This window comes from Apodemus sylvaticus, chromosome 4, assembly GCF_947179515.1.
Source record: "Apodemus sylvaticus chromosome 4, mApoSyl1.1, whole genome shotgun sequence".
Taxonomy (NCBI): Eukaryota; Metazoa; Chordata; class Mammalia; order Rodentia; family Muridae; genus Apodemus; species Apodemus sylvaticus.
Window position 1 is genome coordinate 115,094,231 of NC_067475.1, and position 260,279 is coordinate 115,354,509.

Consider the following 260,279-nt stretch of genomic DNA (forward strand, 5'->3'; position numbering starts at 1 on the left):
CAGATTGGTTCACAGAGGAAACGCAAAGCATGCCTATCTTCAAGTAGTGGAAAGAGGAACAGAGAATGGCCCCTCGGGTGGATCTGCAGTGTGGACAGAGTGGAGGAGTCTCATGTGTCAACATCAATAATTGATAGATTTTTCTTACTATTTTGTAAACATAATTCTCTTGTAAGAAGTAACTTTACAAATCACTTAAAATACCCTTCAGTCCCAACTTGAGACCTCTATAGCTCCACAGAGATATACTGACAACCTATGTTCCATATATCAATAAAAACACTAGAAAGAAATCAGATGGAAAAAAATCCCTTTGAAAATAATCTCTAAAATTAAAAAAGCCTAGCAATAAATCTAAAGATAAAAGATCTCTATTATGAAATCACTATATCCAATCCATAAATTACTGAAGAAATTAAATACTCCAAAGACCAAATCATTCAATCAATAAATGGGCAAATAAATTGAACAGTTTCATAAGGAAGAAACACAGTGGTAGATGTAAGAAAAATAATGCATTTTCTTTTGCCCATGGAATGTAATTTAAATAGAGATATGTATGCATAGGTGCAATTATATGTAAAGAAGAAATACACATGCATATATTATATACATATATGCATACATATATACATATGCACATATATACATATATACAAATACACATAAACATATAGACACACATACAGATTTACATGAATGATAAAAATAGAGTACTATTTGGGACCAGCAAAAAGGGGATAGGGAATGAGGGAGGAGAGAGTAACAGAGTACAATGGTCTTATTTATGAAAATCTCATATTGAAGGCCACTTTATCATGTGGAAAATATAGGAAGTTTATATATTTAAAAATATTTATTTCTTTACTTATGCATTTTTTAAAATGTAGGAGTGCTCTGTCTGCATGTACACCTACATGCCAGAAGAGGATATCAGATCCTTTCATAGATGGACACGAACAACCATGTGGTTGCTAGGAACTCAGGAGCTCTGAAAGGTCAGCCAGTGCTCTTTTTTTCCCCATAAAATATTTTTATTACATTAATTGCTTATGTGTGTGGGATGGGTAACACATGTACAGGTACACATATGAGCAAATAATGCCTCTGTAGTTATACTTATATGCACTCGTAAGACGTCTTACATGGGTGCTAGGATCTGAACCAGGTTCTCTGTTAGAGCAGAATATTCTATTTATAGCTAATCCAACTGCTTAGGCTTTTAGGCAACTTATCAAATAATAGCTCTCCACAAATGCATTGCTCTTGATAAGAATTCTGAAAACCAAGGAAGCACATCAATGTTCTCTGAAATGACATGCAAAATAAGTGCAATTACAATCACAGTTCATGTTGTTGCCATGGTGGGTATTACAACTTAGGAATGGGGTTCTATTGCTTAAGACTTTATCTGTGTTATCACTTGTGCTCAAGGATTCCTCTGTTTTTTTATGTCTATTTTTTATTAGATATTTTCTTAATTTACATTTCAAATGCTGCTATCCCCTTTCCTTCTTTCCCCTCTGAAAACCCCCTATTCCCGCTCCCCCCCCCCCCCCGCCCTCCTCACCAACCCACCCACTCCTGCTTCCCTGACCTGGCATTCCCCTACCCTGGTGGCCAGTGCTCTTAACCACCAAGCCATCTCATCAACCCTTCAAAATATTTTTAAAAGGAGAAAAATGAAAGGATAAATAAAACGGGACTGGAAAACCGAAGTAATCCGTATGTGCGGGACTTAAGTAGTCACTGGCTCGCTCCAATCCCTGCCAGATAAGAGACTCTTAGGGTGCATGGTTTGAGAATGAGGTGCTACTACATGCAGAGGAAGATGATTTTGAGGTGTGGAGACAGGCACTCTGGGTAATCATTGCACGAACAATGAAATTCTGTGGCATCCAAAGAAACAGTAGTCAGTACCTGTGGCTGGAAATGACTTTCTTGCCTCGGATTTCCCACGGGAGCATTGCCGGAAGTGTCTGCTTTTGTTATTAGGTGATGATCTGTGTTGACATTCAACCCAAATATCCACAAATTAACCTTTTCTAGTCTACGGAATGTACTTAATGATCATATCTTATAAGCAGGATCATTCTTAAAACTTAGACATCTAAGAAGAAAAGACCAGGGAATAACAGTGACTCACGCCGGCTGCTCCTAGTTCGCTCTCTGTTGAGCCCTCATTTCTCACTGGAAGCACTGCTGCACTTGAGTCCTACCCGAGCTCCCTCCGAGGGACCCTGCAGCGCAGCAGATGCGTTGGATCTGGTTTTCATTTGCTATTTCCCGGCTTTTGATCATTGGGCCGTGTTTAGATGATCTGTCTTTGTGAGTGGACAGAACAGGGATGATCTGTTCTCGAGGTTTTGCAGACTGAAGCCCAGTGCCCGGGTGAGGATCATCCAGGTTACATGCTTATCTAATAAGGCGCACCGGCAGTGAGAAAGCTCCGCTCTCATGACCCAGCTGCTTATCAAAAGCCTCAGTTCCCACATTGAGAATAACGTTTCCATATACATTTAGTGTTAGGGAAGGAGCACAAAGTTAATCGGCAATAAATCCTGTTAATTCCTAAAAAACTTACTTTGTAGCCCACTTCCTGTTTTTTCTTTTAATGAAAAAAATAGATTGCTTTCGCATGCAATATATCCTAATTACAGTTTCCCCTCCCTCTACTCCTCCTCCCACCTCCCTTCCTTTCCAGATCTACTCCCTTTCGGTTGCTAAGACACAGGGTCACTCTGCACATTGACAGTGGGGTCCCATTGCCAAGGACAATGTCCACACGCAACAGGCTTCTAAGGGATAACAACCAAACATGCCCCAATAAAATGTAAAATGAAGCAAAAACTTTGATTTTTTTTTTTTTTGATGTTGGCCATGGCAACCCAACAGAAGAGTCCCAAAGGCAGGCACAAGAGTCAGAGGCCCATCCACTCTCATAGTTAGGAATCCCATAAAAGTACTAAGCTAATAGCTGTAGGAGATATACAGAAGGCCTGGCACAGACCCATGCAGGGCCTCTGCTTCAGGCTCTGCGAGCTCATATGTGACTTGCTTAGCTGACCTAGCGTCTTCTGCTTCCTCCAGCTCTTTCAACTTTCCATACTGTATGTACCTTTCTAGTCTAGGTCTCCGTTACCTCACTCAGGATGACTTTTTCCAGCTCCACCCATCTGATGGGGCTCTCCCATGTGTACTTTCTTTCAGAATTATGCCTGACTATGGTGGATCTCTGCATATTTCCATCTGCTGCTGGGGGAAGCTTCTCTGATGGTGATTGTATAGCAGAATATCATTAGGAGTCATTTTATTGATACTTAAAAAAAAAGAGCAGAAGTGTTTGGACTCTGCTAGGACCCTGGTGTTTGGACTCTCCCTAGAATCCTGCGATGTCTAGTGTCAGCTTCTCGGTCACTCAAGCAGTGCCTGGCATGGTTCCATCTCATGGAGTGGGTCATAAGCCAACTCAGACTTTGGTTGGCTATTCCCACAAGTTCTGCACCACCATTTGTTTAGCGTATTTCTCAGCCAGGACAGATTGTAGGTCAATATTTTGAGGCTGGGTTGGTATCCATGTTCCTCTTTCAGTAGCTTCCCATCTTAGTTAGGGTTTTTATTGTTGTAATGAAACACTGTGACCAGAAGGAAGTTGAGAAGGAAAGGGTTTATTCAGCTTACACTTTCACATTGCTGTGTATCACCAAAGGAAGTCAGGACAGGAACTCAAATAGGAACTTGGAAGCAAAAGCTAATGCAGAGGCCATGAAAGGTGCTTCTTGCTGGCTTAAATCTCATGGCTTGCTCAGCTTGCTTTCTTATAGAACCCAAGACCATCAGCCCAGGGATGGTGTCAGCCATAATGGGCTGGGACCTCCCCCACTGATCACTAATGAGAAAATGTCTTACAGCTAGATCTCATGTAGATATTTCCTCAACTGAGACTTCTTTCTCTTTTTTGACTCTAGCTTGTGTTGAGTTGGCACACAACCAGTCAGAATACCTGCAGAGTACCTTCTCGCACCTAAGAGACTGAAATGTAGGCACCAGTTGAACTTCTCCATGTTCAATGAGTGGTGTGGGCATCATCCTTGGCAATGGGGCCCACAGTCCATTTGCAGAGGGCAACCCTGTTTCTTAGCAATAGCCTGGGTTGTTTGTAAATCTTTATAGGACTCTCTTTGCTAACAGTTCATTTGAATGTAAACCAGTACCACCACTGGAAGTTTCGTTTGGCAACAAGAGATGGCCAGCCAGTTGAGACTCCATACAGCTCTCACTACTCCATACACCCTAATCGTCATTAGAATAATCTTCATACATTCCAGGAAGTTTCTACTGCACTAGGTTTCCATATCATCTGCAAAATGCCTCCCAGGAATCCAGTTGTCTCTCCCTGCATTGTCTCCTCCCACCCCATCCCCTCCCACTGATTCTCATCCCGTACTACCATCCCCACTTTCCTCCAGTCTGAGATCCCCCACCCAGGGAGATCCATGTTTCCCCTCATCATTTACTTAATGGCTATTATTCACTTATAAGTAAATGTATATCATATTTATCTTTCTGGGTCTGGGTTACTTCACTCAGGATGTTTTTTTTTTCTAGATCCATTCGTCTGCCTACAAATTTCATGATGTTATTCTTTTTAAATACCTGAGTAATATTCCATTGTCTACATGTGCCACATTTTCTTCTGTCGAGGGATATCTAGGTTGTTTCCAGTTTCTGGCTAATATAAATAGAGCAGCAATGAGCATAGTTGAGCAAGTATCATTGTAATAGGATTGAGTGTCCTTTAGATATATGTCCAATAGTGGATATAGGCCAGGAGTTGGGTATATTTATTCCCAGCTTTCTGAAGAATCACCATATTGACTGTACGGCCACAGTGACCATACACGTTTGCTCTCCCACCAGCAATGGAGCAGTGTTCCCATTGCACTGTATCCTCGCCAGCATGAGCTGTCACGTGTTACCAATCTTAGCTAGTCTGGCAGGTGTAAGATGGAGTCTCAAAGTAGTTTTGGTCTTATTTCCATGATGGCTGAAGATATTGAACATTTTATTAAGTGTTTCCCAGCAATTTGAGATTGCTCTATTTCAAATTCCCTGTTTAGATCCGTGCCCCATTTTAATTGGATTATTTGTTTTCAGTATCTAGCTTCTTGAGTTCTTTATATATTTTTGATATTAGTCCTCTATCAGATGTGGAGTTGGTAAAAATCTTTTCCTATACTGGAGTCTGCTTCTTTGTCTAAATGACAGTGTACTTAGCTTTACAGAAATTTCAGTTGCATAAGGTCCTATTTATTAACAGTCGATTTTAGTGCCTGCACTAATTAGTGTTCTGTTCAGAAAGTCTTTTCCTGTGCTTTTCTTGTGCTAAGAAGTTCAAGACTATTCCCTACACTCTCTTTTTGTGGGTTTAATATATATGGTTTTATGCTAAGGTCTTTGATTCACTGGAACTTGAGTTTTTGTACAGGGTGATAGATACAGATCTATCTGCATTCTTCTATATGCAGACATCTGGTATGACTAACAACATCTATTGGAGATGTTTTTTCCCCAGTGTGTATTTATTGCTTCTTTATAAAAATTCAGATGCCCATGGGTATGTAGATTTATGTCTGTGTCTTCATTGATCAATATATCTGCTTCTGTGCCAATACCATGCTGTTTTTATTATTGTACATCTCTAGTACAACTTGAAATCAGCAATCGTGAAATCTCCAGATGTTCCTTTATTGTTCAGGAATGTTTTAGCTATCCTGGGCTTCTTTTTTTTCCATATGAAGTTGAGAATTGTCATGTCAAGGTCCATAAAAACTTGTGTTGAAATCTTAATGAGTGCCGCATTGACTCTGTAGATTGCTTCTGGTAGGATGCCCTCAAGAACTATATTGAATAGATACAGAGAGAATGGATAAACTTGTCTCTGATTTTAGTGGAATCCCTTTGAGTTTCTCTCTAATTGATGTTGTAGTCCACTTATTGTAATGCCAGTCAACTATGGGTGCTTGTTTGTTTGTTTATTTGTTTCAGGGAATAATAACCTTGCAGTTTCTTTTTATGTATACTTAAAAATATGTATTTATTATGTATACAGTGTTCTCCCTGCATGTATGCCTGCATGACAGAAGAGGAGACCAGATCTTCTTATAGATGGTTGTGCTACCATCTATAAGGTACTAGAAATTGAACTCAGAACCTCTGGAAGAGCAGCCACAGTTCTTAACCTCCGAGCCATCCCTCCAGCCCCTTATGTATACTTTTATATACAAGAGTACTGCACCAGTCCGACGGAACCATGTGATTAGTGAGGCCATCAACATGGACCCACATTGCTGGGCTCACCAAAATAGCATACTTCTTTCTGCTCTGTAGCAAAGAAAGCTAATCTCCTTTGTCTAGCACTAAATGCTGGTACTCCAGGGATGACTCTGTGGCTTAGACTGCAGATTCCAAATGACAAATCATATGTAAAGACATTGATTTCCTTTACTGGGAAGTTTTATGACCTTCTGCTCGTGCTTGATATTCACTGTGTGCTTGCTTATTGAATTATGCTCATAACTATTTTTCTTGCCAAATTGTTTCTTATTAAAAAATCTTCTCAACAAGGTACCACTTCACCCCTAGTCTTGTGTAGTCATAGGCCAAGCTTTTCAGCACTAAAAGGGGAGCAACTACTGTGGGTAGAGCTGTAGATTTTAAAGCAGAGCGACCATAGACTGTATCTGGAGGGAATGAGGAAGATGCTGATCTTCAGGGTTTAATCCAAGGATTCTGGACTACAGAAGCTCTCTTCTCCTCTTGTTATTCCCGAGATTCTTCTCTGGTCCCCCATGCTTGAGTTGATCTTCAAATTATTTAAGTGTTCACTTAGCAAATGCAAAGGGGAGGTGTTGTTACTTTGTTTCCAGCCCAATTCTCCGGTAAAGGAAATCTCAACTCAATTAGTAACAAAACAAGCTACAAGCCTAGATAGGGCAGATCTCCTACTACACTACTCTATTTCCATCTATATTATTCTATATAACTTGCAGTTTCTCCAGGCCACGAGCTTCTCCCTCTGTAGCTTCTCCTTCAATCCCTCATAGCTCCTCTCAGTCCTGTTCCTTCCCTGAGGCTCCTCCCCTAGACTCTCAGCTCCTCCCCTTTCCTCCTGCCCAATCATTGGCTCAAGCCTTTATTTGAAAAGTTAAGGTGGGGAGAAGGTTCACAAGGCCACTCCTCATCTGCAGCCCCTCTGAGGAGTGGAATTAGCATCAAAATTCAAGCCCAGGGCTATGCACAACTGGGAGGAGCTGTAAGGAGAGTCTAATGGACATTTGAGGATTGGGCACCCCAGGAAGTTTGCATCAGTTGATGCTGGAACAGCTCTGACTTGTTCAGCAGAAGCTATGAGGTTTCCTGGTAGTCTTCAAGGCCTTGGTGGAAGAGCCCAGCACCTGTGCACCAGAACACTGGCATTGTTATGAGTATACAGACAGAAGGGACTCTGGTTGCCTAGAGAGACCAAGCATTATTAACCCCAGAGAAATGGGGCTCTAGTCTGATCCCTGCTTTTGGATACTCTTGCTCCGGTCTTCCTCGAGCTGCACCCCCATACACACGGCAGCGGGGCGTAGAATTCCAAAGTATCCAGTTATACCATGTGTCTCTATCCACATCCCTAGCTATCTGGGAACATAAAAGTACCTTTTGGGAATTCTAAAGAATTAGCAGGAACTATCAAAGAAAATAAATAACTTAGAAGTGGGAGGGACAAGGCAGAGGTTGGGGCTTTTAAGTGGTTTAAAACCAAATTACTATGTCAATTGCACAGGTCTCTCACAAACAGCTACACCACAGAGTCAAAGAAGGTCTACCTTTCAGAGGTCTAGTAACTGTTGGCTATGAATGACTTAGTTCCAAGGAGGAGTTACTTTATTTCTTTTCCTTTCTCTTTATGATCTAATTATAGTTTATTTGTGAGTGGCCCTTGTGATGGATTCACTGCACAGTCTTCACAGCTGGGGCTGTTCCTTCTATGTGATCTACAGGATTATGCCACTGAGAATCTGAATTGTAACAATCAGATAAATCAAGGAAACCAGGCATAAAAGTCTAGCTGAGAATTTTTGAAGGAAAAAAAAATTTAACCAGAAAATGTTGTTGATTCTGATATTTGTTATCCATGGTGCTGTGCTTAAGGGTACCACAGTAAAAACAAATCAGACAGCTTGTTCTCTCAGAGTTGCTAGTTTTGTGAGAAGAAACAAATTGAAAAATAAAACTACTGTTTCCAGCCAACACCAAGTGATGGGCATCTCTCGGGGCAACTGACAGAAGTGCCACATGACCAAGGTATAAAAAAAGCCCTACCAGAGGAACCGGAAGTATGAGCTTGGACAACGTGCCCCTTATAATATACACACAGTCTGAGTTCGAGGAAGCAATAAGGAGCACTGTGCCCAGAGATGGAAGGTGGGGAACTTTTCCTAGGGCTCCTAGTATTGCACTTACAAAGCAAAGATTATTAATGTTGTCTACCATGCATCCCATAATGAGCTGGTCTGGACAAGACTCTGGTGAACAACTGTATTGTGCTTATTGACGGCACACAGTACTGACAGTGGTACAAGTCACACTCTCCACTGCCCCTTGGGCTGTAAGAAAGGGGCCAAGCTGACTCCTGAGGAGGAAGAGATCTTAAACAAACAAAGAAGAAAATCAAAACAAATTCAAAAGAAATATGATAAAATGTCACAGTCAGCAGTGTCCTGGAGGAGCGGTTTCAATGGGGCAAGCTTCTTGTCTGTGTTACTGAAGACCAGGCCAGTGTGGAGGAGCAGGTGATGACTGTGTGCTAGAAGGCAAGGAGCTGGAGCTGTCTGAGGAAGATGCAAATAAGCTAAGGTCCACAGCTCAAGCAATGAAGGTGTTTACTTCTATGTGAGGAAGGGAGGGAGGAAGGAAGGCAAATAAATAGGTAAATAAATAAATAAAATCATGTCTGTCACTTCCCAGAGAGCAAAGGACAAAAGTGCTTGCTTAGCTCCTGAGTCACTCACAGTATTCTCCCAGTCACATTTCTGGTCAGAAACTTCACTCTTCTCTGGCCAGGTAAACCAGCACTTCCTTTCTTAGCAGTAGCCAAAACATAAAATCACAGAAAAACCACAGCAAAATGGTTTGGCTGTTGGCCCCTTCCCGCTACCAATCAAGGTGGCAGATCTGTCTGCCCATGCCACTTGATACTCGTGGTGGAGACACTGTGTGAGCATGCTTGGAATCACCACTGTTTCCTTGTTGGTTGTTCTAATTCCAGTGTAGACCAGCACTTTCATTCTGCATTCTTGCCAATCTTCTTTTGTCTTGTCTCTTTTATTGTAACATTCTTAGCACGGGCAGGGTGGGATCCCATGGTGACTTTCCTTCTTCATAGTGGTTAGTGATTTTGGGCATTTTGGTCTCTTTGTATTTTTTTTTTTTTGAGAAATACTTTTTCAGGTCATTGATCATCTTTAAATCAGGCAATTTGCTTCCTTTTATTAAGTTGCTTGGGCTCCTTCTGTATTTTGCTTGTTAGCCCTTCATCAGATGCATGGCTCATTGATATCTTCTTCCACTTTGTAGTTCTTTGTTTATCTTCTTGCTTTCTGCTCAACATAGGATTTTGTTTTGAGTTGGGGATTATTTATTATTTGTGTGGTTTTTCTACATGTCCCTTTGCTGCCTGTGTTTGAAGTCAGATTCAAGAATATTTTCACCTAGACTAGCGCCAAGAATCTTTTTCCTATGTCTTTTAATGATGATCTTTAAAAATGTTTATCTTATTTTATGTGTGAGTACTTTTCCTGGATGTAGTTAAGTGCACCTCATGCATGCTTGGTACCCACAGGGGCCAGAAGAAGGTATCAGACCTCCTGGAAGTAGAATTGTAGATGGTTGTGAGTCACAGAAACCTGTGTCCTCTGGAAGAGTAGTAAGCACTCTGAACTATGCCGTCATCTCCCCGGCCCTGTAATGATATAATAATCTTAGCGATATTCATAATTTGTAAGAAATCAGCCCATGCCCTTTATCAAATGGAGCACTGGATATGGCATGTTATGAACAGCAAGAAACAGAATGATTAGTGTGTATGCTGAGGGCATAAACCTCCCAAGGAGATGAAGTAGCATGCTGTTTGGCTTTTGTCCTAAGCTGCTGAGGGTGGGGTGGGGTTACTAAGCACTTGGAATTCTCTGAAACATTTGGGTATTTTTGCTATTCATGGCTTTTGTTTGCTAGTAAAGTGATTCAAGAGAGGTCTCTAGATAGTTCAGGATGCAGGCTAGCCATATTAGAAAGGTCTGTCCTGGGAACACAGAATGGTAGAGCTTTGAACCATGTAAGCTTTTCAGATATACCTTCTGGAAGGAATGGGATGGGTGGACACTAATTTCACTTGACCAAGGATTCAATCGATATGGCCCATAATGAAATATACCCAGCAAGCACTCACACTGAAGCTCAGTTGAACGTGGAGAACACAATGGTGTAGAGGAGAGTGAGGTGGCCCAACATCATGACACCATACAGTGGGAGTAGGAGCTGTGCATCTGGACTGGCGGCCCCAGATCCCGTCCTGGGCACCACTTGTTTTAGATGGTTCGAATTAATTTTTTCTTATAACAAAATACAATGTAAACTGTAATAACAGAGCTTTGCTGATTTCTTTGAGTTGATCTAACTATTTACTAATGTTCAGAGCTTATGTTTCAAGAACTCTTCAGTGTTATACCAGGCTGTCAGAGGTGCAGGTGGCCAGGGATCACAGCAGCCATCAGAAATGAAATCCTCTTTATTAAAAAAAAAAAGATATTTTCTTTTTCCTTTAAGTTTTTCCTTAAGTTTTTATGTGGATGGGTGTTTTGCTTGCATGTATGTCTGTGCCCCACATGTATGCTGTGCCAGAGAAAGCTAGAAGAGGGAGTTAGATCTCGTGGGACTAGAATCATAGATAGTTTTGAACCATTTGGGTGCTGGGAACCAAACTGAGGTCCTCTGGAAGAACAGCCAATGCTTTTAACCTCTGAGCCATCTCTCTAGCCCTGTAAATAGGATCTTACTGGGCTCTGTGCTTTCAACCTGCATGGCTGACTTTGGGTAGTCAGAGTTAGAACTGAATTGTAGAATTATCCCATAGGGCTTGTCTTGATACTTGTGTATTACATTCACCGTAATGAAGGGCTTTACTGGCATTTGTCTGTGTTTAACACAGAAATTTAAATTTAGCAAACAGGAAATGTAGGAGGCCTGAAGATGTGGCTCAGTCAGTAAAGTGCTATCCATGTAGCCATGAGGACCTGAGTTCAGATCCCTAGAAGCCATTAAAAACCCAGGCAGGTGTGGTAATCCTAATGTTAGGGAGGCAGAAATAAAAGTGTCACTAGAGTCCACTTTCAGACTGTAGTGCACGTAGACTGTACTACCAGACACTCATAGCAACCATGAAGTGGGTGTGCTCATATGCTAGGAATCTCAGGGGTCTGAGAAGGCAGGATTGGAGCTGCCCCCCACCCCAGTCTCTTTATGCCTGCTCTGGAACAAGTAACTGTGACCACCAACTCAGAGGACCTAAGACCACGGGAACTCCGTCAGGTAGCATAGCACCTACATGCTAATGAGGCATCTCTATAGCTTTAGCCTTCAGCCAATGGCCTTCCCTTCCCAGATCTTCTCATGTCCTTTCCCAAAAGTATATAAAACCTGGTTCACCCTGTATAAACACATATATTTATCACTAGCAATGTCCGACAGTGTTTTTAATATATATGTGTCCACATTCGCCCAAATAAAGAAACATGAACAAGCTAAGATCATCTCAGAGCTGCTTCACTAGAGATCTCCATTAGATTTCCATGGGAAATGCCTTCATGCATAAGAGCCAATCCAAAGAAAGACTTTTCTTTCACCCCTCCGCACTCTGCGCTCACTCCCTAGAGGACCAGATCCTGCTTGTCTCATCCCCTCTTCCAGCTTCAGGGTTGGCATGCTGGAGTGTTCTTATGCCTGGAAGAGATCCACAGACTTTGCATTTCTTACTCCGGAATTTACCCTGCCTTCCCTGAGCTGTGAATTGGCTGTGTCCAGACACCACTAGGGGAGAGGCAGAACAAAGCACAACATCAGACAGCTTAGTTGTATTGGCAAGCTTATATGTATAAGTGTATGTATATTTGACGTATATGTATATGCATATGCACATGCACATATATATGTATATGATGTGGATGTACGTAATGTGGATATATATGTATATATGTTTATATAGGTATGCATACTTACCTACAAACACACACATACACACATACACACACATATATATGACAGACAGCAATAGAGGGGTAAATGGTGAAAAATACTGGGCATATACCTCTTGTCTCCACACACATATGAACAAGTACACGTGCACACAGACAAGCACACACACACACACACACACACACACACACACACACAGGACAAATTTGAATTTGAGGACTCTGTTATTCATCTTGCAATAGACTAGAAAACACTGTCGACATTGCTAGTGATGAAGTGTGAGCTGAGAGGTCTCAGGGGCAGCAGTTGGCATCAGTAAATGATGGCTTATTTTAATCTGCTGGTGATAGTAATTGTGATGCCTGAAAATCCAAAATGCATTTGTACTGGCTGTTTTGGTGTGTCAACTTGACACAAGCTGAAGTTATCACAGAGAAAGGAGCCTCCCTTGAGGAAATGCCTCCATGAGATCCAGCTGTAAGGTATTTTCTCAATTAGTGACCACTGGGGGAGTCCATTGTGGGTGGTGCCATCCCTGGGCTTGGTAGTCCTGGGTTCTGTAAGAAAGCAGGCTGAGGAAGCCATGGGAAGCAATTTAGAAAGCAGCACCCTCCATGGCCTCTGTATGAGCTCCTGCCTCCAGGTTCCTGCCCTGTGTGAGTTCCAGTCCTGACTTCCTTTAGTGATGAACAGCAATGTGGAAAGTGCAAGCTGAATAAACCCTTTCCTCCCCAACTTGTTTCTTGGTCATGATGTCTTGTGCAGGAATAGAAACCCTGACTAAGACAGCATTCAAAGCTAAAGTTAGAAAACTAAATTATAATGGCTTGTTCATCTGCTGATTCCATGAAACTTGTCTGAATGCCATGGCTCAGCAGGGTTTAAAGGCGCAACCACTAATAGACCAATGTTTCAGGATTTAACCATCTTCCGGAAGTATATAAAAGGCTTTTCTTTACAGAGAAATTAGTGAACGTCACGAGCTGCATATATTTTAACATCACCTACACATTGCACAATGGAAATGGAAAAATAAAAGGTTTTGAGAATGGGATATGATTTAAAAAAAAAAAAAACAAAAACAAACCCAAAACCTCTGGCTATTTTATCACAGGCTCAAGCCCTGAAGATCCTCTGCTTCATATTTGACAGAGCTTGGGGAGGCATCTTGTGGGAGGAGTCGCCCCAGTCATCCCATGTTCTGGCCTTACCTTGTGAATTAGTGAACAGTCACCAAGCACTTGAATCTCCTCAGCTTCTGGTTTCTAGTTGCTACAAGTCATGAGGAAGAGGTGATATGTAGCAGGCCAAGGCTGAGGCTGACAGGCAGCTAGTGGGATTCCCGTCAAGCTATAGTGACTTAGAAAACTCTGTATTTAACCGATATGTATTTAGTGCTTTAGAATCTCCTATAATTGTTTTCACTACCAATAGCAATGGTATTCCTTTTGTACTTATGGACACCGACAGTCTGTTTGCTGGATGCCAATTAACTTAGCTTCAAATTTCAAAATTGTGATACTTCACTGACTAGGATTTGGCCAAGGGCAACATAGGCTAAGTGGGTCATCTTCAGAAAAGAAATTTAATTGGTATAAATATAAAAACAAAACAAGAAATACCATTTAGCATTCCCAGACATTTTTTTTCCAAATGGAAAGTATTTAATCTAGTTAATCTTTTTTTTTAATTTATTTTATTTTTTATTGATATATTTTTTATTTACATTGCAAATGATTTCCCCTTTTCTGGGTCCCCACTCCCTGCAGGTCCCATAAGCCCTCTTCGGTCCCCCTATTCTTCCATCCACCCCTTCCCACTTCCCTGTTCTGGAATTCCCCTATACTCTTGCACTGAGTCTTTCCAGAACCAGGGGACACTCCTCCATTCTTTTTGGACATCATTTAATTTGTGGGTTATGTCCTGGGTATTCAAAGTTTCTAGGTTAATATCCACTTATCAGCGAGTGCATACCATGATTGATCTTTTGAGACTGGGTTACCTCACTTAGTATGATGTTCTCCAGCTCCATCCATTTTTCTAAGAATTTCATGAATTCGTTGTTTCTAATGGCTGAATAGTACTCCATTGTGTAAATATAGCACATTTTTTTTGTATCCATTCCTCCGTTGAAGGACACCTAGGTTCTTTTCAGCTTCTGGCTACTACAAATAGGGCTGCTATGAACATAGTTGAGCATGTGTCCTTATTGCATGCTGAAGAATCCTCTGGATATATGCCCAGTAGTGGTATAACAGGGTTCTCAGGAAGTGACATGCCCAGTTTTCTGAGGAACCGCCAGACTGATTTCCAAAGTGGTTGCACCATCTTGCAATCCCACCAGCAGTGGAGGAGTGTTCCTCCTTCTCCACATCCTCGCCAACATAATCTAGTTAATCTTGATATGAATATTTTAGCATTCAAGCCATATCTCTGTCACTCCAGTCTTGCTCTAGTTCCAGTTGATCAGAGAACGACTCCAATGAACACAGGAAATAAAAGATGGTGTCTCCTGCTCTCCTTAGCCTCTCGTCTAAGGCTAAAGTTTTACCTCTCAAAAAACAGGTCACTACTACCATCTGTCAGCCCCAGGTTCATATGGTAAAACCTCCATTCTGAATAGGCATTGCAGTGGGAGCTAGAGTGCCTTTCCATCCTAGCTCACACTCATAGGCAAGCGCTCAGGCCCATGTGCTGGAAGCGAGGACTGATGGTCTCCACCGTGTCCTGATCACAGGGAACAGTTTCTATGCCACTGAGGCAAGCCAACACAGCAAGGTCATGCAGTCTTGCTGGTTGTACCAATAGAGTACGAAGGATACATGGTCAGCAATGGAGTGGCATCGCAATGCCCACTCTGGTACTGAAGCTCTGAGATTTCCTTTTCAGGGTGAGCTATGCATGATCAGAAAAGAGAACTAGAGTTCTGTCTGAACACGGAGTAGTTCCTGTCTACATGTATTGTCAAAACCAATGACGATATTGTGGACCAGTATTTGCGAGGGGATTGGTAGCTTGGTGGTTTCAAGAGCAGACCATGCCCATCTAACAGATGAACAGAGACAATTAGTGCCAGGGTCAGCCAAGAGCAGCCCGGATGTGATACAAAATAAATAAATAAATAAAGTTAGGTCTGGGGATCTGCAAGGCTATGTGTGAGTGCTCCTGGCTACACCCACACAGGGGAGATTAAGGTAGGTATGTGAAGATCCAGTCTGTCAGGAAAGGTACCTGAGCCTTAAGGAGAAAAAGGTGTAACACAGTTTTTGACCAGCTGGGCCGTGGTGGAGCATGTTTTTAATCCCAGCACTTGGGAGGCAGAGGCAGGCAGATTTCTGAGTTCGAGGCCAGCTTGGTCTTTAGAGTGAGTTCCAGGACAGCCAGGGCTATACAGAGAGAAACCCTGTCTCGAAAAAACCAAAAAACCAAAAAAAAAAAAAAAAAAAAAAAAAAACAAAACACCACCACCACCACCAACAACAACAACCCCCCCCAAAAGAAACCCAACACAGTTTTTGACCAAACTCTACTTGAAAGATACAAAAGAAACCCATTGTCATCTTAGTGTCCCTGGAGTACATATGGGTAACCAATGGTGTGCCACATCAGGATCTAGCCCTAGCTGAGTGTAGAGGGCATCTGTAACTTCTCATAAATATGAAATTGTTCACATACACAAAAGATTTGTGGAGAGAGGCTGAGGGATGACTAGAAAAGGCTTCTCAAGGGTTTTGACAAAGATCAGCTCTGTGCATACACCCAGAGGAAATCCCTTAGGGTCAGAGAAATCTGTGAAAATGAGAAAAAAATGAGCAAGAAATCAGAGGCAGGATACTCCAGGGACTTAGAAATGTCACAAGATCAATGCAGTGATACTCTCTTAGCTGCGATGTCCAGTATTTAATAAAAGTGAGCAGACATACAATGAAATAGAGATGTGTAAATCATATACGAGGGAAGCAACAAAATATCTGTGCCTAGAACAAAAGATGTCAAAGCAGCTATCAAATATGATCCAAGGACTAAAGGAAATCATGTCAAATAAATTAAAGGAAGGTCTAATGATGAGGGTTCTACCAAGAAATTACTACACAGCTATGTTAGTGATCAGTTTCATATGTGTTGATATGGCTAAGATAGATGACAAACCAGATAGCAAAAATTAGCATCAATCCTGGTGTTTCTTTTGGAGGAGATTATCGCTGGGAACAGGACAGTGAAGGGGGTCTCCCTCCCAGTGTAGGTAAGTATCATTCTTCCTGTGGAGGACTGTCAGCATGGAGAGGCAGAGAAGGCCTTGCTCTTTCTTGCTTTCTCCTTCCTCAGACACCAGGCCTTTTGTCTAAGACCAGAAGTCTACCTTCTTTCCTAGACTGTGCAGGTGGTAGGTCATAGGGCTTCTCACTCCTTGGACTAAGTCTTTCCGTATTCACAGATCCCTATGCATTGCTTGTCTGGGGTTTCTGAACACACACACACACACACACACACACACACACACACACACGCACACGCACACGCACACGCACACGCACACGCACACGCACAGACAACCAAAGTAGCCATTTGTTCAGAAAGAACCTAGTAGAAATTTGGTTATTGAAAAAAACCATATGGGGCTAGAGAAATGGTTCAGTGGTTAAGAGCATGTGTTGCTCTAGCAGAGGACCTGGGTTTGGTTCCTAGCACCTACATGGCAGCTTAAAACTGTTTATAAATCCAGTTCCTGGGGACCCAATGTCCTCTTATGGCCTCTGCCAGCACCAGACAGGCATATACAGTGCATATGTGTGTGTGTATGTGTGTATGCATATATATGCAAAACACACATATACATACATATATAATACATACAGGCAGAGCACACATAAAGACAAATCATTATTTTAAAGTACAAAACTCTGAGGAGCTGGGACATGATTCATTGGTTATGCTTCACCTAGTATACATGAGACCCTTTATTTGATTTCTAGCACCATATTCTGATGTATCTATACATACATATGCACAGAGACAACAAATGAATTGTTTACTTTAAAAGTTAAATAATATATATTAGTTGGGAGAATGAATCATCAAAGTTGGATAGAAATCAACAGAAGTAATAGAATCTGAGGAAAAGCAAGGCCAAGAGGATGGAGAGGAGGAGGAAGTGGAGGAGGCAAAAGAAGAGGAGGAAGAGGAGGAGGAGGAAGAAGGGGAGGATGAGAAAGAAGAGGAAGGAGAGAAGGAGGAGGGAGAAGAGGAGATGGAAAAGGAAGAGGAAAGGAAAGAGGAAAAGAGGAGGGAGAAGAGGAGGAAAAGGAGGAGGAGGAAGAGGAGGAGGAGGAGGAGGAGGAGGAGGAGGAGGAGGAGGAGGAGGAGGAGGAGGAGGAGGAGGAAAATGAACAACTTCACAAAAATGTGCTTCACTGTTAAATGCCAACACAGCAATGGTGGCGATACCAAGAGAGAAGAAAAGGAAGGAGAATGGGAGGGTAAGGCCCTCCAAGGAGAGGAAAGCTCAGACTCTCTCCTAGGGAGGCTGGTGGTGCTACAGCTCCCTCCATCCTGCCCTGCCTCCTGCCACAAGTGGCTTCCCTACCCCAGCACACAATCTTCTTTGCTCTTCGCACTTGCTGCATTTGCCTTTGGGTATCCCCTCTCCTCTCGCATCCAACCAGTGCCTATCTATCCACTTTTATTACTGAGAGAGAGGTTTTCCAGGAAATACTGATATATGTTATCAACAATGTGGTACCTTATGCTGTGATTTCACTTAGTTATGAAAAGCACAGTGTCTGAACAGTTGTGTCTAATGGAGTTAAAGGTGGGCTGTAAGGGCGTTTTTCAAGCCTCCTTCCCAAACAGAATTCAGCTTTAGGTCTTGGCAACTTCTTTCTTATGGTTCCTAAAATCACATTCTAAGATCCTTGGCCTACTTCTCTGTGTGTGTGCTCCTGCTCATGTGCATAATTAAAAACAAACCAAAACAAAGCCTTGACAAGCATTTGATTCAATGACTGCTTTTTCTTTAACAAGAACAAAGATAAAGTGAGCACCGCTCTACACAGCTTTCCTCAGAGTCACAAAAGAAGGGCTGCTTCCTCTTCCTCAGACACCAGACAAGCATCTGTGGTCATAGCTGGACTTATAGACATGGCTGGCTGCACACCAGGACTTGGGTAGAGAGCTCTTGCTTGTAGTGTGGTGTGTCTGCTCACATAGCATGGTTGGTTGCATCTCTGTAGTGTAGTGTGTCTGCCCATATAGCATGGCTGGTTGACTCTTGTTACTTCAAAAGAGGATGCTAGAGAAGAGGAAAAGAGAGGGAGAAGGAGGGGGATAGTGCTGATGGGAAGGGGAGGGGAGAGGAGAAGAGGGAGGGGAGTGAGTATAGAATGTGTCAAAAGGCAGAGGAGGGTCAGGCCTGGCATTAGCCATCTTTGCTCTGAGCTTAGAAACAACGAGGACTTCTAAGCTGTGCCAAATGTGGTTTGTCCACATTCGAGAACACTATCAGTGTAACCACAGTGGGAGCGTCTTGTGTGCATTGTTGTTGGACAGTGTGAAGGGTTTCTCTTCCAATTTCTTGTACATCCTATTCTGCAGCTCTTCCTGTGATCAGGGCCCCTCCTCTAGCCCTTGACTGGACAGTTAGGTTTAAATCTAGGGTGTATATACATGGGAGATATAATTTAAAAGAAAGATGATACAGAAAGAGATACAGTCCTTCATTAAGTAACAACAGTATGAGATGTCTAGACTTTCAGTACCTGTGACAGCACAGGTCCAGAACACTTCCTAAAATGGTCTCCATGGAAGCGGAGCACACCAGGAGCACAACAGCAGGGATAACTAAGTCATTAGGGTTGGGTCATAGCTCAGCATAATAGCACAGGTCTATTCCCGAGGCTCTGAATTCAGTTCTCTGTACTGATCCTTCCCCCCCTTTCCAAGAAAGGGGGAGTCTTTTAGAAACCTTTTCACAACAGAACACTAGAACCTTAGGATGTTAAATCATTGAATAAGAATACTATCATTCAATGAACATTCAGTATGTGCCACATATTGTGTTTGAGGGAGTCCTTTGGGTAAGAGCTGTCACTTCCTAACGGATGAGGACAAGTTCCCAGGTAGCAGCCCTTGTCCAGGCAGCAATGGGACTCTACCCTAAGCCTGTTTTTCACTGACAGATGCAGTTAGTACTCACTCGGTGGCTTTAAACGCCAAGCTAAAATAGAGTTTCGACTAGAACAAGAGCAGAAGAGTGATTTCACTTTAAAAGAAGCCAGACAAGCCAAATGACAGAACCAGAAGAGGTCAAAGCTATCTTGTAGAGTTCACTGGGTGGTCCAGTAGGGTCAAAGAGGAATAGTCTGTAGAAATGGCGTGCAGAGCCAGCCCTAACCTGCTGCCACATCCCAGAGCCCAAGGGAAAAACCAGACCAGACATATTTGTATTTGCAGCCCCTGCTGGGCATGCAGGAAGCAGATAAGACACTTGGTTTTATATTATTTTTTGCCTTTGTGACCCAAACCATCCAGTAAAATCATTTTGTTCTAGATCTCCTGGCTTTGCATTCCCCGAGGAAATCCAAATGGAGACTGGATTGTGTCAGGAATTCCAGTCACTGGCTTTGGCCCTCAGCCCTACAGTGCTGGTCATCCCCCCCTCCCCCTGGGTATATGCTCAGTCATCTCCATCGTGTTCAACTCTGAGAGGCTTGGCTTATGTCTGGTCCATATTTTATCATCATCTTTGCAAGAATCAGCTACTTGGGATGAACACATCTCTTGTCATTCCTTCTTGCCATAGCTGTATTGCAAGGCTGGGGGAAAATGCTTAACTACTGAAACATTCTGACTTGTATTAACTACTGACACATTCTGACTTGTATTATTTTGTGTTCATCACTTACCTGCCAGTCTCACTGTAAAGGACATTTAATTCTTTAGTTTGCAGGTAAAATTTTGGAAATTTTCAATTTCCCTTTTCTTTGCAATTGTATTGTATGGAAGCAGAATTCATTTGAATTCCCAAGGACTCTGAGCAGCTTCACCCAATTTGCTCTCAAAAGTTCTGTTCCTCTGAGAATCCTTAATTTTCCTAAGAATATGGGATTCAGGAGAAAACCTGAGTCAAGAGGTCTGAACTGCTCCCCAAAAGCCTCCAGGGGATAACTGGTAAGGTGGATATCTGATGTGTGTGTGTGTGCATGTGTGCATGTACATGTGCTTGTGCATGTGAGTTTGTGTGTGCTCATTTCTGCTCCTAATGAATGCTCTTCTCAGCCTACATGACCTTCAAAAGGAAAACTAACCTTTTACATTTCCATATCATAGCTCCATACAAACGTTGTGAGCAACACCCACAAAATAGTATAATTTCCCAGAATTTCCAGCTGAGTTGTTGATGCTATTTATGGGGAGTTTCTGCCCCACTCTTTCTCAATTAGCTCCTGAATCAAAGACACAGAAACCTGGTAAAGCTGCTGGCTCTGTGCTGAGCAGGTTCTGAGCTATTCTAGCCCAGCTAGACTATCACTAACCAGGTGAATGCCCCATTACTTGCCAATTGAGTTTCACTGTTTCATGTGTGTCCTCAGTGTGAGCTTTCTTTGTCCACATGCTCATGGTCTATCCTACCTCATGGAGACTTCCTCCTCCTTCTCTCTTCTCCCTGTGATGCCTACCTGAGACTCCCTTCTCAGTCTCTGGTGCTCAGTCTCTGGGCCTTTCTCTCCTGCCTACTCACAGGCCCTAGCTTTTTACTAATTAACCAGGGACTATTGGGGGACATTCTTTACAGAACATTGGTTAATACAACACCCTTAGCATCAGGTAGCAGTCCGGACAGGGGCACGAAACTCAGCTTCAGAATACACAGTGCACAAGACCAACCCCAACATTGAGGAATGCTTCATTCTTTTTATTTGAAAATATATTTATAAGGAAAGCTATCTTGTAAATCTAAGACTTCCCAGAGAAGTTTTCAGGCAGAAAATTGTAGGGATATTTACACGTTAAATGCCTTAAAAGAACATGTCCCTTGAATTACTTACCCTGAAAAGCAAAAGCAGTCTCCTCTCAAAAGTTGTTCTCTGATCTCCATACATGTGTGGAATGTGCCCACGCATGGACACACACAAACACAAACACACACACGTGCACACACATGTGCACAGATGCACACACACTGTGTGGATAGAAATCATAAATGTGTTAATGAATACAGCTGAAAGGGGGATTCTGTACATTCCTTAAAGAAAGAAAAGAAATAACTATCTATTTATTTTTAAAGATGTAGTTTGTTTTTGTTTTATGTGTTTCTGTGTGTGCCTGACTGTATGTCATAGACATTCAGTGTCCTAGGAGGACAGAAGGAAGCACTGAATCACTTGGAGTTGGAGTTACAGATGGTTGTGAACCTCCACGGGGTTCTGGGAACTAAACAAGGCTTCTCTACATCAGGGTCCAGTGCTCTCAACCCCTTCGTGAGGTCCCCAACCTTAATTACCCACCTTCTGTTTGCTCCCTTGCAAATGACAGTTCATCACTAGTTAAATTATCTCTCCCATTGCCTCCGATACACTGCGAAGTGAAATTATAAGAGTCATGCAACCCTTGCAGTATAAGCAATTCTGTTTCTAGCCTTGGTTTGCTGCAAGAAACTGGGCAAAAACACTTAGCACTTTGTAGCATTTCCCACATGGAATCAATTTAAAGCATTATTTGCAACTTGGGTCTGTGGGCAATCTCCTCTTGTTGCTTTTGCAAAGCTCTTCCCATGCCACCTTGACCCCTGACTTCCGAAAAAGGGGGCAGAAGAAACCCTTTCTAGACATGGTATGCAGTTTTCTGGCTTCATTCTTGTCCTGATTTTTTTTTTTTTTTTTTTTTTTTTACTTTACTGAGGCTACTAGGAGCCATAAGCTAAGGGGTGGTGGTGGTGGTGGTGGTTAGAACTTAAGTTTCAAAAGGTATGAAGTATATTATATACCTTCTCTGTGTGTTTAATGTGACTAGCCAAGGTGTCATGTCATTTGCTAAAGGATAACATTTGAATGTCTGTCCCAGCTGATACAACTTGCAAGCTGTCTTGCAATAGGAAACAAAATGCATGCTTGTGACTGGAGTTCTTCAGATACAACACAGTCAATAATTCACTCAGGCATGTAGCAGATACTGAGACACAGATAGCACAAAACAGAAGAGACAAGACAGAGCCTTGTCCTTGTAATGACAAGACTCATGTATGGAAGTAGGCATTTGGCAATTTAGTCCTGTGACTCTGTTCACGAGAGGATCTATCTGTAAGCTAAATCATCTGAGGTGAGGAGTCAGGCATGTTTTCTTAAACACTGAGTCTTAGTTCAAAGACTGAGATGTGATATATTTCTTCAAGGGTCTTTAAGCTGTGACCTCAATCACTCCTGGAGTCCAGAAAGACCCAGAGAGTAGAGAAAGATGTTCCGTGGTGGGAAGGAGGAGGGTGAGCATGGGCAAAGGACAAAAGGTCACAGCAACTAAAGGAGGCATAAAAAGAGGATGGCAGAAAACGGAGATGTGTGCAGAAAACAGACATGTACAGAGCAGTCAGAAGAGATGGCTAAGTCACGGCTGATGATAACACTGACGACAGTCATGCTTCGCCAGCAGAGGATCGGGGGAAGTGAGCAGGCAGGAAGGTGAGTCTGGACCAGGGAGAGAAGAGATATAGCTTAAAAGAATATAAGATGTGATGTGTAAATACATGTAGCTATAGATACATGTGGGGGTTGCATATACAGCTACATGCAGATACAGGTCAATCTTTGTAATCTTTACTTTAGAGATGATAACTTCATGCTCAATATACGCTCATCACATGAAACTGCTCCAGAAGATGACTTTGAGTATCAACAATAAATCTTCCCTAGTTTGTTGACTGACATTAAAAAAAATAATGTCAGCTAGAGTGTTTTATTGGTAACATAAGTGACCTTCAAAATTAATGAATTGACGCCAGTCCATTATGCAGACACCTCTGGGACTGCGTGGACCGAGTTCTGAGAATCTGCTGAGCCAGAAGCCTCTCACCTCCAGGAGTGATATTCAGAGCTAGAGTCATCTGGTTTGCATTCTACTTCACAGAGGAGGTGAGTCCGGATGAGCTGAATGCTACTGCTTTTTATCATCCCAACCACAGTTTCCCCTCCCTCCTCTCCTCCCAGCCCCCCTCCAGGCCCTCTCCTCTATCACCTCCTCTCCCTTTGCTCCTCCTCTGTTTCTCTTCAGAAAAGATCAGGCCTCCCATGGATATCAACCAAGTGTCCTACAGAACATGAGGTTGCAGTGAGACTAGACACCTCCCTGGCTATTGCCTAGGCTGGACAAGGCAACCGAGCATGAGGAAGGGTTCCAAAAGCAGGCAACAGAGACAACCCCTGCTCCCATAGTTAGTCCCACAAGAAGAACAAGCTTCTAACTGTTAAACAGCTGTAACATATGTGCAGAGGGTCTAGGTCAACCCCACGCAGGCTCCCTGGCTGACAGTTCAGTCTCTGTGAGCCCTCATGAGCCTGGGTTAGTTGACTCTGTGGGTCTCTTGTGGCATCCTTGACCCCTCTTGTTCCTACAATCCCTCCTCCCCCTCCTCCTCAGGATTCCTTGAGTGCTGCCTAATGTTTGGCTGTGGGTCTCTTCATCTGTTTCTCTCAGTTGCTGGGTGAAGGAAGCCTCCCTCTCTGATGACAATTAAACTAGACCCCAATCTATGATTATAGAAGAATATTGTTAGGCATCATTTCACTGTCTTTTTTTAAAATTTCTACTCCCATTTGGTTCTATCCTAGGTTTCTAGGCTACCTAGCCTTTGGGCCAAAAGCTTTATAGCATTGCTTTCAGTCTGAGTGCTTTCCAAAGGCTCAAGCTTACAGAAAAGGGACTGACAGATGTTGTGCTTACTTGCAAATAAATGACCATGCACATAGCAGAGTCATGCTGAAGACTTCCTCTAGGTGTAACATCCCAGGCAGTGGTGCATTTATGAGTGGGATGCTTGTCACTTTTACCTTATCTAAACATCCTAGGGACAGGCAAAGGATCCAATAAGAACCTGAAGTTGAGATCGGTCCAGGTTCAAATCAGTCCTAAGTAACTGGATTAACATAGTATACATATATGAGAACAAGGGCAGTGCCAAGGACAACAGCTTTCTGGCATTACTAACTTCTTCCACAGAAGTATAACTGACAGACAAGAAACTCGAGACACTGGTTTAGGCAAAAGACTGGGTTTGGGCAAAGATGTGTGTGTTTGTAAAGTCTAGATGCTACATTTGTGCTGTGGGAGGCTTTGGCAAATGATGTCATCAAAACCATGAATGCTGTGAGGTTGCCTAGGTAACCAATGATGTAGAAACACTGAGATTTAAGTACTCAGTGCTGGAGCACGCAATTCAATGGTGGATTTGATGTTATTTTAGTATTTATGTAGATTTCACATGCTTTGAAAGTCTGACAGCAAAGTTCCTTTTGAGGTAAGCTCCCTTCGTTGGAGACTTTGGTGTGCAAACAGAGGTGGCAAGTCTCTGAGGTGTGTGTGCTTCAGGGGAAACCCTGAGTGATGGAGTCAAAGGGCCACTGTGCATGAGGTAAGAGTAATGCTGCTTGCTATTCAAAGTAAAGGAGAGGACAGAGTAGTTAGCTCAGTTACAGTGAGGGGCAGGGACGGGTCTGAGGCTGTTCATTTTGCTTATTCAGGGTGCTGCGTGGAACAGAAGAGGTGGAGGCGGCTGCTGAAAACATCTCCCCCAAGAATTTACATAAAATTGCAGGTTGGCTTTGAACTCAATTTGTGTTTGTTGTTCATTGATGTTGAGGGATACACATAATTATCACGTGATCCTATTGTGTCACTTTAGAATAATAAGAATATATTTGCTTTTATTAGTACAATTTATTTTGACAGTTTCACACATGTATATAATGCATTCCATGACTCCAGCTCCTCTGCCTTCTTTTATTTCCCTCCCACCTTTGTCAACCCTTGTCTCCTCCCTATAAGTCTCCTCTCCATATTCATGTTTGTTTTATTTTTGGCCATGGAGTTTAACCAAAGTAGTCCCTAGAGTCATGGATATAGAACCACTGGAGGCGGGTATGCTCACCAATGGGCACACAACTGAAGTCAGTGACTCCCTTCCCCTACAGCCATGATCACCCAATAGTTCTGAAGAGAGAGGGGGTCATGAGTGCCTCCCCCATTTGTGACTAACTGTGGTCCAGTCTTGTGCAAGCCCAGTGAAGGCAGTGGCTGTGACTTCATGATTCCGATGGCCATGGGACGCCCAGGGACAGTGTTGTGTAGCCTGACTCCCTGTCATCTGTCCCTTATGTTCCTTCCGCCCTCTCTTCTATACTGCTCCTGTGTCTTAGTGGGCATTGTGTGGTCCTGGTTCCTGCTGAGCATTCAGTTATCATTCATTCTCAGAACCTCGAGCACTGCACTCACTCCTGTTTACTGCAAAGAGAAACGTCAGTAATGAAGGCTACAAGCAGCTTTTATCTGTGGATATAAACATAATTATTTAATATCAATCACCCAGTACCCCCAGAGCTCCCAGAGACTAAACTACCAACCAAAGAGTACACATGGAGGGACCCATGGCTCCAGGTGCACATGTAGCAGAGGATGGCCTTGTTGGACATCAAAGGGAGGAGAGGCCTTTGGCTCTGAGAAGACTCGATGCCCCAGTATAGAGGAATGCCAGGACGGGGAAGCAGGAGTGGGTGGATTGGTGACCAGGGGGAGGAGGAATGGTTAGGGGGTTTTGGGGGGGGGGGAAGGAACCAGGAAAAGGGACATTTGAAATGTAAATAAAGAATATATCTAATATTTTTTTTTTAAAAAAAACCAGTTGGGCACCATGTCTAATTAGCAAAACCACAGTAGAAAGCTCCATCCCCACCCACAGGTCTATAATTGTGGTTCCACCAGAACGATACAGTAAGACTCTATTGCTCTATACCACACACACACTTGGTTGCAGGGCATAAAGAAATAAAGCTGGAACTGACCAGGAAGCTTCCTCCCTGCTGATCAATGTACACAGTGCTGAAAGGCACTGTGTAGGTTACTAAGGGAGGAAAGACATTAATAGTCTTACGCGTCTATGAACTATGGGTACCGCAACGGTGACAGGCTAGGCATGACGTGCCAATGTGAACAATGAGGTTTGGATCAGGTTTATTATAGTATCCGTTATGAATTTCCTCCCATGGAGTAGAGCACAAATCCAATTAGAGAGCAGTTGGTTACCCCTGCAACAGTTGTACCACGATTGCATACAAGGCTCCATCTTGCCTAGTGTGTCATTATTGTAGTTCTCAAAGTTTACAGAGGCATAGATTGGCTCTGCCTTTCCTCTCCTCGGCACCAGCATCTTTTGTCATTGTGTGTGCTGAGCACTCTACCACAGGAGGAAGGAACCTTCCAGGTCATTTCCAGCTTCATTTCTTATGTCCTACAAGCAAGGGTGTGGTTTCTTCAGCAAGAGTCCTACTGCATGCTTCTGGTGGGCAATCACAAGCAGTAATCCTAGCCTGTGCTGTTTTGGGGGCCTCTAGGAACTTTCTGGCTAACAACCCACAGAGAGGTTATTTACTACTCCTTGACCTGATGCTTGGAGCCATGCCTTTGCTACTATTAGTTAAAATAGGTTAAAGAATCAATAAAATAATGACAACAGTAAAAATTAACATGTGCATGTGCTTACCGTGTGCTAACTATCACAAACAGTTCTCTGTGGGTTGTTTTCTATTTCTGTTTTTTCAAACTTTATTAGGAAAATAAGGTTAGAGCCTGGATTGGTGGCTCAGGCTTGTAATTCCAGGTAAGAAAGAGGTTGAGGCAGAATTGCCAGTTCGAGGCCATCCTAGACAACTTTGTGAGACTCTGTTTTAGAATTTTTATTTACTTATTTATTATTATTATTGTTGTTGTTGTTTGAGATAGGGTTTAGAATTTTTATTTTAAATGTAAAGGTTGGTGGTAGAGTGCACGCCTAGTATATACAAGGCCTTAGATTCAATTCTTCAGTACTAGGGGGAAAACAGGACAGGATAGGAAGGAAGGAAGGAGAGAGGGAGGGAAAGGGGAAAGGAAAGAAGGAGAAAGGAAATAAATGAAGGAAGGAAAGAAGGAAAGAAGGAAAGAAGAAAGGAAGGAGAGAGGGAGGGGAAAGAAAGAAGGAGGGAGGGAGGGAGAGGAAAGGAAGGAAAAAGAAAGGGAGGGATGGAAGGAAGGGATTCAGAATCTATAGATGAAGGAACTACGATTAAGAAACACATCCAACCTTGCAGAGCTGGTAAGCAAGGCAGTGAAGACTGAAATTCAACAGTTCTGCCTCCGAAGCCCTCCCTGGTATCAGTGAGCTCATGACCGATTCCCAGCCCTGACACACCCCACTACTCTCCTTATTTTGGCATTGGTCTCAATCCTGTGTTTGTTAGTAGAGCAGCTTGGACACTAATGGCTTAATAACTGGCCTCAAGCAAATTCTAAATCCAGATAAATACAGGACAACAATCTGTTACAAAAGTCCTTCCCTGCAAAACTTATTTCTACACATACTACAAGATAAAGATGTATTATATTATAAATACTGTTATTATTCATCATTTTTATTATTGACATTCTTGCCTAATATATTCCCTTTTAAGATCTTGTTTTATTTTGTGAATTAGTATTTTACTTTGTATGTGTGTGTGTGTGTGTTTGTGTGTGTGTGTGTGTGTGTGTGTGTGTGTGTGTGTGTGTGTGTGTGTATGTGTATGCCATGAGCATGAAGTGGCCCATGGAGGCCAGAATAAGGCTTTGGATCTCTTGGAGCTGGATGGAGGTAGATAGAGGTGGTTGTGAGGTGGAAGGAGGTAGAGGTGGTTGTGAGGTGGAAGGAGGTAGAGGTGGTTGTGAGGTGGAAGGAGGTAGAGGTGCTTGTGAGGTGGATGGAGGTAGAGGTGGTTGTGAGGTAGAAGGAGTAGAGGTGGTTGTGAGGTGGATGGAGGTAGAGGTGGTTGTGAGGTGGAAGGAGGTAGAGGTGGTTGTGAGGTGGATGGAGGTAGAGGTGGTTGTGGGGTGGATGGAGGTAGAGGTAGTTGTGAGGTGGATGGAGGTAGAGGTGGTTGTGAGGTGGAAGGAGGTAGAGGTGGTTGTGAGGTGGAAGGAGGTAGAGGTGGTTGTGAGGTGGAAGGAGGTAGAGGTGGTTGTGAGGTGGATGGAGGTAGAGGTGGTTGTGAGGTGGATGGAGGTAGAGGTGGTTGTGAGGTGGGTGGAGGTAGAGGTGGTTGTGAGGTGGATGGAGGTAGAGGTGGTTGTGAGGTGGAAGGAGGTAGAGGTGGTTGTGAGGTTGAAGGAGGTAGAGGTGTTGTGACATGGATGGAGGTAGAGGTGGTTGTGAGGTGGATGGAGGTAGAGGTTGTTGTGAGGTGGATGGAGGTAGAGGTGGTTGTGAGGTGGATGGAGGTAGAGGTGGTTGTGAGGTGGAAGGAGGTAGAGGTGGTTGTGAGGTGGATGGAAGTAGAGGTGTTGTGACGTGGATGGAAGTAGAGGTGGTTGTGAGGTGGATGGAGGTAGAGGTGGTTGTGACGTGGATGGAGGTAGAGGTGGTTGTGAGGTGGATGGAGGTAGAGGTGGTTGTGAGGTGGATGGAGGTAGAGGTGGTTGTGAGGTACTATGTAGATGCTGGGAACCAAACCTGGGTCCTCTGCAAGAACAATGCTCTTGAAAGATTCTTTTTCAGCTGTCTCTTAGTGCTCTCTCTCTCCTCTCCCTCCATATCGATTTCTGTGCTAATTCTGTTGTTATTCTTTAATGGACAGTAATCTCATCACTGTCCCACCCCTTTCCTAAAACTCTTCTGATGTGATAAACCAACTACAACCTAGTTCCCCCTACACTCTCTCTCTCTAATGACTTCTTGAGTGTTTCCACCTCTTAAGATCTTCTCCCCTGGCCCTGGTGTGTATGATCAGACCTTCTTCTGCAGTCCTGACTGGTCCTTCAGCAAAGATGCCTGCTGCCTTTGCGAGTGATGCTGTTCCTTAAAGTTCCTTCTGCGTTCATTTCTCATTTTCTCCAGGCACAGGAATCAAGCATGTCTCCCCAGCTTCAGGCCTTGGTCCTCACCTGTTCCCGGGCCCCTGTACCTGCTCCTCGCAGGCACCACATCAAGTGCTTGAGTTCCTGCTCCCTCCTCTCTTGCTTCTCCCCCTCTCCCTGAGCCCCAGCAATCTACTGAGGACACACAGGCTGTTCAGTCCGCTTCACCCTCTACTTCAAACTCTTCTGCTGCTCCAGGATCAGGTTTACATTTTATTTCCCGTAGCACGGATCACAGAGTTCTTCCAATCCTCCTTCCTCCCCCTCTCCTGCCACACCTAATGCACCATCATGGCAGGCATTAATTCTTAATAGTTCTTAATTCTTGAAACTCTAAGCAGCCCCCACCTCTCTCTCTCATTAGGGTTCAACTAACACACGATAACCAATGGTGTGCAAATTCCATGAGAACAAATTCATGGACTTTAACAGGCATTTGCACCTCTAAACAATATACATGGGGTGTGTCTGCCATCCTAGGGTGGTTCCTGTGTCCTTAGGACTGGATAGCCTGTCCTCACTCCCATAGAGGGTAATAACAATTGTCATCTTTTTGTGTCTGCTTATTTTGTTTTTATTTGTGTGTGTGTGTGTGTGTGTGTGTGTGTGCGTGTGTGTACATGCACATGTGCATACATACATGGCATTGCCTGCACAGTCCAGACGAGGGTGTCGGATCACATGGTGCTTCAGTTGTAGGCAATATGTACCAGAACTCCAGTCCTCTGCGTGAGTACTAAGTGCTCTTAACCACTAAACCATCTCACTGGCTCCTGTTTGTGCGTATCTTTTAGACAAAAGCTTATATAGCTCAGGTTGGTCTTGAACTTGCTATATAGCTGAGGTGAGCTTTGGATTCTTGTTCTCCTGAAACTACGTTCCGAGAGCTGACGTTACAGTTATCACTGTACTCAACTTACCACGGCCAGCATTCCTTATTGTTTCCAGAATATTTTATGATTTTATTGTTTTGTTTGTCTCATTTTTGAGAGGATCACACACCCCCGTGTGGGTAGTATTCACCTCCCTTACCCACTATTATTCCTGTTGACCCCTCCTCCTTCCCAGCTAGCCCCCTCTCGCCTTCCTGTTCATTTTGAATGTGTGACCCAGTGGGTTTAATTGAGGTTGCTTGAATGGCTGAGGGCAGCGGATTATTGACTGAGCGTCTCTCCCTCCCCAGCTACTATTGCAGTTTCTGTCATCATACGACTTGTGTGTCTGCTGTCCTGGGTTCCATCTTAATATCTGTGAGACTCAAACAGGTTATTCTACATTCTTATATAGTCATTTTGTGGCCATGGGCTTTTGTTTGTTTGTTTTTTGAGAGTACAAATACCCAGGACGGTGTGTGTTCCTATGCTTAGCATTATAGAAATGTACCTGTTGTCTTTTAGCTGTGAATTCACAGGCCCCTCAATATGCAGAATTGCCAGTAGTTTTACTCTCACCTAGGACGTGTTATGTGATTTCATTGTGGTACTCTGAGTCCATTTTCTTGTCATCTGATTTTGTTGAATATCTTTCAAATGTTTAGAAACAACTTACTCAACTTTTTGCTAATTTAAAATAGTTTTAAATATTCTACATATAAGGTTTTGTTGAACATGTAGCTTGCCCTAGTTTTGATTCACTCTCATTTTATATGTTGGTGTATGAAGATGAGAATAAGTACACACACACACACACACACACACAATCGTTTGTGTAGGAGAAAGTGAGCAAAACTGGGGATTGAACTTTCAGGTGGTGTGTGCTAAATTTTGGAGTGCAAGTGTATGCATGTCAGGTGAGCAAAGTACTACTGAGCTAACAGCTTGTTAAATTCTTTTTTGTCAGGTTTATTTTATTACTGTTATTGTGCATGTGAGTGAGGGCATGTGTACATGTGTGTAGAGGCCTGAGGGCAACTTTCACGAGTTGATTCTGTCTCACTGCTTCTAGGGATCAAACTTAAATTTCCACACGTTTGTGTGACAACCACTTTATCTGCTGGGCCATCGACTAGTGTATAAAAGGTAAATGCAGGGGAAAAAAAGCCAAAATGACTGCTTTATTGGGAGGACGGCATTTATTGTGAATAGAGGAGGAAATATTCAGAGGCATCTAGAAGAGCAGAGAGAAAAAGAGACAGACTGGACATGGCCAGGCTAGAGGTGTGGGTATGGAGAGGTCATACAGTTTATAAGGAGGATATATAGCTAGGGGGTGGGGAAAGGCCAGGAGGCAGTGTGGACTTTGAAATGTATAACACTAATTCAGGTTAAGTTGATAAATGTGTGTGTGCTGCAGAAAATAGTTCCGTGCATATATAGTATGAATTTCAATTTCTAATCATGATGTATATGTAGTTTAAAAACTGAATGGATTTTTTTTTCTGAAAATCAAGCCAAGCTAACGGTTATTTAGAGAGGACCATTTTATTAGAGTTTAAGAGAAAAACCTTGGGGCTGCACGCTGTAAATCTTGGCAGCTTCCTGGAGGAGGAGAATGGAGGAGAGACAGAGGAAACCATGCCAGCATGGAGGCTAGCCACATGGTAGACCAGCATCCCCATGGTGGACCAGAATCCTCGTGGTGGACCAGCATCCCTGTGGCAGATCAGCATCCACATGGCGAACCAGCAATCCCATGGTGGACCAGCATCCCCGTGGTGGACCAGCAACTCCATGGCGGACCAGCATCCCCGTGGTGGACCAGCATCCCCGCGGTGGACCAGCATCGCTGTGTCAGACCAGCATCCCCGTGGCGGACCAGCATCCCCGTGGCGGACCAGCATCCCCGTGGCGGACCAGCATCCCCGTGGCGGACCAGCATCCCCGTGGCGGACCAGCATCCCCGTGGCGGACCAGCATCCCCGTGGCGGACCAGCATCCCCGTGGCGGACCAGCATCCCTGTGGCGGACCAGCATCCCCGTGGCAGACCAGCATCCCCATGATGGACCAGCATCCCCGTGGTGACGGTAGCTTATTAAGGATCTGCCGCAATAACTTATGCTTAATTCAGAAGGCAACCATTATCTGGTATGCAACTTTTGCTCCTAAAAGAGCTGGTTCTATTAGGGATACACTGATAGCTGGAAAATTTTCCCTTGAATCAAAGCTTACTGTTGGGAGTCGGAGTAGGAGACAAGTGCTGCTCAAGTGGCCAAGAGCCTTGGGTTAGAGTAGGGTGGACAGGCCCAGCACTGGAGTTCAGAAGACGCCCAACGTCCCTTGGACAGAGGGAAGGCAGCATGAGGCATTCTGCTTGTGATGGTCCATCTCGAAGTCTGAGGTCATGTTGGAACCCTGCCTGTATTCCAAAATTTATATATAACAGACCTGAAATTCTTCTGAGAATCTGTCATGACTACACTACAAATGAGCTAAGGTAGCAAAGAATCTAGCTAAAAGTAGACACCTTTCAGGCACTCTGCTTATAAGGCTTGGTGGGATAATTAGTGAAGGAACTAATGTGAGACCTATTGAGGAAAAAAAATCAGATTAACAGAGTCACCCACCATAGTGGACAGGCTTTTACTTAAGAGAGTAGGCAAACCTGGTAAATGAATTAAAACTCGGCCACTCAGTGAGCTATTGATCAAAGAGAATTTATTCACAGAGCTTTTCAAATACAAACAAAATAGTACTTTTTTTTCCCTTTACAAAATGAGTATTGAAATAAACATGGTATATAGCACAGTAGAATAGTGGACAAAAGAAAACAAGATCCAATAACTGGAGAAAGAGCTCTCTTCACTCTCAGATCTGCAACTGAATTCTCACCTATAGTAGACAAAAGCTGTCCTGTTCTTCGTAAGGTTATTACAGCAGACGCTAGTCAGATCACTACTGTGTGTCTTTGAATAACATTGAAATATGAAGGCCTTCCTCTAAAGATCTGCATAAACATTAATGATATACGCTGTAGGCATGAAGAGTTTATGTAGGATATCAAAAATACTGATAGAGTGGCATACTGGTCCATGGACTAGGCTTAATGTGTGCTTAGTGATGATGCTGCCCTGATGTATATTTTTTTAAAAAAGGAAACAGGAACAATGGTACACCGCTGACCCCTTGTGCAGTGGTGTGATGGCATGTGCGTGTGATGTATGCCAACGGCATGTGCATAAGACCTGTGCATATGGCGTGTGTGTGTGTATGTGTGTGTGTGTGTATGTGTGAGAGAGAGAGACATGTGACTATGACCTATGCATATGTGTGCACGTGCTCATGTGCTATCAGGCTCAGTCCTCATCTACAGGGAATGTCTGCAGGGTACTCGTCCTGCTTCCTAAGACAATACTGTTTCTACTAGCCCTTTTGACTCCCCTAGTCCTCATCTTTTTTGAAGGAGAACAAAAATGAGATCCTCATTTGCATATATATATTTGCTGCGTATGTGATATACATTAACAATACTCTGTGGAATAGAAACACCAATGCCCTGCAATGTTTTTAGCCTTTGGTCCATTTTCCTCCACCGTCCCATATCCTCCATGCTTTTGACAATGTCCCCACCACCCTCCCTTCCTATAGAGTGTTCCAGGTTCAACCGAATTTCATTACATTAACACTGTTCTGGGTTCACAACCACTATTCCACCTTCGTGGAAGTCACTGGATGCTTCGGGCCCTTCGGTCTCCGGCGGTCTGTCCTCTCCTCAGCCTGCTCCTCGTGGCCTCAGTAGGGGTAGTGCTTTTGCTTCTTGCCCGAGAAGCAGGCCAGCCATGTACACAACAGCATGGCAGCGGCAGCGCCCGCCCCGGTGCAGTAGTAGGCCCAGCCGATTTCGCACTTGCCTAAGGACAGAGCAAGGAGAGAAACGCAGACAAGGGTGAGGAGGGCTCTGAGGAGGGATGCTTATCTTCCAGTGTGTGCACTCTGAAATACCCGCTAACAGCACAGTGTCCTCACTTGTAGAAAATGCTACCGTGACAAAGAAGGATGGAGGGATGGTGTGTGCGTCTCCACAGGCCCCTAGCTCGGTGCCTCGTGCCAGCTAGGGCTAAAGACTGGTTATCCCCTTCCACCCAAGACTGCAGCAAAAAAGGAATAGCAACTGCAAGGACAGGGTCAGTGATGGTATCTGTTCTCAGTTGGACACCTTAACCCAGGCTTGTGTGCATATTAAGGTATAACAGGGTGACATTTAAGTTATAGGAGGAGTCTTCCTGAGGAAGAGGCCCATTTGAAGGACCACACTGAAGTGGGCACTGTGACACATGTGCAATGTGTTAAATGACCTGCACTCTGTGACCTAAACTGGGAATCAAGACTCCCCAGATTGTCCTGGGGTGGAAACCCACTTTTCAGTTCAATGTCTATTTAAATGAGAACACTGAGGCCAGGGCCCAAACGTGCTCTCCTTGCCCAGAGTAGTAATGGTGCACTTGAAACTCTCCAAGATTAGATTTCTTTACTATATGCCGGTTGGGTTGATTCTTGTCACACAGTACTGGGACGTGTGGTGTAGCTGACAAGGAGCCTGAAAACTGGTTACCCTTAAAGGGCCTTCAAGCTCATGTAATTATTCAGAAATGGAGGCAGGATTCAAACCAGCATAAGAACAAAAAGCCTTTAATCCTAAATAGCCTACCCAGTTTGGTGGAGTGGGTCTCCATGCTTGTGAACTTCAGCGAGAGCATCCCTTGTTTGTGAAACAGACTGAGTATACGGTCCAGACTGTCTTTCTACCCCACAGCCTTTCTACCCCAGTCTCCATGGCGCTGGGCTTAGAGGCATGAGTCACCATGGGTAGCCATCTTGTTTTGTAGTGACATAGAAGTTGTTCGTGTGTATGTACAGTGCATGAGCCCTGACCTCTTCCATTGGTCAGTGTCCGTTCTGTTCTTAGTTCTTACTCCCATTTAGATTCTTCCTTTACTTTCTGGAGGTTTTGGGGGAATGGGGAGCCATGGTGGGGATGGATCCCAGGGCATGCTGGGTAAGTACCTGCACCTGACCCTTCTATTCTCCAATTGTATCATCTTACAATAGCAGGCAGTTTCCTCTTTTTTATTCTTGCCTATGTAATGCGTTAGACACTTAGATCTAACAGGGATTGAACATACCAACCTCAGAGAAAATCGTATCTCTTTTTTGCCCTGTTCATTTATATAAAATAATAATAATAATAATAATAATAATAATAATAATAATCCACTACCAAAAATACAAATACTGTTAGATCTATCAGGCCACCCAACTGCCTTAAGGCACGAGGCAGAGTATATTATCAGACACATTCTCAGGAAAGCACAGCTGGCCTGGGTAGTTACTTGAGGATGTGCGTGTGGCCGTAGGTTACATCTACATTTACAGTCGGGTGTCTAACTTGCCCAGCTGTGTGAGGTCCAGCCTCGTCTTAGCACTGTGGGCAGAGGTATAGTAGAGAACAAAAGCAAACATCTCTCTCTCTAGACCGGAAGTTTTCAAGAAGTGGGGGCGATCTTTGCATACCTTGGTTCCCTCCCATAGTACTTGACCCAACCCAGGCACTCAGTCAATGCCTGCTGAAGGAGAAACCAAAGTAAAGGAAAAACAGAAAGGAGGGAAGCAGGCAGGCAGCCAGGCAGCCAGGCTCCAGAAAAGTCTGAGATTTTATTTTAAGAGTAACTCTAGTTCTGTCTTGGCACTGAACTTTAAAAGGAAAATTTCCAACCCAAGCATGCATTCCTGCCTCCCACAGGATAAAATATTCAGAAGGATCAAATCTCCAGCTTGGGGCAGGTCCCAAGGCACGGTGGCCTTCCTTCACACTGGCCAACTGGGGGAGTTATTTTTCAAGGGTGACAGAACCCCTGCTTCATGCACACATTTACTGACAACCTCAGGCTGTGAGTCTTGAGAGCCATCACCACTGTGAATGATTCGTTAGCCGTATTAAATAAATCTAGGAGGGAGAATTAACAGGCAACTAAGGGTAGCCAGTGGTTTAGAACCTTTCAAAGAGTCAGCACAATGTGTGGTCTCCCTGCTCCACACAGGGTGCATAATGTGGAAGGCAATCCATCGCTCATTATTAACAGATATTGACCTATGCACAGTCCTATGACCCAATGCAGAAGGCAGAGTATATTAATTACCGGACACATTCTCAGGAATGCATAGCTGGCCTAGTTACTTGAGGATGTGCGTATAGCCTTAGGTTACACCTATTAAGGATGATGAAGGAGCTACCAAAGGGCCGATTATCACAGAGCCAAGGTGAGGGGGTGGGTATCACTCTAATTGCTTCCTGCAGGAGTCAGTAAGTTTCAACGCTAGAGGCTGGTAGGAGCTGCAGCTGATGACATTGTGCGCCACTGTCCTCTGACGCCCTTTGCTGGCTCTGGGCACCAACATCTGTTTGTATTTGACCTCTAACAACTTACACTGCACCCCCTATACACACACACACACACACACACACACAGGGGTCCATGAGAGACTAGAGACAACTTTTCTCCACTTTGATAGCTGTGCTTGCCTCTGAAATGGCTACAGTCTATGGAGGACGCAGAACCGGCTATCAAGGTCAACACTGGTGGCTTCTTAGCCCTACAGGGACATATTCTACAGTATGAGGAATCTTCCAGAGCACCTGAGAGTACTGGCTGCTTACATTCCTTACATCAAACTGCACCCCTGCTCGATGTTTAGTCCTTCACCACCTTTGATGGGTTCCTGCCTTCTCCATGGTCCATTCCATGTGTGTGTTCACATGTGTGGGTACTTGCATATGCATGTGCACACAGGAGCCAGAGGCCAACCTTGGTTGCTATTTTTCAGGAGGAGCCGTCTACCTTGTTTATTGAGGCTCGATGGCCCGTTGCTCACTGAGGAGGTAGGGCAGGCTAGTAGGCAAGCCACGGGGGTCTGCATGGGGCTCCCAGGGCAGGCCCTTCACGTGGTTTCTGATCCTCGTGCGTGCACTGTGAGCAGTACTGACTTAGTCCTCTTCCAAGCCTTCCTTGACTGTTCACCTGAAGGTCTGCTCTGATGAACTAGATGCAAGCCAGCAGTGGGGATGATTTTATCAGAGGGCCTGGGACGTGTTTTCATTGCCAAAGGCTTAACAACCCCACTCATCATGCACCTCACACAAGCTTTGCAAGTTCTGAAAGGTTAGGAGAGAGGAGAGGAAGAGGTGGGTGGGTGTGGGGGCAAATGTAGTATCTGCCTCACACCAGCCCTGCCCCCTGGGAGGTTACCACCCTCCTGGAGCAAATCCCATTCTTTGTTTTGGCCCCAAGTACTGTGACTTACCCCCACCCCCCACCCCCAGTTTATCAAAACACACAGTCAACCCAGGAGACCAGGTGAATGAAAGCTGGGTGGAGACTAAATACAGGGTCTCAAAATGTTTTAGGGTATAAGAAAATATGTCCCCTGACTAAGGGTATAAGCCATACAAGCTTTGTGATTAAAGTTCAGCCACTGGTTAACAGCCGGTATGAGAAACTAAGACGTCATATGCTTTAAAAGAAAACTTTCCCATTCGTTCAGGCACAAAGAACTCCATTTACTCACCCATAAAATAAATAACCATTGCCTCAAAGGTGGCTTAATACCTTTAATTAATTGTTATTAATTAAAAACATTGGCAGCCCATCAAAGTAGCCCCAAATACACACATATGTGCACACACACGCAGGCATGCAAACACATGCACACATTTGTGAATACTATATGGACACATGACTACACATGAGTACATGAGTGTATATGTTCTTATATACATTTTTAAAATGCTAACTGGTCGACCCCTGATTCATTTTTAAAAAAGATGTGTGAGTGCGTGTGTGTGTGTGTGTGTGTGTGCACGCACGCACGCTTATGTGTGTGTGTTTTGTGCCTCAAAAGTATACAAAAGTATACATCGGTATGCACATATACATATATACATACATATACCCATGTACCCACATTCATACACATACACATGCAAACATACACCTCCCTTTGGAGGAGCTAGAAACAGTTCAGACCACCCTGAGGTGTCAAGATTTAGGCCAACCTGAGGAGATTAAGTCACTAGTTTCCCCAGTAGACCTTAATTCTTGATTGTTTCTCATGCTTACAAACTAGATATAGGAGGAGTTTTCGTTTTGTTTTATTTTGGTTTTGTTTGTTTTTGCTATTTGTTGAGCCTAGCTTAACTGTCATCTGAGAGGCTCCATTCAGCATCTGACCAAAACAGATGCAGAGACCCATAGCCAAACATTAGATGGAGTTCTGGAAGTCTTGTGGAAGTGTTAGGGGAAGGACTGAGGAACCTGGAAGGGATCGGACTCCACAGGAAGACCAACAGAGTCAACTAACTAACGGTGGACCATTGGGAGTTTCTCAGAGACTGAACCACCAACCAATGAGCATACAAGGGCTAGCTAGACCTAGGCTCCCTGCATGTATGTAACAGATGTGCATCTTGGTCTTCACACAGGAGCCACAACAAATGGAGGGGGGAACCTTACCCTGATTCTGTTGCCTGCCTGTGGATCCTGTTCCCCTAACTGGGCTGACTTGTCTGGCCTCAGTAGGAGAGGAGGTTCCTAGTGTGTATTGATACCCAGGGTAGACCTCCCCCTTCTCAGAGGTGAAGGGGAGGATGGGATGGATGGAAAAGCTATGTGAGTCAGGGGACTGAGAGGGCAGTTCCATGATCAAGATATAAAGTGAATATGTGAGTGAATATATTAATGGGAAAAGGAGGAGTTTTTTTTTTGTTTTTTTGTTTTTGTTTTTGTTTATGTTTTTCATGTTTTGTTGCTGTTGTCTGCTCATAAAGAGAAGAAAGTAAAGTTTCACTATCTAAAACTGTGAGGGATTAGATCTGCTGGTCATACACTTGACAATAAAGTCCAGACTTCTTCAAAGGTAAAGGCAAGTAAAAAAAATCTACTCTGGCCATGGTTTTACACTGAAAACCTAACACAGTTATTATCACCGTGGGTTTCACAGTTGCAGAAGAAAAATGTCTTTTGGGGATACATTAGGCCATTAGCAAAGAGGAGGTCTTTAAATTCCTATGTTTTAAATAGCAGGATATGCCAAAGTTGTAATGGAACCAAATTAAACCAGGAAATAGGGGCCATTCTCTCTTGGCCTCCCCCCACCACCACCACTTGTCAGGGCAGTAACCGCTTGTTATTATAATGCAAACAGAAAGCATTTTACCAGAGGGCAAGTTTGGTCTGTGATCTTTCAGGAAATTAGAGAAGCAAAGCTGTTTAAACTTTCCCTTTTTGCTCTCCATGATGCCCGCCACACACAGGACTCCCAGCCTGCCTGCTTGGCAAATTGCTGCTTTCAACAATGGGGAATACCATTCTTGACAGATAAAATAGAGGTTAATGGGACAGAAAGCAGCACACCACAGCAAGCTGCCAAGTCCACAGACAAAGGCTCGCTGGCAGAGGTCCAGGAAAGCGCCAGTGCGGGGACAGGGTGAGGCAAGGTGTGGCTGGCTTTTGAGGGTGACTCAATTTAGTCTTATTTGTTCAGCTTTTGGAAGGAATAAGAGAGAGGGGAGCTAAAAAGATGCTAGAGCAGAGCCAGCTCATGGAGTTCTGATCTTCGACCCTGTAACCTAACCTCGTCCTTTTCATGAATTAGCTCAGTTCATGTTTCAGACTCTGGATGAGATCGCATTGGCTGGGTTCTTTCTGTATTCTGGTGCTTGGTACAATGCCTGGGATCCCCAAAGGCAAATCGATACACATTTGTGCCAGGAGTGGCCATCACACACTGTGCCACAGAAATGCAACACTTATAATATTGTATGTATACAATATTATGAATATATAATAGCTGTTAGAGGAAGCCCACAAGCCAGGGGCTAAATAGGGAGGGGCACTTCATTTTCTTCTCTTTATCTAAGATTCTTTTAGGAAATAACAGATGCAAATCCATTTGTACTTTCTCAACATGATTCTCACTTCTCAGATGAAGATCTCTAGTTCCCTGCTAGATACTTGCTCCATATCTCCAGCAAGTGTCATACTTGGCCGTGAACTTGGGTTAAATTGATTGTCTCACTTTCTCTTTGTGCCAGATACTGTATGAGGAAGGTCCAGGCTGATTCTCCTCTTCTTGTGAGGTGCACTTGTTTTGTTGGAACTTACATGCTAGAGGGAAAAAGTCACATTTCCCCTTACCCTTTGATTTTCTCCAGTCTTTGTAGAAGATTCCCCTCATGTCCACTTTGAATGTGTCCAGCTATTAAGGATCTGCATTTGAGGATTTAGCACCCGATCACCAGCCACTTAACCACAGTGGGCCCTCTCTTGGCAACCCAACAGTAGGGAAGTCCTGCACTAGCTTTTCTTGCAAAGACATGAGCAAATATCTCCCCCCTCCCATCCCAAGTAGAACACCAATGACATCTCACCCAAGTCTGGTTTGGGGAACCAACAAGGTTTATCAGGTTTATTCACAGGAGCACGGTTACAGTTGATGGACAGCAGCAATGTGAATAATTCCCCAAAAGTCCCACCAGAGCCAAGGTTGATCCAAGGTTGGCCTCCTAAAAGCTGCGTGCGCTGCACCTGGTGTGATTTATAAAATGGTGTAATGCAGTGGGAGGGAGCTTCTCTGCACGCCCATGCCCAGGCACGCCCCTCCCCCCAAGCAATCAAGCCATTGGCAGACCTAATATAAAGAAAATGTATTGGTGGGGGGGTTGTAAGGGGACACGGTACAGGAAGAGAGGAAAGGAAGGAGTGATGGGGCGGGGGAGACAAAACAGAGAACCAGGAACATGTGGGGACAGCGGAAGAGATTAAAGATGGGGAGAGGGAGAGAAGGAGAGAGGGAGAGGGAGAGGGAGAAAGAAAGATAGGAAGACAGAGAACACTAAGAAGCGGTCTTTTTACACACCTGACTCCTGACTTTACCTATGAACAGAGATGCAAGCTGTTGCCATGTAACTGGTGGGTGGAGCCTGGACCGTAGTGGAATTGTTTGGAAGCCAGCAGTACCCCTTCCCCTTCAGTTAATCTATCTCCTGAGACCACCATGTGGACTCAAGAATAGAAGAATTCCGAAGTCACAGCTATGTCAAAGATTCCACAAAGTTCATTGATTTGTGTTTTACATTTGTGGAGGGTTGAGGAGCGTTGACGTTTGTGGAGGGTTAAGGAGCACTGACAAGAACATTATCTTGAGCTGTCTATAGTTCCCTCATCACTGTGTTGACCTCTGCATCTGACCTTGTGACAATTGACCGAAACATTACATTAGCAGACCATTGGCTTCTACAAACCCAAAAGTTAAGAATGTGGTCAGATAGTATTTGAGGCCTGTGGCAAAGACTGTTCTGTTCTGCTGTAACCATCCAGCTTTCCTATCTGTCCACCAAGTATTTGAACAGTATCTTGACTTATAACTTTCTTTTCTTCTGTAATTAACAGCTTCATGAAAATATTACCTGCTTGGAGTATGGTATCTGGGTTAACCCAAATCCCTGTTTCTAGGTCACTGTCTCTCATAATCAGCTCCAGAATACAGTCACGTTTCTTCCTTTAGTAATGGAAGCAGTGTTCCCTGATTAATGGCCACTACAGCTGGGGCAGGATTACACACACCGAGAGGGCAAGAATCTCAAGAGTTAAATGGCCCTGCCCATCCCCTCCTCCTATGAAGGACCATGGGGATGGCCCTTACTTGTTGGGGGTCTTTATCTGGTAACAACCACAACTCCGTTTAAGATGGCAATGCTATGCAATGCTTGTCCTACAATAGCAAGCCTGGTCTAACGTAAACTGGCTTGTGAAACTGATAGTACTTGCATGAAAACCTAGCATTTGACATGCTCCAAACTCACTGCCTTTACCCACCCTGAGTATGATCCTATTTGGTGAAAATCATGGGGAGTGTCACACTAGGGCTGCCACCAGCTATGAACACTCAGCCGTAGAGCTGGAGCCCCAGACTGTCCTGGTTCCTGCATTGAGAGCCAGCCCAGGGCCTGTGGTTAGGTCCCACAGGCTTTTCTAGATGTAGAACAAAGCAGAAGAACTCAGGTCACCCATGTCCCCGGACTACCTGGCATCCGGGCTGGTTCAGGAACCAGTTGCTTAAGTTTGTGTCCCCTGTGGGTTACTGATAATGAAAGTTACAGTGTGGGCATCATGAATGGGTGGTGGAGCCTTGGCAACAAGGGTTCTTATGGGCAGCCTTTATGTTGTTGGAGCCCCTGGAAGGAACAGAGTGGCTCAGTCTCTTGTTCTAGTTTAAAATATGATTATTCTGCATTGCATACACTCTCTGCAAACCAGCAGGGTCACCCAGTCTTGATCTTCCAAAAGGTATGAACTACATAAACCTTTTTTATTCGTCCTCCTCCTTTTTTTGGTATAAAGTTAGCTGCTTGGGGTATTTGCTCTCCTAATGAAAACTCGACTGACGTTCTGCTATATCCCCACCCCCACCCCATTTCTCCATCCTTGCTGTCCCTTCTTGTGCTCTGCCATGGGAATCTGAGCTCCATAACATCCTTACCCATTTCTCTTTCCTCAGAGGATCACAGCTGCTCCGGCATGCCTTGTGACTTCCACCCGAGTCAGGACAAGGTATCTGGTTTCCAAGCATTTTACCTTTCCCTGAGACATTTCGATCATTAGCATACTAACATGCAAATGTAAAGTTGGGGCGGAGAAGAAGCAGGCACATCTCACCTTTTTCTTTTTTGTTGGACAAAGAACAAAGGGGGGAAAAAGCAAAGGGTCAGTGGAACGAGAAAGGAAATCTGTAGACTTAAATACCACAGAAAGACGGGTCTTTCTCTCCAAATCCCCCATATGGCTTCACAGCCAGGCTCTGCCCTGCTTCTCTCACAAGCGTGTTGAGACGAAGGAGGGAAAGGATATGTGCACTGTTTATAGAATAATTTCAAAACCAAAACTGAGCAAATTTCAATAAGAAAATGAGCTATAGATATGTATACACACATATATACTCAAACGGGGGTAGGGTTCATGTTTGCGAGTCTACAGAGAAAGAAATTGATAAGTAAAGTACTACCACACGTACTCAGCTGAGCTCAGCTCCCCAAGACACACATAAAACAGAGCAGAACCTTTGTATTTATAACACCAGGCTTGGGGTCATGGAGTGCGAGTGTAGACAGGCGGCTCACTGCCCAGCACACACTAGATGTACACCGTACGCATATGCACATATCACACACATGCACTTGCACACTCACACTCACATGCAAGCACATACATGCACACAGGCATGCATAAACAACACATAAAAACTGTGAACCACATGCAAAATGAAAAACTGACATGATGAGCATTCCTTCTCCAAAGTGTGTGTGTGTGTGTGTGCGCGCGCGCGCATAGAGAGGGGAGGGTTGTCAAACTCAACAACTTGTGCCTGTTACCCAAGTATTGTACAATTCATCAACAGCTATGAGTCCATGAATTATTTCTTTTATTCTAAAAATTTCTGAATCAAAATACTGATCTTCCCTTTCATTCCACTGGCTTGTGTGGCAGTGCGGGAGAGTGACCACAGGCAGCCCGTGGTCCAGGCACTCTGACTGCATCCTGTCTAAGGGAGTCACAGACAACTCCAGCCAACTGAGCCAACAGCTGACAAATTAAATCACCCGAGACAAAGAAGACATCCTAGCCTTATTCCTGTAATCTGGTTGTGGAGTGACAGGTCAATTAGACCTGTGTGCAGGCTCTCCGAGGAACAAGGTCCAATCCAGCCCATGGGAGGAGCCACAGAGTGCTCCCCGGCAGTGCCTGGGAGTACACGTGGCCCATTTTCCTCACCAAATGCCTCTGGTCTGGCAAAATGAGCTAGATTTATACGCCATGCGGGAAACAATGCTTTCCATAGAATGAAAGGAGTTTTTCCCAGCTGATGTATTTGAAAGACAAGGAAGCCATGAGCACCACACACAATGGCTACAGGGCTTTTACGTGTAATCCAAATGGTCCCCAGGCAGTGGTGGCAAATGCTTCAGGCAAGACATGAAGGCAGCAGGGAGGAGGGTGGATGCTGAGAGGGGATTAAACCTGAACACAACAGAGCCTCCTTTAAATTCAAGAGCTGCCCGGAACCAGGGCATCCCTCTGTTTCTGAGAGCTTCATCTTCTTTCTCTCATTTTAACCCCTAAGTGAGGGTATCACAGAGCCACAGACTGGAGCACTGGAGGCATTTTTGAAAAGGAAGGCACAGGTCAAGTCTGACGGTCTTATTCTGCAAAGAGTCAGACAGTAAAAATTTTAGTTCAAAGGCAACCACCGATCCCAAGTATGCCAGCGAGCATTGCTGCCTGCACACGGAATGTAATTCACAGAAGCATGTGGAGCAGACGTGGCCCCTAGCTTGCTAGCTCTATATCTAGGCCACTTCCTGTGTTTTAATCACGAGGATAGTTGTTCAGGACACTGGTGACTTTCCCAGACTCTTGAAAATGCTCTCCTCAGCATGTCCCTAGGCTGCTGGCTTTGTTTGTGATATATAATGTCCTGATTCCCACACTAAAGCAAGCTGGTGTCTCTGCTAATTGCAGCAAAACATTTACTCTTGACTGTTTACCTACGCAGTATATGCAACCGTGAGTACAAGAGAAGTATCAGCTACTTCTTCTTGCCTAGGACAAACCTTCTGACAGAGGCAATCTGAGGAAGGGAGGGTTCTTTGGGGATGATGGTTTCAGGAGCTTCCAGTCCATTGGATGGAGAGGGTGTGGCTGAGAAGTTCCTTGGCATGGCGAGCCTATGACAAATCCCCTCAAGGGGGACAGAACAGGAAGGTGAGAGAGCCAAACTAGGACTAGTGTGTGGTGCTGTACCTTCAAAGGGTGCCTTCAGCAGCATACGCAATGACAGCCAGCCAGCCAGCAAGAAGGTCGCTAAACCTCTCAAAACAGCACACCTTCTAAGAATGTGTGTCCCAACACATGAGGCTGTGTGCACACACACACATACATATACACATGGGAGGAACATTAAACAGAACTTCAACATTGAACTTCATTAAAAAGTATCTATTTTAATTTTTGTGGAGGTGTTTTGCCTGCATGTACACGTGTGCATCACATGTAGTCCCCACAGAGGCCAGAAGAGGGCGGTGGATTGCCTAGAATTCGGAGCTGAGAACTGAACCTGGGCCCTCTGAAAGAACCTTAGGTGTTCTTAACCACTGACCCTTCTTGACAGCCCTGGATGCCTTCATTCTTTAAAGTAAATTCACACGCTCAAAGCAAATAAATATAAGGTTGTGGGGGGTGGGGGTGGGGAATAAGCCACCATCGCCTTTCATCATCAAACTAGGACATCTGGACAACGTGTCTGACCTTGGTAGCTAGCTATTGATGTTTGAAACACAAATTTGACTTAACTGAAAATCAAGGTATTTCTTACCCGTAATGTGTTGTCTGCAGTGAACATGTAGGTATGCTGTTTCTGGTCCTTATCTCCCTCATAGTGTACTAGCAGGGTTATTACATTGGAGCAGGTAGTATAAGTCAACTGGAGATGAAATTAAGTGTACAGGAAAATGTAGGGAGGCTCTGTGAGGACATTATACCGATTTCAATGAGGAACGTGAACATTGTCTGAGATGGTGCCAGCAGGGGTCCTGGAGCCATTCCCGCTGAATGCTAACGATGACTGCGTGTACTTCATGTCGATATAAGTGGCTTATTAGGCTTATTTACAGAGCAATTAGCTATGGTGGGGGTTACAGGCAGGAGTGTGGAGTGTGGGGGGTCTTAAAGACACCCCACCGGAATTCTGCACCCAGCGTGGATAATGATAATTCTTCCTTAGCTAAGGGAATGAAAATTCCTGGAATAAAAAGCTCTTTCGGCAAAGACTGATTGACTAATTAGAACTGCAGTGATGTGGAACGGCTGGAATGTTGCAGGACCGGAAGCTGGTTACCTTATCTTGGGCTAGCTTTAGCTCCCTGAATAGTTATTCCATGCCTACCTCTGTGTTGGAACTAGTATCCATAGATTAACCTTTCTGGAATCTATTAACTTAGCAGACACCTAACTTCCACCAACTCAAAAGCTAAGATTGATATCAGATAGCATCTGAGGTCTATAGCAGAGTTCCCCCATCTTGCTTTGGCCTCCTTTCTGATGTGCACATCACTGTACTTTAATATCGCCTTATTTATAACTTAATGTGTTATGCAGCTATTAAGAAAGAAAAAAAACTGCATGAAACTGCTTCCATGTGGGAATATGGAACCTGAGATGACCCTGTGGTGTATTTTCTAGGCCTTGGTCACTCAAATTTGGCTCTAGAATAAACTCTCATTCCCTTTGCCGTGAGAGCTGTGTTTTCACACTGACAGCTGCAGAGTTGGATCCCCGGCCTGGTCCTTCCCAGCCAATAGGTTTCTCTCCCCTCCCTGAGGCCCTGTGCACTCAGAGAAGGACTGCAGGAGTGACTCATGCTCTGGTAAAGGTGTTGTGAGCCTCCTTCTGGGAGGCCATGTCGACAGTCAAGGCACACAGCTGTGCTGATATGTGCAATCTGGCACAGCTAAATGCATGAAAGCCTGGGCATTTGGCTCAGGAGATAGTCTTGTATGATAAGTAGCAAACCAAGAAGATAACGTAGAACAAAAGGGGCAGGGAGGTCTAGAGCCTTAACTGTCGACATGGCCTCCCAGAAGGAGGCTCACAACACCTTTACCAGAGCATGAGTCACTCCTGCAAACCAGCTGTATGCAGTTCTTCCCTATGTGCACAGGGCCTCAGGGAGGGGAGAGAAACCTATTGGCTGGGAAGGACCAAGCTGGGAGCTCAACACTCAGTGGGTCTAGGGACTGGGTGACCAGATGATCCTGTGGCCATGGCTGCATAGAACAAACCTAGTCAATTCATCAAACATCTTAAAGGTAACCTCTTTACAACACACCTAATTTTCTTCGGTGTCAGATTGATCCAGGGTCCGTCCTTCTACATCTTACATTGAATAGAGGTTCTACATCCCTCTATCCCAGCAAACTGGTAAGACCCACACAATCACCAGAGAGAAGTTAGAGATGCTTTGGCCTACCCAACATTCTCTAGTACACATGCCAGAGAACCCTAGACACCCCCTTAAAAATACAGTGAAGCTGGGATGTGTGGAATGACTCCCAAGATGCTCTATGGGGCACATTAGCTACACCTATTTACATATATCCTTGTACCATTCTCATTAAATGCAGTTTTCCCTTTCGTCATTGGCTAGCTGGGTATCTGCCATCACAAGTGGCATCTCTGCCCCTTAACACTGGAGGAACCTAAAAGCTTTACTAGAGATATCCACTGTTTGGGTGTCATTGGTTGTGTGAACAGAGGGGGCCTTTGTGCTCACACTGAATGGACGCAGAAGCGGCTCTCCAAGTAGGAATGGCTAAAATAACCAGCGAGGCTTCCTTCAGTTTACTGCCACAACGACCATGACAATTGACTTTTAGTTTCTGTCTGGAGATGTTTTTTTAAATAAAGACAGAGTCTTCCTGGGAAAGCCTGCTCTTTGAGTTTCGAATGGCCCCAAAGAAGAGTGAAAACCCCAAGTCTGTCTCCCAGTGCTGTTGCTTGGTGAGTCCCACAGAAATTTTGCCACAACCCCGTGTGAAGAGAGGCAGCTTTCAACCGTGATGGCATCAGTCTCGCACCCTGTCTGTGTCACATCTCCACTGAACACTGAGTGGATTCCACTTACTCCTCATAGGCTGAGCTATTGTGAACCAGTGGCTCCAGCCAGGGCTTCGATGCTGACTGTCCCCAGCTAGGAGGTATTCCTCTACAGTCTCACCATGCTTGGAGAGCAAATCAAGGGATTATAATTAAGCCAAATCCATTCAGGCCTAATCTTGTGACTCCTTATGGTAAATTCCAATACCCACCGCAACATCTAACAAATACTGAATGGTTAGCTACTCTTTCTCAAAGACCTTATTTCCAAGATATAAATAAAAGCAAGCCTCAGACCAAATCCCACCACACATACACTTATTTAACAAGCAAACAAACACCAGCAAGCAGGTGTAGCACAACTCTTCAAGGCATGGTGACATGTGTCTGTAATACCAGGTTTGGGAAGGCAGAAAGGCTGGAAGATCACAAGTCAAAGCTAGCCTGAGCCACACAGTGGAATCAAAGCAAACTGAAGCAAACAAAAGATAAACGGTTTGCCAAACTGTTCAAGATGGCTTTTTGTGTTTGGGCCACCAATGTGCGTAAAAGAGCCACCACCGGCAAATCCTGCAGGGTTCAAGGAGGATTGTGCTCCCCTCGGCAAGTCACACCCATACATCCTTTAACAGAATGACATTCCCTTTAAGAATGATCACGTGGTGGCTGGCAGTGGTGGCACATATCTTTAATCCCAGCACTGGAAGGCAGAGGCAGGCAGATCTCTGTGAGTTCGAGGCCAGCCTGGTCTACAGAGTGAATTCCAGGACAGCCAAGACTACACAGAGAAACCCTGTCTCAATCAAGCAATAAGGGGTGTGTGTGTGGGGGGGGAGATACTGGTCTAAGCAGAAGGCTATAGCTGGAATTCATCACTGAAGATGACACAGTTATTGCAGTGCTTGTACCTGTTTCCTGGTAAGGAAACTGCCTTCACCAAAGTTCCCCAAATATCCCATTTGTCTTTTCTTCTCTTGAAGATGGTGGAGATTCTTAGCTTCATATCCCATAAACCAGAGTTGATGCCTCCGAGCAAGAGGTCTCTGTGTGACCCTGCTTCACCACTGTGGTCACATGCGTTTGGATTGCTCAGAACTTAGGCCATAGAAGCTGATAAATCTAAACATCACTCATGGTTGGTGTAATGGTTCTATTCCTAGATGGAAGCTAGACTCCTTTCATGAAAAGACAGAAGACTCTTTTATTTCAGGAAATCTTCACTCTCAAGTATCTTTACCAGTGAAAGTTCATTTTTAAAGATTCATTGTGCTAATTAAAAAGGCACATACTTCACCAATAAAAATCCCTGTCTGGCAACTGCTATGTTCATTAAGATAGATTCTGGTGCTGATCAAGATTTGCATGATAGCAGTAATTGCGCTGTAGGGTAGACCATGCACTTGATCTGTGTTTTCTTTGGTAACAAAGCAATGTCACTTTTGGGAAAGAGGTGTTCTAAAGTATTGGAACAGTAACGTAAAAAAAAGATGAGAAGCTGAGACTTTATTCTTCTTGTGGGTTAGCACATTAGGCTGGCATGGAGACTGCATTATTCATAGCATTGCAAGAACTATGAGCTCTGTGTTTTCTCTTGCTCCCACAGTCCACCAGGGCCGAAACTCAGGAGCCCAGGTCGATATGGTAAATACAGTGGGTCTGCATCACAACTGATGAGCTCCAGGCTTGGGGAACCTGAAGCTTCTAGAAAATCTTGGAAGAAGCTGCAAGAAAATATCTGTGACTTTTTTTTTTTTTTCTTAATTTTTTTTTGTCTTTTTTTTTATTTGATATAATTTATTTACATTTCAAATGATTTCCCCTTTTCTAGCCCCCCCCCACTCCCCGAAAGTCCCGTAAGCCCCCTTCTCTTCCCCTGTCCTCCCTCCCACCCCTTCCCAGTTCCCCGTTCTGGTTTTGCCAAATACTGTTTCACTGAGTCTTTCCAGAACCAGGGACCACTCCTGCTTTCTTCTTGTATCTCATTTGATGTGTGGATTATGTTTTGGGTATTCCAGTTTTCTAGGTTAATAACCACTTATTAGTGAGTGCATACCATGATTCACCTTTTGAGTCTGGGTTACCTCACTTAGTATGATGTTCTCTAGCTCCATCCATTTGCCTAAGAATTTCATGAATTCATTGTTTCTAATGGCTGAATAGTACTCCATTGTGTAGATATACCACATTTTTTGCATCCACTCTTCTGTTGAGGGATACCTGGGTTCTTTCCAGCATCTGGCAATTATAAATAGGGCTGCTATGAACATAGTAGAGCATGTATCCTTATTACATGGTGGGGAATCCTCTGGGTATATGCCCAGGAGTGGTATAGCAGGATCTTCTGGAAGTGAGGTGCCCAGTTTTCGGAGGAACCGCCAGACTGATTTCCAGAGTGGTTGTACCAATTTGCAACCCCACCAGCAGTGGAGGAGTGTTCCTCTTTCTCCGCACCCTCTCCAACACCTGCTGTCTCCTGAATTTTTAATCTTAGCCATTCTGACTGGTGTAAGATGAAATCTTAGTGTTGTTTTGATTTGCATTTCCCTAATGACTAATGAAGTGGAGCATTTTTTAAGATGCTTCTCCGCCATCCGAAGTTCTTCAGGTGAGAATTCTTTGTTTAACTCTGTACCCCATTTTTTAATAGGGTTGTTCGGTTTTCTGGAGTCTAACTTCTTGAGTTCTTTATATATATTGGATATTAGCCCTCTATCTGATGTAGGATTGGTGAAGATCTTTTCCCAATTTGTTGGTTGCCGATCTGTCCTCTTGATGGTGTCCTTTGCCTTACAGAAACTCTGTAACCTTATGAGGTCCCATTTGTCAATTCTTGCTCTTAGAGCATACGCTATTGGTGATCTGTTCAGAAACTTTCTCCCTGTACCGATGTCCTCAAGGGTCTTCCCCAGTTTCTTTTCTATTAGCTTCAGAGAGTCTGGCTTTATGTGGAGGTCCTTGATCCATTTGGATTTGAGCTTAGTACAAGGAGACAAGGATGGATCAATTCGCATTCTTCTGCATGCTGACCTCCAGTTGAACCAGCACCATTTGTTGAAAAGGCTATCTTTTTTCCATTGGATGTTTTCAGCCTCTTTGTCGAGGATCAAGTGGCCATAGGTGTGTGGGTTCATTTCTGGATCTTCAATCCTGTTCCATTGATCCTCCTGCCTGTCACTGTACCAATACCATGCAGTTTTTAACACTATTGCTCTGTAGTATTGCTTGAGGTCAGGGATACTGATTCCCCCAGATTTTCTTTTGTTGCTGAGAATAGTTTTAGCTATCCTGGGTTTTTTGTTGTTCCAGATGAATTTGATAATTGCTCTTTCTAACTCTGTGAAGAATTGAGTTGGGATTTTGATGGGTATTGCATTGAATCTGTATAGTGCTTTAGGCAAAATGGCCATTTTAACTATATTGATTCTACCGATCCATGAGCATGGGAGGTTTTCCCATTTTTTGAGGTCTTCTTCCATTTCCTTCTTCAGAGTCTTGAAGTTCTTGCCATACAGATCTTTCGCATGTTTGGTAAGAGTCACCCCAAGATACTTTATACTGTTTGTGGCTATTGTGAAGGGGGTCATTTCCCTAATTTCTTTCTCAGCCTGCTTATCCTTTGAGTATAGGAAGGCCACTGATTTGCTTGAGTTGATTTTGTAACCTGCCACTTTGCTGAAGTTGTTTATCAGCTGTAGGAGCTCTCTAGTGGAGTTCTTTGGGTCACTTAGGTAGACGATCATGTCGTCTGCAAATAATGATAGTTTGACTTCCTCCTTTCCAATTTGTATCCCTTTGACCTCCTTATGTTGTCGAATTGCCCGAGCTAGTACCTCAAGTACAATATTGAAAAGATAAGGAGAAAGGGGGCAGCCTTGTCTGGTCCCTGATTTCAGTGGGATTGCTTCAAGTTTCTCTCCGTTTAGTTTGATGCTGGCTACCGGTTTGCTGTATATTGCTTTTACTATGTTTAGGTATGGGCCTTGAATTCCTGTTCTCTCCAAGACTTTAAGCATGAAAGGATGCTGAATTTTGTCAAATGCTTTTTCAGCATCCAATGAAATGACCATGTGGTTTTGTTCTTTGAGTTTGTTTATGTAGTGGATTGTATTGATGGATTTCCGTATATTGAACCAACCCTGCATTCCCGGGATAAAGCCTACTTGATCATGGTGGATGATCGTTTTGATGTGTTCTTGGATTCGGTTGGCAAGAATTTTGTTGAGTATTTTTGCATCGATGTTCATAAGGGAAATTGGTCTGAAGTTCTCTTTCTTTGTTGGATCTTTGTGTGGCTTTGGTATCAGCGTAATTGTGGCTTCGTAGAAGGAATTGGGTAGTGTTCCTTCTGTTTCTATTTTGTGGAATAGTTTGAAGAGTATTGGTGTTAACTCTTCTTTGAAGGTCTGGTAGAATTCTGCACTGAAACCATCTGGTCCTGTGCTTTTTTTGGTTGGAAGACTTTCTATGACTCCTTCTATTTCTTTAGGCTTTATGGGACTGTTTAGATGGTCTAGTTGGTCCTGATTTAATTTTGGTATTTGGTATATCTGTGACTTTTACACTAAATAACTTTGTCCTACAGACATAAGAAACCCTCACCTCTGTGGGATCTCCTAAGTCTGTTGACAATAAAGATGTATTAGTTACCATTCTGCTGCTATCACAAACTATCACAATTATGGTGCAGCTTAAGAAAGAAGGGGTTTATTTGGGCTTGTGGTCCCAGAGGGGTTCAGTCCATCATGGTTTGGAAGGCGTGGTGCCAATGCAGCAGCAGGAGGAGGAGGAAGCAGAGAGAACTAAAAGTAGGTTGAGATTATAAACCCTTAAAGCCCATCCCCAGGGATGTATTCCCCATCAAACCCCCATCTTCAAAGGCTCCAGAACCTTACTAAGCAGTGCTGCCAACCAGGGACCAAATGCTCAAATATGTGATCACATCGGGGACACTTCTCATTCAAATCACCACTGCAGACACGTTTGAGAAGGCAGTCCAGAATAAAGTACCTCAAATTTCAAGTCTGAGAAACATGGAAATACGGTGATATCCATGGTGCCATGTTCATGCAGTGCACATAAAACTAGTTCATGTGTAACTGGGCAGGCAGGCAACTCACTGGGAAGACAAGCCACATTTTCATACATGCGACTTAAAGTCAGAACTGTGCATGAGACATATTTGCACAATACGTATTGAAATAAGGATGTTTTTCTCATAGCATTTCTTGCAAGCACTTTCACAGATAATGAATCACATCTTTACAGTTTCCACTCTTCCTGGGAGATCTGAGGCTCCTGAGGGGTCTTAAGTTTAGGGTTCAGGTCATTATACTTTCTGAGGTCATATGACCAACGTTGTCTGCCAGAAGGGCTAAATCGTCAGACATCAAGAATGTCTTTGATCAAAGTATAAAGCTGTGAACGTTCTCTCTTGAAAATAAATGCACGGAGAAATAAAAATTTAAAAACACATAGCATGTAAAAATCACACAAAACTTCAGTAGCTCTCTGAAACCTATGGCAATGAACTGAGTTGTCTAGAGTCCACAAACTGAAATCCATCTGTGTGTCAAACATTCCTGTATCACTGAACTCATTTGCAGTACCATGGGCAGAAAAGCAGTTGTTCACCAAAATGAGTGCATTCATACTAAATAAATAAATAAATAAATAAATAAATAAATAAATAAAATATAACATTCTAAAAGACACAAAAACAAAGAGCAAGGTGATGCTATAAAACACGATTCTGAAATAACTGTGATCAGAAAAAAATATGATTAAAAATAATAGAATAAGGCTACGAGGCATACTATACATCAATAAATAAAAATATGACAGCATGACATAAAAGCAAAGAAAGGCAACAGCAGAGCCAGAAAGGCCGGGACTCCTTTAACCTCTGATACTTTGTTTCAATGGTCCATTTCTTCCTGCCCGTTGAGATGGATCAAGTTCTGAGAAACAACCCGAACCTCAAAAATACACCCCAAGACCAATTCAATTTAAAATGTTTTCTGGACAAACTAACATCCAAGCAGAAGACAGCAGAAAACCGTCAATGGCATATAAAGAGCATCAGGGCAACATTGACCCTAAGTTTCCATAAGTGCTTTTTTTTTTTTTTTTTATTATTATTCGATATAATTTATTTACATTTCAAATGATTTCCCCTCTTCTAGCCCCCCCACTCCCCGAAAGTCCCGCAAGCCCCCTTCTCTTCCCCTGTCCTCCCACCCACCCCTTCCCAATTCCCCGTTCTGGTTTGGCTGAATACTGTTTCACTGAGTCTTTCCAGAACCAGGGGCCACTCCTCCTTTCTTCTTGTACCTCATTGGATGTGTGGATTATGTTTTGGGTATTCCAGTTTTCTAGGTTAATATCCACTTATTAGTGAGTGCATACCATGATTCACCTTTTGAGTCTGGGTTACCTCACTTAGTATGATATTCTCTAGCTCCATCCATTTGCCTAAGAATTTCATGAATTCATTGTTTCTAATGGCTGAATAGTACTCCATTGTGTAGATATACCACATTTTTTGCATCCACTCTTCTGTTGAGGGATACCTGGGTTCTTTCCAGCATCTGGCAATTACAAATAGGGCTGCTATGAACATAGTAGAACATGTATCCTTATTACATGGTGGGGAGTCTTCTGGGTATATGCCCAGGAGTGGTATAGCAGGATCTTCTGGAAGTAAGGTGCCCAGTTTTCGGAGGAACCGCCAGACTGATTTCCAGAGTGGTTGTACCAATTTGCAACCCCACCAGCAGTGGAGAAGTGTTCCTCTTTCTCCACACCCTCTCCAACACCTGCTGTCTCCTGAATTTTTAATCTTAGCCATTCTGACTGGTGTAAGATGAAATCTTAGGGTTGTTTTGATTTGCATTTCCCTAATGACTAATGAAGTTGAGCATTTTTTAAGATGCTTCTCCGCCATCCGAAGTTCTTCAGGTGAGAATTCTTTGTTTAACTCTGTACCCCATTTTTTAATACGGTTGTTTGGTTTTCTGGAGTCTAACTTCTTGAGTTCTTTATATATATTGGATATTAGCCCTCTATCTGATGTAGGATTGGTGAAGATCTTTTCCCAATTTGTTGGTTGCCGATTTGTCCTCTTGATGGTGTCCTTTGCCTTACAGAAACTTTGTAATTTTATGAGGTCCCATTTGTCAATTCTTGCTCTTAGAGCATACGCTATTGGTGTTCTGTTCAGAAACTTTCTCCCTGTACCGATGTCCTCAAGGGTCTTCCCCAGTTTTTTTTCTATTAGCTTCAGAGTGTCTGGCTTTATGTGGAGGTCCTTGATCCATTTGGATTTGAGCTTAGTACAAGGAGACAAGGATGGATCAATTCGCATTCTTCTGCATGCTGACCTCCAGTTGAACCAGCACCATTTGTTGAAAAGGCTATCTTTTTTCCATTGGATGTTTTCAGCCTCTTTGTCGAGGATCAAGTGGCCATAGGTGTGTGGGTTCATTTCTGGATCTTCAATCCTGTTTCATTGATCCTCCTGCCTGTCACTGTACCAATACCATGCAGTTTTTAACACTATTGCTCTGTAGTATTGCTTGAGGTCAGGGATACTGATTCCCCCAGATTTCCTTTTGTTGCTGAGAATAGTTTTAGCTATCCTGGGTTTTTTGTTGTTCCAGATGAATTTGATAATTGCTCTTTCTAACTCTGTGAAGAATTGAGTTGGGATTTTGATGGGTATTGCATTGAATCTGTATAGTGCTTTAGGCAAAATGGCCATTTTAACTATATTGATTCTACCGATCCATGAGCATGGGAGGTTTTCCCATTTTTTGAGGTCTTCTTCCATTTCCTTCTTCAGAGTCTTGAAGTTCTTGTCATACAGATCTTTGACATGTTTGGTAAGAGTCACCCCAAGATACTTTATACTGTTTGTGGCTATTGTGAAGGGGGTCATTTCCCTAATTTCTTTCTCAGCCTGCTTATCCTTTGAGTATAGGAAGGCCACTGATTTGCTTGAGTTGACTTTATAACCTGCCACTTTGCTGAAGTTGTTTATCAGCTGTAGGAGCTCTCTAGTGGAGTTCTTTGGGTCACTTAGGTAGACGATCATGTCGTCTGCAAATAATGATAGTTTGACTTCCTCCTTTCCAATTTGTATCCCTTTGACCTCCTTATGTTGTCGAATTGCCCGAGCTAGTACCTCAAGTACAATATTGAAAAGATAAGGAGAAAGGGGGCAGCCTTGTCTGGTCCCTGATTTCAGTGGGATTGCTTCAAGTTTCTCTCCATTTAGTTTGATGCTGGCTACCGGTTTGCTGTATATTGCTTTTACTATGTTTAGGTAATAAGTGCTTTTTATGGTGTCTAAAAGGGGTGCACAGCTAACAGGCACTATAACAAATGATGACTCTTTTAAAAGAGATTAGCGCAATCCCAGCATTGGTTGGCGGTTGAACATCAAGAAATCTTACTTCACACAGGTTCTGTGGTGGCACAGAGCTTTAATCTCAGCATAGATGCAGGCATATCTCTGTGAGTTCTAGGCCAGCCTGGTCTATAAAGCAAATTCCAAGAAAGGTAGAGCTAAAAACACTGACTACATTTCTTTTTCTTTTTCTGGAATTGCTGAATTTCATTGCCAGAAATTGCTGCAACAACCTGGGGGGCGGGGGCAGGGAAGGCAGCAAGAGCCCTTCCCAGGCTGCAGGGGCAAAAGTTGTAACCCCTCAAAACCTATTACCTGGTTCTTTAAGCTATGACTCAGCCTGGCATACTTGTGTTGAGGCTGTGAGACACGGGCCTGGATCTTGACATGGGGTGCCACCCACTTTTGATTCAGCTCTTGAGGCAGAGTGTCCATGAAAAGCTTAGGCCCAGGCATGGTGGGACATGCCTTTAATCCCAGGAGACTGAGGCAAGCAGATCTCTGACTTGAAGGCTAGCCTGGGAGAAATTCCAAATCCAGGTGTGGTAGTACATACCTTTAATCTGGGCCACGCCTTCTGCTAAAGGCCAACATAAGGACACTGGAAGAAGGAAGACTCACTCTTCTTTGCTTGCTTGCACGTACTTGCCAGCACATCTGTTGGAACCTACTTAAGGATTCTAGCTTACACAGAAGACCAGCTGAAACAATGAGCCTTGTGGGACTGAGCAACTAGTAGATTTTTGGACTTGCCATTCATAACTGCCCATTGTTGGGTTAGTTGGACCGCAGGCTGTTAGTCATTACAATAAATTCCCTTAATATATGGATACATTTTATAAGTTCGCTGACTTTAGGGGAACCCTGACTAATATAGTGGTCATTATTTAAATGGCAGCGAGAAGGATTTTTTTCTTGGATTAGAAATGCAAAGAAAGACACCCCTCTACACACACACACACCATCTTTTCACTGCTGGGAATACTTAGCACGCACCAGCAGCACAACCTCCAGGACAGAAAACACGGTGGCTTCTTAATCAAATTAAATAGCAAAATGAAAGCAATAATTACTCAAATTTCCTTGGCAAATTAGCAAGACAAATTAATTGAAACGCTCCTTTTGAATATAAGGATATAATTATAAAGTCTTCGATGGATAAAGATATCTCTGAGGCATGAATTAAACCAATTGGACAACCTAATTATGGGCACCCCAGGTTTAATATAGTAAAAAAAAAAAAAAAATGCATTAAAAGCACATATTAAAAAAACGGCCCCATCAACAGCAAATCTCTGCTGGGCTCTCCTTATATGTCAGTCATTCTGCTGCATCCTGAATTGTTCCTATCACTTACACTCCTGTTCCTTCAACAGATGATGGAGACAATCACCACAGCTGAAATGTACACTGCTCAAGCTATCATTGATCCTTGTCACAGCCACAGGCAACATGGATGAAGTAAACTCAGATGCCCGAGATAATGGTGACTTTTCTCCTCTTAGCCTCGATAGCAGCTCACAAATCACCATAAGAAGCTAATTCAGACAAACTCTCCCCAGCAGTAGATTTCTGTTTCAGGGTAGATGCACAGGCAGGCTGGCCCAACTCGAAAGGTGAGTGAGACCAGAGAGAGAGAGAGAGAGAGAGAGAGAGAGAGAGAGAGAGAGAGATGAATGAGCCTAGGATAACGGCAGGCTACAGAGGGCAAATGGTTGCAGACGGTTCTTCTCAAACATGGACCTCAGAATGCATCTCTGAGACCTGGCCCAGTTAAGTCTGCACCTTAGGTCTGGCCTTGTCCTATACCATCTGAAATGTCCTCTTGGATTCAGTCAACTTAAATCAGATTTTTGTAATCTAACCACAAAAGCATCCTAATTTACATAAATGGTCAGTCTTTGAAATACCAATGAGGGGGAGAAATGGCTAAGCAGTTAAGAGTACTATGCTTATAGAAGCCTGGGTTTAGTTCCCAGTACCCACAAGGTACCCATGGTCTCTAACTGCAGATCTAGGGGATCTGATACCCTCTTCTGACATCTATGGGCATGAGGCACACATGCAGAGCACATGTATTCATGCAGCCAAAACATTCATATGTATTTAAAAATATATAAAATAAATAAACACCACTGAGAAAATAATAATAATTTCTGAGATAAAAGAATGAAGCAGCATTTACTTTCTCAACAAGACTACTTCTGATTCTTATGTCAAAGACTGATAACTACTGTCAAGGTAGATGCAAGGTTGGTGGAGATTCAGACATTCACTGTCCAACCTGGTGGGAGTCTTAATTCTGTTTTTAAATGAGTAAATTCATAAATATTCCTTTCTTCTTCATAAATCAGTGTCATTCACAGAGTAGCATCGTAACACTATCTGACTGGCCCAAGTAGTTACTGTCGCAAAGCTGGCTCTAAGCTCTGGAGTTAATGTGAAAATACTGGACAAATCAGTGACAGGGAAACTATTAGGCATGCAAAGAACAAAATGTTGCTGACATCGGCAAACAGTCTTCTTTTTCCTCTCTAGAAAATGGAGACAGGTCTGAGCTAGATTCTTCCCATATTGTATTATGGCCAGGAATGGAAATGTTCTATGAAAATCTTTCCTGCCTATTATGTACATTTTCTGGAACAGTTAAAATGCTTTCTCTGGAGGTTCTTGCTAACTTCTAATCTAATGAAGTTACTTTGTATCTTGGCTTATAATTGAGATGAAACCCTGTTGCAAGGTATTTGATCACACTGTGAATCCTGAGAGTGTGTTATTTAATGGGAAACCTTGTTTCTTGTAGTGGTGTGGCTCACCTTTAACACACACCTTTAATAACTTTGGCTGGAATATAGACACACCCTTAGTACATAACTTTAATCCCAAATTATAAACTATAAAGGTAAAGTTAGTTTGTAGAAGGTAGCACCCATAGTTGAAAGTGATGTTTAATTGAGTGGCAGAGAAAGTGATGGATCAGACTAAGATTTGACAGAATAGGGTACGCCCAACTCTCACAAGAGGGAGGAAAGAGAAAGAGAAGCTGCTTAAGGAGAGAGAGAGATGGAGAGAGAGAGAGAGAGAGAGAGAGAGAGAGAGAGAGAGAGAGAGAGAGAGAGAGAGAGAGAGCAGATTGAATCTGTCAGAATTCAATGACAGATTAAATTCTGGAGAGAAGTTTGAGTTAGAACAAGGAAGGGTGATCATAATTCTCAGAGGCTAAAAATATTCTAGGCCTAGATTACATTGTTAGAAGCTTCCAGGACTAGGCCTAGGTTAGCAGATGGAGGCAATAAGCCTCTGAGATGACAATTACTTCAGGCAAATAAAATTAATTTTATTGGGAGAATAAAAGTTGCTTCTACAAAACCCTGCTTAAACAGAAAATCTAAACATAAAGAAGGCTTCTTCCTGGACAAATCCATTCATCATCACCTTCCATACACCCTCAAGGACACCCACACTCAATCTGTACCTATACAAATCCTATACAGCCCTGAGGGTTCAGCTATGACAGCCCCAGGGAAGGTCATGTGGTCCTGAGTTATGACTGGTAATCACAACATCAAGCTGCTTTTAGTAACAAGTAAGTAATGGAAGCACACAGTGCCCAGTAGGGAAATGAACGGCTGTGTGAGCAGTGTCTGAAGATCTAAGGGAAGGCAAGATTCAGAGGTGACAGATCTTGGGCTGGCTTTGTTGTCCACCTCTTCTCCTCTCTGCTGCTTACTTACTCCATTCTGGAGTGTGTGTGTGTGTGAGTGTGTGTGTGTGTGTTGAATGAAATATTAAAAAGTAGAACCAGCTTATTCCTGCGCGTGTGCCTCTGCCCTGGCAGCCTGGCTGGCCATGTATTGGTGAGCAATGGCCGACTTGTTTTTGTCTTGTGGAGATTCTGACTCTGAATTCAAAAGTCTTTCCACCCAGCTCGCTAGGTTCCTACTAGTGAGTCACTATCACGCTAATCCCAGGCTTCAATCCCCCACGGCCTTTGCGAAGCACCTCAGGCAAACCCACACTTGGCCCCCGTACCTTTCTCTCTTGAACCCAGACAAGCAACACAAACTTAGTTCAGAAACAATGGTAACTCAGTCTCTGGACACAACAACTAAAACCTAATCTTACAAGCCTAATTAAAATCTGATCTCTCTGGTGGCAAATCCTTGCAGATCCGCCATGATACTAGGAAACTACTCTTCTGCTGTCCCAGTCCCAAAGACATCTAACTCTCTCCTGCTTCCTCTCTCCTTCCATCCAACCAGGAAGTCCTGCTTGCTTGCCCAGTGATTGGCTCCTTTATTCACTGGGGGATTGTTTCACAAGAACAGCACCAGGCCCATCTACAACATGTGTGTGTCAGGGGCTGGAGTAGGACAGTGTGGTTCTTCTATAGGCATATGACCCTTTCCTCAGAAACCTCAGAGGACATCTCCAGGGTCACTGGCTCTTTGATGCACACACCAGTGTGAGGGCTGCTGTGGGCCACAGTGGGTCTGCGGTACTTGACACACAATTTTCTTCCACTGCCCATCAAGGCATTTATATAGCACAGAAGGATAACAGAACAGGGCTGTGCAGTTGGTTTTCCACTGTCCCAAGCACATCACCGGCTGCTGTAAGGGTCAGTGAGTGAGTGAGTACACACTTTCAAAGAGGAACAATTTTCTAACATGTGATGGGTCATGTTTGGCCAGGATCACACACCATCTTCCTGTAGTCCCACTGTCTGCCTTTGTAAATAAATATTGCCCCCTTTCCATATCATGTTCCAGTTGCTAGGTTGAGTAGTCATGGCAGAGACAAATGCTGGCCAACATCTAGCCTGATCTCACCAACTGGAGTAGAACAGTATCAGCAAGGCAATCAGCACGCCTGCTGTAACAGCCACACTTTCCACATCTGACGAGCTTCAGATGGCTTAATTCCATCACACCTGTTGGTGTGATAAAGGGGTTGTTTCAGCTCACAGTCCATCAGAGCAAAGCAGTCAGAGCAGCAGGAGCCTGAGGGAGTTGGTCACATGTCACCCATAATTAAGAAAAAGAACAATTGATGCATTCATGCCAAACCCAGCTTACTTTCTCTGGTCTCATATGGTTTAGAATACCCTGACTAGGAAGTGGTGCCACCCACAGTGGGCAGGGCTTCCCACCTCAACTAATGCAACCGAGATAACCCCAGACACTTGCCCACGGGTCAACCTAATCTGAACAACCACTCACTCAGACTCTCTTGCTAGGTGATTCTGGAGTGTGTCAAGTTGACAATTAAAACAGAGCAGTACAAGTACATATTTTATTTTATTTTTTAATATTTATCTCTCTTGCTAGTTTTAAATTCCTGAAGGGCAATTATTAGGGCAACAATAGGACTTGTTTTATTTCTTGCTGATGCCATCTCCCTGGCACCTTGTGAATGGCCTGGTGAATTTCAGGCTCCATCATCCTTTGGGAGGAAGATGTGCCCATACATTGGTCTCCAGAGGAAGGAGACATAAGCTCAGATTCTCATAAATGGCAGAAGCAGGGATGACTGTGGCTCTCAACGGGTACCGCTGAATGTTGGACTCAGAGTGCTATCCACAGACAGGCTCACCCACAGACTCATGCCAGGCTCATCTACCCTGCCCTAGGTGCCTTGTCAAGTTAGCTTCACAGTTTGTGACTCACTAAAGCCCGAAAGCTCAGCATGGTCCCTGTACAGAGGGAGGGCGACAGTTTCCTGTGGGAGGTAAGCAAGTTATGTGGGACAGGTCCCTGCTTCTCTTCTGAAGTCTTTGGAAAGAAAACAAAAAATGTCAGAGTTCCCCAAAATAGAACCTGTACAAAACAGCTCAATAATCAAAAGCTATTTACTCAGGGGACCTAGAGGCCATTTTTACCTTTAGATAAAGTCAGTTTTCTTCCCCCCTCCCTCATCATCCAGTCTAAGAGAAAGATAAAAACAAATGGGCAGAAATTAAATCTCACTAGGCTCTTGAGTTGCTAATGTGGTTTTAGTAACATAAACTAAGTAATTAAGAGGCTGGAGAGATGCTTAGAGGTTGAGAGCACTGCTCTTCCAGAGGACCCCAATTCTGTTTCCAGCACACATGTGGCAGCTCACGGCCACCTGCAACTCCAGTTCCAGGGCATCTGGTGCCCTCTTCTGGCCTCAGAGGACACTGCAGGCACATTGGCACATAGTCATGCACCAAGGCAACATTTTTACTTATATACATAAACTAAAAATAAATCTTGAGAAATTATTATAAACAAAAAATAAACAGTGAAAAGGACATTCAATTTTGTTTTAATTGGGCATTCATTTTTTGTTGTTTTTGTTTTTGATGTGCAGTGTTGATAAAGCACAGGATAGTGGGGTCCAGCAAGTCTCCTTACACTCTGCTAATTAATTCAACAATGCATCAATCACAGCAACAGGTCATCGGAGGACAGGATTCCGGTCAAGTTGGGGCCTGTGTTAAGCAGCTAGGAATGCTTCAAACACCAGAGAAAGGAAAAGCCAAGCAACATCTTAAAGTATTTCCTCTGGACATAGTATGCAAAAGTAGTCCAAACTCGGGCAAGCTTGTACTGGAAGAGCAGAGAGGATATTCCTGAGGAATCTATGCATATTAGGAGCACACTGCTTTCTACTGAGAGAGCCAGTGTCCCTCTGAGGAGAGCAAGGTGACTGGCATCCAGTAAGCCAAAGAAAAGCCACTTCATTTTCACACTCTCACTTTTTTCATTATTCACTTATTTTCTTTAAACACTGTTTAGCTATGCAGCACATTGTATTAACAGAAATAGTCATCACCATTATAACATAAAACAAAAATTCAAAACTACTGATTTGGGATATACTAAAAAACCACTCTCTCAGAGTGAGAAAAGGTCATTTCTCTCAGAATTGTTCTTCTTGGAATCGAATGCCTTATGTGAGCGGTAGATGTCTAGGATAGTAATTGCATGTGATAGGGATGGCAGCCTCTGGTCCGTGTGGCAGAGGGAACAGACTGGCTGCTCTTGGCAGTCACAGAAGCACATCTGCCCTGGATAAGACACCTTGGGTTTTGGAAGAAGATCAGAATCGGGGAAAGACACTCTGACCTGCCTGAGCCCTCTCCCCAGAGACAGGTCATGAAACCTAGGACGACAGTGAACTCCCTCCAGGCGGGGCATAAGAGCCGCAGTGTCTGCACCGGAAGGGTATCTCTTCAGTGCAGACACACAGAGAGGGAGGCGGACATACGCCCTTGCTATTACTATTGGCTCACACCCCACACAGCTGTCCAATCACAGCTCTGAGTACTCATTCAACCTGCACAGGAAACCATGGGTTTAGCATCTACACAATGTCTTTACCTTCTCATCAGAGCAAAGGCCCCGTAAAACTTATTTTAAATACATTTACATGCTTTTCCCTATTAATCTACCTTTTGCTATATGGGTCTGAGTCATGAACTCAGTTTTTAAAGGCCTCATTCTTTCCTCTATTAACTCCAATTCCAGAAAACACTTCCAAGAAACTTAATTAAGTAGAGACAACACATATTCAATCAAACACTTCATTAGAGCACACCTTAAAGCAATGGGAAGTGAAATAAACTTATTTTCTCAATTGAAAAGAAATAGGGGGTGGTTAGATCAGCATACATTTATTGACTGAATAAAGCAGTCCCTATTTGCCACAAATTAAAATCGTGAATACTATGTAGCATGCACACCATTAGGAATCCTGGAGTCTGCAGAGCAAGTAGCATGCACTTAGCTACAAGTGGAAACACCTGAACTTCTTCATTAGCTCACAGACAAGCAAAGCCACACGGGCCCTGCAGCCAGGAGCTTCCATCCACTGCTGGTATCCATGTGTTCTGTGCTCAGGACCCTGGGCAGCTCTCTTCTCCCTCTATTTTCTTTTCTTTCCCTTTTCCCTTTTCCCTTTTCCCTTTTCTTTTCTTTTCTTTTTAAGATTCATTTTATTTTATGTATACAAGAGCTCTACCTGCATGTATACTTGAGTGCCAGAAGGGGGCATATGATTCCATTACAGATGGTCGTGAGCCACCATGTGGTTGCTAGGAATTGAACCCAGGACCTCTGGTAGAACAGCCAGTGCTCTTAACCGCTGAGCCATCTCTCCAGCCCCTCTTCTCTCCTTTCACAAAGTGTTCCACATCCCAGGGAGAAACTTTACCCTCATTGTTATTTCCTTGATTGCTATGTTTGCCTGTGAATTTCCCAGAGATATTTTCAGCTTGAATAATGAGTGATAAATATATAATTTTGAGCAAATTAACCAGAGGATATACAAGCTCATGAGAGCAAGGCCATTTCTTAGAATCTGCAATATAAACCATAGTGCTGGCAAACAGTAGGGTATCAATGACTCTTCAATAAACAAATGGATAAATGTTTGTCCGTATGCATTATGTAAGTATGTATGTAAGTAATACATGCATATGTATGTATGTATATGTGTGTGTGTATGCCAAACATAGCCCCAGACTGTCTTCCTTCTAGATAAGCTCCCTTTCTAAGAAGTATAACAAGAACTCACCCAAGTCAAACTGGCCAGAGATGTAGCCGCAAGTCTGCCGGACTTCCTCACTGTCCCAGCCCAAGGGGTAGAGGGCACAGCCAGCACCAATCAACAAGCCTGTGAAGAAGAGAGAAAACAGAAAGCCTTACACATCAAAGTTCAGAAGTGACAGAGCTATAGCGCCTGCTCTTTGAAAACAACACATTAAATTCCTTTAAGCAATGTAAAGTCAGTTAGAATCCAAGAACAATATTGAGTCTGCTTAAAGTAAGAATAAAAACAGTAACAACTCAGTTTGTTTCCAACTTTAAGAGCACTAAGAGCCTCCGGAGTCTTGTTAAGGAACTAAAAAGAGTTTCTTTCAATCACACTTGCAAAAAACCAACCAACGCCATTAATCCCATGGAGAACTAATTCAAGCACAAGCAACTTCAGTAAGTTACACTGTGCCGTTCAGTGGAATTTCTGTTTCCAATATAAAAATCAACATAGATTGCTGTAGTGTTGTGAAATTTTCCAGGGCCCTTGACCTGTGAACTTGCACTGCCTGTTCTTGCTCTGCTGAGACTCACCCAACACCCGCACAGCTCAGGAATGATCTAGAAGGCAGACACAAGGAAGACTAAATCTTCATATACATGCAAAACAAATATAAATCAAGTTATCTTGGCAGCAGTTTACGTTAACTGCTTCCCGTGAGTCTTTAATTTTGCATATGGGCTTATAAGAGCCTGAAAGAGATTCAAATTTTCACCATCAGACTCTATAAGCTAATCTGACGGTAAGATCGAGTCACACCAGTGAGCATCGTCATCAGCTACAACCCACACTGGAGAACCCAGAAGCACTGACATACAGTTGTGTGATGGGTGAGAATGGGAGTCCTCAGTGTGGAAGCACCCCCACATGGGAACACACTTTAATACAGTAACATGGAGGAGAAATGCTATAACAGGAGACTTAACACTGACACACAGAATCCTGTCTCTCCGCCCAGTGTTTACCCTGCTCTACCCCCACTGGGTACACTGTCTGTTTCTCTAACATCTGTCCATGGCAGAACTGCTCATGCCTCCCTCCCCACACCCTGCCACCAACACTGAGCTAATCCATAAAGAGAGACAGCCCCCACAGTGTGACATGCATTTCCTGCCCTGGTACCCCTCCTGTCAGCCCGTCCCCGAGTCTACAGGAAAATAATAAAAGGATTAGAGGGTCTGATCTGAGCTTTCTGGATTCTCAGAACAAATCAGCAGCCACAGTGTGACCTGTCTGCAGCGCAGTGATGGGCGCCATGTTTTGTCTGGAACATCACCCACAAAGCAGTAAGGTAAGGTTTGCTAACCAGGCAAATGCTCCCCTGGTCATCTTCCTCAGGCTTTTCCCAGTGGGAAAACATTTCCCAAGCCAGTTTCCCCACCATCAGATAAAAAGATAATTAAGGAGGATATCAAAGTTTGTGCAAATTGAATCCCCAGCGTATTTATTAATCAATGCGAGAACATATGAAACTTCGTTTTTTAGATAGGTAATGCCCTTTTTTGAGATTTTTGTGAGTAAATTTTAAGTACAGAAATGTTTGGGGTAAAATTTGTCCAAGTGTGAATTTTTTTTAAATGTTAACATGTGAGTCATCAATAGTTCCTTGTTTAATTTGGAAGGAACTATTCTGATTTATTAATCATGAAGTCCCAGAAGTACTTTCTTGTCCTGTTGTATGAGAGCTGGCTTTGTACCCTGAACATAAAGGACCTGACTCATGCTTAGCTATGTACGGAGTATATGTATTCCTGTGCACATAGGGAGGAGATCAGCAGTTCCCTAAAGAGCAAAGCACTTGAAAATCTGTTCCTTCTCAAAATCTGGGGCCATCTTTGTGAAACCATGAAACATAGACTCAGCCATGTAAATTAGCAATACTTTTGTACATAGGAAACTCATATCGCATGCGTGAATTTTAGGCAAACTTTCCTTCACTATCCTACATTCCAGCCCTGTGCATGAATTTTACACAGCAACTACAAACATATGTTCACATTTAAAAATTAATTGTTCTGTGGAGTTCAGTAACGCATGTGAATTTTTATGTTTATATTTATGTGGACTGCATTTTGTCATCTACTACTGTCTGCCCACAGAAAGGGTGCCCTATAGTCTAACAGTCTAAAGATTTTGGGGAACATCTCCAGAAGGCAAGTGGATACCTTGGGGCTAACTGGTAGCCACAAGTTTTAGGATCTGTGACTGAACACCAATGGTCTGAATTAGCAGGAGAGGACCTAGAACAGTCAAGAAATCAACTCTGCTTCACAATGAAGGGTCCTAGCAACTCCCTCAAGTTCTCAGCCTTATCAGTATTTCAAAATGTAATAGAAGTATCAGACCAAAGACTCAGAAAACTTTAGGACATATGGACCTATCTCCCATTTGGTGGAAGTGTTATTGAATTTGGGGTCATGACCTGTGTCTCAAGCCAGGTCCACTCACCTGTTCCCAATAGTCCAATTTAAAAAGCCAAATTAATAGTGAAAAGCAAAAGAGAGAGAGAGAGAGAGAGAGAGAGAGAGAGAGAGAGAGAGAGAGAGAGAGAGAGAGAGAAGAGAGAGATTTATTCAATGTGATCACACTGGAAGAGGGATTAACAGATCTGAGAATTCGTTCCAGTCTTAGGGGTCCTGAGGAGAGACTCAAATTTAAATAGGAGGCCATGTATATGCACAACTAAGCAGACCTGGTCAAAGTGTGTCCTGCTCACTACTGACCCAACCTTGTCTGGGCTTCAGCCTCACCCTGTAAGCGGGTCTGACATGTTGTTAGAACCATGTGAGATCTCTTTTCCTTTCTGGGAGACAAGGTCCCACTCTGGTGGGACGTTGTTTTCCATCATCAGATTCATGGGGAGCACTCCCATTTCTTTGGGGTCTATTATTTCAATTGTCAGATAGACTGAGAGCCACAGACACCACTTTAGAATGTTTTTCATTTCTGCCAGTCTCATTACAGAAGGGTGGGCTGGCAAGTGACTGCTATACTGCACAGTGCAAATATTGACCATTTTCATAGCTTCAGAAAACTCTACTGGAGAGATCTGCTCTAAGATGTAAGGACATACTTCAATAGGGCATAGGGTTTACCAGATGCATATGCAGGCTCTGGGCCTGCTTTGCAATAATTAAAGCCAACCCAGCTATTGAGTTTCTTTTCTCAGGTAAAGCCATTGGCTAGGAACTCTAACTCTAAAATCTGTTCTTTACACTGACCTGCTAGCATGAGCTCTGTGTCACAGTGTTTCAGTGAGATGTTCTCGCGTGGGAATTAGAAGATGAGACAGGAAAAACTGGTCATTTGTCACTGGCACCTGTAGTCAGAGATATAAGCCCTTCTGTAGACAGGCGACTTGAGGTCTGGGGAGGGGCACCCCGTCCATGTCACCGAGAGATGATAGTTGGACATCAGGTTCTTCTCATCCCTGGACCTCTGATTTTCAGAATTTGTCAAATCAACTTCTCTGGCTTTCACTTTCCTAGACCTTCCAACAGGCCTACAAAACTTAAATTAAACCCATGGGATTTCTACTAAAGTTACCTAGTATGACTGAGTCCATGGCTGGTTCATGCCTCACTCAGCTAAGATACATGATACAATTTTTTTAATATATTTTCTTATACTGCTCAAGCTACACATATGTTTAACCATCAACTTGAATAAGGCTTGGACTAATTTTTAAAGTTCTCGGGGATGGACAGATAGTGATATATATTATATCTCAGAAAGGTTAGCCTTTAACCATCTCTGTGGAGACCTCTTGTGTTAGGGAATTTAACACACTGATTAACCTCTCTAGGAATGGGGTTTCTGAGCAGATGCTTCAAATGTCAACTAATTGCCCTAAAGGTGTGGATTGCAGTTAACCAGCAGTTTATGGTCTCCATGGAATGTACCACACTGTAAAACAAAAGCCACACAATGTGAAAACAGAGCATCCTTTTAAATGGGAGAGACCTGCCACCATCCAGGTCAGCTGGCATAACTCTGCTGAACCCCAGGCCGGGGTGTAGAAATGCCCAACCAAAGCACAACGTGGAATCTCCTGGTTTAGCTGTGTGGTCATTATACTCTATGCCAAAATGGGGCCGCAACTGAAGTATTTGCTTAAGTGCTATCTTAATGACCCAACAGGTTTTTGATAGTTCTGGCTGCTTATTTTGCTCCTCAGGAATAAATGGTTCAGTAGAACCTCTAGCTTACAAACTTTAATATTACTGGTAAAGATTTTCCTCACTGTATTTACAGACCTTGTTACCATCCAGGCTTAATTATAAGCAAGTTCCTTTGCCACTACATTAAAAAAAAATCATGAAAAAAGTCACAATATCACATGTTTTGGAAAAAAAAAAACTGTGTAGTCAGGAGGGAAAGTGAGAAGGGCACCAGGAGGCGGGGCAGCAGCCTTCCAGAAGTGCTAATGGAGGCGAGATGCAGGGAGGGGTGACAGCCAGGCTCGCTTGGGACTAGGAAGGCATCTATTTTTGTCATCCCAGAGACTCTGTAACTTTTAACAGGTCATGTGTAAGTCACAAATTGTCCACAAAGTCTTCCCTTTTCACCCAGCCCTATCACTGTCATTTGCTGGGGATGGGGCAACACGTCCCAAATAAGGTCATTCTGTAGACTGCAGAGAGATGCTGCCTCCTAAAACAGAATAAAGAAATGGAGAGAGAGAGAGAGAGAGAGAGAGAGAGAGAGAGAGAGAGAGAGAGAGAGAGAGAGAGAGAGAGGTGGGGGGAACCTCAGTGACTGAATAATTCTGCAGTTTAACAAATCATTTGAATAATACAATGGCAATGTAGGGCTTGGGGCTCACTCTGCTCAAGGACAATTAAAATATTTTAGGAGCCACATCTGTGGACTGACCTTTCGAGAGAAGCCAACGTTAATGGGAAAAAAAGACCTTTGATAAATGCAAAGAGCCAGACACTCCCTAGCGGTGCTGGTTAAAGGTTGAAATCTACTTTCCGTGCTGAAGAGATGGCTCAGTGGCCAAACGCCCTCGGTTGCCCTTGCAGAGGACCTGGGCTCAGTTCCCAGCACCTACATGTGTCTCACAACCATCTGCAACTCCAGTTCTGGGGATCTAATACCCTCTTTTGGTCTCTATGCACATTCTATACACACAGAGGCAAAACACTCATTGATAGAGAATAAAAAATAACTTCAATAGAAAATGTAGAAGTCTACTCTTTAGCCCCGTGAGCTCCTCAGCATGGATACCTCCTCTGTCCACACAATCCTACAGGGGTTTCTCATGGTCCTTTTCAGTGTCTGTAAAAGGCCAGCGATAGCGCCATAATGCTAATTGTGTCTCCGAACTCTGGGAAGAGTTCAGAGGTTCAAGAACAAATCGAGGACTGGGAACTTTCCCTGCTGCTGAGCTCTTTCTATTCAAACTCAGCACTGAACACTTGGCCCGGAATATTACCATAACAACTCTGCTCCTGCCAAGGACACAAAAACAAGCGTCCAGTCAGCCACTGCCAATTACTCTCTCCAGGTGGGAAGAATAGCGTCCTCCCATTAAGCTCATAAAGCCTTATTTTTATTATTTTTTTCCAGGCTACTCTTGAAAGTTTGTATGTGACCCCATTTCTTTTCCATGACTATTGGGCCATTTTTCCACCTTTTTTTTTTTTAAAGCGTGACTTTTCCCACCCACCATTTTTCCCATCACCTTGTCTTTTATGGTTTTTGGATACTTTCATCCGTCCCTAAGTCCCTTTATCTCCTTTTTTGTGTGTGACAAGCATCGAGGGAAAGTGTTTTCTTTACTGTTCTCACCAAAGCTGCTCCATCTTTCAGCCAGCTATCTGGACGTTTCCTTTGGAATGGGTTGGCAAGCTTCCATCTCAAAGTCTCCACATGCTAATTAGTACAGGAGATGCTCTCCATTTCCACAGCAGATAAGGACTCCTTTAGAAAACCATGGCAGAATGAATAGCCTCGGAGAGGGAGTGCCAGCGAGCTCTAGTACTGTAACTTCAGACACTCCCAAATGTAGCTAATACCAAACTAGATGTTGTATATAGCAAGATGGGTTGGTTAGGCTCCCATGGTTGATAAGCCATGGCCCTCTGAATACTTAACAGAAACGGAGGCACAGAGACTGTAAGAAGCTTGTCCAAGGGAAAGAGATCTCAGGCTAATAGCAGAGCTCTGGAATCCCAGTCCAGGGCTCTTTCCTATCTTCTATCATCTCAGTGCTTGGACATGAGTCCACTCCAAGCCATTGAAGAGGGCATGGTCAAGGTATGGTCCCATCCACCACTGATCCACCATGATCTGAGCTTCACTCTCATCCTTAAGGTAGTTTGACAAGTTGTTAGAACAGCGTGGAATCTCTTTCTGGGAGAAAAGTTCCTTCTCCCCCTTTGGTTTCTCCCAGCATCAGAGTCCTGGAGAATTCCTAGTTCTTTAGGGTTTGTGATTTTGATAGTTGATGGGAAAACTGGAAGAGACAGTATCTTTTTGGAACATCTTCATTGATGCAGAGCCAGGTACATTTTTCACTCCTTGGGTCAATGCTCAAACTCTGTCCTGAAAATCATGCTGTTTAGGTCTAGAAACATCAACATTCAACCTCCCCTCACTGCCCAGCAGTGAGCTACTGGTTTCACCCTCCTAGGAACTTCTGCATACATTAAGGTTTATTTGTGGTTCTATATTGTATTGCAGTTATTTCTGTATTATACCTCTTGTCCATGGGCTTACTTCCATTCAATGCATTCGATTCATAATATTTGTTAAATACCAAGTCATTGTAGCATTATTATTTGTCACTTTCAAAAGCCTGAGGAAATTATACAACAGTTCACAATAAGGAATATGACATATAATTGCCTGTATTTAATACAAAAGCGTATGAGAGTACATCTGTACTTCTAACTGTGCTGCAGTGTTTCCAGGACATGCACCCAGTGTCCTGAGTATCCTCCATCCCCCAGAGCCCCCCAAAGAGCCAGGTGCTCTCTGTCATGCTCTCCACACCCGTATGTGCCATAGCCCCTGAGCCCTAGCCAGCTGGCAGCTTGCAGCCCCAGACAAGGGGCAGGCCCTTCAAAACCTGCCAATCCCTGCTTCATTGGGTCCCACTGACCCCAGTGTGCACTCTAGGACACAGAGAGTCTCTGTCCAGTAAGTGTACCTGCAGGCATCATAGTGACCAGTGGTCTTTGTCATCACGAGTAACACCTCGGTACAGCAATACAAAGGAAAATGTGCTCATTTCTGCACTGACACTCATGTTTGACCTAATCGCAGGAGGAGGCTTTCAACTCTGGGTCTTCTTAAAATCTTTTTCCAAATGGTCCATCTATCCTCATTTCTTTTCCTTTTCCAGATCATGTGACACAAGACACAAAAGACAAATACGGTGTGCCAGGTACCAGGATGAACGCACAGAGAAACCTCCCAAGCTAATTTCAGCCGTGAGTGGCTTGTCATCTTTTCTCTTTCCAGGGTCCCAGGCAACTGCTGGTCCATAGAAAAACAGTTGTTTCTGATGATGCACGTGTGGAGGGCATTGCAATTTGCATGTGACACTTGTCAGGCAAGCAAAGGCTTCATCTTCCCAGCCCTGGGCTACAAGTGCCTCAGCTCCATCAGCCACTTCTCCAGGATCTACAAAATGAGGGAAGAGCTTCTCCTTGGGCATCGGCAAGGATTAAATAAGCTGTTTGTGAAGAAGTAGCGCAGTCCTTGATCTCAAGCTTCAGTGAATGGTCTTGACTGGAAGCCCTAAATCTGTCCTGCAGGCAGGAGAGTGTGGTAAGTGGGCAGGACGCTGACGGTGTCCTTTTCTCTCAAAGACTCTCTTCTTCCAAGGAAGAACAGAGAGGGCCCTAGCAGGATTATTCCTACAACAGTGAGCCCTGGACACTTGCTCTCCAAGTCTCGTCAGTCACATATAGCTCAGTGTAAATGGAGCATTCATAGCCCGACAAACCTCCTGTGCAAGCAGAGGGTGAGCGCTCTGACACTTTTCCATGTTGCTCCTTTCTATTTCTCTTTCTATTGCCTTCCTTTGAGAGGAGGCACCATTTACCCGAGTCAAGTAGCGGCAGAACTGATGAGCTGGAGCACGTGGAGCTACCTAAGTGCCACCTGCCACAGGGATAGCCAGAAGCAAAGGTGGTGTATGGCTGCGTCTTGACACGTCTGATTCCTGGCTTTTACTGTAAAGTTTCTGGACAATGTTCACAAAAGAGACAGCTATTTTCATTGACCCAAGGGTATTCCATTGTGTCAGGAGTAAAATCAGAGTTACAGTAGTTTCAATGCTATACAGAGTGATATGTGTGAGAACCAGCTTTCCAGGTTAGGGGTACCTGGAAAGATGGTTCTCACACATATCATTTAGGTTAAAGGCAGCTTCTGGTTTGCTGCTCTGGAACAGACCCCGATGAGGCCCTGGCCACTGCCTAGGACCCACAGAAAGCAGCTAAAGCCTTTTAAAGCACTTTCTTTCAGATTTGAATCTGATACCACCCTAGTTAGATATGTGACCATGAGTCTTAGACCTCTCTTGAGCTCAGATCTTAATGCACAAAGTAGACCTAATAATTCCTGTCTCAGCACAGTGTGTAAATGTGCATCATGGTTGTTAGCAATACATTAAGGGCCTACAACTGTATCATTTGGATCATGGCATACAATAGTGGCTTAGTATGACAATGTATTGTAACTGTATTGTAAGGGGGCAGCTATAGCAATCATGCTACTGCTGGAGAAACACAAGCACTTCTTCAGTCGGTACCTGTCGATTTTAGATTCTCTATTAGTGGCTACAGGTGCTCATGTGTTTAAAGTGAATGAACACACAAATAATAATATAATCCCATCAAAGGCAAAGATACTTTACTGCTTGTTCATGTCTTCACAATAGAAACATTTTCTAGTGGTTGGGAATTGCTACATCCCCGTCTAACATGATAGTATAAACTCTTAGAAGAGTTGATAGAAATGCACAGCCAACATCTGCTCGCTGACCATAGTGGATCTCAGATTGGCAGGTCTTTAGAACTTGTTTATCTGTTTGCTGGTTGCCTAACAGCCTGTTTTCCCATTCTCTATGGATCCGGAAATCCATCCTTTTGGAGGACTGCATAGGGGAAGGAGTATTTGCTATAGTAGATATGGAGCCTCAACTAATATAATTCTTGTCATCTCTCATACACTGCCCTCTTGCAGCATGCAAAATGTTTGCCATTATCCATACATTATTCTCTATTCTTTGGCCCAGAAGGCTCTGAAACTGGGAGCCATCAACTTTGGAAAATGATTTATGCACAAATCTCAAGAAAGGGCACTTCTAATCCTTTCACAGTTCCCAAACGACTCTCCGGCACACTAAAATAGAAATGTCTTGCCTTAGCTCTCTGACCCAGAAATCCCAAAGGGAGTTCACAAGACACTTCAGAAGGCCCAGAGTGACAGCAGAGTTTGCTTTTAAGTACAAGTCTTCTCCCTTAAGAATCCCTGTGTGGCTCTGTGCAAATAAAATTATTCTTAAAATGATTTAAAAAACTCAAATAACCATCACAATTAGGCATGCAAGTTAAAAAAAAAAAACAGGGCTAGGCTCCAACAATATCCTTTCAGAAATTAAACAAAAATAAAAAGCTGAACTCTTAAGTACACTGCAAACTCTGGCTCATTCTCTCCTTGCTTGGAAAATGCCGGATCGTTTCCAACAACACTCAATAAGTGTGTGCCCAGCCGCAGAAAAATTTTCCAGTGGAAAACTGTTGGGATGAGAGTTTTGGAGCCTGGCAACCTTGCATTCAAATATTTGGTTTGCTGCTTCTTAGATACTGGCCTAGCAAGTCTTAAACTGGAGCTCTAGAAGTTTCTTTGTAAAATGGATATACCACTGCCTCTTAAAGAGTCATTGAGAGGGTTAGATAAAACGTATCTAAAGCCCCAGCACAGTCTAAGACATTCAGCTGCTATCTCATGATATTCTAACAAAGTGGAAGGAATGCTAGGAGCACGTATTTATAGAACAGTGGTTACGTGACAGAGAAGTGTTCTACCTTCAGGGTACATTGTTTTACAGGACAGGTCTGTAAAATGCTGGGATTCAAGGGCAGTTAGCACCATGTATCTGGTCTCGCAGACAGCACAACTCAGCATCCTGAAATGGAATGCTCTCCCCAGCCACCTCCCAGCCTGCCAGGCTTCCAGATCTTTGCTTTGATTCCTGATAAACAACCAGTTCACTGGGCCCAGCTCTGAGCGTGGGAAGCACTTTGATGCAGTCCTCGGGAATCTTCCCAGGATCCCTGGGCTAACTGACACCAGGGATCTCAGTGGTGAGATCAAGGGCTAATCAGTGCATAGACTGTCTCTGGAGAACAGGTTTTTATCACATTGCCTCTTGCAAGAACTGGGGCAGATTTAGGAGTTGTGTCCTGTTTAAACGGAGATAGGCTAAGACCTAGAAGCTCTAAGCAGAACACACAAAGCACCTTGTCTTGATAATGCACAGAGGACCCAAGGACTGGTGATCTCTGGGAAGGGCTGGCTGGCTTGGGAACCAGAGAGATTTGAGCATCCATGTTCCATGGGAACAAAAGGGAAGCGGGAATGTGCACCAGAGAGACTTATACCTAGACTGAATGTTATGTAGCTGCAGAAAACATTACTGCATCAGCTATTACTGAAAATGACTGAAGGAGGAGGATAGCCAGATTTTACCTCAAATGAAGTCCTGCGCTGACTACTTATGGTACAGGGAGGGCAGTTAGCTTTGGGGTCAGGGAGTCAGGGTGTCGCCAGGATCTGGCTTAGGCCTGTTGATCCCTTGAGCTTCAGAATACTGTCAGTGCTATTGTGAATAAGGCTACGTGGATAGCTTGTAATGTACACGATAGCACAGCACATAATTGGTGTACCATGGCTGTGGTCTGTCACGTTCACACAAGGCTTCTCTCAGTACAGGCACATGGGGAGAGGACCCACAGAGGAGAACACATCCCTTTCCAGGATCATTTCCTTTCCGTGATAGTGACTGAGCCCTGGGCCTTGTGCATGCCACACAGTGTTTTACCAATGTCCTCTCCCTAGCACTGATATCCTAACAGCATGAAATTCCTGAAGACTGCAGAGAACTGAAGTAGAAGAATCTACTAAAGGAGTGCCAGATCTCCAGGACTCTCAGGCCAGCAGCCCGGTAGTCTGAATTCAATGGCAGGAGCTTATTTTGACATACTGCTGAGCCTGAAGAACAAAACTCTCACCTCGCAAACAACCCGAACTCACACAGCAAGTGCTGAAGTGTTACAGCCTTCAGGTCTTGATCAAGTTCATTTTCCCCACTAATTAAAGAATTAAAAGGCAGGGAAAAATATCTCAGATACCACAGGAAGAAACAGCTAACAAACCTTATTACACACACACACACACACACACACACACACACTGCTTACAACAGGCTTCAACTGAATTTTGAATTAACATTACTTATAAACTACCCTTTTACCAGTGAAGTATTAGAAAATCTGAGCATCTAATAACATTATTGATGAGTAGCAATAGTCATGCACACAGGTGGGCAACATATTCAAAGACTTTAAACATACACACACACACACACACACACACACACACAGAGAGAGAGAGAGAGAGAGAGAGAGAGAGAGAGAGAGAGAGAGAGAGAGAGAGAGAGAAACAGAGAGACAGAGAAAAAGACAGAGAAAAAGAGAAAGAGACAAAGAGACAGACACAGAGAGAAAGATTTCTTCTTTCTACTCTGTGAGACTTCAGAGTAAGAAGCCCATCTGTTTTCCTCAGGTCCCTTTAAAATACTATAAATTCCACTGAAGCCCCGCTCAGCCATCTGGAATAGCTGACAGCGACTGGGAAGGAGTTTCTTTCAGGACCTCTGTGATGGCTTCCCTCTCGGCTCTCCTTCCCCCTGAAGTGACAAGGGAAACAACCGATCTCTGCTTCCCATCTGTGGTTTCACAATCAGTCCCAAGTACGTTTTGAAAGTTATTTGAGAATTTTGTTTCTACTGGGTTCAAGTTTTAAGACTTTAACTGAATTTTTCCTAGCTAACATATTGCCTTTGGTGATTTTTAAACATTTGAATATAAAATACATATTATATGTTAATGTACATATTAGCGTGTCTTCCAAGTAGATCACAGTGAAGAACAAAAATATATATTTTATATTCAGAGACAGGCAGTTACAATGAAGTTACTCATAATTTTAAAAAAAATATCATAAATAGCATATTGAAATAATGCTAGGAACGAACTTTGAAAAGACCAAATTCTGGGCTTGAATGGAAGAATGGGTAGAAGAAACAATCAGAATTATCCTTTTAAAATTATTTCTTTTTATTTTACATGTAATAGTAATTACCTGCATGAATATCATGGAGGCCAGAAGAGGGCAGCATATTCCCCGGACCTGGAGTTACAGATGATTGTGAGCTGTCACATGGGTGCTGGGAACTGAACTCAAATCCTCTGCAAGAGCATCCAGTGCTCTTAGTTGCTGAGCCATCTTTCCAGGCCCAGAATCAAAAGCCTAAAGATCTAAATATCTAAATATGAACTTTACCCAGATGAAAACCGGAATAGATAGAGACTCAAGGTTTAAACCATGACATATAAATATATCTTGTGGATATATGTGATATATACTTTATGGATATATATACATATATGCCATGTATCCATAAGATATATTTATCTACATATATACACATACATATGATATATTTATATATCATGGCTTGAACCTTGAGTCTATCTCTTATTCATATTTTTGTCTGTGTAATATATCTTATGAATGTATATATCTATATATATCCAATATATATATCTATATATACACATACACACACACACACACACACACACACACACACACATATATATATATATATATATATATATATATAAAGTATACTTACATGTAACATATGTATACATCAAAAAGGAAGGAAACTAATGTCAGATCATCCCAGTTCAAGGTTGAATAAGTCCTATTAACAACCACAATATAAAACATATATTAAGAATCACTCCAATTAATTTTCGCCGAGAGCGGACAGTGCCCACTGGAGAATGAGCGGGTTTCGCCTGGCACTTCGTAGGCCCAGGAACACTGTAGTATCTATTAAAGTGCCTGTAGCAAATTACTACAGACTGGATGACTTCAAAGACAGAAAATTATTTTTTTATAATTCTAAACACAGAAAGTTGGAAATGAAAATGTAGACAGGCTTGGTTTCCGGGGCCTGGCTCTGGGGTAGCGCCTTGCCGTGCCCTCTCATGGCTTCCGGGGCCTGGCTCTCGGGTAGCACCTTGCCGTGCCCTCTCATGGAGGCTTGGTTTCCGGGGCCCGGCTCTGTGGTAGCGCCTTGCCGTGTAGACAGGCTTGGTTTCCGGGGCCTGGCTCTGGGGTAGCGCCTTGCCGTGTAGACAGGCTTGGCTTCCGGGGCCTGGCTCTGTGGTAGCGCCTTGCCGTGCCCTCTCATGGCTTCCCACACGCATAGGCCGAAATTTCCTCTTGCAAAAGCATCAGCTGGCTCAGGTCTCAACTTACTGCCTTCGCTTTCTTTAAACCACCATTTTATGAGCTTTTGTCTAAATAGGGACATATCCCAACATAGAGAATTAGAACCACAACATATAGATTCTAGGGGTGCACAGTGGAGCTCGTGATAGACAGTTCACAGTTTGGGGATTAAATTCCCCAATGAAAGGGCTGAAAGGAATCCTCGAAATGACATAATGGTTCTCTTTTAAATTTACCATAAAAATATTCCTAAAGAAAAAGAGAATGGACCATTTATTTTTCTTGTGTTTATTGGGAAATCATTGTGGAAATTTCTATCTCATGCCATAGAAAAATCTTTTTAAAAAAATATATATAAAGAATATTTTCCTCAAATGTTAAATTTGATACCCCAGTGAGATATTTCAGGGTCACCCTAGGCTTTCTTTGTGTATGGACACCACACCCACTTTTCTCTAAGTATATATATCACTCAGCGTCATCAGAAGGAAGCCAAGCTACATCTTGAGGAGATCAAATGGCAGCCCCAAGTCACAGAAAGTAAAAATCAAAACACAAGAGCAGCAACAGTGAAAAGCATCCAAAGCCAAAGAAACTCATATTCTTTGCCTAAAGCTTGAGTTTTTGTGATGCTACAATGTCACGGAGAAAGGAAACAAGTTCCTGAGAAGACTGGAACAGGCCACATGAGGTTAAAGAGGTTTGAGAGTCGCTCATGGCCACCCTAAAGACGACCCAGACTTCCTCATGCCCACACCAGCCAGCCAACACCCCATCACAGGGTTGCCAAGAGAGCACTCTTCCAGCCATAGCAAGGTGAGTCGGCCTAGGCTCTCTCCCTCCGGGGGAGCTGTCCTCAGTGGCACATCCCTGGCTTACACCACAGTAGAGGACAGCACCTGAGAGAAATACACCTTCCCCTTAGTCTAAGCTGCTAATCACAGGCTGTCAAGCGAGATGCGTACTACACAGGGCTTCATGAGAGGCATAAAAAGAGAGATCGCAGCTGTGTGTTTATCTCCCTCTCATTCCCATTTCTGGCAGTGATATTACAGACAAGCAGGCTGCGTCAAAACAATTTTCTAAAAATATGGATCAGCGGAGGGCATTTAAAGCCTCGTTTTAAGGAGTTATTGTGAGGACTCTCCCGGGGCAGGGAGTTCTTCTGTGGCCTCCTCCTCCAGCATCTAAGACTATGGATGATACCATTCTTCTTTTTACCTCCCAGTGATTGATAAGTGAGTTTGCATTTCCCCCCCTCAGGATCTTGGGCAGTGTCCCGAAGGGCTGCATCGCTGGAGGAATGTGGCAAAGAACTCCAGTGAGGCTGTACTGAAGTGGACGGTTTGCTGGCAGACCTGTCTGCTGCCACCCAGCAAACAGCATGGCTGGGATCTCCATTCCCTCTAGCCCTATGTGAGTGTTAGAAGGTGGAGAGTAAGCGGTGGAGGATCAAGACTGGAGGTTGCAGTCCTTGACCGAGAGGCCCTGGGTTCAGTCCTCAACACGCGATGTGTGTTTCTCTTCTCACCTAGAGAAAGGAGCCAAGAGAAAGAGCTGCCCCCGTTGGAGAGACTAGGGAAGGTGTCTGAAGAACACTCAGTGGTTGGACTGAGCAGGGAGTCCTGGGTTACCATGGGTGTCATTCGTTAAGATGACTGGAGGGAGATGGGCCCTTGGCACAGCATGGCTAATTTGCTTATGCTAAGGCAGCCATGTGATAAGACGGAGTCTGCAGAAGGGGGAATCCATGGAGGAAGCAAGAACCAGCTCATTTCTAGACGCTTCTTCCGGCACCTATTTTTTTTCCCCTTGAGACTTTGAGAGAGTTCATTTCCAGTTTTGGGCCACACAGTTGGTAATCCTGTCTTATAAAAGCCTCAAGAAACTTAAACAGTTGCTTGAAGACATATTTTTCTCTCATTTCTTGATGCATTTTATCCCTTAAGCAAAAAGTTAAAACACCATGAATTGAAAGATTTTTTTTTTCTTTTAAAAAAGGGAACCTCATTGTCTAAGTTGACTGTTTGTTCTGCACCTCCGTCCCCACCCACCCTCAAAGCAAACATCTGCAGCAAGAGGCACACATGGAAGCTCTGATTTCTCTAAACACAGCTCAAAGAGGTGGGCCTGTCCTCAAAGGCCACGCGATGGCGTAAATCTCCTTACCACCGACCGGGTCAGAGACGGAAGGTCGAGCTGCCTTTGATGCTCACCTTGATAAGCCGGAAGCAGCATAATTTACCCACGAGACACGGCTAACCATGCATGCCTGACGTGAGATGGAAGCCGGGTAGTCATAATTTATATTTAAATGGCTCTTTTCTCCGAAGAGCTTCAAGAAATTTACAGACTTTTACTTAATTAATCCTTGCAAGCCATCCATGGCGGAGGCGTAAGGTCATCCATCCCTCTTGCTGCTGGCACCTCAAGGTTTGGCCAGTGGCTGCATTCCTGACTGTCGAGGTCCTTTCTCGGTGCACATCTGCATTTGTGATGTTGGAATTCACGTTTTCATTGAACTGCTCCTGGGAGCTCCTCATTGACAGAAGACACCTCTCCATCAACTCCTCTGGGGGACACTGGGTTTCCTCAGAAAGGCCCTGCTTACTCTGAAGTGGCATAAAAATGCTTTTAAAGATAGAGGGGGGATTCTCAGTATCTCAGCAGACACTCCATATGTACGTATGCATGCTTGTATACAATACATGTATAATTTACTATAATATATTTTATATAATATATAGAATATTCTATCTATATTCTATATATTCTATTATATGTTCTATATTACATATGTTCCATCTATAGTATATATATATATCCTGCCTTCGGATCACATCTCACTGGTTTGCCCTCTGAGAGTTGTGTTAATGGAACCAGTTGTAAAGAAGCAGAAGGGATGACTCTGGTCCTAACTGATGATGGTGGAAATTAGTGCTCTAGGTCTGAACTTAGAGGCTCTTCCTTGCATTTATTGAACAGCAAGGACTGTTACCAACCGGGTGCTTCTCCTTACCTCAGGCTTAGTGTTCTTCTGCTACAAGCAGAACAAGAAGAAAGCACTTCCGTGTTTGCTGGCTTGCCTTTGAGATGACTATGACTGACACATCTCACCAGGCTTGGAAACCTTAATAGCGCTGGTTTACCCTCCTAAATACTTTCCAGTGATTGACTTTTCTAAGTGCCACTACCTCCTAATACAGGAAAAAAAACTTTTTCTTTGTTGTAGTGGTGGTGGCGTTGTTGTTGTTGGTAGTGGTGGTGGTGATGGTGGTGATGGTGGAGGCGATCGTGGTGGTGGTGGCACTGGGGATCAAGCCGAGGACCTCAGACATGCTAGGGAAGTTCTCTACCAGTGATTGGCACCACCATAAAGCGGAAGTGTGAATTCTAGGATGAATGGCGGTGCGAACAGGTGGTACTTGCGTCCAGCCCAGTCATTTTTAGAGCCATCTACTGTGTCTGTGGCCAGCCTCCTCTCCCTAGATCCAACAATGGGTGCCAGAACTCAAAAAAACAAAACAAAACAAAACAAAACAAAACAAAAAAAAGTAAAACCTTGTGGTTACTCAGTAACTATAAGAATTCCAGCAATGGCCTTTCAAAATTTCAGCACAAAGAAGTTTTTGTAAGCCAAAAAAATTAACACTCAGTCTGGTTTACTGTGCTATTCACGTTCACATCAGCAACTAACCATTTTATGTATAATTTTTAGCCATCCTGTTGACATTGACATTACAGAAATAATCTAAATGCTTTATACATAAATGCATACATGGACATGTGTATGTATGTATGCATACATTTATTTATCTTCAAAATGACCTGAAGGGACCAGAGGAGAATTAAATTTAATTTCTTTGGTTAAGCATGATGCTTGACAACAACAAGAATAATGACTTCATTAGCATTTACTACAAGAAGAAAGTGATTAGTAGTAAAAAGACAAAGCTGGGAGGGGCGATAAAGCCATTGCAAACTGTTATCAAAAACCCATGCAGGTAGCTGGAATTTTGGAAAGCCCCCTTGCCCTACGTTAAGTTTACATCATTGGCTTGGACTTTTGGGTATGTGTGGCCAGGCTGCAGAACTGCTCTCCAGAGCCTCTCTCACACACGACAAGAGCAGAGGCTAGACAGGAAGAAGGCAAGCGCCATTTGTTTGCCCGGCCCTTCCTGGTACAGTTCACACTCCAGTTACGTGATGGTATCAATGAGGGAATCCACCGAGACCAGGGCGACTTCGCTGTCCCTTTTGGCTGGATTGAATAAGGCTGTGGAGCAGTCAGGTTCCATCTGCATCTGCTCCCTGGGGTAGTTGGGAGCAGACTGACGACGATGAAGCAGAAGGCCAGCGATGTGAAGATCTGTGAGCTTCAGTGTACCATATGCTGAGCTGTGCCCAGGCCTGCAAGCTTGGGTGTGTCGAATGCAGAGCCTTCTCCTCTGGCTACCCTGGCCTTCACTGCTTGGCCGTTCTTGCATCTTCCTGGCTCGCTGAGATGGTGGCCATGAGAAGCGACTGGTCTACTTTTCATTTTTATGTCCTTTTGGTTAATTAAACAATTAACCCAAATCGTGAGAGTATGAAATTTAAGATGTTAGAGTTACACACTTTATAGCGACCAAAACCACTCTGTTACTGTTATTTTGAAGGATACTACCAATTCAGTATGGAAGGAGATATGGAAAAAGAATGTAAAATACAAACAATCTTTTAAATATTAATTATAGGTTAAAATGACATTTTGAATATCTTGTGTTACCAATTGTTATTAAACTTAGCTTCATTTTCCTCTTAAAATAGAGCAGGTAGAGCATTTTAAATGTCATGTGCAGCCCATGGGATTCTATTGACAGAATGGTAGGCACCAGGATTAGCCTGTCTGTAATGCAAAGGAGATTGAAAATGCTGACTCATGGGAAAAAAACAGCCTCAAAACTGATCTGCAAGAAGGCATGAGGAACCATCCTTTGGCAACAAAAGCAGAGGCCTACTTGGAGTGGGAGAATATCTCTGCTACGGAGAGTTCCGAATAGGTGTCGCCAGTGCCCAAAGCTGCAATATCAAAAAGAAATAAAACACAGATCTCAAAAATCCCTGCCTTGTCTTTTGAACCGGCTGCAAGAAAGCAGCTCCCAGCCCGCAGAGGTGAGGGCTGCATTTCCCACAGCAAGCAAATCCTCACTTTGATTTTCTCCTGATCAAAGATGGGACCTCGGTAACGAAAAGCAGTGAGCCAAAGGCCCCAGGAAGGAATTCCCCAGCAAGATATACAAAGGCCCTGACACATAGCGAGATAATTTAATAACTACATCAAGAATGTTCAGACTGGCATTTAAATCTCCAGGTATTGAATGATAAGGGAAACTAGCATTCAACACATTATGTGAGAAATAGCAGAAGCAGCTTTTCTCAGATGGCAATGTGGGTCACCAGAGCACTAAACAATGAAGGCATTGGGCAGGCTTGCCAAGGAACAGCCAAGCGGTCCCTCCCTATCCTCCCCCATGTCCTTATCTAGTCTCCTTATAGAGACAGGAAGGAAGCCAATCTCCATCACCCAAGAATGTTATCCTTGTGTCCTTTCAAATCTTTCTAAGCTCATAGATACCCATTATTTCCTAGAAACGAAGTCTGGTATTTAAATACCATCAGAATAATCTATGGGACACTGTGCATGGACCAGTTGGTCTAAACGGTATTGCCCAGAGTCCTCAAGCTATCACAAAGGTTGCCAAGCCAGGGTATGAAGGTCACAGCCAAAATCACACTCCAGAGCAGTGACAGCAAGCTCTTCCTTCTCTATGTATCAGTCGAGAGCAGAAACTTGGCCAGTAGCAAATAAACATCAACAACGAGGTTTCATTGGTGAAAGTCATGTTTTGTTAACTAGCATGATAATTGCAAAGCCAGGATCTCATTGGGGGGTGCACTTAGGGTCTGCAAAATATCTGCATGAGTAAACTTTTAGAAATACCCCTCCATTATCTGAGAGTGTAAAAAGCCAGCAAGTTCTGTGTCCTATATCCTTCTTAGAGAAACGGTGTTTGTACTTGATGCCCAGTTGGATGTGGGCCCAGCCATGGGTTTGGAATGATTTCTGGTTTTTATTGGCAAATAGAAGACTTGGACTCTGCCTGGTGAATTCTGCTGCTTTTACCTCAACTGAACCTCTTACAGGGAAAGGTTGCCATACCTACACATGCAGAAAGCTGATGCCTTTGCATCACTAGATAGGCAGACTGCAAGGACTGCTCTGTGCTTGTTTCGGTATGGGCTGCAATTACATAAGCATGTGATAGAATTTGTTTGAAATGTGAATGTTTTGCCACCTGCTAGCCAGCTGATTATAGAGTCAATTTCTCTAACTCCTTTACGTTTCTTAAAGTGTTGCTCATGGCACCATAGTTCAGTTTAGGCCAGCAGAACAGCTGCATTTTCTATTCTGATGCAACAGAACCTTCCCTCATCCTGGGGCATAATCCCTTCAACTTTAAGGGGACTGCCATCTTGCCTCGGCATTCCCCACCAAGCCAATTCTAATTCACTCTTCAGGGTACAGCACCAGCTCTCAAACCTCACCACACCTCTGAATCTCAGAGTTTATGAAACCCCCACTGCCCAAGGTGTGCTCCATGCAAATTCTGTTAGAACTTCCAGAGATGGGAGTCAAGCATGGAGTATTTTATTTTCAATGGTTTCCTGGGGGGCCAATAAAATGTCTCAGTAGGTAAAGATGACTGTTAACAAGCCTGACAACTCCAGTTTGACCCTTGAAACACACACACACACACACACACACACACACACACACACACACATATACACACACACACACACACACACACAGTAGAAGAAAACTGACTCCTGTAAATTTTCCCTGACTTCTACACATGTGAAGTAGGATGGGGGGGGGCACATCATGTTTGTGGATTTCTCTCTCTCTCTCTCTCTCTCTCTCTCTCTCTCTCACACACACACACACACACACACACACACACACACAGAGGAATAAATACATGTAAACATTTTTAAAGATTTTTCCATTATACAATAAAGCCCAGGAGCACCAATTTCATAGCAATTTTTGCAGTAAGGGGACCCGGGTCACTCGGGTTTTTCTGCACCCACAGAAGCCAGAAGAGGGCATCATCTGGAACTGGAATGAAGGACGGCTGTGAGCCACCATGTAGGTGCCAGGAAAAGGAGCTCTGATCCTGTGCAAGAGTAGCCAGTATTCCTAACTGAATCAACTGCCCCCTGTCTCTCAGAATTTAATTTCGCTCTCAGTAAATCTTCCTGAACTTTATGCGGTATTTGCCTAAGTCCGTGGCCTTTTGCTTCCCTGAGTCAGCAAAGCAGATTCACTTTACGTGTGTACACATAAAGAAATAGCTCCCGTTTCAGCCTCCATCTTTGCCTGGAGTCTATCAAGCATTTGAGATGCTGTTTAAATGACCAGCCTGTTGAGTCACAGTCCTTGCTTGGAGAGGCAGATTTAGGGACTTGAAAATATTTACTCTCTTCCTGTGCTTACCTTCCACTCAAGTCCCTCCCGGGCAAGCATTTTCTGGGCTGTCTGTCCTATCAACCATGCCTGCATCTGGCATGGAGAGAAAGCTTCAGGCACCGAACCCAGATTGAGGGTAAGGACTGGGAAGCGTAGCTGCCAGTGTTAAGAGGCACACACACCAAGAACAGTCCAAAGGAAGCTCTCAGGCGCAGCTGTCGCCCAACACAAACAGGTGCAGCAAATTAAGCCCATGTTCCCAGGCCACATCAGAGGAAGAATGAATAAATTCTAGGGAGCTCCAGGGTGAATGAAGGCATGTGGGAAATGGTACTAATGAAGGACATGCAAGATTAGTCTGAGTTGCTGGAGGGCAGTAACAGCCCCCCTTTCTTTAGGAGAAATTTTGACTTAATGGCTGGGCTCATACGATTAAAGCAAAGGAAAAAAAAATTGTCCATCTGATTTTTGTCAATGGGTGACATTAAAGTAGCCTCGTGGGTGTGACTGGCGTGGATTTATGACTCTGTGTGGTCACTGGGTGACTGGAGCCACAATAAGTGATTCACACTGTTTTCTCCACTTCACCCAGTCAGCCCTGTGCCTCCGAAAGCATGACGGCCTTTTTCAGCCAGGGCTGTCTGGTTGGATGCCTTTTCTTTTCAACCAACAAAGCGCCATCTGAGGGAGAATTGTGCCGGAGAAGAATGGAGATACAGGGGTTTTGTGTACAGTGAAAACTTTCCAAGAGTTGCTTTCAAATGAAGTTTCACATTCTAACTTACAAGATTGTTATTACCCTCTTTTGCAATGTAGCAAGTATTAACAATTCCCTTTTGGTGATCTCTGTTCAACAGCTGGCTACATTTTTTAAATGTTACCCAATTCCTCATACATTTCAAACTGTATTACACTTAGGGTTCAATTTCCTAATCTCCTCAGTAGCTTCAATTCAAACAAACCCTATTATAAAAAGAAGTGATTTGTATAAATACAACAAATTAGAGTTTAAAATTAATGAATGATAAAAATACTTTTCAATAAGCTCATTTAAATTAAAAAAAAAACTGTTTTTATTGAGAAGGCTGGGATTTAGCAGTACCACTGGAAAGGGCAGGCATTTAAATGAGGATCGAGTCAGTCCCCACATCCAAATAAGTAAGCATCTTTTTAATTCAACTAAAAATTTCATGTCTGAATAAAAGCATCAGCTACCCACCTGAAATTTAATCACAACACTCAGAGGAGATACTCAAAACTTAAGATGGCATGGAGAGTCATTTATATAAAAGTATTTGACCAGATAGGATATTTTCCCTTAAGTACTGTGGCTTTACTCTTACATTGTTATGGAAGCAAATGAATCACCTTAAAAATAAATGTGATCGTGTAGACAAGTGACTGAGGTCCGTGTCTGCTAGGGGAGGCTGAACATCAGCTGTGGATCTCAGTGTAGAGGTAAATTCAGAGATTAGAAGCCTCTCACTGGTGCCACTGGTGCCAAGTGACCGCAGCCCCTGGGTTAACACAGACCCCGGTGTTTCCACCCAGGGTGACCTTGAGGCACAGGCTGCCTGACTAACTTGTTACCAGTAATAGAATTTCGAATTCTATTCACACGTGAGGCTCTCAACTGGTTCTTTTCACTACTTCAGTTGCATGTATGTGCATATATTTGGGGGTATACACATATTAAAATTGGGTCCCCACAGATTCCGCCCTTTCCCTTTCTTCTGCTGTATACCAACCAAGTGGTTAAAGACTTTCCTAACCTCTCAATGCCTGAGAAAGGATTCCTGGAGGCTCTAATGCTTCCTGACTATGTCCCTCCCCTGACCCCTATTCTGGCCACACCCCTGCATGAAGTCACCCTGATACTGGCTGAGGCATTTACCAACCGCAAGCAGTTTTCCATTCTGCAGATTTTTTTTAGCTACAAATAGCTTCACTAATTTTTCTTAACCTCCAAGTAAAGTGCTAAAGGAAACAAACGCCACACAGCTCAGAAACCGGAAACTGGACAGACTGGACCACATCATCCAAACTTGGTATTTGCTAAGGAACATGACCTTAGAAAGGTTGCACCTGTAACTGAGAAAAAGACCCAAGACACACAGAGGAGGCAGATGTAATGAATTCTTGAAAGCAAGCTCCACATCATTAATGTTTGTTTAAAAGCTGCTTCACTTTACGTTATACCAAGGAGCTGCACCCACACAGTATGTTGTGCGTTTAGGCCCATGATTTGTAGTAAAACCTAATGCATGGATGATCACGGTTACAAAGTTTATTTATTTATTGAATAATTAATGGATGTTTAACTTTTTTAAAAAGTGATTCTTAGTTAGCATCAGATGTTCCCTGGGGAAGAAAGAAGGGGACTTTCTCTTCTGGGAACTGCAGGCAGCCAGCACCTGGCTGGGACACACAGCCACAGTGCTCAGCTCTGCACTGCCCTCTTCCTCGACAGCAGGCTAAGCCAAGTGGACTGCAGCAGCCACTCACTGACCTCATGTATAAACAATAAACACATCTATAAGAGCATCACAAACTGCTGGATGAAGAATTCCGGGATGTCAAGGAACAGCCATGTATCTGATGAACTATTAACAGCCCGCGAGTCCATAAATCACAATTGCTATCTTGTTTCTGACAGTATCGTGGTGGTCTAACTTATTAGGCATTAGCTAAATGTGCTAAAGCAAACAGAAGCCTTGCCCTAGGATGTGGAGCTAGAAGGCAGGAATTATTCTACAGTAATGAAGATATCCTTTCACTTTTAAATTAAAAACAATGTCACAAAGTTCCTAGTATAATCACTTTAATTAAGCACAATTCATTTGATCCTCACACAGACCTTCCAAGATTGCTGCTGCACACAGCCAATTATAAATATCCAGAGACATCCCCGCTCTCATTACAGGAAACTAAAAACACTAATCAATAATTCATCTCCTCACAATCTGGACATTCTATTTTGGGTATGGTGCTTGCCTCTATTTTCACCAAACATACAATATATGATTTTCCTCCTTTTCTCGGAAAAGGAACATTGTTGGAGAGATGGCCCAATGATTAAATGTTCTTGCTGCTCTTGTAGGGGACCCAGGGTCAATTCCTAGCACCCACTACCTGTTTGCAAACCACCATGTGGGTGCTGGGGACTGAACCTGGAAGAACATGAAATGCTTTAACCATCTCGCCAGCCCCCATTTAGAGAAACTTTTTATATAATTGGCATGGTCAAGAGGTTTGTATTAGTACTTTAAACTGGCTAAGTTGGTGACCTATAAGAAAAACAGAAACTTCCCCTTGTTTTTCTATATTCTACTTAAGGCAAGCGGAATGAAAGGAACAGCATGCTGGTCGTTGTACATGGTGGGAGAGTAGCTACTTTAGAGTTCAAATTGAAATGTACGGGGCTGGTGAGATGGCTCAGGGGTTAAGAGCACTGACTGCTCTTCCAGAGGTCCTGAGTTCAAATCCCAGCAACCACATGGTGGCTTACAACCATCTGTAATGAAATCTGACGCCCTCTTCTGGAGTGTCTGAAGACAGCTACAGTGTTATTATACTTACATATACTTACTTACTATACTTACATATAATAAATAAATAAATAAATAATTCTTAAAAAATGAAAAATCGAATTGAAATGCACTACAACATAATGAAGGTCTGGTGTCTCTAAGGTCTCATGCACATCCTTGAGCCAAGCCTGACTCCTATGTTCCCATCCACCATGCATACTAACTGTTCATAGTGGCTACTCTGTTTTCAACAGTAACCATTAAATTATTTAGAGAAAACTTATCAGGATATCTTCAAATATCAGGCTAACAGTATTTAAAATTGCTGCTTGATTATTAAAAAAAAAAAAAGGAAGAGAGATAGTATGGGTAAAGGAGAAGAGAAATTTGTTCTAGAATAGGCTCCTTCTAAATTCACCATCTTCCAGAAAAAGAATAATTCAATAACATCTAGAGATACTCAACCAGGTTCCAGAGGGCTTATTATTTCTGTTCCGGGCACAATAATTCTGTCTTCAACCTTTCTTAGTATGAAATGCCTGTAAAGAATGTTTTAAATTAAGCTAAAAATATCTTAAAAGGGTGGCTAGCCCCTGCAAGTACTGCTCAGGTAGTAAGTTATGTGAATAGATAGCATTTATGCGTTAGAATTTTCTGTCTGGGTTTCACGACACATTTTGGGTAACAAGGACATCATCTGAAAAGAAAGAAAAAAGTGTTCTAACTGTGATTTAAGGGGGGGGGGGGTGTAAAAGAGTCAAGAACAAAACCTCTTTCACAACAACTCAAAAATCCAGAGGCCAAATTTATTCATTCATTTGGCTTTCAGGAGGCAAGTGCTTTGTCCTTGCAGTATTATGCAAGCTCACTTCAAAAAGGAGCAGAGCACAGAGGACTGAAAATTCTATTCCTATTGCCATGGTGAAAGCTGGGCGGCTAAGACAGCAAGGCCTCCACCCACTCCGCACAAGTGGGGTGGTCTCCCGTATTCTTTTGTAACCTCACCACTGAACTTGAAAACAATATTAGAAGTTAGACAGGAGCCCTCTGTCTAGGATCTAAAAAGATACTTGATACTTCAAATACCAATTCAGGAACAAGAAAGCAGTTTGTAAGAGGAGAGAAGAGATCTTAAGGCTTGTGAGTGTGTGTGTGTGTGTGTGTGTGTGTGTGTGATGGAACACATGCATTTGACATGAAAGCAGAGGAGGGCATATTAGGGGAGAAGGGAACAGGCCAAAGGCGGATGAAAGGGGCATGGGAGAGGGCAGTGGGTGAGGGGAGCCAAGTCAAAGAAAAGGATGAAAACCGACATGGGGCAGCCCATCATTCTGTATGATAAAGTCATCATTCTGTATGATAACTCCAAAAAGAAATCTGTTTACATCCAATATTATTTCATGGAAATAGTGCCACTTTCTCTCCATCCAATCAACAAGGATACAAAACTAACAAAAGATCAACTAGACAGATCAGATTCTCCGGGACCCCACCCCCACCAGGCACATTCGTCAGGCTTACAATAAGGGTCTTAGGAAGGGTCTGTTCCTTGCAGCAGAATCTAACCAAGAAAGTTCTCTGCAAAACCACCCAAAGGAACCCCCACTGACACAATCAATCAGTCTCCTGTTGCTTCCACAGGCTTTCCACAGCAAAGTCTATGGAAAATGTTAACATTTCAACACTTCCTATTCTGAGCGCTGTTAAAAATCAGGAAATCACTGTGACTCATCGATCTTCACAGGGAAAGAAATACAATGGCATATATCTACAACCTCCTGATGGCCCAGGTCAATGGCTGCTTTCCAGCCAACATTCTACACTATGGGAAATTACATATTAAGCCATCATAGTGAGAACCATCCCAAGGAGTGTCTCTGTAGAGAGATTTAAATGAAGAGGGTTGAATTTACTGCCTATGATATGGCAAAAAGTTACACATGTGAGAGTTGTCTGATTATAACCTGGGTTGAATAGTTTCTTTCTTTCTTTCTTTCTTTAAACTAAAACACAACTTCAACTACAGCTAGGGAGAATTCTATCAGAAAGCCACATCCTAAGGGGCGACTTCAAATTTACTGTAGCTATTTTAACCTCTGTGTTACCCTGAAAATTTTTATTGTAAAAATGGAATATGAAGTATGAGGTTTTGCAAGATAATTTCTTGAAGCTCAATATCTGTGCATAAACTAGAATCTGAAGATATTCTTTGTTCTCCCACAACACATGCAAGGAATCTAGAGGCATCCTAGGGAACTATGGAGGGTGCACCCTTGGAAACAATTCCTGAAATGGCATTCAGGCATGAATCATGGGACTTCAGTCCCCAGATGGCATCTCTAGGTTTCCGTGACACCCCACGCACACTGTGCAACTCAGAGTGAGTGCAGAACAGACCACTTAAATGTCTGTCCATGGGTGTCAGTGAAGAAACTGAGACCACTGGGCTGGGACTTAGTACATGGTCTGAGTGCATGTCTATGTTCCAATAGCTCTCAAAAAAATATATAGCAGACACAAAATTCAATACTAAAACTATGCTTCCCAGCTGTTATTTCGTCTGACATGGGTAGTGACTGGAGTTCAGCCCAGTGACACCAGAGAAACTGCTATTTACATGGTGACAGGTGCTTTCCCCTTGAACCATCTCACTTGCTCAGTTCTATATTTTGTTCACTGTTTTGGATTGATGGCTACTTCTGGGTCCACTACGTTATTGCTTTTCTTTCGGGAATCCCAATGACACCTCAATGATAATCAAAAAAAGGAATTGCTGAGCATCGTCTCTGTGTGTCAAGACCCGTCCTTAGTGCTTGAGACCTTAACTCGTTTTACCTTTAAAACAACCCTGAGGGTGGTGCCACACTGTCCCCATTGAAAGAGATAAGATAGCTTCAGAACAAGGCTAAATGTTTACCGGAAGTTATACAGACTGTAAGATGTAGTACAGAGGGATCCGGCAGGCAAGCAGTGTAGTCACTGTCTACACTGTCCCAGCTGTAAACTCATGTGGGCCGCCTGTGACACAGGAGCCAATGAGAAAGGGACTCTACCTAGCCCCAGAAGTTTACAAAATTGCATGCGATATAAAGTGATACTGTATGTACCACTAAGTTAAACAAAACCCCCCAAAAATTCCTGTGGACTCCGAAAAAAGTAAGAAATGCCAACTAGCAAAAGATGAGTAATAGCTTATGCAGCAAAAACAGCATTTGTTAATCATTTTACTTCAATTGAGCATTCTTCTATTGAGGACTATTTTATGCCAAGTCTTCAGAAACTCTGTAGCCAAATAATTATAAAATGTAACCACAGAGCCACTGTTCTCAGGAAAATATCCTGCCTTCAACGTAGGAAAATAAATTTGAATATTCATAAATGACGCTTCTATTGAAACTTCAAACAAGAGCTATCTTTTTCAAAGCAAGTAAGTATATTTCAAATGAGGGTTTTCTGCTGTCGCTCGAGTTAGTAAGAGAACATGTGTTTGTATTTGTATTAGCAATTTCAATCTAGCATGCATGCTGACATGGGCACCCATATGGGCAGGGCTCAGGCTGTTCATGAGTCAGTTGTACGTGTGACCTTTACTCAGATTTAAAAAAAAAAAAATTAATGTGCCCATTGCCCAGCGGCCATCCTCCCGTTCCTTTTGATTCAGGACTTCTTCCCCAGGGTAACTCTTACTCATTGTTCTCACAGAAGTGGAGCAGAAATCCCCCATTTTTCTGATCTTCTGTTGTGGCTTATTTCCCTCACTCACATGTGTACTGGTGACCCATTTTGCCGAATGTGGTTATTATCGGCTTGTTTTCATGGTTTCACAGCATGTGGGAATATGCCGGGATCTGTCAGATTTTTAGTCGCATAAGTGGCAGCTTAACCTAGGGACTGATCTTGTCATTTTCCTCTGAGCTTCATCTGAAGGCATCCTCATGGTGGATTTTGGCTGGAAGATGCTGGCTAACCGGGCCCTCCTTCTGCGAATGGCTACAAGTTTCTTCAGGGTCACGTGTTCACCTTATTTCTGATTCATACTGATGGGTATTAGATATAAGACTCACGCTCCTATTGCTTTGGGCTCCGTCTGACTACTTATGTTAAAACATTCTGTGAACGTCTTGCATAGGAAACTTTGATAGAGGGGACAATACTGCCAATTATCTATTTTATTTCTGCCTAACAACCTAAGTGAATATTAGTGGTTAAGGTCTCCATATCCATTGGCATTTAGACTCTTGAGAGTATTGGAAAGATTGAAGGTAATTAAGCTGAGAGAAAATTAGCATGTTAACTTATTTAAAAACATAAATAATTCACTGGAACGAGGCCAAATCAATGTCTTTGTGAAGCTACAGGGACTTGTGTAAAATGCACAGGCCCAGCGTGGTCCTCTTTCTTAAGAACAGAATTCGAAGCATCCCTTGGATGAATCTGGTGGCTGCCTTCCCTAACCTGAATGTAGCAGATGGCCAGTGCATTTGGTGGAGACCACATTCCTCCTCCCCAGGGGCAGGCCAACTTGGCCTGCTTTAACTTGCACTGAGCCTTTTCTGTAATAGTAACGGAAGGTGGAAACATCTGGAAAGATAACATGACTGAGTTAGTGGGACGAAAGACCTAAATGAAAGAGCCAATTTTGAATTTTTAGAGACCAGCAAGAGGTTAGACCAATAGAAATGGACGGGTACGCATTCCTCGCAGTTTAGGAATGCTTGCCCATCTCAATATTGCTTCTCCAGACAGTGGAGGGAAAAACAGATCAGCAACGTTGAGGAAGAATAAAATGTGTGCATTCACATACCTGGAACCTTAAATGTGCTTTCAACATGTTAACAGTGCGAGCCTCTCAGAGTAAAGGCAATTTGCCCCTCAGAAGCCCTTCTGTGTCATATGGTGGCATCTATGGGGACAGAAAGGATTCAAGTGGAAAAAAAATGTTTTGGGGTAGCAAACAAAGGCAGAGTGTTAAGCACACAGAAACTGCAGCGAGCCAGTAAATCAGTGTGAACTGAAGCTCTGTATTGGGAGTCGGTGAGCTGAGCGTGTCTGGGGAGAGAGACAATCAGAGAAGGCTAGGATTCGGATAAAGGCCACACCCTCAATAGCACCCAGAAGAACTGGTTACTCCTCATGCTTGCTGATGTATCCCAGGGTCCAGGACAACACTTGGCGCAGTGTAGATGACTAGGAGCAAACCACATGATAGCAAGGGCCTTAGTTACCTAGTTTGTGGAGTAGTCACAGTGACACTTAGAACTTACTTTTAAATAAGAGGATAAAAATAAATAGATAAAAATAAATAAAGTAGAGGATAAAATGACCTCCTCTTTTCCCATGCAGACCCTCAGATATTTAGGCAATAAAAATCACATGTGTTCAGCTGGAGAAAAACAGAATCAGATTTACCTACTTGATGCATGAATGCATTATTTAGTCCTCAAAGAAAAGATAAAGCCGCTGGCTTTGTTTTTACAGTTTACACGAACATAAATCAAACACAGGGAAGTTATAAAGTCACTGCGCAGTTTTTAAAACTTTCATAGCTCTGCTACGAGAGGTGGAAGAAATAATTTATACATGGCTTGCGACTCAGATTGGCCTCCTGAAGCAGTCTGCGAGCCCTGATACTTATCATTGTCTTGTCTCTGACAGGCACGTGGATTCGTCACCGGGCGTTTCCGTGATGAATATGTTTTATGTGACCGCACAAGGTTGCTCGTGAATGCTGCTCTGTTGCAAAGTATCCTGCTGCGGCGTAAAGCAAGTCCGGAAATGCCCGCAGGCAGAGAGAGGTGTCGAAGGAACAAAGCTAGAAGAAGCCAACGTGCCTTTGTTACACGTCTCATCGAGGTCCCTGCTTCCCAGCAAGCCATCCGTGTTGCCACACGCTCCTCTCAAGAAGAAGCTGCACATACTAACCAACGAGTCAGGCTTCTGGCCTCCGGCGCTGCTGGCAGGCTTGGCGCAAAATCCTTGGGACGCCATCAATGACTGACCAGGCACCTCCACCCCTCAAAGCTGTAAGGGGGAACCAAAGTGGGAGGTTTTCGTTTTTTCCTTTTGAAGAAGCAGTTTTGCATTTTCCTCTTCTGTGTAACTCAGAGTTCCTAACTCTCTTCCTGTTCAAACAGGCAAGGGAGAGGGAGAAGAAGTCACATCCAACTACCAGTCCCCAAGTCGGAAAAGTGCTCCCCCGCGCCCAAATGCAAAAGTTCATCAGCTGAATGAACCATTCTCCTCAGAACTCATCTTTATTCCTTCCTCTCTGCCCTTCCCCTCCTTTCTTTTTAACCTTTAGGTATAGAATTAAGTCTTTGTGGTATTCAGCCCATCAAGGAACTCACACTGCCAGGCCTGGTGCTTGGGCCCCTGGCAGGGCTGACTTTGTGGGCTGCGTTCCAATTAGTGAAGCAATGAGGAGACCCTCCAAACTGGCCTTGTGTCTGCAAGTGAGTCACACCACAAACAAGCCCTGGGAATGAAGAAAAGAACAGAGAGGCATGGGATTGGGGGTTATGGAATTAAGATCAGGGCGTTCTGGGGAGGCAGACACTCATCTGTGGCCTGGCAGCCTCTCTGTAAAGCAGAAGTGTAGCAAGAGAATGTTCCAGAAGAATGACACTTGGCGGCATTATGAGGTGGTCTCAAACTCAAATGAAGCAGGCCCTCAGCATCTCACCACACCCTGGCTCCCTCCTTGCCTGTCCCAGCAGAACAAAAGCCTGCGCGGATGAGTGAGTGAATGAACGCGCGGGAGAAAGAAGCAACCCTTTTCTGACTGTAGCCAATCATGTATAGATTTTTATGGGATCTGAAGAACTACTGCAATTATGTTTAAGTATTCACTTAAATGTTTATTTAAGAATCCTCATTTATACATGGAAGTATCCACATAGAGTACAGTAGATTCAGAGCTAAAAACCTGGTCATAGACTCTTGATACATACAAGAATATTTCAAGGAAATGAGAAAAAAACCTTATTTATTTTCTTGGGGTGCAACAGCTCTGTCTGAATAACAGCAGGCCACTTTTCTATTACGAGCCCCCCTCCCCGCCCTCCTGTTTTAAGAGAACTGCTTTCGGTTTGCATTTTATCTTGATTCTGATAACTCATGCCGTAGCCAGGAGAGTAGAAACAATCAAAAGCAAGGACGAGCCTTTACCAGTGTGGTGCTGATGTCATCACGCTATGGGAGAAGTGCCTGCAAGGCCCCTCCTCCTCCTCCTCCTCCTCCTCCTCCTCCTCCTCCTCCTCTTCCTCCTCCTCCTCCTCCTCCTGCTCCTCCTCCTCCTCCTTCTTTTGAAGGTTCACCATATTTATTTGATGCTCTTAGGTATTATAACTGAATTACATGTTCCATAGATTTTTTTTATCTTTTTATTTATTCACTTTATATCCCAATCACTACCACGCCTCCTGATTCCCTCTTCACCTAGTCCCTCCCCTATCCCACCTCCCATTCTCTCAGATTGTAGAGATCTCCCCCCGGCCCACCCCAGCAGTATCTCCCCACCCTGGCACATCAAATCTCTTGCAGGGTTAAGGGCACAGTCTCCTACTGAATCCAGACAAGGCAGCTCAGTTAGGCAAATGTATTCCACAGATTAGAAACAGCTTTAGGGATAGCCAGCCCCTGCTCCAGTTGTTGGGGACCCACATGAAGACCAAGCTGCACATCTGCTACATATGTGTAGGGGACCTAGATCCAGCCCATGAATGTTCTTTTGTCGGCAGTTTAGTCTCTGAGAGGCCCTCAAGGGTCCAGACTCTGTTGGCCCTGGCCTCCTCTCAAGCTGAACCCCTCAGAGCTCCGAGCAGCGCTGTGCCCTCCACATTTGTACAGATGGAATGTTTGATTTGGTGACGGCAAGATCTCCATGTTGCCTTAGCTTTGGAAGTTTTGCCTTAAGGCTGGAGAGATGGCCCACCAGGGCACTGGCTGCTCTTGCAGGGGACCCAGGTTTGGTTCCCAGCACCCACGTGTTCACAACCAACCACCTGGAACTCAAATAAATAGCCTTTAAAGTCCAGAAATGTCTACTTACTCTGTTGAGCAGGAAGAGTGTGTTAATCTTCTGAAATGAACTAAAATATTTCAACTTCTATTAAAGCCTCTTATACTCTTAATTATGGGAAATAGTTCCTAATTCCTTCTAAATAGCGTCCTTTAATCAAATTTTTAATTATTGTAATTTCTACACAAGGTCATCCCCAACGAAAACATACTGTCCCTAAAATATTTTTAAAATTCTTCCCCTGAAAGAGTCTTTGCCTAAAGTAAGTCTTAATGATATGTTAGTACTTAGCAATTTTTTTCTAGAAATACTTAAAAAAAAAAAACTAAGTTAAAAGCGTAGAGAGTGATACTTTTCAGTAATGTGACCAAAGACACTAGAGGATTTTAGAGATGACACGGTGGCTTGGGAGCCTCATGTTCCAGGAAGATCTGACTCACCAGTCCCCATCTGCTCAGAGCATGTCACATAAAGGTACTGCGAGTCAGCCTCCCTCACTGGATCCAATATGTGGAATAATTAGCCTATGAGGGAAAGGTTGTTAAGGTGGAATCCATGATCTTTATTGCTGGAGGCAAGGCTTATCACGGAACGAACACATGAGAGACTGACACTGCCCCTCAGCCTGGAGCTAACGGAGGAGGAGGACGACGCACAGTCTCCCTAATTATCTGCAGATCTCACATTATCCCCCTCCCGCTCTCCCAGTGATGTCAGTCTGGGGGAACAAGCCTTTTGTACATAGGCCTGTGGAGCTAATGGAGACCTAGTTACAGTAGATATCCTTGAACTCTGGTTCTCTGGGGTCAGCAGCCGCCATCTTCCCAAGACTGGTTTTCTAACTGGAGCCCACAGGAGCCATCGAAATGATGTTTATTTTCCAAAGACTTTAGAGTTTCATTAACCATGTAATCCGCAACATACAGAGTCCAACTGTGAACATTCAAGTATCTGCACGTCAATTTGAACCTCTTAAACAGGTTTGATGGAGAAACCACTGACCTTTTGTGTCTTCGTTTTGTAAACAGCACTCAACATTGCTAGCTTTCTTAGAAGAGTATAAAACAGAAATTTAAAATGACCGTGGGACAGAATGGTGGCCACTAGGCACCAGGCCTGTCAGAAATAAAGATACATGGAATTAGATGAGGGGTTAATAAAAACAGTAAAAAATGAGGAATTCCTATGGCTTCCTGTATCAGAGTTAAGTACTAGTTGTAACAACCTAATCACTACAAGAGTATGACATTTCCCAGCACACAGAAAAAAATTACCATCATAGGAGATGGTAGTAATTTTTACCTTTATTTGACCAATGTAAATCGAATACTTATATTATTTATATCATATTCAGTGCACATGTAAATATTATGCCCCAATAAAAATTCTAAGCCAAAGGATTGTTCAGGAAGAAATTCTTTCTCACCTGCCGGAAACCACCCCAGCAGCTGCAACAGCAAAACCATGAGTTAGTCCAGCCGAGCTTCTTAGGATGGGTTTGTGAATACCAAGGTTCAGGAGCCCAGAGACCCTCGGGCCCCAAATTAGCACCTCAAGACTCTAAGTAGGGAGGGGCTTCTTCTCAGAAAGCTTTCAGAAGAATGTTGGAGAAGCTTGGACAGACTGCCTGTCTTTCTGACTGTGAGAGAGCTCTGAGAGAGATGAGCTCGCCAGGCAGGAGAGCGATGTTCTGCAGAAGATGGGGGAGACCACAGGGCGGACACACTGCTGCAAATCTGCTTGTCTGTGTCTGCACCACGCGTGTGTTCTCAGTGTGTTTTCTTAGCTAGGGAATGATTTGTCCTGGGAGAATTTCTCTTTCTTCCTGCACTTGGAGCTTACAAACAGAAATATCATGCAACGACTTTTTTTTAAAATTTTTCTCCCAATCTAGGAAATAGTTTCGTGATGCAATTAAAAAGGCTCTGTGCTCCATCATTTCTGTCTTGCCAAGGGGGCTGTTTTTTATTTCTGGTGGTCTATCTAATAGCTGTCTATCAGATCAGATAGACAGAGACACACAGACAAAGTATGGAATCATAAGTGTGTTTGCCTAATGTTCTGTTTGTCCCCTAAGGACAGGCTGCCAATCACAGAGAAAGAAAAAAAAAACTAAAATTAAAATTTTAGCTGCCAAAATTGCTCAGTTTGAGAAGCATTAGCCTGAAAACAAATTTCAAGACACAGCAGTTATTCTTAGATCACGATACTCATTTAGCTTAAATTCCTCAGTCATAAACACGCTTCCTTTAAAATACTTTACAAACTACAAATAACAGTTTAATTTTTTAGGAAGATCACCACATATTGAATTCCATACCATTATAGCACGGGCTCACAGTCCTCTAATGACACATATACTGCAATGAGCTGACTATAGCATTATGACTGTGCCTACACAGTGAAAGAATTTAAAAACCATTTCGATGCCACTTAGATTTCATTGACAGTGTGTTGTTCTACAAAGCACAAAATGAGACATTTCACTCTAAAAAAGATCATCATTTCTAAACGAAAAGAGTCACCTGGCCTGCTTCCCCGGTAACAAGATGGAAATTTGACCACACTGTAAACACTGAGGTTATTAAAGGAAACCTTCAGCTGTCAATTCACTGAGTCCTACAAAAGGAGATTTTCCAAACAGGGCAAGGTGGAAGACGGTTTCGGACTGACACGGTCTGAAGGCTGACTGCACATAAACCCTCTGCTATAACACATTTGAATTCCTGTAACCTGGCAAAATGCACATGTGCCAAAGTGCCCAGAGGAAGAGTCTGGTAGACTATGAACCAGACCAGTGCTGGAAAGCAAAGTCTGATCTGAGCCCCAGCGGCTGCCTTAGGGTCATTGCTACCACTTTATTGTGGTTACCGCTTGAATTCCCACGCGGAATCCCAGCTCATGCCACTTACTTCTAGTTGATATTTTCAGGGATAATTAGGGTTCGGTAATTGATTCACAAGTAGCTGGATACGGTTTAAGGGGAGCTGTGCTCCTCTGATAGTTTCCTGTAGAAGTGGCAGGGAATGGTGTGCCACGTTTGAGTGTAAGCCACGGCAGATTCAGACGAATCAGTGCAGTGCAGCACCGTCCACACCAGGAGGAAACAGAGTTGAGAAGCATCCACAAGTTCTGCACTAAATACCTTCTCTCCGCTCAGAGCCTTTCCCTCGGCAGTTTATTCGGGGTCAAGTGTTTTCATTGCAGGTGAAGCAGGGCAGTGGCTTGAGCTATAACGGAGTGGTGAACCTCCTCCTATAAACCAGCAACTCTAAATACATACAGCAGATGGCAAATTCTAAAAGACCACATACTAGGCACTTACCCAAACCGTAGTTTCTCCTGGAGTAGCTCATGCAGTCAGATGAAAATACAACTGCAGTTTATGAGAAATGCCTCAATAAAATGAAAGTTTTTTTTAAAAATAGTTTAACCTCCAATGAACATTAAAAAACTTAGATTTCCTTTTTGCAGTCAATATCACTGTTTATGAGAATGAAGGGTTTTTCTCTCGTTGTGGTTCTTTTTTTTTTTTTGATACTGTGTAGGGCGCGCACGCTCGTGTGTGTGTGTGTGTGTGTGTGTGTGTGTGTGTGTGTGTGTATGTATTTGTATGCGGAGGCTGAAGATCATCCCAGTGTCTTTCTTTGACCACTCTCCACCTTAATTTTCTGAGAGAGTCTATTTTACAGACTGGCTTGCCAATGAGCTTCAGAGAGCTGCCTGTCTCTGCTCCTTTCCCTCAGAACTAAGGTTACAGGTACCCACCACCAGGCTTGGCGTTTATATGGATACTGGGGATCCGAACTCATGTCTTCATGCTTGCGCAAGAATGCTTTCCTGACTGAACAAGGCCCTTGTTTGCTTTTCTAAGACAGGGACTTGCTATCCAGTTCTGCCTGGTCTGCAACTCCATCGCCCAGTTTCACACAGAGTCCTCCTGCCTCTCTGTCTCCCAAGCCCTGCTGTGCAAGCATGGCCAGGAAGAATAAAATTTTAAGAAAGCATAAATAAACTGAAAATTGTAAAAAAAAAAAAAAACAATAAACACCGAGGATGAAAAATAAACCGAGTTATCAGCAAGCTACCGTGACTCGGGTCTCACCCTGATGATCATAACGAGGACAGCGAGATCCCGTCCACACTGAATGAGTGTGAAACACAAGGCGGGTGAGTCAGGCACTCTGCAAAGTGAGTCCGGAAAATTTGTCACCTGTTATGCACCACTTCACAGTCTCATAAATAAGCAGCAAGATAATGTCTGATCGAATATCACGGAGATGTTTTTATAAAACTGAAATGTGTTGTTACCATTTTCCAGGCTAATGAAAAGAGCTGGGTATAATTTCAGAGATGGGGAACCGGCACAATGATCATGTCTTAGAGGGCATTATCCAGCCCCAGACAACTTCTGAGGACTCAGAAGTCATAGAGGATAATCTCCTGGCTGATTTGCATCCTGGAACCACAGTTTAGTTTTGTGCTCCTAAACCGTGTTAGGCAGATTTACTAGGGCAGGAAAGACACATAGCCAAGCACACAGCTTTACCGCATGTCATCTGGTAACTTTAGGCAGACATACGCTCCTGAAACCAAGGCTACAGTCAGGATAATGAGCACGTCTGTCAGCTCTCAAAGTGTCTTTGCGCAAACTTGTAAACTCATCTCCCTCTCTGCCAGAATCCCATCTTCTGTTTCTGTACCTTCCTTACCTCCCCCCTCCCCCACCCACCCATCTCCCCCACCTATACCTCTGCCTTATCCAGGGACAAACACTGGTTGGTTTCCTTGCCCTGCGTCATGGAGCATAATTATCCCGAGCATCCCCCATATTGCATAGGAGTACTTCATCCAGTCGTTATATGGCGACAGTCCATGACACGGAGAAGCCAACACTGGATTATACATTCACCTGCTGATAACCTCTGTTTCTAGGTCTATTATGAACAATATATAAATATTTGTATATACGACTACATATGAACACATGTTTTCTTTATTATAGGAGCAATTGCATGGTACTTAACTTCTGAAGGTAATCCCAAGCTGTTTCAAAGGGCTTTTACCACTTGTAAAAATAGACTCAAGAAGAACTTCTAAAACTCACAAAAGGCCCCTCCCCCTCCAAAAAAGATGGGGATTAGATATGAAATTTCAATTAAAACCGTGGTTTCCAGAATGAGGTCTGGGAGAACCGACTTTAGAGATGCTATTTTTGTTCACCACACTGATATCACTGAATGGCTACGCCTCTTGCTTGTTGTGGAGTGACAGGTACAAGACATCCTCCCTCTGTGCCCTGAGAACCAAAGGAAATGCCAGTGTCTTTTAAGGAAACCCTTCATGAAACAAACTAAATCTACACCTATTAGTTTTACTCTAGAAACCACAACCCTGAAATGTGTATGCTTTAAACGTTGTTCTGATCAAACAGGAACTTCCTATTTTTCCTTTTCAGATGAGGCAGCTGAGGCCTGGGCTTGTTTTTGGTTATCTTTTTGCTTTCTTCCTGTCTGTTTTCTCCCCCACAAAATATCTTTTTCACTTGAAGAACGAGTATCAGTGTGATATTATTCAGACCTGAGTATTTGGTAAATGCTTTCTCTATGGTGAGCTCAGGGCTGGCCATTGTTTATTGCCAAAAATAAAATATGAATCTTCGAGCAAAAAAAAAAAAAGATTTGAAAAGATTTGTCTGTAATGTCTTTGGTCACTAATCTGCACTGAGAGACTGATAAGAAAAGGTCACTGGTCGTGTTAGTAGATATATACTAATTATATATATATATATATATATAGTCACAAAATGATGCATATAAATATTGAGAGGTTCTATATCAGTCAGTAAGTCAGCATTCTTCCAAGAGACTAACACATGGCATTATAAACCACAGATGGGCAAAGCTTCTCTGATGGCGAGCTGGAGTGGTGGGTTTGACACATGCCCTGTGTATGACCACAGCGAGAGGAAAGCAGCCTTCCACGGGTTCTATATCAATCAACCTTTAAGAGACAGCCACTTGTCAAATCGTCCAGTGGCATCATAAAAGAGTTTAACCATTTGAAAATGTTATTTAAATTACTGCTTTTTTTGCAGCTGCAGATATGTTTGAGCTCGTATTTCTGTCATGTATGTAGTCAAAGCAACTTTTTTCAATAAACTGAATGTACAGATAGCTATGGCAATTTAAATCTCCTTCCTTAAACTAGGCAGATGTCAAGGAAGTAATGATTACAAGAAATTATAAAATAATTCTGCTCTTACCTCTAGGTGGGAGAGTATATTTTTGAAATATATTAATTTTAATAATATTAAATTAAGATTTTTGGAATTGTCATCATGAATTTGATCTATTTTTTAACCAGAATACTATGTAAAACATAATTGTGTAGTGGAAAATAATCTGGTCAGCTAGTCAATATGCAGATCAATCTGAAGTGTTAATTTTGTGTGAACCTACCTTTACAGAAATATCCAGAATAATATTTGAGTAGCTATCTGAGTACAGGCTTAGGCAAATTGACACAGAAGACAGCTTGAGGGTGTAGTGCAGGAATTTCTGGCAGGAGTGTATGTACACAGAGGAAGGGAAGTGGACACAATACATACAGCCCTTTGTTTCATATTAGCATACACAAGAAGATGGTGATGTCTTACAAATATATCAAAAAATAGGAAACAGTGGCACAGCAAGACGGTTTACCACACAAGCCTGAGGACCTGCAACTGATCCGCAGAACCACTGTACAGATGGAATGAGAGAACTGACTATATAAAGTTGTCCTGGACTTCTGCATACATGCAGTGATACATTTACACATGCACATTTGCGTGCACGCCCACGCCCTCCCCCACCACACACACGTGCACACACACACAGATACACAAGGGATAGTTATTTGGAAAGGCAAGGAGACAGCATGATCTGTCCTTTGGATGCCAGCCAGTTCATCATTGCCACAACCTAAGGTACAAGGGGACCAAGATGACACCGTGCCAAAGGTGGAAGTCAATGGGAATCAAACATGGCTGCCCTCCGACTCTCAAGGCTCCTCTAGCTGCTGTGGTTGCTATGGACTCCCACCTGCCAAGGCCAGAGACTGATGCAGAGCCTCTACAGTGGCCAGTTTTGGAAAGACCTGCTAGCCAGCTGCCAGTTTTGCTAGCCAGGTGGTCTCAAGTCATTATATCAAACCCTTCCCACTTCAGAGAGCAGAAACCCATACTGTCCTAAAGTGATATAAAGAGTCACCTTCCCTACACAGTGGCTCTGCCACCAGCTAGAGACCCACAAAATACCTGATGTACTATCGTGTTTAAATGGCATTTCCTCAGAAGAAAGGACCCATTGTATGGTCAAGGAAACGCAAGAGTAAATAAGACATAGAGCTTGCTAGTTCAAAAGTGTATTTCTATCATTCTAAAGTAACCTTTAGGAAGAAGCTAAGACACCAGGAAAAGTTCATTACCTGTCAGTTACCATCCTTCCTGGTGTGATGGGAGAGAAAACAGATATTAGACAAATAGATGATGATAGATAGATGACAGATGATAGATGGATGGTAGATAGATAATAGATAAGTAAAAATATCAAACTTTTGTCAGTTCTTATTTAAAGTAAAGAGCTATAACATACACAAACCAGAGTTCTTTGGAGTCTTTAGCAATTTCCAAGTGTACAAAACAATTTTGAACACAAACTGTTTCAGGAACCAGTGAAATACAAGAGCGTTATGTAGCTAAGTATTCTGAGAAATACTTCCAGAAATATCTCCCCCAAAAAATCTCATAGATTAAAAAAAAAAAAATAAAGACTGAAGAGAGATGTCTAATGTTCACAGGATTTGCAAAGTTGTGAAGTTGTAAGTAATTTTATTCTTGGCACTTTGTTACAGTTTTATAAAATGAGCACAGATTGTTTAAATCAACAAACGAACATCGGAAGTGAGTCAGTCAAACGTGGTAGCTGCTTTGGTGGAGAGAAGAAAGTGCTATTTACTGTCCACTTCCTTGTTGGCTGATTCCTGCATTTCTTTTCAACCTGACACTACTTCACAATGCCTGCCTCCGGGTCACAGGTTCCAGGGTTCCTTCCAAACCTCATCTGAAACAAGGGTCGGCTCTCCGCAGTACTTACCAATTATCTATTAGATTACAGCAATGTTCTGCTTTTAAAAAACCGCATCTGTAGCTGGTTACACATCAAATTAAGTTGATCGTAGCCATTTCCTGAGGGAGTCTGGGTTTTTAGCATCCCCACTGCACAGCCAGCAGTAGCTGGGAAGTGTTGCTACATGGCTAGTGCAAGATTAGAATAATGTGTATTCTAGGCGCACACATGCATACACTGACCTCCCAGTGTGTAAACCATCAGAGTCCAACAGACCTGGGGTGAAATCCATAGCCTATGTGTATACTACTACAACATCTGTAAATCACTGCTTCCTCAACCTACCATAATTAGGAATTGTTTTTCAAATGCCACCTTCAACTCAACATCTCATTTAAGAACCACAGGACTCATTGTACCCATGTCTGTAATGGTTGGCTCACTTCTGGAGGGAAATAGCACCCCTGCCACTTGCTGTGATCACACCCGGATCCTCATCCTCACCCCACCCCATGTTCACACCTAGACCTGACTCCTCAGCATACCCCTCATGTTCACACCCAGGCCTGTTAGTTCCCCTGGTCACATCTGCCTGCACCCCAGGGCCTGCATCCCCAGGCCCCTGTTTCTCTCCTTTGAGATTACTAGCAGCTTTTAGTATCTTCATCTCTCCCTTTGCATTGATAGCTTTACAAATCTCTACTCATAGACTGCACGATGTCAGAACTCAACAATGAGAAGATCATGTATCTGAGCATATGCAGTATGTAGAGAGGCCTTGTAGGCAGGCATTAATGAAGAACGATCAGAAAATAACCAATCTTACAAACCGAAGAACTGGGGATGAGTTCCTTATCCGAGACTAAATCTGACCTGAACACAATTACTAGGTTACTAGGGAGCAGATTGTCAATGTACTTTTGTTAATAAACATTGTTTTGGAATCCCTGGTAAGTAGAGGATTTCAAATGCCAGACAGTCTGAATAAGTACTTAGGGGCTTGTGGGCAGTGAGTACTTGCTGTTTATAATTTATTTAGCAGCCATTTTCAAGTAATTATTCAAGTGTCCATTAAGCAGATATTGAGTGCAGCCCACATACTTGCTGCAGAATATATAAAACCAAAAACCCGGAGTGGGAGAGCAACCTTCTGCAAATGGCAATACAGACTCTTCCAGGCAGACAGGCCACCTTAGAGGTCATCAAAGTTTGCTTGAAATGGAAAGAAGAGTACATCTTCAAAGACGGCAAAGAACTGCAGAAAAGCTTTCAATTTAAGCACTCCCCTCCCATGGTACTTTAAGTGTAACAGATGGATCTTCATAATTAGCACCACATTTGCATTTTTCTCTCCACAAGATGAGCTAATAATTTTAGAAGGAGAATTTAAAAGCATCATTCCGTCATATTTTTATTGATCTTACTTATAATTTGTATGCTGCCCTCCCCCCCTTTTTTTATGGTGCCTATTACTCCCATGCCTTTCCGAGGAGTGGAACAAACTTAAAGTGAAGAGAGAGTCGGCAACGTTACTCACAGAAACCAGTGTGAAAGTGACTTTAGGACAAGAACCAACTGGACAGCCCCCATAACATGGAAGACATATGGACACTCTGATACACCTCAAGGCCCGCAGAGGCACTATCTTCCCATCTAATAGGTCCACTTAATTTCTGTGCACATATCCATATGATTCTCATTGTCTCCTAGTGCCAGGTGATTCCCATTACTCAGAACCATCAAGGGTAAGTGTGTCCTTAAGTAAATGAAATCACTCGCCAAATTGCCCTCTCCAGCTGCATGGCTGGAGGAAGCACCTGCAATGCACAGAGCTTGGAAACAGCCAAGCGGAGACATTGCCAGAGCACAGAGGGGGAAGGACACTAGCATGCTGAGCATGACGACCAGCCCCAGAACAGCTCAGGTAGACGGACACAAGGATCTCTCCATCCTGGTTAGACGAGTACCTCCCTATCCTCTTTAGCCCACACAATGTCCTCAATGAGCTGATCACATCTTCATTTGACAGACACGAAGACTTAGCAAACGAAATGTTTTGCTTAGAGTATTCTAATAAAGTGGTAAAGCTAGACTTCTCAGTTAGATTCCATTCAAACTTCTCTAACCTTAGAAGCATGCCATTTTGACCAACTACACCCAGTGATCTTGCTCTGGTGATGGTTTTTGCTTTAATCCATCCACATTCTGTTCTCTATCATCAACAATGTAACATGACAAGTCACCTTGAGGTGTCCATCAATGACTGTCCACAGAGAAAGCCAACTCTTGACCTTGGGCTCTACAGTGCTGATTTCTAACTGCTTGTTAATTAGACTAATCAGACTCAGAGCCCTTTAAGTCTGCATTGGCCCATCAGCAACGCACAGTTAATGTACACTGGTTTGAACGTGCCTACTTAGAGCCGCAAAGATGCAGTTTCTCTGAATGATAAGCCACATACATATGGAATCTTTTTCTCTCCCCTTTTCTTTGTTTCTTTTCTTTCCATTTCAAAATTATCAGCTTACAGAGGATAGGAGGAGCAAAAACTAAAACGCCATCCAAATTTTTTTCATAGTAATAAGGCTTATACCTCGTTACATTTTTTGAGGTGGGTATGGGATTAACTCACTGTACCTAGGGATAGTTAAAAGAATGTGGACTTAAAACAAAATCTCAGACAAACAACTGACTTTCCACCAGACTTATTTAGCTCCTGGAATTATTAAGACAGTCTTAATAAGAGATAATGAGTGTCCCAAGTGGGAAGCAACATGCCCACATGTGGAACTGGTATAGTCAAACCTGTATCCCTTATCAGGGCCTGGAGTTCAGTATCACATGGAGCATCTCTCCACACTAGGCTCAGCATCATCCACCTGCTTCTCACTCCAACTGAGTAATTCAAGGTCTGGTTCTTGAAGTCAGGAGAAGAAGCAAGAAGAGGGAGTTTCTGTCATTCCCATAGAACAGGGTTTGGGTCATTGCCCTTCTTGCCCTGTATGAACTACTAATAATTTTTCAACAGGATTGAAAACGAGAAACATAAAGGAAAGGGTAAAATGAGGAGGGGTTATTTCTTCTGAGATGAAATAGTCCACCTCAGAGAGAAGCTTTTTTAAGACACAGGATGTCTAAAAGGAGCTGAAACACTTCATCATGTAAGGAAACTCCCTAAGTTCGGGAGGTAAACAAGTCAAAAGTGTCAGGAAGTCCCTGAAACTGACAAGATTCATTAGCTCCATCCCTCCACAAGCTTATGTAAGCAATGAGGGCAGCCTACTGACACTCTTAGACAAGTCAAGTTGCCTAGAAGAGTTGTAGACCAGTTTAGCTGCCCGGGAAGGAACAAAGAGACCCCCTGAGCTGCCTGAAAGACACTCTAACTTGGCTGCAGTGTGCTCCAGGGTTCCAGATTTTATGAGCTGTCACCCATGCTGGGGTTATATTTGGTGAAGCATCGGTCTTGGAGTCATTTCTGCTCCCGTAAGGAACCCCTCACCCACATTCCTATAAGTAATCTCAATAGAGCTCATTGGTTCACCAAGTTGGACACCAGTGGGATCCTTACTTTGGTCTGTCATAGGTTCCCTAACTGAGGTGAGTAGAGGTTTGTTCACATGTCCAAGGAATACAGTCACATAAAAGGAAGAGGGGGAGAGAGTACAGAAGCTATCACAACAAGTAGGGGAAGAGAATACAGAAAGTGAGTGTCACCTTACTTCCCTTCCTTCATCCTCAGGCAGTACTGCCTCACTTCATTTCCTATATTCATTCTAATTTCTTAAATCAAGATGCTCAGACTACCTTCTCCCCAAGTCCCTCATCGTCATGGCAGCCAGATGCTCAACTACAGCAATCACATGATTAGAGTTGGGACGGTTGCCTCCCCTTCTCCAGAAAAGTGGAAGGCACAGAACTCAGAGCTACAGAATTCCATCAAATGCATATTTTGTAAGTTCTATTTAGATGCTCAACTACAGCAATCACATGATTAAAGTTGGGACGGTTGCCTCCCCTTCTCCAGAAAAGTGGAGGGCACACAACTCAGAGCTACAGAATTCCATCAAATGCATACTTTGTAAGTTCTATTTAATTTAGAAATAACACTCTCCAGATTACAAGCTACACGGGGGCTGTTAATTCAGGGCAAGTGTTGGCATTAAACAGGCTGACCTATGGAATAACATACAGTATCATCTTCCATTCCAAGTAAACATACTGTGAATCTATGTCCACTCCTTTTCTTAGAACATTGTTGTACTGGGTTGTGTGCATTTACTCATGGAGTAGAGGTGTGAAAAACAGAAGCCTGGACTTCAAGAAAGAAAGAAGGGATGATACTATTTAAAGAATCTGGCTCATTGGATGTTTTCTATAATTATGAAAAGCGAGACCAGGCATTAGAGTTGAAATTATTGTTATTCTCAGTATCTCTGCTTTCATTTTCTATAAACAAAGTACAATAGAATGTGTAAAATTACTATCATTATGTCTGGTAGCTAAGATGTGTGTGGGGGCTGGCTGTGGGGGCATGGTATCTGCAGTCCCCGCTGCTTGGGAGACTGAGTGGAGGGTTTTCAATTTGAGGTCAGTGTGGACAATGTGGAAAGACCCCACTGGACAAAAATAAATAAACAAACATGGGCATGTCTCACTAAGACACAGTAACAGTTATATTTATTAGAATTTATAAATTGTTCATGAGAGAAGATTAAATGCAGAAAGGTAAAATATTTTGTTTTCAGATATTAATCCAACAAGATCTTTAAAGCTATTTAAAATGCTTTCAATAGAAATGACTTACAGAAAAAGAATAATGAATTCTTCAGTGTGTTTTTTGCAAGGCAAAAAAAATGGTTTATTTTTTTGTTGTTGTTTTTTATTTTGGTAAAGGGTATCTTAGTCAGGGTTTGTATTCCTGCACAAAACATCATGACCAAGAAACAAGTTGGGGAGGAGAGGGATTTATTCAGCTCACACTTCCATAATGCCTTTCATTACCACAGGAAGTCAGGACCACCAGCCCAGGGATGCCTCCACCCACAATGAGCCCTTCCCCCTTGATCACTAATTGAGAAAATGACTTACAGCTGGATCTCATGGAGGCATTTCCTCAGGGGAGGCTACTTTCTCTGTGATAACTCCAGCTTGCGTCAAGTTGACACACAAAACCAGCCAGTACAATGGGGAAAGAACTAATAGGATTAGATTTTTAAAAAGAAAGAATGCGGGGGTACAGGACAAGAAGCTAGCAACACACAGGAACAGACACATTATGTGGGAAATGGATCCCAGTAGGGCGTTCTCCTTAACTGACTGAGGCAAGTCCATATACAAATGGCCTCATGTTCCTAGTCTTCAGCTGCATAGAATCAAGGGAAGTCTGCGTGCCCCACAGTGGAACACAGCTTTCAAGCACATTTCATATCTGTCTTTCACGTGCACAGAACTAGAAGCCAGCTAGACTGGATGGCCAGCAGTGTTACCTTACTTCATTTTATGGTGGTATCAATGAAACATCTACTAAATCTAAATGTGCTTGAAGTGCACTTAAAATGGGAGGCCAAAAAATCCATTCAATTCTAAGTTATTGGAAATTATACATTTTAGTTATAGAGTTAGAAAGATTTAAAGCTACAATCTTTTTATTAATGTGAAATGAGCCAGAGTATAAGTGGACATACTATTAATAATTACTGGAAAGTAGTATTGAAAGGAAAAAATACTGAGGCTAAAGTCACTTTTCTATAATTACATACCAATGTTGATTTACAACTTTCCTTTTTAAATATTTTGACATAAAAAATTGTTAACATTCACCTCAAAATCTGTCTACAGATGAGCCTAGATTTATACAGCACACTGCCCTGTCTTTGATTTATACAACGGCATTTTCAAAGGATAGAGGATTAGATATATAGTGAACCAACTCATCTAAGCAGTGAATATTTTATTAATAAGGACAACAATGGATCCTACATAGGAAATTAAGTGGAATTATGTTCCCCTAGAATTACTAACACTGACTCAATCGCCAAGTGACCCAAGGTCAATGGTTAAAGTGCTTCTGACATTAAAAAAAATGAATTATAAGGAATCTCAAACTAAAATAGAATAATTTGGTTTAGACAGACCAGCCACTTTAGGTTCATTGTTGTGAGGTCTCACTTACAGATATCTGTCCATCCGCATTGTGCATTTGGGACACAACTTAGAACCAGCAGCCAGTGACACCAAAGCGGAACAATGGCAGTTTTCACTATGTCTTGGAGGAGAGATCCTTACCACCAAGACCAGATATTATTTTCCTTTATGTTTTATCTAAAAAATGTTGCAAACTTTCTGTCCTGTTTGCTAAGTCCAAGGAATACTAGAAGCCATGAAAAATGAGATTAGGGCTTGATATAGATCCTATGAGAAAAAAGAAAAAAAAGAAATGATGGCCAGCAAGAGTAGAGAAAGCTGAAAACCCATTAAAAGAACAAGAACTTAAAGGATGAAGCGCTCCAGGGAGACAGCATTAAGACTCAACATAATGCAAACGAGAGCGGGAGAACACGTAGCTTGGTCAGTCGGGAAAACTGACATCTATTCTTAGAAAAGAAATGACTACATTTTTAGTCTGTGTGTGTGCACACATGTGTTTGCAGGAATGCATGTGTGTCTGTGTTGTCTGTGTCTGTGTAAGCAACCTCTCTCTATAAATGCATGGAAACACCCTTACATGTCTACATCTCTAGCTATAGAGCAGTGCTCAGAGTCAAAGAAGGTAAATTTTGCCTACACTCAAGAATGTTGCTAGTGCACTCAGTAGGATTCAGTGGTGGCTTCCGGAGCTCTACCAAGAAGAGTTGGAATTTGTTAGGTTTAGGCTAAGTGGCTATCATTTCTATCAGCCCATCAAGCATTAGCCTTTATATGTAGCTGTAGCTAATCTTATATACTTCAAAACATCATGGGCCATCTTATAACTTGTATGTTTTGCTTTGTTATGTTTTACTGTACCCAATTATAAAAATGAGATTATAAAATTGGAGAGATGGCTCAGTGGTTAAGAGTACCAGCTTCTCTTCCTGAGTTCAATTCCCAGAAACCACATGGTGGCTCACAACCATTTGTAATGAGTTCTGATGTATTCTTCTGGCATGTAGGTGTATATGCAGATGGAACAGTCATACACATAAAATGAATAATAAAAAAATTAGATTAGGCTATAAGCCTATCATAACCAGATACCCAGGACTCAGACTTGGCAGGAAAATTATAATTAGTGGCCTAATGGAAACGAGAGTGAGAACAAAAATGCTGACACTTGAAAGGGAACATATTGAGATGCTCAACCCTATGAATTCACTGTGGAATGTCTGTGTAGCAGTTTATTTCTGTCTTTCAGATAGCAGGACCCTGAAGCTCTTTCCTGGCTCCCGGGTCTCCCAGGAAGCATGCAGCAGGGCTGAAGTGGGAATTGAATGTTTTCTTGTGTGCATGAGGTCCACTTAGTTCAGCAAGGGGCAAGAGGTAGCTACCTAGGTTTCTGAGTCAATGGAAGAAATTATTAAATCTGTTTGTATTTCTTGCAAAATAAAGCTTAATCTGTTGCCCTCCCTCAGGGTGACTGATAATGGGAGATTAGCAAGAACAAAAGAAAAACACCAATTGGCATTGTGACTTCATTGTAAAGATATTTCTTCCATAGGCAATTGTGTCGTTTGGTTTACGAAGATCAGGATTCGTTATTGATAATCTTTTCGAGGAAACAAGGGGCCAGTGTGGAGCCTTTTACATAACCTCACTAAAAGGAGAAAATGGTTCGCAAAAAGCCACTACCAGATGCTCACAGTATCTTGCGAGTATTGACCAAAATTGCTTTGCTTGCCCTTGTGCACCAGTCAGAAGATGAAAGAGGTAAACTTTAGAGCACACACAGGCTGTTTACTACCCACCCTTATATTGGAACCATTTTTAATCCAAGTTCTATTAGCATAAGCCTAGACTGCTAACAGTTTCTTTCCAGTTACTCTCACCCAGTAAGGAAGATACCAAGTGGGGTTCATTTTCCTCTTGGATCAGCTAACACCCTTCACTAACATTCCAAAAGACTAAAATATATTCAAGCACATCCTGTTAATTATTGGGAGAAAGATCCTATCTCAGCCTGGTAATGAAACTATAGGGAACAGAAATGAAAGATGACAGAAGAAACCAGTGGATTTGTGTCGTGCTGTTTGGGGAATCGGTATGCTTAAGAAACGTCTTTTTGACAAAGGTCGTGAACTAAGTGGACATGGATCTCATGCAGCCCTGAGAGGATCCTGACTCATTAAAGGGACAAAATGTTTCTACAGGAAATGCGTTACCTACAGCTCTATCAAGTTGAAAAGAAAGGGACATCAGACAGCTTAAAAGAGGTCAGCAGACTGGTATCAGGTGATGCCATCCTTACTGGGCTATAGAAGGACTGGAGGTAACTCAGAGGATACCTCAGGTTTAGTTCATATAAGCCTCACAGGAAAGGAAAAACAGCACAGAAATCTGCTTGAAAAGCCTCCCTTCCAGATCACAGAGCACTCACAGGGCTTAACAAAAAAGGTTGAAACTCTTGAATAGGAAGCCAGCTAAGCCGGATTGTGATGGGATAGTCCAATTCCAAAGCCTTTGGCATAGACAAGACAAAGGAAGTCACACACTTTATGACAAGTGTCATTCTCACAACAGTGTTCTTAGAATCTGAAGAGAAGCAATGGGGAATGAGCCTGTACTTCTCTGCCAGTGGGTTCTGTTACAGTGTGGGGTGACAAAGGACTGTGCAGACTCTCATATGGACCTAATTACGATAACCCCAGATGATGGTCATCTCACACACATCCGCCCTCTGTGCCTCTTTAAAACCTCTCCACCAGACACTGGGGGGTTGGATATTACAGACACATCCAAACTCAAGGAAGCAGAGTAGGACTAGTAGCCAATGGCAAATACAGAGTTCAAAGCAGATAAATACATTAAGTGTTTTGCCTAGGACCACTCCTCAATCACAGGCACTCTGTCCTATTTTAGGATGCTCATGCTTTGCCTAGCTGGCCCGTTCTCTATCCTACTGGTCAACCCTTGGCTTTCTCCATCTACTTCCTTTCTCTGGAGAGGATGACATCATTGCTAGTCTATAAAAAAGGTGATACATGTGTGTTACAGAGGCAGCCTGCAGAAAAGCTGAGGTGCCAGGAACAAAGAGTCTCCCTGGAATCCTGACCTTTGCAGGCTTTTTAATGCAGTGCAGGCTGCTAACTTCACTCAACTACATAGACCAGGCAGAGATAAACATACAGGGCTGTTCTTATCATCACCTTACCCTGGGAGCTGAGTCTTTTTTTTTTTTTTTTTTTTTTTATACACTGAAAAGATTCCATTTTCAGACCTTCCTTGAAAAACAACATCCAACTGGGCATGGTGATTCTAGCTTTAATAAGACTACTTTGTTCCAATAAAATATCCAAGCAGCCCATCATTGAATATGCACGCAGGGAAAAAAAACCATAGGCAAATTAAGGAAGATTAATTAGGCCACATCAATTTTAGGTTTATGCAGTGTTTGTAGTTTTTTTGTAAATAAGCTTGAAGTATCTCGTGATTCACATTTAAATTCACGCCTTTCATCTTAAAAAGCAAACAAATTTCATGTATCATTTTATAGTGCTCAGTTTTTTTAAAAAACCCTTTGGTAATATTTGGTTTTCATAAAACTATTTGAAATTGGGAAGACGAGTTCAGTTACCTCTGCTTTGGCCTAGAAACTGATATTTGAAGAAGTAAAAATGAGGGCAACACACTGAGTAATGGAATAGTCTCTAACTCACCGGGAAGGGCCTTCTTTGAAGTGAGTGCCTCCTCTCTGGTAGGGCAGCTATGCTTTCTTTCGTTCAATCTTCAACACCCAGGAACTATAGAACCCGGACTACTGAAATATATTGACCAAGACTAGATCAAGATCCAATAAGTAAACCAGGAGGTGACCAAAGAAGAAGAAAAAAATCCAACTTTCTTTTTGACACACCAGACCATCAGCTGTGAGACAGATGGAGGAGACCCAGCTCAAGGTGGGCCCAGGAGTTTTGAGGGTCAATCTATGTTGCCTGGACGTACTTCACTCAGGTTCTTCTCCTTCGATCCCCAAGCAAATGCAATTGATTTTATAATTATTTACTGCGTCGAATGGTGCAGCCACTTTGCTTTGCCTCCATCCTGGGTTATGATGTTAAAAAAACATTTAAATTGAGAAACTAAGGAACTTTGATCTCAAGCCAGCATTGCAACTTTAAAATTTATCATTATTATCTGTATCTGTGTGTGAGGTATGCACACTGGTGTGAGGATACACACACCTGTACATGTGAGTAGAGGCCAGAGGATGTTGGGTGTCCTGCTCTATCCTTGTCTACCTTCTTCTTTTGAGCTTGTCTCTCTTTGATGGAGCTGGAGCCAAACCGGCAGCCAGCAACCTCCAAGTGTGGAGCACAGGCGCGTGCGTGCACAGCCTGCACAGCCATGCACAACGTTTCACATGGGTGGGAAACTGAACTCAGCTTTTCCTGCTCATGTGTCAAGTGTCCTACCCACTGAGCCCTCTTCACTTTCCTCATTATAACTTTCCAGTGTGTCTTGGTTACAATGATTCTATCTCTGGAGATCAGCCTGAGAACCGAGCCCGATGAAACTGGGATTCTATCAAAGTGCCACATCATCTGATCTGGGTGGGACGTAGAGAGCCTTATTGGGGTGCCATGCCACCTGGCAGGAACTTGACATCGACCAATGTGAAGTTCCTCTCCCAGCCTTTGAGAGAGAACTCCTGTCTTATCCATAATCCCCTCCACCTAGGGTGGAGCGCTCAAACCAAGGTGAAGCCCATTGTTCTTCAAGGACCTGCAGTGTCCTGAGAAACACTAGCCACCTGTGGAGCACTTTGGAGTCTTCTATTAGACTTTGAGACCTTGAACAGCAATGTTGTCTTGGTCTCTATCCCTTTTTGCTACCTTCCCATACATCCCCAGCTTCCTTTCCAGGTAACCCATTCGATGTAACTATGGGCAGTTACAGTGGGAACTCTAATGTCTTAGCAACATGTCCTTAAGGACTATAATCAATAGACTGCAGAGATGGCTCAGTGGTTAGGAGCACTTGTTGCTCTTGTAGAAGACCCAGGTTTAATTCCCAGTGCCCCAATGGTGGGTCACACTGCCTATAATTCCAGTGTCCAATGACCTCTTCTTGCCCTCAGCTGAGGGCACTGCAAGTGCAAGTTACACATACATACATACAGTCAAAACATTCATGTACATAAAACAAATCTTAAAAAATAAAAATAAAAGAAATGGTAATCCAGGAACCATAATCTAGGACTACCCAAGTAAGAGTAGTAAGAGTTGGTTTTACTTATAAGGATAGTACTCAAATCCTTTCTGAAACTTCATTTTAACATTACTAAAGAATATTTCAATAACTGGCATTTGTAGGCTGAATGGATATATAATTATATATGCTCATTACTCTTGGTTTCCTAGTGATACTATTTTAAAAGGCAGAAGGTTTTCACCCAATAGATCACAAGGTATGTTATTGTTGGCATTTTAAGTCATTTGGAAAAAGTGAAGTTCTAGTATTTTTATACAGTATTCTTTGTCCACTCCTCACTCTTTATTTTCCCTTTGAAGAGTTTGCTAATAAGAGTCAAGAGTCTTTCAATTGTTGCACGTCTAAATCATTTAATAAAACTTACTGAGTACCCAATGCAGGCCAGAGAAATGGCTGAAAATGTCAGAAGCAGCAGTCTCAGCTTCCCAGAACTGCAGTCTGGGTTAGTCACTGTGGAACACAGGACATGGGATTACCTACAGCATACTCTGAGCTAACTTGACGCATGCTTTTCCCAAATTAAAAAAAAAGGGGGGGGGGGTCCCAAGTATATAGTACAGAGTTTAACTTGTTAATGTTTTATTTTAAATTTTTTATTTTTATTGTTGCCTGAGGCCTCTGACCTTTGACTCTGTTCTTTGTGATGTCCTCAGAACATGAGCTATATATCATCAACACTTAGAAGATAAAAATGCTTATATTGTTTAAAAAACAAATTATCTTCATGAGTTTTGTTTTGTTTTTGCCAAAAAGAATGACCCAAATCCCAAGTTTCCAGAAGTTTCATTATTTCTAGAGAAAGCAGACATGTTTAACTCCACAGCTAGAAGCCGGGTCCAGAAGCCAGGGTGAAAAGATGGCTTATGGAAACTATAACCTGGTTTTATTTCACTGGGGAAAACTTTGAAGTCTCCTGTTTCTTTTTGCAGTTGCTGTAATGTATTTATCGAGTGTTAGGAAGCAGTTACCTCATTGGCTGTGACCATCAGTGAAAGTGTATAAGAGAAAGAACAGCTTTCCGTAATACATCTAGAACATTCCATAAGTGAGCAGACTCCATCCAGAAAGCAAAGAAATTGTAGAAATTTCATTACATTTCTGATGAGCTCTAACATATGAAGAAATACTCCCACTTGGCCCCAGAAACCCACATTTTTATTCCCTAAACACTCAAGACAATACATAAACACATTGATTCTTAGAGTTGCCCTCAAGGTTGAAGGTTCAGAAAGCTGCGGTATTTCCAAGGTATTAACAATGCAAGAAGAGGCCAGTGTCAACCAAGGGATGGACATGCACACTTCTTGAGGGAAAACACCCTAGGTGACATATCTGGAGTCACATATAGGCAAGTGGCAACTCCCTAAAAGGGCGTATTAACAAACCTCAGCAAACCTTCCTGAGTGACTTACAGAGTGAGGAGAATGGAGGTCCTTGGGGAGAACTGTCTGCTTGCCCAGACTTCAGACTGTGAAGAAGATGCCTACTTTTGTATTTCACTCCATTCCGAGCCTCAACATCACAAAGCACATGCTCATTTTGATGAGCCTGGGGAAATGAAGGCATCCACTGGTATTTCCTTTCCTGAACACACCTCAGTGCATTAGTGTATTCATGAAACCAGCAGCCTCAGGATCTTGGACAAGCCCTGGTGTCTTAGTGTGGAGGTTTGAATTTGCTTGGTCCAGGGAGTGGCACTGTTGGGAGGTATGGACTTACTGGAGTAGGTGTGACCTTGTAGGAGGAAGGTGTCAGTGTGAGGGTGGGTTTAGATAACCTTCTTCTAGCTGACTGGAAGACAGTAGACTGCTCCTGGCTTTCTTTGGATGAAGATGTAGAACTCTCAGCTCCTCTAGAGCCATGCCTGCCTGGAAGCTGCCATGTTCCCACCTTGATGATAGTGGACTGAACCTCTGAACCTGTAAGACATCCCCAACTAAATGTTGTCCTTTATAAGAGTTGCCATGGTCATGGTGTCTCTTTACAGCAATCAAACTAGGACAGTGAGGGTTTCATTGCTGTGAAGTGACACCATGACCAAGGCAACTCTTATAAAGGACAACACTTAATTGGGGCTGGCTTACAGTTTCAGAGGCTCAGTCTATAATCATCACGGTGGGAAGCATGACAGCAAACAGGCTGGTGTGGTGCTAGAGGAGCTGAGAGTTGTACATCTTGATGCAAAGGCAGCAGAAGGAAACTGTCATCTGTGGGCAGTCATGAGGGAACTTAGATTCCACACTGAGCAGAGCTTGAGCAGAGGGGACCTCAGAGCCCACCTACACAGTGACACACTTCCTTCAACACGGCCACACCTCCTAAAAGTGAAACTCTTTATGGGCCAAGCATTCAAACACATGAGTCTTTGGGGGCCATAGCCATTCAAACCAGCATACCAGGGGCGGAAAGGATTGCAGAATCCTGTTGTTTTTCACTGAGTTTTACCTCTGTATCTCAAAAGCAAAATTAACAAATAACAATAAAGCTAAGAGTTTCCTTCAGAGGCAGAGAAAGATGGAACATATACAGTTCATGTTCTAAGGACATCACAAAGAACAGAGTCAAAGGTCAGAGACCTCAGGCAGCAATTAGAACAAAAAAATTAAAATAAAACCTTAACTAGTTAAACTCTGTACTGTATACTTAGGACACCATATGACTTAGTGGGTTTGTTCCACGGGCACACAACAAATCAGTACTTTGCTGTAACATGTTTCTGATAAAATGTCAAGATAATCCAATGGAAGAAGAACCAGACATTTCAATAAATGGTGCTGGATCAACCACACAGAAAACAAAAAAATCAAAATTACCTCATAAGATTATGGATTTCTATGTAAGAATAAAACTATGATCAAAACACCCATGCTGTTTGGTTAGACATGGGCTGCTTAAACACAAACTATAAAAGAAAGAATTACTAAAATAGGTTTAATCCAAATGAAAAAAATATTATTTGAAAGACAGCTGGGAAAACAGAAGCACAAGCAGCAGACTTGAGAAAATATTTGCAGTGCTCCATTCCATATACTGCTTAAATCCCCCAAATGTATACAGAAGTCTCACCGTTCAGGAAAAGAACACATTTAAGAAGGAGAAGTCTGAACAGGGCCACCACTAAAGAAGGTCCCCAAGTAGAAGCTGTCCCCCACTGGTTAGGAAGGAGATGGCAAAGCCACACGGCCACATGCAAATTTTATTTAAAAAAGACTTGTAGTTGTGAGGTTATGGGAAAGACACAGGTCATGTGGCACTCACAGATGCTTCTGGCGAGGATGCAAAATTACAAACATATTTCAGAAACTGGAATGGTAAACTCTTACAAAATTATAGGTATGACCCAGAGAGTCTATCCTTAGGAATTTACTCAAGGGAAGTAAAGGTTTACTTACATTTGCATAAAAGAAAAACCACAAGACAAAATGCACACCAAGGAGAAAAGACCAGTAGGCAACCTTCTAAGGTGAGGTGAGGTGTTTTATATATCAAGCAACTGCACACAGTAGCAGATCTCAGCGAATCTCACCATAGCCTTGGTGCATTGCATAGCACCAAGTGATACTTCACATTTCCAAGTTCAATTCGGTAAAGATCCCTCTTTAGCCACTGCTTGTGGGCACAGGAACAATAGTAATGCAATGCAGAGTAACAGCTGAGACTAAGGATAATGAGACTCCAAAATATAAAATGTAGGTCAGACAGACTACCTTCCAATGGAGATCATCCAGGGGCTTTTATTTTGTAGAAAAATGTTCTCAGAGAGAAAAAACTAAAACCAGCAGTCTAGCCGCCGCTGTGCAAACTGGACTGAATAACGGAGAAACAGCTGAGTCCTGTCACAGAGTACTCACGACAGTCCACATCAGTAATCCTTGGAGACAGGGAAAGGGCAGGGAAAGGATGGAAGGAACACATCAACAAAAGAACAGGAAATAGGGGGCGACAACTAGAAAAGCACAGACTTTGCAATCTGTAGAAAACTGCCTGGCAGGGAAAGAGGTCATGAAGCCTAAACAGTGTGAGGAGAAATGGTGGAAGGGAAGGCAGAGGTGTGAAAGGAGAAAGGTCACGAGGGCCAGGGAGAGAGCCAGGAGACTCAACGCCAAGATGAGCCAACAGAGGGAGAAGAAATGAAGACAGAGAGACAGACTAACATTAAAGAGGGCAAAGAGGTCTACATTTAGATGCAAATGCGAGCTATGAAAATGCCTGCAGATTATTTTCCCATAAAAATAAAACAAGGAAATACCAAAGAAATAACGAGAGGAATTTCTTCTCAGATATTTTCAGTACAAGCTTCTTCCATCTATGTAATGTAGCCTTTGGGGGATTTTTTTTTTTTTTTAAACTCAGCTTAAATCAAACTTTTGGTCCAACGATTTTGACATTTTACATGATTTCTTTCAAGAATTTTAAAAATGTTTAGAAATGAGGCTGTGCTAAAAAGCAGGGAACCAGCAAGAGGGAGGCAGGCGGATGGCGGAACCAATCTGCGCTCTAGTCCTAGTTCTGTCAGGACTGTGAGACGGGCACACACTTGGGCATCTGCGGTAACGAGATACATCTTGCCAACTTCAATTATTCCACTGAGCTCTTTTCCTCTCACACCTTCCTATTTATCTTCATTCCCTTAGTCTTCCTCTCTTTCTCCTCCCCCCAGCCCTGTTTCTTCGTTCCATTAAATGACGCTTTGGGCCAGGCTGAATGCTAGGCTGCTGCCAAGGACACAGAACCACAAGCCATCCAGTGCTGCTAAGCACTGGGACTTGCTGGACGCCAGTTAGAGCCTCCAAGGCTTTTGACATAAGAGGGAAGCGAAAGTATCAGACATTCTGTTCTAAATATCAATCCTGTTGGAGACAAACGCCTGCTTTTTCTTTCCTGTGGTAACTTCAGCCTTCTGTAGACAACATTTTTCTAGTTCCATGCTCTTATTTATCTCTACGTTCCCTCAATGTCACGTCTTCCATTTCAGGCTGGAATTTTAAAATACATCCTGACAAGAGAGCCTGGGGGTGCTTTTGTACTTGAGGCTGTAAGCACAGTCATGTTGAATTTAAGGGCAATCGTGCCTGACACCATCAAAAGCTACACCAATCTAACTATAGACTCCGCCAGGAAAGCATGCTTTGCTCTGCCAACAATGTGATGTGCTAGAAGTCATTTAAACTGGGTTTGAAGATATCCTAACTGGTGTTGACATCACAGACCTCCTTTCAACTCTCCCGATTCCTATCGTCACAAGGAACATGGAATGAGGTTGTTTTAACATCGCAAACACTACATCTTTATATATCTTAATCCCTTCTCTTAACTCTGTGCTATTCAACTCATCCCTGGAAGATCTGTGGAAATTTCCGTTTTTACCCTGATGGATCTCTGCCAATCAGCAGGTGTTCCATGCAAACTTCCTAAGAGACGTGTGGGGATTCACATGATCTACCTACAGAAGCTGCCAAGCTTCAGAAATAGCAAAGCTCTTTGTGTGACTGGAAGTTCGTGGACTCAAGGTTGCTTAGCTGAACTGAGATCATGAAAAGTCTTCTGATGGAATGAGACACAAAGTCTGATCTTTCTCCTTTGGCTTCTGCCGCCCCACCCCCGCCCCCAGAAAGCTGCACTTAGTTTTAAGAGGGGACCCTGCATGGGGTACAAACGCTGGCCTGAGACTCAGGCTCTCTTTCAGTGGTCCCTAATTACAAATAGCAACTGGTTCTTTCAAATCACTTAGTGCAGAGCCCGGGGCAGCATTTGTGGGTAACTAATAACCACAGTTATAGTTTAATTGTGACTACTAGTACTTTCAGTGGGAGGGTTTCAGAATGATATGACAAGTGAATATGATTTCATAATCTACAGCCCATCTGCAGAGCCTAAACACTATCCCTGATGGGCCTGGTAGTAAATGCTTATAATCCCCTCACTGGTGAGTATGAGGCAGGAGGATTGAAAGTTTGATGTCACCGTAGGCTACATAGCAAGTTCCTGTCTCAAAGCAACAAGATAATAAAGTTACTCTGTCATAAACTTTTGTCTTATGCTGTAACATCCTCAGGGACAGTTTCCATTCCATTCAGAGACAGCCTGTCTACTGGGATGCTCATTCACAGTAGGGAGAAGAAGAGTCTCTGGACAGTCTTTATCAAGGAAAAGATATATCTGAGCCCAACTGACTCGAAGAGAAAGGGTAAGAGAGGGAGTAGGCAAAGGTGTCAGGATTCAGAAGCATTTTGGCAGGTTGGAGCTAAGGTGTGCCTCAAAGAGATTATACCGCACAACAGATCTCACCCAAGAGATTTACTGGGAGAAGGGAAAGTGAAATGTCATCTTGGAGTGGGGACATGAGAGGTAGTGTACAGAGAATTTTAACAAATGCTGCTGGATCAACATGTAGAAAAATGTAAATTGACCCATTCTTATCTCCTTGTACAAAGCTCAAGTCCAAGTGGATCAAGGACCTTCATATTAAACCAGATACACTGAAGTTTATAGAGGAGAAAGTGGGGAAAGAGCCTTGAACACATGGGAACAGGGGAAAATTTCTGAATAGAACACCAATGGCTTATGCTCTAAGAACAAGAATCGACAAATGGGACCTCATAAAACTGCAAACCTTCTGTAAAGCAAAGGATACTGTCAATAGGACAAAACGGCAACCAACAGATTGGGAAAAGATCTTTACCAATCCTCCATCAGATAGAGAGCTAATATCCAATGCATACAAAGAACTCAAGAAGTTAGATTCCAAAGAGTCAAATAACCCTATTAAAAAATGGGATACAGAGCTAAACAGAGAATTTTCAACTGAAGAAACTCGAATGGCTCTGAAACACCTAAAGAAATGTTCAGCATCCTTAGTTATCAGGGAAATGCAAATCAAAACAACCCTGAGATTCTACCTCACACCAGTCAGAATGGCTAAAATGAAAAACTCAGGAGACAGCAGATGCTGGTGAGGATGTGGAAAAAGAGGAACACTTCTCCATTGCTGGTGGGATTGCAAGCTGGTAAAACCACTCTAGAAATCAGTTTGGTGGCTCCTCAGAAATACTACTCCTGGGCATATACCCAGAAGATGCTCCAATATGTAATAAGGACACATGCTCCACTATGTTCATAGCTTCCTTATGTATAATAGCCAGAAGCTAAAAAGAACCCAGATGTCCTTCAACAGAGGAATGGATACAGAAACTTTGGTATATCTATACAATGGAGTACAATTTAGCTATTAAAAAATGAATTCATGAAATTCTTAGGCAAATGGATGGAACTAGACTCAAGTGTCATCCTGAGTGAGGTAACCCAATCACAAAAGAGCACACATGGCATGCACTCACTGATAAGTGGATATTAGCCCAAAAGCTCAAAATAAACAAGTTACAATTCACTGACCACATGAAGCTCAAAAAAAAAAAAAAAAAAAAAAAAAAGGAAGACCAAAGTGTGGATGCTTTGGTTTTTTTTTCTGAGAAAGGGAACAAAATACTCATAGGAGTAATTATGGAGACAAAATGTAGAGCAGAAACTGAAGGAAAGGCCACCCAGAGCCTGTCCTACTGGGAGATTCATCCTATAATCAGTCACCAAACCCCAGCACTATTATGGATGACAAGAAGTGCATACAGAAAGGATCCAGTTATGGTTGTCTCTGGAGGAGCCCTGACAGAGCTTTACAGATACAGAGGCAGATGCTAGCAGCTAATCATTGGACTGAATGCAGGGTCCCCAACGGAGGAGTTAGAGGGAGGACTGGAGGAGCTGAAGGGGTTTGCAGCCCCATGGGAAGAACAACAATGTCAGCCACCCAGATGCTCCAGGACTCCCAGGGACTAAACCATCAACCAAGGGGTACACATGGTTCCAGTCAAAAGTGTAGCGGAGGAAGGCCTTGTCGGGTATCAGTGGGAGGAGAGGTCCTTAGTCCTATGAAAGCTCAAAATATGCATGGGGAAACCAAAGGGGTGTAGGTGGGAGTGGGTTCGATGGAGGGGCATCTTCTTGGAGACAGGGGGTGGAAGGATGGGTTGGGGGTTTTCTGGGATGGGGGAAACAGGGAAAGGGTATAACATGTGAAATGTGAAGAATATATTCAATAATTTTTTTCAAAAAAAAAAAAGCCTTCGCTCTATGGCTTCGGCAGGAAACAGAAGGTACGACATTCTGGGACAGAACCAGGTATAGGAAGATCTGCCCAAGGAAGATGTGAGGAGACAGATGCAAGGTGTCTGAACATAGGTAACCAGCCACATGACAAAATATAGATTAAAATAAATGGGTTGTCTTGAATTATGATCAAACTAGGGGAGAGCCTAGCTATATAGATAGGTATTTGTAAATATATTTTGAGTCTGAGTCTTATTTCTGGGAGTATGCAGCTGGGAGGCAGAACCAAGGCTTGCTTCTACAAGATAGAGACAGACAGACAGACAGGCAGGCAGGCAGGCAGGCAGGCAGGCAGACAGACAGGCAGACAGGCAGACAGGCAGACAGGCAGGCAAAATGAGAGAAAACTGTGATGTCAGGAGGGACCTTTCAAAGGGTGTGTGTGTTATATGTAATGTAACTCTAGGGACTGTGGAAATGCGCTGTACCTGTCTGTGCCAGGTGATGATATGTCTGGTCCCTGAAGGGCACAGTGGTAGAATGCTGGTGGTTTCTAAGAAGAAGGATATGGCTCTCTCCTGAGTGTTCTTATGTTGGAGTTGTGATGCCAATGCATTATACGAAGAGAGACAGTTTCTCTGCATAGCTCTGGTTGTCCTGGAACACACTCCATAGACCAGGCTGGCCTTGAACACAGAGATTCGAGCCTCTGCCTCCTGAGTGCTAGGATTGAAGGTGTGCACAGCCATCACCCAACAAAATGATGATCTTTTAAAGAAGTGCATGCAAATTAGGTTCCTGGAAATACTGCTCTCAGGGGGATTAGTGTACTGGACTCAAGGGACCAGGGAGAGAAGGCTAGCAAAATATCTGGCTGCTCGCCATCCCGAGGCTTCTTCAGGTGCTTCCTCCTCCTTCGGGATACAGTCCTCCATCCCACCCTCCCCTGAGGCTCAGTGACTAACAGGAGGGAGCTTGAACTTCTAATCTCTAAAGCTGAGCTAAGCGATTCTTCCTCAGTTACTGTGTTACAGCAACCTGGGAGAAAACCAAACCAAACCAAACCCCAACTGCCCGAGAAGCCAAAATAAAACCAACTTAGAACCTGCTGCTGGAACATTTCCCCTATGCGAAGTCTCGGCCCTTCATACAATGGTACACCTTCTTTCCTAAGCTTACTACAAGCATTCGCCAGGAGTTCATTATTACCTTTTCGAGTTAGACACCTCACATCAGACAGCTTTGCAGTGGGAAACAAAGCCACATAACTATCTCCTAGGAGTCTAAGTCATGTCACAGCTTGACAGAGGTGGGGTCAACTACGGCAGTCTCCTGCCTCGGTCAAATGTATCATGGGAGGTCTGTTATCTAGTTCTCTGTGGACGGGAGCGGAACCTCAGCAGCTCATCCCTTTGCCCTTTTTATCTTTCTCTTCAGAAAGACTGGGGATTGGGGATGGCAGTGTCTCAACGCCATCCTTGCAGGGAGAAGAAGTGGCCCAACCTTCAGATACATGTCCCCAAAGACTTATTCATCTGCACTAATTGTTAAGCTAGGCCTTGACCCTCCAAAGCACCATTCCCTTACTAGGGCTGCTTTTAGACTATGCCACAATCCCTATGCATTGGTGACTGGCTGTTGTTCAATGTGTGTGCTGCTGCATGTCCCATATCGAGTCTCTGGGAACGTTTAGCAAATTCCAAAGGTTTGGCTTTTGCTCTCAGCCACATAGTTGTCAAATGTTTTAATGTCACAACCCTCTCTGTAAATAAACATTCCTGAATTCTACCATCCCAAGACTTCTAGGGAAGGCGAACAAGCCTTTATTAGGCAACAAATAAATGTGACATACTCTGCTGTGGCCTTTCTGTTTATGGCCTCCATGAAATGGAGAGTAGATATTGCTGTCAATAGTTTATATATAAAGACACAAATTCAGATGAGCCACAGGGTAGCTCTATAGGTGCAGTCTTTCTCCACATCACCCAGAAGACAATGGGAAAAAACCCAACAGATTCCATCACTATTTTCAGCTCTTGGTAATAGACTTGCAAGAGTGGTGAGCTGTAATGATTCTGGTTATAGCAACAGTGCATAGTTCGTCAGCACATGCTCATTGCAGTTCGCCCACTGATGTGCCCGGCATGGATCTGACCAAGGAATTAGAACCTTGCATAACCCCAGTCTTCTCTAGCATCATGGCTATAACCATCTCGAACTATAAAATCCCCATTTCACTGTGAACTTACATACTTTCCCACTGGGTTGGAAGCAGGCATGGCTGAGCTAAGGGATACAATTTGTAGAAAGTGATCAGTGACCCACTTGGTACAGGACTTAAGGTAACAAGAGTGGTCAACATGGCAGAAACATAGCCTGTATAAAATGCTCTAATCGCTCCAAATTTCCATACTAGCACACATTGCATAGCTACATTTATTGGGTAGCATTAAAGGTCATCCTTCATGTTACCCTAACCTCCGTGTCATGGCTGTGGTTGTCCATGGATCAAGTCCCCATGGGGTACAGAGACTGCCTGCTGTTGGATGAATGTCTGAATATTTCTCTTAGGAATTGTCAACCAAGCACATCAGGATAGAGAAGGGTAAGGAGGTGTGGCTTCTCACAGGTCTTTCCTGTAGGCATTCTCTTGCAGCAACTGGTGTGATCTGCTGAACTATGCTCAGATTATATGTAAATTAACAAATCCTGTTATGGAGTGTAGATATATGACCCTTTGTGTCTAATCGGATCCTCCTCACCAGTAAGCTTACATCATCTCCAGATATGCAAACTGAGACGGCATCATCTGCTGATGCCAATTAAAAGCAAAAGCCCAGACAAGGCTGCCCCCTTTCTCCTTATCTTTTCAATATTGTACTTGAGGTACTAGCTCGGGCAATTCGACAATATAAGGAGGTCAAAGGGATACAAATTGGAAAGGAGGAAGTCAAACTATCATTATTTGCAGACGACATGATAGTCTACCTAAGTGACCCAAAAAACTCCACTAGAGAGCTCCTACAGCTGATAAACAACTTCAGCAAAGTGGCAGGTTATAAAATCAACTCAAGCAAATCAGTGGCCTTCCTATACTCAAAGGATAAGCAGGCTGAGAAAGAAATTAGGGAAATGACCCCCTTCACAATAGCCACAAACAGTATAATGAATCTTGGGGTGACTCTTACCAAACATGCGAAAGATCTGTATGACAAGAACTTCAAGACTCTGAAGAAGGAAATGGAAGAAGACCTCAAAAAATGGGAAAACCTCCCATGCTCATGGATCGGTAGAATCAATATAGTTAAAATGGCCATTTTGCCTAAAGCACTATACAGATTCAATGCAATACCCATCAAAATCCCAACTCAATTCTTCACAGAGTTAGAAAGAGCAATTATCAAATTCATCTGGAACAACAAAAAACCCAGGATAACTAAAACTATTCTCAGCAACAAAAGAAAATCTGGGGGAATCAGTATCCCTGACCTCCAGCAATACTACAGAGCAATAGTGTTAAAAACTGCATGGTATTGGTACAGTGACAGGCAGGAGGATTAATGGAACAGGATTGAAGATCCAGAAATGAACCCACACACCTATAGCCACTTGATCCTCGACAAAGAGGCTGAAAACATCCAATGGAAAAAAGATAGCCTTTTCAACAAATGGTGCTGGTTCAACTGGAGGTCAGCATGCAGAAGAATGCGAATTGATCCATCCTTGTCTCCTTGTACTAAGCTCAAATCCAAATGGATCAAGGACCTCCACATAAAGCCAGACACTCTGAAGCTAATAGAAAAGAAACTGGGGAAGACCCTTGAGGACATCGGTACAGGGAGAAAGTTTCTGAACAGAACACCAATAGCGTATGCTCTAAGAGCAAGAAATGATAAATGGGACCTCATAAGGTTACAGAGTTTCTGTAAGGCAAAGGACACCATCAAGAGGACAGATCGGCAACCAACAAATTGGGAAAAGATCTTCACCAATCCTACATCAGATAGAGGGCTAATATCCAATATATATAAAGAACTCAAGAAGTTAGACTCCAGAAAACCGAACAACCCTATTAAAAAATGGGGTACAGAGTTAAACAAAGAATTCTCACCTGAAGAACTTCGGATGGCGGAGAAGCATCTTAAAAAATGCTCAACTTCATTAGTCATTAGGGAAATGCAAATCAAAACAACCCTAAGATTTCATCTTACACCAGTCAGAATGGCTAAGATTAAAAATTCAGGAGACAGCAGGTGTTGGAGAGGGTGCGGAGAAAGAGGAACACTCCTCCACTGCTGGTGGGGTTGCAAATTGGTACAACCACTCTGGAAATCAGTCTGGCGGTTCCTCCGAAAACTGGGCACCTCACTTCCAGAAGATCCTGCTATACCACTCCTGGGCATATACCCAGAGGATTCCCCACCATGTAATAAGGATACATGCTCTACTATGTTCATAGCAGCCCTATTTATAATTGCCAGATGCTGGAAAGAACCCAGGTATCCCTCAACAGAAGAGTGGATGCAAAAAATGTGGTATATCTACACAATGGAGTACTATTCAGCCATTAGAAACAATGAATTCATGAAATTCTTAGGCAAATGGATGGAGCTAGAGAACATCATACTAAGTGAGGCAACCCAGACTCAAAAGGTGAATCATGGTATGCACTCACTAATAAGTGGTTATTAACCTAGAAAACTGGAATACCCAAAACATAATCCACACATCAAATGAGATACAAGAAGAAAGCAGGAGTGGTCCCTGGTTCTGGAAAGACTCAGTGAAATAGTATTTGGCAAAACCAGAATGGGGAACTGGGAAGGGGTGGGAGGGAGGACAGGGGAAGAGAAGGGGGCTTACGGGACTTTCGGGGAGTGGGGGGGGGGGCTGGAAAAGGGGAAATCATTTGAAATGTAAATAAATTTTATCGAATAAAAAATAACAATAAAAAAAGAAAAGAAAAAAAAAGAAAAGAAAAAAAGAAAAAAAAGAAAAAAAAAGAAAAAAAAGAAAAAAAAAAAAGCAAAAGCCTTCATTTTGATGTGGGAATTCTGTTGGTATTGGCAAGGCTCTGCCTGAAGAGGTGCTTGTAGCTCACCCACCACATACACTCCACGGAGTAAAACATACACTCCACGGAGTAAAACCCACCAGGAACTGAGAGCACCATGAGCCAAGCAAACGCTCAGAAAGGCGAGGTTCCCAGTGGGCTCGGGACCTGCACTGCTTTTACAAATCCAAAAATGAAACAGATCACAAATTCAGACTCAAAGGAATTAATGCAGTTAAAAAGTCTCCAGTTTCAACACCGACATACCAGTGAGAAAAGATGGCTACGGCAAGCGAGAAGGACTATATTAGTGTCAATTAGCTCTGTCTGGTGATTACTCTGATATTTATCAGCGAATTGACAGGTTGATGCTGGGAAATGGATTCATAGAAACTCACAAAGGTTAATCACCATCCCGCATTTGCCCTACCTACACCCATGAGATAAAAATAGCTATCTGGAGATGGAAGCTAAGTGAAACTGAAGGTAAACCTATAATCATAATGGTTGCTAAGGCCTACAAGTATTGAATTCAGAGTGATCTATGGACATTGATTCTATATGAGAGGATGTATGTAGAAATATGGACTAAGACTAAGCTGCTCTCATATATACATGTATAAAATATACATAATTTATATATGCACAAGCTGAACTCGTTTTTTCCATGAAGCCTGTTAACTAATAAAGGTGTAGCTGGATATAGTTTTATTATTATAACATTTGACAAGCCCAATAATTCAATAGGTAAATTCAACTACCAGGAAAGATATATATCTTCTGTCAGACCTCAGGTCTTTTTCAAAATTATTTTTATGACTCTAGATGTTTTGTCAGATGGATATCTGTGTACGTGGATGTCTGTGCATGCCTGGTGCGCCTGGAGGCCAGAAGGCAGAGTCAGATCCACCTGGAACTGGAGTTACAGATGGTTGTAATCTGCCATGGTAGTTCTGGGACTTGAACCCAGTTCCTTTGAAAGAGCAGCCAGTGATCTTAACTACTGAGCCATCCCTTTAGTCCCCAGACTTCATGTCTTAATTTGCGATTTGAATATACAGATAGTATAGAAATAAAGTATATAAGATCTATCTCAGAAAATTTGTTTCTGTCCTTAATCAATGACATACACATGCAGAAATGCATCCTTTGCTGATATTTCAGCTAATTAGCCTGCTCTGAGGTCTCAGACTCACACTCCAAAGGAGTCCTTCAGGCCGTTCAGTGTATAGTTTCCTTGGGCATTGCTGTCTTGAAACATGGGCACTTATTAGCTAATGAGGAACAAAGAGCCAATGATCTTCAGGGATGGCTGCTGTCAATCATCATAAATCAAAGGCCACTATTGACTGACTAATTCGAACCATAAAACAGACTTTGTTGCCATGGCAATAGTGGGAGGGCTGAGAATGTGGTCACCCACAAGCGTAGCGTCCTTGTTCTCACAGGATTTCACGGAGACCAGAAACACTCAGAGAAAATCTCCACTGCTTTACTAACTTCAGCCATAAAATAATAATTGTCTGCAAAATTATTCTCCTAAAAATGGTTTTAACCGATGCCAGTTTTTAAGGTGACCTGAGAGAAACAGTCACATCGCCACCTGTAATTAACATGATGGATAGCGGGACGACTTCCAGACTTCCACACAGAACTCGGGGTAGGCCTCAGAAATCCTACTCTGGTCTACGCCTGTGGAGTCCAGCTGACTCCCTCATGTAGCATCTCCTCAACATTTTCAAGGCTTCACAGTCCCACCACCTCATTAGTTAAGGGAATTGTCTTGCTGTTCTTACATCATATCCCACCAAACTGCTGATTGCAGCCTGGATTCGCAAATCCAGGAGGAAAAGTAGGAGAGGGGACATATAATGTAACTGGACAATGCAATGTAATATAATGTAATGTACCTGAAGTTTCCATCGGCAGGGATCAACAATAGAACACACCACCTCTGCCCCACACTGGCTTTCCAGTGTGGACTGTCCGTGTGGCCTCAGCGGGCAGAAATGGCTCAGTGAATCAACTGTAAGAAGGAAGCTGGAGGTAGCTGCCCAGTCCAGATTCCTTTCACTACCAGAAGGCAAGGGTGACGCACTGAGGAGTATGTCTGTAGCCTTCCTCCCATAGCTCAGAAGATCCTGTTGACACGTCAGAGGACTCTGAGAACTCGTCCTATGTGTCTCGATACTGGGTCGCGTGCTCATGGTCTTTCCTGGAGCACTGCTCTCTTGGCCTTGTAGGCAAGTGCTCCTTTTTGAAGGCCGTCCTTTGAGTGGGGAAGCTGTACTTGACGGGGAAAGTCCACTTCTCTACATTCTTCAGCGCCATATCAATTATGAGGAGGAGAGATGTAGGGAAGATTCAAAATGTGCTGCTGATTTTCTAAAATTCTCTTACTATTTGGCCATGAAGCTGCCCCAGGAAGTGAGAAGTGCAAAGCTTGGGTTGAATGGCAGGCTGGGGATCCATCCCCTCAGCTGCATCTCTATTTGATATCAGCATAAGTTACGTTGAAAAGTACTGTTGTTTGCCAGACAGAGCCAAAGAACTGCTGGGTATGTGATAAAACCATAAATGCTCCTGCCACACTTTGGTAATTTTCTCCCCAAGGGGGAGCTGAATGAGAACAGAGAGATTGGTCTTATCTTGCTCCTGGGATCTGGTGGATCTGGTGGATTTGGTGGATCTAGGATCTGGTGGATCATCTGATGCTGAACAGTTTTTTGAGAGAAGGGAGGGGGAGGGGAGAGGGAGGGGAAGAGAGAGATGGGGGAGAGAAAGGGGGAAGGGGAGAAAGGGAAAGGGGGAGAGAAAGGGGGAGGGGAGGCTAAATTCTTTGGCTGAGCAAGTACCATGCAATTCCTTGACATTTTGGTCAAGGATAACACCCTTCCATTATACTCTTCATTCTTGGCCATGTTCCAAAACTAACATCATGATCTGTACTCCAAAGTCCATCAAGACTACTAATCATCAGAAGGAAATGATCAGAAAATAGTTTCCTGGTCAAAACCATCCACTGCCTGTCATTACTGATCACTTACGACTTCCCTGTTCGTTATAAAAATTCTCAGAGGAAACTGAACTGAACTTTTTTTCCCTCATCAAAAATTCAACCGTGGTTCCACAAGGGAAGCAATGCCATTAATAGAACTGTATGTTTCCTATTTATATGGCCAGAAAGGTGCTAAGGTGTATGAAAAAGTCTAAAATGGGGCTCAGGTTTCAACATTCCATCAAGAAAATGCCTAGGCATGCATTGTTTCCCAGACACAGAATATTTTAGCCAACTTTATACACCTCGGGATCATCCTTCCTACTGATATCCTAGGAAAAAAGCTCTCCCATGAGATTTTAATTTTGAGTTTCTACAGTAAGATGTTTCTTTCCTTTTTTTACATAATTCATTTCTTTTCATTTATGTGTATGTTTGTGTCTGCTAGTCTATAAATGCATCAGTTGCTCTTAGAGACTGGAAGAGGGCATCGGATCCCTGGAGCTGGCATTCAGGGAGTTGTGAGCCTCCATGTGGGTGCTGAGAACCGGTTTCAGGAAATGTTTAAAAAGTGGTATGGCACATTCCTGCCCTAGTGCTGGCAACCGATGGGCCACACGGCTCCCACCGGGTGATCTCACTTGGTAGTCTCACGGTCTGCCAACTCCCCGGCACCATGCGGGCCATCTCTCTGGCAAGGACCCTGCGAGTTTCTCTCACTACCATGCAACACCCTACACACCCCACTGCCACCATCTCAACTCTTAATTACCCAGTAGAATCATGACTCTTAAAGCTTAGTTAACCAATCAAATTATGTAACAAGATGTCAATATAGTAATTTCAGAGTAAATTGATAATGATAAATACTTTATCCCAATATTTCTAACCTTGTGAAATCACAGCTGCTTGTGGCTGGAAAACAGATGTCTGCAGCCATCTGCAGACATCTAGGTTCCTCCTCCTACCCTGAGATGCTCCCTCCCTCTGCAACTCTTAGCTTTGCCTTCCTTTTCCTGTCCAATCACAGGCCTTCACTGCCCTAATGTGATTGGACAGGGCAAATCGTGAGCACCAACCAAATCCAGGTCCTCTGCAAGAGCAGTCAGGGTGCCTACTGGGAGACATTGCTTAACTCGTGAAGTGAGGAGATTTATCCTCAAGGCTCTCCCATTTGGACCGGCTTCCCCAGCATACTCTGCCTCTTCCTCCCACCCCGTTCACGCCCTCCACTTTACAACCCATTGCCTTGATGGGCAGCTTGGAAGGCACTGTTTCAAATACGTCTGATATTTGGTCATTTGTGCAAATTTAGTTCATGGTTTCTTTGCCACTGGGCACCACTGATTATTGCTCTCTCCCCGAAACCGTCCAGCTCAGGGTCCTTTGGCACCTTCCTCCTTTTTTCATTGGCTTTTACTACAATGAAGTATGGAAGGTAAGAGATTCCCAGATGATCTCTTCTTGGGAGTGAGCTCCACATCTGCTCAAGAGACAAATTTTTGCTTCCTCGCTGTCCTTAAGCCAAGCAAGTGGATGACATCATCAAGGCCAAAACTAAACCATGAAAATCATCAGAGATATATTAAATCCTATCTAATGTAGATTAAGTAAGCTAGTAGAATGAATTCCTAATGAACATTGGTGGAGTTTGACCGAGTAGGCTCCAACTATCTCCTTCCCAAAGTAAAGCATAGTATTAAAGGGTAATTAAGTAATTTCAGAGTATGCATGAATGTCTTTGAGTTTGAGGCCAGCCCTGGCTCCATAGTGAATTCCAGCTAGGCTACATGGTGAGACCTCCTCTCAAAACATAAAGAAAGAATGCATACATAAATAAGATAAACAGAGTCAAAATAGGTTTGCTCTAGCATTAGCTTTTTCTAATGAAAAAGTCCTTTTGTAAGTAAGATACCTCTCTTTAGTACCTTTCCCTTAACACCTACAATACTATACACTGGCTGCAGAGATGGCCCAGTTTATAAAGTGCTTGCCACATATCTTGAGGGCCTGAGTTCCATCCTTGGTATCTGTGTGAACAGCAAGACACAGCACATGAATCTCTAATCTCAACGCTGGGGAGGAAGAGATGGAAGGATTTCTCCACAGATTAATGACCAGCTAGTCTAGACAAATCGATACGCTTCAGGTTCTGTGGGAGACCCTGTTCCCAAATACTAAGACCGGAAGCCATTGAGGAAGATACTCAAAATTAACCTCTGTGTGCACAACCCCTAACACAGACAAGTTCACATAGACAACTCTTATACGTCCATATACCAAGTACACAAAATAACAAAAAGATTAAAGATAAGCAAAGGAATGCCATCCACTATATTTAATTTGCTAAGAAAGTTCTTGTCAAAGTTAGAATAATGAGCTTCACTTCAGCTTTAGTAATATTAATAATTTATCTTCAGTTCATATCCTGTTTTTCTGTAGTGTATCACTTTCCTATGTGGCAATTAAGCATCAGCTGTAACAATCTAAATTAAAAAGGAAACTTCTCAGTGACAAACACAGACTTTAAAAAAAATCTTAATCAATCAAAATGAAATTCCCCTTTCTTTCGGTATATAACAGATTACAATCTATCAGCACACACATGCTGCTAACCTAGCAAGCAGAGGAACTGGCACTCTGTAAAATGGTTGTCCGTGATATATGGATCCATTATTCACAATAGATTGCTAATCCTATCGATAAACATGTCAAGCAATGGAGATTGTTTCTGCATCCACAAACTTGGTAAACTTGGAAGTTAACCTTAAGGAGACTTTGAATAATAAAAAATAAGGGGACTTTAAAAGAAAAGCAAAACCACAGATTTCAAAACATAGGAAATAGCTACTCAATAGATACTTTCAGCTAATATGTTGCATTTGCCCATTGTCACCCCAACAAGCAGAGCTATATTTTAGCTGTTGCATACTACATAGTTGCATTCAAGGAATACTTCTGAAGGGAGGTAGGGACCAGTCAGAGAGAGCCAAGATACTATTCCTTCTGAACTCTGCCTGACTGGTTCAACTCAGCTGTTCTAGCTCATACTCCTCTCCAAGCTCACTGATTCAAACCAGCTTCTCTCCACCTCTCAATGAATTGCTCTGCTTGACCTCCAAGTAACAATGGCAATCTCTGGCTGGTTCTTGTCTTCTGTCTCTATAAAACTGTCCCAGGAAAATGCCTCCTCCTTTTTCTCTCTGCACTGCTCTTGAGTACCCTCTCTTTCCTGCCCTTCTGAGAGTTGGGCATATCCTGTTTCTGATTCACTCTGCCAAATCTTTTTCTGATTCATCACTTTGTATGCCACTCAATTAGACATCACTTTCAAACATGACTGCTTTCTTCTATAAACTAATATTACCTTTACTAACTGTTATGGATTAAAGATGTGTATTAAGAGTATGTCTGTATTCCAGCCAGAGGGATTAAAGGTGTGTCATTCCAGCCAGATCACATAGACCTAGAAGGTCTTTAGATGTAATCCCTTACCAGAGAGAGCAGCTATGTTGCGGGATTAAATTCCTCTACACCTTTAAATCTGTGATTCATGATTCAAAGGGCTTGATGACCTTCTCCTGACCCACTTGAATAGGTACACATTAAGAATATCAGGTAATGGCCATACATACACACACACACACACACACACACACACACACACACACACACACGGTTATTATCTTCCAATATTCTAGGCTGGGATGTCTGCTACAACTTTGTAGGTAATCACATGAGGGTCTCCAAAATGAGTAAATGTATATGTATAAGTAGTAATGCAGAGCATAGGCCAACTCAGCAGCCCATAGATCTCAAAGTCCTGTATCTAGGTGTTAGAGGTGAGGTTGGGAGGCAGAGGCTTGAAGACAGAATCTGAGGGCAGAGAGCCTAGATGGCTGACAGTCTCTCAGGCGTTCCTGGATGAACCATGTTTGTTTAGAGGGCTGTTCAGCTGTGGGCATCTCTTATCAAGCAGGAACCAACCTCTCAAATCTCCCTTCAGAATGCATCAATCCTCCATAGTCCTTAGAAGGCACAGTGCAAGTGACAAGTGGCATCATTTGTCCACAAAGCTACGCAGATGTGGTTAATTTCTCCCAAGATAAATATGTCTGTATTGGTTCATCTTCTTTACCAACAGGACTGGGTTTAGAATCTAAATTCTAGAACTGAAGAGGCAAATCTATGGGCAAGTCTATGAGGGTGTCAGGAGAGGCTTAACTGAGGAGGGAAGACACAACCTGAATGACAGAGTCTGAGACTGAAAACAAAGGTACAAAGGAGAAACTGAGGCACTGCTTGCTAACAGTGGGCACAGTGTGACCTGCTGCCTCACGCTCCAGCTACCTCGAGCTCTAAGCACCCCTGGGCTCCAGCTGCCCCACCCCAAGCTGCCTCGTCTGCCAGCTGCCTCCTTTCCCCTCTCCAGCTGCGGCACACCCCAGCTGCCACGCCTTTCCTTCAGGATGGACTGTATCTTCTCAACTGTGAGTCAAAATCAACCCCTTTCATCTTTGACTCGCTGTTATCAAGCATCCTGCCACAGCAACAAGAAAGAAGAAATAATTAAAGCAATGCTTGATTTCAGTTATTGCATTAGATGACTGATCCAGACTGTCAAGCCCCCAGGTACTTTATTTCAGATCTACTGACGCAGTCCACCCCACCCTTGTTTGCCAAGACTCTTGTTTTGCCAAGATCCCTCCTTGAGACACTTTTTCAAGGATCTGCTACAATAGACCTGCATTCAACAGTGAAGTAACTTTTCTGCAGGTATGGATAGAAAGTGCAAAAACAAAAAAAAAGGGGGGGGGTTATTTAAAATGCATGAGTGGCTGGGCAGTGGTGGCACACGCCTTTAATCCCAGCACTCGGGAGGCAGGCAGATTTCTGAGTTCGAGGCCAGCCTGGTCTACAGAGCAAGTTCCAGGACAGCCAGGGTTACACAGAGAAACCCTGTCTCGAAAAAACCAAAAAATAAAATAAAATAAAATAAAATAAAATAAAATAAAATAAAATAAAATAAAATAAAATAAAATGCATGAGTGCCAAGCACTAGTGCAATACAAGTGAAATGGTTTACCAAAAGAACATTCCAAATGGCTGAGTAGCCCAAGTGAGGCCATTCCTAAACAGTGGCTCTGAAGAGGAACCTTTATATGGCTTGTAACTATCAGCACGTAACTTTGTGGCTTGTGGCTGAACTTACACACACCTTCCCCCTAGGGACAGATTTATAATCAACAGTCAGACATGCAGTGTGGAATCTTGGGAAAGGGCGATATTTAAATCAATTTCATACTGACTTATTACCGATATGTTAGGGTCTCCTTTTGTAATCTTTCTGTATGGCTACAGAGGACATGAAGTCTGACTTCTTGTTGTTAACTCCTTCAGACACATGAGGAAGCCCATCCCAGACTAGATGGTCATTTGGTAAGTTTCTAGTTACACAAAATGTCCTGGATATGGCGAGGCTGAGACTGGAGAGAGTTGCCCATGCATACACTCAGGCATCGATTCCAGAGCAATGGCGGGCACTTTTTTATCTCCTGAATAAGACTGCATTTGGAACACCAGGAGAATTCTACCTTAAAGCTTTTGCTTAGAGATATATGGTGGCTATGGCTCCTTGGAGACACAGAAGGGAACATTCTATACCTTGTGATCTGTGATAATGACATACAAAAAGGGTTGTGTACTATTACTTTAGGAGGAAAGGAGCCACAGGCCTGAGGTAACAGCCCAGCTTCCCTACTTTGTGCATCTGTTTAAACAGCCACACAAGTTATTTTCCAGACCCACTAAGAACCTGCCTTCATCTTCTCATTGTCTTTTGATCTGACTCAATGTCACCTTTCACAGGAGAAGAAACCTGGTGTGGTGAATAGGTAGCAGCAGCTTTTTATATGTAGATTTGGCTTCTAGTTCATAATTTGAAATGCAGTATTATCATTTTTCCTCCAATCGCTTAAACGACTCTCTTTTTATATAGAAAACAATACTTTCTTTCCTTCTTCCTCAGTCTCCTAGACTCAAACCATTAAATTACTGTGACTTTTTAAAGTATTCTTAGGTTATTTTTAATACAGAGAAACACAAAGCCCAAGTTGGCCCTGAAAGCAGACATCTATTGAGTGGTTTCCCATGAGGCCTTGAGATACATATTGGCCAGAGGAGGTGACATCTCTGCTCACAAGGGGCTGTGGATGGGTAGCAGGGACAGGCACAGGCTACAAACAGTGCATTTCTCCTGATGTGCAATGTTGTAACAGCAGGTGGGGAGGAGAGATGGGACAGACTGTGGGGAGCAGATGAGGGCCTCCTTCATGTCCATAGTAGATCTGCCCCTTCAAAGAAGGAATTCATTTTACAGCTCAGTACTCCTCCAGTTTTGTACTGAGCTTATTAAAAATAGAGCCCAACGCTGCTTTTCAAGAGACTCATATATACCCCACCTCGGATGTGACCCAGAAATCTGGGCTTCCAATGTGCTTTCTGTCTGATCTTGTTCCAAATGGCCCCAGGATTCTGCTCGGAGAGCTACACAGCAGATGGGATGGGTAGTCGGGGTGGGGGTAACATATCAGGCAGAAAGAGCCATCTGGGAAAAAAGTAGGCCACGCAGGCATGGAACGTGTGGGAAACTGGAGTGAAAAATCCAGAGCCTGGGTGGGGCCCGGTGATGACTTCCTTGCTTGCCACGTGCAGGAGCTTAAATATGACCCGAAGCAATGTAATGGTGGAATATGAATAAGAAATGAGATTACATGTGCCTAATAACCTCTTAACACTTATTTTAGCTGATCTACAAAGACGTGGAAATTGAGCCAGGCGTGGTGGCATATGCCTATAATCCCAGCATTCAGGAGGCTGAGGTAGGTGGACCGCAGTTTTCAGGCCAGCTTAGACTACATAGAAAAATAGCAAGATTCTATCTCAAAAGAAAACAAAATGAAAAACAGTAATATTTTTTTTAAAAACCCACACAATCAATATAAAACCAGAAAACAAATAGAAAACCAAGCACCATAAAAATGTGCATATCAACAGGGTCCCCATATGATGGCTTGATATAGGTATGACTCCTTTAATGATTAGATCAAGGGAAATACATGCATAGTCTTGGACTACTATCACTTATGGTGAAATCATTGACTATTTACTTCTAACCTTTATAGATTATTATCTGTATTGCCCAGATGTGCAGTTACACACTATTTCCCACCACTCCTGACTGATGCTTGGTACTTGTAGAGCAGCCTTTTCCCTTCCTCTGTTCTCCCCAGCCCTTGTTGACCCCTCCGCTAACTTCTGACATTGAATGAAATCATGTTTTTCCAGATGCCAAATATGAATGAGATCTGCTCTTTCTGCATCTGGCTAGCGTTGCTTAACACAGTCACCTGCAGGTGCGCCCACACTGCCACGAGGCTGGCACTCATCCTTTTTAGGGCCGAATGGTGTCCCACGGTGTGCATACAACACACTTTCTTTATCCATGCATCTAGTGATAGTTTCTCAGATGTTAGATGTTGTCTTCATTTGGCTCCTGTTGCTGTGATAAAACCCTGACCAAAAGCAACTTAAGAGAAAAAGGGTTTATTTCATCTTACACTTCCTAGCAACTGCCCATCATTAAAGGAAGCCAGGGTAGAGACTCAAGACAGGAACGTAGAAGCTGGAATGGAAGCTGAGGCCATGAGGAATGCTGCTTACAGGCTTGCGCCCTCTAACTTGCTCAGTCTGTTTTCTTGTACAGTTCAGACCCACTTTCCCAGAGGTGGTGCCACTCACAGTGAACTGGACCCTCCCACATTAATCACCAGTCAAGAAAATTCCCCACATATATGTCCAGAAGTCAATCTACAGAAGCAATTCCCCAGATGAGGATCTGTCTTCTCAGGTGATTCTGGTTGGGTCAAGTTGAGAGAAACCAACAAATAATTTTCAATGATAAGTGGAGGGTCAATCCTTATAAATTCAATTAAGTTTGTGGAATAGAGCTACAGAGAAATGATGACATCTGTTGCACTGTTTCAAAAGTAAACATGAATGTCAGAATACAAAGAGCTAAAAGGGTGCTGTGTCGGTAGCATGTCTGACCCTAGATAAAATCAGACAGCCCACGAATGCTACAGACGCAATCTATAAGCCACACACAGGGCTTTCCAAGACAACCTTCATTTTCCATAGGCACCATGATGCGTTCACGAGCACGGCCATGCAACCGGGAAGAACGGCTGCTGGAGATGCCCAGTGACGTCATAGGAAAGGAGTCTCGGCGGTCAGAGAACAAAGGAAGCCAGAGCAGTGTAAAAAGTTGTTATCACCGCCCTCCACTCCACGTCTCCACAGAGAGAGAACAGACAACAGCACATAGCCCTGCCACGAGGAACGAAGTGCTCACTCTACTCCCTCTGGTCTCAAAGTGGAGCAGATGACTAATAGAAAGAAGTTCACAGCCCTGGAAGTGAAAACTCAGACAGAAAACAACAGCCATGGGCTCCCACCTGTGACGATGTACGGCACCAGTGCTGCTTTTGTGGCTTTATGCGATCTAAAAATAAATTAATTTTTCATATAAATGGAGTATTTGTTGTTTCTATTAGTCGACTCTGGCCAAGCACGCGATTTATGCTGTTCCTAGCCTGAAGGAACTTTAGTGCACCTTGAGTGTCTATATTGTCTGTGAGCCTGGCTCTACTGCACAATCTCAACCTGACTGATCCGAGTGGCACTTAACCATTTTTTCTGAGTATGTCTAAAAGTGTGTGTTTCCAGATGAGATTATCATTTAAGTCTCTAGATGTAGGGAAGAAAACCTTCCATATTTGAGCAAGTATTCTACAATCCTAGAGAAAACAGAACTCGCCCACTAGTGTCTGCCAGCAGGAACACTGGTCTGTTGCTGCTCTTGGACTTTGATTCACACCATGGCTCCCTGTCTTAGGGTTCAACCCTAACACATGCGAACAGACACCATGACCAAGGCAGCTCTTATGAGGACAACATTTAACTGGGGCTGGCTTACAGGTTCAGAGGTTCAGTCCATTATCATCCAGGCAGGGACATGGCGGCATCCAGGCAGGCACGGTGCAGGAGGAGTTGAGAGTTCTATATCTTCATCTGAAGGCTGCTAATAGAATACTGGTTTCCAGGCAGTTAGGATGAGGGCCTTAAAGCCCACACTCACAGTGACACACCTACTCCAACAAGGCCACACCCTCTAATAGTGCCACACCCTGAGCCAAGCATAAGCAAACCATCACTCTCCCCTAGTCCTCAGACTCCTGAGAGGAGTAGACTTTTACTAGAACTGTGCTCATCTTCCTGGGTCTCCAGCTTGCACATAAGGTGCCATAAGACTTCTCAGCTCTAAAACTACACAAGACAGTTCATATATGTAATGGAGACCCAATAGATATTCCTATGTGCATTAATATGTGATAGGCAAATAGATGACAGACTTTTATATGTATGAATTATATAGAGTAATTCCATATCTTGAATTATTATTGTACTTTATTTTATTGTTATAACTTTCGTTTTCAAATGTTCCTATAATGAACATATATTCATATTTTTTAAAATGAAACTTAAATCTGAAAAATAGTCATGTTACCCAAGAGACTTATTTGAATAGCCACTAAAAGGTGGAAGGATTTCTGTGGCATAATCTCTACTACATCTCAGTTCTTAAGCTGTCAGTGAGCATCCCCGCTTGCTTGTTTCTCTCCTGGGTAATTGTGTTTGATGCAAAGAATTGAGAAATTGTTCCAGTTATTGTGACTTTGCAGCTCAATTGGAAACCCTTCTGTGCCCTAACTCCATTCTAACATTAAAACATTTTATTACACACACACACACACACACACACACACACACACGGTCAACATTGCTCCAAATTCCTGTCTTCCTGGTTATTTCTTTTAAAAAAACAAACAAAAACAAAAAGAAAAACAAAACCCTCATCACCTAATTCTACCTCAGGCAACAGTGTTTGATGATATCATGGTATTGCCATGTTAAAGGTTCCATTTCCTTTAATTTTTTTTTTAAAGATGGAAACTGATGCAGTTTTCCTCTCTGGTTTACAGAAGCATCAAAAATCGATGAGTAGAGAAGGAAGATGGAGATGCCAATGTAAATAGCTATTGACCAAGATCTGGGAATGGGCCAAATATTCACCCAGCACATACTCGGATCTTTCATTAGGACAGGAGAGACATGAGATGAGATGGACTGTGCTAGTTTTCCCTTTAGCTATATGGCAGATCCCAGGTGTTTAAGATAGCTGAACCCTTGCCATCCAAATTACTGTCTGGGTCACAAGAAATATCACTGACATTTTTAGTGAAATGATTATTGTTTTTTCATCTAAAAACATCCATTAGGAGGAAGACCAATACAAAAATTAGTTCTTCTAGGATGCTGTTTCTCTATACTTGTTAGTTATGGGATTCCGTCTGAGACATGGTTTTAGTGTCATCTTTATGCCCACAAGCCTCTTTCTTTTTGCCAATCCAACCCTTCTCAAGCTGCAGGTTCATATGTTGCCTCCTAAGCACTTCACGTATAAAACAGCATGGCCAGCAGGGACCCTCAATGCCTAGTTCACACATTCTTTGGGTAGACACAGCGGGTGTTCCCCTCTTAGCAGTCAACAAGGTCTAGACACACTGGCTTCAACTTTTCTTGTTATAAACTATAACAAGATATAAATATAAACTCTTCCTTGTTATAAATTACAATTCCTACTGGGTGTCTCTGGTTTTGCTGCAATTGTTAGAAAATTTAGTCAGAGAAAATCTGTCTGGTCAGAAAAACATTTTTTCATTGAATCCTCATTTCTAAGCAGTATTGATGCTACCATGGACATCAAGTATGGATAGACAATAGTGCACCCCGACCACTTTCCCTCTTCCCTCATGGACAAGATTGTGTATTTTTCCTCTGGAATCCCTTTTTATCAACATAGACTTCCTTTAACAGAAATAAGAATTCAGGCAGGAGATTAGACTCAGTTGTGAGAGTTTTAAATCCCAGGTGTTTTCAGCCTGGACTTAATCAATATTCACAACTAGCAGAGTTGTCTTTCATTAAATGCAAAGGGTCTCACTTGGGAAAGGGCTGAATATCAACCTGAAGAGGTTACAGCCTCTGTGGGGTGGACTCCTGGAGGGAGTCACAGATCTGACTGCCTTCCATGGCCATAACCTTCACAATGACTGATGGGCTTTCTCCCTTCCCTTGTTTAGCCAGAGGGATTTGCTGATATTTACAGTGGCAAACAGATGACCAACTGTGGCCTCTCTCATCTGCGGACACGGCAGCCATCCATTTAGAAACCTCTAGCCTTCCTCATGGCCCATTTCCCATTCCAGAAACGCGCTCATACCTTCGGGTGTGCTTCCAGGCTCACGTTCCTCTCATTTGTCAGCGAGCGCTACAGGAATACAAACCACGTTTGATATCAGATTAAGCAAAGTATGAGGGATGATAAATCATCGAGAAAGATTATGTCGCATGCAAAACACAGACAGGAACATTTTTAGCTGTATCCCACAATCTTCAACATCAACATCACTATTCTCCAACAATGCCTCTGGGGCTTTTTAATACCTCCCAGAAAGTTCATTTGTAAGTCAGATTCAACGAATAAGGTTTGGGTATTTATTTTTAAGGTTTTCTACAGTTACTTGATTCCAAAAGGACTCAACAGGAATCTTTCCTTTTCCGACCTCACGGCCAACCTGCAGTCGTTGCACAGGTTGCTGCTGGCACCACAGGTCAGCGGGCGGAATAGGAAGAAGATTAAAAACAAGCTCATTTGCTGCTTACTAGACTGCAATGCAATCTAATGCAAGATTTGAGCAGGAAACAGATTAAGGGAGCTTCCTTGGCGCTTTTCCTATAAAGAACCTTGAAATGTCAAATGTTTACATACATGTTCCTTCACTGCCTCACAGTATAAACAAACGCTAGCCAACATGGGGGTAGCTATGAAAAGAAGGGCATTTTTTAGGAGAAGAAGTCAAGAATGGAAATAAAAGAAATTATGAATGAGTTTGATTTTTTTTACAAGCTAGAAATTGCGATAAACAGAATGGGATTTGACTCTGATAGTTCATAGCATTTATGTTTAACACCAGGGCTGGCAATCAGAATTAGCTCATTGTTAAAATGATAGCCATTATGATGATGGTGGTTGGTGTGGTGATGGTGTTAGTGGTCGTAGTGATGGTGATGATGATGGTGATGGTCGTGGTGATGGTGATGGTCATGATGGTGATGGTGATGGTGATGATGGTGATGGTGGTGGTGATGGTGATGGTGATGGTGATGGTGGTGGTGATGGTGATGATGATGGTGATGGTGGTGGTGATGATGATGATGGTGAGGATGCCTGGCATTTACTGATCCTTTGCTAAATTCCAGGCTATGTGAAACACACTCCAATGTGTCTAATCCTTGCAGCAGCCTATTGCTCTTCCTGATTTGCTGAGGAGAAAACCTGCACTCAGGGATAAGTGACCAGCTCAAGGCTTCAAAGACAACTGAGTCACTCAGGCCTGGAACCAAGATTGGCTGACCCTTTCCTACTTACATTATGTTGTCAATGTCTGTTACAGCCTGTCCAGGTCTCATGCTCGTAGTGAGACTGCCAGGGGTGGGGGTGGGGTGATGGGCTGTCCCCGGGTGTTAAGTGCAAGAATTCCATGTCTTTATATCACTCCAATGTTTCTAGTAGAGCGCTCAGTAAACACGATTGACAGTCTCCATTTGGGTAGAGAATTTCCACCTGCTGGAGTGCTTTTTGTTCCCACAGAACGCCTACCTGAGGCAAAACAGTTGCTCTAAAGAGAGCGTAGAGCTTTTGCTGTCAACAGTATAGATAGGATCAGCTAAATGCATTTCAACCCTCTTCCATTGTGTTTAAATGGGAGGGAGATACACAAGCCCATCTCAGGTAGTGTCAACAGACATCTCAGCAGCAGACAGAAGCTATTGCCAGCCACTGATGGGTTCTGGGATATTGATATAAACTGTATCATCCCAAGAGTACTGAGTAGTACTGCCAACCACGGTCAGGGCAGGGTATCTTGATTCTTTCCAGATACAGAGTTGCCAATAAGAGAGGCGCTGCAGTCTGTCACTACAGAGAGAAGGCACAATCTCTCCAGCATGAAAAGCAGGGGCCACCTGGAGCCCTTTGATAGAATAAAAGAAAGTGCTAGCATACCAAGGCAACTGATGTCAAGAGGGCATAGTGTTGATCCCTGCTAGATTCCCCAGCCTTGATCACTCCTAAATAAAAGCCAGAAATCATGCCTTTGTGTATGTCTAAAAGTCTACAGAAACTGTGTGAATGTCCTTAATTCATTCGGTTGTGCTGAATAAGCAGGTAACAGAGACTGTCTTTCTAGACCCTGATACTTGATGCTGTGTCAAAGCTCAACTTCACAGAATAGAAATAAAGAACTCGTCAGCAAAGGACATGTGAGCTGCTTTTCAAATAAGTATCGTACTAGAAGTTTGGAGATTGTCACACACCCAAGAGTCTACTCCAGGAGGCAGCCTTATATACACTGTTAAAAGTGACAAACTGGCCAACAGCCAACTAGGCAGGGCTCTGCTCCTCTTGCACTGTTCAAAAGAGCACTAGAGAAGGCCTACATTCTGCAGTTCTCAAAATCTGTGAGATCATTCACCACGTAAGTGCACTGGCTGGCTGCTCTTGCAGAGGACCTGGATTCAGTTCCCAGAACTCACGTGGTAGCTAACAAACATCTGTAACTCCAATCCCAGGGGACCCAATGCCCTCTTCTAACCTCTAAGTTCATGTGGTGCATAGTCATACAAACAGACACTCACACATATAAAACTAAATAAATAAATCAAAAACGGAAAAGCACCAAAGGACAGTCTCCTATCTTGAGTGCACAGAATGGTGCTTCTGGCCCTGGGACACCCCCATTTTTCTTTGACTGCACCATTAACTCCCTAAGGACCTTGAGCAAAATACTTAAATCATCCTGTATTTTTATATGTTCAACTGTGAAATAAGAAAGATAATGACAATAAGGTCTTACACCTACGAACCTCACTGAAGTGTTTTATGAATTAATCATATTGTCTCTGGATGTGCATCTATGGTTTAAAGATTGTGATAACAGTTAGCAAATACCCACAGTGATGTAGTCCCTGTCGCCCACAGAATTACATCAGGGACTGTGCATGGTAACCTACCTTCAGGTTACTGTGTGGGGAAGGCCTTAGGGGGATATTAAAAGAAATACATTGCTTAATTGCTGTTTATTCTAGTTAAGAAGAGGGAAAATTCTAGTTAAACAACCTTATCCAATACCAATGGTGGAATGCTCCCATTTCCTGGTTCATGTATTGGAATCTCTCTCACAAAGATGAGGTAACTTGACAATCAGCATAAGATTTCTAAGTGGGGTTGGTACCCCGGGAAGCAAACCTCATGGATGCTCATTTAACTTTCTAATACACACCAATGCTACAAGAAGTCACAGTCCATGGGGACTGGGCTCCACCAGACTGTGCCCTCTAGGGCTTAGAATTGGAGCTTCATAGACTCTAGAACCATTAGAAATAAATATCTATAGTCATTTTACCTCAGAAGCCAGTTTAGAGGGTACCCAAAAGTATCTAAGATCAAGCCTCAGCACTTCTGAGGCCAACTCTGAAGATGGGATGGATGAGTGGTAAGGTGATTTCTCTTCTCTCTCCCCTTACACATCTTCCTCTGTCTCTCTACCTTCTTCAGTCCTCTTCTTCTATCAGACATGTTTGGGATGACCTTAGACTAGGCCAACTCTCCTAGCCACAGGAACAGAATCTTAACTGCGAACCGAAGCCATGACTGCCTTTTTAATCACACAACATGCAGCCGACTACAGTATACCTTATGTTGGCATTTGTCCCTTTAGGCTCAGCTTCTAGAGTCAAGACATGGCTTTCATTACCTCATTACTAGGAAGCTGGTCTTCCTAGTTCCTGGCCACAAAGTGAATGGTGCTGGTTCATTTTTAGAATTCTTAGATATTTATCACAGATCTAGCTTCAAACAAGGCTCCACGTCCACATCTTAGATGCCATACACGCGGGTTTGTAGGCATGACTTGCATTCCATGCTCCTTACCATGAAATTGGAAGGTATGGACAAAAAAGGGCCATACTAGAAATGTGTTGGTTTTCTATGACTCCCTTTCTTCCTGTGTTTGACCCACTTCTACACAGTATCAAAGGCTTGCACCTCAAGCCACCTGTTAGAACAGGCCTTCTTGAAATTAGTCAATCCTGTTGAACTTTGCTGCACAGTGCTCTGTGGTATCTCATTAAGTGGTTATTTAATGCCCACATCAAAACTGGTACACAGAGATGGTATTATTAAAACCTGGCCATGTGTAGGTAGGTCTACAATTTTTGAGATAAAGATCCTGGGGAATTCCTTTGCAAAGCTGACAGTTTCCTCTCTTTCTAGAACTTAAGAAGCCTGTTTAATACAGCACTAACCTGGAGGTCAGGTGGCCCCAGGGCAAGCAAGATGCTTCACGGTTTATGAAGCAGTATTTTTTCAAAAGCAGTTTTCCTGATCTGTCAGTATCCACATAGAGCTTTCCACAGATCAAAGCCGTGAGGAACTGCACAGCAGCTTTCTGAATGACTGATTCCGAGTTTCCTATGTGACTTTCAAACATGGAGGAGAAGTTTACAGACCCATAAGAGCAATAGTCCATGTAAACACTCAAAGGCAGTAGAGATGGAATCAAAAGCAAGCACCATCCAAATCAATCGTAAGCTTCTGCTTCTCCAACTATGGTTAGAAACCTAGAGAGAAGAAGCACTAGGCAATGACAGCAAAGAAAAGTAGGAGGGGTCTAGAGCAATGGAGTTTCCCTTTCTACTTCTCTTCTCCCTCTCCACAGATCTCAGCCTCTTTTGAAACTGGAAAAAATTATGCTGGGTGAGACAAATAAGCCTTATAAGACATGCCCCAAAGAGGGACAATCCTAACTTTCCCTGAGACAGGGAAATTCAAAGAGCAACTCTTTGATGGGGTTAGCGGCTAACCTGACAGAGCCTAGAGTCACCCTGAGAGATGGATGTCTGGCTTGCCCGGAACGGATCTTCTTGACATTCATTGATGCAGGAAGACTCCTAATGACTGTGGGTGGGCAGACATCAAATAGAGAAGGGCTAAGCAGAGACATCATGCTCTCACTCTTCTCTATCTGATTACACATGCAATGGGACCAGCTGTGTCCAGCCCCTGCAGTCTTGCCCTTCTTGCTACAATGGACTGTACCTTGAAATGTGAGTTAAAATAAATCCTTCTTCCCAAAGCTGCTTCCATTAAGGTATTTCACCACAGCAACAGTAAAAGAACAGAGATAGTCTATCTCCACTCTGGGAAGCAATCGTGCTGGGTACAATGGACGTGGTTGCCAGAGTCTCCTGGGAACAAGTCTGTAGTTACAGCTACATCTGTGGCCCTATAATTAGCTGTGCAGCTAAGCATCTACCATAAAACCACAACTCCGATTGCTACATGAGCTGCTAATATGAACAAGGAAAACAATAACATCACAAAGTCTCAAAGAAGCTGTGATCATTTATTTAATCTGAAAAGCAAAGCCAAAGAAGACAGATGCTAAGGATACATCTTTTCTTTATTCACAATTTCTTATTTTGCTTATTTGGCTTGGGACTTTTCTCTTGTTACTGTTAATTCTCTTCCGTACTTAATGAGCTCTGGTTTTCCTGGATGTCTTCCTAAGAGATCAGTATTATATTCTGGCACTTCCAATCACACCAAGCAAGTGGGCAGAATATAGCCCTCTAAATGGACAGTCAGTTCCACCCCCACTGGAACGAGGATGATTCTGCTATGTAGTACACTCAAGCTGTGCAATAAAAATAAAGATAATGACCACAGCATGCCTGCAGATTTAGTCAGCAATGATGTGTGAGTCCTATCATGACGTGTGTACACGATGCCAGGATGTTACAGCAGAGGAAGGAAATGGGATATGCAAGTTAGATACAATATACATGTTGTTGGCCAATGATGCTTTGTCATTGTTAGAATTTTGGAGTCATCAGCGGAAAGGAAAGGGCGACTTGTGATGGAAAATCAAAAGACTGGCTGTCCACATAGGTGGCATTAGAAGAGAGTTCTAATACGGCACCGTTCTGGTTAATTTTTTTTTGTCAATATGACATGAGCCGGAGTTGTCTCCAAGAGACCACCAGCAGGTAAATCTGCAGGAGATATATTGTAAAATTACTAATTGATATAGGAGGGAGGTCTCTGCCCACTAGGGGCGGTGCTACCCCTGGGCACATGGCCCTGAGTAGTGTAAGAAAGCAGGCTGAACAAGCCATGAGAAGCAAGCCGGTAAGAATAAGCAATGTTTCCTGTTGCTCTCAGCCTTAGCTCCTGCCTTCAGGTTCTTGTCTTAAGTTCCTGCTCCAGTTTCCATCAGTGATGGAGTCTGTCCTCAGGGTTATAAGATTAAAAAAAAAAACCTTCCTTTTCTCACCTTTCTCATTTGCTCTGGTCATAGTGTTTTATCACAGCGATAGAAACCCCAAGACAAGACATTGAGGGAGATGACATTCTGATTAGCTCAGTTGTCAAGAAGCAGCAGAAGCTTTAGAAACGAGAGATGTCTGTAAGTACCAGAATCCATAGATGGATGGAGCCTGAAGGAGAGGCAGAGTATGGCTTACAGAGGGTGCCAAGCCCTCCTGGGAAGCCTGCACTTGCTTTGAAAGCTAATTGGTATGCCAGCCCCTAGGTCTGAGTTGGTGCTCTGTAGATTTACTATGGTTGTATCAGTAGTATCTGTCTAATGAAGATGCACAAAGTCAGTTGCTCCACCAGGAAGTTAAATCTATGAAGGTCTTGATGTCATGGACTGGGGATAGCAGAAAGGAAAAATGTCTGCGCCTAGCATAGGTGCGGGCAATAAGACCTCGTGCGGTGTCCAATGCAGCAGCCACAGCCACTTCTGAATACTTAGCACTGAAATGTGTCCAGGACAACAAGGGAGCTGCATTATCAATTCTATTTCATTGCAATTAATTTATATTTAAATAGTAACATACAGTTACTGGATACTGTATTGTAGTTCTCAGGCAATAAATATTACTGTAGATATCAGGTAAACCAAAGGAAATACCATTAAAGGTGTTAAAATAACTGAAGTGTTGGCTTATAGTACTTTTGGCAATTTCTCAAAGAGTTTGGCATGAGCCAAGAGTCAATTAAAAAGTATATTAAGTTGTGGCCTTTGGTGGGGAAAATAGAAATGGTCTTCATTCATTTTTCTGTGTGTTTATCCCTAAGACGTTGACTCGGTGAACTACAGGGGCTCAAAGGAGTGAACGGGTGAGCTAATGCATGGTCACATGGCAAGCATGCAGTCAGTCATTCCCAAGGGACACCCAGACCAATGCTCTTGTGCACATAAGCAAAGCAGCTGGAAGGACCAGCATGTGCCTCTCTTGGTAACATGGGAGACACTACATTTGCTCAAGCAGCACTGAACAGTTCAGATACAGACAAACCTTAAACCTTCAGGTTCTTAATTGTATGCATTTGGGAAACAATGTTTTATTTATAAATGCAATATATAGCTTTTCCAGAAACTTCAGAATCTATTACACTAGTAAAATAAGAGTCACTTATTCCATCTCCTTCCTTCTCTCCTCCCCCCCACCCCATCTGCCCCTCTCCCCGCCTTCTCCCCTCTCTTTTACCCCTTCCTTCTTTAGAGACACTGGTCTTGACTGTGGCCTAAGGTGTCCCCTAACTCACACTCCTCTTGCCTCAGCCTCCTGAGTGCTGGGAAAATGAGCATCCACCTCCCTGGAGGCTTACCCACGATACTTTAAACACGTAATCTGTTCTGTTTCCTTTATGTCTTTGTTCTTAATATATACAGTTAAAAAAAACTATACCTATTTTTCTCTGAAAAGGTAAACCATCATAGTTTTAAAAATCCTAATATTCTTCTAAAATAATTCAATAGCTATAAATGTCCCATCATGTGATTTTTGCCATAAATTATATAATCATGCCCTACCACTGTTCATGTATTTTTCCAATGTTCTAAAATGCCATTTTAGCTACTTATATCAGGTGACTCAAAATCCTTAACATCCCTGATGTAAAAATTCAACTCCTAGGCATCTCTAGTAATAAAATAATCCCCAGTGGTCAATAGAGCATGGTGGATAGCAGAGTCAGACAGTTAAGGACAAAACATCAAACAAAAACCAGCAAGTTAATCCCAAAATGTCACACTATATGTAAAACATATTAATAGGGAGTTCAAAATGAGGTAGGAAACACTTATAAAACTAAAACATACACAGACTCAAATTGCATAGTTATTAAAATGTTCTGGTTTTAGGATTTACTTTATTTTATGTGTCACCATTTTGCTTGCACGTGTGTGTGTGTCTCACACGTGTGCAGTGTCCAAGGATGCCAGAAGAGAGCAAGCGTCAGATGTCCCATCTGGAACTGGAATTGCAGATCCTTGTGAGCTGTGTGGGGGAGCTGAGAACCCACCCCCTGTCCTCTGCAAGAGCAGCTAGTACTCACAGCTGCTGAGCCATCTCTCCAGCCCCACTTATTAAAACATTTATAATCATCAATTTGAAGTCCAAACTTAAACATAAGCATGGGGGCAGGGAACTACAAAAATGGCAGAATATGACTAACACTTGCCCTTAGAGGAGAAAGTACGATTTTGTTTCTTCCTCTAATTTTTCCACATATTGAAAGTTTACTAAAAGACGTCATCTTCTGTCAGTGAACTTGCTCTTAACTAATAGATGTTGTTGATCAAGGGCACAGGGAACTCGAGAAAGACAGCATGTGCCATGGTGGTATCCAGGAACTTCTGACTGTGCAAGACACCATGAGCACAGCTGCTCCCTGACCCTGCAGAGACCAGCGAACACGATGGACTTATTTCTAATTCCCACACAAAACCTTCGGATTTCTTGATCGCATTTTTGAACAAGACTTGCTTTTGTCTCTTCTTTCTCCCTCACACCCCTCCCCTCATCACTTCTACACACACACACACACACACACACACACACACCAGCAGCATCCTTCTGACAAGTTTGGTTTCTAAGCAAAGAGAAACTCCACAAAGATCCTGATCACAGTACGCAACCCTTTCGAAAAGGTGCCGGGACTACTTGGTGGCCTAACTTTAGACCTTAGGCAACAAATAAGTGTCTCGATATCAATGGGTCTGTGTTCCAAAAGAAAATAAAACCCTTTTGCTATTATGTCAAAGGGTGTTGGCTCCAATGTTGGGGATCCGGTCAAGGGTGCCCCTGCTATCTTTGCAACAGTCCGAGCAGATGTTGTTTGTGTATCTTGCTCAGTCCTGTGAACAGGAAGTAAGGCCACTAAGCACCCAGCCTCCACAGCTGTACTTGAAAGACGATGGCCAACGTGGGCACAAGTTCAGCACTGTACTCCTTGACAGTTCACATCATTTGATTCATGTTCTCATCTTCCATCCCCCCCTCCCCCCCCAGCATTCCCACTCTAGAAGAGCAGACAGTGGGGGTTTGCTGTTCTCCTCACTCTAGAATAATATGCACGAAACTTATCTCAGAAATGAGGTTTCAGACCTGTCTCTTTCATTAAGTCCCCTCATTTCCACACAGAGTCACCTTGCTCTAAATATTATTTATATAATCAGATTATACTCTATAGCTTTATTTTATGCAGATGATTTTTGTTGGACAGGGAGCAGATCCAAATAATACTAGCATTTCTAAAAATCTACAGAGGGCCAGTGAGATGGGCTCAACAGGTAAAACTAGTCGCTGCCAAGGCTGATGACCTGAGTTTGATCCCCAAGACCCACATGGTGAAAGAAAACTGGCCCCACAAAGAATTCTGTGACCTCCACACGCACACATGTGCACATACTCACATACTACGGAAAGGAAGAAACGTCATTTTAAAAATCCAGAGAAGCCTCTTTCTGCAGACACACTTCAGTAATGGCAGATTCATTAGCATATTTAATTGGAGTTAAGTTCAACAATTATTTATGACTTAATTTCAATAAAATGCGATTGACGTAGTTGCATGTCCATACTCGGGGGAGAGCAGAACAAAGTTGTACCAAAAATAAATGTTTCCGTGACTGAGATTATACATGTCCCATTTCTAATTAATTAAGTAGCTCAGAATTTCCTGTTTATGTTAACGGATTGCTGGTGCTATTAGTCACATAAGCTGGGAGGGGGAACGACCTTTCCGCCTGTGCATTAAGCTATGCACAGTCACACAACTGCACTTCTTATGCCGGGCTTGGCATCTAGTTATTACATGAAATGTCTACATCCCACTTAGTCTGAAGCACTCTCTGCTCTCCACAGCTCTGGCTGCTGGCAGAAGAGACGGATGGAATCAAGAGGCCTCCATTACTCTAGAAAACTAGGCCCTTTGAGACAGATGTTGTGCATCACACAAGGAAAAGTCTATTTTCCAAGGATGCATCCATACTGAGTACTGCATTGAAGTTCTGTAATGTGCTCTATGTGTCTCAGCCTAACAGGCCCATTCAGATTGCAGGGCGCCTGTCTTCAGGAACCCCTTGTGTAGTTACAGTCCCAGTTTACAACGTCTTTCACCATGGTCTGTTGATTTCATTTAATAGGAGTCCATGAATCTAGTCAATCAAGTGTGGGATTTATCTTGTAAATCATTTGACAATACCTTTCATTTGTATTGCATTTTATATTTTTGGAATCACCCACTGAGTGACCATAGTAGATCGTGATATGCATGTCAACGCATTATATCCACTTCATAGAGGAAGAAAACCACAAGAGCTGTGTTACCATAGGACAGAAAAAATTCACTCAACCTACATGCATGTATCTTCTATGGCTACACTGGACAAGACATAGAGTCATCCCTGTGCACCTGGGCAAAGGACTGACAACGGATCCCCTAGATCCCCAAGTCCAGGTCACCTAAATCCCTCCCATAAAGGCTGCTGCTTTCAGAGAGCCAATGTACAAACCCACATACTTTGAATGTCTCTGGTTAACTTAGTAATAGCTAACACAGTGTATACACCGTGTAAGTTACCTATTGCTCTGGGAATAATGACAGAGAACGTTTATACATGTTTAGCAATTTGGAGGAGGAATGTCTTTGTGGTTGGTTGAATGCATAAATGCAGAATCTGTGGATATGAAGGGGCTAGCTATTCTGCTGGAATCAATATTTATAATATAGCTGAGTCAGATACCTAGCTTGAGTTGAGAAATTGAGAAGCTGAGGATGTAACTCAAAGATTTTGGGGGGAATTGAGGGGGGAAGAAGTATGGTAATTTGATAATTCATGCTTCTGATAAACCAGTATTACTGCGGAACAGTCTCAGGCTTTGGAATGGGGTTCATTCAGCTCAACTGATAACAAGGTGACCTCGGGGGACACTACAGCTTCAGCTTCTTCAAGTCAGATAAAAAATAAATAAAATGAGATATTGAATATGAAGGTCTGGTCCTAACTAATGACACCTCTTTGGAAAAGGATTAGGGAAGAAGGAAAGAGAAAACCCAGACAACCCCATCTCTTATGTCTTAGGTCAGCTTGGGCTGATATTTATAAATAACATAATAAATCATTTCTCATAATTGTAACATCTGGGCTGTCAGGGATGAGGTGGAGTAGAAAACTGGTGAGGGCCATCTTCTGGCTGTGTCTTCTTCACAAATAGAGGCAAGGCAGTCTCATGGGGCCTCTTTTATTAGAGCATAAGCCTCTGTGATTAGTAAAGGCTCTGCACACAGGGCCTAACTATCCAGCATGCTTTTCTACCACCTGAAGGCTGAGACGGCAACACTGCAACACCTTGATAAGGCCAATTTAATGAAATGTGATTTGTTAGGACCCCAAAGAAGGCTCTTTTAAGACTCAGCACTTCAAACATACATCTAAACTCCCACATTTACACCTCTCAAAATCAGAAAGGAATGAGGTGCCCGGGTGCCAGATAGAGACTCTGTCTAGACTAAACAGACCAGACCAAGTAATTCACCAATAGGGAGCTACAAAGAAGAACACACTTTAAAGAATGGCTGGACCAGAAATAGTCACCACAGGATAGCAGGCAATCCGTCACCAGTGAAAGGACTAATTACATCCCATTTGAGAAAAGGCTTGCTCTACTGACCACCAGAAAGAAATCCAGGGGTCGCCTGTGCCAGAAGCAGTTCCAATGACCAGCTGGGAGGAAAGAGGCGCCATTACTTTTCACAAAACCCTGGATGTTGCCCAGTCGTCAGAGAAGAGCTCAGCACTGGCAGTCTCCCTGACTGGCAGGCTGCAGGTGGCTCCGTGAAACCTTTGCTCTAAAATCTCAGCTCTGTGCTCTCCAGACCGCAGAAGCCCGCTCTGGTGCTGAGTGCTGGCTGTACACTGGATGGAACCAGAAAAAGAAAACTCAACTAGGACCATCGTGAACAGCACGGATTCAGAGACAAATCTCTTTGTGCTCCATCTTGAAGAATCTTCTAATGGGTGTTAGGCCCTGCTAACTGCGATTGTCACGAGCATCAGACTGGGGCACAGACTCAGATTTTATGGTAATGTTTCACAAAAGTAAATAGAAAACTGGGCAATTGAGACGCCAACAGGGTTTCAGTTTCTGGTGCCGACCCAGAACTTTGAAGGAAACGTCAGAGAGAGGTCTGAAGGAATCTTGGTCCTCCTCACAGGAGTCCCTAGTTTGCCATCCCCAACATGGCCCAGAAAAGGGCTGTCAGCATAGAAACAGTAGGAACAAGTTCCTTAGAACAAAGGATGCATTGCAAAACAGACAAACCCACTTTGGGGGAACTGGAGAAATGGCTCAGTGGTGAAGAGCATTTGGATTCTTACCAGAAGACCAGGGTTTGGCTCCCAGCACCCACGTGCTGGCCTCACAATTATCAGTAACTCCAGTTCCAGGGAATTAATCCCACACCCTCTTCTGGACTCTATCGCTAGTATCCACGCAGGCAAAATACGACTAACCCTCAAAATTAAAAATAAATGAAATTTAAAAAAAAGTAAAAGCATCAAAGATTGCTAGAATATACCTCTTTTGAGCAGTAAGATGTTCATTTTTTACTCTGGGGAAAAATTAACGTGTAACTAATGAATTTGTAATGTTTGTAATGTTCAATCAGTTGGAAGCCCTCTTGCTTTGATTTCACATTTAATCTCCTGGATTATGACAGCAGTCCGGAAGACAGGGGCAGGCGCACGCAGATGTTTAACTTGGGGCTGATTTTCTCCACTCTTTTTAGTATCTAGAGTGCCAGAGATGACAGTAATAACATTATCTGATTTGATTTGAGTGGCAATCTTTACAATTTAATAACTCTGATGTCAGCTTCTCTTGTCATGTTGCCAGGTCTAATTCCCACTCCTGCTGTGATTAATACTCTAATGAAGACGCTGTCTGATTTCAGTGCTAGCAGATACTCCGAAGACACTGCTCTTCTAAGCTGTAACTGGAGCCTACACAGGGAACACCGGATAGCCCACCTAGAACACACCTGTCAATCACGAGACTAGCTTTGAGCTTTAGCACTGTTAGCATTTTAGTTCCAATGCTTGATTGCTTTTGATGTGTGTGTGTGTGTGTGTGTGTGTGTACACGCGCGCACATGTACATGTGATTCCCAGCTACGCCACAAGAGGTAAATATCTAATTCCCAATTAAGATGTCTAGAACACAAGCAGTTTATAAAAGATCAGTCCATTCAATGCCCGACTCAGAATCAACTGGAAACTTACTGGTTTCCTGGTCAGCTGAAGCAGGAAGCATGTCCTGGCTTTGTGAATGCTAAGTGAAGCCTGGCTAGCAAGAGTTAAGATTGGCTCTGCCTGTTGTTAAAGTGTTTTTAATGGTTTACATGTTTTTAAGCTACATATAGAGTAGCAGAGGTGCCAATTTATTTCGAAGATTGAAACCCATCAGTGGAGAAAAGCATGCTGGGAAGTTCAAAACAGCTCTACAGGTCAAGTTGACAGCGACATTGGGAATGGGCACATGAGACCCAGAATCTAATCAACAAGGTAACACAAAGGTACAAGCAGTTCTCTGTACTCAGAACTCAAGGACAAAGGGTTCACGGGTGAATCCCAGATCTCTGGCCACTGACAGCTGCAGTTTTTCTTACATCTCCCTCCGTGACTGTGGGGTCCTTCTCAGCCTCACCAGGGCTGTGACAGCCCTTGTTAACCACTCTGTATGACAAGGACTCCAAGTATGACAAGGAGCAGGTTGGCTCTCGGAGTCCTATGAAGGTTACCAGGATTATTTTTCACAACATGGTCAAAGTTGGGTAACCTGTATGAATCTGTTCTCATCCCTGAGACAAAACCCCTGCCGTAGTCAACTACAGGAGAGACAACCTGGCATTTTCAGACTTTAGTCCCATAGTGGGGAAGTTGTGGGGTGGCATCAAGAATCAGCCATAACGGTCAAGGGAAGAGCCATGGCAGGACACAGCCTGAAGAGCACTTCCCAGTTTCTTCCCAACGCAGCCTCACATTTTATTACTTCCCAATAACGGCACCATTTTATAGGTCTACCAAATGATAAATCCATTGACTATGTAAGAGCCCTTGGAAGCCAATCGGATCACAGCTATGGGGGGCCATTTTATAATCACACCCAGCCAGACTCCTCCATCACTCTCTTTAGGGTCCCGGTGGCCTCCTCACTGGCCTTCCTTCCTGAGTCCTTGCCTCCCTTCGTGATCATTCAAGGACACATGTGACATTTAGCCATCTTAATCCTGCTGTTGAGAATCAAATTCCAGGTTGATGTGATTCCAGGATTCCAACCGAGAGATGGCATCGGCCCTATCGCCCACCCTTCTTCAGACGGAGTGAACACCAGGTCTAGCCTGTTGGAAACCAGAGTCTCAATCCTTGACGTCCAAGCTTCCAAGGGCTCAGTGTAGACCTGGAGCGTCTGGAACCTCTGCCTCAGGAATGCTGCCTCCCTGAACCAGGCTCAGTACAGAGATGGTAAGGACTGACCTTGCTGGCGCTCTGGGATCCGGCTGGCCCAAAGCCAATCCACCCCTAGTCTTCCACGAGCCAGTGGACTCTTTCCATTCACCAACTTTGACTTGGGTTTCCATCACTTGCAGCTAAGTGATCATGACAGATACAACTGCATACTTTTCTGACATGCCAACCTTACTAAAGGAACATTTTTAAAACTTCTGTACTGGTCTAAGACACTAGCAGGCTTTTGTGCAAAATCCAGAATTACCGTTTCTTTTTAAATTCCTTATCTTTCAATTTATCCCTTTTATTTTCAGACAAAGCGGCTGCTCTCTGGTTTGGTCCTTGCAGCTGCACCTTGGCATGTCTCCCCAAACCACCTTTTCCGTGGCTTTTTCTAAGTAAAGGCCCCTTGGCAGCTCCAAGTACTTCTCACAAACATACCCCAGTTCCTCATTCTGCCTCCTGTCAGCCCGTGTTCATTAGCTGCATTCTTTTCTGTTCACCTGATGATGGATTAGCACAAATGCAGCTACCTCTACTAAATAGGGATTTCTTAGGGAAAGGACCGTGCGCTGTACAATGGGTGCTCTTAAACCATTTGAAGTCTTTGCTTATTTTTTAATAACCGGGGAGATTCGGTGCCAATTTCAGTATTATGAGAACCTTGAAAAGCAAATACTCTGATTAAGGTCAAGCCTAATATTTAGTATAATATTAAGTACGTTTTTTGAGCTTGGAGAAATTTGGGTTGTGGTTTTATCAGATTTGAGAGAGTATTAGAATCACCCAGAAAGCTTGGGGACATGTAGGTGTCTAGGCCATACCCCCAGCACAGTTTTTCAGCCGATCTGGAGTGGGACTAGCGAATGAATCTCTAGCGCATTCCACATGGATGCTAGTGTTCAGGCTGACGTGATAGCTAGCCTTCTTTTCTCTCAACATTAACTGTCATCTTAAAATATTTGAGGTCAAGATCCAGCATGCCATCCTTGGCTGTGCAACTGTGGGAAACTACGATGGAAATCTCTAGACACACAGGAAAGGCTGCTACGCCTCCTGTTGTCCTGTTACTAGGTGTCCTTGATCAGGCTGGGGGAGGAGGGGCTAGTTCAGAGGGAGAACACTCTCCTAGCAACCACTAGATACTGGGCTTGACCTCAAGCTCAAGCACCAAGAAGAAAAGTCAAAGTTTTGAACCCGTTTGCATTTCCTCATGGGAAGCATGAGGCAGCAATGGGACCTAAGTCACATGTGAGGGACAAAGGCCAAGCTTCTCCCAGGGTGCTTAGTGCCTTGTCAACTCCTGACCACAGACCCTGCTATTGCTGCTGTTGGCAAAGGGAATCCACCTCAGAGACAGCACTGGTTCCCATGGCTTCTGATTCCCAGCCCAGGGTTCTTTTTGCTCAGCCACAGCATCTCCTGCGTGGACATAGCTTTCATTACAGGGTGAGATTCTAACATCCGTTCCTCTGTATTCTGTTACAGAGCTCGAGATCTTCATCTTCTGAGGAGCAAGCATGTTTTCCCGGATCTTAGAGAATCTGCTTTTCCCGATTCTTATTAAAGTCAATTACAATTCAACTTTCAGAAGGCTTGTGCACTAAAAGAAACTAAGTATTGGGCCTAAAGCAGTCCTACTCCGTCTCCCCCTAATAGTTCTTAAAAGTTTCCCTACACAATACATTGAAGTTTCCTGTAGGGTGATGGCTGTTTGTGATGTTTCATGACCTGGAAAGCAGGAGAAGAAAAAGAAGAAAGATTAGAAACATAGAAGGGGGAAAGAGGAAGAAGAAAAATGAGGAAAGGGGAGCAGAAAGTGTAGTGGGGAAAGAGGAGGAAGAGGAGGAGGAAGGGGAAGAGGAGGAGGAGGAAGAGGAGAAGGAAGAAGAGGAGGAAGAAAAGGAGGGGGAGGGGAAAGGGAGAAGAGGAGGAGGAAGAGGAGGAGGAAGAGGAAGAGGAGGAGGAGGAGGAGGAGGAGATTCACTAGTTTCTGTTTTCATTTATCCCAGCTACAAGCCTGATACCTTGATGTTGGTCACTGAAATCCTGAGCAGGTGTCAACCACTTATTGAAAACCTTGACAGGGCTTGGGCAGGGAAACAGGATGCTAAGAGCCAGAGTCAAGAGTCAAGCAATTAACATTTTTTCCATGCCTCACCATAATTACCCAGATCAAAGGGGACCTGGAATCACAGATTTCATCAGGCCCAATGACTCTCAAAACAGACAAGAACTGTCCAGCAGGCCTGCAAGACACCTAACTGTTCACAGGTAGAACTGGTTTTTTCAAATAGATTATTCTCCTGGGAATCCTTTCTAGATTGTTCCTACTCTGAGGTACTAAGCATGAAGCCTTTTATACTCACTTGCTGCGATCTTAATCACAATGGACACATTGTTCAAAGATGTCTCTTTCCACATAGCCTTTTGAGGTGGGCATTAAGGTCAAGTAACTGTAACTGCACTGTCAGGAGTATATCATCTGCTTAGGGGAGAAACCAAAAATGTCTTCAGCCTTGATGGCCTTAAGGAAGCCTTTCAAGTTTTCCTCCCCATTGCTTGATGCTACATATGGTGCAACTCACACTGCACAGCTTGGTGAAGAAATCCCCTCATTCGTAACCTGTCACGTCAGAAACTTACTGGAGGTGTGTGGCAGTAAGGTGTCATCACTCATATAATATAGATGGTATAGATGGAAGATTTGCTGATGATAGTGGGGAGCAATGGGGGAAAGAGGGCGGATAGAGGCACTTGTGTACCCCATTAAAAGGGATCTGTACATACATGCTATTAACAGATACATGCACACTGCTGATGGTTTACTGATTTTGAGAAGACTCTACTCTAGATGGCCCTGGAGATTATTCTTAGTAGACAGTAACTAGACATGGTGTTTAAGAAAGTTCCTGAGCCTAAATGTACAGAAAAAGGAGGCGGCAGTGAAAGAGTTAAAAAACAAAATGAAACAATAGGCTAAGACAACACAGGGCTCAGAAATGTAGCTGACCACCTGACCAGAGTGGGAAGATCAAGTTCTGGAATGACTGCTACTTCTCTCTCCTTCCCACCCTCTTCAAACCTGCTGCTGTAGAACAAAGGCGGGTTATTGGTTGATTTGTTGTTTTGATTTGTTTGTCTTGTTTTGTTCTCCTCTCCCTCTTAGGGTGTGAACTCACTGGATTCTCAGATCACTGAATAAAGTACAACTTAAAGACTCAATTCCTAAAGGCTAGGAAGTTGGTTCTGTGGTTAAGAGCACTTACTGGTCTGGCAGAGGACCCAGGTTCAGTTCCCAGCACTCACCTGGTGCTTCACAGCCATCTGTAACTCTAGTTTCAGGAGATCTGTTGCCCTCTTCTGGCCACAATGGGTACTGCATGCACATGGTGTGTATACATACAGGCAGGCAAACAATCATACACATAAAATAAAAGTAAATAGATCTTAAAATAAAAACGAAGATCTGATCCTTGTGTCTGTTCATCAATGTTTGTGACAGGCAATATGAATTCTGTTCTAGCTACACATCTTGATCAATACCTTGTTGCTAGGAAATAGCAGCAATTGAACTCAGATTTTCAAATGCTCCTAACTATAAAGGAATCATCACAGCTGTTCTTAAAGACACAGAAGAGCAGAATAAAGTTGGGAAATGGGATCTTGAACAAGTTCTAATGGATTCTGATTTCAGGTTTGTAGACTAGTTTGAAAATCTAGGAGGGCCATGTGCTGAACTTTCAAATTTCTCCCAATACATTAAAATCAGAAATTGCATTTCACAGAGGTTTTAAAGAGCTCCTGGCTCATGGTGTTACAGATGGTTGTGAGCTTCCCTGTGGGTGATAAGAACTGAATCCAAGTCCTCTGGAAGACAAGCCAGTGCTCTTAACTGCTGAACCATATCTCCAGTCCCACCTCACACCCCAGTGCAGCTTTTTAGCAGACTAATACAAAAAGTATCTTCCAGAAATCCTTGCATAGATTCTGGGTCAGGAGGTTCTGGCATGGCCTGGCATCTAAGCTGCAAAGGAGGCTGAGGCAGAAGGACTGGTTGTTTGAGGCCAGCTGGGGCTACAGATTGAGCTTAAGACAGACCTGGGCAACTTAGTGCACCGCTGTTCCAAAATGAAAAGTTATTGTGTGGGCTCAGCTTTGGACCACTTACCTGGCATTTAGGAAGCCTTGGACTCATGACAGAATAACCAAAAAGGGAAAGGGGAAAGAGAGGAGGAAGGAAGGAGGAAGGGAGGAAGACAAAGAGGGAGGGATGTCCTTCAAGAGACTAATAATACATGGTAAACCATAGCAAAGTAATACAGCATGATGTTATTAATTTACCATTCCTTTGGGAAAAGATCAGCTTTGGTGAGTACAGCAACATTGTAATAAAGACCTAAAGACCGGAGTCTAGACCAGTAACACATCACTTTCTACCAGGACTATGGGCATGTTTCAATTATATGCACTTAGTTATAGCAGAGAATGTTTTTAAAATGCAGCTTAATCACCATGTCTTGTGAATTTGCCTTTCAGCACTGTTATATAGGAAGGATAGGTTGTACTTTGGTTGAATAAATTCGGATGAGCAGGTTCTATCCAAGACCTATCATTATCAATCTAGACCATGATTTTGCAGTGCTAGCCTATGAGCTCTTAAGTCATCTGTCTTCTCTAATCTCAGATTGGCTTCGTGGTTTGCAGCTCATTCTGTGAGCCTTTCCTCAGGGTAGCAGCATACGGGAGCTTCTGTAGCAGCCACCACACAACATGTTTAAAGAACAGATTTCCCTTCTTGCCATTCTGGGGCCTGCAAATCACGCATCAGAGTGTGAGTTGGGTTGGTTTCTTCAGAGCCACACTCTGCAGCTTGCAAAGAGTGTCCTCCCTCTCTGTTTTCACACAGACCTTTGTAACATTTCAGGTCCTGATCTCCCCTGCGCCCTGTGAGCAGCAGTCAAACTACATCAGAGGCCACTCTGAAGACTAACTGACCAGGGACAGTTGCATTCTGAGATACTGGAGGTTATTTCTTCAACATTATGAATAGAGGGATAGAGTCTTTAATGCTCACATTGCTAATTTCAGTTTTTAAGGCTTACTTGGAAATAATCATGTCCCTTTACATATTCATCTGCTATCATCTATGTGGATAAAATCTAAGAGGAAAAATACACATTTGCTAATGAATGTCTGACCTTCCTTGAGCAAACAGAAATGAACTAGCCTAATTACAGAAGTGATCTCATTAAGTTAATGGTAACTAAAATCTTTAGCTACTGTTATCAGTTACAGTAAAATAACTTATATTTTCCTCAGTGGTCAGCGTTCCTTCTGGTAGCCTTTGTTTTTTTTTTTGTTTGTTTGTTTTTTTTTGTTTTTTTTGTTTTTTTGTTTTTTTTGACTAGTTTGTCCAGTCTTGTCCTTACTTCCTTCACATTCTCCTCTGGGCACTGGTGCAAATTAAAGTAAGAAAGGGAAGGAGGGCTCCATCTACCAGTGTAACAGGAAGCACTGGGCCAAACAAATGGTTTACAGCCAATCCTGTGATGACATCAGCGGGGAACCATCCCAGGAATGGCTGCTATTTCCGCCTCTGATGGGGCACAATCTTCTACACATGCAGTCGGGAGGAGAATTTTGATGGAATTCAGCGTATGAATGGCGTCAGGCCTCTGTGCCAAGTTCTTCTCTGAGAGCCTACTATCTGTAACAGCGAAGGCAAAATCCTCCAAATTCAGACAGAAAGTATTGGAAGGAGCGAGGATCGGAGTGTCTCAGGTGTAGTTGGTGAAAGGAGGAAGTTTAGCCCTGAGGAGCAAACTGTGGAAAAGCCAAGGGGCCTCCAGGCAGGGAACCTGTTTTCTCCTGAGGCTACATGATGACCAACAGCACCAAATGTTGAAAGGCTTTTTCTAAAAGAAGGACAAACTTTCTCAGTAACAGAATCAAGCAGGTGCTCTTAGTGGCTACCCATCTCTTCAACATCTCTGTCAAGTCCTTAACAAATGTGAGATGCCCAGTGGTTCTCTGGTCTCAAACATGATTTAAGACGGCACACACACACACACACACACACACACACAGAGGATTAAAGAGCAGTGCCAGACTTGAGAGGGGAAGAGAAGACATTTGTCAAAGTTGAGTTCCATCTGATTTCCTGTGCTGCTGATCAATAGAAATCAAAATCACCTACCTTTCTATCCAGCCAGGCCTGGCTGAGGAGCCATAGCAAAGAAACACCTCACGCCAAGTCATATTTATTTATTTATTTATTTATTTATTTATTTATTTATTTTGCCTGTCACCCCAAAATTAATAAGGGCCACTCCTGTTCAGCATCCTAATCGACCGACCCCCATCACTCAGTCCCTTAAGCAGGACACACAGGATGGAAGCAGGGGCGGGGGAGGGGGACTAGAAGGAGGCAGAGCAAGGGGTGGGGGGTGGGGGTGGAAAAGGGGTGGGGGGTGTGTAGAAAAGGGGTGGGGGGGTGTGGAAAAATAACATGAGACCTTACATATTATCTGAAGCTGAGGCAGCCATGTAATTATAAAGCTAGCTTTTCTCTCACTTGACAGCACAAGAAAAGGAGGTGAGGAGAGGCTTCTAAATGAAACATGACATTCCCTTATTAAAGTCTGATTTAGGTTTTAAATGGCTTCTTGCATGGTGCCTACATCCCTGCTCCGGGCTAGCCAAGAAGTCTGCATACAATGGAAACAGAAACTAAAAAAAAAAAAAAAAATTTTTTTTGAACAATGCATGCACTTTTCAAATAATTTTCTTTATAAACATTTTTATGCTTGGAAGAGATTTTCTTTAATTATTCAAGAAATAGATGTCTAGCTCTTGGTAAATATGAACATATTCCAACACATATGGTATGCTTTGTGTTTAAAAATAACATGGGGCATAATATGTGCAATGCATTAAGAATTTACTGCCTGGTTTTACTTCATTTCCTCCCTGTTGGAGGTAGCCCACAGAAACTGCCTGTTCTTACAAGCAATGCTCAGTGGCCCACATTAAATTACACCATTGCATGCTGGGGCCTGCAGACTCCAAACTGAATGGTAGCTGCTGTATGTTTCTTTTCCACTTAGAAGCCTGATAAGCTTTCTTTTCCTCTCTCCCTTAGAAAAGCCTCTTCCCTCCACCCCACAGTCCACCTCAACATCCACCTCAGAAGCCAAGCCTCTTCCCTCCATCCCACAGTCCACCTCAACATCCACCTCAGAAGCCAAGCCTCTTCCCTCCACCCCACAGTCCACCTCAACATCCACCTCAGAAGCCAAGCCTCTTCCCTCCACCCCACAGTCCACCTCAACATCCACCTCAGAAGCCAAGCCTCTTCCCTCCACCCCACAGTCCACCTCAACATCCACCTCAGAAGCCTCCAGCCATATCTTTGCGCCTTGCTGTGGATAGGAAATGTTTACAACGCTGGCAGTTTTGACCCACTCCTGAGGTATTATCAGTAACACCCACAATAACGGAATTTAAGTGATTGTTGAGTATTCTGTACAATGAACAAGAATCTATATACACTGTCTCTATTTGAAGTGGGTAGAAGTACCGTCATCTTATAAAACATAGACCTGAGCTCTGGGATGTTACAGAATTTACCATGGAAACCAGCACCTAAGTGACCAATCATCAGTCTCAGCCCCGGTCTCTGAATTCAAGTCCAGATCTTTCCTTCCAGCCTCGGTCCCTTTTCTCTTCAGTAGTTTCCCCTCATTTCCTTTTCTCTTGGGAAGAAGAGAATGAAGGATTATTTTTGCCTGAATTTTAGTAAAACTCAAGAGCCAGAGTTTTTTAAGACCAAGGTTTCTCCTGGATCAAGAATTAACTTTGTATCGTTTTGTATCAGTTTACTTTTCAGAAAGGACTCACTATGTAGCCCAGGCTAGCAATAAAACTCATGATCCTCCTACCGCAACCTAGAACACTGGAATGGCAGCCAGAGTAGATTCTACCTTGCATTGTGGAATACAAATAAATATTGAGTGTCCTTACGAAACTCCCTAGATAACAGCAACAATATGCAACCCCCTCCACAATTCATTCATATTTTCAGAATTTTCTGGAAGCTATACTTCTCACCATCATAGTTAGTATCTAAGGATGCTCTTAACAATTCTTTTTTCACATTAATTAAATGATTAATTAATTCACTTTACATCCTGATTGCTGCCCCCCCCAGGCGCCTCCTCATACAGTCCCTCTCCCCACTCCAAATTCCCCATCCCTAGCAGCTAGGCACATCCTCTCCCACCAAGGCAAGACATGGCAACCCAGTTGGAGCAACAGGATCCACAGGCAAGCAACAGATTTAGGAATAGCCCCCCTTCAGTTATTGGGGGACCCACATGGAATCCGAGCTACACATCTGCTCTGTATGTGTGGGAGGCCTAGGCCCAGTCTTTGTGTGACCTTTGGTTGGTGGTTCAGTCTCTGAGAGCCCCAAGGGCCCAGTTTAGTTGACTCTGTTGGGCTTCTCTGGAGTTCCTATCCCCTCCAAGTCCCCCAATCCTTCTCCCAACGTTTTCATAACATTCCCCAAGCTTCTTCTAATGTATGGCTGTGGGTATTTACATATATTTCAGTCCGCTGATGGATGGAACCTCTCTGAGGACAGTTATATGAGGCTCCTGTCTGCAAGCATAACAGAGTATCATCAGTAGTATCAGGGGTTGGCACTTGCCCATGGGATGGGTCTCAAGTTGGCCTCGTAATGGGTTGGCCATTCCTTTAGTCTCTGCTCCATCTTTGTGCCTGCATTTCTTGTGTAGGACAAATATTGAGTTAAAAGTTTTATGGGTAGGTTCGTCCTTCTCCCTCTACAGGAGGTCTTTACCTGGCTACAGGAAGTGACTACTTCATGTTCTATATCCCTACTGCTAGGAGTCTCAGCTAAAGTCAGCCCATAGACTCTTGAGAGCCTCCCCATTCCAGGTCTCTGTCATGTCCTAGAGATGCCACTAACCCCATGCATACCCTCGCCAGCTGCCTCTTTCCATATTTTCTCCCAGCCCTCTGGCCCTTTCTCCTGTCTCTCCCCAAATCTAATCCTGAGCCCCCCATTCTCTTCCCCTTCCCCCCTCACACTCAGTTCCTTCCATCAATCTGCCTCCTATGACTATTTTGTTCCCCTTTGTGAGAGTCAAGCATTCTTGCTTGTGCTGTCATTTTTGTTTGCCTTCTTTGAGTCTGTGGAGTGCAGCATGGTCCCTGTATTTCATGGCCGGTGTCCACTTATAAGTCAGTACACACCAGGCTTGACCTTTGGGGACTGAGTTACCTCATTCAGTATGATATTTTCTAGTTCCATCCATTTGTCTGCAAAATTTTAATGATGACCTTGTTTTTAATAGCTGAATAGTATTCCATTGTGTGAATGAACCACATTTTCTGGATCCATTCTTCCGTTGAGGGGTGTCCAGTTTCTGGATATTACCAATAAGGCTGCTCTTAACATAGTGGAGTGTGTGTGTGTGTGTGTGTGTGTGTGTGTGTCCTTGTGGTATGATGGAGCATCTTTTGGGTATATGCCCAGGAGGGTTTTGTAGCTCCTCCTCTTGAAGCACCTACCCCTGCTCCTCCCCTTCTCTGAGAAGCAGGGTTCCCCCCTGGTATCACTGCAGGACTAGGTGAATCCTGTTCTCACTGAAGCCAGAGAATGGGGCGCAGTTAGGGCAAGGATCCACAGGCAGGCAACAAATGAGTGGTTCTCAGGTTTCCCTGAGGTCACCTATTAGCACCCTTTCTGCTTTCTGCTTTGGAAGTGAGATGGGTGATTAAAAGGTTTTTGTTGCTGGACTGTGGTGGCGCACACCTTTAATCCCAGCACATGGGAGGCAGAGGCAGGTGGATTTCGGAGTTCGAGGCCAGCTTGGTCTACAAAGTGAGTTCCAGGACAGCCAGGGCTATACGGAGAAACCCTGTCTCGAAAAACAAACAATAAACAAACAAAAAACAAAATAAAAGGTTTTTGTTTATTTGTTTTTAATTTGAAGAGTTTGTAAGCAAATAAATATTTACTGATGGTTTCAAATTTTTCTAATACCTTTCTTCATTGTGCTTCAAGTCGTGTGTGTGCTCTAGTGTGTGTTGTCAGATTCTCTGGAAGAGCAGCAGCCCGTGCTCCAAGCTGTGGAGCCCTCTCTCCTCCCAACTCTTAAAGTCATAAAGATCCTTATCTGCATCACCTACATAGCTGCATGCAGAATCTCTGCCTTCGTGACCAAAAACAAAGGCATACCTCTCAGAGCATGTAAAATACATAAGAAATGTCAAATGTCTTTGCCGTAAGTTGTGAAATGACTGAGTCCATCTCTATTGTAACATTTTGCTCTGCACACTTGTTTTGGAAAGTATTCTTATCTTTAGATTACCCTTCTGTTCTAAAGGGAGCCCGGCATGCCTGGAATCTGGCAGAAGAGGAGATAGGAATCCGGGCTCTCCCTGCCAGTTTCATGCTAAGGACGACTCCCAGCCCCTGTAGGGTGGGATGCCAGTCAGCGTCCTTACAGTCTTGGCTCCAGTCCGCCCTGATCATTCCTCCGGTGCTGGCTATCAGAAAGACCACCTATGTCAAGTCTCAATGCCAAGATGATCCAAGCATTTGTAAGAACACCCTCCGCATCTGTTGATGCAGCAAGCCTGCTCACCTCGCACCCCAGGTCCCACTCTCTGGCAGTGTCTAAACATGTTTTTCAAACAACACATAACCTTAATAGCCATTTGTTGAAGTAGTTGTTCAGGATGGGGGGGTCAACCTGATACAATGTTTGCCTTGCAAACATGAAGATACATGTTTAAATTCCAGAACCTACTTTGAAAAGGAAGGCATGGTAGTACGTATCTTTAGTTCCAAAGCTGGGGAGGTGGAAACACACAGAAACCTATGACTTGCTGTCCTCCAGACTAGCTTATTTACCAAAATCCCAGCCAGTATAAGACCCTGTGTCAAAAAGTAATATGGAGGCCTCCTTGGGTGCAGCACCCACGGTGGACCTATAGCTTCTATATATATACACACACAGGCACACTGAGCTGTTAGACTGTCCAAAAAGAACACTGTCCTTGGCCTTAGTCAGGTGTTCTGTTGCTGTGACAAATACCTGAAAAAAATGGGCATTCGGCTCATAGTTCTACGGCTGCCTTCGCTGCTATGGGCCTGAGATGGATCTGAAATTCATATTGGGAACCATGACAGAAGAGGCTGCTGAGTTCATGATGGGCAGGAAGCAAATAGCCCAAGAAGAAGGAATCAGGACAAGGTTTAGCCTCCAAAGGCACCTCAGGACCAACCTTACCTCTAATCACCCATTCAGTATGAACTCATTAGATTGTCAGTGGTGGAGCTAACGCCTATATAATCAAGTGCTTCTCAATGATTGGATCTGCTAACCGGAGACCATGCCTCCAGCATATGAACCTTTGGGGAGACCATTTACCCATCAACCATACTTGTTTCTTACAGCATCCCGTGAACCTTTGTTGCAAGCATCAGTTTTATCAGTTACTAACACTGATGTCCCACAGCTATACCTTCTGTTCTCATTCTAGCTTCTGGCTTGTGTTTTAATTCTATATCTTCCCATGCCCTCCTTACATGAATTTCTTTCTCAACAACATATCCTTGCAACACAAAGATAGAAGGTTTTGAGTGTGTGTGTGTGTGGGGGGGGGTGCATGTGTGCTTGCACGTACGTGGGTATACTCTCAAGTGTTTAGTAAATAAGTTAAGAGGAAATAAGAGACTAAGGAGAGGTAATCGCAAGCTGGGGAGGCTGCAGCAGGGCCAGGAGGCTTGGGAGTCCGTGGTCCGCCATATACAGTGAGTTCCAGGCCAGCCAGACTTCAGCTGTGACTCCATATAAGCAAAAGAAAAGGGAAGAGAAAGAAAAGGCAGTGGAGACCGCTTGTGTCTCCTGGCTAATGGTGATGAACGCTGGAAGCCAGATTCTCCAAGCAAAACTGCAAGGTGCGTGAAGGGAACACGCCGACCTAGGCGCATTCGGGAGCAGCTGCCTCCTGTGCTGTTCTATAAAGATAGTTCTAAAAATAAAGATGGAGTCCACCTTGAAGTCAGACCTTACAGCCAGATATTTGCATCCCAACAATTAACCTTCACAGATGAACACTAACGGTCGACTGTACCCATCTCATTAAAAACTGAGGGAAGGGGTAAAAAAAAGTTGGAGACAGGTTTCAGAAGACCCACATCCAGGTCCTGGCTCAGGCAGGGATAATTTAGAATATTCAAATTGATGTACCAGTGTTCTTCCCTTCAAACTCTGTCTAGCTTTTTTGTAATCTTTTCTTTAGTTCCTTTGTTAGGAACAAGCCAGAAGGGTGGAGAGGTAAAGCCACAAATGGCAGAGCTCTAATGACTAAGGCTATTTCTGAAAGCACAGAAGGAAGGTCCTAACCCTTCCCTATACCTGCAGGTCAGAAGGCCAAGGCCTTGGAGTCTATTTTCTTGGACCCTAGTTCTATGCTCCTGAGCAGAAGATACTCTGATATCCGCATGGTCCTCAGGGTAGGTACCATGTGTACAGCTTCCCTGAAGAGCAAGTTACTGTTCTTGCCTAATTACGAAGGAAAATTGCAGTGCTCTCAAAGAGAACATCAGGCTATGTGTAAAAATAAGATTTAGTAAAGAAACGTCAGCCCCACCCCCTGCCTGTGGGGCTCATCATTATGCAGCCAAGGTTAACTGAGTGCCATGGGATGGGAAAGAAAGAAAAGGCACCTGCCACCCTTAAGAACACTCAAAAAGCGGGGCCATGGAAGGGGCAGCAAATTGCAGAATTAAAATGTAAATGCATTTCTCAGCTTGCACGGGAAGGGAAAAGTATATTCCCAGAGTGGAAGAAGTCAGCCAAGGACATGTTGATTGATGTAAACTTTTTAATTCCAATCCTCCAAAATCTCGAGGAAAATAACAAGGCACCGAAGATCAGAAACTGCTCCTGCCAACGTAATGCAACACAGTAGAGACAAAGCTCAAAGAACCAGCAGGGGCACTGGAGCTTTCGCGGCATTTACAGGAATCAGATCCAATCGATAAGTAAGCGGCCTACGTGAACCCACATACTCCTTCAGAACCCTCTGCTCCCTAGCTGCGCATCTGCGCCTCTCTTGATCCTGATGAGGCCAGAATCCCCTCTAAGTGGAGCGACTGCACCTCAGACAGCTTTGCCCACTTGACCTGGAGACGAGTCTTATTCTGTTTTGCACTCAGTGGTATTTCTGACAAGGTACAGTCCTGTTGCTTCTGTTCCACAGCTATGTTGCCGTGGGCCTCAAGAAACAATGTGCCCGCAGACTTCAGCAACTGCTTCAGGTTTGCTATTTTTCTACTGAGGTTGAGATGATTTTTTTTTTCTAGGAATGAAAAGGAAAAGCCTAAAGTGTATAGAGCCATAAATCAGCAGCAGGAAACAAGGTCATGCATTTCACAGCTATGATCCAAACACACGCGGTGCCAAATTGGCCTTTAGTCACTCAAACTGACATAAAATGTGTCTCTGTTGACACCTCACTTTTACCATTTGCCCTTCTGGCAAGATAAAGGCTGTCCCTTTCTCCTTCCTGGGGATTTCTCTTTCTCTTAACAGCTCGCTAAATGCTCCCCTTTGTTTGATAATCTTTTTAAGGCATTGTTTTAAATCACCCCTTCCTGCTAGCCCACAAAGCAGCCCTGCATCTCTGCTGAGCTAGGTGATTAACTGGCTGACTGGCGGCTCTGCATTAACATTGCTAGCATCTTCCCAGCCGGAATGATGGGTGACCAGTGATGATGGAGGAGACGGAAGAGTGTCTTAAAATAAAAAAAGCATCATTCACCAAAGGGAAAACCAAGAAGGGAAAGTTTCATGGGGGTGGGAGGAAAAAAATAAAAATATAGCTTACACCCTAGCTTTTAGATGATTTCATTCCTCAAAGTTACATAATTACAGTGTACCGGCTGTTACATTCATGGTATGTAACTTAGTTTCATAGATTAGATTACAACCAAGAAAACTGTGTTTTGCATTCTAGCAAATTCTAGAACTGATGAAGTTGAAGAGGGTTAGTTAATTACAGGATCCAGTTGTCTAACTCTTCTGGAACCATGTCTCAGCTGGATTCTTATAAGCCTCATATTTGTGTCTTTGTAGACAGTACCCTCCCCCCTCCCCCCATACACCCCCACACTCCCCACTCACACCCCCTCACCCCCACCACCCTCCCTATCCCTGGCATCAGCAGAGTAGCTATGCCACACTTCGGGTAGGGTCTAGGAAATGAATGCAGAATATTGTGCCCTGGCAGACTTCATGCCCCTGGAATGATTGATTCATTTGAATTAATGAATGAGTAATTCATTTGAATTAATGAATGAGTAATTCATTTGCAGGCATTCCCACCGTCCGTCCACCATGCCATCCCCAAATACCAGAAGGTATATGGTTCATCATTCAACGCCAGTCAAGGGCCCAAGCAGCCCAGTGTTGATTTTGTTGGCAGGGGTTAAGAAATCCTTAGAGACCCCCTTCCTGCACACCGGAGATTATCATAATTGATCTTTATTTTCTTATTTGCCAGATAAAAGATAATTCATGAGCCTACAGATTTCCCATAAATCCCACTGGGTGTTGAGATCCCTTAAAGCAGCCAGTTCACAAGCTAAGCAACAAGGATGAAGAGGTGCTAATTAGCAGACAGATGAATGTAGCATGCTGGAATCAACAGGGTCTAAACTTATCTAAGACATTAGCATGCCAGATGACCTTGGCCAAGGCACTTGACCTCCACAAGCCTCAATTCGCTGCACAGTAAAATTGGCTAAAAGGAAAACCTTGATGAAAATTGGATGTTGAATGTAATTGACTGTGATGAGCCTGCCTAAGAAATTTACAATCCCAAAGACAATAGTCAAAACAAACATCCAAAGTACGCGCACAGGAGGGAGCGATAGCAATCCTGCTGTCCAGCCCAGCACACCAAGCCTCTTATATCAGCCTCATATTAATTTAAAACATACCATAGAATGGCAACTTTTGTTTTTATATTGGAAATTAGACTATGCCTGGAGTTTTAGAAGGTCGGGCTTTTAAAACTTCTCATCTCCCTACATGATCCCCAGACAATAGATTTTCTGGGAATGGATTTAAAGGAACCCTACCATGGTGTTAAAGGGAAAGGCTTGCCAACTGCTCAAAAGGCTCCAAAGACAAACGCTGTAGACGGTAGGGGGGTAATGAGAACATTTACACTTTTAAATTATATCATTAGTTCCTGTCTACCCAAGTCTATTTAAAATGCAATTTGCTGATTGGAAAGGAAACAATGAAATACAAAGAGAATAAGTGAAAATAACACTTGATAAAAACCACCCATGGCATATACCCATGCTCTAAGCAGGTTAGGTCTTCACTGGGGTCAGATGAAACGCATACTGCCCCCACCCCTGGTTTTAAAAATAGATACATGGTCCTGCCTTCTCCCTTCTTTATATCCCAAGTCTGAGATCACCTCAAGTCCCCTGGCCATCATCTTTTATTAGGATCATCTACTAACCACCCCAGGTACTATATATCTACCGCCAGACATTTCTTCCTCCTTCTATTTCACTCCCCTTTGTTACATATTGGAGGTTGTGGTAGGGCCCTTTCAGTTTAGGCTGACACATGGTTCAGGGGTCCTCATTAAAATGTTCTATTTTGATGTGAATGGTCTAGACAGAGAAAGTAAACTATGTGGTTACCATATCCACATTTTTGTGGTTTGGTTACCATATCCACATTTTCGTGGTTACCATATCCACATTTTCGTGGTTACCATATCCACATTTTCGTGGTTACCATATCCACATTTCCAACTTCCTCCATATTCACCTCCTGCATTACCAAATCTGTCTTGTTCACTCCAGCTCCAAATTCAGGAGCAGTCCATTGGCTGGACTTCTAGTCTCTGTAGTACCCTTCCTTCTTCCTAAGCATCTCTTCCTAAAGGGAAAATCTCTTGGCATCCATCCCCCCTTCAACGGTTTATCCAACATTCAGAATGAAGTTTAGATGCTTTAGGGTAATGCCATTCCAAGTCATTCCATCATTCAGCAAATTCTCATTATATGTTTGTTGACTTCAACTGCACAGAAATTTCCCAACTAATAGTAAAGCTGAGGTACTTAGAATTTTTCCAAGATACTGAAGATTGAAATGTGGGTATTTTAGGCCTTAAACAAGTTGTCTTCTGGTAAACAAAACAAGATCCAAAATACCTTTTTGAAAAACAGTCTACTAATATCTTTCAGCAATCTAGATGGTGAGCCAACACATGTTCTGAATGTATTATATAAGTTGAAATGGCCCTTGTAGGAATGTTTTTGAACAGTGAAAGTATCTAATTTAATATTTATATTTTCTATTTCATTAGCTTCATATTTTCTACCTTTTTTTCCTAAAATTTTATGGCAGCTCACACTGGACCAACCCACCAAAAATCTCAGAACTGGCAGTACATCTCAGGAACTTGTTTCATGTTCACATCCACTTGCGATAGTCTCTCAGTTTTTTGATACATTCAAACTAACTGGAGAGAGAGAATTTTAAAATTCAGATATTCAGAAACTCTACCTGTGACTTAGGATTGAAAACATGTGCGTCCCCAACTAGAGACCCATCCCATAGGCAAGCACCAATCTCTAACACTAATAATGATACTCCGTTATGCTTGCAGACTGGAGCGTGTTGTCTCCTGTGAGGCTCCACTCAGAAGCTGACTCAGATGCATGCAGACACCCATGACAAACAGTGGATGGAGCTTGGGGACTCTTATGGAAGAATAGGAGGAAAGATTACTGGTCCTGAACAGGACAGGAACTCCACAGGAAGACCAACAGAGTCAACTAACCTGGACCCTTGGGGTTCTCAGAGTCTGAACTACCAACCAAAGAACATACATAAGCTCAATCTAGGCCTCCCCACACATATATAGCAGATGTGCAGCTTGGTCTTCATGTGGGTCCCAAACAATTGAACTGGAGTCTATTGCAAAAGCTGTTTCCTGTATGTGCCAGATGTTCTAGCTGGGCTGCCTTGTTTGGCCTCCATGGGAGAGGAGGTCCCTAGTGTCACAGAGACTTGAAGTGCCAATGTCAGGGTATACCCAGGGAGCTCCACCCACTCAGGGGAGAAGAGGAAGAGGAATGGAGGAAGGATTGTGGAAGGGGGTGACTGGGAGGGGGCAGTGAGTGGGATATAAAGTGAATAAGTAAAAAAAAAATTTTTTTAATTTAAAAAAAGAAGAAAACAGGTATGTCTGTAAAGCTGTAAAGATAACTCCCATCTTGTCTGATATCAGCACGAAAATGAATCAATAAACCAGACATTAAGCAATGAGGTTGCTGGGAAAGTCAGGGCCTAAATATAGGGGAAGCTTTAAATGACCTAAATAATCCTACGGAGCTCATTCATTATGCTCTCTTTATGCTGTCTACACTGGGCAAGTTCTGCATAAATGAAAACTCTGTTTGCATACACTAAGAACAATGCAGAGTGAGCCTATGATAAAGTTAGCAGTTAGAAGGAAGCTGGGTCTGGAGTTCAGACTGGCCTTCTATGCTGCTCCTGCAAGTTTCACGATGATGCACGCAGCTTTGAGCATGCCACTGCCCATGATATAACCGAGCATGGTGGTTCTAAAAGATTCATTCGTAACTTTGAGTTCTAGCCTGGTAATAGTCACTTATTTTCCAATGTAACACAGGCAAAAGCCTTTTACTGTGTGTTATTATGTCATCATCCTAACACCATTTCTATATAAGTTAGGTCCAAGAGATAAGGTAGAAGATGATTAACCCCATAAGAACTCAAAAGGATGAGCTGGGATTCTCCATCAGAAGCTACCTACAAAGCCAGCTTCTCAGGAGCACATCCTGGTCACTGAAAAATAAAACAGCTACCCCAAGCCAAAATACTACTGATAACACTTCCATTCAAAAGCAAAGGCAGACGGTTCTCCCTTCTGTCAGCTTTCAGAGACCCCAAGTTCCATTTTGACTCAGAACTTTCTCATCCAGACTCAACTTGGCTTTTCCTCTTCAGCTGACAGCTGGTGTGACTAGTCAACTGATTCCACGAGTCAATGCATTTCAGGTATATTGAGAGTTTGGTCAGCTAGAGCTAAATGACAGACAAATAATAATCAAAACATTTCAAACAGCTAACACAAGCCAGCTCTGACTACTGCCAAACAGTAACAAAATTAGCCCACTCATAAAGACTTTATTTTAACAAAAACAAACATCTGAAAATGAGCAACATTCTCCCAAAATGGGAAATATTATCACTAAGACAAGTCTTTCTGCTCCAGTGCCTCAAAACCAGAGATTATAAGCATGTCGACAGAAACATGACACATGATATTGTAAATACCACGAAATTGACAGGACTAATTCAAATATAAATTTACTTGAGAAATTTGATAAGGGTAAAAATTCTACCTCAAATCCTCTTTTAAAGAGTTGCTAATATATTTGACCTTAGCTTGACTTTTGGACATACCAGTTTTTCAGTAAAGTTGGTGTGGACTATTTCTTCAAATTACTAGTGGGTTATTTAGCATCAAAGTCTTTGCATAGTCTGAGGGCTAGAAGACTTTCAGGGATGATTAGTGAGTCTCCCTTTTCATCTTGCGCTCACAACTGCAGGATAGCTCAAATATCAATTACTCTGAGGAATTTTCTCATTTCATAATTTTAATAACCAAATACCCACTGAGCATTTACACACACACACACACACACACACACACACACAAGACATGAGAACTATGTCATCAAAGCCGAGAATGGGAATTCTGGTCTATTTTCACTCTTTGGTGACCATTAGGTGAGCCCCTATATAATATCACCTTTTACAATAATACAACAGGGGTTACCTTTGGATGGATTTAGGTTTCTGGAGGATAAAGAAAGTAATTTGGCTGTTTTTAACAGAGAACAGAAGATAATTTGGCTCTAGGTAAGTCATGCATAGCATGGCGTTGGGGCTATGACAGCCAAGATACCAGCATCCAGCATGATCTAAATATTAGTATCTAGCATGTTCTGAAAGGAAATGTCCGTGGTTAAATTCTGCATAATGCTGGAATGTGCTTACAAAGATACCAGCTTCTACAGTTTGTGTCTCCAGTCTCCCCTGAAGGCTCATGTGTTTAAGGCTTTGTTTCTAAGGTGGCACTCTGGAGCACTGTAGGTTTTTTTCCAGGTAGGAACTCCTAGAGGACCTCTGTGTGTGAGAACATACTGGAGGGTATGTTCTCAAGGAAGATTGTGGAACCCTATTCTTTCCTCTTCTCTTTCCTGGCCACGAGGTGGTTTCTGCTCTACCACATGGATCCAGCTACCTCATCACAGGCCCCAAAGCAGTGATTTCACCCAAGTGTAGATGTGCCCTTCTGAACTTTGAGCCAAAAATAAATCCTTCTCTTTATAAGTTAATTGATTCGGGCATTCTGTTACAGTGATAGAAAGCTATCATGCTATTGCTTTCTTACCAGCTGGCTTGCTTTCATGGGATGGAGGGAACATAAGTTACCTGCAGCCTTTCAGATAGACCATTTAGATAAATCAGAGACAAAAGCCCTTGCTCTCGGCTTCAATCAATACTTCTTCCAAGTTTGAAGTAAAGATGACCTATTTTTAAATCATGTCCCTATCTCTGCACGGAACAATATCTGGGCTGCACGGAACAATATCTGTGGGATCCTTTCATCTTGAATTGGAGTTTAGCAAGGAGGCCTTCAGAGTGCCCTAAGCTATCAAAGGTACGTATAACCAGGTTGTACCACCAGCCTGTGATTCTCTATACACATGTTTCGTGTACATTCTGTGGAGTGAAAAGGAAATTAGGAGTAAAAATGAGGATTCAGTGCTTTTACAATATTTGAAGATACCCCTACTTTATTGCTGGGTTCATGCCCTTTGATCAATAGAAGACATAGGATTTCATACCAGTGAGAGTACTCCTAAAATACACTGCCTGTCAGGTTTGCCCTACATGTGCTTGTTGTCTATCGACCACATTAACAGGTACACCAACAAAGTGGACCATTTTCTTAAGTTACACAGGTATAGCTCTTATGCAGCAACATGCCTTACTGGGCCAACTACAGAGCAGCTCAAAAAGTCTGGATGACTGACCTGTTGGCTGATAACTTTGTTGTTTCAAAAGGTGAAAGAAAACAAAAGAAATCTTGTGATTTGAGGTGTAATTAATTCCAATCAACAAACATGTAGACACTAATCAATGGAGGAAAAGGTAAGGGAATCCTGAAAGGAAGTAGGTGGTCACTACTCTCTGTCCTCCTTCCTTCACTGTTTCTTGCCCATTACGTTGACTTTATAATTGCTTTTCTTCCAGCTAACAACTCATCCTAATCCCTTTGTATGTATGTGTATATACACACACACATACACACACACATACACACAATCACATACACATACACTTACAGGCATACAAACTCACATAATCACATACACACTCATACACACACACATATGCACATTCACACACATATTCATATACATAAGCATATATGCACATTAATATACTTATAACACATACATACACACTCAAATATACACACTTATACATAAATATACACACTCACACACATACACACATATACACATAGACTTACATACTCACACATACACACTGTGGTGGTTTGAATAAGTTTGGCTCCCACAGATTCATGTGTTCGAATGCTTGGATCACAGGGAGTGACACTATTAGGAGGTATGGCTTTGTTGGAGGAAGTGTGTCACTGTAGGGATGGACTTTAAGGTTTCCTGTGTCTGTGCCTGCATGAGGGCAGTCTCCTCTTGGCTGCCTTCGGATCAAGATGCAGAACTCTAGGCTCCTCCAGCACCATGTCTGCCTGCATGCTGCCATGCTTCCTGCCATAATGATAATGGACTGAACCTCTGAAACTGTAAGCCAGTCCTAATTGTTTGCCTTTGTAAGAGTTGCCTTGGTGATGGTGTTTTTTCATAGCAATAAAACTCTAAGATATACACACATACGTGCACACACACATATATATACCAGACATTTAGATATATACACATATATACATACATATTCACACAAACACACACTCTCATACACATACATATACACGCATGCTTATATGCTAACACATGTACACATACATACATATGCTCACTCACACACACATATACTCTCTTACACATAAACATATACTTAGATACACATATATACACACTCACATACACTCACATACACTTACACTCTCACACATATACATATACACTTACATATACAGACTCACACACACACTTGTATACACTCACACTTATATATACACATATACACTCATACACATATACACACATTTATATAACATATACACACTTACATAGTCACCCACACATATGCACATGCATACATGTAAACTCACATATACATACTAATGTACACTTACATACACATACATACCTACATACCCACATACACACATATATACACATTTACATACTCAAACATAAACACTCACATACACACATACACACACAGTTATATACTCACACAAATACATACACACACTTACACATATACACACACATAGATTACCACAAATTGGCCACCACTGTGCCTAAGAAAACCTTGTATACTAACACTATACTAAGTGTATTGAGTAGGGAACAGTCACCTTGATATGAATCCCCAGGACTGGGCAACTCTCCTGTGTTCCTGCTCCTGTCTTGATAAACACTATTTGTTAAATTACAGGCAGATACAGAGTGAGTATTTCTCAGGAACTAGAGAATGCAAAGCACAGTGACAACAACAACCAACATGACAAAAATCAGCCTGAAAGAATGGGCTGTAGTCCACATAATTTAAATACTGTATGATTGCGCATCTGGCATTAGCAAGCATAAAATATAGGATGAGGGAAACGTAATTTCAGGAGACGGTTGCAGTAAAATAAAGGCTTACTGTGACTCTTAACATATCTATGACATTGGACAATTTATATAACAATTTGGAAATTCCATTTCCTCCCCTATTTAATCTTAGGTTTTTATAACCAATACATGTAAATGTACCTGCTATGCAGAATTACACGATCTCTGGTAACCACTGTGTATTACTTTGACAAGGACTTAGGAGTCTAGAAACCAGGTAGAAGTCAAATGCGTCACATGACAACTGGAATCGACCTGAAGGCCCAGATTGCAAGAGCCTGACTGACCCGGTTGTACTCTGTTGGTAAAAAACTTTACAATCAGGCTGCATCATTGAGAGCATTCAAGCACAATTCAAAAAATCACATGTTAAAGATCTTAGTGAGAGAGCTGAGGTCTGTAACTTTACTTTTGTACCTTTTTATGCTATAGCTCATGTGTGGTCTGAATAAAGACAGAAACACAACACCCATTTTCTTTACAAAAGATGAGATATAAATAAAAGTTCCAGATTTGAGGCTGGGATTAAAATAAGTCAGAAGCGTGTGACAGAAGAGAGATTTTTCTTTTTCTTTTTAAAAATGTGGGTTGCTTGACACGATCTCACTCTGTAGACCTGGCTGATCTGGGACTCCATATTTAGACCAGGAAAGCTTCAGACTTATCATAATCCCCCTGTTTCGGCCTACTGAGTACTGTGGTTGCAGGTATGAGACACTACTCCTCACTTTTAACCGGGCTTGGGAGGGGGTTGATTGGAGAACGGGCGGGCGGAGGGAAGAGGGCTTATGGGACTTATGGGGAGGGAGGAAACCGAAACCGGGAAAGGGAAAATCATTTGGAATGTAAACAAAGAATATAGAAAAAAATTATCAAAAAGAAAAAAAAGAAAATAAAAAAGGGGGGCTTGTGTGGAGTAGAGAGGCTGAGAGGGTAGGGAGGAAACTGGAGAGTAAAGGGGAAAGGTGAAGTCCAGAGAGAGAGGGAGAAAGAGGGAAAGAGAGGAGGAGGAGGATAAAAAAAAATCTTTTTTTCCCTAGGTCCTGCTCCTGGAAAGACAGCTCCAAGACTAATTATTTATTAATAAATGCCTTGGGCATAAGTTTTGACTCATTCTCCGACTAGCTCGTAACTTATTTAACCCATGCGAACTACTCTGTCTTCCTCATAGTCAGTTACCTCCTTGAGCCCTGACCTGCTTCTTCCTCAGTGTCTTCCTCGGCATCTCCTCCAGTGTCTCCTCCTCAGTGTCTCTCCCAGCGGTTCCTTTCATTCTCTCACTATTTCCCAGAATCCCCTCTTCCTGCCAGTGTATTTCCCACCTCACCTCATTGGTCATAGTTTTGTTTTTTTTGTTTTTTTAATTGACAGACAGTGCTTGTAAGAGATTCTCGCTACAGAGAAGAAGAAATAGAAAAACGAATTAACATATCATTTTTTTTTCTTTTTTAATTGGATATTTTCTTAACACTGATAAGGAAGGACTGTAGAAACAGTCATATTACAGAGGGATAGAAGACCACAAGAGTGCAAGCAAAAGCCATGCCAAGCCAACATCAATGACAAGATAGTTAGAATACCCAGTACTCTTGAGATCTAAAGAAACTAACGGCCATCCAGAATGCTACATGGACACTTCACTAATGGGTGGGAAGAGGGTACAGGAGGCAGGGACACCACTGCTTTCTTGAGAATGAGGTGCAATTGACCCTTGCTGTGCGGGACTTGGTCATATCAAGCCTACAGGTACACTGTCCTTCTCATAGGACAGATGGTGCTCTCCATCACACACACAATCTCCACATATGTCATAGCATCCCTAGACTACTACTACAACCCCAGATACAGTGCAGATGCCAAGGGGACTGAGGTGACTCTGCTTAGGGGACAGTGACAAGGAAAAGAGGACTCATGTTAAGGACAGAGGATGTTTTCTGAAGCTTTTTGATGTATAGTTAGCTGAGTCTAATAAGAAAGAACCTGGATACAGTGAGGATGGTCTGTACTCAAAAAATAGCAAAAATGTGTGTGTGTGTGTGTGTGTGTGTGTGTGTGTGTGTGAGAGAGAGAGAGAGAGAGAGAGAGAGAGAGAGAGAGAGAGAGAGAGACAGATAAGCACATAAGAGAGAGACAAAGTAGGGAAGCAAGAAAGTCTGGATTTTCCTCAAAAAAAAAAATCATGATTTTTAGCAAGGATTTTTCTTTTAAAAAATGTTTGGTATTTATTTATTTATTTATTTATTTATTTATTTATTTATTTATTTATTGGAAGATACAATTTATAGGTAAGTCTAGGATTAGGGGGTTGGGAGAGATTAAAAGCCATATTTATTTACACATGTTTTGAGCTTCACTACAATTTTGTATCACATGGTTTCCAGGAAGTGGGCATCTTTGGGGCTGGTCCCACTGCCTGGCTCAATAAAGGTACAAGCATTTGATTTAATCCCCTGGGACACACTGCAAATAATCTATTTTGAACTATAGAAGGTGTGTTGTGAGAAAAAAAGAAGAAGATGTCTGGGCCTTTATTAAACCTCTGTGTTCTTCCAGATAAAAACACTCTGGAGGATAAATAAATATCTGCCACACTTGCACCGTGCTCCACACCCACCGTGTAGGCGTGGACTCAGTGGGAACAGAGACAGAGATGCATTTGCTATCCGGGAGCACAGAGGCCATTAGCGCAATGAGCCTTAATACAACTCAGTACAGACCCAGCTAGCTGCTTCTGTGGTAAATGGTATGAAGACAGAGAAAGGACACAAAAAACTTGCATCCACTTAGGGCTTCTGAATCTGAGGTATGCAGGATGATCCAAATGCAAAGCCAGAAAAGGAAAGACAACTTGCAGAGTAATCCTGTTACCTACCAGGAGGGGAACTTAGCCAGAACACCTGGAAAATAACGTCCAGGAAATGAGCTCCAATGAAGCAGGTGAAGGGACTCTGGCTGGCAGGAAAGACCCCACCCCAGCACAGCAAAGCTTGGGGCATTTCAGGTCTACACAAAGGAACCATGGAGGAGGGAGGTTTCAGGGAGCCCCCGAAATGATGCTGTCTTTGATTTCCAGGCCTTTTTACATCTGAATCGTAATTCTTCCCTTCATATCCAGCTAAGAGTCATTTTCATCACAATCTCTAATCACAGGCTTGCGGATGGGGTCACTACCTCAGAAAAGGTATTGTCTATTTTTCCCTAACGTTCAGATTTCAAAAATGAATGACACCCAAGCACAGTTCTCTCCTCCCTTAAAATTTATATTGGACAGATAATGACAGAACTCATTTCCATAAGAATATCTTTCATCATAGGATTGTATTTCTGGAAGGATTTTATCCAAGGCAGCAATGCCATGCATGTCTCTGTATTTAATATTATCTTTAGTCTGTGTGTCAGCCATAGTAAATTCATTGTTAGTTGCTTACTGGAGACAAACCACTCAATAGTTAACTGAAAGCCATAAATGTTACCTAGGATCCTCCACACCCTTACGTCTTCCTCACATACTTTGAAAAACACACACACAAAATAACAAGAGTGGCCAGGCCAAGGACAGAAGGCAAAGGCTCCTGTAGTTAAGGAATTTTGCCTCTGTGTGTGTGTCTGTCTGTCTGTGTGTCTGTCTGTCTGTTTGTGTGTGTCTGTGTCTATGTATGTCTCTCTCTCTATGTATGTCTGTGTATGTGTCTATTTTGTGTGAGCATGTGTGTGTTATATGAGGACCTGTGTGTTATATGAGCACATGTGTGTATATGTGTGTGTGTTTTGTGTGAGCACGTGTGTGAGTCCAGGAGGTTAACCTTGTTCACTTAAGCTTTGGTCTCTCACTGAACCTAGACCTTGGCTAGTGGCCGGCAAGTCTCAGTGATCCCCCTAGCTGTACCCTGATGACAATGACAGGGTTACAGGCAACTGGTACACATGTGACCACGCCTGGCTTCTTATGTGGGTGCTAGGTTCCAAACTCAGGCAGGTCCCCATCCTTATGAGCCAGGTTGCCTTGGCCACCAAGGCCCTTCTCCAGCCCATTTTGCTTCTTTCTAAGCTGACTTGTTAGGAAACGCTCATAAGTGTGTGACAGAAACTAGTGCATTCAGGGGGTGTTTATGATAATCAATGCCCCAAGCATATTGTCACAGAAAGACTCAAGGTTACAGATTCACTGCATCAATCCTCTCTTTTACCTAACACGGTACTAGAAAGTCAATATTCTAGACCTTTCTGAGCATTGTCAACCAAAATGAAAATCTTCATCCTCCTTAGTAAAACACATTCATATTATCTGTGCCTTGGTTAGGAATTAAATACATCCTTGTGATCATCTCCTCAAATGGGGAGGAATGTTAAAAAAAAATCACAAAGATCTAAACAAGTAGAACATGCCCCAGATGGACTAATAAAACCTCAAGAGTTTATTCAGCATTATAAACCCAGACACTAGTGCAGATACCTCGATGAATTCCAGTTGATCTGAGATGGACTGAAGTGCACTTTAAATACCGGTGTCTTGATAAAGAGCTAAGCAATACCCATGGGAGAGGCTGTAGGCAGAACATGATTTTATATTCCGACAAAAACAGAACCAAAGCTGCAGGATAAAGAGCATAAATATCATTGTCCAGAAACATTTGGGGGGCCATTCCCATCATAACAATTACTTTTAAATATTGCAATTACAACTAATAATAGAGGTAAATGAATTGGGGGCTGGGGAGATGGCTCAGTCAGTAAAGGACTTGTTGCACAAACAAGGTCCTGAGTTCTGATCCTGCGCACTCCGATAAAGAGCCATGCATGGTGGTGTGCACCTCTATGTCAGTACACTCCCATAAAGACCTGGGCATGATCTCTGCTGGGTCATGCTACCCCTGCTGACTCATGTTTGCTATTCCAACACTGCTGAACTGGACTGCTGGTATATTTGTGAAGTGTTTGCAAGTGGATTGAGCTATCAGTGCTGATTCCTGTGAACTCAACTGCTGATTTCCTGACAACGAAGATTGGAACCACGCCAAGGAGCTATTTCTAAAACAGGTCCACTTCCCCATATCCTAATAATCTTTCTTTTCCACTACCTCTGGTGGGTGGTGGGGTAGAAGGGGACGTTAATGCATTTAGGAACTGTTCTTAAAATTAGAGTTGAGAAAACTTTAAGCCTAAAGAAAAAAAAAAAAAAGACCTGAGCATGATGGCGTGCACCTGTATTCCGGCACTAGGGATGTGGAGACAGGAGGAGCTTTCTGACCAGATAGTCTAGACAACAAGTGAGGTCTGTGTCTAGTGAGACCTCTGTGTCTAGTGCCTCAGAAAGGAGGATAGCAAGAGAGGAAGTCACAGGTATTAATGTCTGCCGTTTGCACGCTCACAAACTGCCGTCTAGCACTCAGGGAGATACTCAGGACTCAGCAGCCACTCCAGGTGAAGGCTGAGTCCACAGGGCAGGATCAGAGCAGAGAACAACAGTTCTCAGGGAAGCCAGACATGCGTATTTTTTCCCTGCCCAGCTCACTCTACCTTCAGACCCATCAATCTATCTTCAAAATAGTAATTGACGCCACTGAAATTACAGCGATCTTGTTTTGAATCTATAATTTGAAGGCTCTAAGTGATTCCTCTGGAAGAACCAGTAATGTTGAAATGTGCCTTCCAGACATGAACAGCAGATCCCGTGAGGCTCTTTCTGCTAGATATGTTCAGCTAAATTCACTTCTAAATTATACATTTAATCAAGTTTCAAAATGACATAGTCTGTTTGTTCAAAAATCTGCTAAATTATACTACAAGTTATATATATTCCTCTTTAAATGACAGCCTTTTTGCCCATCAGTGCATGCTAGCACTTAAAAGTTTCAACAATGTTTGATACACGAAAATGCTAAATATCTAGAACTTTCCTTCCAGTTTGTTAATATCCCATTTTCCTCTTCTTCACAGTCATGAAGATTTTGTATTTAATAATGACACTCCAGGGCTATGTGCCTCTTTGTTCCCAACCGTCTCCTGACAACTGAGCTGACCTGGACATTGTCAGCAAAGACGTCCATTGCCTGAGATGGTTTGACTAGCGAGAAGTCACCGGTCTGATATAGATTGCCATAAACAGAAGAATCAAGCAGTTTCCCAGAGTAAACTTTGCATTGATAGGTTCCTGTCTCCTTTCCCTCTGAGCTGCTGACACCACAGCTGTCCCTACAGGGTTCCACAACCCAGCTAACCTAGGTCTGCCCCTTATGCAGATGACACAGCTGAGGTTATATTTTCCTTCTTTCCTAAGGCAGCCTCGAGCTGTGACCCCTGAACCCGACAGGGCTCATCCCCCAGGGCCATACCAGGCTCCCAGTAGCTGAGCCACGAAACACTTCTTGATCATAGCAGACACATGAGGTTTGGAATCTTGCTCTGAACCCAAGGACTTCGCAATGTTGGTGGCAAGCAAAGGCTTCTTGAGGTTGTGTGTGCCTCCTTTTTCACATCTCTGCTTCTCTGCTTTCACAGCTGCTTGCAACCTTTGCAAAGAGAATATAAACCCAGAGGAATGGGTTAAACTTCCACACTTCCCTTTACTTTCATCGTGGAAACATCTTTGCATGTTCCAGGCCTTGGCCAAGTTGTCAAAAGCAAAGATTTAATAACAACCAGCTATTTCTGTGCCTGATTGGCCTCTTTGATTATAAAGTATTCTTTTTTTCTATGGGACTCGTGGTTATAAAATTTAAACCAGAAAATGTGATTTTTCTGACTTCTCTCCTGCCTGGTCAGGCTTTGCTCCTGGACAGTCTGGCGGCTCACACAGGCCTGCATCTGCTTTCAATTGGGAGTCCCCTGTGAGAAGGGTAGAGGCCATTTGACTTTTGGTTCACATTATAAAGCAAGGCAGAATTCAAACAGATGAACTGTTTGACCCACTCCCCACCCTCAGCTTCAGAGTCTAGGCCAGCTCTAGGTATCTAAATATATCTTAACCCTGGCTTGATCCCCTAGTCAAGCTAAATATTCTTAACAGATACAGCAGTACCCACCCGTTCCTGAAAATCCCTCCCCTAATGTGCCTGAAAAGAACTAGGCCTTTGGATTGTATGTAAGGTGATCAAGAAAGGGAAATTAAAACACTTCTAATCAGGACTCATTCCTTGCTACTGGAGACCTCAAAGGGACAATGGCAGGGCCAGGAGTATGCTGGTGAGCCTGAGGGACAGGCTGTAGGCCACCCACTGCCCCAGAGTCCAGCTACAAAAACAGTCTGGCGTCCCTATGAACCTCCACTTATCACGTTACCACTTTACAAATGGAATTTTCCCACCTTTCTCTGTGATGCTAAAATCACTTCTATCTTAGAGAAAGTGACTTGCAAGATAAAACAGAGAGGGATACAGAATTTATGAGGTGCTTCCCGCACATCTGGGCTACAATTCTTGCACTTGTCACCCCTGTTGACAAGCTTAAAATAAAACCAGGATTTTTATTTTTAGGTCTCTAGATAGTCTTCCTGGAATCTCTTATAAATTTATTTTCCCTTTTGGCAAGAAGAATTAGCACAACACTGGATGAATTGAGTGAATAATAAGTTTATTTATTCTGTTGCTTATTTTTTATTTTTTAAGAATGGGAAAAAATTCCCACATGACTAAGGAATTACTCTATCTTGTCAAAAAAAAAAAAAAAAAAAGGTAACCAAGGCAGTGAGGGATAGCCTCTCTAACAGCAGCTGCGGGCAACCTCACTGTCTCTCAGCACCCAATCCACACAAGCGCTGTGGCCAAGCAAACACACACAATACCCGTGCCGACTCAACAGTAACCTAGTCCAGGACCCATGCCTACCCAAAGCCATTTTTATTGGCAGAGCTCATGTTCAGCAATAATTATTACAAGTTCCTACTAGGTGAGTAGTCCCAGAAGGCGGGCATGATGGGACTACAGATCAATGAACACCTCCAATGTTAATATGACATGTAAGGGACACACTTGTGATAAGACACTGTACTAAGGCACACTCTCATTTAAAGTCTAGGGAAAGAGGGAAAGCAATGAGTTGAGTTGACCTAGTTGGGCACTCTTATCCCTAACCCTCTAACTGGAAAGCCAGGGTTTAAAGTTGAATAACTGTAACCGACTAAGGGCTGGGGTCGGGATTCCGGTGAATCCCACTCTACTCCCGCTTTTCTGTGCTTTAATGCATGGAGCAGTTCTCTTGGAAGCAAATGAATAAATAAGTAGCCATTCACAAAGGCTCCTTAGACCTCAACCAGCTTCCCTTTGAGAACTTCCACACCTAAACACACCTGAGAATCGGGGTTTGTGGTCTCAAAACTTTGTAAATCTTCCCTCCAAACTTCAACTGTCCCCTAAGGAGCACAGGATATTCAAAATGTTGATGCTAAAAAAAAAAAAAATTCAACCCTCAGCCACAAGAACACTCAAGAAGTCAGAGAGTCTGAGCTGGGAAGTGGCACAGTTGTTTTAGTGTGCACCACAAGCAAACAACCCAAGTCCAATCCAAGTTCAACTCCCAGAACCCCAACTTAGAAAGGAAAAGAAAAAGAAAAGGTTGGACAGAAACTGACACCTTGACTTGACCTCTACCCCTCATTCACACACACACACACACACACACACACACACACACACACACAAGAAAGGAGAATCCTGTGGCACAGGGCCGATGGCATAAGTAAAACTCACCGAGGACCCTTCACACATAGCTGCCAAGAGCCATGCTGAAGACAGGCCCGGCTTGGATAGTTCCTAGTGGCCTTTGTACACTTTCACTTTTTTGTTCTTCTAGTCTTGGTTTGTGGTGCTAAAAAGTCACAAGCCAGATCTGCTCTTAGTACACTGCCAATGGTGTCAGTACGGATGATGGGAAGTCAGGAAGTTATCCAAACCATCTTCCTTCGTGTTCATCCCGAGAGGCTAGAATCTTCCTGACCGATAACCCTTCCTCCCTCCAGCCCAGCCCAAACCACTTTCTATTCTGATAAAAGAGCAGAAGGAAAAAATGACGGTGACTTTACCGCTGCCCCACTCAAGCCCCCAGTGGCTTCCAAGGGGCATCACAACACATCTAAATTCACTGCCCGCCACAGCTAAGCCCCAGTTGATGTTTTCCAATATAGCAGTTGCCACTGTTCAACAAACACCAGCAGTGGTTTACTGACTCATTTTTGTTACAGTAGAATCTTCCCCAGAAAAATCTGAAACATAACCCAAATCGCATAAAACAAAAATAAAAATACGTCATCATTACAATGTTATGTCAGAATTAAAACCTGCATCAGCTCCTTTCTAGAAAGCCCCGTGTCTTTCATTCTTCTCATGTATGCACTCCTTAGGATCAAAGTGAAGGAAAATAAAGTTGTCCTCTATGTTTAAAACAAAGCATGTAATATGCACAGTTATCTTTAATAAGGAGCCTGTAAGTACGGTACAATGCTAACCCCAAAGCCTGCTGCCCTTAGCCAAGTGTGAGAACATTTGTTAGGTGTTCTCAAAAGAGAGTTCACAGCTAAATAACACTGAAATACACCACACACCATTCTTCCCTCTGAAAAATTAAGTGCCTGGAAAAACTTGTCCCAAGTCATTTGATCCAAAGATCTTTTTCAAGCCTTCTCTCTCCTAACCCCACCCCCACACTGCGTTTGTAGAAGCACTGGTGAATATGAGGTTTCTAGAAAGCCGTTTGGAAAATATGCTATAACTAACATGACAATAGCCAGCCTTACCTTAAGCCATTGATATTTCTGAAACACGAAATTGAATAAATAGAAGGAAGAAAACATATTACAATCTTGGACTGTAGGATGCTTCCAAAAAATAAAGCCATATTATCTTCAATATTTGATTTCAGAAGAGATACGGATATAGGTGGGTTAGGTTCCTATCACCATCTGGGCATGGGGTGAATTAACTAGGGCACAATCTTTATTGGTGAAACAAAGAATGGCCCCCACCCTTATGTTCAGGAGCTTTAATGAGAGGGGCAGCATCCCAGATTGGTGAGGTGACTGTCATCAACGTGTGGCTTTTCCATTGAGGTTGAGCTGGCAGCTCCTGTTTCCACCATTACATGTGTATCCCCACAGCAAATATATGCTCCTCTTATGACACAAACATGCCGGCATGACTTCCACCTACTTCTCATTAGTCCAAATGCGATTACCAACTATACACAGGAGCCAGAAACAATCTCCCTAGCCAGGACACCAATGGTGTTTCCACAGAGACAGTTGAATAAAGCTAGAGGCCCTCCACCACTGACGGATACTGTAGATCAGAGCTCTTTGGTGTGCTCTACAGGGACTGAACCCTCCCTGTATCTTCAGTGCTTCTGAAATCACATTGCTTTCTTATGTCCATATGTGCCTTGGGGTAAGAGTGATGGAAGGACCCCACCCCCGTTCCTTCACTGCATTAGACAATGTTTCCTGTGTCAGTGAGCTTCCCACTGACAGAAGAACATGAAAGAGGTGCAGGTTTCCTTGTACTCTTGTCCTCAGAGGGTTCAGTCCATGGCTCTGCTCATGGTAGGGAGAGCAGAGGGGAGCAAAGGTGATCACCACATAGTGACTAGGAAGCAGCATGAGGGATGAGAAGAAGACTTATTGTAGAAGGACATGACCCACTGACCTATTTCCTTCTGCTATAACCAGGAAGCAGCATGAGGGGTCAGCACAGGACTCAGTGCAGAAGGACATGGACCCACTGACCTATTTCCATCTGTTATGCCTCATCTCCCAAAGTTTCTTGAACCTCTCCAAACAGTGCCACCAGCTACTATTTGATATGTGAGCCTTGTATGGTAGGGCTTGGGGTTGGATATGGTTTGTATATGTCCAGCCCAGGGATTGGAACTATTAAAAGGTGTGGCCCTCCTGGAGTAGGCGTGCCATTGTGGGTGTGGACTTTTAAGAGCCTCATCCTAGCTGCCTGGAATTGAATATTCTGCTAGCAGCCTTCAGATGAAGAATTAGAACTCTCAGTTCTTCCTGAACCATACCTGCCTAGATGCTGCCATGCTCCTGCCTTGATGATAATGGACTAAACCCCTGAACCTATAACCCAGCTCCAATTAAATGTTATTCTTTATAAGAGTTGCATTGGTAATGGTGTCTGTTCACAGCAATAAAACCCTAACTAAGACACGGATACTTCTTGTCTAAACCCTGACATCTCTCTCCTGTGGCCAGATGTCAAATCTCCATTTAAACAGCAATGGCTGTGATAGTTATGATAATCTGGGATCAACACACTGAATTGTGCCTATCATGGGCTCACAAACTCAGTACAAAACATGTATGTACCCTTGTTGTCTTGAGCCTAGTTAGAGCATTCAGAAATATCAAAATTGGGTTTTTCCTTGCTGAGTATAACCTCTTGCACAGGAAAATTAGATTTACTACACCAAAGAAATATGTTTTTCAGTAATGAAAAATAAAAGACAAGAGATAAGTATTTTAGCATGAAGCTCACCTTCAAGCAATTTGGCAATAATCCTAACTACTCATAAAATTGCCAGTCTTCATTCTTTTCAGGAGTCTACAGCACAAATAGAAGTTGATTCTGTTTCAAGAGAAAATCTATCTTTTGTGATCTTTAGAGTCAGGAAATTGGTGCTCTTTTGTTACTCTCCTACCTCCACCCAACAAGTTAGACTGCTTTGTATAGCTCCTGGCTCATGGGCAGTGGTTAAATATGAATGTAGAGTGTACCCCACCCAACTCTGACATACACATACACACACACACACATACACACAGGCACATGCATTTGATCACTTGGACCTTTGCTAGTGAAGCCTTTTTGAGAGTTGTAGAGTCTTCTGGACATTGTGTCTAGATAGCAGCCATAGGAGCAGTAGAAGCAGGCTTTCAGGGCTATTGACTAGCTGTCCTTCTGGAAACCTCTCCACATCCTGGTCAAGAGAGCCACGGTGTGCTATATTGACTCCCTGTCAGGACTAACCTCACCTAGCCTAAGTATGAGCCTGAACAAAGCCTTCCTCCCTTAGGTTGCTTCTTTCATTCTCTTTGGCACCACGAGAAGAAGAGTAATACAGACTTTGCAAAGTGTATTAAGCATTCATATGTGACTGCGGGTGGCTGAGAGACAGTGACAGAAAGCAGAGACTCCTAGGATTAACTGGGATAAAAATTTAAAATTCCTTCTTACAGCTGGGCAGTGGTAGTACATGTCTTTAATCCCAAGACTCAGGAGGCAGAGGTAGACATGTCTCTGAGTTTTAGGCCAGCCTGGTCGACAGAGCAAGTACTAGGACAGCCAGGACTACACAGAGAGACCCTGTCTCGAAAAACCAAAAGAAAAAATTCTTGCACAGCTCTATAAATGTTAATATACAAAAATTTCAAAATATCTTTTTAAAGACTTACTAATTTTTTTTTATGTGTTTGTGTTAGTACCTATCTGTCTGTCTGTGCACCAGAGATATATCTGGTACCTGCCAAGGCCAAAACAGGCCATCAGATCTCTGAGGTTATAGACAGTTATGAACTATGGGATAGAGGTGCTGGAAACAACCTCAAAATATCTTATAAGTTAGATAGTCAAGGTTTCAAATATGCAAATGGTAGGTTGTCATTTATTGAGAGGTGATTGGAAAGAAAAGCATATGTGTATATGTGTATGTGTATGTGCATGTGTATGTGTATGTGCATGTGTGTGTGTGTGTATGTGTATATGTATATATCCTCTCATGCTTATGAATGTCCTGCATAAGTAATTGGTTAAGAGCAGATGTCCTCTGGGGAGACCTGAGCAGATAGTGAATGATACTTTTACTCTACATCATTAATAACGCTATAAATGTGCAGCACACCCATGCATTACCCATTCAAATAAATCAGTGGTGATAATTACATGTTTTCATATTGTTACTAAATTATTTCCACTTGAAATGTTACCCATGTTATTTTCCTTTGGCTATCATAACTGGTATCAGAAAAGAAGTAGAATTGGTTCTGTCAGAGTTCTAAAGGCTGGAAAAGCCCAAGGCTTGGGAGGACTACGCTGAAAGTCATGGCTCTGGGGAAAGACACCCTCCCTCCTTTGGTGTAGCATTTTTCTGTATGTCTCTATCCAAAATTCCCCATTGTTCCTGGGACCCAAGTCTTATTAGATTAGGGCCCACTCTAATGGTTCCATCCTAGCTTGACTGTATCTATAAGTGACTGGCCATTTCTAAACAAGGTCATACTCACAGGTACCTGGAGCTAGGTTTCAGTACCCTTTCAGGAGACAGTTCAATGCATGGCACTACCATCGCCACACACCACAGGTTAGGACCCATGCATTTCCTTTCTCTGTTCCTTTATTTTGGTCTAAGCACAAAACAGCAAGGGGACAGGGTGACCCTAATGGCTACCTATCTGCCTTTGGTGATTTGTCTAGCATCACAAAGAGTAAAAATTAATTTCTTTTTGAATATATTTTACTTATTTTATGTATGTGAGTACACTGTCGCTGTCTTCAGACACATCAGATCCCATCACATCACGTCACAGATGGTTGTGAGCCACAACGTGGTTGCTGGGATTTGAACTCCGGACCACTGGAAGAGCAGTCAGTGCTCTTAAACACTGAGCCATCCCTCCAGCCCAAAAATTAATTTTTTCGTTTTTTTGTTTTTGGATTTTTTTTTTTGAGACAGGGTTTCTCTGTATAGCCCAGGCCATCCTCGAAATCACTTTATAGACCAGGCTAGGCTTGCACTCAGAAATCTGCCTGCCTCTGCCTCCAGAGTGTTGGGATTACAGGTGTGTGCCACCACCACCCAACTCAAAAATTAATTTCTTATTGGAAGAAATTTTGGCAAAAATTCACTTGTTCCACTTTCATAGGAAACCAGGCCATTTGTATAAAGAACCGAGCGACAATTGCTTGATGAGGCTACTTCATGCGTTCAGACCTGGTGCACATTCTCTGCTTTACTGCCTGCCAGTTTTTATCTGGTTGAAGATGCTCGAAATACATATGTACTATTTTAGATTTTATAGCTAAGGCAAATAAAATTGAAATTAACCTGAGTATTTATTAAATGCAGGGTATCATTCTTGTATGGCGATTTGATCCTTTTTTTTGAGGTCACAGTCACCTGTTCTCGGTTATTAAAGTGAATAAGCAATCAAGCTCTGGGCACAGGACAGAGGGGCACGGGGTCTCGCAGAGACCATTAACAATCCAAATCAAACTCAAGGGACAAATGAGCAGACCATGCATATTTAACCATCCATGAAGAGTACTTGATTAATGACTTCAGTTCACTGCTTGATCCTTTTCAGAAGGAGGAAGAAGGCGGGGTAATCGCATCCCTCTGTCTTTGTATGTTGTGTGCCTTTTCATCTACTTGGCAGAAGATCCACTTGCTTGTCAGGTAATAGCCCTGTGTTCATATGAGGTAGCAGCAAACTTCTATTACTATGTGCCTTAGTCAGGGTTTCTATTCCTGCACAAACATCATGACCAAGGAGCAAGTTGGGGAGGAAAGGGTTTATTCAGCTTACATTTCCACATTGCTGTCCATCACCAAAGGAAGTCAGGACTGGAACTCAAGCAGGTCAGGAAGCAGGAGCTGATGCAGAGGCCATGGAGGGATGTTTCTTACTGGCTTGCTTCCCCCGGCTTGCTCAACCTGCTCTCTTATAGAACCCAAGAGCACCAGCCCAAAGGTGGTACCACCCACAAGGGGACTTCCCGCCTCGATCACTAATTGAGAAAATGCCCCACAGCTGGAACTCATGGAGGCACTTCCCTAACTGAAGCTCCTTCCTCTGTGATAACTCCAGCCTGTGTCAAGTTGACACACAAAACCAGCCAGTACACTATGAAAGCATGTTTTCCTTGGAGCAAGTTCTAAAGAGTTAAAGGAATATCTACTGTCTTGTCTCTCTTTGACACTCCTCAGGTCTTGTGTTCAATTATGCATCCATGTGACAGCTGTGAAGCTATGGAGAGCATGACAGAAGAGAAGAAGGCATGATTCTAGTTATTTTTGTAGACGATCTGTGGTAGCTGTGGAGTTGAATCACTCAGATCTCCTTAAATAAGGGTGCAGAGTCAGCCCGCAGATAAGTTGTAACATCTTCAGTCCTCCTCTTTCAAGGCACTCAGCCGATGACTGAGCATCACAGGTGTATGAGAATCAACCTCACCTGTCCAACTCAAGGTTCTTCTAGCAGGCAATGCTTGTTCAGAGTCCTACTTGGCCTGGCTGAGACCAGAATGGTAATGAACTCTCAGATCTTCCTGTCTTTCTTCAGTCACTTCAGGGAGGTCAGATGCCAGCCCAGTTTGCAAATCTCTCCCCTTTTCCTCCCCCTCCCTTCTTATCAGTCACCAGCATTTCCTATCACTCATCCAAATCATGAGCATGGCTCATGAGAAGAACAGGTTTAAAATTCTACCTTGAGTAGTGAAATAGTAATGGATCCAATTCTGGCTTTCCCCTGCTTATCTACAATCTTATAGGTCAATCATAGGCCATGCCTTATGAAATAGCAGCTGCTGTTTCAATCAACTGTCTTCCTACTCACGGGACTCTTTTTAAAGTTCACTCACTGTCTACAGTGTCTTCCTTCCTCTCATTCCCACTCTCTTCTTGCTTGTAATGAATTACTGCATGAAAATGATAGTGCAGGCTAGGTAACTGGCAACTCTGATTTCATGTCCTAAATACATTAGACTATCAAACACATCCATGTGGTTCTAGATAACATGTGAACAAAACTAGTCCTAGCCATAAAACACATTTGTAACCAAAAAAAGAGGATAGATATAAATCAAAATAAAATCTAAGATGTACACACCAAAAGTCCATTTTAAAAGGTCACGGGTTTGAGTGCCTGTTATTCTTCTATGTCTGGTATATTTCATGCCAAGGAAGATTGAAGTCTTATAACCTTGTGTGCTAGGAAATTTCAGAGCATGACACTGCATTCAAAGTTCTTACTTGCTATAATTACCTAAGTACAATTATTCACGTACAGATTATCTTCTCTATAAATCTCAATAAGCATATTTTTATTCCATCTCTTTGAGGGTTTATAATCTTTAATCATTTGGTTGCATTTCTCTGGCATTCCTTCACTTAAAATGAAGTCCTAGCCAACCAGAGTGACACATTCCTAAACTCTTCGCACAGGAAGGTGAAGATCTCTTGGTCAACCTGAGCTATGTGCAGCCCTATCTCCAAAGCAACACTGAGGTCCATCCATATTCTGCTGCCAAGTATTTCTTTACACAGCTATTCCTATTTCTAGCTGGTATCTCTGTAACCTTTTAAAAACAATCTGTAGTTAAATGAAACAAATACTAAGAAGAAAATTGAGCTCTTGAGAAGGCTCTCATAGCTCATGGATCCTAAGTACCAGGGCTCTATGCCCTGAGCCTGATCAGGGCTTGACCACTGTGTAAGTTACTGTTCTGGTCCTATAATGAAAATCTGAAACAAATATTCCTAAAAGGAGGTCAGTTCTGGAGGTTTCATCAATTCACTCTATTGCTTTGTGGGGCTGTGTACTATGCATTAGAGTTAACTTTCCAGTTCTTTCTGAGGAGCTATTTCATACATTTTTTCCAGCTCCTCCTTGATTTCCTTACAGGAGCTCTTCTGACAAGGAATGTGGCTGTTATGTTTACTGGAACATCAACATCTGTGTTCTAATTCATCCCTGTTGGTCTCTGGGATATGGAGACTATTAGACCACTCACTAGTTACTTTTAAAATAATTTTTAGATAGATTTTGTTCCTACTAGGATACCACCTTCATTATCTTGAAAGCGGTCCCTGTCCTGAAGTTCTTGAGTCTTTGAAAACTTGATGGTGTTTCAGCTGAAAAATTAGCCAGACTACTAAGGGAAACTGTGAAACTGAAAAGTAATGGCAAACTACATTGGGCTCATAGGAATGTCAGTTGTCCTGTATCAGGTGAATTTTTGTGCTCTTTTCCCTGTGGTTCAGTTTTCCTCCAATAAAACTTTTATTAAAAAAAAAAAGGGGAGGTCCTCTCACCCCCTGTTGGGGAACAAAAGCACAGGAAGAGACTGGGATCCTATAATCCCCTCCAAGAACTTATCTCCAGTAACCTAGTTCCATCCCACTTGGCTCCAGTTTGGCTACCACTTCCTGATGGTACAAAGCTAGAGAGCAGTACATGGGTCCTCAGGAAAAATTTTAGAGATGAGCTATAACAACTGGACAACTTACAAAGGCAAGTGAAAAAATCAACAGGTCTCACACATCTGGAACCAACACACTCTTCCAGGTCTGTTACACAATGGCTACTCAGAAAGCCCCTGGCTTGGGATTCAGGTCTCACTGATTTTGAATAAACCAGCTTCAATCTGGAGGCTGTAGAGAAGCCAGTACCTCATACCAAGCCATACAGATTATAATTGATTAGAATATACTTGTCTGAGTCTATGGGTTCCTATAAATGAATTATCTTCAAGAATGACCCTCACAAACTCAGGCTGCTCTTCAAGATGACATTAGAAACATAAAATTCGGCATTAAATATTTAGACAGTTAATCAAGTTACACCATTGGCTCGGACTCCCCATTAAGGGTTCACCTAACATCAGAAGCTCCAGTCGTTTCAGCTCTGCTATTAAAACCGAAAGTAATAAACTTTTATAGGCTGTGGCATATCGTGAAAGTTAAATAGACTTCGTTTCTGAAGGAATTTCAATCAGATGATGAGTAAAGACTGAGATGTGGGGCTGGAAGATGATTGGCGTGGTTAGGCGTCTAGGCTGTTTTCTCAGAGGATCTGAGATCAGTTCTCAGAGCCCACACTGCTACTTACAACCATCTGTAATGCCAGTTCGAGGGGATGTGACGCCATTGTCTGGCCTCTTCAGGTATTGCATGCCCATGGTGTGGAGACATACATATAGGCAATAAGAAATATATATATTTTTAAACTGAGAGAAGAGCCTTGTTATATAGACTCTTAATAGAAAGAAAGTCAAATCATAATTTTAACTTTTTTTTTAAAATAAGCCCACAGAGCTAAGATGGCCAATAAATTCTCTGGAAGCAGAATATGAGGGCTGACGGTAGAATGTCTGCCAAGCTTCAAGGTCATAAAAGTAGATGGAAGAGAGCACAAATCCATACAGTTCGGATCCCATTTTTCATGTTGATATTCTTCGTAGATCAGATCGGATAGTGAGCAGGAGCCTTTTGAAGAAGGCTGCATTATAGATTGCTAATTAGTTCTATATATTGATTGAGAAGTCATTTAAATTGACAGATAAGAGAAAAATATCTTTAAGTGTTGTTTAAAGGCTGTTTATAATCATGTTAATTCTTTTTTAAAAACCCATTTCCAAAGACCCCCCCCAGGACACAACACAGACATTATTAGAAATATTACTATAGTTTCACACTAATTGGTAGCTTGAAACATATGTCAGAGTTGTCAAGAGGAAGGGAGATTTATCTCTACCCTAACCTATTAAAAGGCTTTTTTTTTTTTGGCAGGGAATGGTGCCTATGCTGCCAGCGGCACCAGAGGCTGAAGTAGGAGGGTTCTAAGTTCAAGGCCACCCCAGGGAACTCAGTGAGATTTTCACCACAATTTAATAAAGGGAGTACTCAGTGACGGGGTACTTGCTTAGAATGCATAAGAAGTTAGGTTCAATTCGTCTTACTGGAAAAAAAAATCTTTTGTGGGGAGGATAAGGTCATTAAGGATATCTATAGTCTACTTAGTAGATGTTTCAACCCACTGAGGGAGTCTTTGGGGTTACCGATGAGTGTTATAATTACAAAATAGTTTTACCCTACCACAAAACAAGTTTACATTGGACAATACTTGTCTAAACCAACATGTTAATGAGGAAACAACAATTTTACAATCTCCTCAGCCAGTTTTTAATTGCCAAACCTCTGATCTCTGTTTCAGGTAGAGGTGGAAGGCCAAGGCGAGTACTCAGCTACAGAGAAGCAATCGTGCAGACATTTTCTGTTGGGGACAAGGAAGCCTGACAAGCTTGGCAAAGGCTGACATCTTTTGTCAGGTGGCAAGTTGCTTCAGAGGCAGCCATTGTGGCACACGCCTGGGAACAAACGCCACTCAGGGCAACTCAATCCTGCTCTTCAAAGCGTTCTCCACCTCCATGGTCCCATGCAGGAGACGCATCGTAGAGCCAGCCACCCTGGGAAGGGTTTGGTCTGGGTCACTTTAAAGCCACAGCTGGAAGACAAATGAAGTACTGTCATTCTCCCACATTTGTCCTTTAAAATAACTTTTAAATGGACAATAAAACCTGCAGACATATCTCCCAATTCCAGGGTTCGAATCTCTGTGCTGCCTTCCATACCCTGTGCTGTTGCTTTGCCTGAGCTCTTTAACCCCATGCTGTGGCTGCTTCTAGGTTTCATGCCTCACGTGAGATCCTTGGTCTCATGCCCTGCTTCTTCTAAGTCCTACTTAATAGTCCTCAAGACCCTCACTTTTAAGTAGAGCCCTAACTACCTGAGTTCGTATGAAGTGGCCCCCTTCACTCTTACGAGTTTTTTCCACTTCTGAGATACGACTTATTTGAGAGCAGGGGTGACCTTACTTGTGATCATGCCTCACACCATCTGGGATGTAGTCAATGCTCATGTGAGCATTCTAAATGTGTATCACAGGTTGCCAGGTTGGTTGGTAGGCAGGGTAAAAAGTGAAAGAAAAAAAAATTAGGAGACTCTTCATGTTAGCAATATTCTACACCTTCACCATAATAATAGTTATATAGTAGAAATGTATTACACTGTAGGAAATATAGAAGAGATCAAAGAACGACCAGCAGAAAATATACAAAATAATGCTGGATGCTATTTGTAAGACCCTACTGTGGTGTGTTAATGTTTTTTGAATGGTACAATGTCTTTCTTGAACATTTGGTCAGAATTCTAGATAGAAAAATAAATACACACACACATACACATGCTCTCTCTCATACACACACACACACACACACACACACACACATACACAAACACACATCATATCACAAGTTGCCTGCCTGCCTCTTAGTTAGCTGTATTGTGTTTTACAGGAAGATTTATTTCCTTTACCTGCCTAGCCCACTGCCCAACATAGTGTTGTTACATAAATATAATAAAAACCCTACTAGCAGTTATTTGGCAATGGATGTATAATTTGGGGGTGGGAGGCTCTTCTAAAGAGATCCTTTCTACAATTGATTTCTTTCTCATAGTCTATGATTTGGGATTTATACTTATTTCCTTCTGCATCTGTGCAGTGGAAACTGGTCCTGAAGACACAAAGATTGTTTTAGAGTCATTTCTGATGATAGTTAAACAAAATGATAGCTATTTCCATGGTACCCAGGCAGACTGCCCAGGATACCAAAGGAAATTGGAGTCCAAAAGTTCCAGGACTCCAATCGGCTAACCAATCTTCCTATGTCCCAATTCTTTATAGAAAATGTGGTAACATTTGCACATAACATACACACATCCTCCTGAGGACTTTAGGTCATCTCTAGATTAATAAAACATTACCTCAAAAATAAATGTTATGCAAATGGTTGTTGTGCTGTTTTGCTTGTGACAAGGAAAGACGTCTGTACAGCCAGGATGGGCACAATTCATTATTCCCGAATGCATTATTCTTTATCTGCAGTTGGTTGAATTTACAAATATAGAAGCCAAAGATGCAGCAGGCTTCTCTGTGAGCACAAGTGCTGTAGACTGGCAGCTCAGGGCTGCTAGGAATTTTAGTTCCAGCCGTGCATGACACCACCAGTCCCTCAGGTCTCAGTTATCTACAGCTATATAATAACCCAAAGATTCTGAATGGGCCCTGTGCAGTTATGCGTTTCCTGGTACCGATTAGCATGAAGACATGCCAGCATCGTGATGAAAAGTTTCACACATATCAGGAGGATGTCTAAGATTTCAAAGCATTCTCATGATCTACAAACAGTTACAGATTCTTTAGCAACTACATGCTACCACTTCCTTTATAGTTCAAATACTTTGTAAAACTATCCAGAGTTTCATTTTCAGTGTGCAATTGAGCTATCCATTCTGACTAGAATACACTAGTTAGCATCATTGACAGCAGAAGGAAAAAAAAGAGAATAATTATTAGTTTCACTGAAATCTTGACACACAACACAAACCTGTTACTAAAAGAGGGGACAAAACTGATAACAAATAAAACTTGGGTGAAAACTGATTTGACTACTTCCCCAGGACAGAATTTTCTTGCTGTTATCTTCAACAATGTGCTCTGTTACTGAGGAATCTTTCGTTGTTTTACAACCTTCTGTGCATGTAAGAACAAAACATTAAGAAGTCATAGATGCCTTCACTGACCATCCAGTATTCAGTGACTATTTGTAGAAAAGAAGTGGAAGTGTACAGAGGATGAATCCAAACACAGAGGGCTAGGATCCCACAAGACGGCTCCAGAGACAAAGGCACCTGCTTCTAAGCCTGAGGACCTGAATTTGATCCCAGACCCCAGATCATTCCCTTGAAGGCAAGAAGAGGTCATTGGGTCCTCACAGCTGGATTTACAGATGCTTGTGAGCCATTCTTAGATGCTGGGAACCAAACCCAGCTCTTTTGCAAGAACAGCTAGTGCTTCTAAGCACCGAGCCACCTCTCCAGGTCCCCTCAAGTAAAGATGACATTTAAAAACAATTTTATCTTCCATCAGAAGAAATAATCTTTAGTAGTATGATTTTAAATTCATACATTAGCTTGTGAACTGGATATCTACTCCAGAAAGCTTACTGATCAGTGGACCCAATTCAGTCATTATAGAAGACTTCTTTATACTTAATTTGTCTTTAAGTTTTAATAACTAAAGTGGTTTTAGGATCCTGTTTAAGTTTTGCATAACTATGAGGTAACATAGTAATATGCATTTCCAGTAACAATTATAAAGCTATTAACTAGACCTGCCTCTGTTGATTACTGTTTATGAATAAAATAAATCCAGTTTACATACACTTATTAAGTTAGCAATGAGCTTTGTATTCTTGAAAAGCAAATAGAGACTAAGGGAAATGCTATAAATAGGATTCTTTCTTTTTTTTTTTTTACCAAGTATGTGAAGCTTTCCTAAGAAAATAGAATTTTTTTATCGGGAAAGAGGCAAATGTGTGAAGGATTTACAAGAATTACAATAGAATTTTTAAAACTATGTATTATTGTTATTGTTTGAATGTGAAAGGCGCCCCCATAGAATCATGTATTTGGATACCTGGTCCCCAACTGTGGACTCCTTTTGAGATCTTATAGAACTTTTAAAAGTTAAGACATGGTTGGTGGAGGTGGGTCACAAGGGGAAGGCCTTTGGGAGTTATAGTCTGTTTCTGACGAGAGTATTCCACTTCCCAAAGTCAGATTTGTGATCATTAAAGAATATATAGTCATTACTAAGTTTGTATTTACTAATATGATAGTTCTCTGTACCTTCAAGTTTCTACTAAATGAAAATTGTGAATGTCTCGACTAAATCCCTTACTTATATGTGAATAAACTCTGTGGAGTTGGCTATGATGCACTGAGGGCCAAAGGTCAACCTCGGATGCACTATATTGTTCTCGTTCTCTCATTGAACCTGAGCGTGCTCATTTGGTTCTACTGGCTGCAATCCTCCTGCCTCTGCCTCTCTAGCACTAATATGGCAGGTGTGCACTGCCCTGGGCATGCGCAGTACTGGGCATTGGACTCAGGTCTTCATGCTCACGTGGCAAGCCCCATCTGTCCAGGCTTCTGATTTTTATTAGACAATATAATCATCTCAACCTCAGAAGAAAATTCACAAGACCACAAAATTTGAATACCTGTGCCTTCCTAGATCAGTAACTACACACATCTCAGTCATGAGAGTTATTTTTTTTTTTATCAAAATTCATTAGGCACATGATCAGGCCAATCTTGACATCAGTGGGGCATTTTAAACCCATCCCTTGAAGCCCGTAACAGAGGCAAAAGGCCAGCACTAATACAAGGAGACTGTATTATCTGAGAGAAACACACGGGGCCACATTCAAAGACTCTGATTGTGACAATAATTGGTAAATTGGTTATTTTTCAAAAAGTCTCTTTGTTCTTCGTGGAGCAGAAGCTGTTGTTGAGCTATCCTTGTTATGAACGAAGAGCAAAGAGGACTGGGGCATGCACAGGATCAAAAGATGTGATGAAAGGGTCTGTAATTAATAGTAATTGCTTCCCAAGTGTCTATTCTACATAAAGATTCAGCTTCATAAGGCGTGTATTCAAGCCCACCAGATAGGCTTAATATTTTCACTGCAGGTGGTCTCTCCTGGAAAAGCTATTCACAGGCTCTGCATGGGGCAGCTAAACATGATTAATAAAACTGAAGTCAAGTCACTGAGACAAAGCACACCTTGCAGGTACTACCAGAGTTTATAAGGCATGAGCAACACAGCAAGCCAGCCTGTGCAGTTTGTGAAGCCTGTGCACTGAAGGCCTCCACCCAAGGACTTTACTGCCACAGTCAAATACTTTCATTCAATGGATGCTGTTTTAGAAATGGTAGTCAAGACTGTCAATAATGCTTTGAGATTCTGGCAGGCGCACTTGCCAGTATATTCTTCCATATAAAAGAGACTTTAGTGAAGCTAAATGCTGATATATAAAGCCTAAAAAAACTAAGAAAGAGAAAGCAGAATAGTATTTTGGTATGTCTGACAAAAAAAACAACTGAAAATTAAGTAAATGTTTCAACGATTTTATACCCACATTAGAACACCACTTATCTTAATCTTTTCTCTGGGAAGTAGATAAATGGAATTAATGGAATATAATTTTTAAATTATTTTGGTAAGCACCTAATAATTATGAGTCATTCTGGTAGACTGACTATAGCAGTAAGTAACCTTACCCAGACATAAAATGTAAACTTGTAGTTTGCCCTATGAAACTGAACCGCCCAGCCCGGTCACTTGCTTTGTCTAGGAGAGTATCAAGGGATGTGTACCATCTCAGTATAGAGACTCACTCTCCAAAGGCCATTTTCACATTGGGATCTTGCACTGCAATCATGACAACAAACCTGAACATGTCTGCTATGTGATAAGACCCAAACTAGAGGAAAGATGTTAGCAGAGGTCATCCCAGGTCAGCCAGCCTTCCAGCAACCAGACTCTTTCTTTGCCCAGGATAGACACATGAATGAAAGGTGATTCTAACCTAAGCCAAGCCACTTCAGAAGAACCACATTGCCAACTCATAACCTCATGGCACAGCTGTCATATGATTGTTGCTTGAAGATATTAAATGTGGGGATAGTTTATTATATACGATAAAGTTACAATCACGATCAGTCACAAGTTGCTCCTTGAAACTCAGAATTGTTTTGTGTCTTTTTTCTTCTTCTTCTTCTTGCACTTTCTGTCTTCAGTACCACCACGCACTATGACTCAGGATGATTCATTGTACTCCAGCCTGTCCCTCTCCCATTCTTCCCGCTATGGGTCCCTTAGGTAGTGTCTCTCCATCCTTTGTGTCCAGTATAGCCCTTTGCTAGCTGCCCTCTAAAAGACCTCCTGCCCTCATTCCTTGCTCTTTTTCAGTTCATTCTTTAGTCACAGCAGCAATTTCCTGCTAAATCAGAACCATTATTTTACAAAAATACCTGTTAGGACATATCATCCCCTAAGTTTGAGTCAGGGACCTTAAAAGCTCCCAGGATCCCACAGGATGTTCTGAAGAGCTTAGCATGAATGCCAAGATTCTCCATCATCTAATGCCAACTTTCTCTTCCGTGAATTCTCTTTCATGAATACAGCCCTCTGGACTTCTTCATTCCTGTTAAAACTGGAGTTACCACCAAAGGAATCTGTGCACTTTCATATCTCAGTGCTCTGAAACGCTGCCCTCCCCTTTCTTCCTCTGTTAATGACCTTCAACAAACTGATTGAACTAAGAACTCTCCTACATGGGCATACATCCTGCCATTCTCCACACCCATGCGTGTCATTGCCACCATTGCATCCTCGGTAGATTTGACCTTTCCCTTATATGTTATAACCACGCCTCCATCCCGATAAGAACACCATCGAAGCTCGATGTCTGTTTAGCCAGGATGCTGGAAGGCTGTAAATCTGTCAGACACACACCTCTTGAATCTTTGTGCCCTTCGTACACTATACTATGGCACAGGATTCATATGCTAAATTTAATATTAATGTATTATTATACTACTAAATATAATATTAATTTAATAAATTAATAATCTTGATTTCCAAGAGGAGAGAGGATGAGATCAGAAAAAAAATGTAATTGTTTATCTAAGAAGCATAGCAAGATCTGGGGCAGATGATTACCTATGACCAAGATCATAGTTCAGCACAAAATGAAGCTACTTTTGACTCTTTCAAAATTCTCACTGCAGTGTCCCAGTGCAGCAGCAGATGTTCCACTCCTGATCCAAAGACTGTCAACAACAACTGTGCTAATTTCAATTAGAATCAAGACATTCCAGAAGCGTCTTTCTAGTCTTACCCTTTGTCTGTCACATTTGGCAGAATTAGACACATAAGGGATGATTATACATACAACAGAACTTTGAGAAACAGAACTCTATAGGGTTTTTTTTCCATTTTAAAAAAAGTTTTTGCATTTTGCTCTGAAGAGAAGAGAGAAAATGACACATTAATACGAGGACTCATGAAATAGCTACTTTCAGATACAAACAACTGTATTCAGCAGGAACTTCTAAAAACTCCTTGTTGGTGCTCCTTAAGAAAGCAGCTTCAGACCTTCAGAAGCTTAGTGACCTTCAGAAAAAGGCTCAGAATCACCATAGGTTACTGTTTCCTTAATCTATAAAGTGATTGGCTGAGACTAACCTAACAATAAGCTTCAGTGAGTTTATTAAACATCCATTTCTTGAAACTGGTGCTCACACCGACAAACATAAAGGAATGCAAAATTTTTATGATATTAATTTAGGTATTGTGCTTAGTATAATATTCTTGCCAGGACACCAGTGGGCACCTATGTAAGTGTTAAAGATTCCTAAGGTTTATTTTGTGTGTATGAATTTTGCCTATATGTGTATAGGCATACACTGCTCCGGAAAGCCAGGCAAGGGCATCATACCCCCTGCAACTAGAGTTACAAAGAGTTGTGAGCCACAGTGTGAGTGATGGGACAAGAATTCAAGTGCTCTGCAAGAGGAATCAATGCTCCTGACCCTCAGGCCAACTCTACAGCTCAGAAGACTTTTTTTTTTTCCTGTGAGAGTCACTTTTTTTAATTTATATTGCAAATGATTTCCCCTTTTCTGGGTCCCCACTCCCCGCAAGTCCCATAAGCCCTCTTCTGTCCCCCTATTCTTCCATCCACCCCCTTCCCACTTCCCTGTTCTGAAATTCCCCTATACTCTTGCACTGAGTCTTTCCAGAACCAGGGGCCACTCCTCCATTCTTTTTGGACATCATTTAATTTGTGGATTATGTCCTGGGTATTCAAAGTTTCTAGGCTAATATCCACTTATCAGTGAGTGCATACCATGACTGATCTTTTGAGACTGGGTTACCTCACTTAGTATGATGTTCTCTAGCTCCATCCATTTGTCTAAGAATTTCATGAATTCATTGTTCTAATGGCTGAATAGTACTCCATTGTGTAAATATACCACATTTTTTGTATCCATTCCTCCGTTGAAGGACATCTAGGTTCTTTCCAGCTTCTGGCTACTACAAATAGGGCTGCTATGAACATAGTGGAGCATGTGTCCTTATTGCATGCTGAAGAATCCTCTGGATATATGCCCAGTAGTGGTATAACAGGGTCCTCAGGAAGTGACATTCCCAGTTTTCTGAGGAACCGCCAGACTGATTTCCAGAGTGGTTGCACCATCTTGCAATCCCACCAGCAGTGGAGGAGTGTTCCTCTTTCTCCACATCCTCGCCAACACCTGCTGTCTCTTGAATTTTTGACTTTAGCCATGCTGACTGGTGTGAGGTGAAATCTCAGGGTTATTTTTATTTGTATTTCCCTAATGATTAATGATGTTGAACATTTCTTAAGGTGTTTCTCAGCTCTCCGAAGTTCTTCATGTGAAAATTCTTTGTTTAGCTCCATACCCCACTTTTTTAATGGGGTTATTTGGATCTCTGGGTTCTACTTTCTTGAGTTCTTTGACCTTTATTTTTTAAGATTCATTTTATTTCACGTCTATGAAAGTTTGCCTACATGTATCTGTGTTCCACATGTGTGTAGTACCCATAGAGCCCAGAAGAGGGTGAAGTATTTATTACTTTCACTGTAATAAGAAGGTCAGAAAACTAATAACTTTTATCAAGGTTATATAGCTATGTGGTGGCCTTTCTTGGCACTCTGACAAAATGCCCAGAAAGCCAACTGAAATCCAGAAAGGAGAGACTTATTATAGCTCATGATTTCTGAGATTTCCATCTATCCTCATAGAGTAAAATAGCCCACATCATGGCAGCCAGGAAGCAGGGAAGAACACTAGATCACCCTACACAGACTTTTTCTTTCTTCCTTTCCATCTCCCCTGGGCCCTGAGACTAAGAGGTTTTTCACATCAGAGCTTTCCCCACCATTGATTCTCTCAGGAGATGCATACGCTCACGGACACATGCAACACCTTGTACTTTCCTGATCTCCTAGGCATGTCTCATTTAACCGAGCTGAGAACCAAGATTTACCATGACAAACCCTGGGGAGGACTCAATCCCTGGTCCGTGTGTGTCCAAAGGCTATGGAAAGCTAAACATTTGCTCCTCAGCCTAGTCTGACTCTTTCAAAGGGCATTTACTCCCTGCAAGTATTGACTAAGCACAAGCTACCTTGTGATGAATATTTCCCAACAGTTTTCGATATACTGTGCAATATTTCTACTGAAACTTCTGCCTCCTACTTAACTAGTTAATTTCTACACTGCGTCCCAGAATTAGCCTTGCAAACAGAGCCAATTCTCGATCATCTGGCTCTGTGTTAGCTTCCTAGGCTCTTCTACCACAGTCTTCCTCTTTAGCTTTCCTTACTCCCTAGCTGCAGTTAGCCACAGTCTACATCAGGATGATCAAAACCCTTCTGGGTTTCTGCCTGAAAAATTGCTAGAACTCTTCAGGAGCCAGATTGTTCATTTCTAGGCACTGTGGCCTAGCGTGTCCCTCCTCCCCATCAGGGATAGCTCCAGCTTTCTCTCTCAGTCCACTTTTATGTTCAAACTTTGTGCTTTACAGTGCTGAAAATTGGACCCAGCTGTATCGGTGCTAAGCATGTGCTGACGGAGCATCACTCGAGCCCTCCCTTGGAAGACCACTGCAACACTTCCTGCTCTGCACAGTTGCTTGCTAACTGCTCCTTAGAGCCTTCATATTCAAGTTGTGCTCCGTGGACCTGCAGCATCAGTCTCTCAGGAATCTCAGGCCCTTCCAAAACCTAGAACAGGAGATCTCGTATTCATAAAGTCTCATGGGGTATGTGTAGACCATAGACCTTGACAAGACCCCTCCCCCCTTGCACGGTCTATGAAATCGGGATAAAAAAAAAACAGTGGGATCTTGTTTATATTCAGACTTAGCCTAGGAGGACTGGACTATGGGGCTGTTCTGTGAGTCAAAGAGGAAACACTTCCAGGGCTTCTTGTGCCAGCCCTTAAGAGCCAAGAACTATCATCTCACTGCTGAAGGTGGGAAAACTGGGGCTAAAGACTTGAGGTAAATTCCCCAAACTCAATGGTTACCAGGATGTGTGCCAAACCTAGCTAATTTTAAATTTTGAATTCTAGTCATTTCCCTAACAGGTTCCTATATGATATAATGCACATCTATGCATTTGTTCATACAGTATTTATCTTAGCATTAGGATCATGCCCAGATAGAATGAGTAGTCACTTGCTTTAATGTTCATGGACTCTTTCATTCCTGTGCTCATAAAACTTTATCGAGCTCCCACTATTAGCATAATGTTGTGTTCAGTATAAAGCATGGAGAGCAGAATAAGCCACATCTGTTTCTCATTCTCATGAGGATACCACCAAGCAGTAAGGGGCAAGTTTCACATATAGAGAGAAGTACGATGCCAGTGTGTGTGTGTGTGTGTGTGTGTGTGTGTGTGTGTGTGTGTATGTTTTATGTACCCTTAATAAGGAGAAAATATGAATAAATGTACTTTACACAGCCTACTGCGTATGCTGTCAAACAAAATCTGCTAAGGAAAGATAGAAAGAAAGACCCACCAGGGCACCATTCAGTTTTCAATGCACCAAAGATTTATATACTCTTCCCATTATCATTAATGACTGTTATGAACTTAATTTGTCCCCACACACCAAGGGGGAGATAAATTCCACACAGAGGGGAAATAGAGGGTATGCAAAGGGGGAAAAAAGGTATTTTATGCAAAAGGATGAGTGATGACCAGTAATGACCACAGTGGGGGTGGTAGTAATTTTTTCAAAAATTCCTCATTATGAGTCATAAAAGATATAGGTCAATATGTATATATATATATTGAATGACCTATCTCTCTCTCTCTATATATATATATATATATATAGAGAGAGAGAGAGAGAGAGAATATAAACTAGAATTATCCAAAAAAAGCAATGTGTTCTTAGTTGACTCCAATGAATGAATCCACGGGGTTGATAAGTCACTTACACGGGTCAAAATAGATGTTAGAGAACGAGATAAGAGGACAAAGTTTGCAAGTCAGCAGCACAGAGGCATTCTGCAGAGCGGCACGGTGACATATTTTAATGTCTTCCTGGCTAATAAGAGTAAAACAGACAAGCAAGCACCGGCATGGGACTTGGAGCATAATTTCTGCTGCCCTGGGAACAGCATTTCATAGAGTGATCAGGAGATTTTTGCTCCTCATCAGATCTTTATTAATCTACTGTCATGTCTCTGTATTTTATTGTTCCTGCCAGGTAACAGATTATATTAATAATTTGAGGTCATAAAATATAAAGGCTAACTCAGGGAACTGAGAACAAGATGAAGAATGAGTCTGGTGTGATCCTTTTCTTCCCAGAGCCTCTGCTTTTCCTGTTAGGGGAGGTTAATAGATAGCATTCCCAGGGCTGTCTGTCATACGAAAGAGCAGAGACTGGTTGTGTATTCCCCAAAGGCAATCAAAATCCTGCAATGTGCAAGTAAGACTCACAGTACAAAAGGCACATAGAGACTGTCGCCAAGACATACTCACTGGTTTATCACTTGGGCCCTTAGAATCCTAGCTTTTGCCCTAAAAGTCAGGTTATACTAATACCATGTCAGGTCCATGGTAGAACACTAGACACACAGGAACTGCTCCTATCATTGTACCAGAAGGATTGCTATAAGTCTGGGTGTTTGCAAACTGGTTTTCTCTGGAGAGATTGCTTTTGATTTTTTTTTTTATAAAAAGAAACACATCACAGACTTAGCCAGATTTAGCATGCAAATTGTCATGGCCAGGTTCTAATTCTAGTTATTATACTCTGCATATAACATCTAGGACCATTAGGGAGGAGTATTAGATGAAGCACGGTATGCATTGTCATGACTGAATGCAGTGACCTTTTGAATTTCTTCCCAATGGAAGTGGTAAAGAAAAATATGAATAACAGACCCTCATCTATGCACATCAAAGCCATCGAGAGCAGAAACACCAGTGTACCTGTGAACGTCCACACAAGGCTTAGCAATCCAAGACCCATAAGCAAGAAGTAATGGTCTTTTAATCTGTTTATAAGACATCACATGCACCATCTTACTCCAGTTCAACAATACACACAAAATAACCACTATCACCAAATCTCCATAAAATTATACAGTGAAACTATCCAGTTTGAGGTTATACAGGCAGGAAGCATCAAGCCAAGTATATATGAGTTGAATTTGGACATGAGGTTATAGAAACACTGGTGGAAGATTAAGTGTGTATACTAAACCTGTTCCTAAACCGTCAAGAATGCTTGTCTCGTCTCCAGTGACCATCAAATTCTCGTCTGGAAGTTGAGGCAGTGTACCAACACAAAAACAATTTGAAAAGTCTCCTGAGACAAGGGTTTGTAAGGAGTACCTATGTTTCTTATAAAAATATCTTGATATTGTGAGAAACCACGATAAGCAAAATGAGTCTTTGTTTCATACAGAGTAACCATGTCAAATGAGTGGCATTCCTAAAGACCGTATACCTCTTCTACATTACTACAATCCAAGAGTATTCACAAAATGATCAGTACTGGTTATAAAAGGTGGAGCTCAGGGATGGCAGTGTAGCTCAGTGGGTGAGAGCACTCACGGAACATGCACAGGCCCTGGGTTGTATCCTCAGCAAAGGGGTGTGTGGAACATAGAAGAATAAACGACACCATTTGCCTAGAACCAAGTCAAACTGTCTCCCAATAAGCTTGCTACCCAGCTCATCTTCTAGAAAAAAAGAAAAGACGATAAAGTGGAAGGAATGAGAAAAGAGGTTAAAGTTGCATCACAACATCAAGGAGTGGCAAAGAATTCTTTCTTAAAAAGTAGAACCCAGTGTGTATTAGAGCATGTCAGTTCTAAGCTCTATATGGAGCAAAAGGAAAAGCTAGAATTTAACTGGGTTCACTGCAGGCCACATAGGATAACATAATTGTTATTGCAAAATGAAGCCTCGGTTACAATTCTGGTGCCGTGGTTTTTATATTTAGGTCGTTGTTAAAATAAGATGGAATGCTGGCCAACTGCCACAGGACAGAAAACAAACCACAGAACGAGGAGGAAATGGTCCCAAAAACACAGCAGAAAAGAGACTCACAGTTTTCAGGGGACTGTGTGGGAGGCTGGGAGCTTCAGCCCCCAGTACCCGGTTCTTTCTGAAGGAACATTTGCTTATTAGAAAAATACATCCCTTATACAAGTTAGCCCTAGCAAATTCCTGGCAGAGCGCCTTCAAGAGTGTGAAGCTGGAAGCCATTCTTCTGAGATCTGAAGAACTGCTTGCACAAAGATCGTCCTACTGGAGCTCACAGATTCCAGTGCCTTGACTCAGGGCCACCACCCTGAGCTGGGGGAGAATGGGTCCCACCCTCTGTCCCTCTGCTGGGCCAACCAGCTCGGGGGAAAGTCGTATGGAGAATAACAACTCTACAAGAAATGTGGCTGACAAGTAAACAGCAGAAAAGCACCCAGGCCACTTTGTTTAGATTTTTAACTCAGTTTGTAACCAGCGATGCCCCTAGGTACACCTGAAAGACAAAGGCAAGCAGATGCAGAAATGACTTCTGGGAACTTGAGAGACAAGGTTTCTTATGGCAAGTTGTTCCTCCATTAGTGTGAAGTACCGTACACATGGTTTTTGTTATGACGGGAAAAGAACTGTGTGTTCAGATGGGCTTCTCTTGGGTGGAACTGGTATCTAGCTGTACAGGAGAACAAAGGAGCCCAACACTGATACGTTTTCTAGGTTTTGCATTTTCTTGGTAGCCAGGGTCTCTTTCTTTCTTTCTTTCTTTCTTTCTTTCTTTCTTTCTTTCTTTCTTTCTTTCTTTCTTTCTTTCTTTCTTTCTTTCTTTCTTTCTTTCTTCCTTCCTTCCTTCCTTCCTTCCTTCCTTCCTTCCCTTCTTTCTTTCTACCTTCCTTCCTTCCTTTCTTCCCTCCCTCCCTCCCTCCTTCCTTCCTTTCTATTTTTCGTTTTTGTTTTTGATTTTTTGAGACAGGATTTCTCTGTGTAGCCCTGGCCGTCCTGGAACTCACTCTGTAGTCCAGGCTGGCCTCAAACTCAGAAATCTGCCTGCCTCTGCCTCCCAGAGTGCTGGGATTACAGGCATGTGCCAAAGCAAGTTCTACTTGCTAAAACTTCAAGCATCATTTTGAAACATTTAACATCTCCATATAGCAGAAGCAGTGGAGTGTGTGTCCTGTGCTGTGGGTCCCTTTCAGGTTACTGAGGTTGAGCTGACAGCAGACAAGAGTTGCTGGGATTGGAGCTGAAGGAAGAAAGACCTTGTCAGGACTGCTTCTGCCTGTTACTGTAAACTTGTTACTTGCTTTCACCTAAAACCAGCGTTATAACCACAACTTTAATATACTGAGGAGATATTGACTAAACATGTAACATGACTGTCTCTCAACGGTAGCCATGGCTGTCTTTCAATGGTAGCCTAGAATGAATACATGTTAACTAATGTTTTATGCATCGAGAACATCATAGCTATTGAGACAGCCTTGGTGTCCTGAATACAGGCTTGGAGACTCTAATCTTAAAGCACAGAATGAAAAAGGAATATTTAAATGATCTCACTTAGAGATGGGTTTTTCAAGACCAGATATAATATGTATATATTATATTATATAATATATCATATATCATATAATATATAATATATCATACTAATTATATATAATAATTATAATATATTAACATACATTAATGTCCTATAAAAGCCCTGGAGAGATGACTCAGTGGTTCAAAGCACTGGCTGCTCTTCCAGAGGTCTAGAGTTCAGATCCTAGCACCTACATGGTGGCCCGCAACTATCTGTAACTCTAGTTGCAGGAATCTGACGTCCTCTTCTGATCTCCACAGACACTCTGCTCATTGTTGAATACACATATACAGGTAAAACGCCCATATACATAGAACAAAACTAAATTTTAAATGCTCTGTAAAATATTAAATTCTAAGGAAAAAAAGTGATCGAAGTAAACTATCAGTTTATTTTTCTCTGAAATCCAATATTTTTTCAAACTTTAAAGACCACACTTTCTGTAATAAATTGTCTTTATTCCCTATTATTGAAGTTGAAGGACAACAGAATTGACAAAGACCCCTAAATCCAAACATAACTCGAGATTATTAAGAAAGAAGTAAGCAATCTTTTAGAGAGTCACAATACATTTTTCCAAAAAAATTCAAAATAAATATTTTAGGCCTTGCAGACCACATAAGGTTTGATTCTTTCTTCATTCTCTCCCCTCCCTCTTTCCCTCCCCCTCCCTCCCCCTCTCCCCTCTTCTCCTCTCCCCTCCCCTCCTCTCCCCTCCCCTCCCCTCACACATAAACACACACACGTATACACACTCACATTCTTACACACATACACACATTCTCACACACATAGACACATGTTTACATACATACACACATACACACACACACACACACAAGTGTAGAACTTTGACTTCTGTGTCTCCAGCCTCAGAAGGGGTTAATATAGCTCCTCAAGGACTACCATGTGTATGCAAAGTCAAGCGAGAGTCTGTCCAGAGTCCTTACAAGAAGGCAGAGACCCCAGGCCTTGAGTGACTTTGTGGCCCTCAGGGAGGACTCAGTGTTTTTTATCAAAAGCAGTTTCCAAGGCCTGTTATACACATACAGAAATTGAACCGAAGTCAAATAATTTCCAGAAGTTAGATTTCTCAGCTGGTCATCTTTCTCTCAACTCTGTTTGTATTTCGCCCTAGAAATTAAACTTGGAAAGTACTACAAGATTGTTTCTGTCCTGTTTGTGTTTCACATTCCTTCTGCATTACAAGTCAAAATTTCTTCCTGCCGTCCGTCCATCTCAGAAGCTCCAGGCTGTGTCCTGCTTAGAGGGGAGCAAGTGCTACCTCAAGCAAAAGACCCAGCACCAACAAAATGACCTCCATCCCAAATCAGGGATGTTAGGAGACATGACAAACACAGAGGGCTTTCTATGGAGGCACCACAAGCTTCATCCATCCTTCCTGAAACCTGAGCACTTAATAATTTTCATTCGGGCCTAAAACAATTTTCTATCCTGACTTCTACTGTTAATTTAAATATATTCATACATACATATATACATACATACATAGAATTTCAAAGGGAAACTGTATAAGAGCAAAATCCATGTACCCTAGCTTGCTCATCCAGAGCTGTTTAGCCCTCAGCTCACTTCCTGTCATGCAGCGGAGGCTTAGCATCTCCAGATTAGTGAACAAAATTGCCAAACAGAAGAATTATGTTTCTTTTCTATTCTACAAAGTGGTAACCCACAAGTGCCTTCGTAAACCTGTTTGGATAATAGTCAAATGCAGTATTGGGAGTTAACATGCAAGAGATCCATTAGCGATGAATCAATGACAAGGATCCTGGCAGCTTTAAGTAACTCTTAAAGCTCATCACGGGTATAAGGTTATAAATGCAAACATTAAACCAGGGAGGGAAGACATGGGATGGGTAAGGAATCATAGCATGGACAAGGAAAGTCCTGGAGCTCTGCCTGTGACCTAAGAAGCAACCAGATAGCAGGATAGGAAGCCTCCAGAGTACCTAAAAGGTACCTAAAATTAGATACAAAGCTACCAAACATCAAAAGAGCATTAAGATACAAAAGAACTACAGTTACTCATGTGGGGCTTTGAGCAGCAGTACTATGCAGTACTTCGTAGTGTATATGTGTAAGCACGCATGCACACATGCACACACACATGCACACACACACACACACACATGCACATACAATGGAATCCACTTAGGAAGCCAAGTCTCTAAGACCTTATATTTCAAGGAAATTTGTGCCTATGAAGCAATGCAAATCCCAGCTAGAACTCTTCTACAGATACCTGAAATAGGAAGCCCTAATCCGAGGCTCAGGCTTTATGCACTTAGTAAACAGTGTAAGAAAACTATGTGCCCCTTCTACCTTTCAGAGTATTACCTCTGCTTTGACAAGGCGCATCACTGTCGAATTATCTACACCAAGTACATCCGCCCACGTATGTTCCTGTGTTCACATCTCAACTGTGCCGGTGGGCTGTCTCCCCCGCTCTTACCACTTCCTGTCTTGTTCTGTTTGCTAGGATCATCCCATGCACTGGCCTTGGTCCTCACACAGGCAGCCATGTCTTGGCCAAACCTGATGCCTAAGCCGTCAGCATTTTGTGGAAAAGCCATCTTTCTCCAGCACAGGAGGATTTCTGGGGACTAGGTCCATTGCCATTAGCACCTGCTTCTCTCTTGCCAGACACATAATCTTTAAGCACTAAAGTCAAGAGCCTCTGAGTGAGAAGATCAGAATTTAGGGACTCACCCCAAGTCAATTTTCTCAGGTGGTCCATGTTAGATAAAGAGCAGGAGTCCCTAAATTCTGATTTATGATCAAGGTGTGGCCCTGCCTGTCACTGACCTCTCAGTCCTGCTCTGTCTTGCAAAGCGATCTGTTTACTTATCAGAATCAAAATTATATGGGACTTTCTCCTGGAAAGTCAGGGCCTCTGGCCGTCCTCGGCGTTGCTTGATTTGTTGTTTGCTCTTTCCTCATCATGGTATTTCTGGGAAATTTTTCATTCTTTGGGATCCATTACTTAAATTGTCTGATATATGAGATAAAGACCTCTTTACCACAAAGTCTGTGGAGATCACAGAGTAGCTAATAGTTACTTTCTATTCAAGCTTATGTACTGCGCAAGGCATCCTACAAGTAGACGGGTCTTCCTCCCGCCTTATTGCAGTTCAATTTCTTGTGTAAACTAAACCTCCCCTGGGGGATTTCCTGAGCAGGAAGCTCTCTTTCATAATCGTGGAACCAGAGACTCTGACTATCTTATTTTAGACATATTCTTATGTTGTTTAAAACTAGAGCAGAACTCAGTTCACTTCCCACTGCTCTGATTTATAATAGCTTTACCAGAGTCTGTTGCAGACTTAAGCCAAATCCTTGACTTACCTGTGCAGTACGGCAAAAGGCCTGTAAAAATGCTAGGGCCACGGATGAGAACAGGCTGCTTAGATGGGTGGGGTGTAAGGCTTTCAATGTTGTCTTTGCTGATACAAGGCACATGTCAAAGATGGTAAATTAAGCGCTAGTGTCAATTTGTGTCAGGACAGGTAGGACCATAAACATTCATTCTCTCTAGTTCAGAAGAAATCTAAGTGGGAAGCTTTCTTACCACTGCCTAGAAGTGAAATGATGGTGTCCATTCATTTCACAAGATGGGGGCCGGTGGGACAGGTCAGGGAAAAGAGCGCTTGCTTCCCAAGGTGGGGATCTGAGCCCAGATCTCCAGCAACCACGAGAAAAGCCAGGACTATGCTGCCTGCAACCCCAGCACCATAGGGAACAGATATAAGGAAAGGATCTCCAAGGCTTTGCTGGCTATGAAATTAGCTCCAGGTTCAATGAATAAAATGGAGCTCAATAGAGTAAGATACCCAAAGCCAGGCACGAGCACATGAATACACATGTACACATGTGTATACACACACACACACACACACACACTAATTCAAACCTCTGCCTCCTTTCTTTTTTTTTATTGATATATTTATTTACATTTCAAATGATTTCCCCCTTTCTGGACCCCCACTCCCTGAAAATCAGACCCCTTCCCTCCTCCTGTTTTTCCACCCAACCCTTCCCACTTCCCTGTTCTGATTTTGCTCTATACTGCTTCACTGAGTCTTTTCAGAACAAGGGGCCACTCCTCCGTTTTTCTTGTACCTCATTTGATGTGTGGATTATGTTTTGGGTATTCCAGTTTTCTAGGTTAATATCCACTTATTAGTGAGTGCATACCATGATTCATCTTTTGAGTCTGGGTTACCTCACTTAGTATGATATTCTCCAGCTCCATCCATTTGCCTAAGAATTTCATGAATTCATTGTTTCTAATGGCTGAATAGTACTCCATTGTGTATATATGTCACATTTTTTGCATCCACTCTTCTGTTGAGGGATACCTGGGTTCTTTCCAACTTCTGGCAATAATAAATAGGACTGCTATGAACATAGTAGAGCATGTATCCTTATTACATGCTGGGAAATCTTTTGGGTATATGCCCAGGAGTGGTATAGCAGGATCTTCTGGAAGTGAGGTGCCCAGTTTTCAGAGGAACCGCCAGACTGATTTCCAGAGTGGTTGTACCAATTTGCAACCCCACCAGCAGTGGAGGAGTGTTCCTCTTTCTCCACATCCTCGATTAAGAAGAGTAGAATGATGTCTACCCGAGATAGAAACACAGGCCCACTTATAGTTCTTTAGGCTCTTCTGCTGCCTTTTCAAAAAAAATTTGATAATTTTTTTTTTTTTTTTACCTTGGAGCCCTGTGTGTCCATTTTGGCTGTTCTTCAAATTATGTCATCTGTTCTATGTTAGAGATACTAATGTCACTATTCAGTTGCTCTATGGTTTCAACTAATAGAATTGAAGCAGTTGTTTCTTGCCTTGTTAAACATAGCACAGGCTGGCTGCAAACTTGCTGGTTTTGTGTATCAACTCGGCACAAGCTGGAGTCATCAGAGAGGAAGGCACCTCGGTTGAGGAAATGCCTCCATGAGATCCAGGTGTAAGCCGTTTTCTCAACTAGTGATCAATGGGAGAGGGCCCCTTGTGGGCGGTGCGATCCTCGGGCTGGTGGTCCTGGGTTCTATAAGAGCAGGCTGGGTAAGCCACGGGAAGCAGGCCAGTGAGCAGCTCCCCTCCGTGGCGTCTGCCCCAGCTCTTGCTTCCAGGTTCCAGCCCTACTTGAGTTTCTGTCCTGACTTCCTCCAGTGATGGATTATGATCTGGAAGTGTAAAGCAAATAAACCCTTCCCTCTCCAACTTGCTTTTTGGTCACGGTGTTTTTGTTTCACTTAGAAACCCTGGCTAAGACACTTGCCACGTGGTAAGGCTGGCCTCAAACTCCTGATCCTCCTGCCACAACAGCCAGAGTGCTGAGATCACAAGCACATGCCACCACTCCCAGTTTCAAAACTTGCCTGATCATCAATGTGTCAATCAATCAATAATGAAGTCTCAGTATGTTAGATGTGCTACAAGAAAATTAAGTTTGAAAGGATATACTCATTATCCTGAGTCAAAAGACAAATGGGGGGGGGGGGAGGAGGGAATAGTAATAACATTTAAGTGCTAAGATGACCTGTAAAACTTGAACAAGGGGTACACAGAGCAGTTAGGAAAGATGTATATACCTAAGCCAGCAAAAATACACAATTCAGCTGGTCTACCCAAGTGCCTGCCTGTTCTCTGTCTCCCCACCCCCGCCACATATGCAGTGATATAGCAAGAGCCTGCTGTTCCCTGCCCCCTCCCCGTGCAAAGTGATACAGCAGGCTAGCCCAAGCAAAACAGAAGCAGTAAACATTTGAGGAGCTCAGGAAACTTCTTTCTAATCTTGGAAAGGCTCCTATTTTAATGAGGAAATGAAGCGATTGATAGAACAAGTGAAAGAGTGGGTGACATGCAAGGCACAGACATCCGGCAAGGCACAGACATCCGGCAGCCCCTCTTGTCACAGAAGCAGCAGCTTCCGGGCATCAGGATGAGCTATGAAGTGTTCCATGAACTGCCTTTGGTTAGCCAGGCATTGAGGGTACACACCTTTACTCTCGGCATTCTGGAGGCGGAGGCAGGTGGATCTCTGTTAGTTTGGGACCAGTCTGATCTACGTATCAAGTTCCAGACCAGTCAATACTACATAGTGAGACCCTGAGCTCAATCAATCATCGATCAATGTATGTCTTTTGGTCACTTTCCAAAGGTGATCCCAAAGAAAAATACAACAATTGAGGTACTTATTAGAGGTAAAAGTTCAAATATTTACCGCTTCAGTTTTGCTTGGAAGAACTATATCACTCCATATGGGTGGGACAGGGAAGAGGTAGGCACTTAGATCAGAATCAACAGACAACTTACAGGATCCTTCCACAGCTCAACACTAACTCTTGGATTGGCTAATTCTTTCAAATAGAAATGTTGGGTGGCACTGAATATGTTGGCAGCCTGACAGAAAATATCTGTCCACCAAGACCAAGACTTGTGACAACAGCCACTGCCTTACACACACACAGTGGCGACCTTCATCTTACCCTCTCAGAAAAGGAATTGGCTTTTGTCTGAAGTCAATGGCTGAGTCAATCATCTTGGAATAAGATAAAAGCACCCTTCCCTGTTAGATGTCCCTGAGAGGATCATCAGGAAGCCATACCTCTGAACTGCTCCAAAGGAACACTTATGGGATTGACTATATATCATCAATGGCTGTTGGTAGGAATGCATGCAAAATGAAAACCAAAGGAAAAACCACCTTTGGATACTGAGTGTGGATCAGAGATATTTACACTTAAACATGGCTTTATTTTCCAGCATAGAGCCGACAGAGTGCAGAAGAGAAAATGCCAGCCCCTTGCCTTGTGCAGTGAGGCACTCCGCTGTCAGACACAAAAGTGACTCGCCTGGAGAAACGAAGGGACTCAGCACTACAATACCGAGAACATGGGCCAAGCGCGTCATCAGCCCCAAATTTGTATCTTGCTCCAATGAACACCTGGTTGTAAAGTTTTCCTGAATGATTTTGTGGGAGTCAGCAATCCAATGTGTAGGAAAATGAGACAGGCAAAGTTTGCTGAGACTGCAGCAGGGGCACATGACAGTCGCACACGGGGCACAGTGTTCTTGCCATCTCCACTAGAAATGAAAAGATGCTGATAGACTCCACGGGAGCTGTGGCAGCGGGGCTCCTCACCAGATGTGCAGGGGTGATGCCACAGGAAGTCTGCTCTCACAGGGGGTCTGGAAGCAGCAGAGCTGGCTCTGCGGAGGGGGAAGATTAAAGGTGAAAGACAGAACTCACAAAAGCATGGAGATAGGACTTGGAATGGAAAACCCTGAAGGATTCAGTTTAGCTGATATGGTGAGTCCAAGGCTCCCACCATCACCCACCATCACCAGTGGGGCCTGAGGCACAACACAGGAAGCCCCTGTCTTAACAGGGGCATTTGAGAAGTGAAGGGCCACAGTCAGACAAGATTATTCTCTCAGAGACATGACACTAGATGGGAAGGAATGAACCAAACTGAGGCGGGAGGGGGGCGGCAGGCGGAAGGCTGACTCTGTACTGTGCCAGTGTTTTAAGTGTACCAGGACACCAGGGACAATATTGAATGCTACATGGTGAATGCGAACTGGATCCACGGCTGTGGCAGCATAGTTTAGTTACATATAATTTGCATATTGCATGAAGTCACTACCTCCAAGTACATTCGAGACAAAATTTCTTTTCATTTCCAGGATTCAGTCTCTGGTCTCAAAATGACTCATTTTTACAGTGAATCCCCCATGACCCATCTCTAACATCAATGGCAAAGTATCTTTCCCTTACCCTGTACTTGTGACAGTTTTTAAAGATATATAGTCTTGATTTTTCAGTTCCCCCTGAAGATCGGAAATGCAAGCTCTCAAAACACCTGAGCTGAGCGCTAATCCTCACTTCACTGCAATACACACCCGTAAATACCATTACAAGCATCACTCCAGGAAGACGGAGTGACATCCAACGCAATAACAGTGCCGGAGCTTTCTGCTTGTAGAGTAACAGAGGTGTGTGGCTGAAGGAAAGAGTCTAGCAGCCAGAGCAGGGAACGTACAAACTCCTCAGGGTTATACCCTGAAGCACAAACATTCCTTTTCTTCCACCCATCATAGTTGCAAACACAAAGGTGTCGCGCCATCTCAAGATTAGGTGGAAAACAACAGTTTAGTACTTGATATTCCTGCTATGTTCAAAGTGTGAGATTTTGAATCTTCAAGAATGCAAACAAGTCTGTTATCAGGCTAAAAATACATGAACTGGAAGAGATATGGGGATTTAAAAGAAATGGGTCTTGGTACCCGTGTGTCTCAGAGGTAAAGAGTTTGCTCCGCAGGTACCAAGCCCTGAGTTCTACATCCAGTGTAGACACAGGCAGTGTCCCTCAGAAGAAACAGATAAGACTGAAAAGTATAAGCCAGGAGGTGGTGGCGCATGCCTTTAATCCCAGCGCTTGGGAGGCAGAGGCAGGCAGATTTCTGCGTTTGAGGCCAGCCTGGTCTACAGAGTGAGTTCCAGGACAGCCAGGACTACACAGAGAAACCCTGTCTCGAAAAAAACCAAAACCAACCAACCAACCAAACAAACAAAAAAACAAGACTGAAAAGTATAAATGAGGACATCGACAACACTGTGCAGAAGCAAGACAGAGCAAAACACAGGTGTGTGGACGCTGAAGGACATTGCAGATACCCACGGGGCATCTCAGACTGTGGTCTGTGGAGGGCAAACAGTGAGTAAAAAAAAAAAAAAGGATGGAGTTTCAGGCTTGGGAAGAGGACTTATCAGGGAAAGTGCTTGACATACAAGCCTGTGGACCCACACAAAGCTGGGGACCCCGTGTAACCCCAGTACATGGGAGGCGGAGGCAGACAATCCCCAGCACAAGCTGGCTGGCAGGACCAGGCACAGAGACAAGCCCCAGTTCGTGGAGAGACGACCTCCATACATATGGTAGAGAGTAATCAGAAAGAGACCAACGTACACACCTGCACACAAAATGAGGAGCTTTCTATGTCTTTAATAAAATAAATAAATAAAATATATAATAATAAATAATAGTAATAAAATAAATAATGGTATAGAATAAATAATAAATGATGTGATAATAAAATAAATAATAGGTATTAAATAAATAAGGATACGAATACTTCACAAACCAACAAGTGATAAATAAGACTGTTTCACAAGGCTAACACTTCACAAGCCGACAGGAGAGCTGTGGTGTTGCGGAACAGTGAACCTGTGACAGGTAAAAATGCAGCCCATTCGGCCCCTCCCTTCTTTTCATCCTCTTGTCCTCCCTACCTGCCTGCTCCTCAGTGCTGTGGGTCCATGGTCTTCCCTGGTGGCGTGTTCTTACTCAGTTTGGCCGCTGCTTCCCCTCTAATTAGAACGCAGCGGCCGGAGTCGGTAAGAATGTATTCAGTGGCCCATCAGTAATAGACAACATTTACCAGGGATCTCTCTTACGGGGCTTGATCGTATATAGATAGGTATGTGTAAAACTCAACGAGTCTGTGTTTCTTAAGTACTAACTGAACAAATGGGGGAGGGGGTCAGAGACACCAGGCCGACCCACATGTCCTGCCTACGTAGTTTGCACAGGACCCCACGGGCAGTGAGCAGTACCTTAAGGACTGCTAACACAAGAAAAAAATACTAATATTTCATTCAACTTGCTAGCTCAAGAAAACTGTCTTAGAATCTAACTCCATGTAAATTCTGACATACCTCACATTGGGTAATTATTAGTCTGTACTTGGACTGTGGGTAAGGCTGCAAAAACAGCCCACTAAACACTACAACCCTAACAGTAACACCAATAAATGAAATAAAATAAAATAAAATAAAATAAAATAAAATAAAATAAAATGTAAAATGCCACCAAACACTACAGGCCTACCAAGCTCAACAGCAACGAGTTCAGAGAAAAGTAAACATATCTTTTATGCCATCTCTACTGTCTTCGAACTCCGTCAGACTCAGATCTCTGGGTCCGCCTTAACTGAACTGGAACACTATTACAGTGAGGCCACTGCACACGGAGCACAGTTGTCTGAAATTACAGCAAGTCAAATGTGTTTCAAAAGGGGCCACACGGGGAAGGAGAAGTCACTGCTGTGTCATTTAATAAACCCACTGAGCACCGAGGGCTCGGGCAGCCAAATTGAATTTTAAATGGCTCCTACAAGAGGCTATAATCAGGATAGCCACCAGTGGAGAGGAGATGAATGAACTGACTTTTTTTCCACCAGGGGATCAAAATAGAACACCATCTTTATGCATGAGACCAAAAAAAAAAAAAAAAAAAAAAAAAGAGCCTACCAAAAGTTATGGTACTCACCCTTCCCCCTTCTGCCTTTTGTCCAGTACTTGGACATTTCTAGTCTCTGTCTTCCCTAAGGCGGTCTTTTGTTAATGAACATTATGCAAAAGGATTTTATCCCACCTTGATTTCCATTGTGTTTTACTCCAGGCAGCAAAAACTACTCCCGTCAAGAGAAATGTCCCCTACCATCACATAACAGCTGCCACGCAGCTGGCTCTCTCCAGGGGAAGCTGAAAGTCCTCCACTTAAGTCAGATCTGCTGCTAGACTCTCTCCTTGCAGCCAACAGAGCCAACGGTAAAGGAAAGCGTGAGACGCAAAAGCTCTGCCTATCTGAGAGTAAAGGAAGAAATGTCTTCCTACACCAAGTTTCCAAACCACAGCTCTTGGAATTGTGGGTGTTCTAATCCTGCTCATTCTTATCATCTCCATGCTCAACGTTCCCAACTTCCCCCTTGACCTTGAGAAGCTTGAACTCCCACCAGAATTCAAACAACAAAATGTCCCAAGCTGAGCTGACCTCCTTGCTGTCCAAATCTGTAGATTATCTTCCTCTGCATGAATGACAGCGTCCTTCGAGATGCCGCTTGGGCTTGAAACCAGAAAGACCATTGCCACTTTATCTTGTCAGTGATAACCAGCTGCCAACGCTCCCCACCCCACTTCCCTCATCCACCCTCCTCTTTGTCCCATACATTTTCCAGAGTCCAGCTCAGGAATCATCAGCCAGGGCTTCCATAATCCAGTATGAATTCAGACTGGAGGGTTTAAGAGAAGGCAAATGACGACAGAGACGACCCTTCTTCTCAAAGCATGAAGAGAGGGGAAAAACTTGATGGCCATGGTGATTCTGTAGAACACTTTCCAAAGTGGGGATCTGAGCATTGCAGAGCTCCGAAGATGTTTCCTCATCTGCCCATATGCTCCTATTTCTCTCCCTCTCCCTCTCCCTCTCCCTCTCCCTCTCCCTCTCCCTCTCCCTCTCCCTCTCCCTCTCCCTCTCCCTCTCCCTCTAAGCCATACTGAATATTTAGGATAAAGGACTTGGGATCTGAAGGTGCGTTTGAATAAGCCCTCCGTGGGCTGATCTTTTGTCCTACCTACCCACAGGGAGTACACAGATAATCTTGGGCAGACACTGGAAGCTTCTTAGCCCTTTCAGTTCATTTGTTTGCGGTTTCTGATACTAGAGTTTGGACATCTTGATGGCAGATGCTAACATCAATATTCAACACAAGGCAAGCATCTGCCATTCTGAAATAAAAAAAAAAAAAAACAAACTTTCAAAGCGCCCATATTATATTAGTTTGGAGCAGATAGCAAATTATTATCACAGCTCTCTCAGGCACTTTGCTAGACTCCAGAACGAGATCTTATTTTTTCTGATTGTAAATTTGAAGATAGAGTACAAAATGGAACCAGTTATAGTTCCTTAATCAGATATATAAATAGATGATAGATAGATAGATAGATAGATAGATAGATAGATAGATAGATACACACACACATACATGCATATTTACTACATACATAGACAGACAGATGGATGGACAGACAGATAGATGAGTTAGACATTACATTAAAAATCTCTAGTGGGGGACTAGGATAATGGCTCAGTCAGGAAGGATCAGTCTTACAACCAAGCGAACTATTACCACCAACCTGAAATGAATATTTGTGAAACACTGCTGTATAATACAACTACCAGGTTTCTGCCAGGCTCATAAGCTGAGTCCAGCAGAGAAAAATATTCATCTGGGGGCAAAAAAGATGGCTCAGTGGTTAAGAGCACTTGCTGGTCTTACAAAGGGCCTGGGTTTGGTTCCCGGCACCCACATAGCAGCTCACGACCATCTGTAACTCCAGTTCCAGAGCATCTGATACCTTTCTCAGTCTCAGAAATCACTGCACACACATGATACACAGACAAACATGCAAACAAAACATCCACACATATTAAATAAAACAAATAAATCCTCAAACTTATTAACTGTGTTAAAAGATTCAGTACTGATCATGCTCAGAAACTCCAAATTCTAAATATAACATAAAATAGCTTGTAAAAGATATTTTTTTGTTTATGTGTATATGAACACATGCTTGAGGGTCCCCGAGGGAGAACTGGATCTCCAGGAGCTGGAGTTACAGGTGGCTGTAACCCACTCAATGTGCTGAGACCCAAACTCACTACTGCAAGAGCATCAACTTGAGCCATCTCTCCAGCTACATAACACTGCCTTTAATTAACACTTTAATAGGATAGTGATAGTATTTGCAGCTTAATTGATTTTAAAAAGTGGGGATATCTTTGGTCTTACTCTAAAATTCGGTGTTCTCATCTATAAAAGAGTGAGTTACTTGCTTAGTTGAGATGAAATGCAAATTGTACCACAGATTTCATCACTGGATTGAACCCAAGTTAAATACTATATGTCCAGTCCATTCTCCCCAAAGACTATGCCTATGCCTCAACACACCAAAGGATCTATAAAGATCTGTTGCAATGTAATCTGGTAATTTTCCTAACTAACCATTCTGAACTCTTCTTGTTCCCAATAATTAAATTATTCTTAGTAACATATCTTGGTACACACAGAAATTAATGTTTCTCAGACTGTCTTGAGGATTATACTTAGCAGCAAGGTCAATCCTAAAGGCATCAAGGAAGAAAATTGTTGGTCTGGTATAATTATTTTTCTGATTTTAACAGGCACCTACAGAGCCATCCTGGCTAAGTTGGAAGGTTCAGGTCCTGATGGCGGACAACGGTACCTCAGTGTAATGTGTAAACTTTGTGGGTCTTGTGAGGCCACATGGAAACAATGTAAGGATATCAATTGTCTTTCTTGAGCTCTTTCTAACAAATGTCTATTAATACACATCCCTCAGTCAGTTCACGGTATGACAAACCAGTTTGCAGCTGATATACTAGTGAGGCTAACTAATCCGTTAGTGACTCCAGCCTCTGTAGTCTCTGGCTGTGGCTGGATTAGCTAGTTAATCCAAGGTGGTTAAGTGAAAAATACATGACTCTCCACTTTGAAAAAATACAAGCAAGTCAGAAGTCTCAACAATTGAAGGGAAGGATGTTGTGGTGCTGCTAATATGGCCAGCCCTGTGCCATGGATAACTCCATATTCTGCCATTTTTAAGAATTATTGTCATTATTATTATTTATTTCAGAGATGCAATGTTAGACAAAAAAATAAATAAAAACAATAACTCAAACTGGGGGTGAGGTGGGGGTGGGGCTGAGTACAATTTCCCCCTAAAGAAACCAAGAACCTAAGATTCATAAACCAAAAGATTATGAGGTTGTGTCACAAGATTTCAAGGTGAAGCACTCAAGCACAGCTCTGGAAATAAAATCTTTCCCAAAGTATAACATGGAAAATAACAGTCAGTTCTCTTTTGCTTTATAATTGGATGTATTAGGGTAACTATTGCCTAAGGCAAATAGGGTAATATAAAGAAGGTGATCTCAGAATTAACAGCTTTTCACAGCACCAATTCTAATGTTAGTCACCTCGAACTTTATTCCCAAATAAAAAGTCTGATGGCTCTAAGATCGACACCTATATACTCTTCGCTGTGACCTATGCAATATATGACTTATATAGAGTACAGTATGAAGGTTTCAGTGAGTAGCATTGGCTTGTTCAAGAGTTCTGTCCCTGGGCTGGGCGGTGGTGGCACATGCCTGTAATCCCAGCACTCTGGGAGGCAGAGGCAGGTGGATTTCTGAGTTCGAGGCCAGCCTGGTCTACAGAGTGAGCTCCAGGATAGCCAGGGCTATACAGAGAAACCCTGTCTCGAAAAAAACCAAATCCATAAAACAAACAAAAAAAGAGTTCTGTCCCTGGAAAAGCTTGTTACCCTGTCCCGCCTGGGCTCAGGCTAGCCCTACTGCACACTCTCTGGGGAAGAGCTCTGGACTCTGGGTAGAAGCTCACTGGTGGTATCTCTAGAGCCCTCATAGAACTGAAAGAATGCTGCATCACATCCCTGCATGAGAAGCTTGGAGCTCCATAGCAAAGTGTCCAAACAATGGAAAAGGTCTTAGATCAAAGCTCAGAGTAACTCTTCAAGTAAAAACTAAGACTGACATCAATGGCTTCCTGAAACGTGTCATTCACAAACATTATAAGGTATGAACAGACACACGTTGGTGCTGCAGATTTCGAGAATGAGTAGCTAATGTATCATTATTCCTGCATATAAGAAACCTGGAGCTTGGAGCAGGCAGGCTCTGGCACGCTCTACCAGTGTCATACCACACAGTGTCTTCTTGTTCCCACCATGTCACTCTAGCCCCACCAGCCCAACCTTACTCCTTGTGTGTTATCAGTACATGTGATAGGCATGGTGAAAGGTGAGGATGGAGTAACCAGAAAGTCCTACCACTGGGCAAGAGTGGATCATCTTCTTCTGTACATCTGTTGAAGACCAGGAAACTGTCCACCAATCAAATGTGGCTCCTCAGGCGCCCTCCTGACCTAACCATTACAAGGTATACATGGTGGTATGGAGTTGACCAGTGGCTGCCTGGACCATCCCAGTGAACAATTCCTTATGAGAGACCTAGACCCACTGTGTGCCAACCACAGAGCCTAAACTGTGGTCATGTTTTTAGTTTTCCTCTTATAAAATCTTGTTTCTGGCATAAAAGAATGACAAATGAAGGACATTTTTATATAATATAGATATCACAAACCTATTGAGAAATGCATATTTCAAGCTAATACCAGACAAAGGTAACAAGAACAAGGCAACCCAGATGTACCCAACAAAAATCACCTCAAAGTCAACCCTTTACCATTCTAAAATAAGTAATGTTGTTCATAAAGCAGCAGTTTGAACTGTGCCCCAGAAGCAACAGCAGCATTATCATCTAGAAACTTATCAGGAATGCAAATATCAGGTCTCCTCTAAACTGTGTGTGTGTGTGTGTATGTGTGTGTGTGTGTGTGTGTGAGAGAGAGAGAGAGAGAGAGAGAGAGAGAGAGAGAGAGAGAGAGAGAGAGATTGCTATTCTGTTAAAGAACTGGAACTATGAGTGTATAGAAAGCACAGATTAACTGAATCTCTCTCTCTCTCTCTCTCTCTCTCTCTCTCTCTCTCTCTCTCTCTCTGTCTCTGTGTGTGTGTGTGTGTGTGTGTGAGAGAGAGAGAGAGAGAGAGAGAGAGAGAGAGAGAGAGAGAGAGAGATTGCTATCCTGTTAAAGAACCGGAACTATGAGTGTATAGAAAGCACAGATTAACTAAATCTCTCTCTCTCTCTCTCTCTCTCTCTCTCTCTCTCTGTGTGTGTGTGTGTGTGTGTGTGTAATGGCTCTACAATTTTATAAAGGACAAAGAAAGACAGAAATCAGACATCTATTTTTTTAGGAACGCCCTAAGCACATCCCATACATGCCAATATTTTTATTTGACATTATATTTTCCAAAGCCTTTCTGCAGGCCTTTTAAAAACTAAAGAAAAAGTAAAACTTAATGCTCACTATTTTTTAAATTATGACATAAGCAAGCCTTCTAATAAAGATAGCAGCAATAAAGTTCACCTACAAGTTATCTCAGGGAATGCACCATGTATTTGTCTCTTAAAATATTCCTAAGATTGGAGGCCTTTATACAGAAGTCCCCATTTTCTTTGGTCTGCTAGCTGAAAGGAGTCATTTTAACTTCCAATCAGCCATCACAAGAGCACTCAAACTCAAGATTGACACTCTGTCCTTTACCTTGCTCCAGAATACTGCAGGGTTACACTGCCCGATGTCACACCATATGGGCGGACTCCAGACCCAGCAGGCAGCAGGAAGCAGGATGCCTCTGTATCTTGCCATTCTGCTGCTTCCTGTTGTTTTTGGAACAACCCTCACTTTAGCTAAACATAAGCCTTCTTGGAGATTCATTTTTAGTAAGAGAGTCTGCTGTCTCTTTCCCGGCAGAATGCTCTTACATTCTGACACTAATCTCAAGACTATCAGAACTCACTGATTTGCCATCTCCTGGTCTGTAAAACTACTCACCCACTTTATGGAGAATCAAATAAAAGAACACTACTAACCTGCATAAGTTTTGTGAATTTAAAAATAAAAAACAATTATGTAGTGACCAACTAGAGAAAAATCTTCTGAAGGCATTTTGTCTTGTCATCTTCTCTCCTATTGGCTGTTGATGGTTAGTGACAGATTTTCAAAACTCTCCATGCTTTACATTACTTTTTAACTCTAAATTCACAATTTTCTATGGTAACAGGCACATCTATTTAAGAGGTAGATTTTTTTTTAATAACCCTCTTAGGGTTTTACTACCAGGTTTTTGCCTGACCTAAGAAACATGTATAGGAAATAAGGCAATGCCAACTAGTGGAGGCTGGTGAGATGGGTAAGAGTGTCCACTGCATGAGTGTGAAGACCTGGATTCAAGTCCCGGGACAGGTACAAAGTCAGGCTTTCATGTATATGTGCCAAAACCCCAGCACTGTTAGGCTTCAGGCCGCTGGTCTAATTCCAGATTCTGTGAGAGACTCTGTCTCAAGGGAATAAGGCAGAGGGTGAAGGAGCAGAACACCTGATGTCCTTCTCTGGCCCCTGCATATGTACACAAACTACACAGAAACACAAGCACACCCCAGAAAAGAACTGAGAAGAAAGAAGGGAGGGAGGCATAGAGGGAGGGAAGAGCAAACCAATGACAGTTATCTCTAACTTAAAGTCGTAACTCTTACCAAGCAGGGGATCAGGAAGCATATATACAAAGCAAAGCATGATTATCTAAAAATATATATAACTTTCTCAAGTACCTGTCCCCTTGGTTATTCTATAAAATGAAGTTAGCTCCATATAATTAAAAAAATAATCTATTCATGGGATCATGAAACATATATACAAGGCAAAGCATGTTTTATATATGTATATGTATATGTGTATATATATATATATATATATATATATATATATATATATATATATATATATATATATATATATATAAACTGTCTCAAGTGCCTGTCCCCTTGGGAATTCCATAGAATGAAGTGTTAGCTCCATGTAATTCGAAAAGATCTATACCCAGTCTAGAGAGGGAAAGAGAAGTCTCCTGAGTCTCAGATTCACTTCTTGTAGCCTTCCTTCATTACACGTTTAAAGGTAATCAATAAAAGCTGATTTCTCTTTGTAAGCATTTTCCTATTCTGCCAGAAATAATAGCAGTCTCTGCTCTAAAATGAAAAAAAATGGAAAGTAATATTTACCATAAGAGGAGAAAATGGAACTGCCTAAGCATTTTTCTCCCGAGCCAAATAAAACACCAGCAAGCTCCGTTTATTCTTAAAGAAAAAGATTCTTCTCCATCGCCCTGGCCTTAGCTCTGCTCTAAAAGTCTGTGACAAGTTTTCAAACACTGTGTTTATAGTTACACTTTCAGTGACAACCTCCCTGTTTACTAAGAGTTTTACTACATCTCTATGTAAACATATGTATTAAAGTCAATAAAGGAATAGGAAAACAGGCAGGAGAGATTGACAGCCTCCAAAGCACCCCCAGCCCCAACACAGTCTAAGATGTGAAACCCCAGGGAAGCTAATTCCAGATAAGAAAACAAAGGCGTGCACATAAATCTAAGTCTTGCTCCTGGAAAACATCAGGCCACTTTGCTATAGACATTCTCAGCACACTTACTTACAAAGTTTTATGATGAATAATCTGAAATAAGGCACTGGGGTTCTCTAATCTATATCAGATACCTCAAAATGGTCATTAAGGGCCTTTTCTTCTTCTGGATTCTTCACAAAAGACTGTAAGAAAAATATCAAGGGGAAGAATAATACACTTTTCCTTTGTTATGAATGTATGCACGTGTTTCCCCAGGTTTTCCCAGTTTCCTGTTTCCCTTCTGTCTGTACCATTTATGCAGGCTGTCATAGTTCACCAGGCCATATTGTAAATCAGACAAGCTCAGCCAGTCAGGTTGAGGGATGGAGGTGAAAAGCCCAGTGGAAAAATATATAAAGTGCAATTAGAACCATATGACCAGAGATATTGAAGCAATACTTGTTGGAAGAGCGCCAGGTGAAAGTCAGACCTTGTCTGGTGTTACTGAGACTATCCAGCACATTCGGGACAACACACGCCGTTCTTTAAACACTGTATTCTTTCCTTTCCCTCACAGAAGAAGTTACCAGAGAAGATCTCACACCATAATCAGCCTAGAACTGTATCTGTAACATAGTGAAAAATATACTTGCCATGATGAAATTGGGCATCTGAAACTTACTTCAAAAAGTAGTATAAAATTAAACCAGGGTCAGTGTGATATCCACCAGAAGTCTTACAGGGTTTTCATGATCACCGTATTGAATCAAACACCTTTTGCAATTTTCTATGAAGTCTTTGCCTCTAAAGAACTCAAGTGTCTAGCAAGGCAAAGACAATCCATGGGTCTACTGATGGACAAAAAAACCAAGATGCTTTAAAATACCATCTCCCTAGTACATATGTTACACACAGCCCATATGGGCTTGTGTCACATAGGCTGTACCCCACAGGCCAAGGATGTGTATATCTAAAGATGAACAGGCATGAAAAACCCTGACACTATAAAAGTACTCCGGTAAAATGAACTCTGGTAAAAATCTTGATCTTTGCTGGGTCTCTTACCATGCTCACTTCAGATCTATTTCTTCTTACATTCCAAATGCCAGTTACAATTGCACCAGAAGACAAATGAAACATAGTTTTCAATGCAGCTTTGAGATTCTATGGAAACAACTCAAGTTTGGCAAAGTCACTTACCCCCCAGGAACTGGATCCCCCCAGCCACTCTTCCTACTGTCCTGGAGATGAGCTCCGACACGCAGCAACCCATAAGGGCAGTGAGAGCCACCAGGAGCAGCAGGCCACAGCCCAGGCCTGTCACTATGGTACAGATCCTCCACTCGGTGCTGGGGATGCCCTGGAAGGAGGCATAGCGCCCGCACTCCTCCACCATCACCATCATCTGCCGACTCTCGTCGTGTACGGGATAGGAGCACCTCCGGAATGTGCCAAAGGACACAGGCTTGCCCAGCTGAGATCCCCAGAGCCAGTAAGGCATGAAGAAACCCACACAGGAAGTAGCAGCGGACAGGAAAGAAAGCAGCGCCCAGATCACTCCCGTACACGTCAGGCTGGATGCCATCTTCCAACAGACCGTGCAATGAGGACCCAAGGTGACTGTCCTGAAGGTGTGAAGGAAGGAAGGCGTGTGGTCACTAGAAACACCCAGGTAATCCACAGTTCTTCAAGGCGTATGTAGCTACTTGCTGTAACAGATCTTCAGTCTTACTGTGATCAGCTTCTCATACTTTGTAGTGATGATGGCGGCCCCTGGGAAAACAGAATAGGAGACAGTGAGAGCTAAGTATGTCTAGCTCATGTATATATCTCCAGAAGCTCCAAGATTTTCAGTTAAGAAACTTCCAACTTCCTCCTATGCTTCAAAAGTGGGATGAACTAATTCTCTCCATACACATCTCTCTAGAAGTTTTGCCAAACTAGCTCAAAGCTCTTCGCTGTCTTTATCTCCTATAAAAATGCTCCCAAATTAACTCTGACAGCTATTTACTTAAAGAAACGAATGGCCTCTATTTGCCAAGCCAGTGAATTCATTTCACATACTCACATTAAAAGCAATGTAGCATTTTTACTAGCAGTAGACATAATTCCGGATATTAAAATAAAAATGAACCATACAGTAGTTTGTTTATTTGGCTTGCAAGTTCACACATAGTTTCTAGCAACTCCTCGGCATCACTTGATGGGTGTGCCAACCAAGCAACACGATAGCGATAGCGGGAACTTCTTACAATTACAGAGTGCTGTCAATTTAACTAACAGAATTCACCACCCGGGTGTATGCATTGGATAGGCCCATAGTTACACACCCCCAGTACCCGATAACACTGAGAACACCTTCTGTCTTAATCTTCCCGGGCTAATACAAGCCTCTTACGTTCACAACTCCTATTTAGACTCATTGGCTTCAGTGATTTCACCTGCTGGTCGTTTCAGACCAGGCACTCACATTTTTCCAATCCTCAATGTCAACAATCAGCCATTCAAGGGGTTCGAAGAGATGGGCTGACCTGCACACCTGGCCACACTCTCCACAAAGAACACTCACCCTCGGGTTCCATCTGCAAACTGCTTCCGGAACTCCAGCTTCAAAACCTACAGCAAACTCTTGTCTGCTACACTTGCTTGCCCTCAGTCCTAGGTGTTACCCAAAGGGAGCTCCCTCTGGCTACGGTTTTTAAAATCTTGTCAGCTGTGAGCAGAGATTGAAGTTGAGTTGGTCTGGGGGTTACCAGTAAAGACCGGGAGTGGAAGGAAGAGGGGGCTCTTCCTCAGACGGAGTGAGTTGCCCTAGTCCAGATGAACTTAATGCCACCATCCTCCCTCAAAACTGCCTAGACGCACCCACCGCACCCCGGGGCACACAGGGACACACAATGATCTCTGGATGCTAGGCAGCACGGGGAAGTTCTTGCAGCGGGTTCTGAGAAAGGGACAGATGAGGATGGGAAGGAAGGCAGCACCCCCCGGAGGCCGACAGGACCTCAGCTGAACCACGCAGCTCGGAAAGACAGAGGGACCCAGGGCGGGACACGGGGCCCCAGAGCGCGCTACTTACCCGGCCGGGCGGCGGCCACGGTCCCTCGCGGGTCCGGGGCGCAGCACAACTTGCTGTCTTTCCCTGGCGGGGACAGCGCGGCACTGAAGACTGTCTTTCTTGCCTTCGCCACTATCCCGACGGAGATCGAGGCGAGTATGGAGAGCTGGGGTGGAGGGTCAGGAGGACCCGCCCGGAGAGCCCGCCGGCTGTGGCCGTGCGGCCCGGGAGCACCGTGGATGCCGGCTCCAGCTTTGGCAGGCGAGGCACGCGCCGCCTCCTCCCCGCCCTCCCCTTGCTGCTGTCCCCTCCCCCTGGCCCCGCCGCGCAGTCCTGGACGCGCGAGAGTGGGGGCGGCAAACAGACTGAGAATCCAGGGAGAAAGTTACTCGCCTTCTCCGCAGCTCCCCGGGGGCGCCGAGGCCACACCCGACCCCTGTTTGCTCTTCTGGGTCAACCCCAAACTGGGGTCTGGGGCTGCAGTGTTCGCACAGCCTTTATGAGGATGAGGATGGGAAGTAACCACAGAGATGGGTAGAGCGATGTCTGTGAGCTTTAAGGAGCTTTTGAGAAGTGGTCATTTTGGAGGGCAGAGACCGTGACGGGTGTGGACATTGGAATGAGAAAGCTGGGCACACCACGCGAGGCTGCTGGATTCCGTGGGGGCGAGCCAGAGAGAAGGAAGGAAGGCTACTCCTCCAGCCAGCCTCTCCCAACAGCTGCAAACCTTTGGGAACTTCTTTCCACATTTCTCTTCCTCTTTTCTTTATTCCTCTTCCTCTTCCTCTTCCCTGGGCTCCCCCAATTCCCTTACCTCCCACCTCCCCCTTTCTCCTCTTTCCACTACCCTCCTTTTCCCCACCCCCTTCCCTTCCTCTTACCCACCCCACTCCCCAACCCACCATCAACCTTACCATCTACACAAGCTTTGGATTTCCTTTCTGAAAATCAGCTCCTTTTGATTTCTTCGCAGGACCTGCTCAGTCCTGACTTGTGATCAGCATTTAACCCTTCAGAAGCCAGAGTCGTGTTCTGGGGGTGACTGACTGACCTCCGGAGTCTCCACAGAGGACAGTTATTTTAGGAAGCTGCCATCTGGGACCGGTAACTTTTGAAGTACACATACATTCCCAGATACAGCTTTTGTGATGTTGCCTTTTCAAAGCAGCTGGAAGTAATAAATGGATAGGAATATATTTCATAACAAAAGTTTGAGTGCACCGTTTAATTAGGCAGCATCAGCTGGAGACAGGTTGTTTCAAGATTGTTTGAAAGGTTTTTAAGTGATTGATTCCAAGCCTTTCCTTTGTAGGAATATGATGTAGGTAATAACCCTCCCAGGAAAACAGTGTAATACGCATTAAGCTTATCACAATATTCTTGAGAAGAGGAGAGAAGAGTTCCCAGGAGACATTTGGCAGAGTCTGGAGATGTTTGGGGTAAGCATGACCCCCAGACTGGGAAGGCCTCACTGGCAGTTAGTCCCTAAAGTCCAGGGGTCTGCTCTGTAACTATGCAGGGCACACCCAGAATAATCTAGCTTGAAGTGTGGATAGAGCCAAGGCTGGGACATCATGTTTCAAAATGTCACATGGTTTAGCTCACCCAGGAATCTCAGGTTTAGAGGTCTGGATTTGAAGTTTTCCCTCTGGTAACTGACATTTTAACTCTGCTTGTGCAAATCACCAGTTATAGAGCACGGTGGCCATATAATGACAGGTCTGACTTGTAGCTAAATACCACCGCCTGGCTCTATCACATATCTCATATCTATATAATGTTGAGGTAGCAGATACCAGCATAGACAAAATTATACAGCGGCAGCCAGACTCACCCACACACAGATACCCACTGGGGAGCCGGTCTAGGACACTTTCTCAAACTTAGAGGAGAGGGAGGGAGTGACATGGATTGTTAAGAAGGCGTCCATCATGATCACACCAACTGCAAACTCTTTTATTACTGCATGTCAGTACACTACGCTTACAAATAGATGACTTCATCTAATTCTCCAAAAAAAGGGAGAAAAAAAGCCATCAAGGTAGTTATCCTTTTACAGAGAAACAACTGATTAGCCTGTAAGCACATGATTAAAACACAGACTTCTAAAAAAACCTCATTATTTGCATTCTATTAAGTAATGTAAATATTATCAGAGGTTTGGCTAATATGAAAAAGGAAGAAATGAAGAAGTCAGAAGCTTAGAATCCTATCAGAATGCAATATTAATTGTGTGTGGAGTCCTCGTGTGCTGCATTTCCTGGGACTTGACAATCCAACTCAGATGAGCCTGTTTCCTCATTTGTAAAACAGAGCTTGAAACCAATTACATTTAATGTTTCTGGACTGTCAGTGTGATGACAATATGGGCACTCCTACCTTGGAGAAGGGAGTTAGGGGTCATCTAATCTGTGCAAGCACATGACTGCACAGATGAGGTGACAGGCTCCAGATCCTTCCAGTATCTCACTCAAAGCAGGCTCCAGCATCACGACTCATTTCTTTTTCACTCCACCATATAATTATCTTCCCAAACTATGAAATCTTCTGGAATACCCTCCAAAATCTGGCATGTATACTTTACAAGCACATGCATTATAATATCTTTGAAAACCTTTACATTCGATTTACATCTTCAAAGGATCCTTAAATCTCTTCCTAGCCAGAAGTTCCCACACAGCAGATGCTGGTCTATCTCCTGTTCCAGACTCTGGAGCAGAATGTTGGCTTAAGTAGGGCTATTGAGTAGTCAGATGGTATCATGAAGGCATGGAAGACTGTGGACATAAGGGAGAGCTCGGGCATTCATGACAACACTTTCAGTTGGCTTGCCAACATTAACTTCCAAGCCTGCCCCCTTTGTTCAACAGATGCTTTCCTAATTTCCCTTAAACTCAACACCCCTGTAGCCAATGAATCTACTAAGGAGGCCTTGGGGAAAATATTCCTCGATCAAGCAGGGAAGCTTGAGAGAATGTTTCTCCCATCTTCCTGACTGTCTTTGCTCATTTTCTTAAAGCATTAAATGTTCAGTATTACAACAGCCATCTTGTATCCCCTGTGATGGGAAGGCTATAGAGACACGGCCCAACGCCCTCACACTGTCAGCTCCTTCCTTCCTTTTGAATTTTCTTTCTGCTGGAATCATGGGCATGTGCCATCATGCCCAGACCCTTGTGAATATTTTTGGGTAAATAATAAAGCATTTATATGGGTTAAATCATTCTAAGTTGAGTTTTTTCTTCTTCTAATAACTGTATCTCTCATTAAGCACTATAGATACTGCATATGCTCAATGACAGTAATACACACGAGTCAACCTGGTACTGTAGTACTTGGCATGGTGGGTACACCAGAGCCTCACTAGCTGAATGTGAACAGAAGAGTTAGTGAACAGATCAACATCATTGCTATGCCTGCTGTGGTGCAAGTGGAATTTCTTTTAAACAAATAGGGTGTGCTATGTGAAGTCACCAATGTAGTGGTGAAACACAGGGAACAGAATCGAGCACTTCTGACCCCGGGGAGAGGAACAAGAGATTTCTTTATCACCATTGTCTAGCTGGTTCACCCTCATGTCCTCTTCTCTCTTCCCCATCTTCTCTTAAGAAAGCATCAACAAAAGCTACAACCTCCATTTCTAGGCTGCATGTAGACTCAAGTGGTGATGTCACAGTCCTGAGAAGTGATGATGGGGCCTTTGCATGCAGTCTCTTCCGGGCCAGAATCAGATATGGTGGCCTTCTAACCACAAAGTACCCGTGTTCCGGTCATGGGATGGCAGGTATGATGAGGACATTCAACACTGCGGGAATGACGATACCGGATATAGAAAGAATCGGGATTCTTGATGCCTTCCGTTGGCTACTGGATGGCATCTGGGGCCTGGGAGACAATCATTGTATTTACAACACAAGCTTTTCTCAAAGCACAGCAATAGAAACAGTAGTAGTCTTTAAGACACTTTATAAAAGTCAGACCTGCGAACGATGCAGAGAGGGAAATTGTCAGGGGTGGGAGTTTATCTGATATGACGGTTTCCCTGGAAGGGCAGGCAGGAAGACCGTAGGTACCTAAGAAAACTGTAGACAGGAGAGGTGCCGATGGGAGCAGGGAAGAGAAGTTTGCCTGTACTGCCCATCAGCTCTTCATCGATGAGAAAACACACACGTGTGTTCCTGAAGGGCACTGTGAGTCACCCCTCAAATGCTCCACCCTGCACAACCGCAGTCAGTACAGAAGCAGTGAACTACTTTCTTTCCCTCATTGTGAACCAATCAATCCTTTTGCTTCCTGCATCCCATCTTGAGACTGGTTTGAAAGGCCACTGCGAAGGTATCTTACTGCATTTTGTCAATCTTAGACAAGGGGAACAAGGCTCCTGGCCCCTATTTGAAGTTGTGTAAGCAATACTAGCATGCCATGCATACTCTTAGCGTAGCTACACTGAATGGGCTTGCCTGTCCTATTTCCTGGGAAGTGTTCCTTTAACACTTTTGTAGACTCGAGTTACCTTACCCCGCAGTCTACTTATGTACAATTTCTAAGCATGGCAATCTGTATGACTCTATTCCCTAGAATACTTGTGAAAATAATGTGCATGCTGCCTCTGACCAGCTCCCAGTGGTGCTGTCTACAAATTACCTTGGAAATGTAAAATGTCATGTAATTTCTATATATTATCCCTTTACACATTAAAGTAGCAGACAAATTTTAAATCAATAATTTATTCATAAGTTGGAAAATGTGAGGTATTAAATCACACTTAATATACTAAGGGCTTCACACTGAGCTGTCAAAATGGGAAATGACCACAATACATATTTTAGCCAGATGGCCAGTATGCATTGTGCATAGTTAGGTTTCTAATGAATCATGGTTTCTGTGCTACTATAAAATTATTATTCTTTTCTTTCACCATCATCTCAGGAGTTGTCTATTGCTGGGGAATTAGTCTGTGGTTTCTCTTTGGTTTTTGTCTTTTCACAGTATGTAATGAGATGCATTTTATGAGGACAAGTGACAGTAGATAAGAATTGTTGTCATATTTTGTGGGGTTTTGAGGTCTTGTATTGTTAGACATCTTAGGCAGGGCTTTCAACTCACAGCAATTCTCCTGTCTCAGCCTACTAGATACTGTGGTGACAGGCATATACTATCATTCCCTGAAAGTTAATTTTTATGCACAATAATAGAGACTATTGATCGGTTGTAACTTCTGAGGATTTTGAAATCTTAATTCTCCCCATCACACTGTAAAGGACATTTGTGGACCAATATGTTAACAGACTGAACTGACAAAAGAAAGTTACAGTTGAAACTCGATATTATAATTCCCCAGAGGAAGTGGTTCCCTATTTTAGCTGTAGTGAAATGGAAGACTTCTCCCCAGCTCTCTGGTTTCCTATAAACCTTGGCCTCTGTTTTCACGCCAGTCACCTAGACAAACTGAAGGGTCAGGAGAGGCAGGGTACTAGTGACTCTCCTACACCAGCAGGAGACTCTGAACCCAGGAGTCATGCTCTGATCACACTGCAGAGACTGAGGAAAATGGCCACGTGTGTCATGCTCAGGGTTCAGGCCAACGCCATGTCTGCCCCTCACCAGGTGGCAGGCTTCGATCAGCTACCAGCAGTGAGTTGGATGATACTCTGAGCTCTACCTGTCACTTTATCCCCTTCAATTTGTTCAGATTTCAGATGAAGAAGATTGCTATTTGCTGCCCTACTTCAGAGAGCACATGGGAGTGATCACATTCATTTAGCCGTTATTATATTTTTTGTTTTTTTGCTGAGAGTTTGCTGGGTGCTCCAGAGCAGGGCCAGGAAGACACAGGGAAAACGAGAAAATGAATTTTCTGAGTTGACGTTGAGCTGAACTGCCAAAGATTGTATCCTAAATGGTCTACTTGGTTGACTTGCCAACTAGAGTGAATGGGTGAATGGAAATGGAAAGGCGTTTGGCTGGCTATGTCTCCAAAGATCAATATCTCTACATGGTAAAAGCTAGAGGGTGCAGGCAGTGTGACAGGAGCAGAAGATATGGGCATGAAAATAGAGTTGGAAGTGGGACACTGCATTGAATGTGTCTGCACCAGACGCCGGGACAGCAAGAGGAAGCACTCACACAGCACACACACACACACACACAGAGAGAGAGAGAGAGAGAGAGAGAGAGAGAGAGAGAGAGAGAGAGAGAGAGAGAGAGAACAGACAATGAGAGAGAACAAAGCAGAGGGGGCTGAGAAGGAGCCATAATTTCTTTTTCTGCCTAAACCTATTTTGGGCTCAAAGAGCCCGAAGGCCTAAACTAAGAAAATTTCTCTGAACCTCAGGAGGCTGACCTTGTCCTCCTACTTCCTTTATTGATGGAGGAGCCCACATTGCTATTTGTTTCCTGGAGAAAGCTCTCACTAGACTGTGGGACTCCAATTTGTCTCACCCTCCCATACTCACATTGACTCCAAAATGGGAAAAGAGTTTCTGCTCGTGGGTCCACAGGAGCCCATCGTTTTAAAAAAAAATAGCAAAGGAGAAGTTCACCCTTTATAACTTCATTACAAGCCCCTCAAAAGGAAGCCTGTGCCTTGGGAGCCTATAGCTCCTTCCTGCAGAATGCTCCATATTGTCACCTCATTAGGGAGCCCCGCCTGCTGCCCTGGTGAACAGGTCAGTTCATCTCCCCAGATGAACCCTTGCTCCTGCGCCTCTCGTGGAGGCCACCCTTGGAAGCAGAGTCTTGGTTCTGGTCTGTAGGCATTTTCAGTTTTCCCAATTGTATCAGTGTTGTTCGCTTTCATCCTTGGGGTAGAGGGGCATAGACAAAGGGACCATAAACCTCACTTCCCCTGCCACATCGCAAAGAAACATTTCTCATGATGAGAGATGGTTTGATTGTGCCTTTCTCAAACATTAACTGCCTGCACACCACGTGTCTTTTTAAAATCATACAAAATAGAGACTGGATGGATGGCCCCGTGGTTAAGAGCGGTGGCTGCTTTTCCAGAGGGCATGTGTTCCATTCCAGCCCCCACATGACGGCTCAGCCACCTGTAACGTCAGTCCCAGGAGATCTGATGCCTGTGTTGAATACATGTATATGCAAGTAAAACATCCTATACATTCATTAGTTAAGTAATTATAAAGTAAGCTTATTAATACATCACTCATCACTAGACTCTAGTCTTTTCTAGAAAAAAACAATGGCTTAGTAGGTAAAGTGCTCACTGTGCAAGCGTGAGGATGTGAGTTCAGATCCCTAGTGCACACTTAAAAAGCACAAGGAGCCAGGGCTTGGTGCTGCATGGAGTCACGGAGCTTACTGGGACTTGCTGGCTGTAATCCAGCTCCGGATAATGTTAGAGATATAGAGAAAGACATAGAGAAAGAACTGACCTCTGGCATGCATGCGCGCACAGACACACACACACACACGCACACACACAGAATAATGATTATATTCCAAAGGATATATCTTTAAAATCCGTAGCTTTTCATCTATTTAGCATGTATCTTAAGTCATCTTAGATATCTTAAGCTAAAATATTAAAAAGAGGAAGCCCACATAATGACACTAAGAAAGATCGTAAGTATATCTTTTCCTAAAGAGTCATAACTAACTTCTGGCCATTGTAATCAAAATGTCCATCGTTGGTGAAAGAATGCTATGAGGAATCAAAATGCAGGGTCTGGACCTTAAACAAACCCATAATGACTCAGAAGCTAGTTGTAATTATTTATTATTTATGTATATCCTGGTCAGAGCCTTTACCTAATAAAACCGTTAACAGCATGCCCCATCGCTGGCCGGAGGAAAGACAGTGAAGCCCTTAGTTTGTTTAAGTTAGGGATGAGGGTTTGAATAAATGCAGGCACTGGGATTGTAGGGAGTTTTCTTCAATGTCCCGCATGCTTGTTTCTTGATACGAGAAGCCCCCTAGTGTCCAAAGTGCTGCAAAGGGGGATCATCTTCCATAATTTTTCCCGTAGGGAGGAAGGAACTTGGTAGACTGCAGCTAAACTGACTTTTCTGGTAGTAATTGATTAGCTTCCTAGCACCTCTCTACTCAGAACACCTTAACCAGAGAGCAATGTGTGGTTTAGTACAGAAGTGTCGAAAACAACAATAAACCCAGGGTTCTCAAAAGCCTACTCTGCTGTTATGCATTCATTCTTTTTCAGAAGTTTCTCTGTGGAGACCTGGCTGTCCCAGATCTCTCTATGTAGACCAGGATAGCCTTGAACCAAACCGGGAGATCTACCTACCTGCCTCTGCCTCTAGAATTCTGGGATTCGGTGTGTGAGCCACCATACCAGGCTTACAAATGAACTCTTTTGTCCTTGTTTTTTGTTGGTTTTTTACCTCACTGGGATTTTCTTTCAGAGTCATAATTCTCAACCAGAAATTACACATATTATGCTTACTGATAAATTGTTACATTTTTCCGTACCAGCTGCTGGGTTGAGTAGAGACCATCGTGGGTCTTATTTGAGCATGCCAGCAGTTCAGGAAAGAACGACCACCCAGTGAGGGAGGGGCCTGATCGCCTAGATCAACGAATCTGGTGAATCTGAAGAGACGTGAGCATCTGCTGTGTGTGTGATGGCCTCTCATTAATATTTTTAAGCATAAAGAAAAAAAAAAGGAGGCACAAAAAAAGACACTTGTGAGATTTAAGCATAGTTCAAAGGCAGGAACACCCAGTTCTGGGCTGGATTTAGCTGCCAAATCGCTGTCTGACCTTGGACAAGTTACAGTGTAAAAGGAGCTATCCGATTATCCCACTCCAGACACGCTGGGACAGCAATCTGAGATCCACTGGACTGCAGAAACAGAATCCAAGAGCCCCCACCGAGATGGCTTCTTCCTCAGAGTTGTGGTTGGCGTGAAGTTCTTCAGAAGACTCCATCTATCCTGAGGCTAGCTTCCTAGCTCACAGACAGCTGTCCTCTTATCTTTCTCCAGTTTGCCCTATCTGGCAGAGGGAGGAGATCCTTTGCTGCTGCAGCTGCTGCTGCTTCATGATAAACCTTCTTCTTCTTCTTCTTCTTCTTCTTCTTCTTCTTCTTCTTCTTCTTCTTCTTCTTCTTCTTCTTCTTCTTCTTCCTCCTCCTCCTCCTCCTTCTCTTTCCCCTCCTCCTCTGCCTCTTTCCCCTCCCCCTCCTCCCTCTCCTCCTCCCCTCCTTCCCCTCTTCTTCTTCCTCCTCCCTCCTCTTCTTCCTCCTTCTTCTCTTTCTTCCATCTCTCTCTCTCTCTCTCTCTCTCTCTCTCTCTCTCTCTCTCTCTCTCTCTGTGTGTGTGTGTGTGTGTGTGTGTGTATCTGCACAGAGCAGAGAAAGCCTTTTTATTTTTCTTTTCTAAAAGCCCTGATTATAAAAGTATTTCCTACATTTTTGTTCATCTCCTAAATGACCCGCTCCCAAGGCAGTGGGTCCAGGACAATTAGACTGTGTAACAAGCCAGTCAAGGCTGATGGCCCATCAGGTTGGTGGCAGAAGATTTCTTGCCACAGTATGTCAGTAAGACCATATGGAGAAAACCGTGAAAGTTCAACAACCTAGGAGAGAGCCAGGTGAGCTGTGGCACGCCTCAATGAACCCCAGATGTGTGGCTTCTAAAACAGACCCGATGACTATTGTACCAAAGTCCAGCTTGGCAAAGCAACGGGGTTTTTAATATCAGGAGTATGAACAAGGAGTTACAGGAGCACGGTCCATTGCTGAAGAGGCGACCCAACGCAGTTAACAAGACATGAAGGCAGTAACCCACACCACACAGCTCTGCACGACTCAGACAGCTCTGCAGAGCCAAGGAGTCACCACAGTCAGGTTGATCGATCCGCACCTCACCCCCTGAAGTTGTCTACTCCTTCTATAGCTGGGGAGGGAGGGGCCTTGGGGGTCTTCAGGCTTTTACCTTTCCAGACAAGTGACACTCCGTTGACACCAGTCTTCCCCACCTCACCCCAGGGAATGTTTCAGCTTGAGGGAGTCTGCTCCAAGACAAGGTGACAAGACATTTTGTCACAGACTAACTTTTCCTCCTTGCTTTATTCCTCCATTACTGAGACAGAAATAACATCATTGTGTTTTGTTTTGCTTTGTTTCTTCTTTGTTTCTTTTTGTTTCTTTATTATAATTATTTTTATACACTCCATATTTTATTCTTCACCCCACCAACCCCTGTCCAACCTCCGACTCTTCCACACACCATACCTCCTCCCCTCCCCCTGTCTCCACGTGGATGTCCTTACCCCCCACCCCACCTGACCTCTAAACTCCCTGGGGCCTCCAGTCTCTTGAGGGTTAGGTACATCATCTCTGAATGAACACAGACCCGGCAGTCCTCTGCTGTATGCATGTTGGGGGCCTCATATCAGCTGGTGTGTGCTGCCTGCTTGGTGGTCCAGTGTTTGAGAGATCCCAAGGGGTCCAGATTAATCGAGACCGCTGGTCCTCCTACGGGGTCGCCCTCAGCTTCATTCAGCCTCCCCTAATTCAACAGCAGGTAAAAGGCCACAATAATGATAACATTGTGGTAATAGTAATAACCACTCAGAACCAGGGAAATTGTCTTTTTCTCAAAGTTTTTTCAAGTCCTTATTTTAGATCATCTATTCTAATTGTTTTCCTGCTAGACAGTTTCTGCAGAATTCTTATAACATAAGAATAGTCTTTGTACATTCAGAGACCATGTACATTCTATGTACATATTCTTTGTTCATTAAAAGACCATCCAGCTCACTCAAATCTACACTTAAAACTGTGTACTGAGGCTGGAGAAATGGCTTAGTAGTTAAGAGCATTTAACGCTGTTTGGAAGACCCCAGGTTCAGTTCCCAACACCCATAGGATGGCTCACAGACATCTGTAACTCCTGTTCCAGTGTAACCAATCCTTCTTCTAACCTTGGGCGCCACACACACTCATGGTGTACACACACACGTGCAGAAAAAATACTTATACATAATACAATAAATAAAACTAAAAGAGCTATTTTTAAAAAACCTCTGTGTACCATTCTGAGGCCATTTCAGGTAAGATTTATTTGCCAGGTGCTTACTAAGATCAAGTCCTCAAACACAACCTGGTACTATAAACGTAAATCCAACATTTTTTTTTAACTAATAATATGTTTTGGCCAAACATTTTCCCATGTGCGGCCTTGGTCAGTGGTAGAACAGCCAAGTCAGCACAGTGAATCCCTGCCCCCACAACTGGACGTGCCTGGATTTGATCTAGCAAGATGTACAGTAGCCATTCACTGGCTTTCTGACTTTTATGTAAGTTGTTTAATAATGTTTACCCACAGTGTTGTTTTGAAAACCAAAAAGAATGTATGTAAAAATTTCAGCACATAGTAATTACTCAATAACTGATAGGTAATATTTAATAAGACTTATACTACCTTAGAATCATCTGATAACAAATAACATAACACATCCAAACCTATAATCCTTGTAAGATACGTTGCTATATAGAATTAGGTGATGGTTCAATAATCTATTGTTTTCTATGATTTTTTAATTGCAGTATTTATTGATTTTATGTGTGCATATATGTGTATGCATATGACACATAGCATGCCACCCATGTGTGGAGATCGGAGAAGTCACAGGAGTCAGATCCCTCCTTCTGACCTGTGGATCCTTGAGGCCCAAACCCTGCAGTCAGGTTGGAAGCGAGTGCTTTTCCCAGCTAAGGCATTTTACTGGCCTGCCATGATCTCAGAGAGACACATTTAGGCAGGGGATTCACTCTGTGGAGTTCATGAAGAGTTTAGGATTTGGTTCCTGGTACCAGGTATAATTGTGCATGCCTGTAACCCCGGACCAAAGGAAATAAAGACAGTTGGACAGTGCAAACAGAAGTTCAAGGGAAGCCTGGGCTATGTGAGATCTTTCTCTAAATAATAAATTCCAACCACATAAATAATCAGAATGCATCCTAATTTTAATGTATTTATTGTTGGGTTTGCCATATTAAAATGATGAACAGGAAAAAATTTCCTCTTAATTGGTCTTTGATAATCTGGTATATCTATATGGTATATACCAAATAGATAGATATAGCATATATATATATATATATATATATATATGTGTGTGTGTGTGTGTGTGTGTGTGTGTGTGTATGTGTATATATGTGTGTGTCTATATATGCATATATGTATGAATATATGTATATGTGTATATATGTGTGTATATATGTATATATATGAATAAATGTTTAGCCTGCGTTCGTGAAATCCGAGTGTGAAGGCTTCAGAAAGCTTGTCCGCTAGTGAGGCTTTTGTTCCTCCTGCACTATCTCTGAACCCATCTTGTCAATCCAGTTTAGCAGCCACCTAAAGCATCCTCCTCTGTAATTTGAGGACCATTAAGTTAATTCAGCGGTTACTGAAGAAACTTAGAAAGGTAAAAGCCCTTTGGGTCTACAAAGAAAACATTATATGATCCCCAGAGTCCTTACTGAAAGTCCTTACTGAAAGGTCAGAACCACAATACCGCTTACCTATTTTTCTCAATTCTAATAATTATTCCTGAAAATGAATACCGAGTCAGATAAAAAATAGTTTGCAAAAATATCAATGATCTTCAATTCTTTTGGGTCTTTTTTTTTTTACTTTAAATTTTACTATAAAAAATATTAACAAAAAGCTTGCACCCTGTCTGTTCGTACCAGAAGCTGTGAGGCTTCGCATGATATTTTGTCGTTTCAGTATCGAATCTATTTTATGCCCTCACTCTTCTCTTGTCCCGTTTATTACCTCGAGTAGAGAGCGATCTGAGTTCTAAGCAGGAGGAAGCCTGCTAAATCAGTACTAACTTTGAAATTGATACAGAAGCTCACACACACCATTTCATATTGATCAAGTTTGAGAATGTGAATATTATTTTTTTTTCTTATTTACTTAAAAGGGACATCCTTCCTGGAGGAAGAATAGTGGGTCAGATACCTTGCAGCTCTTTAGAGTTAGTATTCAGCCGAAGACTCAAGCTCTCTCAACAGCGACACCTGCTGGGACCTCCGAGTATAGTTTGGCACTTCAGGGAGCAACACTGACCCGTACGACTGGACGAAGCATGAACTCCAGGCCCCACTGCTCTCTCCTTACAGATTTAAAGGGTACATTTCTCATTCTTATCAAAATATAAGAAAAAAATAACAAAATAGAAAGAAGGAACCTCAAGCTCATCAACTTTGTTTCCATTATTTGATGGCTTACAAAGTACTAGCATCCCTGATAGATAGAAAAATCCCAATGAATGTATATCCCTCCACGCCAACACACAAACGCTACTACTATCTGCGCTCTACTCTTCCCCAGAGGACCACTTTATCCTCTGGTCCTCGAAGGTGGGCTTGTCTGAGTGACCCATACCCACACTGGTGTATAGAAAGGGAAACAGCGTAACCGCAGTGGAGACCTCTACAGATGTGATGTCACCGGGTGAGTCAGTGACCATGCCCACTGAAGCTCTGTAGATACCGGGTATCCTTGCTGCCATACTGATAGCCCAAACCCAGGCTAACCACAGCGAATCAGTAGAGACCTGGGGCCAGTGTACTAAACACCCGCAAAAGTCTGCACCTGTCAATCCAGGAAAAATGAAAGGAAATTCAGAGAAATTTGCTGTGCTGACTGGTTTTATGTCAACCTGACACAAGCTAAAAATCATTGCAGAGGAAGGAACCTCATTTAAGAAAATACCTCTGGGCTAGAGAGATGGCTCAGCAGTTAAGAGCATTTCTCGAGGTCCTGAGTTCAATTTCTCGAGGTCCTGAGTTCAATTTCGTAGCAACTACGTGGCGGCTCACAATCATCTGTAATGGGTCCCTCTTCTGGCTTGTCTGAAGACTGCAACAGTGTACTTACATAAAATAAATGTCTTAAAAATGAAGAAGAAAATAAAATGCCTCCATAAGATCAGACTGTTGGCCGGGCGGTGGTGGCGCACACCTGTAATCCCAGCACTCTGGGAGGCAGAGGCAGAGGCAGGTGAATTTCTGAGTTCAAGGCCAGCCTGTGCTACAGAGGGAGTTCCAGGACAGCCAGGGCTACACAGAGAAACCCTGTCTCGAAAAAAAACAAAATCAAAAAAAAAAAAAAAAACAAAAAACAAAAAAAAAACAAAACAAACAAAAAAAAAAGATCGGACTGTTGGCAAGCCAGCAGGGCATTTTCTTAATTAGTGATTGATGAGGGAGGGCCCAGCCTGTTATGTGTGGGGTCACCTCTCAGCTGGTGGTCCTGGCTTTTGTAAGAAAGCAGGCTGGGCCAACCATGGGGGCATGCCAGTAAGCAGTACCCCTTGATGCCCTCCAGGTTCCTGCCTTGCACCGAGTGCCTGCTCTCACTGCTTTTGATAATAATCTGTTCTAAGGAACTGGGAATGAAATAAACCCTTTTCTCTTCAAGTGGCTTTTGGTCATGGTGTTTCATTGCAGCAATAGACACTTTAAGATATTTGCCCAAGGAATATGAGGATCAAATTTAGCATCCTGCATGTATGTATCATTGTGCTGGAAAGGACAGTAAAAGAAAAACTAGGGAAGTCTGTTTGGTGAAAGTTTGGTATTAGTTAATAAAGTACCAAGGTCAGTTCCTTGGTGTGAACAAATTTACCACAGGAATATAAGATTGACGATTTCTCTTTCTACTAAAATTTAAATTTAGTTGACATGAGAGGACACCAACATGGATCAAAGGGGGATATGGGGGCTCACTATGTTGTCTTTGCAACTCTCATACTTTGCAAATATTCCAAAATAAATTTTGTTTCTGGAATATTATTTTCTCTATGTCTATCTCCATGTTGTGAGTCCTAAGGATTAATTAAACCTTTCCTTTGAGGAACACCTTGCAAGTCCTGCAAGTCTATATGTTTCCAGACAGCAGGCATTATCTCTCATTTAAGTTGCAATAGTGGTGCCTGGAGAGTGGAAGGATTCTTTCCATCCACCAAAGGGGAAGCAGACTCAGGGGTTTTAGTCCACCGACCGGCGTCAGGGGTTTTAGTCCACCGACCGACGTCAGGGGTTTTAGTCCACCGACCGGCGTCAGGAGTTTTAGTCCACCCGACCGACCTCATGCCGCGAATAAGAAGCCGAGGGCCAAGCCACCGGGCTTGTCAAGCCACGTCACCACGAGTTCTGCTCCAGCCACAGGTCTCATGTCACATGAGTTCCAGCAGAAGTGACTGTACTGGGAGTGACTGGTACTGCCAAGGGCCTGCTGGATTTCACACATCTATGTTATTTCACTTCTTCATGTGAGGATTCAAGTGCTGAAGACAGAATGAATATTGAAAGTGGGAAAATGAAGTGAAAAAACAAGTCCAACTTGAGCATTTACTCTCAGACTTCACCCTGACGTCATCAAGTTCTCCCTGGCCAGGAAAGAGCCTCCAGTGTCCCTCTGTGTTCAACGGAAATGTCTTTGTTGATTTTTCCTTTCTCCATCCCTGTGTATCCTCAGCAATTTTGAGTCGTGGCAGAAGGAAAGTGAAGACTGAACCTAAACAAATTCATGTTTAATTACATATAAAATTCCTCCCCTTATCAATTTCTCGTTCTACTCGAATTTAAATCTAATTTTCAAATATATTTTAGCAAAGCTGACTCAGTGCAGATAAATATATTAAATTACTTAGAAGTCTCAAATTATAATAGTTTCCCAGGCCAGCTATGGGGTAAATAAAGGAGTCCTGAACACAGGGAAAGTCTAGATGTCTTCTTTACCTTCCTTGTTCAGAATTGGGAAATTTTTAGATCTTAAAACCTGGCCTTTTTTTTTTTTTAATTCCTACGAGTAAAGATGGGGACAGGTGACAATGGCCGCTGATGCTTGTCCTCTGGTCCAGCTGGTTCAACAATGGCTGTCTCCCAGTGAAACATCTGAGTGTCCAGGAGCTGTTCAGTCCATGATGCTGGATGTCTCAGCTGGCCTTCAGAATATGCCGGAATCCCCGAGAAGCAGTTTCTAATGTTAGTAAGTTAGGTGTGAGGGCAAGCAGGCAAGGAGCAAAGGCTGCTTTATTCTTTGTCCTCTCTATAGGCCGCCATGAGAGGGTGTGGACTAGATTTAGGGTGGGTCGTCTGACCAAAGTTCCTCATGAGTATGCCCAGTGGGCTTTTTATTTAATTCCAGATGTAGTTAAGTTGACAACCTAGAACAGCCATCAGTTCCCATAAAGGCTGTTTGTTTGTTTGTTTGTTTATAGATCTTTCATTTTGGTTACGCCCTCACTACCTCCTCCTCTCTCTCCTATACTCTCTCCTGACTTAGTCCTTCACCCTCAGTATTCACACCCCATCTTTCAAGTCCCATGTGATCCACTACACCCCCACTGTTTTAGAGCTGGGCTGTGGGATAGTAGGCTCCATGCAGTTCTCGTCGTCCTTGTCTCTTCCACACTCCCATTCCCTGTCCTCGTTACGACCTTCACCCTCAGAACTCCACCTAAATACATTTGTTTCACCTCTTATGTATTACTTTCCTTCCCATTTACCAAGGCCTCTTTCTAGTCTGCTGGCTTTCACATGGGCCCCAACTTAAACAGACAAAACAAAACACTACAATATTGAAGGTAGGGTCCACACAAGAGAGAGCACACTAGCTCTGTTGTTCTGAGTTTGAGTTTTTAACTCAATATATTTCCCCCAGGCACATCATTCACCTGCAAATTCGATGACTTCATTTCCCATCATTGTTGGGTAACAGTTTCTATATATCTGTATCACATTGCTGTTATTCAGTACTTACAGTGTTTTTCTATAGTAAAACACTATAAGTGTCTCTATAGTAAAAGATAGTAGGCTCATGCTGCATTAGAGTTTTCTAAAAGAACAGAACTGATATATATGTAATAGTTATATGTGTAACATATATAATTGTATAAAATATTAAAATATGATATATAATATGTAAATAAATGTAACATATATAAATATAAAAATAAATGATAAAAATATTGTGTATTATATATTACATTATGTTATATATTATATATCATATGTTATATATTATATTATATGATATATGTTATATATTATATGTCATACATTGTATGTTATATACTATATACATTATATATTATGTTGTGCATAATATATAGTATATATTATATGTTGTAATTCTACATTCTATATTATATGTTATATAGTATATATGTAAGCATATGTATGCATGTGGTATGTATGTGTACATATGGAGAGTGTGTGTGTGTGTGTGTGTGTGTGTGAAATGATTTACTAGATTAGCTTACAGGAAGTGGTCAGAGTAGTCCAACAGTGGTTGTCTCACAATAGGCAGATTCTACAGCAGTTGTTCAGTCCTTGGGGTTGGTATCTTTGCAGTCCCAGTCTGGTGTTGGACTCCTAGAGAATTCCTGGAGAGGTGCTGATTTCAGTCTGAATCCTTCATTCTAAAATCATGAAGTGAAGACTATTGGTGAAGACATGCCACAGCACCAGGACAGATGGACTTACTAGCAAGAATGAGAGCAAGCAGACAAAACAGCAAAGTTTCGTTTTTTATGCTCTTAAACATGGGCTGCCATGGGAAATGTAGATCTAGGGTGTGCGTGCCTGTCTTAAGCAACATGATTAAGACATACCCTCTTGGAGAGGCCAGGGGCTTGGGCTTCACTTGATTCCAAGTACAGTCAATTTGAAAATCAAGATCAGCCCTCATACAGCCCAGGCGTTACATTATAGCTGCATCATATGGCATTTCTAGTTCTAGGGTTCGAGAGACTGATTTCTCCAGTGTCCGCCTCTGTTTACATTCCCACCACCGGGGTATAAGAGCTCTGTTTTGACACGCCCACACCAGCATAGGTTGTCATTGCACATCTCCTCTACTCCAGTGTTGGCTAACCCAGGCTCACTCTGTCTCTGGCCGCATTCTGCCCATCTTTAATCAGGCCTCTCATTGGATGCTGGATCACAGCGGCTGCCAGCCTACTGCCACTCTTTTCCCAGATTCCTCTCTGTGCTCATCTCTCTATCAGCTGGATTGAGTCATAGTGTCCACGGTGCAATGATTGAATTGCTCGACCATAATAACGTAGGCCATCTTAGACACCAGGCAGGTCTTTAAGCAGACTGGCCTCAGACTACCACCAAATCAGCCCCAATCAGCTATTAACAATGCGTGTGAAATCCTTCAGTGCCATCTAACGTGACTGACAGCTGCTAACCAGTCACTGTTGATGCTTTGCTCTCAAATCTATGATAGTCACAGCAGATTTGGGTCTTGCTTTTTCTGGACAATTATTTCCTTAAGCTGACAGAATTGTACAACATTAATATTTTCAATTAAAATCAATGCTTGCTCTCGCACAGTGACAGAATGCTGCTGCTGGATGTCACTGAATTGCTTGTTAATATTAATTTGCAGTTGTGGAAAAATGGCTTAACAACCGGACTACACATATATAATTTAAATATTGATTAACTAGGCCATAAATCTGTGCTCATGAAACAAATTGCTTTTCGCCATCTGTGTTTGATTTTTGTGGCCCTACTTAGCATTTTTAAAATTCATAATATTTTAGTAACAACTTATACATTTTTAGTAGCTTCATTGTTAGCAAATATCTGCCAGTTTTCTCATCAACCTAAAATTTTTTTTTTTGGATCAGTGTCATAAATTTTGGGGGCTGGAGAGATGGCTCAGTGGTTAAGAGCATCAACTGCTCTTCCAGAGGTCCTGAGTTCAATTCCCAGCAACCATGTGGTGGTCACAACCATCTGTGATGGGATCTGATGCCCTCTTCTGGTGTGTCTGAGAAGAGCAATGGTGTACTCATACACGAATTAATAAATCTTTAAAATAAATAAATAAACAAATAAATAAATAAAATTCTCTTCTAAAATTTTTAACTAAAATATATCATATATTAATACACTTGACATCAATAGCATCCTTATCACCTGTAGTGTTTTTAATATGTTTTAGGAATCTGAGGTTGATTTATTAATCTGATTTTCCTTAAGACAGAATAATGAAGTTAACTGAGCCCCGATTTGCAGGATGCTAAATGTAAAAATGTGATTTTTTCCCCCTTGATTACAGTCAACAACCTGTAGTGTGTTTAAGATACTAATATGCATAGCATATCATGTTTGTAACACTGCAGGAACATGTAACACAAAGCAGCAACTGTGTTGCAATCCTCTAAAGTAGGTTCTAAGAACCCTGAAGCAAAGCTATAGCAACAGGATGAATGACCTTGCCAGGGAGAGTGAGGACGAGAGGACGAGAAAGCAGAAAGCAGAAAGCGAAGCCTTTCCTCCTCAGTCTCCGATAAGGTGGGTCGCCACCGGAAGTCCAGATTTAGCCTGGGGTTTCCCGCTTCAGATAATCTGAAAAGCAAATTATCCCCTGGGGTGCCTGGTAGCTTGGTTTTAACCTGCTCTAGGTGTGATCAAGTTGACAACCATGATTAGCTATCACACGTTTCTTGTGTATCCATGAAAGAATGAAATCTGTAAATGTAGAAAAAAATGGCATATGTAGTGTTTTGTACTATCCACAACTTCACATATCTACTAGGGATTTTAGAATTTTCCCCTTGTAGATACAGTGAGAGCTGCCATACTGTCGAAATGTGCCTATTAATTCTGTACCTTTAAAAATTAAAATCGAAACTTTAATTTTAGAGCTCAAATAGTCCCCACACATATATAGCAGATGCGCAGCTCAGTCTTCATGTGGGTCCCCCAACAACTGGAGCAGGGGCTGTCCCTGAAGCTGTTGCCTGTCTGGAATATGTTCCTCTAACTGGGCTGCCTTGTCTGGCTTCAGTGGGAGAGGATGTGTCTAGCCCTGTATAGACTTGATGTACCAGGTGATACATTTTATAAAATGAGGTATGATGCGTCGGGAGGGGTGCCTTAGCAGGCCCATGTTTGAGGCATCCCCCTGAGGTATCAGAGAGATCAAGCACAGAAGGAAGTTTATTTGGGACCTGGGAAGGGGGTCTGGAGAAGGGAGGAGAGGCAGAGAAAGAAAGGGGACATGGGACAAAGAAGGACAGAAAGAGAGGAGAGAGAAAGAAGGGAAGAGGCCAGTGGGGGAGCATGTGGGGAGAGAAGAAAAAGATGGAGAAGGAGGGAGAGGGAGAGAGAGAGAAGGAGACAGAGGAAGGGAGGGATGGAGAGGGAGGGGAAAGGGAGGCAGAGAGAGGAGGAGAAAGAAGGGAGGAAAAGAGAGAGAGGGAGGGAGGGAGAGGGGGAAGGAGGGGGGAGGGAGACAGAAAGAGAGGGAGAAAGAAGGGAGAGAGGGAGGGGGGAAGGAGGGGGAGGGAGAGGAGAGAGAGAAGGCAGAATAGTCCTTATATGCCTGGCCATTGCTTGGTAACTATTGGGTGTGACCTCAAGGAAATGCTAACACCAGGGTGGGGGGATACCCAGGTGTGGTCTCTACCCTCTTAGAGGAGAATGGGATGGGGTACGCGGAGGGGCTGTGTGAGGGGGGTACTGGAAGGGGGGCAATGTTCCGAATTTAAAGTGAATAAATAATTGTTTTAAAAAGAAAAAGGAAAAAAGAACTGAAATAGCAAGTTCGGTGTGCCAAAATTAAGGCCAAAATTGCTCACATTATTGAGATGCACTGTGAAGATCGCTTCTTTTCCCTTTCACATATTTTCTGTGTTGTGTGACCTGGTTTTGCCTTTTCCGTTCTAAATTTGGTACAAGAAGATTTAGATTCCTGGATTTGATTCAAGCATTGTCTTCATCTCTGCATATCTTTGCGCCAGCCCCAAACTGCTAAGTTATTTATCTTCCATCTGTTCAAAAAAAGTTTGATGTAATTCTTAGTGATTCTGGACAAAGACCTGGAGCCTAGTTCTCCAGAAAGTTTGACTTGGGTTTCACGCTATACAGTGAGGCCCTTAATGTAGAAAAGAGGCTTTTCAAGTCCTTTTCTTGCAAATGGCTTCATCTGACTATTTTATTTTCTCTACAACTTCCTACACAAGTCTTGCTCTAGCCCCTCTCATAAATCTAACTGCCTAATTTGGGTCCTTGACATCTTATTGCTAAGTCACCTCCCTCCCAGTTGCAATCAATCTCCACTGACTGCTAAAGTTAATTGGTTCTTACTCTTCTACTTCCCGGTGCTAGTGCTGTGACTAATATCTTTACTACCTAGTTGGATTTTGCACCTTTCTTATATGGATTACTTTCTTACCTGTCTCACAAACCACAAATTTATAGTTATTACATTGACTAGAAATAACTCTCCTGAGTTGTATGCTGTCGGGTTGGGTCTGTAAATCATGGAGTCTTGATCAATAGATGGGCAAGTGGCCAAAGTGAGCTTGTGTTCAGACTTTGAATGTTGTTGCAAAAGCAGAAAAATGGCCAGTAGTCCTAAAATCTGTCCAGTAGCTCCTCCCCCAAGACCCCACACTACTGGTTAATTTCCATCCAGGTCTTCATCATTCCTGCAGTTCTATGACCTGCCTTCTTATCTTGCCAATAAACCAGCCTAGGGATCAACATGCACATGCACACACACACGCACAAGCACATGCAGACACGAAATCAGTTTTGCCTCCTCTAAGAGGCCCCACTACAATGCAAACATTAACATGTCACCAACTCCAAGTATCCATCATCCCTCTTCCTAGTTACCCATTGGGGCCCATGAACAAAACAGTGTTAAGACTATGGATTCAACAACAGGTAGGTCCTTACATCCATCATTCACCATTGAGCACCCCATTTACCAAGGGTAGCCAAAGCAGAGCCTCTGAATATTCACATACATAAGGAGGACTGGCTGCATAGAATAATTAGTCTTCTTCCCGTAGGGAGGGAGACATACTTTGTTCTTTTCAGTGGAAGTCATCCTTTAAGGTGCTGATTTTCTAGAACTCGCCAATTACTGAATATTTTTCACTATTGTTTCATATACAACTTTCTTCTTACATTAAAAAAAAAAAATCTTGGGTCTGGAGAAATGGCTCAGCAGTTAAGAGCACTGGCTGCTCTTCCAGAGGTCCTAAGGTCAATTCCCAGCAACCACATGATGTCTCACAACCATCTATAATGAAATCTTGTACCTTTTTCTGGTGTGTAGGCATAGATGGATGTAGAATACTGTATACTAAATAAATAAACCTTAGAAAAATTCTTTACAGTGAAAGAAGTGGAATTCACTAGTTTTAGTATACATTTCAGTTTGAAGAGGTATCTGCCCTATCAACAACCTGCTAGCAATAGCCAGGAGGTGACGCCTCATTAGTTTAGGGCTCATGCTGTTCTTAGCTAGAGCTCATTTTTATTCATTATCTACCACAATCATAGTATATAAACTAGAAACAAAGCAAGTTTATACAGGTCTCTCCCTCCCTCCTCCCCCCCTCTCTCTGTGTAGAATGGGGCTTCCCATCATATTGTTCTTTGTCTACAAAAATTTATCATTGTCTTAATGTCAATACTGGACCTTAAAGCAGCTGTGATATCTTGGTGTTTGCAATTGACAGAAACGAGGCCTTGCATTCAAAGATATTAGAATGTTAAGACATAGTATCAGCTGGGACTCATTGAACTAGAGGCTGAGAACTCCTCATGATGCTGAGTGACCCGGTGGCTGTATGACAGACTCTAAGGAGAAACTGGAGTCAGCTGTGGAGTGTGGGAGCAAGGATGGGGCCTAGAGAGTCACCAGACCATTTCCTAAAATTGCTGTGCTCTGGAGCAAAATGAAAATCAAACTATGGAAACCTCATACAGACAGAACCACCCAAAGGCCCTGAGTCTTTTTAGGTGACCATGTAGGTCACCTCATCAGATATCAAACCTTGGTCAGCTAATGGTCTGGAAAAGACAGAAATCTTGCCTTCCAGCAACAGCTTAGTGACAGTTGTGGGAATGAGAACTGTCACGATGGTTACTTTACTGCTATTGAGGCTAGACAGTGACAAAAGTTGGTTCACAGCAAAAGCTTGACTTGAGTGGAGTGGGAAAACAGATTGGAGTAAGGGTCACCCTCATGCAGATCCTGAACAAAAACATAAATAATTTTCTTTTTGCAAATCACGAGGAACTTAATAGGAGTTATATATTTTTATTGCTATAAACTTTGCATGGGGAATCAATCAATTATTTTAAATAAGTGGTGGGAAGAGAGTTGTTATTTGAAGAGAATATAAAAGACATATAGAATTTGATAAGGGTTACAAGGTCTGACATCCTGGGAAGAGTGGTCTGAATGCATGTGTTTCCCTAAAATTCAGACACTGAGTCTCTGGTCTCTGCTGTATGGAGGCTGAACCTTGAGCTATGACTAGATCTAGAGGGTAAGTTATTTGTGATCTTGTAAGACAGCTCTCAGAGAGCCAGCTCATCCCTCCTTTCTATCACATGAGGTTAGCAGCACAAACATGTCCATCCATGGACACAGAAAGGAACCCCAACAGAACCCAGGGCTGTTGGTGCCTTAATCCTCGACCTCTCATCTCCAGAACTATGAGACTTAAATTTCTACTGTTTATAAGCTACCATGTATATGGTATTTTACTATAGTAACCGAAAAATATTAGAGTAGGTTGTAGGAATTAGTATATTAAGATTTGACATTTGGGATGCCTGTGCCCCGTAACATGTTATGGCGTGAGTATTGCTACCATGGGGCAACTGCCAATAAATAAGCTCGAAAATGTGAATCTGTACTTGCAGGTCTAATTGAGACGATCCATTAACACTATCACAATATGGTCGTTATTGATAATTGCCACCATGTTTTGTAAATCAAAAAGTGAGAGTGGAAACTGGAGAGATGGCTCTGTGGTTAAGAGCACAGCTGTTCTTGCATAGACCTGGGTTCAGTTCTTAGGACCCATGAGGTATCTTGGAACCATCATAACTCCAGGGGGACAGGACCCCTTTTCTGGTTTCCACTGATACTGCATATATACAGTGCACATGCATGCATGCATGCATACATACATACATATATATGCATACATGCATATATACATTACATACACACATATATACATACATTACATACATGCATGCATACATGCATGCATATACACATATATGCATACAGGAGAAACACTTTCTCGCCCACTGCTTTCCAGCTACACTGGTTTTGGTCAGTTTGTGAGAACACAAAGCCTTAAATGTAGGCTTTCTCCTATTTGTACATTTCTCACAGTTCTGAATCTCTTTTAAATCTCAGATTAAAGGCCAGGTCCTTCCGAGCCTTCTTGAGTAATCACTTTGACCTGCATTTCTTCCTCTCTCTTTCATTGTCTTCTGTTTAATGACTTGGCCCAACAACGTTTATTAAACGAGATTTTCTAGTGCACACCAGTCGCCCTGGCAAATACTATATCTTCGATAGGTGCTTTTCAGAAAGATGAATTCAGATAAAGAAAATTTAATTACTGTTTCGGCGTATCATATACTACATTATTACTTCTGCTTTTTTTTTTTTTTTAAAGATTCAAACTTAAGTCTCTTTATTACCTTCTCTTCTGAGCTTCGCCTCTCACATCCCAGGATTTTTTGTTTGTTT

At 42.9% G+C, this 260,279-nt stretch overlaps 1 protein-coding gene and 1 pseudogene across 1 annotated transcript; one reads left to right on the forward strand and one right to left on the reverse strand.

Annotated features, from left to right (window-relative positions):
- The window catches only part of LOC127683695 (40S ribosomal protein S8-like), a 22,426-nt pseudogene extending 13,479 nt beyond the window's left edge, over window positions 1–8,947 (forward strand).
- Window positions 8,948–33,001: 24,054 nt separating this feature from the next.
- Lhfpl6 (LHFPL tetraspan subfamily member 6) lies at window positions 33,002–236,015 on the reverse strand. Its single transcript, XM_052180532.1, has 4 exons — window positions 235,755–236,015; window positions 233,876–234,448; window positions 65,014–65,112; window positions 33,002–34,211 (listed from the first exon to the last, which is right to left on the reverse strand). The coding sequence occupies exons 2-4, from the start codon at window positions 234,258–234,260 to the stop codon at window positions 34,093–34,095; spliced, it is 603 nt and encodes a 200-aa protein (XP_052036492.1). The 5' UTR covers window positions 234,261–234,448; window positions 235,755–236,015; the 3' UTR covers window positions 33,002–34,092.
- Window positions 236,016–260,279: the final 24,264 nt, after the last annotated feature.

Bases quoted from the DNA above. Each gene is read 5' to 3' on its own strand.
- Lhfpl6 (XM_052180532.1), bottom strand. From the start codon at position 234,260: ATGGCATCCAGCCTGACGTGTACGGGAGTGATCTGGGCGCTGCTTTCT. The intron at 65,113-233,875 runs GTAAGTGACTTT...TCTTCTTCACAG, and splicing joins GGGGATCCAGTTCCTGGGGG to GCTTGTTGATTGGTGCTGGC. The intron at 34,212-65,013 runs GTGAGTTCTTGT...CTCTGTCCTTAG, and splicing joins CTCTGGCCAGTTTGACTTGG to GCAAGTGCGAAATCGGCTGG.